The sequence below is a fragment of the Carassius auratus genome, chromosome 21 (genome assembly GCF_003368295.1).
Source record: "Carassius auratus strain Wakin chromosome 21, ASM336829v1, whole genome shotgun sequence".
Classification (NCBI taxonomy): Eukaryota; Metazoa; Chordata; class Actinopteri; order Cypriniformes; family Cyprinidae; genus Carassius; species Carassius auratus.
The window spans coordinates 14,493,602-14,781,959 of NC_039263.1; the positions used below are offsets into that span (position 1 = coordinate 14,493,602).

General features: G+C 36.7%; 13 protein-coding genes, 1 long non-coding RNA gene and 1 other non-coding gene across 36 annotated transcripts; 7 read left to right on the top strand and 8 right to left on the bottom strand.

The window, feature by feature from the left end:
* Positions 1-810: 810 nt before the first annotated feature.
* Positions 811-4,992, top strand: LOC113038619 (interleukin-7 receptor subunit alpha-like). The gene is made up of 8 exons (XM_026196193.1): positions 811-1,060; positions 1,304-1,409; positions 1,564-1,709; positions 3,118-3,260; positions 3,368-3,518; positions 3,705-3,807; positions 3,907-3,970; positions 4,060-4,992. Exons 1-8 carry the CDS (start codon positions 991-993, stop codon positions 4,396-4,398), a joined length of 1,122 nt encoding a protein of 373 aa, XP_026051978.1. The 5' UTR covers positions 811-990; the 3' UTR covers positions 4,399-4,992.
* A 53-nt stretch (positions 4,993-5,045) lies between these two features.
* capslb (calcyphosine-like b) lies at positions 5,046-9,279 on the bottom strand. Of its 4 annotated transcripts, none has more exons than XM_026196197.1 (6): positions 7,817-9,279; positions 6,945-7,106; positions 6,693-6,870; positions 6,387-6,596; positions 6,061-6,188; positions 5,304-5,421 (listed from the first exon to the last, which is right to left on the bottom strand). In XM_026196197.1, exons 1-5 carry the CDS (start codon positions 7,870-7,872, stop codon positions 6,084-6,086), a joined length of 711 nt encoding a protein of 236 aa, XP_026051982.1. In that variant the 5' UTR covers positions 7,873-9,279; the 3' UTR covers positions 5,304-5,421; positions 6,061-6,083. The 4 variants fall into 4 exon arrangements, with proteins under 4 accessions (XP_026051981.1, XP_026051982.1, XP_026051980.1 ...); XM_026196195.1 differs by having other exon boundaries at positions 7,778-9,279; XM_026196198.1 differs by having other exon boundaries at positions 7,774-7,844.
* A 153-nt stretch (positions 9,280-9,432) lies between these two features.
* Positions 9,433-24,355, bottom strand: LOC113038618 (LMBR1 domain-containing protein 2-B-like). Of its 5 annotated transcripts, XM_026196191.1 has the most exons (19): positions 24,157-24,259; positions 24,056-24,065; positions 22,841-23,053; positions 21,197-21,309; positions 20,985-21,083; positions 19,939-20,106; positions 19,650-19,860; positions 19,434-19,508; positions 19,219-19,326; positions 18,969-19,152; positions 18,699-18,880; positions 15,719-15,852; positions 15,512-15,617; positions 14,073-14,170; positions 13,868-13,971; positions 11,153-11,199; positions 10,951-11,065; positions 10,714-10,840; positions 9,433-9,923 (listed from the first exon to the last, which is right to left on the bottom strand). In XM_026196191.1, exons 3-19 carry the CDS (start codon positions 23,012-23,014, stop codon positions 9,860-9,862), a joined length of 2,109 nt encoding a protein of 702 aa, XP_026051976.1. In that variant the 5' UTR covers positions 23,015-23,053; positions 24,056-24,065; positions 24,157-24,259; the 3' UTR covers positions 9,433-9,859. The 5 variants fall into 5 exon arrangements, with proteins under 5 accessions (XP_026051976.1, XP_026051974.1, XP_026051975.1 ...); XM_026196189.1 differs by lacking the exon at positions 24,056-24,065 and having other exon boundaries at positions 24,157-24,355; XM_026196190.1 differs by having other exon boundaries at positions 22,841-23,050; positions 24,056-24,260.
* A 1,814-nt stretch (positions 24,356-26,169) lies between these two features.
* On the top strand, positions 26,170-34,837 carry LOC113038622 (uncharacterized). Of its 2 annotated transcripts, XM_026196199.1 has the most exons (11): positions 26,170-26,364; positions 28,404-28,465; positions 28,551-29,011; positions 29,082-29,397; positions 30,114-30,861; positions 30,956-31,135; positions 31,519-31,865; positions 33,325-33,575; positions 33,680-33,880; positions 33,962-34,399; positions 34,632-34,837. In XM_026196199.1, the coding sequence occupies exons 2-11, from the start codon at positions 28,421-28,423 to the stop codon at positions 34,651-34,653; spliced, it is 3,009 nt and encodes a 1,002-aa protein (XP_026051984.1). In that variant the 5' UTR covers positions 26,170-26,364; positions 28,404-28,420; the 3' UTR covers positions 34,654-34,837. The 2 variants fall into 2 exon arrangements, with proteins under 2 accessions (XP_026051984.1, XP_026051986.1); XM_026196201.1 differs by lacking the exon at positions 34,632-34,837 and having other exon boundaries at positions 33,962-34,560.
* Positions 31,685-40,865, bottom strand: LOC113038623 (uncharacterized). 3 transcript variants are annotated; one of them, XR_003274799.1, is made up of 6 exons: positions 40,817-40,865; positions 40,603-40,681; positions 39,994-40,080; positions 39,635-39,862; positions 35,532-35,632; positions 31,685-31,879 (listed from the first exon to the last, which is right to left on the bottom strand). It is a non-coding gene; the product is annotated as an uncharacterized LOC113038623 (long non-coding RNA). The 3 variants fall into 3 exon arrangements; XR_003274798.1 differs by lacking the exon at positions 31,685-31,879 and adding an exon at positions 35,328-35,405; XR_003274797.1 differs by lacking the exon at positions 31,685-31,879 and having other exon boundaries at positions 35,295-35,632.
* LOC113039244 (U6 spliceosomal RNA) lies at positions 40,057-40,163 on the top strand. The gene has a single exon (XR_003274917.1). It is a non-coding gene; the product is annotated as a U6 spliceosomal RNA (small nuclear RNA).
* A 2,193-nt stretch (positions 40,866-43,058) lies between the features above and the next one.
* On the top strand, positions 43,059-55,348 carry LOC113038625 (S-phase kinase-associated protein 2-like). 2 transcript variants are annotated; one of them, XM_026196206.1, is made up of 10 exons: positions 43,059-43,226; positions 43,983-44,218; positions 51,942-52,053; positions 52,145-52,288; positions 52,393-52,527; positions 52,925-53,023; positions 53,896-54,023; positions 54,108-54,159; positions 54,250-54,357; positions 54,449-55,348. In XM_026196206.1, the coding sequence occupies exons 1-10, from the start codon at positions 43,213-43,215 to the stop codon at positions 54,648-54,650; spliced, it is 1,230 nt and encodes a 409-aa protein (XP_026051991.1). In that variant the 5' UTR covers positions 43,059-43,212; the 3' UTR covers positions 54,651-55,348. The 2 variants fall into 2 exon arrangements, with proteins under 2 accessions (XP_026051991.1, XP_026051990.1); XM_026196205.1 differs by having other exon boundaries at positions 43,060-43,226; positions 51,939-52,053.
* A 146-nt stretch (positions 55,349-55,494) lies between these two features.
* On the bottom strand, positions 55,495-64,793 carry LOC113038624 (NAD kinase 2, mitochondrial-like). Of its 3 annotated transcripts, none has more exons than XM_026196202.1 (12): positions 63,867-64,790; positions 62,883-62,971; positions 62,698-62,786; positions 62,494-62,575; positions 62,333-62,416; positions 61,725-61,861; positions 58,503-58,590; positions 58,224-58,367; positions 58,090-58,145; positions 57,923-57,976; positions 57,568-57,691; positions 55,495-56,144 (listed from the first exon to the last, which is right to left on the bottom strand). In XM_026196202.1, the coding sequence occupies exons 1-12, from the start codon at positions 64,104-64,106 to the stop codon at positions 56,009-56,011; spliced, it is 1,323 nt and encodes a 440-aa protein (XP_026051987.1). In that variant the 5' UTR covers positions 64,107-64,790; the 3' UTR covers positions 55,495-56,008. The 3 variants fall into 3 exon arrangements, with proteins under 3 accessions (XP_026051987.1, XP_026051988.1, XP_026051989.1); XM_026196203.1 differs by having other exon boundaries at positions 58,224-58,319; positions 63,867-64,788; XM_026196204.1 differs by lacking the exons at positions 57,568-57,691; positions 57,923-57,976 and having other exon boundaries at positions 63,867-64,793.
* Positions 64,794-79,958: 15,165 nt separating this feature from the next.
* LOC113038626 (unconventional myosin-VIIa) lies at positions 79,959-116,342 on the bottom strand. The gene is made up of 48 exons (XM_026196208.1): positions 115,753-116,342; positions 108,844-108,907; positions 108,295-108,408; positions 108,021-108,173; positions 104,424-104,608; positions 104,192-104,313; positions 102,873-103,015; positions 102,665-102,778; positions 101,978-102,131; positions 101,812-101,888; positions 99,578-99,697; positions 99,336-99,478; positions 98,995-99,205; positions 98,731-98,866; positions 97,862-97,968; positions 96,586-96,723; positions 95,329-95,487; positions 95,059-95,151; positions 94,877-94,971; positions 94,716-94,800; positions 94,412-94,630; positions 93,367-93,684; positions 93,076-93,276; positions 92,772-92,948; positions 92,608-92,697; positions 92,295-92,422; positions 92,067-92,193; positions 91,786-91,905; positions 91,512-91,685; positions 90,737-90,964; positions 90,475-90,645; positions 87,493-87,610; positions 86,685-86,811; positions 86,419-86,588; positions 86,054-86,244; positions 85,309-85,433; positions 84,826-84,983; positions 84,584-84,737; positions 83,870-84,025; positions 83,686-83,791; positions 82,110-82,223; positions 81,833-81,920; positions 81,647-81,753; positions 81,369-81,554; positions 81,174-81,290; positions 80,950-81,033; positions 80,215-80,334; positions 79,959-80,060 (listed from the first exon to the last, which is right to left on the bottom strand). Exons 2-48 carry the CDS (start codon positions 108,859-108,861, stop codon positions 79,968-79,970), a joined length of 6,534 nt encoding a protein of 2,177 aa, XP_026051993.1. The 5' UTR covers positions 108,862-108,907; positions 115,753-116,342; the 3' UTR covers positions 79,959-79,967.
* A 6,115-nt stretch (positions 116,343-122,457) lies between these two features.
* Positions 122,458-152,096, bottom strand: capn5b (calpain 5b). Its single transcript, XM_026196209.1, has 13 exons — positions 151,984-152,096; positions 146,806-146,978; positions 138,998-139,129; positions 134,468-134,676; positions 134,165-134,357; positions 133,033-133,226; positions 130,418-130,495; positions 129,112-129,307; positions 128,879-129,001; positions 128,542-128,738; positions 125,051-125,172; positions 123,284-123,420; positions 122,458-123,111 (listed from the first exon to the last, which is right to left on the bottom strand). Exons 2-13 carry the CDS (start codon positions 146,968-146,970, stop codon positions 122,929-122,931), a joined length of 1,929 nt encoding a protein of 642 aa, XP_026051994.1. The 5' UTR covers positions 146,971-146,978; positions 151,984-152,096; the 3' UTR covers positions 122,458-122,928.
* On the top strand, positions 135,848-136,366 carry ompb (olfactory marker protein b). Its single transcript, XM_026196210.1, has one exon. It carries the CDS (start codon positions 135,905-135,907, stop codon positions 136,364-136,366), a length of 462 nt encoding a protein of 153 aa, XP_026051995.1. The 5' UTR covers positions 135,848-135,904.
* Positions 152,097-152,815: 719 nt separating the features above from the next.
* cul5b (cullin 5b) lies at positions 152,816-160,926 on the bottom strand. Of its 2 annotated transcripts, none has more exons than XM_026197088.1 (19): positions 160,889-160,926; positions 160,185-160,294; positions 159,888-159,987; positions 159,581-159,757; positions 159,272-159,413; positions 159,043-159,188; positions 157,797-157,877; positions 157,571-157,664; positions 157,095-157,225; positions 156,866-156,973; positions 156,156-156,220; positions 155,899-156,031; positions 155,624-155,755; positions 155,417-155,540; positions 155,155-155,330; positions 154,687-154,848; positions 154,420-154,538; positions 153,671-153,794; positions 152,816-153,216 (listed from the first exon to the last, which is right to left on the bottom strand). In XM_026197088.1, exons 1-19 carry the CDS (start codon positions 160,910-160,912, stop codon positions 153,022-153,024), a joined length of 2,343 nt encoding a protein of 780 aa, XP_026052873.1. In that variant the 5' UTR covers positions 160,913-160,926; the 3' UTR covers positions 152,816-153,021. The 2 variants fall into 2 exon arrangements, with proteins under 2 accessions (XP_026052873.1, XP_026052872.1); XM_026197087.1 differs by having other exon boundaries at positions 157,526-157,664.
* Positions 160,927-167,228: 6,302 nt separating this feature from the next.
* On the top strand, positions 167,229-171,233 carry LOC113038629 (solute carrier family 35 member F2-like). The gene is made up of 9 exons (XM_026196211.1): positions 167,229-167,399; positions 168,205-168,307; positions 168,401-168,573; positions 168,882-169,009; positions 169,102-169,261; positions 169,534-169,690; positions 170,168-170,220; positions 170,402-170,556; positions 170,843-171,233. The coding sequence occupies exons 1-9, from the start codon at positions 167,387-167,389 to the stop codon at positions 171,092-171,094; spliced, it is 1,194 nt and encodes a 397-aa protein (XP_026051996.1). The 5' UTR covers positions 167,229-167,386; the 3' UTR covers positions 171,095-171,233.
* Positions 171,234-172,019: 786 nt separating this feature from the next.
* Positions 172,020-182,089, top strand: LOC113038630 (ELMO domain-containing protein 1). Of its 2 annotated transcripts, XM_026196212.1 has the most exons (12): positions 172,020-172,165; positions 172,576-172,649; positions 174,124-174,269; positions 174,372-174,400; positions 174,885-174,982; positions 175,074-175,203; positions 175,365-175,498; positions 177,617-177,685; positions 178,050-178,073; positions 178,358-178,408; positions 178,804-178,937; positions 180,314-182,089. In XM_026196212.1, exons 2-12 carry the CDS (start codon positions 172,633-172,635, stop codon positions 180,487-180,489), a joined length of 1,008 nt encoding a protein of 335 aa, XP_026051997.1. In that variant the 5' UTR covers positions 172,020-172,165; positions 172,576-172,632; the 3' UTR covers positions 180,490-182,089. The 2 variants fall into 2 exon arrangements, with proteins under 2 accessions (XP_026051997.1, XP_026051999.1); XM_026196214.1 differs by lacking the exon at positions 178,050-178,073 and having other exon boundaries at positions 172,022-172,165.
* Positions 182,090-189,174: 7,085 nt separating this feature from the next.
* Positions 189,175-280,249, bottom strand: LOC113038631 (glutamate receptor 4-like). 7 transcript variants are annotated; one of them, XM_026196217.1, is made up of 16 exons: positions 279,933-280,247; positions 277,258-277,416; positions 229,844-230,083; positions 224,051-224,235; positions 223,211-223,264; positions 222,585-222,743; positions 217,992-218,159; positions 215,963-216,067; positions 213,656-213,766; positions 211,321-211,527; positions 209,678-210,051; positions 197,322-197,520; positions 195,250-195,497; positions 191,293-191,407; positions 190,471-190,608; positions 189,175-189,811 (listed from the first exon to the last, which is right to left on the bottom strand). In XM_026196217.1, the coding sequence occupies exons 1-16, from the start codon at positions 280,018-280,020 to the stop codon at positions 189,647-189,649; spliced, it is 2,715 nt and encodes a 904-aa protein (XP_026052002.1). In that variant the 5' UTR covers positions 280,021-280,247; the 3' UTR covers positions 189,175-189,646. The 7 variants fall into 7 exon arrangements, 6 of the variants coding, with proteins under 6 accessions (XP_026052002.1, XP_026052000.1, XP_026052003.1 ...); XM_026196215.1 differs by lacking the exon at positions 191,293-191,407 and adding an exon at positions 192,900-193,014 and having other exon boundaries at positions 279,933-280,246; XM_026196218.1 differs by having other exon boundaries at positions 189,658-189,811; positions 190,275-190,608; positions 279,933-280,249.
* Between the last annotated feature and the right edge of the window lie 8,109 nt (positions 280,250-288,358).

Sequence of the window (288,358 nt, forward strand, 5' to 3'; positions counted from 1 at the left end):
TATGTGCTGTGTGATGTGATTTAGGTGTGGTGTAGGGACCGCCTAAGCATTGATCTGGGGAAGTTGCACATTTCTCACGGTCTGAGAATTACGATTTGCAAGTGTCCTAAACAAACAAGTAGTTGTTTTATTGTGATTGTATCTTTCACTGAATATGTTGGAACTCTGTAAAAGCCTTGTTTGGCTTCGAGTGTGTTGCTCAATATTGAGTTATAACGTGTTTACAGACCGATTGTAATCCATTTGTGTGTTGCCTTGTGTTTCATGTAGAAAATGGTTTATTCTCTTTCTGAATCAGTGAAACCCTATTTACACTGACCGTCTCCATTGTGCAGAAAGCAGACCGCCCAGGCAAGACCGTCACATAGGCCTATAAGTTAAATGCAAAAAAAAGGAACAGTCCTATCTTTTTATCTCTCTGAAGAGTTATGAAGCAGCCGCCTACAGCAGATTTTCTCACTAGCATTTGTAGACAACAAGACTGACGACTCCACTCCAGTCAACAAGCTGTCAATCAAAAACTAGCCAGCCAATAAGAACACACCGCTGCCCCTACGAACCATTTATGCCAGAATAGCGAGCGAAAAAGGATCATAAAGTCCAAATTTGGCGTGCTATTTTTTTTTAGTTTCACATAAATGTTTTTTAATTTTCATTTTATATTTTCATTATTCTTGAAAAGTTACTTCCAAAATTGAAGGCACATATCTGAATCCTTTAAAGGGGTGGAACTAGGACACGTGGCAAGGAAGCACTATAAGGAAACACATTAAGAAATGATAAGCACCCTCTCTGTGTTTCTCTCTCTCTCTCGCTCGCTCGCTCTCTCTCTCTCTCTGTCTTTCTCTCTCTCTCTCTCTCTCTCGCTCGCTCGCTCTCTCTCTTCCTCTCACCTCTGAAAGTACCACTGTGATCTGTCAATCGTCAGTGAACCGTGTGTGAGTAATGAAGACTGTGTGAGTGATCTATGCCTGTACTGGTGTATCAGAGATGGCGGGTGTTTTATGGATGCTCTTTGCCGTTTCCTGTCCTTTGGTTCTCTCAGAGAGTGGGGATTTTGGTGAGTAGGCTACTCTGAGAACTGAGACTGTAAATAATAAACTGAGAATCTGTAGATTATTATTATTATTTTCACTTTTTTTAAATACGTTTTCAGTGGGAGTGGTAATTTTAGTTGTTCAGCTAGATTGTGTGCAGTACTATCTGATTATGATCATAAAGAGTTATTCAGGCGAGTTTTCATTGAAGTTCACTAACATAAGGTGAAGACTAGAGAATTTTTCCTCCTCTTTTTCCCTTTTAGACTGGTCAGATGAAGTGACCTGCTGGTCAACTATGACCCTCCGTCAGAGTAACCTCATCTGCTCGGTCAACGAACCCCTGGAGGAGGACAACCTTTTGACACTCTGGTATTTCATTACAAATATTTACTGTTAATTGATGTATGACATCTGTGCCTAACTGGATAAAAAAGGTTTCTGTCAATAGACGGTTTTAATTTGTGTATTGTGTTGAATAAAATCGAAATATTAGATGTATTAGTTTTTTTTCTTTCTTATTTAGCACAATGGAGGGTTCGTTGAAAAGTTGTTCCAATGCTACTAAAAGACTACAAGACTTTATTTTTGAGGATTTGATCCTTACAGCAAAATATGAGCTACTTATAGGAAATGATGTTATCAACAGTGACATCAACCTTTCAAAAATAGGCAAGTCTATCTATCTATCTATCTTGCCGTGAAAAGGTTTTTACCCCCTTCCTGTATTTCTTCTTGCATATTTGTCACACTTGAAAGATTCAGAGTATCAAACAAATTTTAAATTGCACAAAGATAACCTGAGTAAATACAAAATGCAGTTTTGAAATAATGATTCAATTTATTAAGGGGAAAAAAGCTGTCCAAACCTGCTTGTCCCTACATGAAAAAGTAATTGCCCCCTAAATCTAATAACTGGTTTCGCCACCCTTTGCATCAACAACTGCAATCAAGCGTTTGTGCCACGTTGAACTTGCCACGAGTCTTTCACATCACTGTGGAGGAATTTTGGCCTACTCTTCTTTGCAGAATTGTTTTAATTTAGCCACCTTGGAGGGTTTTATGAGCATGAATGGACTGTTTGAGGTCATGCCACAGAATCTCAATTGGATTTAAGTCTGGACTTTGATTTGGCCACTCCAAAACCTTAATATTGTTTTTCTTTAGCCATTAAGAGGTGAACTTGCTGGTGTGTTAGGGATCATTGTCCTGCTGCAGAACCCAAGTGCACTTGAGCTTGAGGTCACAAACTAACGACCGGACATTCTCCTTCAGGACTTACTGATTTTCTGCAGAATTCTTGGTTCCATCAATTATGGCAAGTCATCCAGTCCTGAAGCTGCAAAGCAGCCACAAAGCTCATTTGTGGATAATTGCTCTGACCACGGTTCGCTGGAGTCCCAAAGCCTTAGAAATGGCTTTATAACCCTTTTCAGACTGATACATGTCAACTGTTTTGTTTCTCATCTGTTCTTGAACTTCTTTAGATCGTGGCATGATTTGTTGCTCTTTAAGCATGCTTCTCTTTGTCAGACAGGTTCTATTGAAGTGATTTCTTGATTCAGCTGGTCTGGCAATAATCAAATCTGAATGTGGCTAGTGAAATTCAGCTTTCTAAAATAATGTGGTTAATCCACAGTTTTTCATGATTTAACAGGAGGGGGCAATTCATTTTATATAAACGTATATTCGGGCTAGGTAAGTATGCAATATATACATAATAATTATAAATGAAATTATTATTTTAAAACTGCATCTTGTATTTACTCAGGTTAACTTTGTGTAATATTAACATTAGTTTGATGATCTGAATCTTTTATGTGTGACAAATATGCAAAAAATAAAAACAGGAAGGGGGCAAAAACCCTTTCACGGCTATCTGTCTGTCTGCTGTCTGTGTGTGTGTGTGTGTGTGTGTCTGTCTGTCTATCTGTTTGTGTGTCTGTCTGTCTGTCTCTCTATCTAGTACTCTGTTTGTCTATTTCGCTGTCTGTCTGTCTGCTGTCTGTGTGTGTGGATCTGTCTGTTTGTGTGGGTGTGTTTGTGTGTCTGTCTGTCTAATCTGTTTTTGTCTTTACAGTCAAAATCCCAGCTCCTGAAATGAAACTTGCTACGTACATGGAAAGCACAGATGAAGTTTTCATATGGTTTGAACACATTCATGAATATGTTAAAAACCCCAAATTCCAATTGCAAATATGGAGGGACAAAGATACGGACAAGGTGTTTCTCACAACAGTTTGTTGATTTGACTTGACCTTCCCTAAAATAAAGTCAGTTTTGAGTTCTTTTAACAATTAAACAACACCTATGTTTTTCTTTCTCCGCAGATCATCATAAACATTACAAATAGGAACTTCAGTATGAGCAGGGAAAGCCTTGGAGATGGTGTTTACTGGACACGGGTTAGAGCAAAACCGTGGGACTATTTTGCTGGCGACTGGAGTGAGTGGAGTTCAAATGCCAATTTCACTATAAAAGGTGAGTGGATCTAACTGGAGATCAGATGTCTGTTACATGAGAAGATACTACTATGTTTAGTATGATAAACACTCCTTTTTGTACTCATTATTGGGTAGAAGATGAAACAAATATCTTTAGCATTAAGAAAATGTATTAAATTTTTTTTTTAACTGTTATTTATCATGTCTGATATGGGTTCTACAGTTCCTTCCACAGAAAATAATTTCCCAATGGTTGGTTTCATCATCACCGTCTTTGTCATTCTGGGGCTCATCATCGGTTTGGGGACCTTGCGATGGATGGCACAGTGAGTGTTTTCATAAAAATAAAAAATAAACATTTCTTTTATATTTCTGTTTTTCTATATATTCTATATTTCTAACACCTATAATGTTTTCTAATCCAGCATTAAAGAATACATTACACCAAACATCCCACACCCCAAGGCAACTCTTGCACAAATGCAAAGGGTAATTGAATTTCTCATGTGTCTGGCTGCTTCTTTGACGTTCTGCAAGATTAAACAGCGTCTTCATACAGACCGTTTTTCTGTTTTCAGGGCCTTCCTTTCACTTTCAGTCCTGAGCTATTCAGTGACGTCTTCATACACCGTGTGGATTACGTTGATGAAAAGCCATCTTCTCCTGAGCTTCAGGACGGCCTGGACGAGTGCTGCTGCAGTCAAGCCAGTTCCTCTAGAACGTCCCTGAGTGAAATGGACATGAAAGCTGATGAATGTCTTCCAAGAGAGCAGTCCCACCTTAAAATTAGACTGTTAGATGAATCCGATTCTTTGAAAGTAAGCGAACATGGCAGCTCTCAGAGCGCAACGGCAACTCAACGGGAATGTAAAGATGAAGCCTATGTCACTATGTCCAGTCTCTTCAAAATGCAGTGATGAAACTGTATCAAGTCAGTTCCAGTTCACTGGGGATTTTACAAACGCTTGGTTTGTATATGACAAAGAGTTAACTGAGATTTTATGACGCATTTAATAACCCAATAAGCCTGTGACATATATAAGAGGCGCTTTAACACATCACTAGTCATGTCCGGTTTGTTGCTCTGATGCTAACCAAGTTTGTACATATAGCAGTCATCCACAGGTTTCATTTTCAACCAAGCATCGTGCACAGCTGTGGTCTCCATTTTGGTAGCCAATTTCCTTCTGAATGTTTCAGAAACACAGGCATTAAGAGTGATAAGAAAAGTCATCACGCATATACTCAGACCTCATGTAACTGCTGCTAGCCTCAGTATCCTCTGCCAGACCTCGCGCACAACTTTCAAACCTAATACATAACAGTTCAAGTGGCACTTTTTCAATTAACTGAGGATTTATTTATAACATATATGGGAAAAAAAAAATATTTTCTGTGTATATTAAAAACATCTGCTTGTAATGCTAACTTTGTAATGCAATTCAGCTGTAGCCTATATACATGGTATTCTATGTTAAAACAGATGTGTAATAAAGGAATGTATAAAAAAACATAAGTCCATATAACTAGACTTTTATTTTTTATAACCACTATTAAACATTTCTTAAAGGAGTCGCATTTTGGAAAATAGCATCTGCCGTAACATGCATAAATAAATCTGAATTACAAGACTTTCATGTATCACATACAGTAAACCACACTGGTTTCAGCACAAATACGTTGCAGCGATTTACTCTAAAAATCAGTTACCATTGACAAAGCACACAATTTATGCTTCTACAGTACATCTATTATTTTATTTTCCAGATTCATTATTAATATCCCTAAACTTGCTTTGATTACACAAGCATTATCGATTTGCTTAAAAGCATAACCCCTCATAACTTCCATGCAGTTTTCATCATTAAAATAAAATATACATCGTTGTCAATGGAAGCGCTGACTCCACTGTAATAGTTCCAGAATTCATCTTTTGTCACCTGTAAATGGAAAAAGAGAAAATAGTGTTATAAAACGAACTGGTAGCCCTTTCAGAGACCCCGATCACCAAAACCACAAAGCCAAAGGATCATCCAAACCCAGAAAGAAACAGAAACGTTTTGGAGTGAATTAATAAGAAATCATCATTTGTATTAGAATGTTTGAGTGTTTCTCACAGAAATCTGAACAGGTGCAGAGACAGCTTTCAATAGCCAAATAAAGAGGATGCATACAATCATAAGACTCAGGCAACAATACCACACCACCTGCATTTGTTAGATTGTGTGGCTGATTCGGGAATAAAACAATAAATTCACTCGTGCAGCTGCTTGTCTTCAGTGAGAAACACTGTGTGCAATAAATAATTGGTTGATTTTTTTTTGATCATGTGTGGTAGATTCCCAAAAACCCAACGTTAAAAGTTGTTAGACACCAAAGGTAATCTTGCCACCTTGTTTTAGACTCAACCCTGTCAAACCTGTGCCAGTTGCATTTAAGCTCTCATGTGCTCAAAATGTGTGTGTACTTTAACACATTTATATTAAAGTTTACAATACAATCTATTATGAAATGTTTGACAGAGTCATGAAAGGGACAAGACATACTTTTGCTGAAGGTTGGCCGTCTTTGTTCTTTACCCAAAAATAGATGTTTTAGAAGTTTAGTCAAGCTTCCATGCATTTTTCATCATTAATATAAAGTAGATATCTGTGTCAATGGATGCGCTCACGCCGGAGTAGTAGTTCAAAAACTCCTCTTTTGTGACCTGATGTGTGAAGACATAGCATTATCAAAGAGAACACTGCAGAAAATGACTTGTAATGATGCCATCGGGGGAACACTGTGATTGCGAATGCTTTTTAAACCAACGATTTCATTCGGTCTGTCTACTATTAATACACTGTTATGCTTGATACTGCATGTTTTAGATTAAAAAAAAAACTGTTTTTCAGCATCTTCATACCTTCCCATCCTTGTCATCTGGAGAGTCGAAGCTGTCCAGGAATTTGCGGAATACTTGGTCTTCGCTCCACTCGCCGTTTCGGTATTTGGGGTGATGTTGGACATTGTATACTCCTTTCAGATCCTCGACTGTAATCACACCATCTCCGGTTTTATCCAGTTTTTTGAATGCCTGTAGCACCACCTCTTTTCTGGCATTAGACATGGGTGGCTGCAATCACAGAAATGAAAATAACAACATGAGCACTAAACTGACCTCGGCCTTTACTGGTCTAAAGGAAACACAACACCATTTAAGTGCGTTTACCCTCAGGGTGATAAGAAACTCATCAAAATCAATTAATCCACTGCCGTCTCTGTCAAACTGTTGAAAAAGGTTCATAGCCTCTTCTTTCTCAATGAGCACACCATAATCACTCAGGCCTTTCAGGAACTCTTTCATGTCCAGTGTGCGACTGTTATCATCATCCATGATCCTAAAAGTCCTAAGAACATCAGACTGTGGTCAGATATCTGCACTTCAGTCTATGTAAAGCAACACATATAATGCATCCTGTACCTGCCCAGTCCCTTGATTCCTGCAGACCCTCGTGCCAAACACTGTAGCCTCAGACGCTCAATGGGGTCTGAACTATTTGCCAGCTGCTTCTTGGCACTGATTGCCATCTCTCGGTCATGCCGCGATGTACCTGCCATCCTACTGCCAGCCAACTGATCTGATCTGAAGGTGACAAGAGGGATTTTTAGGCTTTATCAGTTTATTTGGCAACACTTAACAATAAAGGTTCTTTATTGGCATCTGTGGTTCCATTAGGAACCTTTAAAATCCATGGAACCTTTCCATTGCACAAAAAAGTTCTGTAAAGTAGAATTTAGAATTTTTTAATGTTTTCACCCTTTTAAAAACTGTTTACTAAAAGATTCTTTAGGAAAACAAAAATGGTTCTGCTGCTGTATGGAATGACTATGAAACCCTCTGTTGTGTAGTCGATGCATAATGTGCTTAAGGAAATTGTTACAATTTATATGAAAGTGTAATGAAAATCCTGTAACTGGTTGCCATGCCTCTGAATTTCTTAACCTTTTTCTTTAATTAGCTCAGTGTGACAAAATTAATTCTTAAACTAAAATTACTCCACAGTCTCTGATTATGAGCTCATAAAAACAGCATGCATTGTAATTATAATATATTATAGTTTGTTATAGTAATTCAACTTTAATACAGTTATTAGCTATGAGCTATGGCGGAGTTATTCTAATCGTGGACTATAGAGACTATGAGCAAGGAAACGATATGCTCTTAAACTGCTGTAATTCAACAAACAGCACTTGTCGCCACATTATAAAGGCTTTATTTATCCGTATTAATCTATACGCTGAATACTCACGTACAGAATTGAAACAAAACGATGATTAATGTGTTGAAACCACCTGGAGTTCCTTAGCGCTGCTTTGCCCTTTCCTGTTTTAGCGTCCAGCGTTTCCATAGTGACGAGTTCTTCTATGTGATTGGTCGTTCTCGCTTCAGGTGTTTGATGAGATCAGAACGCGATGTTGTTCAAAGTCACGGCTTGTTGTTTGACAGCCAGACTGTACAAAAACAACAGCTAAACAGAATTTTGAACATGAAACAAACACCCGCGAACATGACTACTGCTGATTTCTACATTGTTCGAGGATGTTTGTTTAAGTTCCTTTACGTTTGGAGACAAACACAATAGAACGTTCCTAAAAAAAAATGTAATAAGACCATAAATATTAACTTTAAATACACAATAGTAACGAACAGTAAAGTAAATACGATTTAATCAATCATTTATTAATAATTGCATGATTACATATGCGTATTTTTGGAATGTACCACAATTCACTAAACACCAAATATACAAATCAACAGATTCCAGCATTAGATTCCAGTTGGCCTTCATCAATACATGACTTGAGGATTGACCATATCAAAAAGATTACACCTCATTGGTAACCAAATCTTCATAAATACACAGTAAATAAGAATAATTATCAGCAAACCAAAAGGTAAGAACCCAAAAACACAAAACAAGGCCCTTCTTATTTAAACTTGAAGGGCTGAATTTGTTATGAAAATACATTAATTCACAATGAAACCATGATGCTTAGCATTTGTGTGAAGAGTAGACATACTATGTTTGTAGTGAAATACATTAATCATAGCTGCTACTGCACTTCCTGTGAAAAAACAAGACTTCTCAGCATATTCAGTAGAATATCATGCAAAGATATTCGTGATGACTCTGTTTACAAAGAGAATTTTGTGTTGTTGTTGTTGTTTTAGAAGCTTTAGAAGTTGTTTTAGAAGACATTCATAAACTGACGGTCTGTTTTCTAGAAGAAAACTGTACTTGTGATGAAGTGATGATTAGAAGCTTGGAAAACCAGCACATAAGTACTTTTTGTAATCCATTTAACCTGATACAACAGAATGTGTCCATAAAGCTATTCTGAATAAGTGATTTACATGCCAGTGCAAATCAAAAATGACATCCATCCACAAGACTAGAGCTAAAATAATGGAACTATAACGTCATTATAAATAAGTTAGTAACAGCCATCTAAAACAAGCAAAGAATGTTTCTAAAAGATATAAAACAGTTTAAGTACCAGATGTTTGTGAAAATAAATATTAGACTTAAAGTTAATATATATTTCTTCATTCATTAAAGATAAAATAATAATTTCATGGAATGTTAAGATGAATTTGACTACACACGCACACACACACACACACACACACACACATATATATATATATATATATATAAAGTGTGTGTGTGTGTGTGTGTGCGCGTGTGTGTGTGTATATGTATGTATAAATTTTTTGCCTCCCATATGAACTACTCGAAAGACAATACTCTGAATACTCTTAAATATGAGTGTTATTTTAACTTCAGATTTCTAAACCCTCAATCCTTAAAAAAAATAAAATAAACACTGCAGTATTCTGTAAGACAGCCTATATCTAGACCCATAAAATCTCTTTTCACAATAACAACTAACACAAAATGGCCACATTGAAGTCGGTTCATATTTACTTGACTGATGTAAACACTCAGGTACATTACCCGATACCTTTCAGTAGTAAATGATGAGAAACAGTGTGTTGATCTAAATCTTGCCCATCAGTTATACCTTTCATGACTCAGTGCTCGACTTTTCAGCATAAACTTTGACTCATTTCTTCAAACTGTGAGCTAAAGAGACATTTCCCATTTGTCTCAAGTAGCAGTCTGACTGCCTGGCACTTCAAAACAAGTGTGTTTTTCTATCTGTCTGTGTGTTTGTCAGGATGCATGCAGAGGACCACATTGCATTACAGGATACAGGAAGTCGAAGAGGTTTAAAATGAGAGGGACAGACCACATCTGTAGAGATGAGTGATTTAGAGGTAAAATTCTGCTTATTTTCTCATGACAGTGTTTTTGACCAAAGTGAGAAACATCAAACGTCATCAAAGATTCGGCTTCGAGAAGAAGACATTGAGAGGTACCTTCCACCGGTATGTCTGTGGGGGAAGGAAACAAAGGAGTGAGTGCATGCAGAGCAAGGAAGGAAAAAAAAAAACTCATGACAATAGAGTGAAGCGGTAAAGAGGATTTTTGTTGGCAAAAACCCAGAGCCGAGTTAGCAATTTAGCACTTCTGGTTTCATCATCCTGAAGCACTGGGTTTTTTTGTTAAATGCCTGTAATAATTCTGTGGTTGACACAAGTTCAAGAAATGTTTTAATTGTATTATATGTGACCCTGGACCACAAAACCACTTTGAAATTGAGATTCATAAATCATCTGAAATGATTTATTACAGATGAATAGATAAGATTTCCATTGATGTTTGGTTTGTTAGGACAGGACAATATTTGGCTGAGATACAACTATTTGAAAATCTGGAATCTTGAGGGTGCAACAAATCTAAATATTGAAGTTGTCCAGATGAAGTTCTTAGCAATGCATATTACTAATCGAAAAGTTAAGTTTTTATTTATTAATGGTAGGAAATAAACATCTTCATGGAACATGATCTTTACGTAATATATTAATGATTTTTGGAATAAAAGAAAAATAAATAATATTGATGGCTAATGGCTACAAATATGTCACATATGACACATATAATACAAAATTATATTATCATGATGAACAAGATCATACGAATCATAAGCTTTTCTTGGTAACGGAACTTATTTTCTGCAATAACCCAAAAGCCAATTTGTCGAGGGAACAAGGGTGAAACTAACTTTCCGGGTGGCCAACAAAAATATTGTATTACTGCAGCACTCAAAAAACTCAAACTAACCTGCCAGGTTCAGATTGCAAAGGGTCATCATTGAGTTTTTCAGCATTAAAGTCCAACGGCTCTGCGTCCTGCAAAAACTCAATGCTGTCTCGTCCTGTCTGGCTGCTGCTACGGGTGTACTTGGCCTCTGTGCATAAAAATGAAGGGATAAATATGACTGCTTCTTTGCAAAATTCACTTAACAAATACTCTAAAGGAAATCTAGAGGACACATGTCTTATTGGGCATTAAACATACGCTGGTTTGTGTTTGAATTTAGGGTTTCGCCATAGTTGGTTTCCTTCATCTCAGACATGGGCATCCGGTTTCTGGCAGCAATCTCATCACTTTGTGCATAACGCTCTCTCCATTCCTGTCATATACGAATAATCATATTACTGTAATATGTATCATTAGAGTAATTCTATGTATATATTACTCTGTACTATTTATAACTCACTCTTCGTCTGTTCTCCCCATCTTCTATTCTTTGGCGTTTTCTTCTTTCTATGCAAAAAACAAAAACAAAATAAGTCAGATACATGTCCTCATTTAATACCGGATGGGACTGTGTTAAATGTTCGTGTAAGTGTCAGCGGTAACTACCCCACTGACGCACTGAGGTTTTCACCACTGCAGAAAGTAGAGCTGTAGCAATGAGCAAAAGGGATTTCTGTCTGAATCCATATTTATTTCTAACCAAAGAAACCACAGGAGACAGGGTCACCTTATTTTTATACTACAAACAGATGAGCTTGACATGCAATTTTTTTCTTGTTCTTACAATAGTTTTTTTTTTTATTAGTCCTTTAGATAAGTATAAATTAGGCCTGTGAATAAATTTCTTTACAAAAAATAGAATATCATTTAGTTATATAATAATCTTATATTTAAGCTACCGTAATGTATTTAATGTAATAATGTATGTATATTATATATATATATATATATATATATATATATATATATATATATATAGTGTTGTCAAACGATTAATCACCTTCAAAAGTTTTTGTTTACATAATGTGTGTATACTGTGTATATTATGTATATATAAATACAAACAAATACAAATACAAACAAATACACTTATATAAGATGTAAATAAATATATAAAGTGTAAACATTTGTTTTGTATGCATTGCATGTGTTAATATTTATATATACATAATAAAAATATACAGTACACATAAATATATTATGTAAACAAAAACTTATTTTGGATGCGATATATATATATATATATATATATATGAAGAGTTCAGATGCAAAAGCTTCCATCCAAAAGTGCCATCTGAAATTTTCATCTAAAATTAGGATTTTTACTTTAATGACAATGTGCAGGTCCTTTTCCAGGCTATTAAAGTGAAATAACTGAACATAAATATAGGAGCCTGATAAAAATCCAAATTTTAAATGAAAATTTCAGATGGCACTTAGAGGCTTTTGCATCTGAACTCTTCATATATATATATACACACACACACACACACACACACACACACACACACACACACACACACACACACACACACAGTACCGTCGCAAGGGCTGTGCCAAGTGTGCGACCGCACAGGACCTCACGCCTCTAGAGGGCCTTGCTCCTGGCCTGGATTTTATTTTGTTTATGTCTAATTGTTATTACTGTTTTTCAACCCATTTTGTCCTTTGAATGACTAAAATAGTCATAGCTGATAGACAGTATAAGACTCTGTGTGTAATAATCAGTAAAGCTGTTTGTTGTTAGGATGACAGCATTTCACCCATACTTTTTTTACACCCCCATGGGCTAGGCTTCGGACCAATTTTTTCCTGTCATAATTCAGACACAGACTGGGCCTCGGGCCTGTTTTAGGCTGCTCCTTATTTTTATATTTTAGACATCCATCAAATAGTGATGAAAAAAATTGCCATGCTGGTGGAAACAACATGAGACTGTGCTGCTGCAATTGTCAAGAGCGGCTCGATGGTGATTATTGTTCCGCAGCAGCAGCGTAGCTGAACAGTTCTGCATTCAAATGCACGCAATATGCTTAAACTTACTGCAAAGCATTAGCAAAAGTAATTACCATGAATGTGTCAGGGGGAAATAGGAAGGAGATATTGGAATCATTTACTAATAAATAATGTTTTCTGAGTCTGTGTCGCAAGGATGAAGTTGCCGATCCTGAGTCGCCATCTCCTCATTAGATGTGCCTTTAGAGAGAAATGCATCTTACGTATTATGATTTTAATGAAAGAGGTTGCATTTTTAATTTTTTCCCCCTTAAATAGCAATTTAAAGCTTTCTATATTTATTTTTCATGTCTGAATGTAGGCCATTCGCTGAGTTTCGGTACATTTTTGTAAAGCGCTCCTGTTCAAGACGAGATGGCAGAAAGCACATCATGATTATCCTCTTTATTTTATAAAAGCACAACGTTTTGTTGATTTTGTGAGTGCACACAAATAAAAGTAGACCCTTTACAGTTACAAATAATGCATTGCTCTTACCTTTATGAGAAAAAACTATCGCATATCCACTGAAAAATTGCTGATCACACTGGCGTCTCCATGTCCTGCAAAGCCCGCTTTAGCTTGCACTTTCCACACAAACTACTGAATATAGTGCACATCTATCTAAGTTTAATGTTTAAACTGTTTTATATCTATGGATTTTATTTTTTAGGCAAGTTGTGATGGTTTGAGAAGGCTAAATTGATCAAACATAGGCTCACTGTTGGACACTGGCCGCTTAGTCATTACTTTAGAAAACAAAAACTTATACTTAATGAAAAAAAAAAAGGTCCGTTTTTCTAAATTAACTTATTAAAAAAAATATAAACTCGCCTAAAGGATTATTAGGAACACCCGTTCAATTTCTCATTAATGCAATTATCTAATCAACCAATCACAAGGCAGTTGCTTCAATGCATTTAGGGGTGTGGTCCTGGTCAAGACAGTCCCCTGAACTCCTAACTGAATGTCAGAATGGGAAAGAAAGGTGATTTAAGCAATTTTGAGCGTGGCATGGTTGTTGGTGCCAGACGGGCCGGTCTGAGTATTTCACAATCTGCTCAGTTACTGGGATTTTCAGTTACAACCATTTCTAAGGTTTTATATATATATATATATATATATATATTTTTTTTTTTTTTTTTTTTTTTTACTAAATCTACAAATATAAACAACTGACCTCTGTGCAGGAGTTCTCTGCCTTCATCTATGAGGTCAGAAGTCATTTCGGTGTCTCCCATGAACTGCTGGAAACCCAGAAGGTTCAGGCAACGTGTGCCCAGACTGCACAGAAATCAGTAAGAAACTACAGCGTGACATTTGACACATAATATCCATCATAAGACTCTTCTGTCTGATGATTTATAGCAAATATTAAGACTAACCTGAAGTATGTAGCAAAGCAGAATATGACGATCAGCATTGGGTAATAGATGTAGAAGCCATTGACAATGAAGGATAGGACGCGCATAGAACCCATGATCTACAACATAACGTTAATATTTATTAGTAATAAGACATTTCAAAATAATGCTCTTAACATTTGATCAGCTGTACTGTAGCTGTAGTCAAGTCCAGCTTTGTCGAGTCCAAGTCAAGACCGAGTCCAAATGAGAGAGAGAAAAAAAGATCTTCTTCAAGACCACATACTTAACTACTGATAATGTATGTGTTGCGAGAGACAGCATAGCTCCTATTCTTAGAAAATAATTTTACATTATCATTTGAAATGATCAAAAAGCATGTGCAAAGTAACAACTCTGATAGACCGGGGTCTCAAAACTAGATCCTGGAGGGACAATGCTCTGCAGAGTTTAGCTCCAACTGGCCTTAACACTATCTGGAAGTTACTAGTGTGTCTAGTAAGAGCTTGATTAGCTGGCTCAAGTGTGTATAATAAGGGTTGGAGCTAAACTCTAAAGGACACTGGCCATCTAAGACCAAGTTTGGAGCTGTAGGGTCAAATTATTTGTATGTACTTTATTTAATTAATAATGCTGCTGTTTACTGACATTATGTCTGTGGTTAAAAATTAAAATGACTGATGCCTTGGCGCAGCACACACACACGCAAAGCTCGGGATATGACGCATGCGCGCAGTTAAGGCTAGAAGGGATACGTTTGGCTCTACTGGGCACGTGCACATTAATACAGCAAAATTTTTGTCGTACTGTACTAGGGCTTTGTGCGCATTGAATGGATTCAGTCATGTTAAAATGATCACTAAACGTTTGTCTGCTTGCATGATACATATTATTTTAGAAATTATTAATTATTTTAGTTTAACACAACATACTTTTCAGTGATAACTATGAAAAAAAAGATTAAAAAAAGTCATAACGGTTTTATAAAGTAACTGTACGGCATTGTAGCCGAATGCAGGTATGAAAAATCTTGTGATTGTTACGGATACAAATACTGGCTGTCACATGAAAATTCAAATATGTAATGTCATAATTAAAAAGTTTACATTAAAATTTACATATGTAATTGTTGCATAAGGCTATAAATTAATACGCGTTTATTGATTATCATGTGTTTTCATTTACAATAGCATGAACCACAAGTAGTCGAGTAACATTTATTTAATTAAAAAAAAAACGACTAGTAGGAATCAGTAGTCTTGCAATTGTACAACATTAACATTATTTTACTTTTTTGCACAAGAGCTTTTGGCGAGTCCAATGACAAAGTCAGAGTGCAAACACCTACGAGTCCGAGACAAGTCCGAGACCATAGAAAAATGTCTCGAGTCCGGACTGTACTATTAGTGTCTCACATATTAAAATAATTCTGTACATTTCAGATAATGCTAAAAACTCACAGAGGTGTATGCCGTCTGCTCCTTTGCTTGATGGGATATGGCAGAATCCATGTGAATCAGTCCCAGGAAGTTTAGACAAAGCGGGGGTGTCAAGCGACAAAAAAGCCTAGTAAACAACAAACAGGCAGAGATGCTAAACTAAGGGTAGAGTTCACTTACAATACAGTTCAGTTTAATTCACTGAATGCTGCTATCTGTGAAACATACATGCCGCTGAACTGCAGGCTGTAAGCATCGGTTTGGTGATGTGAGGCCAGGTAGTAGTAGTTGAAGACTCGAATGCGAAACACAGTGGAGTAGACACAGGTGCAGAGGAAAAAGATGGTAATGAAGCACGCCATCTACAGGACAAAATGACAATGTTAGGTTGTTTCAGATAATGCCACTGGCAAACCTACATCCTACATCATACTGTGTCAGTAAGCTCTTAGATTTGGTGTATTGCAGGAGTCGGTAACCTTTTTGACAGAAAGTGTATAAAATAAATGAATTAATCAGAATCAGAATGCTTTCACATACAAGGAGTCTGTCTTGCTGACGAGCTTCCAGTGCACAGACAGAATAACAGCAACAAGACAAAATAAATAAATTACTAAAAATAAATACATATAAAAATACCAAATATTCAAATTAGACAACAGACAATCTATGTAATTTAACAGGCAATCTACAATTTAAAAAATAAAATTTAAATTTCAACTTAAATAGAAGTGATTTTTTTCAAACTTAATATGTTTAGAATTACTTTAGATTCATTAAACTGATCAAAATTCACATTAGAAAAAGGTCCTGTCATGTCTCAAACATAAACAAGTAGATGTTGCTTTTGTGCAAGAAAGCCATGTAACATAACACTAAAATAAAAAAAAGATTGTTTGGCACATGTATTTTATTTATCATTCATGAGAAAACAAAATGGGGTAATGATCCTAATAAATATGAGGCTTTAATTAAATTTTTTTATGTTAACAGAAGCTAAAGATGATGCTGGAAGGATTAGATGTATATAAAATGTCATTAAAGTGGAGTTAAAGTGATATGTAATGTATATGCCCCCAGTAAGCAGATCCAGGTTTTATTAATAAGATGAACAAGATTCTTGGGGACAAAGAGAGGCAAATCATTTTGGCAGGGGACTTTAATCAGGTTATGGATGGGGTTTTGGATAAGAGCAAATATCTAGGACTAGGTTTTACGAAGGAGGTGAAAAAGTGGGCAAGCTGCTTTCCAGACAATTAACACAACAAAACACTGCTAACATTATTCCGGCCATTAAGAAAGGGAATATTATGGAATCATTGACAAAGGAAATAAATGAGGTTTTTCAGAAGTTCAATAAAGAATTATATACATCTTCAGGTAGCTCGAATGAAGAAAAACTGAAGAAAAAAAAATTCTAATATCAAGTTACCTACATTATGTTTATGTCTTGCAATCAAAGTTTCAAACACTCCCATTACACAAGAAGAGGTCAAAGCTGCAATAATCTCTGAGCAGACGGGTTTCCATCAGAATACTACAAAAAACATATTGGCTCCAATCATGGAAGCATTGATAACACCGATACCTAAAAAGGATAGGGATTTAACGGATCCTGCTAATTTTAGATCAGTAAGCCTTATTAATGTGGATTGTAAGGTGCTGGAAAAAAATTTGGCTTCATGGCTGGAGAAGGTTCTGCCAGGTATAATTCATAAAGACCAAGTGGGCTTCATCAAGGGGAGGTCATCAGCCATTAACGTGAGAAAGCTAATTCATTTGATGTGGCTAAATGCTTCAGAAAACACCCCGATTGCAGCTATATCCTCAGACGCCAAAAAGGCTTTCGACAGGGTGGAGTGGGGCTTTTGACCACAGTCCTGTCGAATTTCAGGTTTGGTCATAATTTTAGACCTGGCTTAGTTAATTATATAAAAATCCTAGAGTGGCAGCCCTAGATATAAGTGCATTATCGCCACCTAAGTCTGCGATCCGGCATAATACAAGAAGAAGAAGAAGAATGCCTCACACGCTTGCTGCTGTGAAACGTATTCAGAAGAGTTCTAACAGTTCAGATATGTGTGAATCAGAGGTTAAAAAACTATATAAATACTATTCAGTATCTTACACAGACTGATCTTTTTGTGTCTTTACACATCGATGTATCGTCACGAGCTGCAGGGTTTAATATGGATTTTGTTACCATTTGCCATGCACTGTACGACTGAGAGACTGCAACATCTGAAGCTAAAAATCATAATTTGTGTTCTACTGAAGAAACAAAGTCACCTACATCTTGGAAGCCCTGAGGGTAGGCAGAAAAACAACTGATTTTCATTTTTTGGTGAATTATCCCTTTAAGATTGATCGTATCATGGGGGTCAGGAAGATCTCACACAATTGGAAATGCCCCAAAACCCCTGTTTTGAAAGATTGGATGGATGAGATGAAATTGCATTTTGGGGAGACTGCAGAATGAGGGAGAAATGAACAAAACATGGGATCATTCTTTGGCAGCATATTAAAATGGTGTGAAGGGCAGGACTGCTTAACAACGGTTTAATTTCCATGTGTTGGTTTGTTTAAATTGATGGTGACGAGTGGCTGAATTTTTTAATGAATTGAAAAGGTAAATATTGAGTACTGTGGTGATGTACGAGGTTTTGACTTGAGCAATAAATAAAAAAAATACTTAAATTATATTTAATGAGACTTAATTATTAAAAAATAAAATAATATGTATCACAGTTTCTACAAGAATTGTTTTTTTTTTTTAACATTGATAATAATCAGAGCTTTTTCTTAAGCACCAAGTCAGAATGATTTCTGAAGGATCATGTTATACTGAAGGCTGAAGTAATGGCTGCTGAAAATTCAGCTTTGCTATATAAAATTATAATAAAATGTTATAAAATGTTTTCAAATAGAAAACACTTATTTTAAATCGTTATAATATTTTACAGTAATACCGTTTTATTGTATTTATGATTAAATCCAGGCTTATTGAGCATTAGAGACTCCTTTTTAAAAAGTTATATCTTACCAACACCGAATGTTTTTACTACTACTACTGTACTGTACACACACACACACAGTAATTGAGGATCTTATTTGATTCAATAGAGACCTTGAACCAAAAAGAACATGCATGTATATATTTAATCAGAGATTTTCCTAGATTAGAGCCCTAAGCTCTAAGCAGACTCACCTCAATGTACAGGTAGTTGTAATCCCTCTCAGCAAGCTGGATAAACACAGCAAAGAGTGACAGAACAGGACGAGTGCTGAAGAAAGTGCACTCGGACCAAACCACAGCCATCGAAAAGAGTGCCAGAACCACAGACAGTACACGGTAAAACCACTGCTTCATCAAACACTCCCAGTACCACTCTGATGAAGAAAACAAAAGAATTAGAGGCAGGGTCAACACTGACATCTGGTTCAACTACATCATATCCACATCTATTAGAGCACCTACCCACTGAAGGAGTATAAATGTAGCGTCTGAACCAGCCTACAGGTTCTGGAGGTGCAAAGCTGTGAACGAACTGCCGAGAGGTGCTGGTTTCGTTCTTAGCAACGTCCTCGAGATGAAAAGCCTGTTCCAGCAATATTTGCCACTGAACGCGGGTGCGATTGTGTCGCTGCACGGCATAAATCACCTGAGAAACTTGCCGTTAGTATTATTTCAGAGCAAAAGAAAACACAGAGAAACACTTGAGCATTACCTGCTTGTGTAGTTTGGAAAGGCTTCTTTCAGTAGGATATGCGTTTTGTTTATCATCAAAATCCTCATCCACGTTCCTGCCCATTTTCTCCTGATATTCAACTGGACACTAAAAACAATTAGCAGATTTATATTAAAAAGAGTGGCATGATTACTTCAAATAACATAAATACATAAAAAATGAACCTAAAGCTTGCTATCATGTTGTCCTCTCACCTTTCGGAGAATGGTGTCCACGTTCTTCCTAAATGGATGATTATATTTGATCGATTCATTGATTTTTCTCACTTCCTATGATAAAAATACAAACATCTAAAACATTGCACTAAACAGAATCAGATCTGACATTACCTTTCAAAAACCAGCTCATCTGTGCTCATATAGCATGAACAGATGTTTTTTTTACAGTTTATAAACACACATGGCTTTCACCTCCATGACATCTTCTAGGTTCTCCTCCGAATCTGCCTTCTCTGTCATGAGCTTGGCCGCTTTGAAGTAAGTCTTGATGAGGAGGTGTCCCTGGCGCGAGGCATCCCAGTACGAACGAGGAATCTCGACCAGGCCATAGCCCAACAGCAACACTAGAAGAAACAGACCCCAAGTGTTGGCCGCAGTGATGCCGATGGTTTGCAGCTCATACCTGAAACAGAAAAGAAAAGTCAGTATGAACAGAATTTTGTGACAACAATGGGAAAATATTCTGGATTGTTTTACAGACCAGGTGATGTGCCACTGAAAATGCACAGCCACGTAAATGAGAAGAGAGCCAAAGATGAAAAGGTATGTGCCATAATAGATCGCATTCTCAATGAGAGCCGTCTTGATCTTTCCAGCAATGGAGAATCCTCCAGAACGGGCATACGACTGCATGAATGGCAGAAGGAGCCTTGAAAGATAAACACTGTTATTAACCACTATTCTTACAGCATAGTTATTTATGCATTATTTAAACCAATGGTCTACAGAAAATTTGTTTACTGTGAAAAGTGCTACTTGAAAAAATGAGAAATAAACTGAATGGCGGGAGCTGGCTGTTGAAGCCACGCCCACCTAGCACGACGGCGGTGTCAGCAGCGGTGTCACTCAAGTGGCCTCGCCCTTAATTATGCAGCCCTTTAAGGCTTAATATAAATTAAATGTATTAGTTATAATTAAAAAATTCACCCCCTCATACTAATCATGAAGGGCAAAATTAGCTTTATAAAGCAGACACATTTTTTTGATTATTATTAATATTTAACTAGCCAAGTGTGGGCTTAGTGTGCGTTAAGGGCACTGTGCTTTGGCATTTTTAAGAACTGGAACAGTCTTGCGCACTTGCTTCCTGTCACGTACACACACTCTCAAGTGGCCAAGACCACAAGTGTGGGTTTTGGACAGGGCAATTTAAATGTTTAAACACCAAGTTTTTATATTGGTGGGACTCCAGCTTTGTTTCTGTTGACAGATTGAGAAGACGATTGGTGCATGCTGTATTTCCAAATGCATGTTAAAAGTGACCCAAACTTGGAGCACAGGCCGAGATGATTTAATGTAGAACAGCATTTAATGAGAACTCAGCTGCTCATCTGATCATAAGCTGCTCATGTGTAAATTCACACTGAAAAAAGCAGCACAAACATTCATTAAATTAAATCGCAGTCTTTACAATATCTCTTTTTTATATAAACAATTCATCTTAAAGCCCTGGAACAGACTTGTGTAGTAACAGTGACAAATAATTATCAGGAATTATCAAGTTTGAAAAGGACAAAGCTTTCTCACCATGTAAGACACTGTGAGGTCCAATAAACAACCCTCCAGAACACAGGCATGATGCCATCTGGAATGTAGCTCCATGGTTTATAGCACACACTTTGGTTGCTTTGGATAAAGGGACAGAATAGAAGTTCACAAACATGCAATATAAGAGTTTTGTGCTCAATCATAACAGGCCTTACTGAATATATGGGCTGCAGGTGAACTCATAGGTCTACCTTTTACTGGGTGAGATGGAAGTATTTGGAGTAGTCTGGTTTGAAAGGACAGGGCTCACAGAGGGCAACTGGGCATGTGCTTCATGATCAATTAAACACTGCTTGTAGATCGTCTGAAATTCAATTGCACAAGTTGCTGAGTTGCATCTGGAATGAATTGCACTGAACACTTCTACAGGGCTCTCAAGTCTCAGACATTCACTGTGAGACACATGACACGCATTTCAGCCAGTTCACATGCTCTTGTTTTTCCAGCACCAAGAAGTAAGGGATAATTTGTCCTGCTATATATACAATTAATAGACGAGGCGCAGACATACGGAGGAAAGTTCTCTGCTGAGTTCATAGCCATCTCAGTTATACAGAGTGAAATGCCACCTACCAGCCAATCAGAAATTACAATGTTGTTGTTTCCATGTAAATTAGGTGATCCCACTGCAAGTGCGTTTCTTACCAAGCAACATGGATGCGTGCACACATAAAACGCAAGTTGAAAGAGCATGATCCGATTGAATGATGTAGGTAACTCCTTAATTTTTTTTTTTGCATTATGATTTTATGATTCCTGGAATAAATCACTTACCTGTGATCTAAGATAGTGAGAGCTGATGTTGCGAAGCCAAATTGGTGCTAAATGATTATTGATATCAAGTCAAAAACTCCAACTGCTTTGCAACCAGAAGCTTTAACTTAGCTTTGGCTCACAGAAACTAAGGAAAGTGCTAGAGATTTTATAACAAAAGTCAGGCAAATTAAACTAAATAAATTGATTTTTCTATATTTCTTTTTAAAGTTCCAAAAATACAAAGACATTTGGCCCCAAACATGCCAACATACAGTATTGCAGAACTTGCCCTGAGTATGTCAAGCTGTGTGAAGCCTGTGTGTGAGAAAGTGAGGGAGAGAGAGAGAGAGAGAGAGAGAGAGAGAGAGAGAGAGAGAGAGAAGGTGAGAGTACACATTTCAGCTTTTAAATGTTTTTTTTTTCTTTGTTGTGTTTGTTGGCCGTTTTCATGTCTTGGTGACAGCTGTAGGACTCTCATCTAAAGCACTGTGGCTTCCCTACTTAAATGCAGATGCAGAGATAATTTTCAGCATGGTTTATTTGAACAAAACCAAAACTAGGAAAAGTTTGACTCTGGATGGAACGCTATTATCAATCATGATGGTGCTTTATGTGGGAGCCCTCTACCCCTGTCATCAGGCATCAAAATGTGCAACAAATACTTCCAACAGAAAAAAAAACATAAACCGTAATCTACTCTCTCTCTCTCTCTCTCACACACACACACACACACACACACACAAACACACACACACACACACTGCTTGACATACATCCACAGGACAAGTTCTGCAATCCTACTGTATGTCCTGATGTTCAGTTGATTTATTATTTTTGATAGATTTGTAATACATTTTGAAATGCATAAATCTATTTATTTTATTTGGATGAATTTGTCTGTCTTTTATCAGATTGACCGTTTTTATAATTTCTATTTGTGCTGGTCAATTATGAACAACAGGTGAAATTGAACTGCCAGCCAATATTTAAGTGGCTCCTCCCCAAACGGATGTAATCTCAATCCAAACTCTTGTTATAACTTGAGAGCCCTGTTTTTATTAAATGTGAGCCACACTAACCGTGCTGACATCCAGGGGAAGAATGAAGACGATGAGAAAGCATAAATACCAAGCCAGCAGTGTGCCAAAGAGAACCATACGCTGCTGCTTCTTGAAGTCGCCATACCGATGCAGGAGGAAGAGAGCCAGGAAAAAGACAACCACAATCTCTATTCCCAGTGCTGCCCCGCTCATAGTGCACACCGCACTCACTCTTCCAGAGACTGAGAACTACTGCAAACAGAGGAAGACAAAGACCAAAAAAAAAAACAAAAAAACAAAAAAAAAACCATTAAAAACCACATTAAGTGAAAGTTGGGGAGGGGGATTAATAAAAACTTCAATTTCTGCATATTAAAGATAAAAAAAAAATCCAAAACAACATCAAAATCTACACTGAGGACAGTACAAATCTACATAATCTATAAACAATTGTATAACTTGTAATTTAGAAGATTGTTTAAGGTTATGAGTTTTTTTTTATTTTTATTATTGATTCCAATGAACTGTTTGACAGTGGAGCGTTTTATATGGTTACAAAACAAAAGTGCCCCAACAGGTAAAACTGCTCCTCATTAAAATATGTAGGCTTCTTAATGTGACTCAAACAATTCATGACAGCAGTTTCTGCATCTCATAAACTCTTGTATTTTTCCTTATTTAAAAGTAAGGCCTAATTAGGAGTCATTTCTTTATTCATTCGCGCCTGAATAACCTCATGTAACTAGACAATCAAGTTATTTTAGCAACTCGTTTTTTTCAGACAGAACAGGTTCTTCTGAGCTTCTTAATGCGTGTTGAACTCGTGAACGCATTTCTATTACTGACACTGGAATTCAACTGTTCAACGAGTCACTGACTCGAGAATCGACTCAGACTGATTCAGTTCGGTTCGTAAACAAATCGCTTAGGGCATTGTAAACTGTAGGGAGCATTTGCACCATGTTCGTTCACAATGCTTTAAGGAATCCAGCCCGACTGGTTTTGAATCGGGTTTTTAAACCAATTCATCAAAAAGATCCGACACATAAGAATTATTTATTTACGAATCAGACATCGCTAGGAAAAAGCATACATACAAGCCTAATACATTACGTGCAGGTCGTTCCTACACCACGGGTTTACAACAACGCCTGCTTTCATCGCAAACAGATCTGTCAATAAAAATCTCCAGCTGATCTTGCACGGTGTCCGTGTTTTGCTCTGAATCACGGGGATCAAATCTATTCGCCTTACCTCAGATCTGCTGCAGAGAAATATGAGACGCAGTTAAACATATATACCGATTCATTTCCAAAGTAAAGACAAATCAAGAGCATTGCTTGATGATAAACTACCTGGAGGAAATCCACATTTCACGCATCTGACGTGTTTTATGGGCGGTGGCCTATTTTCTTCTGCTGTTTACAGAAGAGACGCCATAGGAGCATGTCGCCAACTACTGCGAATGAGTACAAATAACTTCATATGCAATATTACATAGCTTCATCAACAAAAAGGACGATTTCGACAGGCTACAAAATTTCACCTATAAAAAAAAAAAAAAACACTACTTCAGATTGTCTTTCTGGGTCAGAAGCTTTGTGTGTGTGTGTGTGTGTGATTACGCCTTCAATTTCCTAGCTGTTAATTAGATCTAAAAAAATATATATATATATTGTAAAATGATTCTTTAATTTTCATTAAAATGGCTTGTAGAAATAAAACTGATTCTGCCTAGAAGAAAAATGCGATTCTGCGACAAGTACGAAGGCAAAGCCAGTCTTGTCAAGTCCCTTTCAAGGATTTCTATAATCTTTGGTCCTGTAGAGGGAGCCAAATACAAGAGTCCGTTTAGATCGAATAGAAGTGAATGGCAGAGAAACCTTAATACACTAATAAACTATATATAGCCATTCTACAGAATCGGTGAAAACCACTATCCCACAACCAAAAAAACACATTTAGAAAGCATTTAAGTATTCAAATATTAGATGTTTATTAAGATCCTTCTATTAGCTTTTGAACATCACAATAACATTTAAAATATTAGAAATTAATATTAGTAGCTTAATATATACAAAACCATCATTTATTGGTTACTCTCAGTTGGGAGGTGGCTGTCATGAACCCTGACCTCTAAATTTCAACTTATGAAAATGATTTTGAAATTATTTTTTGTATTTTTTCTTCCATTGTTGTTTTTAAAAGTATCTTTTTGATTCTTTTAAAAAGTAACATTAAAGATAAATACATAAAATTATATATATATAAAATTATATATACCATTAACTGTTGGGGAATTTACAGTTAAAAACCAAGGACCAGATATTTGGCAATGAAGACCAGGAGTCAGAGATGAGTTCAATTAATAATAATAATTTTACTTGAAGAAAATAGTTTGCAATTTCATCAGCAGAAGTCATATTATATATATATATACATAATATGAAACTTTATGTAAAAAAATGTTTTCATGTTTTTCATGTCACTACCGAAACAGTGTGTGTTTTAGTCGAGATTTTAACTAAACCCATAAATTTGATCAGGGAATATTTCAGTGTTCCCCTCTCTCAGAGTATATTTTAGTATGTTTTAGTAGTGTTTTTACATGTGAGTTAAAATCTGTAATGTGATGTGGTTGCTACCAAAGCATTACTGTCACTACCGAAAATGTGCGGTCACTACTGAAACATGGGATGTTTTGTCAAAAAATTAAGTATAGCCTACTGATGTTTTGATAGTTTTTGGTTCAATGTATATTCATACTAATGAATCCTTAACTTTGAAATCAGTATGATCAACTTTTTTCCTAAATAAAAACAAAAACAAAAAAAACAAAATTGGATGTAAAATACAGAAAATCTCATAGATTGAAATATTGTTAAAATTTCAATTGTTATCGATTCACCTCTGATTTTTTTTCTAATAGCTAAAAATACATTTACAATCTAGATGTAAGCAAATTCTTAATAGGTCAATATAACCCTTATTTTAAGTTGTTATAACTGTGTTTCAGCAGTGACAAATTTGGGGAGAGGAAAAAAATAAAAAAACTTCTGAAAAAGAATGAATTGCACAATAAATAGAAAGGTGTACCTGGGATATTATACAATTTGCATGCATACAAATTAATTGGAAAAAGACTAATTTTTTTTTTTTTTTTTTTTTTGCCTTTATGCTCATCAAATTAAACTATCAAATTTCTGCCCTTCGGTAAATCATTTATATTGTCAAGCACCCAGAAATATTAAATCTCAAGCGCATGCTCAGTAAAGAGTAAACAAACAAGCGAAAAAGGCGATTGGCTTTTTTAAGCGGAAGGCGGGACGTTTAGTTTCTATCAAAAATGCGATTGGCTCTTTTAGCTACAGGGCGGGACTACACCACGGATAGAAATTCTACACCTTTTGTAATTTCGCAGCACTTGAGATCCAAAAGCACGACTGCTCGTGTGATTTAAGAACTTGTCGGGACACACAACAACAACACAGTTGTTTGAGACAACAAATGTAACAGTATTTGGGGTGAACTGTTGGTCTCGAGTTGATTTAGGCGTCCTCAAGGTAAGATCTCTCGACCAATATAAGCCGTTTGAAACACTACTGTATGGTGGTGTGGCGATTTGACGTTTTGTTACAGTTTTGTCTTTTCACAATCATGGCTGGTGGCTCTTTTATGAATGAATGAGTTTGACGCAATTGTTTCTTGTTTCTCCAGATTAGACAATATTCTGATTTCGTTTCGTGTCTTTTGTAAACATAACTGTATTGGTATTATATTGCCGTAGTGCTAGTAGTAGCGTTACTGTTATTGGTATTGTGGAAGTCGTACGTTCTTTTAAATTATACTAACAATAAATCATTCATGTTGTAAATAGCTCTAACATATGCTAATACACAAAAGTATGTGGACACCCTCATGTCAGATAATCCAGTAAAAATAATAAAAACTTCAGTGCTAAACCACAATGACATTCCAGAGAACTCTGTGCCTCTAACTTAGTCACAGCAGGTTAGGAAGGGTCTTTTCTGTTCCTGCATGACAATGTCCTTGTGCACAAAGTGAGCCCCATATAGAAATTATTATTTACCGAGTCTGCTGTGAAAGAACTTGCCTGGCCTGCACACAACGCCAGACCTGAAGTCTGTTGAACACATTTAGAAATAACTATAACCCCACCAAACAAAACCTTAACCCGCCGACTCTCATTTTACTCTAATAAAACCTTTTTCAAAACAGAATATTTTAAAATACCTAAGTGAGTAAATTGTGAAATACATTTCATGTTTGCATGAAGTGTACCTTTAATGCTAAAAACCACAGGGTTATTATTCTGGAACAGAAAAGGTCCCTCCTCAAAATACATTTGGAAGCACACAGTTCTCTAGAATGTAATTACTTTGTGTTGCATTAACACTTGTTTTCATTGGAACTACTAGAACAGTCAAACCTGTTCATTTGAAGGGATGTCCATGTTGTGTCGAAGTCTGTTCCCCTTAGTAAAGTGTTCCCGCTACGCAAAATGCGTACAGAGCACGCGCGTGTGCTCGTGCCACTGTTTCCGCTTATCTTTTTGTCATCCAGTGGCATTATTACTCCGCTACATCATTAGCTTGCATAATTATTGTTTTTGTGGAATAACAAAAAGAACACTTAAATGATCAGAACATTGGAACGAGCACACGCGCGTGCTCTGTACGCGGTTTGCGTAGCGGGAACACTTTACTAAGCGGAACAGACTTCGACACAACAGTCCATACAATTTTGGCCATTTAGTTAGGTTTAGTTTTTCGACATTTTCGACATCTCCAACTCTGACTACTCCAGTGATTTGTCGTCATAGTTTTTTTTTTTTTTACTTCCAGTAAGTTAGAGCTTTAGGCAACACTCTATTTTACAGTACCTTTGTTAAACATACTTACTATAGTAAATTATCCATTATTACAAATGGCTTATCCTAAACCAAACCCTAATTCTAACTATAATTATATAAGTATATATTGCTAATTAATATTACTTAGTACTTAAATGAGTAATTACACTATAACAAGGCCATCTTAAAATATATAATGTAACAAGATTTTGTATTTTTTTTTCATTTTTATATATCAGTAATGTTATTTACAGTACTACCACCACATATAGAAAAGAAATGTATGATGCCTTTTCTTTGGGGATCATCTTTTTTCTAGTGATGCACTTGAACTTCAGCAACTGAAAATGTAAAAAAAAAAAAAAGGGTTTGATTGTTGACCAAACCAATGACATTTCATTAGCATTATTCCAATGGCAGCATTTATTTCATTCACCGTAACAAAAAATGATGCTAGGAGCAATATAGAAAAATTGTTTGTCTGAAATATTAAGAGGTAGCCTATTGTCGAAAAATTTTACTACAACTTTTAATTTATCATCGGAGAATACAACATCCTAAACAACATAAAGATTGCAGTTCTGTGGTTATTTTATTACAGAAACTTTAGTTTCAGGTTTTGCGCTTTGGCTAAATGGAAACATTGAGTTTGGTTTTCTATAAAAAAAAAAATTATTCTGAAACATCACTACTGTTTCTATTTATTTTTATCCTGATCCTCCTGGACAGCCCAGCCCTCATCACAAATGGAAACACAAGCAGTTGAAAAGCTTCCTGATCCTCCCGAAGAAGTAAGTCAAACCATAACTGTGGCCATTTTGCAGAATGACAAAAACAGCTGCGTGTCCACCTTCTTTTTCTGCCTTTCTCCAACAGGTTTTACTTCCAGAAGGTTGGAAGCAGATGCTGCCAAAAGAGCAGCGTCGCTGGGTCAGCAAGGCTCTCTTTAGCAGAGACACATCTGGGAAGTTAAAGATGACTGAACCTCTGCAGCTGTGGTGGTCACCTCCAGGACCCCAGTTGTTGTATTCCCGGCCTCCTCCTTTTCCTGATCCGTTCTTTCACAGCAGGCTGTTCCTATGGATGCCCTGCCGCATGTGGGCATACAGGCTGCCGTGCGTGAAGCCCAACTGCCGTCGTCTCGGCAATTATTTGAGGCCTTGCGGACTGTACGACACCGTCCGGAGGGTTTTGGACATGAGTGGGTGGTATTTCATGGTCACGGAGTACCTGGAGTGCTGTTCCTGCAGGAAAAAGGTGGCGGGCTGGTCACAAGACATTCTGGATCAATTGGATCCCATCCATCGTGAGAAATTCCCAGCAGTGTTGACTTACAGGTTGGCAGAGTTGTTTGACAGTCATGATACTGTTAATATTGGTTTGATTTTGTGTTGTCTTTTGCCAAAGGTTGTCTTGTGATAAGGAGCTTGTTAGACTGATGCGAAGCCAGACACCAGGGAAGAGTGTGATGTCGCTGTATCGACACCTCTGTGTGCGGCACAAAGAGCAGTGGCTGGCTCAGTCTGCAGAGTATCTCTCTGTCTTGGACAAGTTTCAAGATCTCAGCGCTGTTACTGCCAGGCTGCCGCAGATGATGCCACTGCCTTCTCCATCGTTGCTGTTGAGGGTACATGCAAAGGATGTACTGACACGGCTCGGAGAAATGAAGGCCAGAGTCACTTCCATCTACGGCTCCATCTTGAAAATGGTCTCCACCAAGAAGGTGAGGAGACACAACTAAATTGTATGCATTTATTTAAGTTTCTGGATTGATACATACACTAACATTCAAAGTAAAAAAGATTTGAGATTTGAAACATCTGAAAGCTGAATAAATAAGCTTTCCAGTGATGCATGGTTTGTTAGGATAAGACAATATTTGGCCAAGATACAACTATTTCAAAATCTGGAATCTGAGGGTGCAAAAAAATAAAAATACAACTAAATACTGAAAAATCACCTTTAAAACTGTCCAAATGAAGTTCTTAGCAATGAATATTATTAATCAAAAATGAAATTTTGGTATATTTAAGGTAAGCAGTTTACAAAATATCTTCACAGAACATGATCTTTACTTAATATCCTTATGATTTTTGGCATAAAAGAAAAATCTATATCACATAGAATTTCCTGTTTTCTTAGATATTGGTTTGACAACACAACTTGTTCAATAATAGAACTGTTAAAACAGCAGCTTTGTTAAAATACTGAACAAAATATTACAGTGTTTAATTATTTTTCAAGAATTTCATTCAATTTTCAAGAATTTTTGCCTCACCAAAAATACCAAGATTGATTTTATTCCATAATAAAAGAGATCTATTTTAACCATAATATTTGTTAATAGAAATTTTAATGTATTTTTAAATAAATAATTATATATAGCTTATATAAATCATCCAACTTTTTTTGCATTTACCATTTTTCATCCATCTTTAGGTCACTAAGAAACACGATTCAGCTTTGTGGTCCACAAATGTGGGGAATGAGAATGGGCAAGTCCTAATATGTGTCCTGACTCAAACAGTGGATGAGGGCCTGCTTCCCATGTGCTCCGGCTTGATGGAACGTTATCGGCGAGCCGGAAAACCTCCTCCACAAGTCCTCTATGTGGACCGGGACTGTTGTTCTACTACGGGCAAAAGCAAAGTGGAAGCCATGTACCATGAGTGGGACCAGCTGGTCATCAGACTGGACGCATGGCAGTTTATGATGCGGTTTACAGCAGGCATCACTTCAGAAAGTCACCCGCTGTACGGCCCCTTCATGGGACGGCTCTTCTCCTGTATCTTTGAGTGGGATGCTGAGGATTTAAAAAGACTACAAGAAGCCAAACAACTGGAGCTGCGACAAACCAAAGATGTTAAAGCATCCAACAAGCCCACGGCCGAAGAGTTAGTACAGCACTGTCGCCACCAGACGCGTGAGCCTCAGGTGACCAAGCAGCTCATTGAACAGCTGTTACAGGACTTCATGGGTAACAAGCTGTTGGACCAGAAGAGGATTGAGGAAATCTGGCGAGCCCAACAATGCCATCTTTTATGCATTCAGGACCCTCCAGGAGTACAGCTTTACAGAAAGATTGGAGAGGTGACCAGAGGAGGTCTCATTCTGCCCCTGTATCACTGTGCACGTGGAGTAGGATCCCTCGAATCATTCCATCAGCATCTGAACCACTTCATTCCAGGTTTGTAAGAGCCATAATAATGAGTTCTATTTGTGAAATGTCAATATAGATGGAAATGATTTTTTTTTTTACCTGCTCTTTTCTCTTCTTTTAGGTACAAGTACAAATGACTTGTACTTCCATGTTTACCTGCTAGAAGGAGTAGTGCAGTGGAACGAGGCCCGATCTGTTGCTGTTGAAGGCAGTCCACTGCAGCACTACGTAAACCGTCTAAGCCAGAAGCTTTTAGGCCATAAACTGGTTGAGGATCACAACAGCCCAGGAGAGTACACTGGTAATGCATTGCATGTCTTTCTTTTTATGTGTTTTGGTTAAATTCTTCATAATACTTTGTGTTGAAATATATATATATAATATGGAGGTCACGTTAAAACTGACTGAATATGTTATTATGATATTTTTTTAATCATTCATTATTTTACTATATATTTATGTTTTAAGAACACAAAGAAAAAATGAATTATTCAGAAAATGTGGGAATATTACTTAATGTATTTTTAGGAGACAGAAAATGCTAGCTGAAAAATGCCTTTTTATTGAAAATGTTATTCTCAAAAATTGAGGGTCAATTTGGGGTCAATACAGGTTAATTTTTTTTTTTTTTTTTTGCCTTAATACTTAACCAACAATTTTTTTTGTAACATACTGTTTGCACAGGTGAGCTCATAGGTGTGGAGTATCTTTATTCTCAAACCAATAGAGTTTTGGAGATCGACTACCTTATGGATCCCGATGCTCCTGATGGGAGTGATGAGCATCTGGAGGAAGACCTGGAATATGAGGATTTGGGCATTGATGACCTCAAATCACCACAGTTCTTGGAGCTCAGCCTCAAACCACTTCAGCCTGTTCAATATCAGGCAGCACTTCTGCAATCACCTTCCTCTGGCCTCTCAGTATCGCAACCTGATCCAATCGTGTCGTCCACATCTGGGCCCATAAAGGACGAGCCTACCACTGCAGACCAGTTCACGCCTCAGGGCATCTCACAGGAGGATGATAATGTAAGTGGTGTTCACTGAAAAAAATAAAGGTTCCAACACTTTACAGAAAGGTTCCATTTGTTATTGTTGTTAATAAAAACAAACAATACATTCACAAATAATACAATTATTAAAAAGTTGAATATTTAATATTAGTAAACTGATATGAACTAACAATGAACATTTGTATTTACTATTTTTATTAACTGACTTTATGCATTAAAGGGATAGTTCACCCAAAAATAAAAATTATGTAATTAATAACTCACCCTCATGTCGTTCCAAACCCGTGAGACAAAGTAGTCCATGTGACATCAGGGGGTCATTTAGAATTTTTTGATGCATCGAAAATACATTTTGGTACAAAAATAGCAAAAACTACGACTTTATTCATCATTGTCTTCTCTTCCGTGTTTGTTGTGAGAGAGAGTTCAAAACAAAGCAGTTTGTCATATCCGGTTTGTGAACAAATCATTCGATGTAACCTGATCTTCTTGAACCAGTTCACCAAATCGAACTGAATCGTTTTAAACGGTTCGCATCTCCAATACGCATTAATCCACAAATGACTTAAGCTGTTAACTTGTTTAATGTGTCTGACACTCCCTCTGAGTTAAAACAAACCAATATCCCGGAGTTATTAATGTACTCAAACAGTACACTGACTGAACTGCTGTGAAGAGAGAATTGAAGATGAACACAGAGCCGAGCCAGATAATGAACGAAACATTGACTTGTAACATATTGGTTTTCGGATCACCAGTAGTTCTTTCGGACAGTTCGATTCAATAAACCGGTTGAAGAAAATGGTTCACCGGTTCTTTTGCGCTCGAGGTAATGGCGTCATTGGCGATGATTGCCCTTGATTCAAGCCTTCGGTTTACCCCCGCTCATAACATTAGCACAGAATCAGTTCAGAATCAATCACCAAAAGAATCAGTTCGGTTCAGACGTTGTGTGTGTCGGTCTGCTTCACGCTGAATCACACATGCGCAGTATCATCAGCTCCTCGGTTCTCGAATCGGACGCGTCTGACAGAAACGGTTCTTGACTCGAGAACGTGGATTAATGCGTATTGGAGATGCGAACCGTTTAAAACGATTCAGTTCAATTTGGTGAAGTGGTTACAATAAGATCCGGTTACATCGAATGATTTGTTCGTGAACCGGATTCCAGAAACTGCTTTGTTTTGAACTCTCTCTCACAACAGACACGGAAGAGAAGACAATGATGAATAAAGTCGTAGTTTTTGCTATTTTTGGACCAAAATGTATTTTCGACGCTTCAAAAAATTCGAACTGACCCACTGATGTCACATGGACTACTTTGATGATGTTTTTCTTACCTTTCTGGACATGGACAGTAGACCGTACACACAGTTTCAATGGAGGGACTGAGAGCTCTCGGACTAAATCTAAAATATCTTAAACTTAATAATATCTTTACATTTTTGTAATAGGAAGTGCTCTGTTTTTCTCAGGAAAAGTGCGTTGGGCCTGATGGTGTTCTTGGGTATGACCATGTTATCAACCTTGCCAACAGTCTGGTTGAGCTTAGAAATCATGGATTTGTCACACAGCGAAAGGTGGACGAGATTGTGGCCCTGTGGGATAAGCTGTCAGAGCATGACAAAGGTGGTGTTGTCCACCCGACCCGAGCAGAAGACACATTGTGCTTAAACAACAGTCATAGTGATAACTTTGTGACTCCATGCATTGATGGTCTAAAAAGGTACTTGTGCAAGAAAATTATATAAATTTTTCTTTTTGAATCTTTATTGAAATTCCTTAAAAATAACTTGTGTTCCCTTTTCCTTGGATTTGCTACAATGTAAGCCGTCTTGTCACAGCCATTTGCCTCGCTCTCAGCCACATCCACCCTGCTGGTCAGACCATCGCTGGTTTCAGGGTCAACAGATGGGCTGCTATCCTCCACGACTACAACATGATCAGGGACATAGTCCAGGACAACGCTGCCATCTCGACCCAGACACAGATACAACTGCTTGAGATAAACCAGCGGACACTGTGCCAGTGGTAATTGGTTATTAATATGCAGCTGTATATTACTTATAACTACATAGAGATTAAATAAAGTATCATGTTTTCTGTACACAGGTACAACGCCAGGAAACAGAGGCAAGAACAGTTGGTTTTGCACCAATGCACTGACAATATGAAGCCGTCTGAGCCTCTATTTCCTGTACAACACAATGTACCAGAGACCTTTCGACGTGGACATGTAGGCGATGTAATTAAAGTAGTGATCGGGGGTCCAGAGCCCTTTCGAACAGACCCAGGGCAAAGAGCTGCTGCTGCCAGGCCTCCTAGCCCAAAGGTGCCTAGGACCACTGCTTGGCGACGGAGGAAGGCAGAGGAAGAGGCAGCCCAGCGGGGGTTACCCCTGAAGCGGCCTTGTGAACAGTATGTTTGTAAAAAGTGTGGTAAACCAAAGACAAAAGAATTTGGTCACAGCCAGTTCCGTGGCGTTCACTTTTGTGCCAAAGCCTCTGGAAAGACTGTAGAGCAGTGGATGGAGGAGATGAGGAGGGCAAAGTAAGCTAATATGGACCTTTTCTAGCAAAAACATTCTAAATTTATTTGTAGATTCCATTGTTTTTATATACTTTGTGTGTAAATACTTTGATAGTACTGATTTATAGTTTTTCACATGCTTTGTCATTTGTGAAATGGCAATAAAGGCCTTTTTATTCTCATCACAGTGGACATGTCTTTTTTTAAATAAAGTTTTAATAATAGTAATTAATAATTTGTTACATGTATATAGCGCTTTTCTGGGCTTTACATGACAGGGCAGAATGTCCTCGTCGACCACCAGTGTGCAGCCCCCACCTGGATGATGCAACGGCAGCCATATTGGGCACGAACGCCCACCAAACACCAGCTTATTGGTGGAGAGGAGACAGAGTGATGAAGCCAATCAGTGTATGAGGATGATGTGTATGAGGATGATTAGGAGGCCATGATGATCCGAGGCCAAATGTATTCAAGTATTCAAAAATTTCAATTTTTGTAAAATGTTGCTACAAGATGTAATTTGTTTGTGTGTGTGTGTGAAAAATTAAAGTTTTAGACATATAAGGTAATAAAAGATACTTGAAATATAATTTAAATGTAAATATAAATACCTTAAAGGTTCTTTCTGTTTGGTGCTATTACCATTTCCAAACTTAGCATATAATTGTATTTGGTACTGGCCATTTAAAACTCAATTTGATGGCAACCTGTTGTGTAAAAGATGAAGAACAAGAGATACTTAAGTACTGCACATACCATGTACTTATTACAGCAATTACAATAACTGAGCAATAACTAGGCACTAACCCTGAACCTACACCTAAACCTAACCTTAACCCATGTAGTTACCTTATACCACCAGTACTTTCTTAGGTAATTACATGTACTGTAAAATAAAGAGTAACCCATTTAATAATCTCTTTATACAGCCTTTAATGGTTTTTTCAGATTTCAGAATTCCCATAAAGACACCGCCACAGAGTTCTTTTCACAGGTTTTTCAAGTACCTCATATTTTGAATGAACTAAAAGATAAGAAAACAACACAAGACGAGATTGTTAGTTTCTTCAATCCAAGTGCAGTGTTAAGGCAATCAGCTCAAAATTCAAAGAAAATCCTTTAAACACTGAATATAAACCTGAGAATGTACCTGAGACAGGTGACGATGGCCTGATTCTGTGTGAATTGTGATGAGATGGACAGTAATGGGCCCGGATTTCTTCTTCGTTCTGGGTCAGCCATGGTACGTCCCTAATATAAACATAAATACATTATAATTGTATAATAATGTAGGTGTATATATAGGTGTATACCCAATGTACAGTATACCGTATGTAAAGTATAGCTTATACTATGCCACAAAACAATTTTGTGGAAAAATTAGCTCTCTAATCTTTTCACAGGAGAAGCAGGATCCATAAATTCTGAGGTTGTTTAACATCTTGCTGTTTCTTAAATACCTTTAAGACTTGTTTATTTACAGTAAGAACCCTTACACAATAAAATAACTATGTACCTCTACGTATCACGTCATCGCTTCACTACAGTCCGTTCTGAACACTTGCCCCTCCCCGTCACTCGTTTACAGTAAGAAAAAGCATTCGTATTAAACTTCTTAGTACTGTTTCAATAAGCCAAAAGCCAATTCAAATTTTGAGAAACGTGTTTAACTCTTTAACCTTTAGTTACACACGTACTAACACTCCCCTCTGGTGTACAAATGTTGTATTACACACGATGGTTTGTCCATTTTTCTGTTTCAAACAACAAAGATAGATTTTTTTAGATGTGCTGCTCACACTCGTCCATATAATGGCAGTGACAATTAAAAAGTATCATAAAAGCACAGACTATGAAAACAGATGGCTCCTATTGTAATAACATAATGTGACGAATGCTACAAGGTGAAAATGCTGTTGCAAACTGGTCGTATAATCGCGATATGACCATTCGTGAGGGGCACGGGAAATAATTCTACTTTTATCGTTAAGGGTAAACCAAGGTGATTATTTTTAAGTCGGCGAGAAAACATATTTGCGGCACTAGATGGTGACAAGTGAATGTATTTCGAGTATTATTTGCATTTTTAATACTAATACACACCAAAGCTTACACGTTATCTGACCAAGGATACAAAAAAAAATATGTTGTGAATTACTTTTGTACTTTTTGAATTGTGATTAACATTAATTGTTATTAATAACAATTGTAAATCTATTTGAATGTATTTTAAACCGTAATTTATTCATGTGATGGCAAAACTGGGGAAGCATAATACCGCCACTAGATGGCGACAGGTGACTGTCTTTTTAAGTGTCATTAAGTTGGTTTGAGAAAGCCAATTTACTGAAATCCTATTTAAACTTCTTCTTCTTCTTCTTCTTCTTATTTATCTGGCCGCAAAATTTTTGGACACTAACTCTTCCTAGACCATTCAAGCTACATACTCCAAACTCGGGTCAGACCTTCATACTGTTCTGACTTGGTGTGCTATATCTTTTGAGACTGGTTTGAGTTACGGTTTTCTTAAAAATTAATGTCAATAGACTTTAATTGACAGGATGTTCAGATGACCCAAGCTCCAAATCCCATTAGACTCAATCAAGCTTTGATGCTAATCAATTTAAACTCATTCAAACTCATCTAGTATCTATCTATCTATCTATCTATCTATCTATCTATCTATCTATCTATCTATCTATCTATCTATCTATCTATTCCTTTCTATCTATCTATCTATCTATCTATCTATCTATCTATCTATCTATCTATCTATCTATCTATCTGACTATTTCTATCTATCTATCTATCTCTCTATCCTAATATGCTAAAAACATGCTAGCAACATGCTAGTTGCATACTAATCATGCTAGAAACATGCTAACAACATGCTAGTCGCATGCTAGTCATGCAAGAAACATGCTAGCAACATGCTAGCAACAGGCTAGTCATGATAGAAACAAGCTAGCAACATGTTAATCATAGTAAAATCATGCTAGCAACATGCTAGTCGAATGCTAGTCATGCTAAAAACATGCTAGCAACATGCTAATCATGCTACCAACATGCTAGTCGCATGCTAATCATGCTATAAACATGCTAACAAAATGCTAGTCGCATGCTAGTCATGCTAGAAACATGCTAGCAACATGCTAATCATGTTAGAAACATGCTAGTCGCATGCTAATCATGCTAGAAACATGCTAGCAAACATGCTAATCATGTTAAAATCATGCTAACAACATGTTAGTTGCATGCTAATCATGCTAGAAACATGGTAGCGACATGCTAGCAACATGCTAATAATGCTAGCAACATGCTAATCATGCAAAAATAATGCTAGCAACATGCTAGTCGCATGCTAGTCATGTTAGAAACATGCTAACAACATGCTAATCATGCTAAAATCATGCTAGCAACATGCTAGTCGCATGCTAGTCATGCTAGAAACATGCTAGCGACATGCTAGCAATATGTTAATCATGCTAGAAATATGCTAGCAACATGTTAATCATGGTAAAATCATGCTAGCAACATGCTAATCATGGTAAAATCATGCTATCAACATGCTAGTCGCATGCTAGTCATGTTAGAAACATGCTAACAACATGCTAATCATGCTTAAATCATGATAGCAACATGCTAATCATGCTAACAACATGTTAGTCGCTTGCTAATAATGCTAGAAACATGCTAGCGACATGCTAGCAACATGCTAATCATGCTAGAGACATGCTAGCGACATGCTAGCAATATCCTAATCATGCTAAAATCATGCTAGCAACATGCTAGTCGCATGCTAGTCATGCTAGAAACATGCTAGCAACATGCTAATCATGCTAAAATCATACTAGCAACATGCTAGTCGCATGCTAGTCATGTTAGAAACATCATAGCAACATGCTAATCATGTTAACAACGTGCTAGTCGCATGCTAGTCATGCTAGAAACATGTTAATCATGCTAGAAACAATGCTAGCAACATGCTAGCAACATGTTAATCATGCTAGAAACATGGTAGAGACATGCTAGCAACATGCTATTCATGCTAGAAACATGCTAGCAACATGCTAATCATGATAGAAACATGCTAGTCGCATGCTAGCAGCATGTTAATCATGCTAGAAACATGCTAGCATCATGCTAGCAGCATGTTAATCATGCTAGAAACATGGTAGCGACATGCTAGTCAATGCTAACAACATGCTATTCGCATGCTAATCATGCTAGAAACATGCTAGCAACATGCTAGTCATGCTAGAAACATGGTAGCGACATGCTAGTCAATGCTAACAACATGCTATTCGCATGCTAATCATGCTAGAAACATGCTAGCAACATGCTAATCATGCTAGAAACATGTTAGTCACATGCATTTTCTGTCAAACTAATCTATCTATCATTTTTTCTTTTGAACTAATCTATATCATTCTTTCTAACTAATCTATCTGTCATTCTTTCTAACTAATATATCTTTCTTTCTTTCAACTAATCTATCAATCTAACTTTAAACTATAAACTTCTAACTTGTTTAAACTTCTTCAAACTTTCTGGTCAGGCTTTCTCAAGCCAACTTAAAGTTTGTCTCAACAAACTTTTTTTCTAGTTTAAACTGAATCTATACTAAGGCTGCAATTATTTGATCAAAAATACAGTAAAAACATACGCATAAAGACGGAATATTGTGAAATATATCACATCCGACCATTATTACGTTTTAAAATAACTGCTTTCTTTTTAAATATATATATTTTAAATGTTATTTATACCTTTGATAGCAAAGCTGAATTTTCAGCAGTCATTACTCAATTCTTTCATGGATAGAAAGTGCAGGAATAGCATTTATTTTAAACAGATTTGTTCTTTTCAGTGCCTGAAAAACATTTTTAATATTGGAGAGACTATTTCTCTTAAGTGCTTCATTTTGAGGGGATTTATTTGATCTCAGGTCACCCTAACTTTATATTGCTCTGGGCCCCTTACCTTTTCAGATAAGTTTAGATGCTCATTATTGGTCTTTTTCCACATATCCTGTACTTGATCTAACTATCACTTGCATCATGCTGATGGTTTTATTTATAAAACCCATAGGCTAAACAACTGGCTACATTCAGCTTTGCAGATAAAATGGTTCAAAATGGGTCATTCATTCATTCATTCATTCATTCAATTTATTCACATGACTTAGGACCAGAGGCAGATATTAATCTTGACCTCACACTGAATGTTTCTTGTGGGTGTTCTGAGTTAAACCTTTTGAGTTTCGGTGTTCTGTGTTTTCACGGCCTCTGCTGTTCTGAAAGGAGAGGTTTGTCTTCTCTCAGTCCGCTGTGAGGAGGGCGGACGCTCTTTGCCCAAGGGGGAGGATGTGTGCTGTCTGTGCGTGGGGGAGGGTTCGTGACGCATAACCAAGGGCTCCTCTGCGTCACGCGGAGGGGCCCAGTCACAGATAGCAGAGGAAGAGCCTCATTTGCATATGATCTACAACTCAGAAAATGTAAAAATAAACCTAGACAAATACAATGATTTTAATATTCACTAGGTTTAAAGGTATACAGTGGTAGGTCAGCATGATTTACAGTAAAGCAGGAAAAAGTGATTTATCCACTTACCAGCTATGAGAAACATATCTGGGAGTCAGCGGTATATGTAGCTCTCCTCGGGGCTCTCTATTCGTGCTTGCTTCGGCAGCACATATACTAAAATTGGAACGATACAGAGAAGATTAGCATGGCCCCTGCGCAAGGATGACACGCAAATTCGTGAAGCGTTCCTCATTTTTATTAATTATTAGTTATTATTTAATAATTTACTGTAATATTTACTGTATTTTGTACTGTATCTAATGCTAAAAAGGCTGCAGAACGCAGTCGCGCCGCTGGATGGCAGCATCGCACTAGAGCGGCGCACTCTGACTCACAGCAGAACAAACATATTCTAACGTTACTCGAATTTAAAGAAATAAAAGTACCAGAAACGTCTTTTTCTGAGCAAAAACATGTTTTAAGTATTCACAGGGATTGTATTCATCATCCTGATGGTTTTTTAGACAATTTAATTTACGATATTTAAACTGAGAGTTGTTAATGTGTTAGCATCGGTAATGATAACTCTGAATCTTCGTTCCTTTCGAGTCAAACCAGCATATATGGACAATAATTCAATCCAAAATAATTGTATAGGATAAATATTAAGGTATAAAATATTTGAAATGGACTTACCATTTATATGCGTTGTTTTCGAATAGTTTGGGTGCGAAATATGCGTCGTTTTCTTTGGCCGTTTGTAAGTTAACGTTACCTGGAAACAGAGCGAAAACAAGAATTAAAACACACATTTTAATTTACACCTAAGTTACCACAAAAATCTGGTGTTGCTAAATAAATGTTATCGTATGTTGCTTCATGATTTAGGGCATTCAGGAAATCTACTTACAGTGCACGACGTCACGAATCAGATTGAAAAACAAAGAGGCGGTTTTCAGATAAAAGTCAGTTAGTTGTCTGTTTTTTTTTCAGTCAGTTGACTGAATGCAATATTATTTTTCTAACCATTACATTAAATGTAATGACCATCAAGTCAAGTATTGTATTTGAAAGAAAGGAAATAATAGCTACATGATCTAATAAAAAGGGTAAGTTTGATATTTCTGAGACTTTATTCATTTCATTACCAGTGTTTTCACAGCTTTTGTTATTGGATCTTTTATAGTATTTGCAAACAATTATTTCTCATTTTCATCTATAATTTTGATAAAAAGTAGAATAATATCCGACATTCTCATGTTTATGTTATATTTGGCAAATTCAGAAGAATCAAAGGTATGTTTGGACCAAATATTTATACCATATATATAAATATTTAAATCATAATTTGTACAGACCCTACAAAAGGAAAATAAGAAGGACAGCAGGGAAGGAGAATGTGCTTCCATCCACATCAACCACTGAAAGACGAAAGACCAATAGAACATTCTCGACATTATCAGAATTCTAAAATCTTAAAAATAATGCAGTCAAGGTTTTCAAAGTATATCACCACCTGATACTGAGTTTAGGTTAGCAAAATCTCTGTCAAGTTATATTCATATAATAATTTGTAGTGTCTCTATGATGCATGCAAAGTTGGTTATTTATTTATTTATTTTATTTCGTTAATTGTGTCTTTTTTTCTAAATTCTTCTGTTAGGTCACATTATAGTTCTGTAGTTGGTACAGATGTGCATGGACTCCAAATATGAAAAAACAGCCTCACTTGTTCATGTACATGTGCACAGTGTTTCAGCTTTATCTGCAGGAAGGAATGGTGCAGGGGAACAGAGCCTTTACAGATGTCACACGCAAACCTGCAAAGCCACCGGTTTCTAGACCACAAACTATAAGGATTACAGTACTGCGGTAAACTGCATAATAGTTTTACACATCTATATTTCTCTGAGTTGGTAACAAGTTACTGTAAAAGGACTACTTGCATCCTTTTGGCAATTTACAAAGTATTCAAATCAGTCTTGTTTGGTTTGATTGAATAGAACTCAAGTCCGTTTGGTGCGGATCTTTTGGGCAGGTGTGAATACAGCAATCGCACTCTGGTGCAGACCAAACAATCGTATCAAGAGCCAGCTGAAGTGGTGGTCTCGGTCCATTTCCAGACTAACTCTGGTACGGCTGAATGAATGAACCAGTGAATGGATGACTTAAGCACAAATGTGGTTTCTTTTACAGTTTCTGGTTCACTTGCAAAATGGGTCGTGTGAAAGCGAACCGCACCACACACACACAAAAAAAAAAATCAACATTGTATTTGGTCCGGTGGTCTGTCGATTTGTCCCACCCTTTCAGATTTTGATACCTCCCTTTAAAACAGGAGGTAGTACAATTCCACAACGAAAAATGTTACCTGTAAAGTTATGGTTTATTAACGTCTACACCTACCACAACCCTAAACATACCTTTACAGTAATGCAAATACAGTAATCATGTGTTATATTCACAGTTGTAGCTAGAATGGATACAGCTACAGAAAACCAACAATACTTTTTTAAAGTCTACACCTACCCCAGCCCTGAATATATCCATATAGTAATGCAGCTATATTAAATATTGTTGTTCAGCATGAGAACAAGGACACAATATTGATGTGCGTATGCGGAGTAAACCCTGGTAGGAAAATCTGACGGGGAGGATAAAATGTCAGGACACCGGACCAAATCAAGTGAACTAGCTGACTTCCCTGGTGTGAATAAAAGTCTTTAGTTACCGCCTTCAAAAAAACTTTCATACAAAAGACAGCTATGAAAAATCAAGTTTGAGGCATGGTTGTATTTTATCTTTGATGTCAACCATTATATTACTCAGAAATTGCCTAAAATAAAAAACCCAAGGAAACGCATGTCTTGCGAATTATAATTATCTTCCAGATTTGGACTACAGATAGCTTTACAAAAATTTTTAAACTTGCATGTTATAAATTATTATAATCTGTTTTGCATTTTACAAAACAGTAAGTAACTTAATTTTTGCCTGTCTTGACCATAGACTGTATAAAAACACTTGACTTCATGTATGGATGTGTAAAGAGCTACAGTCTATGGTAAAGAGTCGCATGGTGGTGTTTAGTCCTCCACAGTAGAGGGCGGAAAGTCGATGATGCCCCTCCGTTACTCTCTGTCAGAAATGCACACTTCCGGCGACCCTGGAGCCAATGGCCTCGCGGCAGGACAGCGCTCCAGAGGCAGGTTTAAATACGCCGCCAGCTGCCTGCAGGACAGGGAGCCTTACTGTATCGGAAAGTTTAACAGAAGTGAATACTTCTAATAACTTTACAAATTCAGGATGCCAGAGGAAAGGTAATATGCCATTGTTATTTACCAAGCCAAGTATTATTTGCATTTTCCATTTTACTTACGTGACGTTGTTTCTGTGTAAGTTACTAACGTACCTTTGGATTCTCCCTCCACTTTGGTGTGTTTTGCAAGTTTTGTAACTTGTTGGTGTTTTATTAAAAACACTGTGCACAATAATAAAAGTAACCGTTATTTGTTAAAACAAGACTTCAGATCTGTTGCGCAAAGATCTGCTGAACGCATTTTTAAAAATGCACTTAACTTGAATGTGTGTGTGGATGGCGCGCGCCATCGTGTTGTGATGCGCGAGGACGATTTTTCTTAAAAAATGTATTTATATAAGCAAATCTAAATTGTGCAAGTTCTTTAAATCTTTTGAATGGTTGCGTTAGTCAATATACCGTTTTGACTTTCGAAAATACAAGTATTATGGAGACTTTTTTGGCATAGACATAACTCGCGACAAATGGCGGGCATCACTGATCTTGTGATGTGAGCTTGCAGTTTACAGTAACGTTATACAAGCAATAAAACATTTTGTGATTGTGTTGATGTGTTATTAGCCACTGCATATTGTGTAGTGACAAGTTGTTACTTCTTTTTAAAATTGTTGTAGGTTGAACTTGTGTAGTGAGGACTGTTTATAATTAGTTTCGAGAGATCGCGGTTATTGGTTTCTGCAGTTATTCCTTTATATATACACTTAGAACAACACGAAATGCTAAGGTTGCATAATGTGATTTCCTTGTTTTTATGTAGACCGTTTAAAGAACTGAGTGGGAATTTGGAGGGATCCCTGTGCAGGCCTCAGAGGAGTAAATGGAAAAGGCGGTCGTCCTGCAGTGGGGGTCTAGACACAGAAAACACTCCACACGAACTCATCCAGCAGTGGTCACCTCCACATAAAAAGATCCTGACTTCTGCTAAAGGGAATGAAAATGAGGAACACATATTTGTTCTTGCCAGACGTCCCAGGAAAAGAAGAGAATCATCAGGTTTGTGACTGAGAAATTGAAACCCATACATCGTACTGCATTATATTTAGGGCCCGAGCACCGATGGTGTGAGGACCCTCTTGGAATTGCTCCGTTTATTATTATTATTATTATTATTATTATTATTATTATTATTATTATTAGGGCTCAAGCCTGGAGGGCGAGAGCCCTATTGTTTTCCTTAGGATTATTTGTTATTATTATTATTATTATTATTTTTCTTCAAGGTTTCGGGGGCTTTTGGGGCCCTTAACATGCTCAAAAACTCTTGAAAATTGCCACACACCTTGGAACCTGCGGCCATTAGGGCCGGGCAGAGTCTGATACACGGGCGTGGCACAGAGGCTCTACAGCGCCCCCTGTAGTACTGAGGGCCATATATCATGCATACTTGCACGTATACATATGAAACTTGGTACATATATATAACTCATCAAACCAAACAACTTTCACACTGCATGTCATAAGCTCCGCCCAACAGGAAGTTGGCTATTTAGGGTTTTATGAAAAACACATGCTCTGGAATTTGATATACTCCTCTGAGGAACTCCACCCGTTCACCACCAAACTCGGTGAACACGATCTCAAGACATTGGGGATGCTAAATTGCGAAGAGATTTTTGATATCTCGAACGGTTTGCCCGTGGCGAGGCGTTGAAATTATGGCGAGAAATGAGAAACAGGAAATGTCTAATAACATCCACATACATTTCCTGAATTTGATCAAACTTAATTGGTTTGTTCATTGTATGATACCGATCATATATATGTGACTATTAGGAGTCAAAGTTATAGCGCCACCAACTGGCAGCAGGAAGTGAATCATTTTCAAAACGCTTTGAATTCAGCATCTTATTTTTACTTGATTTGCTTCAAACTTCATCAGAATAATGACAAAACACGGCCGAAGAAAATCTGTTGTGGGGATAATTATATCTAATATAGTGTTGCTATGGCAACGTGTCAAACTTGAATGTTCTGTTCTGGTGATTTTTAGGCAGATAACTAGCTCAGATTTACATGAAACTCAAAACACATATCAGTATTAGTGATAGCTAGACAATGGCAAAAGCTTTTAAAAGGGCGTGAAGGAGGCACTCTATAGCGCCACCTTTTGTCAAAAGTGGGGGGGTTAGTTTTAGCTACAGACACCAAACTTGGTACATAAATTGTTCTTTTCAAGACGGACAACTTTCTAATTCACAGTCATCAGCTACGACCAACAGGAAGTCGGCTATTTTGATTTGAATGTGTATTTTTGAGATTTTACAGTTGTGAATTAATGCATACTCCTCACAGGGGAAGTACACTATACACACCAAACTTTGTCAACATGAAGAAAAAACATTGAGGAACTTAAATTGCGAACGGATTTTGGTTAGCTTGAACGGTTTTGTCGTGGTGATTTTTTGAAATGACAGTAAAAAGGGAAACATTAATTGTCTTGTATGTTTAAATTGCAGCTTCCAAACACTTCAAAGCATTTTTTCATACAAAGATCAAATCATTCTGAGGAAATATGCATAGTTTCACGACCATACAAAACTGTATGGATAACAGAAAATTAAAAAACTGTCAGACTTCTCAACTGATATGATCTCACTCTGGCCACTCTGTCTGTGTGAGGAAAGGGAGGGGGAGAGGGAGGGGGAGTGTGAGGGGGTTGGTGACTGTGAATGTTTGGTGACTGACAGTGTGTGTGGATTGTAGGGAGGGGCTGTCTGGCAGAGAGAGAGAGAGAGAGAGAGAGACCTAATCATCCCTTTAATAATCAGGAAAAAAAAAATCTGTATTTTAAATTGTTATTGTTTTTGTTGTTGCTAATGGTGGTTTTTTCCTTTCATTACAGGTTAAGAAATCTCTTAGGCCTTATCCTTTTCTGACAGTTTTAGGGATTTAAAAACATCCTAAGAATCCTTATTTGTGCTGCAAATAATAATTTCAAACTCATTTGATACTGACCTATGACAACCTGTGACGTGACATGACATTTATTAATCTCATGGATGTAACAGTAAAACTCTTCAACTGACAGATAAAGCTGCAATGCAAGCAAAACTATTTCACAAATGCTTATAGGTCATTAAAATCATTACAAAACACTAATAAATTATTTAAGGATTTTTTAACACTGTAAAATAATGTCTAATTTGTTAACATTAGTAAATGCATTGGTAACACTTTATAATAACTGCACTAGTTAGCTAAGCATTAGTAAATAGTTCATGATTATAAAGCCTTTTCCCTTAATAATAGTCATTATTAAGCAGTAATACATCTATAAATAAATTGTTCTTGGTTTAAAAGCACATATATTACAAAATAGATTAAAGTCTCAGTTGTCTTATAAAATAAATGAATAAACACAACCCAGCTTGATTCAGAATTCAGAAATATTTATTTCAAGATGCAATAAAAGGAAACTGTACACTTGAATAGCTTTTGAGCGATTCTTGAAGGATTAGCATCACCTTCTCTTGTACGATGGTTTGAGGAATATATCTTCCAGATAGTACTGCCGCTCCCTATATGCAGAGTATGCAGTCTTCGTAGGGCACCAACTCCCAGAGGGGGCACCATCCCAGTTGCTCAAAAAAAACAAAAAAAACATGCGCCATTCTCCAATATGTGCTCGCGACCGCTCACACCTCATGTTTGCGGCTGAATGTTCGTAATTGATGGATAGACATCTATGCCTGGGTATAGCACATCAGCAATCCGGCACAGAGAAAAGAAAACTAAAGAAAAAAAAAACAGGCATAAAGTTGTCTTGACATTGGACATTCGAGAGTCTCAAATTTAGGGCCGGTCTCTAAAGTTACATGTGATATTGTTATACACTTTTCTAACGTCAGTAGCATTTGAAGAGAATGACTTACAGTCATAAAAACAACTGTAATTGTTCATCTAGGTGACAGCTATAATGCACAATTAATTTGAATGTTTGATATTTATTACAACAAACTGTAAGTCATATGTAAATTATGCTACTTTTTCACATGGGCTCAAATGCAAATTTGAAGCTCAATAGCATTTGAGGAAAAAGACTTGCAGTCACAAAACAATTGTAATGTGTCCATATAGGTGTCAGCTACAATGCACACCTTATAAATTTTTTATAAATATAAAAATAAAGTATTACTAAAGTTATATATATATTGTTCTGTTTATGTGATTTCAAAGTCTAGATTGGTCGGATTAACCCTTTAACTGCCGCATCCCTTAAAACTTGATTGTCAGAGGGTTACTGTAAATGCTTATGCCCGCTGGGCACAGTTTTCCCGATGCCACCGGGGTGGCGTTGCACTGATGGCTTGAGCCCGACATTGCTGCTTGCAGCTATATTTATTATTATTATTCTTCTTCTCCAAAATGAATCGCATTTTTGAGGGCCTAAACATGCTCGAAAAGTCATGAAACTTTGCACACACCTCAGAACTGGCGAAAATTTACGTCTGATATGGGTTTCAGAAGTGGGTGTGGCAAAATGGCTCAACAGCGCCACCTATACACGTTCAACGGTGTGCGCCTCGAGCTACGTTTCATGTACATGTATGAAAATCGGTATACACATGTAACTCTCCAATACCTACAAAAAAGTCTCTTGGAGCAAAATCCAAAACCCAACAGGAAGTCGGTTATTACTAATATTATGAGCAAATTTTGTGTCATTTTTGTCATTTCCATGCGTTGTATTTTAACGAACTCCTCCTAGAGATTTATTCAGATCAACACCAAATTTGGTATGCCTAATCTGAAGGCCTTTGCGATGTTAAATTGCGAAGCTTTTGAGTTTTCGTTAATGGCCGTGTCCGTGGCGGCCTGGCGAATTTCGATGATTCGCCATGAAACAGGAAATTGCTATAACTCAGACATACAATGACCAATCTGCCCCAAACTTCACATGTTTGATGAGTCTCCTAACATGAACAGATTGACATTCCCATATTCAGTTATAGTCATAGCGCCACCTATTGGCAACAGGAAGTGACATATTTTACACTGCGATGAACTACTCCTAGAAATTTTATGACATCAATTTTTTTTTGTGGTCAGTCTAATCTAAAGGCCTGTGCGATGTTAAATTGTGAAGATCTTGAGTTTTCGTTAAAAGGCGTGTCCATGGCGCCGTCACGAAGTTCGATGTCTCGCCATGGGAATAAAAGATGTTATAACTCAGGCATAAAATGTCTGATCTTCCCCAAACTTCACATGTGTGATAAGAGTCCTGGCCTGAACACATCTGCAGGCCAAAATTCCATCAGGTGTGGCAAAATGGCTCGATAGCGCCACCTATACACTTTCAACAGAGTGCGCCTCGAGCTATGTTTCACGTACATGTACAAAAATCGGTAAACACATGTAACACACCAATACCTACAAAAAAGTCTCTTGGTACGAAATCCGAATCCCAACAGGAAGTCGGTTATTTAGAATTTTCTCTGCAAAATTGGCGTTGTTTTTGCCATTTTCAGGGGTTGTACTTTAACGAACTCCTCCTAGAGATTTATTCAGATCAACACCAAACCTGGTCAGTGTAATCTTAAGCCCTTTGCGATGTTAAATTGCGAAGATCTTTAGATTTCGTTAAAGGGCGTGTCCATGGCGGCCTGACAAATTTCGATGTTTCGCCATGAAAAAGGAAGTTGCTGTAACTCAGTCATACAATGTCCAATCTGCCCCAAACTTCACATGTTAGATAAAACTTCTGCCCTTAACAGATCTACATGCCCACATTCAGTTATAGTCCTAGCGCCACCTATTGGCAACAGGAAGTGACATGTTTTATGCTGCGACAAACTACTCCTATAATTTTTTTGAGATTAACATATATTTTGTGGTCAGTCTAATCTAAAGGCCTGTGCAATGTTAACTTTTGGAGATCTTGAGTTTTTGTTAAAGGGCGTTTCCATGGCGCCATGACAAAATTTGATGTCTTGCCACAGCAAGAGAAGTTGTTGTAACTCAAGCATAAAATGTTCAATCTTCCCCAAACTTCACATGTTTGATAAGAGTCCTGGCCTGAACACATCTGAAGGCCAATATTCCATTATGATAGCGCCACCTGCTGGCAACGGTAAGATTGGCACATATATGGGATATACTTTGATATATTCCACTTATATTTAGGACATTAAATGCATATTTCTCAACGTTCACCTTTTTACTAAAGCCACACGATGGCGGTGAGCCCGGGTGCGAGGGCCCGTTCATCGCTGCTTGCAGCTTTAATTGGTACATGTATTTCTGTCATGATCACAAACATGTTCTTGAAAACCCTTTTGATTATTAAATCATACTTTTGTAGTTGTTAAAATGTGTACATTTTCTAGTCTGAAGCAACTTTGGTTTACTTATCCATACATGATACTTATTCAGAAATCTCATTTTAAAAAGACAATATAATATGCATTGCGCTTTTGGAGATTGTTTATTTCTACATCTCTCATTTATAATTACATTATTTTGCATTATATGTTTTGCCCCCACAATAAAAAACCACAGAGCTATGAAAATAAAACTAAGCCTTTAAATATCATCTTACTAGGATATAAATGTTGTCACTATATTTATGTAAATAGTTTGTTCAAAAGATCTCAATGTTATACATAACTAACTGACTGACTTTAGCACCAAATTACCTAATTTAGTTTATTTAGGGCCTCCATATATAATTCAGGTCTTGAGATGCATATTTTAATTGTATCATACTGTATGAGTCGTAAAGGCCTGATGTATCAAATACTAATACGCGTGACAAAATCCGCACAACATTTTCTTTTACTGTTTTGTCTTACGTTTCTGTGAATCTTTTCATTATTGTTTCGCATGCAGGCGTTTACAGGTTTAATGTAGTAGTGTACAGTATTGTTCAAAATAATAGCAGTACAATGTGACTAACCAGAATAATCAAGGTTTTTAGTATATTTTTTATTGCTACGTGGCAAACAAGTTACCAGTAGGTTCAGTAGATTGTCAGAAAACAAACGAGACCCAGCATTCATGATATGCACGCTCTTAAGGCTGTGCAATTGGGCAATTAGTTGAAAGGGGTGTGTTCAAAAAAATAGCAGTGTCTACCTTTGACTGTACAAACTCAAAACTATTTTGTACAAACTTTTTTTTTTCTGGGATTTAGCAATCCTGTGAATCACTAAACTAATATTTAGTTGTATGACCACAGTTTTTTAAAACTGCTTGACATCTGTGTGGCATGGAGTCAACCAACTTGTGGCACCTCTCAGCTGTTATTCCACTCCATGATTCTTTAACAACATTCCACAATTCATTCACATTTCTTGGTTTTGCTTCAGAAACAGCATTTTTGATATCACCCCACAAGTTCTCAATTGGATTAAGGTCTGGAGATTGGGCTGGCCACTCCATAACATTAATTTTGTTGGTTTGGAACCAAGACTTTGCCCGTTTACTAGTGTGTTTTGGGTCATTGTCTTGTTGAAACAACCATTTCAAGGGCATGTCCTCTTCAGCATAGGGCAACATGACCTCTTCAAGTATTTTAACATATGCAAACTGGTCCATGATCCCTGGTATGCGATAAATAGGCCCAACACCATAGTAGGAGAAACATGCCCATATCATGATGCTTGCACCTCCATGCTTCACTGTCTTCACTGTGTACTGTGGCTTGAATTCAGAGTTTGGGGGTCGTCTCACAAACTGCCTGTGGCCCTTGGACCCAAAAAGAACAATTTTACTCTCATCAGTCCACAAAATGTTCCTCCATTTCTCTTTAGGCCAGTTGATGTGTTCTTTGGCAAATTGTAACCTCTTCTGCACATGCCTTTTTTTTTAACAGAGGGACTTTGCGGGGGATTCTTGAAAATAGATTAGCTTCACACAGACATCTTCTAACTGTCACAGTACTTACAGGTAACTCCAGACTGTCTTTGATCATCCTGGAGGTGATCATTGGCTGAGCCTTTGCCATTCTGGTTATTCTTCTATCCATTTTGATGGTTGTCTTCCGTTTTCTTCCACGTCTCTCTGGTTTTGCTCTCCATTTTAAGGCATTGGAGATCATTTTAGCTGAACAGCCTATCATTTTTTGCACCTCTTTATAGGTTTTCCCCTCTCTAATCAACTTTTTAATCAAAGTACGCTGTTCTTCTGAACAATGTCTTGAACGACCCATTTTCCTCAGCTTTCAAATGCATGTTCAACAAGTGTTGGCTTCATCCTTAAATAGGGGCCACCTGATTCACACCTGTTTCTTCACAAAATTGATGACCTCAGTGATTGAATGCCACACTGCTATTTATTTGAACACACCCCTTTCAACTAATTCAACTAATTGCCCAATTGCACAGCCTTAAGAGCGTGCATATCATGAATGCTGGGTCTCATTTGTTTTCTGAGAATCTACTGAACCTACTGGTAACTTGTTTGCCACGTAGCAATAAAAAAATATACAAAAAACCTTGATTATTCTGGTTAGTCACATTGTACTGCTATTATTTTGAACAATACTGTATGTCTGATTGGAAACTCTTTTGTGTGTGTGTGTGTAAGAGCTGTAAAGGTTAATGGGACATAGTTGCATGAACAAACAACTTATCAGTACCCTGTAAACTTCCATTTTGGGGGGCCACTTACAGTTTCTCCCCCAAATTTAGTTGAATTTAAATTTGCTTATAAGATGTACATGGACTTGTATAGGCAACATAGAGCCTAATTTGTTAACTTGTTCCTCCCTCAGCAGGCATGTGTTGGGACAGTTTGCCTGATGAGCTGTTGTTGGGAATCCTGTCTCGTCTCTCACTGCAAGATCTCCTCCGGACGTCACGGGTCTGCAAGCGCTGGCATCGTTTGGCGTAAGCTCTCTTCATACACTAAAGGTAGAGTTTGGAAGACCACTGATCACCTGTGATGGAAATAATAAAAGTCAAAACTCCGCATTTGCAGGTTTGATGAGTCTCTGTGGCACAGTGTGGACCTGGTGGGAAAGGCTCAGTTAGACGCAGAGCTTGGGCAGGTTCTCTCAGCTGGTGCCTTGAGGTTGCGCTGTCCACACACATGCATCGCTCAACCCAGGTTTAAAAGTGCACAGTGAGTAATTTGTGTTTTCACAGTGCCACGGTAAAGTCCTATTGTGTAAGTGCTGCTGTTGTTGCTGTCTTATGTTTGTAAATGTAGTGCTTTTTGAATTACAGGAAACTTCGTGTCCAGCATCTGGATTTATCCAACTGCACAGTGGAGTCGTCTGTTCTCGAAGACATCCTGTCTCGCTGCAGACATCTACAGAATCTCAGTCTCGAAGGATTGGTGCTCTCTGATAGCATCATTCAGTAAGTGATAGTCAAAAATACATTTTACACACTACAACATAACTAGATTTATTTTTTGTTAGTGGCACAAATTGACCAATCAAAATGGGTTTTATTCACAACCAAACAGCATTTAGTTTTTGTGTTTGAAGACAAAGAAAAAAAACTACTCTTGCTGTTGACAGTTTTCCTTTAGATCTTACTAGATTGTCTTCCAGACTGTCATATATATTTCTATTTATGTATTTTATGTAGAAATAACACATTTTATATAGAAATAATAATTTTTTTTATATATTGTTATTAGCCACTTTGTAACATTCACATTCCTTCAGAATGTAAAATTGCAGATTTAACTATATCTTTTTTTGAAAATTTAAATATGAAGACCTTGAACCTGTATTTTCCTCTCTTGCAGTTCTCTGGTTCAAAATACTGAAATTGTCAGATTGAATTTGTGTGGCTGTTCTGACTTTTCTCCTGAATCTCTGGCTGAGATGCTAAAATCTTGTACTGGGTAAGATTAACTTTCTATATATATATATATATAAAAAAATTGTGGTCCTGAGAAAAATCTTTCACTGTTTCTAGAGAAATAATAAGCAGCATGACCGTTTCAATGTTGAAAATAAGCAATGCACCAAATCGGCAAAGAAGAATTATTTCTGAAAAATCACATGACACTGAAGGCTAGTGTAATGTCCATCATAAATTACATTAAAAAAATTTTTTAGGAAGCCAGTACTTTTTTCTTTCTTTCTCTTTTTACTGCATTTGATCAAATAAGCGCAACCTTGATAAGTATTTAAGACTTTCAAAAACACAATCTTACCAACTTTTAAATGTTGGTGTACATTCAAAAACAACAAATTTCTTAAATGTAATGCTTGATGAGCTAGTGTTCATCATCAGAAATGTCAGAACTAGTTGTTTTTAAATACTTTGTAGTCTCAATTATTTGATAGAGGGCACTTGCTGTGTACATTTTTTTTTTTAACTGTTCTATATTTTTATTTCTGCATGCAGTTACATGTTATTCATTTCTGTAAATGCATCCTACCTCTATAGTGGCAAAAGTGTTGTACAGTACAACATGTCTAATTGTATACGGTCATGTTTACTATATTTGTGTATGGTACTGTTAAAATAACTAAGTCTGTGACTTGTCACAAGCATATCAATGCTCAGTTCCTCAGTGTAACTGAACAGATGACTCTTGACAAGTACATTGTACTGAAAATTTATTTTATTTAAGGCGAGTATGTTGTAAGACACCTAATATAATTTGAGACTGTATCTTAATTGTCCATTAAGTGTTTTACCTCCATAGATCAAAGAAAATTGTTAATCATATGATGACACCCTTTAAAGTTTTATTTCTTTCCCCAGAATTGAAGAAATGAATGTGTCATGGTGTGACTTCAATAATCTGCATATTCAAGCTATTGTTAACAACATTCCCTCCAGCATCACTCAACTGAACATCAGTGGTTACAGACAAAACCTCACCATGGAAGGTAAGGAAAACAAGGAAATCAGATGCATTTGTAACCATTTCATGCACCAACAATTTATATTTTCTTTTTTTGTGCGGGTTTCAGATGTTAAAGCTATAGTAAATAGATGTCCAAACCTCACAAATCTAGATTTGAGGTAAGTTCCTAACTGAAAAGATGAATGTGGATCAGATGCCTAATAGCAACAGCAGGAAGTTCACCTTTAGTCGTGTTTTTATCATTTCAGTGATAGCGTCCTTGTGACAGTGGACAGTTTCCCAGTCCTGCAGCAACTTTCCTCTTTGAGACATCTGGCACTGAGCCGCTGTTATCAGATCCCCCCAGCTTCACTCATGTAAGAGAGCGCTGGAATTCAGAAAACACTTTTGATCTGTACACAGTGTTTTCTTACAAACCCTAAATATTCCTTCTCTTTTTCTCTACAGTGACTTTGAAAAGTTTCTAAATTTGCAGACCCTAGAGGTCTTTGGGCTTATACAGGACAGCTACCTGCCCATTCTTTGTAAAGGTCTACCGCATATACAGATCAACACACAGCCTTTCTCCACTGTGGCACGTCCCACCTCGGCATCAAGAAAGGATCGCACACTTTGGGGAATGCACTGCAGCCTTGTGTACAAACATTGATGGTTTTTAATTCAGGATGATTACAGGGTAAACCAAATTGTAAAAAAGTTTTTACATTAGTCCATATCTCTTTCTCAAGTGGACCCAATTAGTTATTTGTGATTTTAAAAACGTCTTAAACATCACTGGTAAGTCCTCGTTTTATATTGTTACAGTTTCAATTTTGTGAAGATGACAAGTGTGTTGGGAGGTCCTGACAATCTTGAATTGAGTGGCGTTCTAGTTACTTTGCAAAGATCACAAAATAAGAGATGAAGAGTGGACAGGCTGGTTAGTGGTAGATTTTAACTTTAAATGTTTACTACCAATAGCTAATAATTTTGAAAATGGTGAATTTAACTACGGTAAATGTTTGTGACTTCGGGTGCAATCTAGAATAATAATGGTGGGATCTGTTTGCCATGCAAGATGTTTTCCTGCCATGATCAAGTACATTGCCAGTTTTACTATAGGATTATCAAAGTTTAGTAATAAGACAGTGGTTTTATGGTTATTTTATACTGTTCCCAAATAATTTCACCATACAGATGCATTAAACCAGGTGCTTTTAGAGCAAAGATATTAATGTGAATCTGAGCAGTTTTAATATGGGAAAACTTGAATTTTGTACAACTTTGGTTGTTGCTAGACAGGTATTTTAATGAATTGTATACATTGTCTGAATTGTAAATAAATGTATTGCATTTTATTTAAAGCCATCCCCATGTGAGTTTTTCCATTTCCATATTATATTTTAGATACTTTACATTGTGATGTTTATGATGTCACACAAAAACATCCAAATAAATGTAAATGTAAAAAAAAAAAGACATTTTAAAGCACCAAGGGTCCTGATTTTTTTTTATAATTTCTGGTGTTTTAAACCAGTGCTTGCATAATGCTTTGACCTGACGAAGTTTGACTCCCAATTCAACATTTTGCCCTGTTGTGTATTTCAAAAATATTACGTATTTTTCAGGTTGCAATTTCAAAAATGTTTGATTTCTACATTTACAAAATACTTATGTGCACATTTGTCACAACAGTATTCCAAAAAAGTTTGATTAAATGTGTTTAACAATAAACTGCATTTCATTTCTAGAACATTATACACCAACAGATGTGACGATATTATGCTGGCGTATCTGGGTGGGAAAAGTGTTTTAATGTTATTTCTGAAGGCTGCAAATAAGAGTGTCATTTAAGTAAGTTATATTGGTATATATACTAATATAACTGACAATAAATATACATTTCATCTGCAAACCCCGTCCTCCCTTAAAACTCAGTTCCTAAAGAACCCACTGTCCCATCAAAGTCTGGCCTTAAAGATAATCATTCAGTCCTCAATAAATAAAGAGTTTGATGTATCAAAGGATTTAATCAAGAATGACTGTTCGCAACAGGTCCTCCTCATTTAAGCTGATTGTAGCAATGGCACCATCATTAAACTCAAAGGACGTCCCACCATCCACCACCATGCAGGCATCCCAACACCTTGAGCGGACACAAACCCTACCGAAAACAAGAAGAGCATGAGCACTGCAGGTTTTCACAGCATTAGCTTTCAGCCTTGTTTGGTCAAAAACATGGAGAAATAGTTAATGCATTAGACAGTAAGCAACCATGTTACAGTATTTATTATTAAAGGGGGGGTTGAAATGCTCGTTTTCACTCAATATCCTGTTAATCTTGAGTACCTATAGAGTAGTACTGCAGCCTTCATAACTCCAAAAAGTGTTTAATTTTATTATATTCATAAGAGAAAGATAGTCTGTACTGATTTTTCCCGGAAAAACACGACCGGCTGGAGGCGTGACGTGTGGGCGGAGCTAAAGAATCGCGAGCGCCAGTAGGGTTTTGCGTTGAGAGCGTTTGGAAGTTGTGACATTACCGTGAGGAAAAAACCAACCAAAACAAACCATGGCTAACAGTCAGATTCAGCTGTATATTTATGATCCAGAATCAGATCCAGAGGCTGAAATTTAACAAGAGCAGCATCAGCAACAACGTCTCTATGTGGTATGCATTTACTGAAACTGTATATATTATCTTAGCGGTTTTGGAAAATGACTAAGTTCCACTGTCGTCTTTTCTTTTTTTTTTTTTTTAAGCTGTACATGTGGAAAGTGCAGTTTGATGACAACATCGCATGTTGTTTACTTGATGTGCTTACGCGCCGATAGCTAAGTTAACAACACAGAGATATTTGAAGCAGTTTTTCTCACCGCATGCGGTTCCAACACACAATCGTGACCCTTTTCGTTGGGATTGCATTATCCTTAAGAAATAAACGATGTGCAAATCCGGCGTCAAACTGGACCTTGTTTGTAAAACAACCATCTTCGAAATGCAGGGAACAAACAAAAACACTTGCACAACTCCGTTGATGCTCTGTAAAAAATAAACTCCATCCACTGGTCCCTTACTGCCGTTTCTCTTTTGGTAATCTGTCCAGGGTTGTCTTGCCCTGGCAACCAAAAACACACTTCTTTTGTGACATTTCACGACGCTCTCGCTCTGATCAGTGAATGCCTGTTGTGCTCTCAGTGCTCTGCTATACGGGAGCGCGCGCTCTTCCGGCAGACGTGCCTGTAGGACCCATATAAGGAAATTCCGCTCCATCTAACGTCACACAGAGCTATACTCGAAAAAAACTTTCCGAAACTTGTGACAAACCGGAAGGAGTATTTTTGGAACAGAAATACTCCTTCAAACGTACAACTTAATTTTTGAAACTTTGTCCATGTTTAGCATGGGAATCCAACTCTTTAACAGTGTAAAAAACTCAGTATGCCTGTAATAGCATTTCACCCCCCCTTTAAAAATGTTCATGCTTGTTCATAGAAGACTAATATTGTATTAAATTATTATAAAATTATTTACTTAAATTTATTTATTTAATTTTACAGTTGTGAAGATGGAATTTAAAACGCACTTTTTGGCAAAACCTCTTTGTCGACTATTGGAAAATACTCTGTTGACTATCGGCTCTCTTATACTGAAGAAAAGTGTGTCCTCCTCTGGGCTGAAGATCAGGGATTCGTTGTATGTTTCAGTCACTGAACACAAAATAGGGACTAATTATTTAAAATGCAGAATATTCATTTTATGAATTACAAAAATGTCATTTTAAAATACAAATGATATATGTTTCAATCACTGAACATAAGGATAAGAAACACTTAAGAAAAAAATCCCAGAATCTTAATTTTGTAAATTTAAAGGAAACAAAAAAGCCATTTGAACACACACACACACACACACACAAAAAGATTGTATTTTGAACTCACCACTTGCAATGAACTCCCGATTTAGAGGAACATCCAAACCGGTTTTTAATTTACCTAAGATAGAGAAAAGATGAAGATTGTGCCTGTAGTAGCTGATGATTATAAACTGTTCTGTCATAGAACATAAGTAATGCAGAATGTTTACAAATTGATTTAGTGCTTCTAACCTATTCTAAGGACATCCTCCACTGCCTGCTCCACAAGCTTATTAATATTGTAGGACCTGGACAACGGAAAAAAAATGATTTGGTAATCTCTTGCCTTTTTTATGAGGTGTTGTAAGATCACTTCAGTAACTGACCAGGCTTTAGATCCAGTTCCAGTGCAAATGCTGAGGCCTGAGCTCTTCTGCTTCTCCCACGGCCCGTCGTCGATGGAGATTTCATAGTATGAAGCCCTATGAAGCGAGAGGGTAAGATGAGGTTTGAAGGATTTATACTTCAACCTGTGGCAAACAGAAATCCACAAGTAAGGGGAGATGGGGCGATGCATGGAGTGAAGGAGGACAAGTGGTTGATGAAATGTTCGAGGGGTGCGACTGGTCCCAAAATGTCACAGAATGGTGGGCAGGGGCATATACCTGGAGGACAGGGACTCCCCAATGAAGATCTCATTGAGCCCTCGGACAGGAAGCAGATGAGGCCTTTCAAGACTGTTATGCGTCATACCTGTCACAAAAATATGAGAGCGTTGTTATTTTTCTGTAGAACACAAAGAATACACAAACATGTTCAGAGCAAAACTTTCTTAGAATGTAATCAAAGCTGTGTGCAGTGTTACTGCCTTTAAAGAAAGTTCCCCTCTAAAATAAAAACGTCATCATTTCCTCACCCTCATGTCGTTTCAAACCTGTATGATTTTCTTTCTTATGGTAAACAAGAATGCTGAATGCTGGTAATTAAACAATTGATGGTCCTCATTGACTTCCATAGTATATCTTTCACTAATATCGAAGTCAATGGGGACCAACAACTGTTTGGTTTTAAAAATATCCTTTAAAATATCTCATTTTGAATAAAACACCTAACCAGGAAAATGACTACAGAATGTACTATATATATATGTGTATATATATATATATATATATGTGTATATATATATATATATATATATATATATATATATATATATATATACAGTATTGTTAAAAATAATAGCAGTACAATGTGACTAACCAGAATAATCAAGGTTTTTAGTATATTTTTTATTGCTACGTGGCAAACAAGTTACCAGTAGGTTCAGTAGATTGTCAGAAAACAAACAAGACCCAGCATTCATGATATGCACGCTCTTAAGGCTGTGCAATTGGGCAATTAGTTGAAAGGGGTGTGTTCAAAAAAATATCAGTGTCTACCTTTGACTGTACAAACTCAAAACTATTTTGTACAAACATTTTTTTTTTCTGGGATTTAGCAATCCTGTGAATCACTAAACTAATATTTAGTTGTATGACCACAGTTTTTTAAAACTGCTTGACATCTGGGTGGCATGGAGTCAACCAACTTGTGGCACCTCTCAGCTGTTATTCCACTCCATGATTCTTTAACAACATTCCACAATTCATTCACATTTCTTGGTTTTGCTTCTGAAACAGCATTTTTGATATCACCCCACAAGTTCTCAGTTGGATTAAGGTCTGGAGATTGGGCTGGCCACTCCATAACATTAATTTTGTTGGTTTGGAACCAAGACTTTGCCCGTTTACTAGTGTGTTTTGGGTCATTGTCTTGTTGAAACAACCATTTCAAGGGCATGTCCTCTTCAGCATAGGGCAACATGACCTCTTCAAGTATTTTAACATATGCAAACTGATCCATGATCCCTGGTATGCGAAAAATAGGCCCAACACCATAGTAGGAGAAACATGCCCATATCATGATGCTTGCACCTCCATGCTTCACTGTCTTCACTGTGTACTGTGGCTTGAATTCAGAGTTTGGGGGTCGTCTCACAAACTGCCTGTGGCCCTTGGACCCAAAAAGAACAATTTTACTCTCATCGGTCCACAAAATGTTCCTCCATTTCTCTTTAGGCCAGTTGATGTGTTCTTTGGCAAATTGTAACCTCTTCTGCACATGCCTTTTTTTTAACAGAGGGACTTTGCGGGGGATTCTTGAAAATAGATTAGCTTCACACAGACGTCTTCTAACTGTCACAGTACTTACAGGTAACTCCAGACTGTCTTTGATCATCCTGGAGGTGATCATTGGCTGAGCCTTTGCCATTCTGGTTATTCTTCTATCCATTTTGATGGTTGTCTTCCGTTTTCTGCTTGACATCTGGGTGGCATGGAGTCAACCAACTTGTGGCACCTCTCAGCTGTTATTCCACTCCATGATTCTTTAACAACATTCCACAATTCATTCACATTTCTTGGTTTTGCTTCTGAAACAGCATTTTTGATATCACCCCACAAGTTCTCAGTTGGATTAAGGTCTGGAGATTGGGCTGGCCACTCCATAACATTAATTTTGTTGGTTTGGAACCAAGACTTTGCCCGTTTACTAGTGTGTTTTGGGTCATTGTCTTGTTGAAACAACCATTTCAAGGGCATGTCCTCTTCAGCATAGGGCAACATGACCTCTTCAAGTATTTTAACATATGCAAACTGATCCATGATCCCTGGTATGCGAAAAATAGGCCCAACACCATAGTAGGAGAAACATGCCCATATCATGATGCTTGCACCTCCATGCTTCACTGTCTTCACTGTGTACTGTGGCTTGAATTCAGAGTTTGGGGGTCGTCTCACAAACTGCCTGTGGCCCTTGGACCCAAAAAGAACAATTTTACTCTCATCAGTCCACAAAATGTTCCTCCATTTCTCTTTAGGCCAGTTGATGTGTTCTTTGGCAAATTGTAACCTCTTCTGCACATGCCTTTTTTTTAACAGAGGGACTTTGCGGGGGATTCTTGAAAATAGATTAGCTTCACACAGACGTCTTCTAACTGTCACAGTACTTACAGGTAACTCCAGACTGTCTTTGATCATCCTGGAGGTGATCATTGGCTGAGCCTTTGCCATTCTGGTTATTCTTCTATCCATTTTGATGGTTGTCTTCCGTTTTCTTCCACGTCTCTCTGGTTTTGCTCTCCATTTTAAGGCATTGGAGATCATTTTAGCTGAACAGCCTATCATTTTTTGCACCTCTTTATAGGTTTTCCCCTCTCTAATCAACTTTTTAATCAAAGTACGCTGTTCTTCTGAACAATGTCTTGAACGACCCATTTTCCTCAGCTTTCAAATGCATGTTCAACAAGTGTTGGCTTCATCCTTAAATAGGGGCCACCTGATTCACACCTGTTTCTTCACAAAATTGATGACCTCAGTGATTGAATGCCACACTGCTATTTTTTTGAACACACCCCTTTCAACTAATTCAACTAATTGCCCAATTGCACAGCCTTAAGAGCGTGCATATCATGAATGCTGAGTCTCATTTGTTTTCTGAGAATCTACTGAACCTACTGGTAACTTGTTTGCCACGTAGCAATAAAAAAATATACAAAAAACCTTGATTATTCTGGTTAGTCACATTGTACTGCTATTATTTTGAACAATACTGTATTTACAATTTTGTAAAACTGTTGATACATGCTATTTTATAAAACTATTATGAAAAAAATGCAGGTGCATTAAACACTCTAATTCTCATGATTGAAATACAGTAATAAAATTAATCTTTTCTCCTTCTTTTGCTGTGAAATATGGCCTAGACATTTTTTTGATATTATTTGTAAGACTCTGAAGTCAGAAGAGCAGCACAGAGGAGAGATGTATTAAGACAGTAATGATGCGTACTGCTCTGAGTGTCTGTAGTGATGCGGTGCGCCTTCTTGTGCTGCTCCAGGCTCAGCTGCAGCTCATGCAGGTCCACTGGAGTCGGGTTGATCCCGGTGCCCTCCAAGTACATACGGATGCGCTGACGCCACTGCCACCTAGCAAATAGAGTAACTTTCTTTAAAAAAAAAAAAGAGAAAGGAAAGACATAGGGATACATCATAGAAGATTAACATAAACATTTAATCAGTTTATAAAGTTGGCTGAGGTGGATTATATTTGTATGTCAGGTACTAATCATCAGAATTAATGGATTTAATTCAGTTTAATTCAACTATAATTTTAGTGGACAAATTTAATTGTTAACACACATTTAATTGTTTCTGAGCAGCCAAGCACCTCCCCCAAGAAGAAAACCAATCCTTATCCCATAAGAAACAGTTATTAGCTAGTAATATTAACTTTCCAGTGGGGTACACAGTCTATATCAAACTTACTTTTAATAAGAATGGCTCACTTGAACTAAAACTTCTTTAACAAGAGGGAAAAGTACTTTTGCTGAGTATTTCTGCAAGAGAAGTGGAAGAAAACAACTGACTGCAAATTGGATAACTGCTGATCGTACCAACCTGAACTCACCCTTCCTGAGTTTCTGTAAGGCCTCTGAAAAGGCATGTGTATAGTGCACAGGTAAACACAGGTGACCCTCTGACCTATAAAAACACAGCTACAATATATATTTATAAAACAAACAGGAAATGTCAACTCATTGTAGGATAGCTTTTATTACCTTTCTGGGTCTGTATTGACCCCCAATACAGGTTTGTTCTTATCATACACTTTACTGGCAACTAGCAGCATGGTGCCATCACCTGTGAAATAAACAAGGCGGTTTGAATTGTACAAAAGAGAAAAGTAGTACATGAAATTTTTCACGTGTCAACCAGTGCACAGTTAAAATGATCAAACCTAAAAAGCAAATCCTGAGCTTTACCTCCAGCAGAGATGATGGCATCGGCCCATCGTACGGTGTCCTCATCATACTCGCCTCTTTTGACAATGCGCACCTCAATCCCTTCTTTCCTACAAAAATAAAAGAAGGGCAATTTTGAAAATTGTTTCAAAATTAATTCAAATCCTGTTTGAATTAGTTTCCATTTCTGAACATCATCATCTTACTGTAGGCTGTCCACGATCTGTCCAACATTGATGGTGTGTATATTGTGTCTCTCCAGAAGCCCACTGTAACTGGATCCTTTCAGGGCAAGCTGTGATGACAAGTAGAAGACAGGATTAAATATCATAAATGGTGTAATTCTTCTTAAAAAAAAAAAAAAAAACTGTGTATATTGGGGTGTTAGTTGGATTTGGACCCTGGACTTGGCATTGTTGGTGACCTTTTAAATATTTAAGCCTATTTTTCATGCTGCTGAATCAAACTGACAATAGTAGATAATGTAATGTGTAATATGAATGATCTGTGAGCTATGAGGTTGTTAACTGATATTTGCTTTTATTGAAGCCATCGTCCTGCCAAAATTGTGCCAAAATAACTCTTTAGTGCCTGTACACTCCCATGAAGCACAACAAATAATATATGCTGAATTTAGAAATGCATAAAAAAGTAAACTATTATTTTTTCTTCCATAAAAGAAGTTGTAAAAACAGCAAGAGTAGAGTGGCGGTTTTCATAAGCAATCAAACTACTTGACTATTTTTGTATGCATATTATGTATATTTTGCAGTAAAATCAATAGTTAAATATTTCTGCATCATTTTTAGTTTGATTGCTTTTGTAATGCTTCATAGTACTGTAGATTGTAATACTTTTTTGCTTCAAATCAGTCTGTAATATGTTTCACCTCGAAACTGGTTGCGTCATGGCATAAAACTCTTTAAAAATACCTTTATTTATTATTATTATTATTATTATTATTATTATTATTTGTAAATCCCCTTGGGAAAATGATAGGGATAAATAATTCCTAAACCAAGGCTGCTGCAAAAGTGGGAGGGGTCAACTTTTAGTATGCAAATATTACAATAACCTCACCGTCAGTGGATAGATTTTGTTTTTAGATTTAGTAACAAGACAAACCGATGTTTTTAGTCAATGCGCAGAGATTAACAGGTGTATTCACTTCTTCACAAGTGTCTGCTTACCAGCTGTTTGAAATCCTCCTCCGACAGTCCCGCATAGCGATATCTCTGCTGCTCGAATTCATATCGTGTGGTTTTAGTCACAACAGCCACCTTCGCCGGTGTGAAGCCGCTTTCAGCTCGCGAGGAAACTTTACACGCGGCGGTCTGATGAAAACACACACGACTACAACAGCTCCCAGTGAAACCCGCCACTAGTGGATTTCCATAGGAAAGAGATTTTCTTAAGGCTCGGGATAGCATATTACTCCCGCAAAATAATATTGGGAAAATAACCGGAAACCAAACAATTAATTACACCATGAAAACTGTCAGTCATTCGGTGCTTTAATCCTGCCCTGTCAAAACTACTAACTTACCGCGAGAAATCTATTAAAATGGCTTTACGGGCTTCAAAATGCTGCTGGTGTTAGGCAAAGTAAATAAAAGCAATGTAAAGTCTACTAAACACACAAGACTGGTTTAAATAAGGTGGTCGTAAAGTGTTAATGTAGTTGATGGAAGCAGAATCATTCAGTGAGTGACCAATGGCAAAGCACCTAAGGCTGTGGCTCTGACTAACGTTAGCAGGTTCTCACCCGCTGGTCTCGTAGTTTTGGAAGTGCAGGTCACATTTGCTGAAGTTTTCGTGCACGATGCCCTTAAGTGTATGTGAACAGCTAACAGTTAGCTGATTACAGCTGTCAGTTGTAGCATGCCAAACTGGCCACCAACTCTACCTCTCCAAGCGCGGTGAGCAATCACATCCCCGTCTATATTAACGACAGAGAGCGCGAGTCTGAGCGATCTACGGAAACCTGACGTTTAGCGTCTTCCTATATGCAGAACTTCAAATCACAAACTTGAGGCTAATAAAAACATCAGATCCCACACTCACACGTGCCGCCATCTTTAAAGCACGTAGCGCTGACTCGGTGGGCGTGGCTTTGTATAGAGTTTTTGTGCACTAGTGTGCCCATTCTTTACTTGCGCCCAGTGTGAAGTTTAGACATCTAGCTTTTACCCGTCTACCGTAAGGCTTCTAGAATCGTATAACCATTTTACGGTAATTCCAGTTGTTGAACCAGGGGCGTTGCTAGACCTAAAGCTCTACTGGGGCACAGGCCCCCATTACTTTTTCTATCACCTTTTTCTTGAAAGCCTGCTGTATGCAAGTGTGCAACACAATGTACTGTACAAACTTGCGTTTCTTAAACCAATATTCCTACATTGCAACAATACTGAGTAAGGTAGTTTATAAAACCAAGTCAGTGGGCATTAGTAGCATAAATAATTTTTCAAGATAAAAGATTCTTGAGCATGCGAATCAGATTAAATGTTTCAATGAATGATCCACAATACAAACTGGAAATATAGAAATATAGAAGATAAAGTTTGTTTATTTTTATTAATTTAATAAACTCAGTTATCCTTAACCTGGATGCCTTCTGTAAAATCATCAAAGATTATGTTAGGTAATCTCAAATGATTAAACATTATTATTATTATTATTATTATTATTTTCTTTTATTTCACACTGAATAGAAAGTAATCTTTTCCAATAACTTTAAACTGATATTTACATTTTATGGGCTTGTTTTTTTTTTTACCTTTATAAAACCATTTTTTTCCCCCTAAAATACTTTTTTTAATTCAAATTCTTACTTAATCAGTGAATTAGAATAATAAGAAATTTGGGGCTGTTACCAAGCAAATTAAATGAACACAGAAGCTGCATCTGAAGTGGCATTTAGATGTATACACACACCGTTTAATGCAAGACATTAATGGATTTTACCTGCAAATACAAATGCATAAAATTTATTTATTATAGTGTCCCGCAATGAATGTAGCAAAATTCAATGTGCATATTGAAAATGCATTCCGAGCTGGTCACGTGTCCACTAGGGGTGTAACGATACGCGTATTCGTATTGAACCGTTCGGTACGACGCTTTCGGTTCGGTACGCGGTACGCATTATGTATACCGAACGGTTCGTTGGAGTAATTAATTATATTTGAAAAAAAAAAAAAAAAGAGAGAGAAAGAAATATAATGATATGCGTTCAACAAGGTAGCCCAATAACCCAAACAACGTAACAGGCAACGCCCCTGACACTCCCGAAGAAGAAAAAAACACCATCTTATATGTTTATGTTAGGCTACTCAGTCAGGCGCTCGCTCACTCAGTACACGCTGAAGGCTCGTTGCAAAATAGCCAATGCGTTTAACAGACTAGAAATGAGAAGATCCTCCAATAACCAACAGGTCTGGTGTTTGGGTGCACTTTGGATTCCCTTTAAGCTATAATGGTGATGGCAAGAGAGTGGTGGATAAATAAACAACGGTATGTCGCATCTGCAACATGACAGGGTACACCAGCGGGATTACAAAAAAAAAAAAAAAAAAACAGCGGGAATATCTGGGATATATGCGTCAGTACTATCTGGGAAAAGACGAAAAAAAGGAGAAACATGCACGCAGCAAACTATCCCTGCAGCATTTAGACACTATAGCTTACAGGGAATCCAACCCAAACACCAGACCTGTTGGTTATTTTAGGATCTTATATTTCTGGTCTGTTAAATGCATTAGACATTTTGCAACGAGCCTTCAGCGCGTGCTGAGTGAGCGAGCGCCTTAGGGGCAGTTCACATATCGTGCCTAAAAACGCATGGAAAACGCTAAGCGCGTCTTTCTCCTGAGGCGTCTGTCTTTGCTAAGCAACAATGACGTGCTCTCTCCATGAGACGCGGAAATTTCAGCGAAGGATAAATGGATTTGCAGCTCTAAAAATCGCTTGCAGTAGCTCTGCTACTGAATTTATTTCAAAATTGCAATCCATATACAACTATGATCAGCTGTTCCTTCATCTTGGCTGAGCTCTCAACGTTGTTACGGGAAAGGATGAAGCTGATTGGTTGGTTCTTGTCACATGACCCGCGGTGCGCTTGCGGCATTCTGAAAAGTTGAGATGTTTTTACATTTTGCTGTATCTAAAACGTATCGAACCGAACCGAACCGAACCGTGACATCAGTGTATCGTATCGAACCGAACCGTGAATTTTGTGAACCGTTACACCCCTAGTGTCCACCCATTGCGCCATGTCAATCACTACGTGAACAAGGCGGGGCTTACAGAAGGTCAAGAGACTCAAGACTCAAGAAGAGGATTCAAGTGAGAGAACATTGACAAGACAGTTTGTCCGCGTATGTTTTGATCATTTCGGTTTATGGCTTCAATATTTCATTCGCATTTGTGGGCGGAGCTGAAACGCTGCTATCATCTGATTGGTCGAATCGCTCCACCTTCAGCTTGGTCTTTTCATTTTTTCAGGCAGAATAAGAGTCAGTGCGAGTGAAGCACTGTAATGTCTGAAACCACCGCTCACTGTTAATTAGCATAATATTTGAATCAGATGTAGCTGGGCACATAATTCGTGCTGCTGCGACTTGCAAGAGACCCTGTTAAATTATTTCTAGGTTATATATTGTATAAATATTGTCCCACTGATAAAAACAGTGCAAATAGTTATGTCTCTTTGGATAACAGTGAAGTGGAAATAAATATAGTTACATTTATGAAATAAAATTAAATAGGATTTTTTGGGAAGGTAAGTCTGGCCAGTTATACAGCAACGCGAGTCAGATGAGTCTGAAGATCTGAGCTGAATTTGGTGAAACATTAAAGTTCTAGTCTGTGTCAATTACTCTCATAATAAATAATAATAATAATGTTACCAGTATTTTTCGGACTATAAGTCGCACCTAAGTATAATTTGCATCAGTCCAAAAATACGTCATGATGAGGAAAAAAACATATATAAGTCGTACTGGACTTAGTCACGTTTATTCAGAACCAAGAGAAAACATTACCGTCTACAGCCGCGAGAGGGCGCTCTATGTTTTCAGTGTAGGCTACAGGAGCACTGAGCAGCATAGAGTGCCCTCTCGCGGCTGTAGGCTGTAGATCTTGGTTCATTTAACTTGGTTCATGTCAAATTAATTTTGATAAATAAGTCGCACCTGACTGTAAATCACAGGACCAGCCAAACTATGAAAAGAAGTGCGACTTATAGTCTGGAAAATACGATAAATATATGTTGTCTTTCTCAAGCCCAACAAAGAAGACTTAAAAGAGAAGCATCATTCAATTTAGTATGTAATAAAATGAATATTACTAATTTATTTAAGAAATGTAACTATATTAATTTTCACAATTATTTATTAATGTCACACACACATTCCTAGTGCCTTATGACTTAAAAGATGAGAGTGGTAAATGTTACAGACATGGAACTGTTAAGACCGAGCTCAAAGTGGAGCGATTCGACCAATCAGATGAAAGCAGCGTTTCAGATCCGCCCACAATTGCGAATGAAATATTGAAGCCATAAACCGAAATGATCAAAACATACATGGACCATCTGTCTTGTCCATGTTCTCTCACTTGAAGTCTTGAGCCTCTTCTTGGACCCTATTTTAACGATCTGAAACGCAAGTGTCAAAGCGCAAGTAAGTTTGTGGGCGGGTCTCGGCGCTGTTGCTATTTTCCCGGCGGGATAAATGGCTCTTGCGCCCGGCGCAAATCTAAAGTGGGTTGGTCTGAAGCAGCTTCATTATTCATAGGTGTGGTTTGGGCGTAACGTGAAATAAACCAATCAGAGCGTCATCCAACATTCCCTTTAAAAGCAGGTGCGCAAGTTCCATTATGGATTGCTATTATTATGGCGTATTTACCAGGCGCACGCCAGGAGCGGTTCACAGCCGAGGAGACTGATGTTCTTGTAAGAGCAGTGAAAGACAGAGAAGTGGTGTTGTATGGGGATGGGAGAATAATTAGCCTGAATAATTTGTAAGCTAGATTTATGCCTATTTTGTTCACATCTTCGTGGCACACCACAATGATTTCCGTCATCTCATGTGTTAATATTTTTTTAGTATAACAATTTATGATTTGCAAAAATAACTGTTGCATCTGTGTAGATTACATGAGCAAAGTGTATGCGCCTTGTGCACGCTATACATTATGGTCAAGCATGCGCCCTTAAAATAGCATAATGAACAACGCGCAACGCGCCACTGACTTTAGACTAGGTTTTTTCTGGTCAGTGGCGCAATTGTTTAATGGAACAGCAAAATAGCACCAGGGATTGTTTGCGCCGGAACACGCCTCCTTTTTTGCGCTGAACCGCCCAGGGAGCGCAAGTTCATTCACTAGTTTAGCGACGTGCTTCTGTGGAGGGAAAAGCGCGCTTTGCGCGGGTGCAAGATAGGAATGACACATGCGTTGGTGTACAAAGTCAATTGCGCTGGTTGCAAGATAGGGCCCCTTGAGTCTTGAGTCTCTTGACCTTCTGGAAGCCCCGCCTTGTTCACGCAGTGATTGACATGGCGGGAGGGGGCGAAAACGTGATCGGCTCGGAATGCATTTTCAATGTGCACATTGAATTTTGCTACATTCATTGCGGGACACTGAATGAAAATGCAATTGTAAGTGTCTTGACTGTGAGTGTTAATGCAATTAAGAAAAATAGCATTTGAATGATGATTTTGCCACAGTTTTTGCTTGAACATTTTTATACATATCTAATAATTTCTGTAATACATTTTCATTTTAATTTTGCAACTTATAAAGCGTTAAAATTAGAATTAATTTTACATATTAAAACTAGTGTGTGAAATGGCAAATGAAAATGATTTAATTTAATTTTCATTTCCATTTTGCACCAAAGGTTGCACAAATGTATTGGAAAATGTAAATGTAAATACAGAAATGCATTGCTATTTTACACATTGCACTGTCATTTTGCATATTACATTCCAAATTGAATATTGCTACCCATATGCTTCCATAGTGGCTGTGTTTGGAATATTTTTTTGTTGGTGATATAGAGACAATATGGTGTCTAAAACGTAAGTCTCAATGACGTATTGTTTATTGAGCTGTTGTAAAAAATCAACTGTAGGGGTGTTTACTCCCTAACGTCAAATCGCACATTGTTAAAACAACAATTATGATATCGCATACGATACGCGCCTGTAGTGCACAAAACTCATCAATTAATGTGTATTGGAGACGCGAATCGTTTGAAACGATTCAGTTCGATTTGGTGAACTGTTTCAAAAAGATCCGGTGTTTCGTGCATACAGAGTTGTTCACAGTGTTAAAGAGATTCTCATGCTAAACATGGGCAAAGTTTAAAAAAATAATTTAGAAGAATCACTGAGAATTTCTATGTGGAAACTCTTAAGAGTGGTACAAGTTTTTTTTTTAGATCGTGGATCTAATGACATAGATGAGAACGGAACTCCTTATATGAGCATTTCTCCCAGAAAAGCGTGCCCGCACACACATTGACCAGAGGAGAGCGAGACCGCGCACATCAAGGCGTTTCAAAATCGTCGTCAGCGCTGCATAGGATTGTTCGAGAATGCCTCCAAATAAGTGCATTTTTGGATGTGATGGAAAATTAACATGTTCAGCTTCCCCAAGAACCAGTTACATGAACAGTGGATGCCGTTTGTTTTTCTGGGGCAGCAACGGAGTGTATCAAGTGCCTTTGTGTGTTCTGGTCATTTGAGTGACGAATGTTTTATAAACAAGGTCCAGGTCAACGCTGGATTTTCACATCGTTTGCCCTTAAAAAATGGAGCTGTCCCTGTGATAACAGACCCCATTCATGTAAGTACACTGAAAAAAGCAATAAGTAAATTTAGTTAATTTTTATTTGGCAAGTTTTTGCACAAGCATTTTTCAAGTAAATTTAACACATTTGGAAATTAAGTAAATTTACTTAACTAAGTTAAGTAAAAAAAAAAAAAAAAAAAAAAAAAAGTACATTTTATTGAGTAAAATTTAATTAAATAATATTAAATTAATGCATTTAGCAGACACTTTTATCCAAAGCATCTTAAAGTGTATTCAGGCTAACAATTTTCACCTATCATGTGTTCCTGGGGAATCGAACCCCCAAACTTGCACTCGCTAATGCAATGTTCTACCACTGAGCTACAGGAACACTTCAAGATTTTGTGAAAAATAAGTGAAAATTTCACTTACTTACTTTTTTATTTTGGAAAAGTTTTTACACTAACAAAAAACCCGAAGCAGATATTCTAGAAATTTCTAAATGTAAAATATTTTTTTTTCAAAACAGTTTTATCAAATGAGGGTAAATAAGTCTCTCACTTCTGTCCCTTTAAACCAGTTTACAGCAAAGACAGCACGAAGGACTGGATGCACATGATAAATATTCTGCAATTAAGAAAACAGACAAAAGAAATAGCACTGTAAAACCTGATAAGTAAACTTTACTCAAACCGTTTGAGTAAATAGATTGCCTTGATTTAAACCACACTGTTAAATGTCGCTGTAGATTTAGCAGCACATTACTGTAAAAACCTACAGTACAATACTTCATTTTTATATTACAGTAAAATACTGTAATTTGCATTGCATTCTGAGTAATATTGTTTGAGCGGGAACATTTTACAGAATATTTTAGTGTTGCTGTAACCTAGCTGTAACTTGGCTGTAATATGCCAGGCAATAATACAGAATTGCTGTAAACAGCGCGTCACCTGACAGACGACGTCACAACACAACTGCCGCAGCTCACTTACAGATGTCTGAACGTCTCTCTCTGTGGAAATCTGGAAGTTTGGTAAGTTAATTTTAAATTTTATAATTAGGTTTAAGGAGTACATAGCTTTTAGTGTGAAATGACAGTGGAAGTTTAGCCAGCGAACGTTGCAAAAACACCGTTAGAGAGTTAACTTTAAATGTCTAACATTACTCGCTGTTTCCCTCTTGTCCCGTCATTTTCATCTAACGTTAACTCGGCGAATTATACCTGATTTATTTCGACCAAACCAGACCTAGTGATTGTTGAAGATTGTTACTGTGAGTTTTATTTTGTTTATGTCGAATTTGAATGTAGTGTGTTTTACAATGGTCTGTGAGGTAAAATTACTATATTTGCTAATGGAGTCTGGTAGGATTAATAACTAATATGTCTCTGTAGGGATCCTTTCCATAATGTTCGATCCGAGCCTGTCACCAAGAAATTATAGTATTATAATAGACACTGTGCTCCAACTGCTAAAAAGATTTGCAGTCTGTGACTGTTTCCCGGATGATGTGCTGCAGCGCGTCGCGGTCTATTTGAAGTCGTTTAGAAACAAACAAAAAAAAAATCTAAAAAAGGCTTAAAAAATATGTTATTTTCATCTGCAACGTAAATATGTGATTTGGGCTTCAGGGATTTCATTTAATTAAGGCGGGAGACCCAGTTCTGTAGCATTGCGATTGCAATGACAAATAATGATTAATTAAAAATATGAATAAAGGTATAAATTGCCTTTATCAAAGTTAATAATGATCTATTAGTCAACAAAGACCCATGCATGCCAAAAAAAAGTGTAAAAATTTAAAAAAAAATCAGAAACAGAGGCTTATAATTTTTTACTATATGTTAGATGTACTGTTGGATTGAATGAAATACAGTGATGTGTTAACTTATACATCCACGGCAAGTAACGCGTAATTGAATAAAATGTATTTTGATTTCTTACAGCTCTACAGTGTGGGCCACTTATTTTTGCAGCCTGGGAATGAGTTTTCTGTAAGTATTAGCCATTTTAATACAATGTTTTAAAGGGTTACTTCACCCAAAAATGAAAATTCCGTCATTAATTACTCATCCTCACGTCTCTCCAAACCCCTAAGACCTTGGTTCATCTTCTACACAGATTGAGACTTCTTCCAGCATCAGAAGTTGAAGTGGAGAGGGGAGATTCAGTCTCTGCTGACTGAGATGGAGAATGACTCAAGAACCCTACAAGACCAAGATCTGATGGCGACTTCAGTTGTCCTGCTTTTGATGGCCTTCTTCAGGGAGGCGATGGAATCCCTGTTCATACTGGCAGATGTAAGTATCTCAAACACATCTATTGTTTATTTTGCCTACAAGGACATGAAAAAGTTTGTACTCCCCCTGAGTCTTTGTGCAAAGACAATATTTTAAATATTTTTATTAAGATAGGAAATTTAAATAATAAATAAGCAGTGGAAAAGTATTCTAAGAAAGAAAAATATCACTGACAATATTTCACAAGTTGTACTCATTATACTCATGTTTTATGTATAGTAGCTACTTCATATTCTGCACTTTGATTCATGTTGTTTTAATATGTTTAGGTCAAGGCAACCCAGGCAGACATTGAGGCACAGCAGGTGATACCAGACACACCCAGGCTCATTATGCTTGGTAAGTATGTGGTTTTTCACTACAATTTATTATTTATGCACACACACACACACACACACACACACACACACACACATATCAAACATATCATACACACTGGAACACACTAACACACACTTTGTAAACTCACTCACACAAACTCAGACACTCTCATAGACACACACTAACACACATACTTACTCATACACACTCTCACAGACACTCACACATACATGCTCATTCACCCACACACTTACATATATGCATACTCATAAACACTCTCACTCTCATAGACACTCACACATAAGCTCATATTCACCATCATACACTCACTTACTTACACATACTCACAAACATACTCAAACAGTATTCACACTTACATATGTTTGTACACCTACACTCATATACACACATACTCATACACCCATTTACACATTCACATAAACACAAACATACTCAAATAAACACACTCTCACAGACACTCAAACATTCATGCTCATATTCACTCATACGCCCACTCACTCACACATACAAACACGTACATACTTACAGATAGTTGTACAGCTAAATACTCACATATACAAATTCATATTCACATGCATACACCCACTCACTCAAACACACACATTCACCCACTCACTCACACACACATACAAACACGTAAATATGCTGTACATACTCTCAGATGTTTGTACAGCTACACACATACTGTACATACTCATGCACAGATGTTTTACAGCTACACTCATATCCACTCACAGATAAACACTCACACCCACTCTCACACACACAGCTGTATCAACATAAGTATTTTTATTCACTTTTATTATATTCTATGAATGTGTACAAACAGTAATGTATAAATTGCAACATTTAAGAATTGAGTTAAGTCATTCATGGACTTTGTTGACAATGTTGTTTTTGGAATAAAACATTTTAGGTAATTAACATTGTGTTCTTTCATTTTCAGGACATTCAATTATGACAGCATCCAAGTGGATGCTCTCAATTGAGGGAAACATTATCTTGACACTGGAAAGCAGTGACACATTTATAACTGCCTTTGCAGTGATTTTCGCAAGCTACTACATCTTCAACATCGAGTACCAGGAGTCTGCTGCTTGTACACTAGAGCTTGTTCAGAGGCAAGTGAATTTCTTTCTGCATTACACTTTTGTATTGTATTTAAATAATGTGTGGAACAGTTGAGTAACAAAATAAAAGTTGGAGGACGGGAGGAATTTGAGAAAAAGTTTGAGTGCATTAGTCTTTTTTTTTTTTTTAAACATTTATTAACTGGTATGATATTGCTAACAGGTTCCTGGTCAGAATCAACCCTGAAGATGGAAATGCCAGACAGGTAAAGTGTACTGCCAGTCAGGGAGTTAGCAAGAGGACCAAGAGGTTGGTGCAGAGGAAGGTGACATCCATCAACCCACATGTTAATAGTTTTATTCAGTCCTTGATGGAGTTTGAATGGAAAACTTCAAACTGAAGCCTGCACTCACCACCCACTGTTAGTGGGACACTTGTTGTTGTTGTTGTTGTTTTAAGTTGTTATTGCTCATTTGTCATTCTTTTACTCAACACAATCCTCAAGTTCTCTTTTCTTGTATGTTTTTGTTTCATTTACATTTGTGCAAACTTAAAGGGATAGTTGACCCAAAAATGGAAATTCTGTCATTGTTTACACACCCTCAAGTTGTTCCAAACCTGTATGAATTGCATCCTTTTGTTGGAAACAGAAGATATTTTAAAGAATACTGGTAACCAGACAGCTGACGGCACCCACTGACTTCTATAGGTTTTTTTTTTCCTATTATAGAAATCAAAGGCTACCATCAACTGTCTGGTTACCAACATTCTTGAAAATATCATCTTTTGTGTTCAACAGAAGGAATAAATTCATACAGGTTTGGAACAACATGAGGGTGAGTAAATGATGACAGAATGTTTATTTTTGTGTCAGCTATCCCTTTAAAAGCCATTAATACCTGTGAATTGATGATGCACTGAACATTCAATGGTTTTAAATGAAATGGTTGTAATAGTTTTAATTGATTGAATAAAACATTTTTGACAAGAACATTGTTTGGGTTGTCTTTTGATTTGGACAGGTATTCTGAAGTATAATTATAATATTACTTCCTATATATTTATATACTGAAATAACTACATATTATAATCACAATATTAACGTAATTAGTAATTATTTTGAAAATTATAGTAATATTTAGCAGTAATGAATCAATATAGATATTGCAGTACAATACCGTATTAATTACAGCAGAAGCAGACTAAAATGAGAAAATGTTGTAAAAATACAGTAAAATACTGTTTTGTACAATTACAGTACTGGCCTTGTGTACTGTAAATTGAATTACAGTATAATTACTGTAAATCACAATACAGTAACTTGCTGGCAACCCTGCTGCCAGTACTGTACTGTAAAAATACAAGAAAATAGTTAACAGTGCATGTAAGTTTTAAAACTTTGCATTTAAGTAATTAAGTGATTAACTAAGTGCTGATTGACAATTAGTGATGAACAGCTGCTGTTAACAAACAGAATCACTGAAGAAAAGAGAAACAAAATAACTACTACATCTGACTTCAGACACAGCCTTAGATGAAATCAACTGAAATAAAATACAAGAAATCTCTCAAGATCTGATTAAACAACCCCACAAACAGCATCACCAGCTCCACTTATTAATAACCAGACTGACTTTATTTCTGTCAGACGTCTACAGAAGATCTTATTGAGAATGAACTAAGGTTTAGATGTTGATTTATTGTTTCATTTGAAGTAACCATGTTAGAGATCAGTGTTTGCTTTAGTTGGGCTCTTGACCCTTGACTTCTGTCTTATTCTTTCTCTGGCAGTGCGACTTGTATATGTTTTTTTCCTCATCATGACGTATTTTTGGACTAAAATGACTTATACTCAGGTGCGACTTATAGTCCCAAAAATACGGTACTTGTTTTTGCACCACCATTATGCATCTTATGTGACTGAAATGCATATTCTTACAGTGAATTCTCTGCGTGTGTCTGTGTCAGTGAGACGGATGGCCATCATGGTGCTGTATATAACTGTTCTAGTGACTCTGTACCTGGTTCCTATGGGCTTATACTCCCCTGCATTAAAGAGAGGAGCAGTCTGGGATCAGCTCCTTCTTTAATTGGACACAGGGGAGCACCAGTGGTACACTTCATTATTCTTCTTAGGCTTTTTAGGTTCAAGCACAAACCTTTGAATATTAAAAGTTTTTTTCTGTAATAATATACTCTCTTCTTTTGTAGTTTAAGCAAGATACCCCAGATGAATAGGGTAAAAAAAAACATAGATATCACTATACTTCTCTGTTTAATCGATTGCATTAAGAATTGAAAACATTTATTACAAGTTTTTGGAAAGGTTATGTTTAAAGAGGGAAATTATGAATTACCCTGTAAAATGTGCACTCAATTACATACAATTATAAAAAAATATATAGGAACAAACCCCTCTGTATACACAGAAGTAAAATTATAAAAAATCTGGTTTATGTAAAATTGCTGCTGAAGTGGGGACTTATGGCTCAATGCAAGAGAAAAACAAATTTTGAGAAATAAGCCTTTAAATGTTTGTTTTGTAAATGAACTCTACAGATGCAAGCTGGAAAAGTCACACAAAATCTCTAAATTGACCAGTTTGTGAACATTCTTGTAGTTTAATATTTCTCAAACAATTATATCAAACACTGTGGCACTAACGGATTTAGCAGACACACAATGTACCACGTGCAGACTGAAAAAAAAGCAAATCCTTGGTTCTATCTTCTCTCAGCTTGCTCCTGAAAACACCTGCATGTCTTTTGAGAATGCACGAAAATAACCTACGCAGGACAACTAATGTAAAAGACGTGTTCCCAAACTGGACACACACCTCACCTGCCATGATTACTTGGAGAGACAGTCTCAATGCTGGATCCTGGTTCTTCTCTGTAAGTCTGCATGCAGAATGCTTTGTGTACTCCTGAAAAATGTGTAATTTTATAATTAGATTTTTTTCCACTCAGCAAGACCCCTTTGGAACAGCTTCATCTCTGAGCCTAGATCAGAGGTGGGTAGTAACGAGTTACATTTACTTCGTTACATTTACTTGAGTTATTTTTCGGGGTAACGAATACTTTTCGGAGTATATTTAAAGATGGGTACTTTATACTCTTACTTGAGTAAATTTTTTGGGAAAAATCTGTACTTTTACTTCGTTACTGTGGGCGACGCCCCTCTCGTTACTTTATCTTAATGCAATAAATGCTTCAGTTTATTCCAAACGCGCCGTCTACTTTTCTCTGGACAATGAGCGATGCCCATTCGCGAATGATTCATTCTTTTGAGTCAACTCTGTTCAAAGGCTTGATCAAACCAATTGGCAAACGAGTGAATTGGTTCATGAATCAGTTTGATTGAGTCGTTCAGTTCCATGCTGCACGCGCTGAGCTCTGAAGCAGTTCACTCAGAGTTGTAACGTTTAAGAATATTAGCAGCGTTGAAAACGGGGCTATGGAACTGCTATGAATTGAAAGCTAATCTGCAAAGGCTATTCTTTGTTTACGATGGAGATCCTTATTAGATGAACGCGTGTGCTGTCTACTGTTTAACAGGTAATAACTTGGGCTACATTCGATTACAGTACACAACACCACTGTGACATTAGTTTGTTGTACGTGTGTGGCTTATAACAGGTTGAATGCAGCTTCCAAAAGACAAAGAATAGCCGATTAAGATTTTATTAATTTTAATACAATCACACCAGTGCGAGTACGTTCAGCAAGTCATATCATCAGCTGCTAAATTCAGATCTGTGATCGCTTGCTGGCGCTGAGCCAGAGACAGACGCGTTTTTACAGCGCTGCGCATTAACCAATCACACACGGTTCTGTTGAGCTTTTGAATGCAATGGCCAATCAGAGGTGTTCCGATGAGTCATCGCTGAAATGCCGGTGCTTCCTTCACTCGCTCACTTACTGAATACCTCTTTCTGCCGAATTCTCTCGTCAGAAACAACAAAGTGCAGATGTGTGTACGAATCTATAATTAAGATATTGATTTCACAGTGTTAACAGTTTCAGTGATTTTAATGGTAGTTTCTGAGAGTGAATGAAATCTAGACTGTCAGTGAAAATTATGTTTAATAATGTAAATGTTATTTGCTCTCTTTCTGAACAATGAAAGATTAGTAGCAATATTTATATCACATTAACTTTCAATGTTAAATTCACATTTAAAATAAAGTCAGTCGTATTAAAAATATGTTATGGCATGACACCTATATTTGTTACTTAAATAAACAGACAGGGTTTTATAATAAATTACATAAATTGGATTAAAGGCTGATGAAATATATACATTTATACACACACACATACATTACATAAATTTTTTGTCTATATATCTATATAAAAAAAGGCTCCGTATATATGACCCAAAGTAACTAGTAACTAACTACTTGAGTAGATTTTTTATCCGATACTCTTTTACTCTTATTCAAGTAACTATTCAAGACTAGTACTTTTACTTTTACTTGAGTAAATATTTCTAGAATTACTTTTACTTTTACTTGAGTAAAGTTTTTGGGTACTCTACCCACCTCTGGCCTAGATGAGCGTTTGCAAGCTCAGAATCAATCTGTGTGCACACCGAGGGACTTCTTTGATCTGGCTGCTCAACATGGAAAACTAGTGATCTTTGGAATCTTTGGCCACCTAAGGGTCACCCTTATGGTCACCCTTATAGAGATGCCTGGATATCCTGCACCCTGGAATGGGATAAAGTGTGTGATTTTTTTTTTTTTTGATCACAGAAAATACACTGCTGATAAAATCAGCTAACATCTGCTGCTAACATCTGCTAAATTTCTCCTAATCTGGATTTCGTATGGGCTAAGGGTGAGTAGATTTTCATTTTTGGATGAACTGTTTCTTTGATCTGAATCTTCAAGACTATTATGCTGATCCCATGAACAGAGGTGAATGATGTGTGGTCTTTAGCCAACATGAGTGACTCTGACAAGCAGGAACCATCTCTTTGAGCTACCTGATGAAGTGTGTTGGTTCATATTTAACCACTTATTTAAACAAATCTCTAACTGAAGTTCAGTTAAGCAGTATAAACCACTGTTAATGTGGTACATTGAAATAATCCTTATGTTTTATAAATTGTAACAAAACGACAAATAAGTAGCTGTCCTTATGTGATATAGGATACAAATAATTCACTATTTAAATTCTAGTCACTAATTTTGCAGCTCAAACTTTATATTGCATTTGAGTTATTGCATTTCACAAGCCCCAGGTTCTATCAATGCTACTGTAAAGGTTTCCATTTAAAGCATGAATGGAAATATCTGTCATGTCGATGTTTCCTTCATTGAAATATTAGTAGATCCATTGGTTTTATGTTTCATCTTAAGTGGTATTTAAAACCAATGTTATGGTTTTGGCTGAATCATTACTCCCAGAAAGCAGCTTAATTCTGTAAGAATCCAAGAAGTCAAATAATTTTTTTGCTAATGTTTTGTCCCTTTTCTCTCTTTGAATTTTAAATTGTGCCTTATTGATCATTGTGTCATTTTTATAGTTATTGCAGTGTCTATCTGGTTTTCAGTTTTTATACTCATGTTTGTTTGTTTTTCTTTATTATTTGCATTTTTTTACATTTACATTACATTTAATCATTTAGCAGACCCTTTAATCCAAAGCGACTTACAAATGAAAACAATAGAAGCAATCAGACCAACAAGAGCACAACAAAAGTACACAAGTGCCATGACAAGTCCCAGTTAGTCCAGTACAGAACAACACATTGCCTGTTTTTTTTTTTTTTTTTAAGACATGTTTACACGTGAACTGCGCTGCTTGGTCATGGACGTCAACATCTGACTGATGTAAGACGTGAGAAGATCATCCATCTTGTATCCCTGAGAATAATAAATAAATAAAGTCAGTTGATCAGATACCTTTTATAAAGGAATAGCTGGTGCATTTCTGTAACCAAAGCACCATGGTATTACAATCTGATAACAACACTGTATTATGGTACCTCCACAGTATTTTATGTAATGTTTGACTCACCAGTGAAGTCTCACATAGCAGTTTATTCCCTCTAACCAGGTTACCAATGGTTATGTGGAAATAGGTATGGCCACTACTCCAGTTAGAGATTTTGGTGAAGGGGTGTGTGCCCAATATGTCCTGTGGACAAACATTATTCAAAGATTTTTAAATAAGGATATAATAAAAGTTTAGGATGTAAACTGGCTACTTCGCTGTAGTCTTTATTTATGTTACTGCAATGTAAGACATCAGCATTTAAATATGAATGCTAAAACGCTAAAATAAAACACAATACTTTTTTTCTAGAAAGATATAAATGTATTCCGTAAAGACACATAAAAAAGTCATAGTAAAAATACAAAAAAATTAAATCAAATGAATACTGTACTTTGAACTTGAAAAATGTGCAGTTTCCACAAAAACATTAAGCGACATTATCATAAGAAATGTTTCTTGAGGACCAAATCAGGATATTCAAATGAATTCTTTAGATTTGAGCAAAGGCTGATGGGAATTCAGCTTTGCCATCACAGGAATAAATTACATTATAACGTGTATTGAAATAGAATTCATATTTCATGATAATACAGATTTTTATGTATTTTTGATCAAACAAATGCAAGAGACTTTTTTCCAAAAAAACAACATTTGAAAATCCTGCCAAGCACCGATTTGAACAGTAGCGCACAAAGTAAAGTTTTTAGTTTAGATATTTATAGAAATTACATTGTTCTGGCCAGTGTGTAAACCTACCTTAGTTTTTGGGTCTATGAGAGTGACACCATGCTTGTTGATCGCTATCAAGAGGACTTCTGGGAAATTTGGATCTGAGGATTGCTGTGGGAGCAATTCAAAAATCATCAAACCATGTAACTTCGATCAAATTCTTGAACCGGGGACAATGCCATTTAGTTGATTGAAAAAAATGTGGAATTTAGTAATTCAACATCACATACATCATATTTTGAACAACTTGCCTTGACTTCGAAAAAGGCAGATCCAAAAGTAGACCACTTGTAAACGATTTCCAGAAACATCAGTTTTGCTTCCTCTCGAGACTTCCCTGCGTGTTTATTGAAGTATGTGACGACAGACTGAGAAGAAAACAAAGACACATAACATGAACTTCTCATGAATGAATGGAAGAAGCAGGGCTAGTGTTGCTCACTCACCCGTTTCCAGTCGTCGGGCGACAGCTGGTGCATCACGTCCTGAGGAAGCAGCTCCTTCAGCATCTGGGTGAAGTTATGAAACTGTGATTTGTCCTCCTCAAACCTCACTCTGTAAATGAGCGCAGCCAGCTGGAACGCCTCTTCAAGAGAGCACTTGTGGTAGCCACGCAGATACTTTGGGAGCTCCTGAAGAAGGTTTAGAAAGATGGAAGTAGCCAGAGGATCACACAAAGTGTTTAAAAAAAGATCTTGAGTACAAACAAAGAGAGAGTTTCTACCTGGAAGTAATGAAAAATGGAGTCAGCCATGGGATCTTTGCCTGGAACGGTGTTGCCCCACAGTTTCTTCATGAAAAACACTTGGTAGGTCAGTAAAGGCACTGTGCCTACAGAACCAACAGAATCTGAGCCCTCATCTTTACACTCAATGTACTGATCATTTTAAGAAGCAATACACATAATCACCATCTTTCACAGCTCTGGCTTTTTTGATCCAGTCTGTCAGATGTCGAACAAAGTCAAAGAAGAAATCTCCTTCTGGCACACTGATCACCTGAAACATTTAACCCAATATGTAAAATAAGATGTCTTACATTAAAATACACACACGGACAAATAACTGACTACAGGACATGTAGTCCTTTAACGTAAAAATCACCTTTGAGATTTTTTGTGTGTCATAAACTCACACAGAACACCTTTAGCAAATCTGAACAGACATTTGACAGCTCCGTAGCCTCACCTTGTCAGATATTTTGACAAACAAGCTGAAGCCTTCAGAAGACTGGAGCATCATTCTGCCAGCGATGTTCAGACAGAAATCTTTGGCTTTTGTGCTCGATTCAACTTCAAAAGCCTATCAAAAAATAAAAAATAAATAAAATAAGATATATATATATATATATAAAAAATGTCAATCTGTTGCTAGTTATGGGGGGGGGGGGGGGAGTTATGGGGGGGGGACTTCATTTTAGCATGTATACAAATTGTAGGAGGCAAAAAACCGGAGACCTTTTTGTGGAAATCAAGTAAAACAACATTTTAATGAACCAAAAAAAAAAATTATTGAAATAAATTAGATATATAAAAAAACTTTATAAGTTTCTTTTAACTTTAAAACTTTATTAGTTTAGTTTAAGTACTAAACTAATAAAAATTACATAAAGTAAAATGAATTAATATACATTATTTACTATATAGGCATACAAATCAAAAACAAAATTACTTAAACTAACAAAATGTAAATAAAATCGAATCTAAACTATCATTGACCCCAAAATAAAACTGTTGTAAATTTATCTATTCCAAGTGTTTGCTTTACTAATTATATTGCCATAACAATTTAACAAATCTTTGTTTATATTTGATTTTTTATACCACAGACATGATCAAATACATTTCTGTAAAAAAAACAATTAATTTAATCCCATCTACAGTTCTGTCATGATTCTGCCTTCATGTCCCGACTTTTCTCTAGTCTTGAGGCAGGATCATGACAGACCCGTGTTTTGTGTACAAGCACATGGCCTTGTCTTTGGGCCATGTGCTTGTGTTGTCTCATTCCCTTGCCCCGCCCCCCTTGTTATCCTAGTCTTGTTGTGATTGCCGTATCTGTGCCACCTGTCGTGTCTTAATTGTTCCCCTATTTAGATCTCCTAGTGTGCGCTGTCTTTCGTCGGTTCATTGTTCTACTTATGTGTTCCTACCTGTCATTCTCCTGAGATACCTTGTCCTAGAAACCCCTCTAAGAAGTCTTTGTCTTGCAGTGAGTGTTTGTTAGTATTTAGTGTTCAGAGTCTTTGTTTACCTTGTTTATTGTGTTTTGTAGAGTTCTTGTAGTGTTTACCCTAGCCCTTGTTTTCCCCCTCGTGGGTTTTGTTTTTCCCCTTTTTGTATAATAAATCTTGTGTTCAGTACATCCTGTCTGCATCTGAGTTCGTCCCAAACCCATCCTCACAACAAGTTCATTGATTTATATATACATATGTATTTGGTGGTTGCTCTACTGCTATCATCTACCCCATTTGTACGTATTATTTTAAATATCCCAAAAAGGCCAGATTTTAGCTATATTTAAACCGAAAAGGACATGTTTCTCTGGAATCTCGAGTCTATTCACGCTTCACCTCTCTTCTGCTGTTTTCTCCAGAAGCGCCACATAACTTTATGTTTAACTGAGGATGTAAATGAGGTCAGAGCACAATGGGGCATTCTCTCTGCTTCCTCATGCATAAATAAACACAGCCAGGCATGAGAGAGAGAGAGAATATTACCCCCACAGGAGGCTGGATACAACATAAAATACAGGTAACACTCACCTCATCAGTGTCATCAGGGAAGTACACTTTGTGAAAGATCTGGGTAGTTTTGTGCTGAATGGCCTCCACTTCTACAAGGTGAGGAGGATACTTTCTGGATCCATTTCTGTCCGTGAGGAAAAATGTTTTAAGGGAATTCCATGCAGCATTGGAGATACATGTTAGGATGTGCTGTGAGAGTTACCGCAAGGCTTTCTGTACTCTCTGCATGCAGTCTGGGGCGACTGGATGATGTTTCTTGGATTGCAGGAATTTCTGCACATGAGGAAGCAACATGTTACTGGGAGGAAAAAGCCCAGTGCAGAGCCAGAGAAGCTCCCAGCCCTTCTCCTCGCTGTATCTGAAAACACAGAACAGATTAGCCAACAATGTGTTTAATGTTGTAAAAGTTAAAGCAGTTCTGGTCAGTTGCGAGCTGACCACTAGGGGACAGACTGATATAGATTTAAGGGTGTTTTCACAATAATAGGTTTCATTTGTTGTCTGTTTGTAGCCTGTGAGCAAACATTGTCATGCAGAATCATTATTTTTTGAAACATTTGCATCTATATTAAAGATCAAATACCCTTTTTTCTACAAAGAAACATTTTTTTTATTATATTAACATACAATTTAATAAAATTAATAGTAAGTAAATAATAATAAATAATAATGATAATAATAACAGAAATAGCTGTTGTATACATAATTTGTTTTTATACATAATTTTATAATATAAAATAATATATTCTGTATAATAAAAATATATATTTTTAATTTATATAACTTAATATTATAGTATAAGTCATATAGCAAAATTATACAAATTCTTTTTGTTACTTTTACTTAAAACAATCCTAAAATAAATAAACATAACAGAATAGAATATATACTTTATCAGTAACTGGGAAAAACCCACTTCACGTGATTCTCGGTGAGTTGCTTGATGATCTGACAGAAGATTTCATCCTTCAGAGGTTCAGCCTTTAAAGCTCCCTCAAAGATCTGATCAGTGAGCTCATTGACCGAGCGGCTTCTCTTCGAGGGGTAGTCACCCATGTACTTCATGATAGGTACAACAGAGTCAAGGGTCAAAATGAAGGGAACTGCAATTATAAAGTTAACACTATTAACTGTCAATATGTAAGCTGTAGAGGATATCAGTGAAGGCCTGGCAGGCATCCTGGGACAGCTCTTCATGAATGAGGACTTTCTTCAGCAAAGGCTGTTTGATAGGTTCTTTGGTGCAGCACCACAGTTTATCCTTCCCTCTGCCTTTACTGACGATCACAAGACTCAGTGTGCTCTTGGAAGGCGGTCTAGAAAATGTAATGAATCCAGGGAAGTGATTAAATTAATGTGTAAAGTGGTAGAATACAATCATATGTGTGGTGCCTGGCACAAAGACATTTATATATATATATATATATATATATATATATAAAAAAAAAAAAAAACTTTTGGTGCAGCTAGGGTTAGGGTTAGGTTTAATTACTCATTGAATGTTATTGGCCAGATGTTGAAGCTGATTGGTTGGTGTCTGACTAAGGCCCTCCTCCTATCTAGGAATATATATTTCTCATCTTTAAGACAGTAGTTTTCACACAACAAAGGGAGGAAAGGTCCTGAAGAGGGTTCAAACACCTGAAGTGATCGTAGGAGAACTCCTCTAGAGTGTACGGCTGATCCTTCTCCCCACTGTCCAGCTGATTCGGATTGGACAAACTGATGGAGTCCTTACACAGGTCTGAGGACATGCTAATCAATGACTGTAAGAAACACAAAGTAGAAAATTAAAGTGACTATTCGATATCTCATGTGTTCCTTGAGTGTTAGTGGCATATTTTGGTGCAAATGCTTGTGTTTTGACCATGAACAGATAATTTTTCAAGGTGAATACAATACATTGTTAGTATAAAATGTGCAAAAATTTTACCTTTGGGGGTACAACAGCTTGTAAACCTTAAAGGGACAATTTTGTGCATAACAAGCACTTTAGAGTATCAATATGTACCCTTAAGTGAAGTGAAAGTGACATACAGCCAATTATGGTGACCCATACTCAGAATTCGTGCTCTGCATTTAACCCATCCAAAGTGCACACACACACCGTGAACACACACCCGGAGCAGTGGGCAGCCATTTATGCTGCGGCACCCGGGGAGCAGTTGGGGGTTCGGTGCCTTGCTCAAGGGCACCTAAGTCGTGGTATTACCGGCCCGAGACTTGAACCCACAACCCTAGGAGTAGGAGTCAAACTTTCTAACCACTAGGCCACAACTTCCCCTTACTATGACCCATTTTGGAGGACATAAACGTTTTCCTTCTAAGCGCACTATTTTCGGAGAGTAGGCTATACAATGAATGTACTGTATGAAAACACACTCACTACAATATCGTATTGTGGCCTGGTGATGGTGGGTAGCACATAGACATTGTCTGCAGGGAAGTCTCCTCTTTTTTTGGTTCTATCATTGACCCCGTGTGCCCAGCCTGAATTCAGGACCTGCTCTCCAGTGTGCTCATCCAGAAAGATCAGATCTCCCTTTGAGTATCTCAGGAACGAAGAGGCATGTCCAGCTGCAAAAACAAAGAGAAACATAAGTGTTTCTGTTCATCTTTTAGATGTTTTATTGATTATGCTGGACCTTCTTGTCCTGACCCAAAGTCTGCTTGGGGCTGGATCAAATATAATGGTTATATCCTTTGTTTCATTTGCACTTTTAAACTGAACTGCTGTCCACATGTGCTCACCAGGGTAATGGCTGTCCACCAGGGCCACCACAAACTTTGACCTAGAACGCAGGCCCTCTAGGAAGCTGACAACTAGGTCACGGATGTCTTCAGCATTGTTGGATGTGAAGGTGTACTCATCTCCTTTAATGGTGGCCAGAGTGAAGCTCTGTCCCTGCAGCTTTCCACCTCTGGATAAATGAGTTAGATTGACCAAAACTAGTAAAATGAACATATAAAGAACACATACAGCATATAAAGTGGGTTTGGATGGATGTACACTGCACCTGCTGCTGGAGACTGCAGTGATCTCGGGGAAAGAAAGGTCTAGAAGGACCTGCTCCTGCTCATCCACAAAGTAAACTCCAGTCCAGTTCACTGCCACTATAACATCATTCTTTGGGAGACTAGGCCCTGCAAATGAACAGAAACAGCAGCCTGAAAGTTGAGCTTTATCATACCCAATCAGATCAATATGTCTTACAAATTACTTTTATGATTTACAAAATATCTTAACAGAATAGTTCACCCAGCAATAATTAGCTTGGTTTTTTGTTTTTACATTATGTAATTAATGATGAACACATTCTCAGGAAATGGTATGGATCAAAATTTAATGATTTTGACATTTTACATCAAAATAATTTTTCTGCATTTTCCGACCTCAAACCCAATGTACGACGGCTGTAATTACCAGACATCGGAACAACCATCATCTACTCAGATTACCAACCAAAAATCCCACTGGCTAATTGTTAAAATATTATTCCCAATTCAAAATAACAACCTTAAAATATTTTCAATTCAATTATTATTTCAATCTGAATAAATGCAGGTTTTAAAAAATGCTAATAAAATGTTATTTATAATATAATATAATATAATATAATATAATATAATATAATATAATATAATATAATATAATTGAGAGTTGAGAGTTTATGAGTGAAGTAGCAGCATTTATTTGCAGACGAATCAGATCTTTTCAATGAAACTCGGTTCAGAAAACTGGTCTGAATGATTGTTCAAGAATTCTGACCCATTCACTGATTTATTTTTTAATTTTTGGGGTGAACTATTCTCTGTAAGTCTTACCTGAGAATTTGAAGGCCTCATAGAAGCGAGAAAAAAGCAAAGGCCACTTAAATCGAGCGAAATCCACCACCTCCTCCTTCACTCTCTGTGAATCAAGCTTCTTCTGTGTGTAGATTCCCTGTGGAGATGCAATCGTCAATATCTTAGTCTCATAGTGACACAGTATCCCTGATTACCTCAGAGACAATTACCTTTCCTCTCATCAACTGGTTATAAGCATAAAACGTAACAAACTCATGCATTACCACAATCCATAAAATTGATCTCCAGCTTTATTAAACATTCATGTCCATCGCTTTAACCTATGAAAGGCAGAACGGTAATTAAAACAGCCTTCACCCTTGAGAGAAGGAACATGTGATTAATGTTTCCACAGGAACCGTCAATCAAATTTCAAACTGCTTAGTCCATCAACCTCTACGAGCTAGTGAAGATTGCTGATCTAAACAACAAACCCATTACATGATAGTGAGGCCAAAAGAACTGTCTCAGACATTCAGGGGCCTGTGATTACATTCTTTTACAGAAGACTGTAGGTGATGGTGGTAGACGGTGTGAAGGTCGCCCCCGGCACATACTTAGATTAGAGAGTTAATCATAGCTCTGAGATCATATTAGCACTAGGTGGAGATACAGGTACTGCTCTAAGATAATGAGACTGCCGTCCTTGAGAACATACCGCTGGGTCAGTCAGACACAGTAATGAAGACATGGCATAGATATGTCCTGCGACTGAACGTTTGGTTATAATGAAAAGGTTAATAATAGATTTTTTTCTGTTATATGTGCTGTTCTATCATGTAAATGTGAACCCATTCTCAGAAAATGGTGACATTTGTGCCTAAAATTTTTACCATTTTCAGCCATCACTGACATTGGACAATCACCTAATATTCAGATTGGTGTGTTTCTCATGGGCTAATTCTTGACATTTTATGCCTATTCTAAATATGCTATTACAAACCATACCTGTCAAGTTTTGGATTTGAAAATAAGGGAAATTTTCCAGCGCCCATTGCGAGCAGTCCCACCACCCCAACAAAGCTCCAGTATACCTTACATTTTAAGACAGGTGTTATAGCCCAAATTAAAACACAAAAGGGTATATATGAAGAGCATTTATTTAAAGGCTTATTTGCATATTTTCTGTTAATTTAACATTGCTTGTCTTTACATTTACATTTTATTTTAATTCCACACATTCTTTTCATTTCATATTGCTTTTCTTTAACAGTTTTTCTTTTCATTTCACATAACTTTTCTTTTACTCTTTTAGTGAGTTGTTGTACCAATTTGTTGCAGACTTTGCATTCTTTAAAAAAGTAAATTCGCTGTCCCATTTATCACGTTATTTACACATGGGTTTTGGTATTTTGGCAGGTGTGCCTTCACTCTCTATCGTAGCATCCATCATCCGTCTCTGTTTTTTCTTTTTTTGTTGTTGTTTTTCCCACGTTATAACTCATGTCATCTGACCTCACACACCCCTCGCGACAGGCTACTACAGGTGGGAGTTATCGCGAGACTAGTGACAGAGCTCAGATTGGGAATGTTTTTTTATTATTATTTTATTAATAACGTAGGTTAAAATAAAAAAATATAAAATTGAAATACGGGAGATTTACGGGAAAATACTAATACGGGAGGACGGCGGGAAAGAAGGGTAAAATACATGACTTTCCCGGCCAAAACGGGATACTTGACAGGTATGTTACAAACTTGAAAACGACCAAACGTTACCTGTTGTCATTAACTCTAACTTTAAAATGGCATATTATTTCAATGTCAGTATGATGGGTTATACTTATTTTGAATAATTTTAACTTGAATTAATATATTTTAGAACAACCAAAATGCACATAATATAATATAATTTAAATTTATTGCTGTCAAAATTAGCGTGTTAACGCAGGAGATACATTTTTCCAGGCAGGTGTGGAGCTAGTGTTGGCCAACCCACTCACAACTGCTGCTTCTGTCTCTTTTTTCTTGACAAAAATTTTGTTTATTAAGATGCATTAAAATCTTTACAACCACATCGAATGGTAAACTTTTTAGGCACATACTTCATTCGCCTCAGCGAAAGGCGCTACTCAAACGAGCGTGGAAATAATACGAGGTGACGAAGATCTTCAGTAGAGCAACAGTGAACTGAGGTCAGATAAGATTTTGTCAGGGCACATGTCAGTAAAAACAAATTTTCCTGTCCTGTCAGTTGTTGTACTGTACACTCTTCAACTGCATGCACAAATACGGTGGCACGTACTATAGTCTGTATTTCATATTAAAGCGCGAATTAAACTACAAGCATGCGTGACAGATTTGCATCACGTTCAGTAGCGGCAGCTCTTAAAGTAATAGCAGCCAAATAAGCTAATAACCCAGCCGCTGCCATGCCTGTAAATCAAAGAACAAAAACAAAAAAAGGAAATCAATAACTTTTGTAGATTTAAGGATCCATCTGTATTTAATTTAATATTTAGTGTTTGATAATCTTATTCAATTTCTGTATGTTGCCTACTTGCTGAAGGTCACAGGTAAATTGAATTTATTATAATGGATTTATGTGAAGATTGTTTTAAGTTCACTTCAATTAGAAGTTCTTTTTTTAAGTCTAATAAATTTTACAATTGATAGCTCTCAATTATACTGTAATGTAAGTATAGTCAACATTACATAGTCAATGGTTAAAAAAAAAAGAACAATTTCCTAGAGACATCAGTAGTATTGGTATCAGTGATACTCGCCTTCAGTCAAAGAAAAATGTGATTAATTGCAATTAATTTCAGAAAAACTTGTGCGATTAATAAGTACATTTTTTATCTTATTCATTTGTTAATTTTTAATCGATTGACAGCACTTAATATATGTTTATTAAAAATGATACAATGATACAATAATAAAATAAAAATGATAATTCATATTAAGTAAAATACTAGTAACTCAACAAAAAATGTATGTATTAAAATGACAAATGTGTACCTTTATGTGAGTTGCTATGATCATTTGTGCCCATTTTTCCACTGTCTTGGAGGGAGTCATTTCTCTGTCTGGTATGTAGGATGGAATAAGACTCAGAAGACGGTCTGGTATGACTTCTGACCCATAGTCCACATAGTACTGTTGAGAGGCCAGCTCAGCCAGGTCCTCCTCCTAAAATAATACAGCACATGCGCACACCTGGTCAATGCAAGTCAGCTATTTTTTATAAGGCAATGTGAAATATGTTCACAGCAGCTCTCACCCTATCACAACGGTACTCCCCGAATTTAACCCCACGCACAATTTGCTGGTAGATGAGGTTAGTGGCCATGCTGTCCTCAGCAGGGTTGTGCCAGGGTGTGAAGATTTCCTTCCTGAAGAACAGCCTCCAGGGGGCGTTGCGCTCCTGAGCGCCTTGCTCTTTAGCATATTGTTCACACTGCGACACAGCATCCATCACATGATCCTTCCCACTGCCCAGCGATGAAACCTGAGGAGGATGCACATGTCTTAAACTGGACTGAAAATATGAGGATACACACTGATCAAAAGTTTGGTATTGTATTTATAACAGTGAAAACTGAACTGCGGTCAGATGAGATCTTGTCAGGGCAAACTTCAGTAAAAAAACAATTCCTGTCAGTTGTTGTACTGTACACTCTTCAACTGCATGCACAAATACGGTGGCGCGTACTGTAGTCTGTATTTCATATTAAAGCGGGAATTAAACTACAAGCATGCGTGACAGATTTGCATCACGTTCAGCAGCGGCAGCTCTTAAAGTAATAGCAGCCAAATAAGCTAATTACCCAGCCGCTGTGATGCCTGTAAATCAAAGAACAAAAGAAAAAAAGAAAATATAACTTTTGTAGCTGTAAGGATTCATCTGTAATTAATTGACTATTTAGTGTCTCATAATCTTATTCAATTTCTGCATATTGACTGAAAACTTGAATAATGGCTACAATAAACTTAGCTTTGGTATCTCAGGAATAATTTACATTTTAAAATATATAAAAATATATGTATTAACATACCTTATCAAAAAGAGCAATGTATAAAGAGAAGCCAAAGCGATCCTTCAAGGCAATTTTGTCTGACAGAGCATTGCAGAGCTCTTCGGCTGTGGTGGCCGAGTCAGTGAGCAGGGTCTTTGTAGTGCCGTCCATGAAGGTCACTGGCAACATGATGGGTTTCTTAGATTTAGTGGCCTGGAGGAGGAAAGAAAAAGAGATCCAGCCAATTAATTCACATTTTCCAATGAGTTTTCCCAAAAGTGGAATCTAATGGCTTCTGTGGGTCCTAAAATACCTGCAGCTCAAGCCAAGAAGGAGGCTGGGTTCGTGTCTTGTTCGCAAATGTTCTTCTCAGTCTCTCCTCACAATAAGGCGCATAACCAGGAGGGCTGCTGTTAATGAATGTCCGCAGAAACTAGAGAAATTGTAGATAAAGAAATTAAATGATGAAAAATAGTAAGGCCAGTTTTGAATCATACATATGATTTTTTTTCTGGTTTAGGATCATTAAAAATGCACGCAATTTTATTTCCTGCTGACTAGCCCAAAAAGAAAAAATATTTAAAAAAATGTTACTTTGACAAAATTTTCGGAAGGAGCAAAGCAGCCCACACAGAGGGACAGCAGGATCCAGCCGCGGGCATGGCTGCTTTTGGATGTATTCTGGCTCAGCTGTTTACAGATTTGACAGTAGATCTCATCTCTGTCGGAGGAAACAAACCCAGATGCAATATAATTCAGATGAAATGCACATTCAACAGCTCTGGTATACCAGCAGCTATTATGCATTTGCCATGTCCTGACCTGAGAGCAGGGCGTAATATGCCATTGCCAATGATAAAGTGGAGCTTTTCTAAATTGGAGGTGGGCCGGTCCTCCAGCATGCTGTTTCCCTGCAGAGTGTAATCGCTGTCGGTCAGCCGTCTGGTCACCTAATAGAGGCAGGAATAGTTTACATTTATTCAAAAAAGATAAATTACACTGATTTATAATATTACTAAATATTTTTATTTCAAATACATATTATTATTTTACCTTTCTATTGATCAAAGGATTCTGAAAAAAGTACAGTATCATGGTTTTCACAAACATATTAAATAGCACAACTGTTACAGACCTCCTCTGTGATCTTTGATTTTTTCTTTAACGTGAGGGACACCAGCTTATGCCGTACGCTGTTCCTCTTCTGGATGTCAGTAGGGGAACTCTGGAAACAATAAAGAAACTTTCTTCTTTCTTTAATTTAACTTGAGCTTTTGCCCACCACCTCACTTGTCTCACCTCGTCATCCACCTGCAGGGCCTGCAGTTCCCTTTTGTAGGTTCTCTTCCCCAATGTCTCATAGATTTTAGTCATAACTGGAATCTTTTCACTGCCGTTATTAATGCTGATATGATATTTGGGTTCAGGAAGATCTCCCATGAACCTCAAAACAGTGATCCACACAGCCAGAGCAGCCTACGGACATAAAAAAAAACTTAATATGATATGGGCAAAGCAGCGTAAATATTAAACAGTAAACAATAACACATCTAATAATCTATATTAGTATAAATAATACTTTTAAAGAAAAAAAAAAGCATACTAGCTGATCTCCTTCATCCTCGTGAAACAGCAGAGGTTGTTTCAGTGGCCGCCGTATATACGTATGTGTGGCATTTCCCTTGAAGTATGTTGCAGCAAACTTTGCAAACTTATACTCTGATAGGTCTTCATCTTCATCATCAGGAAGTGGAAGAGGTTCATCAATGACTTCTTCAAACTGTCTTGGAACATTCTCGAGATCCTGTCACATCCAAAAAAAAAAAAAAAACTAAGATAAAGTGAAAGCAGGGCAAAGTAAATTACAGAGAATAATAGTCATAAAGTCCCATACCTTAAACCCTTCTGGTGCTTCGCCATCCAGGTTGGGAAGAGAGTTGGCGCTGCCCAGGAATCCGAACATCTGGTCAACCATGTCAGAGTCGCTGACTGGCTCCTGTTTTTCTCTCTCCATCTGCTCCAGAAGCTCCTTTTTCCTTAGTGTCTCATCCCGCTCTGCCTGCTCTCTCTCCTTCTGCTCTTGGTCGAGCTGGGCCAGACGCTCCTGGTGCTTCCTCTCTGCTTCTGCTCGAGCCCAACGTGCCGTCATCTGGTTCCTCAGATGCTCCTCTTCAGCCAGACGCTGCCGCTTTGCTTCTAATCGTCGCTCCCTCTAAACAGAGAGAGAACAAACTTCATTACAACACAGATAAGTGCCTGCTTGTCTGAAGGATGGATGGATGAATAGACGAAGGATGGATGGATGGATGGACAGATGGGTGGGTAGATGGATCAACGGATTAATGAATGGATGGATGGATGGATGGATGGTTGGATAGATGGACGGATGGACAGACTGGTGGATGGACTGACAGATGGATGGATGGGTTGGTGATCGGATGGAATGGATAGATGAACAGATGAATAGATGAACGGACGGATGGATGGGGTGGATGGATGGATGAATTAATTGATGGATGAACAGATGAACAGATGGATGGAAGACCAGACAGGTTGGTGGATGGATGGATAGATGGATGAACGGACGGATAGGTTGATGGATGGACGGATGAATTGGTGGATGGATGGAAGGATGGATGGACAGATGAATGGACAGATGGATAGATGATTGGATGGACAGATGGACTGATAGATAGATGAACAGATGGACAAACTGGTAGATAAATGGATGGATTGGTTTGATGGATGGATGGGTGCATAGATGGATGGGTACATAGATAGATAGATAGATAGACAGACAGACAGACAGACAGACAGACAGACAGACAGACAGACAGATAGATAGATAGATAGATAGATAGATAGATAGATAGATAGATAGATAGATAGATAGATAGATAGATAGATAGATAGATAGATAGATAGATAGATAGATTTACCTCCAGTCTGAAATGCTTGCATAGTCTACGTGCTATCATTCCTCGTGCATAAGCCTGGACTGTCAGGACAGCATGGAAGCGCTTTGAGAACGTCTGCCGCACCAGGAAGCCACGACACCAGGCCTGGAGCAAAGTAATGCGTGTCCTGGATGCTTGGTACGCCAGGTACAACTTCCGTGACCTGTACAAAGCCTGGAGCCTCAAAAAACCTACACACATCTGAAATGAAAGCATCATTATAATCAGACGGAGCCTCAGTGCATGTTATCTCTGCTTAAGTTTCACTGAGAGCATGCCAACTCACCACGGCGTAGTGCTTTCTAGAAATGTAGCCTCTCCATATTCGCTGGATTAATGTCGCAGCCTTTCTAACCCTTAGGAAGCTAGTTCTAGACAACAAAGATGATCAATTGAAAGGATGTTGTTGTAGAATTCTTTTTTGGTCTGCTTTTCTTTTTCTCATACCTCACTTTTTGACCTCTCACAGTCTTCTGGATGAGAATGACCTTGCCAGTGATGGCTTTATCTCTTTCAATTTCCAACTGCATGTCATGATGATCCTACAGCAAGTATAGGCCAAGTATACAATTTGTCACAAATATAAAACAAAGCCAAATCTCCTGAATTTTTTTTTATTTGTGGCAAACCTTGAGAAAGATTTTTGTCTTTCCTATCTGCCAGTCATCATTTCTCTGCAGAACTGACACAAAAATGCGCTGACAGGTCCCTCGCAGATCTTCCTGTAAGAAGACACAGATTCAGAGCTACCTCCTAGCAGCAAACTGTCAGCACTTGGCAATTCTAAGAGATTGCACGGAAAAAAAAAGCTTTAATAAGAGCTGTCAAGCAAACAACATACTTCAGACCTGCATGTCACATCTGTTGACTGCATTCACACAGTAATGCTTTAGACTCGCCTGTTTGTAGGCAGGTTTGACCCCAGGCATAAGAACCCGATAACGGTCCACAAACTCAGCGAATGTGTAGCGTATGGGATATCCAGCTCTGCGTATTCGGATAGTTTCCATCATTCCTGAGTAGCGTAACTGTCTGACACACAGTCCTCTATCAAACATCTGAAGAGAAGAGAATGAGAGCTGGTATTCAGGGCTCAGTAAAAAAAATTAGGATTATATCTCCTGTTAAGAAAATATATCCTATTATCGATTTATACAATATATATATAAATTTATCTTTTTTGTAACAATTATTTTTTTTAGCATATATATATAACAAAATGTAATTAGAAAAAACTAAGAAAAAATATTCTCTGCAAAAAACCCAAGTAAAAAACAAACAAACTATGCCATCATTTATTTAAACCATTTATTTCATACTAACTTTAAACCTTTTAACATATTCTTTGACACATCGAAACTTGCTGATATAAAACTATTATTAATCTTGGAGTATAGGCTATTTCTTTTTTGCACAATGCACATTTATTCATAGTAAACCTTTTAATATCACTATTGATTTGGATTGTATGATATTTGAATAATATGTCTTTAAATGCAAGGTATTTAAAGTGTACCGGTTGCAATAGTTTAACACAATTTAACACAAACAAATACACTCCAGTATATCTTCAGTTGGACTTTAGCACTACCTCAGCACAATTAGAGTGCAATAAGTATAAAATTTGTTGTTCCGATTTAGCAGACATTAAATATACCACTTCAGTATACCAAAAGTACAATTACAGGGTATTTTTATTAAGCACATGAACATGTAAATGTATACTTGGCACAAAATCAATGTATTTCAAATATATTTTAGTATATTTTTTTCTCTAAGGAAACCTTGATATCAAATTTACTTTTAAATGTAACTTGTTATAATAATTTCTTGATAGAAAGAAGAGTATTTGATTTTTATTCTAATCTAAATCAATCCATCCATCCATCCATCTTCAATACCACTTGTTCTCTTCAGGATGATGGTAAATAAATAAATAGATAGACAGATAAATAAATAGCCTACATCAATCAACCCATTCTCTGTACCATTTGTCCTATATAGTGCTGTGGCAAATAAGGAAAGAAAGAAACAAACAAACAACGAAAGAAAGATTGGCCGTGGGCCTTCACATTATCTTCATTGTTGAGCCCTAATTAAATGTTTAAATGATCTGCATCTAATCTTCAAACACACACAGACACTGTTTTACTCACCATGGGCTTTTTGAGCTCATTGGGTTTAATACAGCGCACAAAGAAAGGCTGACACACGCTCAGCGTCCTCATGAGCAGCTCGAGTGAGCGCTTAAACTGACTGCTCAGAGTTGGGGAACGCTTCCTTGTCTCCATTCCCTGAAAACACAGAAATACTTTCATTAACAGCACACAACAATACACACCACAAAAGCAATTAAATACCCATACTGCACACATCACAAATACGCCACTTCACCTTTCTGTGTGGCCCTTCTTTGGTCCAATCTTTTCTTCTTTCTTTCCTGCCTTTAATAAATGTCATTTTTTCAAACTCTCTCCCTCTCTCAACACAATTCTTCGGGATCTTCATTGGATGTGTGTTTCCTTCTCTGTCTACCTCTCTCTTGCTGTTATTTCATACACTTTACATGCAAAAGCTTTAAGAAGGCATTGTAAAGCAAATCTAGTAGTTTCTCCCTTCCTCGAACTTCACTCAGCGCCAGGAAAAAGAGTAAATGGAATTTCTCTCTTGTAAAAAAAAAAAAAAAAAAAACCTCAAAATAATGCTGAAAAACACCAATGAGAACAGGCCGCATCTAACTTGAAACAGAATCTGTATGTGATGACTAATGGTTTTTTCCTCAATTCATCTGGAGAATAATGCCGCTGTTAGAGCTATTAAATTATTCTGTCAGCGTGCCCTTACCGACTGCTTCAACAGAACCCATTTCCAAAGGAGAAGAAAACCACAGGAATGAGTTTTAGTAAGGGACTACTGAGAAAATGTTGTTCGATAGGAGTCTGAGAGGGACACAAACCACGCCGTTGATTACCTTTTGAAGGGATGCAGTGGGCTCCACATAGCCACAAAGAAACTGAGGCCAAAAATAAGATTGAGGGACAGAGTGAGGATAGAAGAGAGAATGAGAGAGAGAGAGAGGCAGAATTGAGCCAAGTCTGTTGAGAATCAGCCACAAAAGATCAGGACTGACATCACCACAGAGAGAGAGAGAGTTACAGCAGCAGGGTTAGTCAGACTGCGCTGACACTGTCACACAGAGTCATGTTAAAGACTCAGGCTCAAGTTCTCACATTTGTAGCTTGCACTTCTCTCGTTCACTGAGTGTTTTTCCAAGGGCAATTATACTAGCACACGGCTTTGCTTTTAATATGCAACCCTGACATAAACCTGCATGGCCAGCATTTGGCCCTCAGAGATCTGCGGCCTCACTGGTATGTCGTGAGCATATTAATGCTGAGCAAATATGGATTCGGTATTGGAAAAGGGCATCACCATAGCAACATCAGCTTGGAAGATCTGCTTGATGAACTTGTTCTTGGATGAGTGCACGAGTTGGATGATGTCACTGTGGAGGCTGTCCCGGTTTTTCTCCAGGAAACCTGAACAATGAACCAGATGGAGATTTGTTACATTTTCAATGTAGACATAAATATTGTCATTCTTATTGTATGAACATTTTTATTATGATCAATATAAGCTAAAAGTACAGCTAGATGGTTATTATTGCAAAATTGATGCCAAAAGAGCGTGTCATCCTGATAGGGCTTGATGATGCAATAATGACTGACTGATTGTATGCTATTCTTTCTTGCTTATTAAGCAGCTATTTAGTAAATTATATTGTATAATAATATTATATACATTGATTGCACTACTGTTCAGAAGTTTAGGGTCTGTAAGATAATTTAATATTTAATATTTTTCAAAGACACCTCTTATTCTTTACCATGGCGGTATTTATGTGAGCAAAAAAAAAAAAAATGTAAAAACAATAATATTGTCAAATATGATTCCAATTTAAAAAATGTATTCCTGTGATAGCTGAATTTTCAGCAGACATTACTCCATTTGTTGATTTGATGCTCAAGAAACTTATTAAAAATCAATGTTGAAAACAGTGCTGCTTAATATCATTGCTGAAACGGATCATTTTTTAGGACTCTTTGATGCACATAAAATACTGTCACTCTTGATCTATTTAATGTATCTATGCTTGTGTATATTTTAGATTAGAAACTGAAATTATACACAAAAGTGTTTTTACATTGTTGTGCCTTCTTTTGCTGTAAAGAGCTATACAAACAAACGTAGTAGTAGTATTATTACTATTATCATTAACTGTTTAATTCAGTAATGTGTACCTTTCGTTTCATAGTGCACCACTCCAGCAAAGTGCTGAATGCCAAACTGGGTCTCGTGACTGTGCTTAGGAGGGATGTAGTTGGTATTAAGTTGGTGCTGGGAGTTCAGCTTATTCAGCATGGTAGCATCTGTTCCCTACGAAACACAGCATGACCAGAAACACAGCACACAGTCATGGCTAGATATCCACTGCTCAACTGATGAAAAATGATGAACCAGCTTTTCTGTGGTGCATCAACAACATCAACAACCTCAAACTTTACCTTAGGGAACTTGCTCTCCTCATCAATAAGGGAAATGATATTCATAGGTTTGATGGCAATCATATCCAAGGCATCCTGGTTGTCAGTGAACTCGATGTGCTGCCAGTTGATATCTTCCAGGTTGTACTCCTCCTGCTCTAGCTTGAAAACGTGGCGAACAAAGAATTGCTGCAGGTTCTCGTTTGCAAAGTTGATGCACAGTTGCTCAAAACTACAGCAGGAATAAATAAGATTAGTACCAGTTTGACCAAAAAACGCCTTTTAGGTGCAAGGCCTGAGGTAGAGCAGTTCTGTCTGAAGAAATTAAAACAATCTACAATTTTCTATTTACTAGTACTCACCTGTTAATAGTGAAATTCTCAAAGCCGAAGATGTCGAGCAGGCCTATAGACCTGCGAACAGTCTTGGTTTCTGTGGAAGGAGCCCTGTAGATGGCGGCATTGATTTTATCCACTATCCACACAAATAACCTGCCATAGATTCCCTGATGGAGACAGAAATCGCCCACTTAGTGAATACTGATGACTTCTGTGACAAACTGAAAATCAAAACTGGGCCTTATATTGATTAGGAACAATCTCACCTTGACAAAGGCATCACGGACATCCAGCCCCTGCTCCACGCTGAGAGGGGTGGACACACTTTCACCCCTGGTGATCAGTGTACGTGTGGTCAGACATGTCATGACATCCCGAGGGTCTACCTGCAGAAAGAACCAGCATAGTTCATTGACACCCGATCAATTCAATAAATGGTCAAGGGTAAATATATTATGACATGAAGGCTATGTAAAAAAAATTTTGGAATGTTTATTCATATTATATTATTCATGCACCTTATAATGTACAATCTCATGAATAATTGTAACCACAGTTAATACATTATAAATTCATTGTAACACTACTATATTTTACATTTGGTTATAATTATTTGTGACAAGATATAATATATTAAAATATATTACAATGCACTTTATAAATAATTATAATGCATTATAGCCTCTAATAATCTTTTAGAATGCAATTAAGTGTTACCAAATATATATATATATATATCTTTTAAATTGAAAGTGTTTAACTAATGCATAAATTCTAACATTATTTTATGTTCTTACATCTGTCCATGCAATATTGTATTGAGCCCACAAGACTTAAATATTAATATAAATATTTAATATTTATTTTCAATTTATTCATAATAGTACTGCAAGTCAGAATTGACAATCTACAGGACTTTTAAGATAAATAGAGATTTTACAAGCAGTTTTTATTTATTTATTATTATCATAATTTTTTTTTTTACAGTGTAATTAAAATATGGTGCACTGTAAAGTGTTCTGATTCTCAATTATCCTTTCTGATTACACTTGTGATGTATTTCATCATACCACCCGGGGGCAGACGTAAGCAAAGAAAATGATTTTAAGATGGCATTGAGCCGCAGCCATTTAAATCAAACTGAAAACAGAACAAATATTGTGGACAGTGGAAATATGCAGAAAGAAGTAGAAATCATGAAGACTGACAGCAGAGTGCTGCCGGCAGGAAGTCTGAACAGACTCGTCACGCTGTACGATAATAACATTAGAATGAAAGTCTGATGCTCGCTAATGACTACATTTATCTCGAACTCCCCTCCCTCAACTACACAGATAACGCAGTACCACAGAGCTAATGAGAGAGATGAATCTGAACAAGACAGCAGAAACAAACCCCTTCAAGTAACAGCAGCTATGAGATGGCAATAGCTGGATGCAAAAATGTGATTAAACCAAAGCTAAAAGACGTGTACAGAGTTAGTGCAGAGCAATGACCTTTTACTTTATTCATATTCGTTATTCTACACAATCCTTCAGTGGAAAATATTCAGCGAACATTACTTGACCTTACCTAGGTTGTGTGGTCTACTGGTTAATGCTAACTAATGCTATTTGAGCATAATTTTGCAACATCTACTAATGAAGGCCCACTTTTCACCATTCATTTAATTTTGCAGCTTAAAATAAAGTCTTGAATATCTTGTTTCTATGGAAGCTAGATAAAGTTTATCATACGGAAGTCACATAATGAGATATAAATAGACACTGTGAGATATAAAGTCATAAATATGGGAAATAAAGTTGCAGTTATGCAATGGAAAAATACAGTTGAGTCATAATGTTATAATAATACAAAAAAGTCACATTGTGAAATTTAAAGTCACAATTAAGAGATGCAAACTCACATTGTTAAATATATTCTAATATATAATGTGCAACAGTCACATTCCTTGGAATAAAGTAACAATTACAAGGACTAAAATTGTATAGAAGACAAATTGTGAGATATAAAATAACAAATATGAGAAGTAAAGTTGCAGTTATGAGATGGAAAATATACAGCTGAGATATAAAGTCACGATAATGGAAAAAACAGTCAGATTGTGAAATAAAGTCACAATGTGCGATATAAAGTCACAATTATGATAAATAAAATATCAGTTGTGAGATAGAAAGTCAAATTGCTTAATACAGTAACAATAATTTGCAACAGTCAAATTTTGTGATATAAAATCGCTATTACAATAACTAAAATTGTATAGGAAGACAAACTGTGAGATACAAGTCACTAAATCAAGGAAGACTCACTGTGAGATATGAAGTCGCATATTACAAGGAATATAGTTGCAGTTACCTTTTTATTTATTTATTTTTTTCCAATCTGAGATGGAAATGAACATACATATGTTTAACTCAAACAAATATCACAGAATGGAATAGGTTTCAGATGGCCATTCATGCGACTTTAAAGCTCTCTGGTGCATTCACATGAACCTCACCTCCAACAGCATGGCTGCTTTGGCCAGGTCAGGTGAGTGGACCACCACACAGGTATCCAGGTTCTGCAGTGTTTCAGCTGTTGGGGCAACACAGACATGCAATTTACCTGTCTCCTCTGTGGGTGAACAATTATTACTAATAACATCTTCCATTGACACTATCCACCTTCAAAGCGCAGGTTGCCCATATGCAGGATGGCAGCCAGCAGTTTGGAGATCTCCCAGTTTTCACTGTCAGTAAACATCAGGACCTTCATGGCTGACAGAATGCTGGAGTACTCCTTCATATCACTCCTCCCCTCACACACTGTACAGTTTCCCTGGATGACGGGCCAAGACAGAAAGATAGAGCGGACATGCACACGCAAGCCTTTTACACACTCTCTTGTTTCCTCTACTGCAACTAGACAGATATCAACAAGTAAGATATGTTTTCTTGTTATATTAATGGAACAGTTCACTCAGAAATCTGCTATCATTTACTCTTTCAAACCTGTATGACCTATTCTTGTTTCAAAATGACTAAAAGCACAATAAAAGTATCATAAAGCAGTCAATATGATTTCAGAAGACCTGGAGCACAATTCATATGGGCCAACTATATACAACTTACACCATTTTAAATTTTTTTTTTTAGAATGTTTTGAGAAAGACAGACCCATTTATTAACATTTTTTATTCTTCAGTATAACTACATTTTATGTTCCACAGAAGAAAGTAAGTCATTCAGGTTTGGAACTATTCATTGTTGGGAAAACTATTCCTGTGATGGAAAGATATATTGAAATTATTTCATAAGGTAAAAGAAAATGAATAAATGTGCATTAGTGGTCTGATAAAAACAGGCCCTCACCATAGTAAGATAACTGTAGTCTGAGGCCAGGCCCAGGCCTAATTTAGTCTTCTGATCAGGGCTCATGCCTGCCAGCATACAGTAAAATACATGGTAGTTCCTCTCATCGGCTGCCTGAAAAGACATTTAAATATAAACACATCACTGACATCACCATAATCAATTGCATGATATACTGTATAGACTTGTTCTGTCGATCCTCTTTCACCTGTCTGCAAACTCTAGACTTCTCCAGCAGGTATTGCTCGATCTTTGCCCCCTCGATAGCTCCTCGTCTGTTGAAGTGAATTTCTACGTATTTTCCAAACCGACTGGAGTTGTCATTGCGTATGGTCTTGGCATTACCAAATGCTGCAGTAACACGGTAAACAAAGGAACAGATCTTCATCCCACAGTTTTAGACATTTATTGAAGACATTATGAAGACACAGAAGAACAGCAAAGTATTTGCTGCAGTTACAAAGCCCTGCTGACTTTCATACAGGGTTCAACAAATTTGTGATTTCAAATTTGGCTTTTTTTTTTTAATCATCAGTTTGAACTGAGAATACACTGCAGAAAACATTTTCTAATTTCTCTCTCTATATATGCACACTTTGAATTTACATATTAATATACCTTTCTTGCATACAGTATATTCTATATATATATATATATATATATATATATATATATATATATATATATATATATATATGACAAGACCTTTCCAACTTTGATTTTGGACCAATTTTGTAGAATGGCCCATACAGTATATGCATGTGTATATGTATGTGTATATTAATTTTACATATATTTGTTTCATTTTAAATTTCAAACATAATTTATTAATATATTGTAATGCTTTTGGACATGCTACTGTATAAATAATAACCGATGAATGACAACTAATTCAGATAAATGAAAATTAAAAATGATATATTATTAATTTTATTAATTAAGATTATTTTATTACTGTATAATAATAAAACTGTATTCAACTGTATTTTTATTCCTACTTTCTTAAAATAAAATTCAAATTACAAAAGTTTTTTTCAACTAATTTTACAGGAATATTCAATTCTCTCCTGATTGGCATTCCACCATCCTTTCAAAGTACAGTGTAATTAAAAAATGACACAAGTGTTAGTTTATCAACACATTTTGGTAAACAAACAGCCTGAGCTCTGGCTCAAAGCCTGAAGCTTGCTCATGAGGCTTATGCATGTGAGAAGCTGGGCATGAATCCATATGTTCTGATAAGGTACAGAAACAAGAAGCGTTAAGCCCCGTTCACACTGACAGTGATTAAATTGCTGGAGCTCACAAGCCACTTAAAATCATAGAAATCACCTATTCCCATTAAAAATTGATGATGTCCAGTTGCCTTGTCACTCTACATCGCATTCAGTGCGAACGCTCCTTTACTAATAGAGCAGATCACAGGGCCGTGTTGTGACTTAGCACAGAAGCTACCGCTGGGCTGGCAATCACTAGATCCGTGTCAGACAGGTAAGGTTTATGTCATTAGGTTAATGATGATCTGACCTTCTAAAATAGGGTTGGCCTCCAGAACCTGCTGCTCAATCCAGGAGTGCTGGCCGCTGATAGCTGCCAGGAACTGTAAGATGAGTTTGGTGCTCTCCGTCTTCCCAGCTCCAGACTCACCGCTGAACACGCACATAGTCAACACAGTTATAGGCACTAACCAGTGAATTACATTGTGGTAAAAATAAAGAACACTTAAACTTCTCCTAAACCTTTACAGGCTGTGATTTACCTGATGATGCAGCACTGGTCCTTGTTATTTCTGTGCATACTGAAGTAGCAGTTGTCTGCAATGCCAAAGACGTGTGGTGGCATCTCTCCTAGCTTCTTGTTTGTGTAGAGGCGGATCTGATCAGGGGTGTAGATGGGCAGGAGCTGGTACGGATTCACCGCTATCAGGATTGATCCTGTGTACGTCTGAAATACGTTATTATAAACACATAATTGAGTGGTTACAGGGCTCCAGACTGGGAAAAAACTAAACAAAGAGCATTTGCAATAATTTAAAATCCGCTGGTGACAGTCGGGGGAAATTTGCATGTGCAAACACAAGTGACCTCATCTCCTGAGGTGGTGCACGAACACACAGCTGATATCACACCCTGATATCCTGATATGAGTCCTCGTGGTACACCATTGTGTATTCGCAATTGCAATATTTGAATATTTGTCTGCGTGTGCTTTTGTTTCTATTAATAACTCTCATGTGCTCACAAAAGTTAAAAATAAGTATATATCCATGTCAGAACATGTATGCTCACATTTCTATATGTTTATAGTCAAACAACTTGTTTGGGATAAAAGGAAATCTTAAATTGTTATGGTTTCAGCCACTGATAATCAAAATGTTTGAATCAGACTCGTTCAGTCAGTGAATCATTCATTACTGTCATTACATACGAGTCATTTCTGGTTAGATATAATTACATAAAGGAAACTTTATGATCTACTTAATATAAGATTAGATTATCATTCTGAATCTGATCCAGATGTAATCTTTTACAAAAACAAGCTTTTTATTCCAAATGTTTATTTTTTCATGAAACTCGCCCACATTCATGTGTTGATTAAAAACAATGTATGAAGCTAGAATAAAACATTTAATTTTGTTTAAAAGCAGAGGCTCTCTTGCGTCTGACCCAATGCATGTTCAGTTATTCATATAATAAAAAAATATTCTCGGGACAATCATTTATTTATTTATTTTTTCTAAAAATGATCAAAAATGCTGGCAGTAGCTGACATTGGAAGGGAAGGAGTTAAAATACTTCCCTCAATATGCAGATACAAGTATTATAAGTTAGTTTAAATATTAACTGTATTGATTTTTTTTACACTGCATAAACATCTATGACATTTGCACAACATGCTGTTATCATCGTGTGACATCGTTTTTCCAGTTCCTCTTTCAAACTGATGCCATGACAGAATTTCCATGTTTCAGCTCTTTTGCTCTGCTGAATATCATCACTGAAACATACAGTACAGACCAAAAGTTTGGAAACATTACTATTTTTAATGTTTTTGAAAGAAGTTTCTTCTGCTCATCAAGCCTGCATTTATTTGATCAAAAATACAGAAAAAACATTAATACTGTGAAATATTATTACAACTTAAAATAATACTTTTCTATTAGAAATATACTTTAAAAACATTCCTGTGATGCAAAGCTGAATTTCAGCATCATTACTCCAGCCTTCAGTGTCACATGTAACATCCAGTCTATCACATGATCATTTAGAAATCAACCTAATATTCTGATTTATTATGAGTGTTGGAAACAGTTCTGCTGTCTAATATATTTGATGAATAAAAGGTTAAAAAGAACTGCATTTATTTAAAAAAAAAAAACAATAAATTATAATAATATATATTCTAATAATATATTTTCTTTACTATCACTTTTTACCAATTCAACACATCCTTGCTGAATAAAAGTATTGATTTTATTTGAAAAAAAAGAAAGAAAAAAAATACTGACCCCAAATTACTGACCAGTAGTGTATATTGTTATAAAAAAATATTTATATTTTTTAAACATGTTGTTTTACTTTTTATTCATCAAAGTATCCTAAAACAATATCACATGTTCTGAAAAAATATTAAGCAGCAGAACTGTTTCCAACTTTGATAATGAATCATCATATTAGAATGATTTCTAAAGGATCATGTGATAATGATCCTAAAAATTCAGCTTTGCATCACATAAATAAATAATAATTTAAAGTATAATAAATTTAAAAACATTTATTTTAAATTGTAATAATATATCACAATATTAATTTTTTTTCCCTGTATTTTTGATCAAATAAATGCAGGCTTGATGAGCAGAAGAAACTTCTTTCAAAAACATTAAAAATAGTAATGTTTCCAAACTTTTGGTCTGTACTGTATATATCTTTAATACAATCAAAATACAAATTTGGACAAAGCACAGTTTATGCATTGTGGGTGACAACTAGTGTTTTTTATCAGTCAATCAGACCCATCAATTTACTACAAAGACCCATCAATTTACTACAAGTGCTTCATACCACCAAAAAAGAAGGCTGAAAAAACATTCTAGTAAGATAAAAAGTAAATAAATCTGAGCAGCTTGAACACATTTTCATCCAAATGGATCCTAATAGCAGTGTACCTCATGAAAAGAGCAATGACCCTACAATAGGACATTTTGCTTATGCCAATTGACAAATACACAGCCTATGACAAAGTTACAATTGGGGATTCATTGGTGGAACAAAATAAAAGGTCACATTTCATGAAGCAAATTTTCTGCAGCCTGAAACAAAAACAATGAGCAAAGAAGCTATACCATCTAAGAGACGAAAACAAATCATTTTTTCAATCTTTTTACGGAATGAAAACACATGCCCTGATTTCATATTCAGCAAGTGCTACAACGAAGGTAAAATGTGTTGGTCTCCATACATTTTACAGTCATAAATCAATGCCAATATTCTAATAACACTCTAGATTTCTGAATGAATGAGTTTTGGAGCATAAAATCTTATAAAAAGTATTTTGGTGACTTAGAATTAATACTAAGGAGAAACAAGCCAATGCCATCTGCAATTTAAAATCAGCATTTTTACTTTAATAATCTGATGTTATTCTTCTTGAAAGAGGATATACAGTGAGAAAAACATCTCTTTAAAGTTGTCCAAATAAGCCTTAAATACAAATCTGACTATCAGCTAACATTATGGTACAGTCTTCGTGGTCTAATTTGATGCAATGTGGGATGTTAAAGGAATAGTTCACCCATAGATGAAAATTACCCCATGATTAACTCATCCTCAATACATCCTGAGTGTATATGATTTCAGACGAATACAACAGGAGTTATATGAAAAAATGTCCTTGCTCTTCCTAGCTTTATAATGGCAGTGAACAGGTGTCGAGATTTTACAGCTCAAAAAACTGCATCCATCCATCAAGAAAAAAATAAAAAATACTTCATATGGCTCTGGAGGGTTAGGTGTAACATAAACTAAAATATATTAGTTCATGAAGTTTTAATATATATATTTTTATTACCAAATCTTTATTAATCCGTTTGAAGTACTTTTTTATCATGGATGGATGCCTCTTGTTGGATTTCAAAATCTCAACAGCCATTCACCACCATAATAAATATTAAAAGAGCCAGGACATAACTCAGATTTTATTCGTCAGAAAGAACAAAGTTACATACACCTTGACGGGCTTGACGGTGAGTAAATCTGTTTTTTTTTTAACCCAATCATGAAGTTTCCCATGCTGCCTTAGATTCCACAATTATAAAATAAACATTACCAGACAGAGAAATGTTAAAGGTCCCGCTTACATATATGACCCTGTCGTTGTAACGGATCAGGAGATTTCTGAGGATACCAGCTTCATTCAAGTCCCCGAGACGGATCATGTCCTCCACCCCATGAATGGAGGTTGGGTGCATAGGTTTGATGTTTGTAGCATTCTGAAGAGATATCCGGTGCTCCTACATAAGGGGAAAACACAGACGTTTAGTAATAAGTAGATAAAGAACATTTATGGTTCACTCATTGTTTTTTTCTCACATGTTGGGCACTATTAAGAGTAGTACACACTGAAAGGCCCACCTTTCCTTCATCATCTAAGACCTGGATATGACCCGAGTCACAGAATTTGACCACGGCACCTACAGGGACGCCAAACTCACGACCTGTTCTGTGGTCCAACCAGACATAGTCCCCCTATGGAACAACCCATCAAAAACCAAATCTTTGTCATTGCAAATTGATACATTCACAAATTATTGCAAAAACAGCAATTTAAAGGGATTATTCACCCAAAAATGAAAATTCTGTCATTTAATCACCCTTCACGTGTTTCAAAGCTGTATGAGTTTCTTTTCATTTTTCTAAGAATGTTGGTATCCAAACAGCTGATGTAGCCATTGATTCCATATTATTATTTTCCATATTATGGTATTCAGTGGCTACTGTCAGCAGTTTGGTGACCAACATTCTTCAAAATATCTTCTTGTGTGCTCGACAAAAAAAAAAAAAAAAAAAAAAGAAAGAAAGAAAGGAACTCCAACAGGTTTGGAACACATAAATGATCGATTTTAAATTTTAGGGTAAAAAAGTAAAGAAGTTGAACATTGAACAAGAGCATAAGAACCTTACCTGTTGCAGAATGACCATGTTTCTGGTTTAGAGCTTTGACATTAGAAGTCACTATGTGAGGGACCTATACAGGATAAAAACAGGAGATAAAATAAATAAATAAAAGATATTAAAATTAAGTAAAATTAGATTGAGTTAAAAAGATCAAAGCAAAGTCAAAAAAACCTGCTGCGGTGTAAGAAATGAATAAATGTATCCATAGAAATGAAACAGAGTTTATGTGACAGCACGTTCCACACCCTAGGACTTTGCAATCAATTATTAAAAAAGATATTAAGATCTTTTTAATAAAAGCAAGAACCTGTGCACCTTTATCAGAATAGCAGAAGTATACTCTGAAGACACATTTTCTAGCATCTGATCAGAGATTCTCAATGCATCATAAATATTAAAACGACCCTGTTGGGGCATATTTAAAATTACATTATCACAATATAGTTTTACTAGAAAGGATCTACGGATCCCCCAAATGTTAAAGACCAAAAACATCTTTAACTTTGCAGAGCACAGAAGAGCTAATTCTATTAACAATGTGGGTCAAACTACAAGACACTGCCAGAGACAGACTAGACCAAGCAAGCATAGAGGACATAAAGGTCAGCTTTTCCATGTGCTAAGATATAGAGGAACAATTCATTAAACACCAGGAATAGGTCAGTGCAGGCATACAGTACATTCATCTGTTTCCTAAGCCCATAAAATTCATCACTACTGCTTCTGGCATGACACTTGTGTATTAGTTAACATTCAAATATTTTAAATCGATGAAGCATTGTTCATTACTATTTCCATCTGTGAAATCATGTATGATAACAACAGAGACATTAACAATAATCATAATAATAATAATAAACATTGTTAGTAATGGCAGTTCAGGTTTATATTTAGTATTTGACATTTTAAATAAGCCATAAACCTTTTTGCAAATAAAAAATAAACAAATGAACAAATGAACAAATAAATGAATAAAAGCAGTTTCATTTGATACATTTAAATAACCAACAATAGCTTATTGATATTTTGCTTATTGAGATATTGATACATATCTCTTGTAAGATTTGTTTCTTCTCTACTGTACATACACTGCCATCCAAAAGTTTGAGTTCTTTTTAAATCTATTACTGTACATGCATCCTTGCTGTATAAAAACATTAATTACTTTAAACACAAATACATAATAATAAATAATCTCATCCTCAACACTGGAACGGTAATGCACTATACATACATCCTAAAGTGCTAAATGACACCCTGATCAAATTCTGTATTATGGGAAATAATCAGTCAGGTACAGCTGAGGATGCTAGATCAGCCATTGTGGCATCCCACCCTGCAATGAACACCACAAATCAGGGTTAGTTTTAAGATAAGACCGAGACTTTCCACACCATGGTAGTTAGAAAGACATTATCCGTACTACAGGATTTAATTCAGAATGCCTTTTAAATAACATACCTCTTGTAGTTGCTTAAAGCAACTTCCTGATACCGAATATACTTGATGTATGTATTAACACCATGTGCTACTGAGGATAATTACACAGCTCTGGAAGCAGATCCAATAATAGTATTATTCAGGGGGAGCTTCCTTAAATCCTTACACACTACATGTCATTACAACCAGCATGAAGCACAGTCCATGAAACCCACAAGACAGTGAGCTTCCTTCACTGATTTAAAAGCTAATAGACTGTGGTCTGGAATTAGTCACTTACAATGCCAAGAAGAAGCTAATGGATCAAACGTTTCTACGATTGAGAGGCAATGAAATAACTGTCGCTATTATAACATCACTGAAAGAGCTGTCAGGAGTGCAGATAGACAGCTTAGATGAACCTGTGCATTCTGCTAATTGGCCTGCCGAGTAGGTCAAAGGAACAATTTGCACTGTCAACCCCACACAGTCTCGAGTCTAAGCTTTTCACCACCGTGATTAAGTGCCAATGTTCAAGAATAACTCTGTAGTCTTTCTCTGTGTTGGTAAGGTTTTGTGCACCTTTGAATGCATTTCAAATGCAGTCTAAGGTCTGATCATTAAGAATAATCAGATCTCAATCCTCAGAATCTTCAAGCCACTGCTGATCTTCAAGATCTTTTGATCAAAAAATGAAAGAACTTGCATTAAAGAAATATATTCCACATTCTGGGTTCAGTTCAAGTTAAGCTTAGTCCACAGCGCTTGTGGCATAATGCTGATTATTGTCATAAAAATAAAATACCATGTACTGTCTAAATACCTCCTTTTCTTTAATGAAGAAAAGATTTGGGTTTTACAGTAAAACACAATGGAAGTGAATACTTACTATTTCAACAGCATAACCATAAGATGTAAACAATGTGCGTTTTCATTTGAATTTTGTGTAAAAAATAAAATAAAATCACTAACTAACCCTTTGTGTAAATGTATATTATACAACCCTGTTGCCATCACAATGCAATACCATGATCCCCAAGTACTTAAAATTACTGCAAAAAATTGCTAATAAGACACATTTGAACAGAAGGCTTAATTGAAGTGCTTTAAAAAAGATAAGCTTAAATTATAGAAAAATTGGCCATATTCACTTCCATTGCAAGTTACTTGCTGTAATTATATATATATATATATATATATATATATATATATATATATATATATATATATATATATATATATATATATATATACACATACATACATACACACACACACACACGTTTCTTTTTGTGAAAAGTGGGGACATCCCATAGGTGTAATGGTTTTTATACTGTACAAACTGTATATTCTATGGCCCTACACCAACCCTACACCTAACCCTAACCCTCACAGGAAAATTTGTGCATTTTTACTTTCTCAAAAAAACTAATTCTGTATGATTTATAAGCGTTTTGAAAAATAGGGACATGGGTTATGTCCTCATAAGTCACCCTCTCCTTGTAATACCCGTGTCATACCCATGACCACCAAAACAAGAGCACATACGCACACACACACATATACTGATATTTCCTACTGACAAACTACAGCTACAAACTACTAAAAACTAAACAATTTTTAACTGGTGAAAATACTAGAGTTCTAATTTTAGCCACTACTGTATAAAAACACTTTTGTATATTGTTTATTTACAAGTTTGCTTGGTTTTGGGCATGTTTGTTAATTGTTCATGTTCATAGAACTAAGTTGGCCTGTAAAAAAAAAAAAAACTAAAAACAAATATATGTAATGTATGTTTAGCTTTGTTACTGTTACTGAGTCGACAGAACAGGAAATGTGCAAATCCAAATGCAAAGCTTTATTAGACCACATGGTAAAACAGGCTAAGATCAGACAGCAGCAAACAGGAACAGAGGAGACAAGACGAAGAGGCTTCTGCGGATGGGGTCATCCGTATCCAGGCGATGATCAAGCAAGGGGTAGACAGTGTCCAACAGGGGAAAGATAAGAGAGGTAAACTAAAGCAGGCAGAAGGCTGAGGCATGGGATGAAACTAGAATGATTGAACTAAAGCTAAGACATGAAATGACTAGGATTTGAACTAAGACTAGGAGCTAAGTTCTAAGGCAGAGAACTAGAATGGTTGAAGGAAGGCTAAGACACAGAATGAAACTCAAACAGGCAAAAGGCTCTGCAATGTAGCTAACGCTCTCGAACCCTAAATGATAACAACACTCTGCCCAGATGAGCAAGAGAGAGAGCCTTATGTAGTGTGTGATTGGACTCAGAAGTGCGTGCAATCAGTGAGATGCATTGTGGGAACTGTACTCCAGGGTGATCTGTGATGTGACAGTCTAAGTGGTGCAAGAGTCAAATGTAAAGCACAGGCAAATTCTGGTGGTGAATGGACAGAAGGCTACAAACCAGGTTCATTACAGTTACTATAAAAATTAAGTTGAAATAACTTGAAATAAGAGATTTTGTTTTCAGATTTTCAACGTGTTCTATTTGACCCCATTTTCAGCTCACATAAGAAACAATTATATTGTCCTGAGTCGACACATCAACATGGCAGATATATTACATAATAAAATAACTGATTCAATGCTCCAGACTCCACAGGGTTAAGCGGAGCAGCACCCATGTGGCCCAGAGCAGGTCAGGTGAGCAGCGGGAGCCTTTAGCTTACACAGATTCCTCTGGATAAGCTCGTCACTAAGCAAACTATAATTTGAATATTCCGGCTGAACCATTTCCTTATGCGTAGCTTTGTCTTTCAACACTGCATAACTGATTACTACAGTACTTCACCTGCGTCATGAGCAGACATCATAAACAATACCTGGCTTTGCTGCCTCACAGATCTATTTTTAGAATTTGATGTCCATGTCACTCTTATGAGGTTAGATGTGAGAATGTAGCACACTCAGTAAGATGGCACACTCAGTAAGAATATTTGTTAATGAAATACCAAAATCAGAGAAGTGGTACAATGCCTAAATTAATTAATGTTTTGGTACCGAAATGTCGGGAGTCGCACTTTTGCTCATTTGAGTTTTCAAACATTGAGGACTTACAGTATGTCGGTGTGTCACATGTTCAAACACAGATATGCTCATAGCAAGGATACTCTGAGAAATGATTTCACAAATCATGTGTCCATTCTAGCTGCTTATATACAGTTCTGCATTTTAGCACTTCTGGTTCAATCGTTCTGAAGTCAAAGATTTTTGTTTCAATGACTGACGTAATGTCTGTGGTTAAGCAGGCTCAATATATTTTTACATTTTATTCTACATAAATACATAACAAACAATACCTGCTTGTGATGTTTTTAAAGCTTTTACTTCATTTAAAAACGGGGGTTGCTAACAAGTGGCTAAATTGGATTACAGAGGTTTTGGGAAACATCATTATAAAACACCATGACTCTGAACGGATAAACTCACAAACTATTTTACCTCAAACTTTCAGGAAAAGTTTTTTAAAGTGCACTAATTATGCAAATTTCTCTTTTACTTATTGTTTAAACATCAATGTGTGTTGGCAGTGTGTGTATAGACCACCCTATAACGCAAAAAATCCACCTGCTCCTTTTTTTAATCCCCATAAATCATAAGCAGTGTCTGAGAACAAGCCGTTCTAAGAATACGTAAAATGTGATGTCATCCATAAAAGCCCCACCCACGACTGTTGATGGACACTGCAGTATTAGCAAAGATCTCGTCCTGAGTCAGCCACACACAATCCACAATGTTCATCTTCACATTTAAGCATTTCAAATCTGCATTCAAGTAAGAAATCTCTTCTTATTAAAGCTATAGATGTTATTCAGTCTACAGCAGTAATTTTCTGTTTTTATTTTATTATATTATATTAACAATAAAGACAGAATATTATGCTGCTGTCACTCAATACACAGATCTAATACGTCATGCAATTTCTTTCCCAGATGTTTACATTTACAGACATAACCCACCGTGTTTCTTTAACTTATATGTGGTTTTCATATAAATGTGTGTATTTGACTGTTTAGGCAATAAGGCATGAAAGAGAACTTACTTTAGTACTCACATGACGAGTGAGAGCCTCTTTCTGTGCATGTGCTTCAGACGTGTGCAGTCAGAAAACCCTATATCAGAAGTTTAAAATGATATGGTTTTAAAACACATGATTTTAACATGATAGGCATGATAATCAAAACCTAACAGGTTTATATATATGTTTATGTTGTGGATCATTTATATCCTACGTTTAGCTCTTGGAGACTGGACAACTGAAGAAATGTATTTGTGATGATTATCATGCCGAACAAAACGTGTGAGAATCATAAACTTTTGTTGGTAACAAAAGTGGTATGAAAAGCCAATGGAAAAACACTATTGCATTTTGGTCAAGGGATCCAGGGTATCCACACTTACAAGTAATTAAACTACAACCCCAATTCCAGAGAAGTTGGGACATTTTCTAAAATGCAGTAAAATCAAGAATCTGTGATTTGTTCATTCTCTTTATCTTTTATTTGATTGGCAAAAGAACAAAGAAAAGACTTCCAAAGCTTTCACTGACCAGCGTGAATGTATTTTGTAAATATGAACAAATTTAGATTGGGATGGATGCAACGCACCCCACAAAAGGAACAGAGGCACGTTTATAACTGTGTCACATCAACTTTCCTTTTAATTACAATGTTTTATTGTTTGGGAACCGAGGATACTAATTGTTAAAGTTTTACAAGCAAAATTTAGTTTTCGCTATATTGTTCTAGCGCATAAAAAGAGATTATAGATCTTAAACTGTCTGGCTTTTCTCGCCTAACTAAATCTAATCTCACACTTTTTGGGATCAGTTTAATGCCAGAAACACATTTTGAGGAGCACTCTGCTAATAATTACATTCCACAATGCACTTGTGACTGTTACAAAGAACATCGTGGACATAGGATGCTTAGAATTAATGCGCCTGAAATCACTGAATAACTTAACAGTGAAATGTTGAATAACCAATGAACGTGTTTCCTATTGTTCATGCTTTTCTAGACTTATAGGTCAAATGTTTATTTGGCTTGTTTCATAAGCGGTCGTTTGCCCTGGGCCAAGACTCACTAAATGTCTTAAATCTTGTGCCCCTCTAAACTCTTAACTGCTTAATCCAGCACCTCAGTGAGTGCCAGAGGCAGATTAACACAGTCACATCCTCTGTGTCTTACTCTGTCTCTCACGTCTTATAATTATTACTCAATCTCACTTCTGCGGTAAATGAGTCTCATTTGAAAGATGTTTAGATATTTTTACTGGGAAAAAAAGACAAAACACTAAGAAAAAGATGTTATATTATCATGTTATGTTACAGCAAAGTATAAATGGTTTCTCCTGAGGCCTGGTACTGAGCACGGCAGAGCAGAAAAGAGTCAGCAGTAAGTAGCTTTCTGTAAAGCTTCAAAAGAGTATGAGGTGCTGGACGGCTAAGCCCCGAGTTTGAACACTTACTCACCTCACAGTGACTCAAGTGTTTGTCTTGCACCCTGCTTTTCCTTCTTCTTTTTCTTCTTCTTCTATCTCTGCACCTCTATGTCCACAAGTCCAGGTTCAAGAGATGGTCTGCTGTCAGGTGATCGACAGGTGCAAATTATATCAGACGATAAAGTACACTCTTTCTAAGTCATTGCAGTTGTCCTCTTATGTATTTCCTACTTTGGGCTACCTATTGCTGTGGGATGCTGGGTAATGCAGCAGGAGAGCAGTGGCAGCATTCAGCGTCGCCTTCAATGGCACTCCTGACCCAGCTTAGAGGGAGGCGGGGCTAGCAGCGGGCGGTCACTGTGGGGGAGGGAAGGGCTTGACACACAGATCTGCTGGTCACTTCATCTAAAGTTTCCGCTTACTCTTTCATGCCTCAAGCTCTTCTGCAAACTGAACATGAAAAGGTCAAGCTTTTGTATCTATAAATGGATGCTGGGTGTGTCTGATTCAATGAATGTCAAATTTAAATGACTATGGCTTGAATCCAAAGTATACAACCTCCATTCAAAGTGATACAGTAAATAATGCGGTAAAATGCCTCATAGTCAAGGCTATTTCAATAGTTTGAAAAACATATATATATATATAATATTAAAGTAGTATTTCAATTCTTATATATATATATAATATTAAAGTAGTATTTCAATTCTAATTATTCTAATTAAATAGAAATAACATCAGAAACATTTTAAAAGAATCGGAAGTAAAATTAGGAGGTTCAATTTGAACTTTGAATTAAATTTGAAATAATCATATGACTTTTTTCACACGTCATTGATTTCGTGGACTGGTCTTTATGTTGCAAAGCAAAAAGCAAAGCAAAGCAAAGCAAAAAAACAAAACAAAACAAAACAAAACAAAACAAAACAAAACAAAATTAAAATAATTCATAATTAAACAGATTTATGTTTATATTAATAAAATAAAATAAAATAAAATAAAATAAAATAAAATAAAATAAAATAAAATAAAAGTGATGTGATTTGACCAAGTTAACAGGAATTGTGAAGCAATAGTGAGATGAGAAAATAAAGAAAAAGTCTTCTTCATATCCTCAAAAAAAAAAAAAAAAAAAAAAAAAAAAACACAAACACAAGCACACAAAAAAGAAATAAAACACTACATAGATTAATCAACTATTATGTAATTTGACCGAGGTACCAAGAATAGCAGAGCATTGGCGAGTTGGGGAAAAAAATAACAAAAAACAATAAAGAAAAAACTCTTTCACATAAAACATCCCGATGCGTGGAACAACAGAAATACTGCAATACAATTTTTTATCTTTTATTTCAAAGTCATGCCACAAGTTGACAAAATACAAAACGAAAAAATAAGTACTTCAATTAAGTATATCAAATAACCACAGTGTAACCCAGGAGAGACTTAAACACAAAATAAAACACATTTAAACAGAGATAAGATACAGAAAACCTACAATCAGTAAAGATATAGCATATATATGTGTGTGTCTTTCTGTCTGTTTTTTAGAACACAAGATTCAATGGCTAGATATAAAACAGTAAACAAAAAGAGTATAAAATGCTGATAAAAGATACTTGTTATAAAGATAATATCAGCTACATTTCATAGAATTATACCATGCAAGATATTTTCTATATTTCTGTTTATGTATACATACATCAGTTTCAAGTTCAACATCAGCAGAAAAAATACAAGAGTATCACAAGCTCATTCTCTGGACGTTTGACCCATGTCAAAAAATGACAAAGAGCGATAAAATCCACTCGCTCCACAAGCATTCACTGGTTATTAAGGCTGTATTCTATCAAGATGCTTAGAGAAAGTCCAACATGGCATGATAGCACTGGTGAGGACGTGTGTTGAAGAAAAGAGGTTCACTCAGCCAAAGTACATGCAGCAGTCAAGGCCAAAGAGCCAGTAACATCACAGAGAGCAAATAACGGCCAGCAGAGACACTCGGGAACGTCATTCACATGAAAAAAAAATGCCAGTGATTCAGAGGACTCGAACTTGCCTCGTGATTACAGTAGTTAAAAGTCTCTACAGACATAATACATGTTCAAATTATGAAGAAATTATGCAAGAGAGTGAAACTGGACAATCTCTGCTAATATGTTTATGTTTCCTTCATACTGTACATATTTTGCATTAGCTGCGCAAACAGTGTATGTTACCGTATAAATTCATACTGCGTATAAATCCTGTTTTTAAACAAACACAAACCCACATGCATTGTAAAATTACACTTGCACATGGAAACAGCATCAAGATCAACTTGACACGACATGGCAAAAGTTCCTCTATTTGATCTGAAGCATGCACTACAATCTGAGTGAACCAGGACCTTCTAATTTAAACTCTGTTGTTCTGTCATATGGCCAAAATTAAACTTGTGTCAATAATAATTAAAGAAAACGTTGACAATCAAATTACATTAGAAGAAGAAAAAAAAGTACACCAGAACATTTTTTACATTAAAAGGTTTTTAAACTTCAACAGTTCTTATTATATGCCATTGGCCACTAGTGTTATTTGGCAAAAAAATAAAAATTCACAGGCAATGCATATGGCTCCAACTGTACTGGCACACTGGCATCTTTCACAGCACTCTCATCCAAAAAAACCAAAAACAACATAAAAAAAATCTATAAACTGAAGCTTTGTATGAAACAAAGAGAATGAAGAATGAAAGCTTTGTTGTCTTTAACAGCTAAAGAGACATATTTTAGTTTGTTTAGTCAGATTAAAAGGTATAAGGTGTGTAATTTCTGCACACATTACTTAAAAGAATTGCACAAATCCCAGAACAAGACCCTAATCTGCTATTGGTCAGATAAACAGAGAGCCCCGCCCCCACACTCGCCCCATTGGTTAAGCCAGTGTTGCTGGTCGGATTGCTCAAACAAACAGAGCAATGTTTTGATAGAGCCACAGTGTTAGACTTCAAGGGAATAAATATATGAGAGAGAAAAAAAATACACATTTGAGCAAAATTGCTGTCTTATACTTCATTTGAATTCTCTTCTGTTTGCTTTTATACTATCAATATAACACTTCTATTCTCAGTCCAATTTACTTTATATTATCTGAATCAGTCATACATAAAGGTCAAAAGGAGAGAAGTAAAATCTATTCAAAGACAATACATTTTTCATGATAAATCCTGTTTACCCATCGTAATCTGGCCTGTGGAGGAACACATGATGTAAAACAACGACAATTGCTGTGGATTTCCAATTGAATCTGGTGTTATAAAAACTGAAATAAAATGGAGCTAAAGAAAAAGTTCATTTATCCTTGAATAAAATCAGTCTGTCTCTGATGTACCACATTTTGCCAAAGGCTAATCCATGGGGTTTGAGGGTGGTCTTTTCATCCAACATTGTTACTCTGATTGGCACACATTTGTACAAACCCGGGATATAACACTGTGTGGCCTCTTTATGATGCTCTTCTTCCTACTTCCCAATCTGTTCTTGCTCAACTAGGTTTGAGTGTCAATACTCATTTGGATCAGTGGCTCAACTTTACAAACATTACAAACTTTAGAAACATTAGTGATTATAACCTAATGTTTGAGATTCTTATGCTACATTTTTGACACAAAATGTTAAAAAGGCCTATACAATTTGGACTTCACATTTGTTTCAGACAGATTATTAAAGAAACCTTGCACAAGCTAACAAAAATAATAATTCAGAAGCACTATAAAATAAATTAATATGAACTGAAATTTGCAAATATGAGTTATGAAGGAACAAATCTTCACATTTTCAGCTCACAACAGTGCAGAAATCACAGCAGTGCAGCAGTCATTCCAGTAAAAAGACACATGAGAGGATGCTAAAACATATCCAGCCATGATAAATGATGGATGTGGACTTATTTCTGCTTTCCAAAACTCACTTACAGTATAGTGACTAAAAGCATAAACAAAGACATTGTAGTGCACAAAGTGTTCTGTAGCAGTCTCTTGTGGAACAGCACGACTAGCCATTGGAAAGGACACAGAGCTGGTGAAGATAGTCACCATGTGTCTGTAGTTAAAGTGTAGTTCTTCATCGTCAAGAGAAGTTGAGAGAAAAAAAACGAGGGATCTTCTCTTAAGTACAGAATATCTGTTGATGCAATCGTGCAGCAGTTGTTGCTTATCTCAAACAATGGCACATGCTGTTTGGCAGGAATCTGACTAGAAAGTCATTAAGACACAGACAAATCCTTGTTTCTCGCCAGTCTCGCGTTCCTCAGAGCAAGGGTGAGGTAAACCCAGAGATATTTGTGGGTCCAAAGGCCTGCTCTTCATCCGTTGAGCACCGCTAGCACTGAAAGAGTTTTCCCTTTATTTAAACATGCATAACCTTTAATGGTCCTTAGGTTACTTTGAGTGTGGATCACACACACTCATACACACTAGGGTGACCAGACAACTACAATAACAATATAGGGATACATGCTTGTTAATACAATATAAGCACAATTTGGCCTGATTTGCTACTTGTTTTGAACTCAAAGGGGTCTAAAAACAGATGTAAATTTAATAAACACTGTTATATAAAAAGGCTTGGATATATTTGACCTTTTGGTCACACTACAATGAGTCAAACTTAAACGTTAACTGTCATGTTGTAAATAAAGGGAAATATTTTTAGCTTAAGATTTCTCCATTTGATGTTTTACAATGACTTGTAAAAGTGGCAGCCAATAAAACTTCTAATTTGTCATCTTTTTTTTTTTTTTGTGCAATTATTTGCACAATACTTTTTAGTATTGTGAGGACAATGGAATAACTTCTATTACTGGGTTGAAGCAGAGTGGTAATTGTTATTGGTAAATAAAATTGGTTTGAAAGCTAAAATAAAATAAAATTAAAATGAGGCTTAATGCTACTTGAAAATATGACTAAAAACCAAAATAGTGCTGCTTGTTTCTAATAATAACAGCTTTTTAACTAGGCTAATATTAATAAAAATGTCATCTTAAATATAATTTTGTCGAGATGTAGAACTATCTGGTCACCCAAACACACACACACACACACACACACACATACACAAAGTTAAAATGCTGATCAAACTTCCAGGCATTTTTATAATGCCCATCAATGTATTCAGGCAAAGAATGGCATGGCAGATAGTCCGGGTGGGCTTTTGGTATTGTGAGTCCACTGGAGTCTTCACGCTCCAGCAGGCTCTATTCCAGACTCCTGTTGCTAAGCGACACGACCCGGAGAATCCAAAGAGGAGCCCGCTGCGGCCCACAGGTCACTGAAATCTTTCAGCTAAATGAGAGCTGATCAGGTCTTGCTAAAGTCAAGGTCTCTGTAATCAGGTGGACGTCCATGTCACTGTGAACGGACACACATGTTGACACTGACTGAGTATGTGATGACTGAATGTGTGGAGGAGAGAAGGGATAGGAAGACAGACAAGGTAAAAATCGAATTTGAATCATTTCTCAGGGTTGGGCTGCATTCAGTGTTCTGGCAGACAGGACGTGGTCGATCATGTGACTAGTACTCCTAAAGGACCTACTTCTACCTTAGACCACTTCAACTGCTCATGCAAACACAATGCATAGCCCTTTATTATTACATTATCTGATCACGACTGGGTGGAATTAAAATAATAGTTTACCCAGAAATTAAAAATGTGTCATGATTTACTCATCATCGTGTTGCAAACTTGGAACATGAAAGAATCATTTTGGAAGCTTAATGCAGCTATTTTTTCATACATCAGTCTGTCGAGCTCCAAACATCATAAAAGTGGTCCATATAACTTATCTGAAATCTTCTGAATTGAAACGATAGCCATATTGAGCGAAATTGAAATCATTTCGTTATTCACCTATAATCTTCCACTCCATTGAACCGTTAAATCGAGAACCATGGGAAGGTGAATGAATGAATCATGGATCTGAAGTCATTCAGTTAGAACTCAAGAACTGATTTGTGAATCAGATTAAACGGTTCACTAAAAAGAAAAGGTTCAAAGGATGAACGATTCGTTCATGTATTAAACTGAACAAGTTCAACTCACTGATTCAATGCAGTCACAGTAGTTCTCAAGATAAAAGCTCATTGGAGTGGAAGATTATCACTGAATAATGGCTTACATTTTAGTCTACAGACATTAGTCAGACTAGACACCATACTGAATTTAACATGGATGAAAACGAGGCTGTGAGGTATATAGTCTATACAATGGCATGTGTTCATAATCATCTTCACAACTCTAAAACAGTTTTATGGAGTTTTTGTCTACTGAAATATTTTGAGAAAGACGTTTTGTCATCGGTATGATGTTAAACAACCGTAACACACCGTACCTCTATCCCTCACAACCTTGCTTTCATTCTTTCATTCCTGTCAAAGATTTAATGTAGTGCTACTGTGACTAAGGTCTATGCCTCACATGGCTTCAAAAGATTAAAAAAATACCATATTGACTATTTTAATTATGCTTTTAAAGGGATAGTTCACCGATTACACACCCTCAAGTTTTTCCAAATCTGTACAAATTACTTTCTTCTGTTGAACACAAAAGAAGATATTTTGAAGAACCAAACAATCGACGGTAGCCACTGAGTTCCATACAATGGAAAAAAAATACTATGGAAGTCAATGGCTACCGTCAACTGTTTGGTTGTGAACATTCTTCAGAATATCTTCTTTTGTGTTTAACAGAAGAAAGGTACCTAATACGGGTTTGGAACAACTTGAGGATTAGGCTGATGATACACGGGGCAACTTTTTGAACAATGTTGCCATCAGTGGGCAACCAGGAGAGACACAGGGCCCACAACCAATCTAAGATATCCAGATAAAAATGTTAACCCATTCTCAGTGGGAAACAACAAAATTGCTCAAAAAGTAGCCCCAGGTATAATCAGCTTCAGTAAATAATGACAGAATGTTCATTTTTGGGTGAACTATAACTTTAAGGGCATTATGGATGTGATCAATAAGATTTATTAAACTTATGCCTCTTTGCTCCACTGAAAAAAGAACAGCAAAAGGTTTGAAATGACATGATCTGGTGACAGAATTACATTTTGAACTAACAGTTCATTTTTAAAAAATCTCTAGAAAATGATGTGGGCTAAAGGCATTGTGGGTGGACGAGGAACACAAGCTGAGAGAGTGAAGTGGAAGGATGCATGATCAGATGTTGTTTAAAGTGGTGCAGGTGATCAGGCGAACAGTCAGCGTTCCTGGAAGGTTGTTGTCTTGACGACTACCCTTGTCTTTAAGGTAGACCGTGTGCTGCTCTTGGCGGTCGTTAGGGTCACTAAAGAGGGTCACCTGACCCAGGAAGGTGTCAACAATCACATTCTTATTGTAGATCTGAGTTCATCATGGAGCAGTCAGGAGGGTTAAGCAGGAGAAATAGAGAAGATAAACAGAAATAAGGTGAGAGGAACAGATCAGTGTACATACCAGTACAGGGAGGAGATCTGTAGCAGTTTGTGGAAAAGACTGAAAGAGGAAGAGATGTAATTACATACTTCCAACTCACCTCGATGTGAATGCCTTCCTTTGGCTTTTTGCGGTAGAATATTCCTTTAACGTCAAAACTGGGGCAGCGTGTGTCTTTGTGCACAGGGGAGCGAACCTTCTCCCCCTCACAGGTGATGATCACATATGGGTCAGAGGCTAAAAAAAAAGACATGAGCCAGCAACACATTATATCACACTTTATATCACAGCGTTCAAAGCATGGATATGCTATCTCTTCTAATGACACACTGCAAAAATACTTCCGGAATCAGTCATTTTGTTATCTAATAAAAAAATATTTAAACAACTTTTAACCAAATATTTCTGTTTGATTTAAGTGTTATTCTTTATTCTTATGTTAACCAAGTCTGCATTTATTTGATCAAAAACCCTGTAAAACAGTAATATTGTTACAGTACATATTACTACAAATGAATTTTCAGCAGGCAGGCATTACTACAAATAAAAACAGCAGTTAAACTAAATCTTCTGTAACATTATAAATATAATTACTGCCATAATTACTTTTAATCAATAATGCAACCTTGCTGAATAAAAAAGTCTTACTGACCCCACATTTTTGAAGAGTAGTGTATATATATTTATATTTGATATATATTCACTGAAAACAAATCTAGAATAAATGTCTTGTTCTACAGATGATAAATTGCAAAAAATGCATTTTGTAGTGCACATATGGAAACAAAAACAATGCAAATGCACTAAAATAATCGGAGTTCAGTTTCCCCCAGTTCTCCCATCATTACTGTATATTTTCATCACCACTGTGAATCCCACCTGTTTACCACTGCTAAGTTACTACTCAGGTGGAGAAAACACCAGTTTTCTCTGAACAACCAAACAAACTAAACTCTAACCTTTCATCATCATCAAAAAAAAATTAACCTCCATAAAAATCCTTGCATTCATTCATTCTTTCACTTAACATGTTATAAAAGACTCACTGTCATATCTCTGGAATTGTTGTGGATTTTATCTTGGTAGACTGTCTTTGCATGTTTCGTTATTTGTGATTTGTATGCTTTATCATAAGAGAGTGTCACTAATAAACACAAATCTAAAACCAGAGTTCTGAGGTGTAACAAAGGAAACAAACTGACACTAGAGAATTAAAGACACTGGAGCATTAAGTAAAGCTAGTCACACCAAAAACATGTATTTAAAAAAATAATGCTAATGATTTCTAGACTTTTACTGTTCAGTCCTACAAATGAACAAGATAAAGTGTGACCGATTTTGAGACATTTCAGAATTCAGATTAATCTGATCACATTTCTATAAGGGGAGGGAGATACATTTAGATGCTAAGTCAGTACCTCAAGTGCAGAAGTCAGAGTGTCTTGTGGGAGATCAAGCACTGTAGCTCTGTGTGTGGCCAAAAGAGATTTCTCTATGTAAAAATTAAGCAGCATATGTGTCTGAATCTATAATGAATTAAAGGAATAATTCACCAAAAGTCATTTACTGCACTGAATGATGAAAAAAATAAAATAAAAATAAATGCATTTTTGTGTGAACTACCTTTTAAAAATGCATATGACTGCAGATTATAGAGCCCTGATTTCAGGGTCCATTAGAAGAAATCAACTGCACATTGTTATAAGTATAATCACATCCAGAAGAAAGAATATATTTTTTACAAGGATAAATTATAAACTTTATTGAGGTAAATTAAAAAGTGCTGACCTTCATATATTGGATTTTGTCCCTCTAAAAACACACTGCAATATATCTGTTATACTGTATATAGAAAAACTAGACATACCTCCATTGGCATCTTGGCCCTGCAGGCCTTCGGCACTTAACACATGCACCTGGGTGACCAGCTGAGGGTAACCGCACATCCCAGTCCAGCATGTCTGTGGAGGCTCGTCCAGAGTTAATTCTCTAAGGAAACACATGCATGAATGATATCAGCAAGGTACCAGTGTTGTTAATGTTAACAAAATTTAATCTCAAACAACTAAAAATCTATTTCGTTGATTTTAAACCAAAAATAAATCTAAAATATACAAATTTAATAGTAACATTAGATGAAAAACTTAAAAAACGTCAATTTATGTTGACTTGACGACAACTTGACGGCGATTTAAAATAACGTTTCTATTTGATTTTATTTAAAATGTTTAATTTATTCCTGTCATGGCAAATATGAATTGTCAGCCATTACATTACAGTTAAATATTAAATGGGTCGTATTATGCTTTTTCACTTTTGGAATTTTAGTAAGTGTGCAGTGTGTATTTTTGGACATAAAAAAGAGCAACAGAGTTACAAACCTCAAAGCCAAGTCTAAAGGGAGATATTTCATAAAAAAAAAAAAAAAAAAAAAAAAAAAAAAAAACAACTATTCAAAAACTACAACAAACGTCTCGTTTGGAGTTTGGAGTTTTTTTCCGGAGTTTTGTGTATATCATTGTGTAATATCATTTAAACCTAAATTTGAATGGTTTTCGGGGGTGGGGGGGTGCTTCATCAGACAAGACGATGATGAAGAATAAGTACTTCATATTTTGTAATACATACATTTATTCATAAATACCTAATAAAATTGACAGCAATGCATATTTTCAGTACCTTCTGAATTTCAGAATTTTTTTCATAGACGCAATACATATTACCATTGCAATAATCTGTAGTAAATGCAGTTATTTTTCAGGGGGTGGGGGTGTGCCCGAAGTGGGAATCCATATTCAGAAAGCCATGGATAACAAACAACAATTGCTAACAGTTCCCTATTACATTACAGTACATAAAATTTCACTTACCACATAAACAGAGTAAGTATGAGAGATGACTGAGGATGATGACAAATGGTTTGTAGATTCTGAGCACCACTGACAAATGTGTGGTGAGTACTGCTGCTTGTTCAACATCATGATGTCTATCAGCCATCGTCTATCAGTCCAACCCTAGTTACCACTTTAATATTTCTTGCAATAAACGGGCTTGCAAATGTTCTGCATGATCCTCTTGCTCATTTTCTTTGGGGTCTGAATCCATTTCAAATTGATATAGTAATATTGACACCATCCTTAACTATACTGGAGCAGCCGGAGCTTCGCAACACTGAAATACTGTCTAAGTTGTTCGCCAGTCACAACGCACTGGGACAGCTAACCAATCATGTCACATTTTTTTTTTCAGAAGGCGGGCCTTCATCAAACCCAGAACTGACCGAGCCATTTGTGCCAGGGTAGGGAGAAAGGTATTGTAACAATGTAAATTCTGTGATAAATTTTGCGTTTTTCGAACCTCCAAACATGTTCTAGTACCCCCCCCCACAAAACAACATTAAGACTTTGTAAAAGAGCATAACAGGACCCTTTTCGAAATATGTATACATTTTAAAAGAACAATGTTAAAAGCTTAAACTTAAAAAAATAAGATAAATCTTTATCTGAAAAGAATATGAAGATAATAATAAAAATAAAAATCACTGAAAACTAAAAATAGTAAAATCAAAATGAAAATTTAGCAAAAAATAAAAGCTAATTCAAATCATTAATAAATTCTATAATAGTATACAAAGTAACACTTTAGATTATATTCATTATTAACTAGGAAATTTTTCCATCAATTATTAATCCTAATTTGCTTCCTTTTTTCAATTGTATTCATTGTTTGGGTAGCACATGTGGATGGTTTGTGCCCTGCTAGCGAGGCACTTCCCATCAGCACATTCTGGACAAGCTGTGTCCGCCCTGCATGCTATGGCCATCCTGCAGGACCACCAGGCCAAAGCATTGAAAGAGCTGCATGAGGGTGGTCCCAACCCATAGGTACTGCAGGAATGCCACTTTAGTGGTCCAGGAACCACACCTATGGCTCAACCTGGCTGAGATGTGGGAAGCTGAGAAAGTATGCTCTCTTGGCTCTCCCATTTCACAGGTTGGTCTCTTTGGCGAAACCGTGGAAGAATTTGCATAGCAGTTCTCCACGGTGAAGAAGCAAATGGAGGCCATCAAATACTTCCTGTAGCGGTGTGGGCTAGGTCTGGGATCTTTGACCACCTAGTCCGATTGTGACTTTGGGTCAACTGGGAAAAGGGCAAACTCTATCCAGTGCAGAGTATTTCTTTTCTCAGTTTAGAATTGGACTCGATTACGATGACTGCAGGCCAGGATTGTGCCCAGTCGGTGCTGAAATGCTTGAGGGCACTCAAGCAGAGAACAGCATTCCTTCTCAAAAACTTTCAGAGGCTCCTGGGGCATATGGTGTCCTTAGCCGCAGTCACACCACTGGGACTGATGCATATGAGACCGCTTCAGCACGGGCTTCATACCTGAGTCCCAAGATGGGCATGTCATCACACCATTGTATCACAATACCTTCAGTTTTTGGGAGGACATCTTTTTTCTATGTGCAGGAGTGGCCTTGAGGTGGTTTTGACCCTTGATCCAAGGCAAGCACATGTTGGTCTGGATGGACAACACAGCAAGAGGTGCATAAATCAACCACCAGGGTGATGTTCGCTCCCATTGCCAGTCATCTCTTACTTTGGAGCCAGCAAAGACTCAGGTCTCTGCATGCCACTCATTTCCTGACCAACCTCAGTTGTGTAGAGGATCTCCACTTGAAGGGGGTAGTTCATCTGAGTTGGAGTCGTTTCGGCAGACCTTCTGAGATGTGGCATTAGATTTGTGCTCTCCTGCCTCCAAGAGGGTGGAGGATCTTCAAAGAGGACAGCAGAAGTGGAATGCTATCTCCAGACAAAGGATCACCTACTGGATTGTGGATGCGAACCTAACGGCCTATCAGGCCAGAGGCCTATCTAGCCCACTGGGAGTGAAGATGATGGAGGGAACGGAAATGTTGTGTCCTTCATTCCACAACTCTGAATTGCCTCTGACTGGGTTGAGACGCTTCTCGACTCCAAAGAACAGAATGAGTGAGCAGATGCCATGCTGGCATATTTATACCCAGATGTTCGGGGCATGGCCAGCTATGCAAATTCTGCACACCCAATTTTAATGGCCTTTTCTCAAAGATGTCAGAGATGTTTGGGCTCCCAAGAGTGACCCCTAGTGCCGTTCAATTGACACAAAACTTGTCTCCATTCCTTCCATCACAGTACGAGGGTTACCATACGTGACTGAGAAGTTATGTTTAGTTATAGGGTAGGGTTACAGGATCTAGAATATAGTCATGTAGAATAAAATATTAATATGTGCAAGAATAATCAGCCAATATGCTAACAATATGCATGCTAATAAGCAACAAGTGTGGTCTATACTTTTTTGGAAGCTACTTTACTTGCAGTCTGAAGGCACATCAGTGAAGACTCGGAGTAGGAACTCTCCTTTTTGTCCTGGGTCAAAGGTTGTGGGGATGATGACATAACGACCCTCCTTTAACTCTTTCCTCAGAAAGACACAGCGAGAGTTGATGTAGATTGACCCTGCGACCTTCTGCTGAGCCGAGTGCATTCTGTATTTCCTGTTCAACTCCACCTGGTGTTAGAAAAGTTGCTTGATCAAGACAGGAACATTGACTGACAGGATACCATACAGTGTTTTTTGTTCTTATAATTACTGGCTTTATCTGCAGGCAGATGTGAAAGTTTATATTGTGTTGGAATGTAATTTTGTACCCTATGGATGTCAAATCCAATGGCCAGGTTCTCGCCTTTGCCCTCCTTTGGAGTAGCTCTGCGTTCCTTTTGCTGCAGGCAGATCAGCACCTCATCTTCCACTTTTCTCACATCAAAAACATACTGCGGGCATAAACATACATTAAACTCAGTCCAATAAAGACCCAGAGCATCAAATGCCTTCAGGATAAGAACAACATTTAAAAAAGGTAGATGCGCACAGGCACGCTGACCTGTGGGTTTTGCAGAAATGTGGTTTTATGGTTAATGCAGCCTCCTGCGCGGTTGCGGAGTGGGTCATCTCTGTGGATCCAGGATCCCCTCATCACCTCCTCTTCCCAGGTCTTATGGATGCTCAAGTAAGATGTGTTTATCAGTCGACACAGGATCAGGTCAGTGAAGTAGTGACAGAAATCCTCAAAGTTCATCCTGGTGAAACAATTTACAGTCAGTTGGGCAACAGAAGTCAATGACAAATGGTGAATTAAGGTGTTTATCAGATGCATTGGGGAACAATAGTAAAAAAATAAAAATAAAAAAATAAATAAAAAATAGGATTTAAAAAAAAAAAAAAGGTTTTGAAGCAAAACAGGGTAACAACAAACACTAAGATATTCTAAATTATTTTTGTTCACTTGATCTGCTTTTTATTTGTATTTTATAACAATTTAACCCTTAAAAAGTAATACTTTACAAAACTGTTCAATTAGTTAATATCAGTAATTGCATTATATCATGAACTATCAATGAGAAGTATTCTTTACAATATTTTCTGTTTTAATATAGCTTTCTTTATATATATTTCCATATATACTAATACATTACTATCATTACAAGATATTTTAATTAACATGACTGTATCATATGTAAACCCTCATTTACAATAATATGTTTCTTAATTGACATTAACATAGATTTACAAATAAATTAACATTAATCTAGATTAATAAATGCAAGTAATTGTTCATTCTTAGTCCATCATATGGAGTAACTAACGTTAATGATTTTGGATTAATGTTTTGGATGAATGCAAATTGCAAATCAACTGTTAAGTATTTAATATATAATATAATATAATATAATATAATATAATATAATATAATATAATATAATATAATATAATATAATATAATATAATATAATATAATATAATATAATATAATATATCGATAAATTACCTAGATTAATAAATTGTATATAAATTGTTTATGCTTTAACCAGTACTCCAAGCAATTTAAAAAAAAAGTTTAGTTTATTGCATATATTAGTTATTTTCATTATAATGAAATAAACAACAACAACATCTGTGTGTGTGTGTGTGTGTGTGTGTGTGTGTGTGTGTGTGTGTATATATATATATATATATATATATATATATACACACACACACACACACACACACACACACACACACACACACATAATATACTGTATGCAAGACAGAAGCATTTTCACTATTCTTAGACTTTTGGAACCCATCTGTGATAATAACACTATGATCTAGATTGATCTAGAAGATAAGAGTACAGCGAGCCTCACCAAAATTCTCCATCATCCTGAACAGTGACGCCCAGTTTCTCTCTTTCACTCTTGCTCACTTTCTTCCACTCTTCTGAGCTACAAAACAGAGCAGTGATTACTCATCGTACACCAGACTGAGAGAAATAAACATTCACACACGACACACACGACTATACTCACTGACAACAGCCTGCGTCCATAACCATCAACTAAGATTTCCTAGAATTTTGTGAAAGAAATAGAGCACTTCACCAAGTATAATATTTCTAATCAAGCCCAGAATAAATAATTCATCAAGCAGAAATATGAAGAAAGATTGCTTTCACCTCAGTAAGAGTCTTCTGGCTAGACAGTAAATAATTCAGAGGCCAATATAACCCTGTCTTTTGCAGCACTTAAACAAAGACTGATAAGAAGGATTGTCAAGATTTTCCTCTCTGCAATTACACAGCCCCATTTTAATATTATGTTTGCTCCCTGCAGTGGTGGATATTTAGGGTAGGTGTCATCAAACAAGAGCACAGTTATTTAAATGAAAGGAGGTGGATGTCTTAACACCCCCAGACCTCTGTGTTTCAATCACAGCAGCTTCTTATTTTATACCAGCCTGTCTGGCTTGATATCTCAATTTCACACCAGTCAGCGATAAGAATAGTCACTTTGGCTATGTGTTATTTATACTGAAATCATCTCAAGAGGAAGGAGAGAAATGGTTTTCTCTAGTCTCTGAGGATGTATAGTGCTACACTGCAGGAAGCTAGAGAAGGCAAAAGGACAAATCATTTCTGTATGTGCTTTCACTCTGTTTTTGTAAAGATTATAAAGAACTGAGTGTCGCAAAAAGTTGCATTTTGGTGATCATTTGGAAATCTGGGTTTAAGTCTGGCTTGCAACCAGGGCTTACTTTCACACTGTCAGACCAAATCTGATTACTGTGTATCAGATTCTTAATGACAGGCTGTCCACACTGTGTATAGCAATGGTTCAGATCTTATTTGGTTTGTCCCTCTTTTGTTTTCTGGAATATCTGGATTTTTTTCTGTGTCAATGAAGTTGCTTTATTCCATGCTGCCATCTCCACCAGTCTCAAAATTTAAAGAGGAGTGTAAACTGTGCTGACTAGCAGTATATTGTTATTTTTAACAACTTCTGCAAACACTGATTCAAATGACATTTCTGAAAATCTGATTCAGTCTGACTGCTCTAACTTTTTTTTTGTTGCCACTTAAAATGTAAAAATGTCAGACATTGTTGTAGGAAACATGCTGGCAGTTGGTGCAGAAACAATGTGCTTTTGGTGAGTGCAGGTCGAAATTCATTTTGGGTAAACTATCCCTTTAATGAAATTGTATTTATTTTTTTGCGGTTTACACTTGCTAAATAAAATCAGATTCCAAATGGTTGTGCACAAAATCTGATTTGGACTGACAGTCTAAACAAGGCATTAGCTCCCTTATTTCCCATCATGTCCTATGATAATATTTTTTTTTTAAAGGGGGGGTACAATGGTGTTTCATGTATTCAGAGTTATTCACAGTGTTAAAGAGATGGATTCTCATGCTAAACATGGCCAAAGTTAAAAAAAATAATTTAGAAGAATTTTCTGTGCTGAAAATCTTACTTCTGGGTTGGTACAAGTTTCAGCTGGTTGTTTTCGATCATGGATCTAATGACGTAGATGATGGTGGAACTCCTTATATGAGCATTTCTCTCGGAAAAGGTGCCCGCGCACACACATTGACCAAAGGAGAATGAGACCGCGCACATCAACGCGCTTCATCAGGAAATCGTCGGCACTCGGCAGCGCTGCATAGCATTGTTCCAGAATGTCTCTAAATAAGTGTGTTTTTGGATGTGAGGGAATGTTTACCGTATTCAGCTTCCCCAGGAACCCAGCGTTACATGAACAGTAGATGCAGTTTGTTTTTCCGGGTCAGCAACGGAGTGTAGTGCCTTTGTGTGTTCTTGTTATTTCAGTGACGAATGTTTCATAAATAAGGCCCAGGTCGAAACATGGAGCGGTCCCAGTGATAAAAGACCCCATTCATGTAAGTACAATTGCATCAGATTTCTGTCTTTTGTTGGAAATCAGCACATAAGTGAATAAATGTTAATGGAAACAACGCCCACCGCACGCCTCCAGAAGAATCGGAAAGCTGTATTTTTCTTTTATAAATATGATAAAACTAAGACTTTTTGGATATATGAAGGATGCAGTACTACTCTATAGGTACTCAAGATTAACATGAGATTAGGTGAAACTGTGTATTTTATATAACCTTTAAAAATTATTCAGTTTCTTTCTAATTATTCCCAAAACTTTTGACAGGCACATTTTTTAAATTATTTAACATGTTTACCGAAATACCCCATTAAATTTTAAATTAATAATTCAATCATTTAACAACACATCTACATAATCATAGTTTTCTAATTTAGATTATTGGCTCCATGGAGTGGCCACTATCCTGCAGAGTTTAGCTCCAACCCTAATTAAACACACCTGAACCAACTAATCAAGCTCTTCAGACTCATTAGAAACTTCTAGGTGAGTGTGTTGGAACTAAAATCCACAGGATTGTATACCCCTGCTGAGTCTGTATTACCTCCAGTCCAAGAGGGGAAAGTCTCACCTATCGCTCCACGGCCCACTCCACTCCTTTTCACCCCAGGGGTTCCTCATGCGAATCATGTGTAGCTTTTCTGACTTGAAATACGCCAGGAGGCCATGTCCCAGACGGACCTTGCGGACATCGGTCACCGCATAGGCATGACCTTTCACTAACCCACAGTCCAGTCTTGCCTCCATGTCCTCTATTGTTGTTGCCTGTACACCAAAGATACATTTCAGTTAGATCAATTTCAAGTCTATCCAAAAGCATAATTATCTTTATCCCGGATTAGAATGCAAGCACATGCACTCTCTGTGAATTATCGATTATGAAAACATGGGCCGTTATTTCATGGTACAGTGAAATATGGTGATGTTAATCAGTAGGAGACAAGCCACGCCCATTTATTCACACTCCAATGAGCAGAGAGCTTGCTGTGCAAATGAAGCTGACAATATGCATAGACGTGTAGGCTCTGTGACATGAATAATTGTGTCGACATAATCAAGACTGGACAGAGAGTGACTAAACTTGGACATGAAAGGACTTTGTTAAGTATCTAACAGAACATTTATAAATCTATGCAAACAGTTTCTCCTTAACATTTGATCAAAATCCCTTAAATTGTGGTGAAACTTGATCAAATTGTTTCCGTTTTTATCCCCAGATTACCTGTTTGCTTTACAGACCTGTCTGGCACATCAGATGATGTTGTTGAAATGTATTTCTAAATATTGCTGAACACTCAATGGAGTTCTCTTAGTGGACTGAGAGGCATTTTATTTGATATTCTAGTGAAGATAAACAACTTCCAGCTATAAAGAGATTCAAAAACATCGTTTTTTTCCCCACTATGGATGAAAGGTTTCACAGACCATTGATAAGCAAGTCACACACAATCAAAGATTGCTTTGAGTCTGGCAAGGTACAGTCTTATGAAAGAAAATAAATGGAGGCAGAAAAAAATGATGGATGGCTGGATTAATAGATGGATTTGTGTCTGAATACAAATCTTGACAGACGTGAGACAAATGCTGATCAATAATATACACTATATGTGTTTACATTGTGTATAAACATATTAATAAATATAAAAATTATATTGTATACTGTAGTAAAATATACCGAAATGAAGTAAGAGTGTCCTTCTCACCCTGATAGAGCAGCTGATAAGACCATCTCGATTATGGACCTTGAGCACTCTCTCAAAGAGCTGGTTTCTGGCGACTTCATCCTGAGCAAACAGGCCCTCCAGAAGGTCCATGGGTTCTGACACACCACCAGTAAAGTCCACCAGGGCATCAGCTGTGTTTCCACCATCCAGGGCCTCATAGCAGCCATAAACTCTTGATTGGTATAGAGAAAGAACTTCTAGCATCACTATGTTATCGCACCACTTCAATGTTAATCTCTGTATAGACCTTTCGAATTCGTCTGCTTCCGCTGAACTGCTTACTTGGCATAGGCTTTTTCCACAAGGGCACTCCAGAACTCATTGCTATCATTTGAATGGCAGTACACCAGCTGGTTATCCACTGTGGGGAGACGGTCATCGATCACCACGTCCACCCAATCCCCAAACCGCCAGAAGCGGAAGTGGAATATTCCTGCATAAGAGTCTGCCTTCTCTGGATCCCATTCCTGCTCCTTCCAGTCTGGGATAACCTGAAAATAGGAAAATAAGATAAGGACTGAGGAACAAAATTGTGTGACAACTAAATATGTGACCCTGGACCACAACACCAGTCTTAAGTAGCATTGGTACATTTGTAGCAATAGTGAAAAAATATATTGTATGGGTAAAAATTATAGATTTTTTTTAATGCCAAAAATCATTAGGATATTAAGAAAAAAGAAAAATAATGTTCCATGAAGACATTTTCTAAATTTCCTATGGTAAATATATCAAAGCCCAATTTTTTATTTGTAATATACATTGCTAAGAAATTAATTTTTACCCTTTAAATTTTTTTCGCACTCTCAGAATCCAGATATTCAAATCGTTGTATCTCATCCAAATATTTTCCTATCCTAACAAACCATACATCAACGGAAAGCCTATTTATTCAGATGATTTATACATCTAAATAAAAAGAAATTAAACATTATGACTGGTTTTGTGGTCCTGGGTCACATATTAGTTTTGTTGACAAATAATATTTTATCACATAGCCCAATTTTATTTCTTGTCATTTGTCATTTTAGTCAAAGAACTCAAATTAATGACAATGCAAAATATTGTCTACATTTACAGGATATTTTCTTCAAAAGAAGAAATATAGAAACAAAAACACTAGAAAAAGAGCACTAAACTAGATGCAAAAATTTTGTGAGTCAGGTTCATGACATTGCTTATCCATTTAAAAGTTCATAAATACAGACAGACGCAGGTAAAAAAAAAAGCTGCATTTTCCTGAATATTAACACCAGGGTGATTTGGATGCTGTACAGAACAACCCTCTTTCATCCTGAGCGAGTCCTCTGGGACAGAACAGAGATTAGATTTCAAGTACACCTCTGTGGTAATTGTTCCAAGAGAAGCAGTTCCATTATCTGGACTCAGGTACACATTGTGATGCTGACTGCAGGTGAATTCTGTTCAGTTGTCGACAGTGAATGTGAAACAAACACATGTAGCAAACACAGATGTCTCAAATTCCCTCTTGGAGAGCCCAGCACTGCTGTTACCCAGAGCAACAAACAGCTAAACAGAAACCTCCACTGTGAAATAAGTTGGTTTCATAGCACAAGTCTCACTGTGGCACGCAGGCACCGCAGAAGACATCAGCCAAGCGAGGAGGAGGTCACACGGCGGATAACAAGCCTAATCCGGACAGACAAGAGAAAGAAGAAGCCCTAAGCTGTCAGGTTTCAAAACATCTTCACTGGGAACATGTCTCTTGAGCTGACGTTCAACCCAGATACACAGCTGACGGAGATGATGCGTCTGCGAGTGCAGTCTCTGCAGCAGCGAGGTCAGAGACGCCAAGACGGAGAGCGTCTACTGAAGTCCAACGAGTACGTCTACCGTCTGGACTTCTCCGAACAGAGCCTGGATTTCACCCGCTGGAACATCTGCATGTCCAGTTCCGGCCGCCTCAACATCATCGCCACCTCCCAGCTCTGGACGCCGGACCTGACCTACCTCATGACCCGTCAGCTCCTTGAACCGACCGGGCTCTTCTGGAAAAGCGCAGATGAAGATCCCATCCAATGCTACGAGGCCGACGCTCAGGAGTTCGGCGAGAGGATAGCCGAGCTGGCCAAGGTTCGCAAGGTGATGTATTTTCTGTTCGCCTTTGAAGACGGCTTGAGTCCGGAGAACATCGAGTGCTCCATTGAGTTCCAGAAGTGAGAGAACTTTAAGCGTACGGCGGCTTCCTGTTGAGTCTACTTAACCCAGACTAAGTAGTTTAAAATGAATTTCCTAAAGACCTATAAAATTTGATTTTATGACCAGATCTTAAGCTTTATCTGTCTGATTGTTCATGTTTAGCTGCGTGATGAGACTGTAACTCAAGATAAATCGCACTAATAATTCAAGAAGATCAAAATAATTCATGAATAAAACAAAACTTGTGCTTTTAGTGGTTGTAGTTCTTTAAATAATGAATGTACTGGGGTGTAATGGCAATGCCCTCGAGCAGTGGTTCTCAATCTTTTAGACCCCAAGGCTCTTCACTGTCCACGATAATATTCAAAGACTATTCCAGTTTTTTTCTGGCTTAAAAAATGAGTTTTACTCACAATTTCTACCTGATCAAATGTTTTTGAGCTTGGTATAAACACAAAAATGTATATTAATAAAATATATATATACAAATGTCTATGGGAGAGTAATAACATTTTATACATTTTCATCACTTTCCAGGTCTGGAAATCACATTTTTAAAATCAGACTACATCATATATCCATGTCCTTCTAAACTGTAGGAATCCTGCTTCTTCTAAGGGTTGTTAGCTGTTTTAGCTTATATGAATTCTTGTTAGGTCTTATTTTAAGTCATCTTGAGATAACCACTGCCCTTGAGAATGTATCCATGCCGGGTGCATGTGATTGGGTGTGATAAAAGGTTGCTGCAAAGACACGGGGCAAGGATAGCAGCACACACACCTTCATTTATCCATGCCCGACTCTGTCAGGAAAACAAATGACAGGACGAGGGAGAGGAGTCACATGGGAAAGCCCTATAAGTCAACCCCTTCATGATGATGTGTGTTTCTAGGGGAGAGGAAATCTTTCCCTAGGCAGGGGAAAACACTTCACCCACTGGGGAGGATGCGGGGGGACCGAAGCTTAACATTTAAGCTAAATAACAGCTTAGAAATCATTAACCATTAACACCCTTTACCTGTCTAACACCAATAAAGATATAAACAGAAACTGAAATATAGTTTACACCAGCTGGGACACCAGTATGTGTGTGTGTGTGTGTGTGCATTCATGAAACCACAGGTGAGTGGATCTCTCCCTGTTTAACCATCATCAGGTAATGGTTCCTAATAGAGCACACAGATCCAATGGCAGGCTGCCTCCTACAGCTGCTAATAGAGCTCAGAGAGACTGTTTTTCTCCTCCTTGCTGCTTAACACACTCTTTATATAAGGTAACAAAAAGATATTCTGACAAAAAATGCAAGAAAATGCATGTTTAAATCCCACAGCACAGGTCTTATGGGAAACCTCTGCAAGTATCTGCAAGTAAAAGTAATAAATGTAGGGAAAACTTAACTATTTTTTCTAACTCAACTATCTTTCTGAGCAAAACCAATTTTTATTGGGGAAACCATTCATATTTAATGAGCTCTGTAATTCCATACATTATTCTATAATTGTATATATTATAATCATGGTCACATTTTATTTTAAGGTCCAATTCTCACTATTAACAAACCATTAACTACAACTTTTGACTCAATAAATTTCTAATTTGCTGCTTATTAATAATTAGTAAAGTAGTTGTTAAGTTTATGTATTGGGTTGGATTAGGGATGTAGAATAAGGTCAGAATGTGCTTTGTAAGTACTAATAAACAGCCAATATGTTAATAATAGGCATGCGAATAAGCAACTGGTTAATAGTGAGAATTGGTCTCTATGTTAAAGTGTTACCAGAATGATGTAGTACTGTACATATTTATGAATTTTGAACCAATGTTAAAAAAATAAAACTAACACTGAACAATATGTACAAAATGTACATAAATTTATATGTTATAAAATACATACATCAATATTTGATAAAGTATAATTAATAATATCAAGGCACAATTAATTTTAAACCAAATCCAAATATTATTATTGTATTTGATAAAAAAAAAAATTCAAAAGTAAATTTGTTAATTAATTTAAATCATTATTAGTTTGACATGATATGAATTATGTCACATATACAGTATGAACAAATTTTAGTTCTAAATAATCTAAATAAATGATCTAAATAAAAATAAAATAAATTACATACAGATTTATTTTGTACAGTTAATCAAATATTAATTAAATGAAATATATGATACAATAATATATAGTAAAAAATAAATAATCTATCAATATAACATTATTATTTTATTATAATATCATAAATATAGTTATATTATAATACAAAAATAATATTGATATTGATATATTGATTGATGTCCCCCGCTATTTATTTTTCTTTTTTTATCAAGGTCACAAGATCATAATAATAATGGCCTCCAAATTCTGCAATGCTCTCATTATCTTGCAGATTAATCAGTTCTGGGGATTTGCGTGTAAATCTTCTCACAGCTGCACTTTTATAATGAACATCAGCGCACATTAAGATGGACTCCATTCAAAACAATTCTAAAAGCATTTGAAATTCTCATTTAAAGAAATCTCTAGATTTTTCCTGAGTACTGGTATCTGTTAGTATCTGGTATTCTAACTGAGCAGCAGCCACACTGAAGCTCAGAGGGAACATTACATGCAGCATAGACGCATGTTTACACGCTGTACTGACTTACTTTCTGCCACAGTGACTCTCGGGAAGCCAGGCTGGTGCAGGCCGCCACAAACCAGCAGTTTCCCAGCTGCCCTTGGTGCAGGTCATGGGCACTGATCCCATCCACAAACAAGTGAGGATCATCACACAGTTCCTGATGGAGAGACAGACAGAAAGGGAAAGAGAGAGGGAGAGAGAGATAGAGTGAGTAATTAGTAAGAAGTAAAACATAAATAAAAATAAAAATAAAGCATTCACAGTGTTAATAGCTAAGATGCACAAATGTATCTTTTAAGAAAGACTGCAGCAAGCATGGCCAAAAACTAAGTAGTTTGTTCTAAAACATATAGGTACATTTAGCTTTATTCTCATTAATGAAAGGACGAGTAAAACACAAAAAGTACTTGAAAAACTGTTGGAGACAGAAGCATTGCACAGGCTCTTTGATTAATTTAATAATAGTTATGAATCTAGATGAAGCAGTACAGTTCTGAAAGCGGTTATAAATCAAATGACTCTGCTTTGCTCTGACAGCATCTAGCACACCTCTACACCGACCTCATCACAACCACTGGGACACAGAGCCCAGAGATTTTGCATGACCTAAACATAAAGGTCTATTTAAACAGCTGACATACACTGGGCATAGTGACAGAAGCTGAGGGGAATGTAGCTACTCACAGTCTTTAGCTCATTTTGCCTCTGTGTTGACAATCTCTCAGAGGAGTCACCACAAATGAGCCCTGGAAAAAGACTAAATGCTTTAATAAGCACCTAACAAACCCATAATGCCTTGTAAAAGCTTAGCGGTGATTCTTACGATGACAACTCGTGGCTGGAAAAAAATAACATAACTTCTCATGCTTTACTATACTAAAATATATATCACTGGGAGTAATAATAAAGTGTATTTCTTAAGAATCATTTGTCCATGAAGCAGAATACACTAGTAGCATCTGTATGGTTTTTTGATTCACTAAAATTAATTAGTTCATAAGACTCACTGGTCACACTTTATTTTAAGGGCCAGTTCTCACTTGTTAAAAAAAAAACATTAACCATGACTTTTACCCCTATAAACGCTTAATTGGCTGCTTATTAATATTAAGGTTGTTATTAAGTTCAGGTATTCGGTAGGATTAGGGATTTAGATTATGTGCTTTATAAGTGTTAATAACAGCCAATAATGTGCTAATAATAGGTATGCTAAGAAGCAATTAGTTAAAAGTGAGAACTGGTCCCTCTACTAAAGTGTTAACGAATCATTTGTTCGTATATCACTGTATAGTACTGTATAGTTTTGATTCACCTCAATGAACAAGTTCATGAGAATCATTTGTTTGTAAATCAGTCTACACCTTTTGCACTGTATGGTTCTGATTTACTAAAAAGAACCAGTTCATAAGAATCATTTGTCCATGCTCAGGCTACACCAATTCCGCTGTATGGTTTTGATTCACTAAAATGAAAAAGTTCATAAGAATCATTTGTTTGTATATCGGTCTACACCTATTGTGCTCTATGGTTCTGATTTACTAAAAAGAACATTTGTCCATGATCAGACTAGACTGGTTGCACTGTATAGTTTTGATTCACTAAAATGAACTAGTTCATGAGAATCATTTGTTTGTAAATCAGACTACACCAATTGTGCTGTATGGATCTGATTTACAAAAAGAACCAGTTCATAAGAATCATTTGTTCATGATCAGACTACACTTGTTGCACTGTATGGTTTTGATTCACTTAAATGTTCATCAGATTCATTTGGTCATGAATCGGACTACACTGGTTCCACTGTTGATAAGATTGGTTTGACTACACAAGTAATGCTGTATGCTTAATAGAAAGACTTGTTTTCTTGTCATTATTTTGCAGTATACACTTTTTTTTCTTGCATGCAATTCAGAAACCTGAAAATTTATTTTGGTCTCAGATTTAAAGAATCAAAATTAAGAATGTACATGAAATCTACATTTTAATCCAGGCATTACTGCTAGTCTAATTTCACTTATTTTGAGAATTTGTAAGTTGTTAAAAAGTCTTTTTTTCATGGTCATGTCTTATCTCATCTAAGGTACAAATTGAGCCAGGATCCCCTCGGAAACCATAGGAGCATGACACCCCTGGGACGGCTAGTCTCTGGAGGTATACAATCCATGTTCTCACAGTCCAAATGTACTCTCTCTTACAACACTCATTTGTCTTTCACATTGTGCTCTCCGGAATCATTTCCACGGCTCAGCAGGCGAGGACTCTCCTCACTATCCGGCACACATCCAGCCCTGCACTCACATTTCATTCTTTCAGCACTGGGCTTCTCTCACCCCTTCAACAACTCACACAAACCACTAGAGATGAGATATTTCATCATGCCCCCACACGGTGTGTGAGAACAGAGTGCAATGATGTCAAATTCACGAGGTGAAACACACAGCATACGGTAAACACACTTCTCTATGCCAGAGCCATGAAACCCAGACGGAGACACTGCAACTCTGTTTTTGTTTGTGATCTGCACATAAAGCTTGATACAATCACAGTGCATGACTGATTTTCCATCAGACCCTTTGATATCACCACTCTGTGATTCATTACACAGTGTTATTCAGTCAAAGTTTGACTCAAACAGAGAGGAATACAAATGTGGTTCGGTGTGGTGAGTTGGATGAAGGCGCCGTCGTCCCTCTAAGAGCAATGCCAGGTCATTTTGGGTTTCATTGATCGGATTAAATATCAAATCCACGGTAACTTGATTCATTGCTGCCTTCTCATTTCTGACAGTTCTTTAGGATTCTGATTTCTGATTAACACGTGAGCAGCCACGAATCTAGCAAATCTATTTAAAAAGCACTTCAAAAGCGCTCTGACTTCACATTAATCATTGAAACACTTGTCTGAACAGATGTCATGTGTGTGTACAGTTGAGCGATTGAAAAATAAAAAAAGAAAGAGACATGAACAAAAAGCATGAGCACAAATATATACAGCTGCAAATGAGCGGCTTTGCTCTCTACTATTTTCTAAGGCAACAAGCAAACTAAAATAAACCTCATAAAACAAAGATATGACATATTTAGTCTATTTACATACAAATACAAAACAAACAGCTGTTCATTCTGACATTAGCATGTTGCTAAGTTAACGCCACCACAGGCTTTAAAAAAGCCATAAAAATACATGAAATAAACAAATACTGGATAAAATAAATGACACATTTAAGTTAGACTGATATATCATGCTTACCGTTTTTTTTTTTTTTAGCTAAATCCTGAATTTGTTTCCCCCAACAGTGTATGAAGCCTTTAAATTCTTCCCACATAGGCAGCTCATAGACTACTTCCAATCAGACTATACTATAAAGAACCTTAATAGGCTCCTCTTGTCTCAGGGGCTGAAAAAAACACCACCGTTTGTCTCCAGCGTGCAATACATCAACCTTTATTTGAAAAGCATTTTGTCTCTGAGGTTTTGGCGATTACTTTCACAGCTAGAAAGACTGAAAGTGGACATAATATCTTAACATCCTTCACAGGTCCATTGTCTACCCTGTTCACTCATGGAACAAAGGACGCTGAGACAAAAACGATGACAGAGAGAAAAAATATATTGTTTGTGTGTGAATGCTCTCTTCAGTGGAGAATTTTCAGTGCTATGTCTGTGGGTTGGTGGCTATTGTGTGTGTGTGTGGGTGAGTGTGTGAGTGTTAAGAGGATGGGCGAGCTGACTGATTAGAGAGCAAGGTCATTGTGTTATAGCTCACCACTCCAGCCACCTCTGCGAACACACACACACACACACACTTTTTAATCACAGCCCAAAATGGCATCCAAGGGGGCAACCCTCTCCTGGGGCTAGAAGATTTCATGTGTGTGCGTTTCTTGCACATTATCTCATGTATAGAGGGTTCACAGACTAATATGAGTCTATTTTGGCCAGCTTTGACAGATAAGACAGATCAGACCACCAGACCAATCACAGAATCATTGAACACAAACTCAGCTCAGTCCAGACACCAGTCTGGATAAATGACCGTCTATCACACATTCCACCAGCTTCGACACATAAAACACAGTTTTTCTTCTCTTTGGAGAGCAGAGGTGGCAAGAAATGGAAGGAAGTGGGTGGGAGTGAGGGATGGTAAATGGTTAAAAAGGCACGACCAAGGACCCAAGAGGGGAAAAGACAGAGAAATATGAAGCAGCTGTGGTGAACTGCATTAAAGCTCATAATGGCATTCACTCAGTCAGAGTGATTTGTGGCAATGTCTTCATTCCCGTCAAACATGGATGGAGTCAGGAGCATTTCATTTTTACAGTTCAGGGACAACAAGCAACATGTCAATGTGCCAAATCATTAGGATCCTCCTTGATATTGAAGTCAGCAATGAATCAAAATGGGCCCCATTTACTTTCTTAATACATGTTCCTGCTGATTCATCAGTGCATGTTTTTCCAAAGAAAAATAATGGAATTTTTTTGTAATCTTTTATCAAAATATAACGACCCCCGCTGTGGAACCAATTTATTACACATAGGCCATGCAGAGTATTAGTTTAGTCAAATAGCTATGAAGTGTTTTTATCGTTTAGGTCAGTATATTTTTTTAGATACTCTTATTAATCAAAAGTGATAGCAAATACATTACAGAAGATTTTTATTTAAAAAAATGCTGCTCTTTTGAACATACCTCAAAGAATCCTGAAAAAATGTATCATGGTTCCCACATTAATATCAGGCAACACAAATGTTTTGAACATTGATAATAAGAAATGTTTCTTGAACTGCAAATCAACATACTGTATTAAAACTGGAGTAATGTCTGCTGGATATTCAGCTTTGTATTAAAGGAATACATTACATTTAATTAAAATTGAAAACAGTTTTTTTTATTGCGATATTTCACAATATCACGTATTTTACTGCATGTGGTAAAATAAGTATTCTTTCAAAAATATTACACAATTTTACTGAACCCAAACTTTTGAATGGTAGTATATTGTATGCATTAATTGGTAAGACTTTGATATATTTACCAATTCTCACTATTAACTTATTGCTTATTAGCATGCCTATTATTAATATATTGGCTGTTTATTTGTACTTATAAAGCATACATTCTGCATGACTATTTTCCATGTATTTAATCATTAAATTTAATCTTTATTCATATCCAATACCTAAACTTATCAACTACCTTATTAATTATGAATACGCAGCAAATTAGGAGTTTATTGAGGCAAAAGTCATAGTTAATGGTTTGTGAATAGTGAGAATTGGACCTTAAAATAAAGTGTGACCCAGCAATTTGACGTTTGCTAACATTAATTTATTAAAGGTGACAGTATTAAATAGCATACAAACTCTGAAAAACGGTACATCACATTACACTGCAAAATTATTTTTTACTTAGTATGTTTGTCTTGTTTTGCATTACAAAATATCTCAACATTCTTAAATCAAGATACATTTTCTTTAAAAGCAAAATGTCTTAAGACATTAAGACCTGTTCACTGAAAAAAATATTATAATAATTTTGTTACTTTTTATATCAAACTAAGAAAAACATCTGCCAAAAAGGCAAAATAAATAAATAAATAAATAAATAAATCTTGTTTTCCGTTTGACTTTAAGATGATTTTTCTTACCCCACTTGCAGATATTTTTCTTGTTTTAAGCAAAAAACCTTACAAAATTTCTATGAACTTTACAGAGAACAATACTTAATATCTTAAGTCATTTTGCTTTTCAAGAAAATTTATACTGATTCAATAGTGTTTAGATATTTGTACAAGAAAATAAGTCAAGAATACTAAGGAAGAAAATCTTGTTCTGCAGTGTTTCATGTTGACGTTAAAATCCAGAGGAGAATAATGAATTAAAAAAATCATAGACAGTAAGTTCAGTTACACGTAGCTAGACAACCAGAGTTTGACTAAACTATTAATAAACTAAGCCAATCAGATAAAAACAAGCTCATACAATCTTAAAAGTCCAAAATATTCTTCACAATCCCATTAAGCAATCTAAAAAAAAGCATGAATTCAGATAGAAGAGACAGTCTGAGCATAATTATTCGGTCTCTATAGTCTTAATTATCCCTACAACACAATGAATGTGTATTAGCACTGTCTGCACTTGATCCCTATATTCCCATATTCCCCGTGCTGCTCCTGTGAGCATTAAGAAGGTGGAGATTTTAGCTTTGCAGTGTTGAACTGCAGTACAGACAGAACCAATTGTAGTGTCCGCCTCAATTATAACCTGAATTAATGACGACAGGAGCTGCTGTGGGTGCAATTCAGACGACCCGGACGGGAACACTTCACTGGGGTGTTTGAACGAGTGTGTGCGAATGAGATTCTGGGTCGGGCATCATTCCAGGAGTGAGTGACTGAGAGAAAGGCATAATTGACTTGGACAGGCTTGACACTTAATATGCCCCTGGGCGAGACGGACACAGAGGGGGGAAGTATCACACAGCATCCCTGGGATTCCAATTGTTACAGATAGATTTAAGGAAGATGCAATGTATCATTAACTCAGAAAAGAGCAATGATGCGCAGGAAACCATCATGGTGCTTCAAGAAACCTGTTGATGTCCCCTCAGCTAATGAGGTCTTACAAATCTAACATGTCCTTGTGAAATAACATTGGCATTATATGGTCAAAAAAGTATGCGGACAACCCTGTCCAATGACTTTTAGAAAAACAAAGTCAGAAACCAAACAAAAACGATAATTTGGTTTTGGAATTTCTGTGTGGTGTCATCCGGTGATGGATGACAGACCTCCGTTACGGATGAATGCTTCAGACTGACCTTTCCTTCTGCCTTGGCTTGACAGTAACAATAATCATTGATCAGACTGATGATGAATTACCAACTGTATGTTACTGATCAACATATACATATTGACTGATGATAAGCAGTATCCTATTTATAGTACATCTGTGCCATTTTAAAATTTGCTGAGCATCTAGACTATAAGACAAAGACTACGGCTTATATTTGTTTATGCATGGTCGTTTAGAAGTAATTATGGTCACACTTTATTTTAAGGTCCAATTCTCGCTATTAACAAACCATTAACTATGAAATTAACTATTAACTTTTTTTTGTCTTACATACAGTATACTACAAGTCAGCCGTTTGGGGTTGGAAGATTGTTAAATGTTTTTGAATCCAGTATTTTATGTAGACCAAGGTTGCATTTATTTGATCAAAATATAGTAAAAACAGAAATATTATAAAATATTTTAAACAGTTTTCTATTTTATAAAATGCTATTTATTCCTGTGATATCAAAGCTGAATTTTCCTCATCATCACTCCTGTCTTCAATGTCACATGATCCTTCAGAAATCATTTGGATATGCTGATTTTGCTGCTCAAAAATAATTTACTGTCATGTTAAAAACTAATATTTTTGTAAACTGTATTACACTTTTTTTTTTTGCATTTATTTGAAACCTTTTTCAGCATTATGTCTTTACTGTCACTTTTGTTCAGTTTAATGCATTCTTGATGGAGACAAAATAAAATATTCTAAACATTAACATCATGGTTTTCTGTAAAGCTGCTGTGAAACAAAATGTATTGTGAAAAGCGTTTACAAACACAACTGATTTAACTTGAAATGTAAATGGATAAACATCAAAAGAAACTGAACATATTATTTAAGGTTCTGTTTTGACAAAGGCAAAATCTTTCCAACCTGGAATCTGTTTAAGAACCTCCTGGGAACCACAAGCCATGCAGGCCACCTGCATATCCCATTCTCTATGCCATCTGCTAAATGAAGAACTGTGAGACTTTAGTTCTGAGCACTGACCCCAGGTCTTTTCCAGTGCACACGGCCGATCCTGTTACCCAGGTAGAAGAGGGAGTCATCCACGGCCGGGAACAGGGGGTCCTCGAACAGACGTCCACTCAGTAGACACTGCCTCTTGAGGGTGGAGTACTGCTGCCCCTCATAGGCCTTCACAGAGGAGAACATCTTTCAGCCTACATAGGGACAACACCAGAGAGAGAGAGAGAGAGAGAGAGAGAGAGAGAGAGAGAGAGATTTGGCAATGTGAAACAGATGCAGTGCAGACACAGTACACTGTCAGCTCAGGTAAAGATCTCATCAGCTTATTCAACAGGAATATTTGTGTGTGTGTGTGTGTGTGTGTGTTTGTGTGCATGTTTTTGTGACATATCAAGACACAAGTTTTTATAATGACATGGATATGACACAGGTATTACAAGCAGAGGGTGACTTATGAGGACATAACCCATGTCCCCGTTTTTCAAAAGGCTTATAAACCATACAGAATGAGTTTTTTTGAGAAAGTAAAAAGGTGCACACTTTCCCGTGAGGGTTAGGTAATCATGTAATCCATAAAAAGTAACTGTAATCTGCTTACGAGCATTGTAAAATGTAATGTACTCTTATCAATATTAATATTATTAATATTTTAATAATATATATAATATTTTCTCATGTTTTTGTTTGTTACGTATTATTATTCAATTTCTCACTAAATCAGTATATAAGAATGATTTCTAAAGGATCATGTGACACTGAAGACTAAAGGAATGGCTATGATTTGCCATCACAGGAAAAAAATACATTTATATTATATTAAAACAAATTATTTTCACAATATTATAGTTTTTACTGCATTTTTTTTTTTTTTTATCAAACTGCAGCTTTAGTGAATACATGATTAAAAAAACAAATATCTGGGAACTTTTTGGACATATAACCTAATGGCAAATAAAATAAATCTCTAGCTGGTCACTTTGCATATTGCTCAGATGTTGTTTTTCCTTTCTAAGTGGGCATTTCCAGGTCAGAGTAAGCTGCAAAGTGGACCAAACTAAGTCAAAAGTGTGCAGCTGGCCAGACTCCATGAGACAGAGAGTCTAAAACCGTAATTAGAATAGACAAACAAAAGATATACGATTGCAGTACAACTGCTTTCTTTTAGATATGGAAAGGAACCAGTCCGTCTAGTACTGATAATCTACAACACACATTTACTCTGCTTGGCAAGAAGTGTACCTGTAGAACAACCATGTCACTGTGGCTCGGCGCTGCAGGGGCACTTTGCTTCCAATCCAGGTTGAACCGTAATGTATCATTACAGGGTTGTATTAGAGACTGCTCAGAGTCTGCCTACTGGGATGAGTGTGTCAGTTAAGCACCCCTTTTCCATTGACTGGGGAATACCTTTTTTTTGATCGAATGAGTCTATAAGAGCTATTCAAGAGTTTGAAAGTAGTTCAGATGAGCGAAACTTGAGAACATCTTACCAAGAGACGCCACTCCCAACACGCCATATCTGCCCAGATCTACAGAAAAGGATCTTTTCTGTCCATTTCTCCGCACATTTTTCCGATGTGTTGTCTGAAATGCATGGGCAGCCTGTCAATCACAGCTCTCTCAGAGGCTAGTTTCGGGAGCTGAGCAAGCCGAGCTGCGGTGAATTATTCATCTCCACTCCCAGAGCTTCAGGAAGATTAATTATGTCTTCAGCTTTCTGTCCATTCTCTCTGCACTAATGACAGAAAACTTTAGCATATGTCATTCTACGGCCAGCTCTGCAGAGAACATGTTAAGACTGGAGTCTTACACAATAACAGCTTCATCATTATAGGATCAACCAATATCAAGTTATTAAATGTGGGATGAAGCTTCTTTCTCATCTTATTGGCGATTCTAATAACAATAATAACAATATTATGCATGCATGTTGTTAAAATATTCTGGATTGGATATAAGTAATGTAAGCTTGAAAGGTTGTAAGCTTTTACCAACAGTGTTGTTACTGTTAACCAAAACTTGCTTACTAAAAAAAGTTACATACTACAATAGTATATAAATAATAATAATAATAATTTACAAAACCTGATTACCTCAAAAAAGTATTTTTTTTAAAAAAAAATTTTTTTAAGAAAAGCTAAATTCTATGTTATTGTGAGAAACTTACATATAAATGTGAACTGGGACAAATTGTGGAGGATTTAAACGCATAAATGTGAAATGTATAATTCATTATATAACAGTATTTATATTATTTGCTGTTAAAACATTTGAGCTGTAAAGCTGTTTAAATGATCATTTTTGCAGGTGTTTTAATTACAAATCAAGACTATAGTGAGGAATTTAAAGTTCACTATTTGCCCTCATTCACTCTCATTGGAAGTATACCTCATTTTTAAACCAGGTTTTTGTTTGCTTTACCCCAAGAAAAGCAGAAATCAATTTTTGTGGTAATCAACATCGCTGCACAAATGCATTAAATTTAGCTTAACTTGTATGGAACCTGTAATTTCCCCTGCTTTATTACATCTCACTTTTTAAAACAGAGAGAATGTGTTTGTACACGACTATGGACTGGTTTGGTACTGGAAACGCGTTTAAGTTGATTGTGCAGTACACTTGATTGGAGCACCTGGGGAAATGAAAACACTGCAGATGGACAGCCAGCATGGCAGATGGTGCCTGGCCTCAACTCGTGACTGATTCGTGACATCAGTGAGACCACCGCACAGGCAAACGGTCTCTCCTCTACCTCCTGATGGGAGGAAGCAGGTAGGAAGTGCTGAGGCTTGCAAGTGGAATTCACATCTCAGGAAACCAAAGAGTAGAACAGAGGGATCGAAGCAGCAAGAATATTATTTGATTACCATATGCATCTGTTCATAAGGCTTTATGAATGTGCAATGCCTAATGACAGATGTAATGTGCAAGTTGACAGACAGATAGAGTTCTTTTGAATCTCTCTCACACCCAACTTATATACTGCTAGCTCATGAAAGTTTGACAAGCGCATTAGTGGGTTGATGTGGTTTATAGTCTCAGCACTATTAAGCATTTCGCCTAGTTCCTAAAGAAAATGCACTGTATGAATCCCACGGATTGATAAATCCCACATACATGTATAGAAACTCGTGCTGTGTTAGTAGAAGGAGTGCTAGAGAGGAAGCAGGCAGAGAGACAGTGCACCAAAGAGCTTGATGAAAACCTCCTCCCCTTTCTGACAATCACCATTTCAGGGTATCCCAGCTGCGTCACTGCAGCCACCTCATGAATACATGTAGTAAGTCATCGCAAAAACCTTACGGTATGCCTAGAATTACCAGTCACACTCTATGAATTACAACGAACACTCAAAACATCCATCACTATTTCAAAATATGCTAAATTTAAAATGTACTGCAGTCAGTTTTGGATGGGTTACTGCTGAAATTCAGTCTACAGATCGCATGACTACCGTGGTTATCAATAACATAATATTTTACATTACACTTCAGGTAATGTAATCTCAACACTTTCTTTTCTTTAGTCTTACAAAGAATAATCTTCATTGAACCATCTCATCATCAACCTATTGTTATATCACTTATTGCAAGTTTTGATAAAAAAAAATTTATTACTAATTTTGTGCTAATTAACACCCATTTCAATAAACAATTGTGGACTAGCTTGATTAGTAAACTGATAATGTTTACTGTTCGTGCTAAAAGATGGTGGCTGGATTCTAGCTAGTCTTAGATGATACCCATTCGATGGTAAACAAACTTGGACCACTAACAAATCAGCTACTAGTTAGTCATCACATTTATGGTGGTCAAGCTGGTTTATGAAACATGGTGGCTGGTCATCCAGATAATAAGCTATGAATAGAACTGGTTAGATTAGTGAAGTCCTTTAGCCCCGATGGAGAATCAAGAGACATGGTAGCTGGTTTCCATCAAGTCTAAGATTGTAATTAGCTGGTAAGCCATCTAACTAATTGAATTCAAATGTTCATTAGCTGGTAAACACACCAGCTAGCAACTGGTCACACCAATTTAAGATGGTCAAGTTGGCTTTTAGAACATGCTGACTGGTTAACAAGCTAAAGGCCGTCTTAGACAAGCTATAACAGAACTAGTGAACTAGTTAGAGTAGTAAATTAGACAAGTTGACTGGAAAATCCATCTTAAGATGATAGCTGGTTTCTAGCCAGTCAGAGTTGGTCATTAGCTGGTAAACCAACTTAGAAATAAATAAACCACCTACCAGTTGTCCATACCAGTTTAAGACACACAGTCAATGTCTAGTCAATCAGCTATTTACCAGATTGGACAAATTTAGACAATCTAGAACAGACTTAATGAACTCGACGGAGTAGTAAAATCAAGTCAACTAGCCTGTAAAATCAATCTTTAGATGGTAGCTGGTTTCCAGCCTGATTTTCATTCTGGTAAAACAACTTGGATTAGCAACAAACCAGCTACAAATTGATCAGTTTAAGGTGGTCAAGCTGTCTTTAGAATACGGTGTCTGGTCAACCATCATCTAGACTAGCTAGGCACCACAGGTAGCATGTTCTGAAACACTGGTACCGACTTGATTTTATAATGTGTTATTAACTAATGCATGCATAATTCTTGAAACGCATAAATTGCTTTACACAGCGATATACCGGGTCTCCCTTCCGATGAATTATTTAACAATTATCAAAAACATGTCATCAGATGATTGTTGCGTTCTAGGTTAACGTTAGTAAGGTTCCCGTAAAGCACCGAGGGACTGTCCACTCCTGTCAGCCTGGTGGTCAAACTTATTTTAATAAGAAACGCGAAACATGGGGACAACTAATTAGCGTCATACAACGGAAAGTGATTTCCTTTCGTGTTCAAGAACAATTGGGCTCTACTTGTACTTTGCCCAAATGCACAGCAGAGATGCAGTAGGCTTCCAGTCCCCACACTAGCTTTAAATACATGACCATTTATGCTACGAATCTACATCTAATACAATCGGAATATTATTTTATCGCCTCTGCACGAGTCCCGTCAAGTGGCAAGCTTTACCTCTCGCGCTTAAAACGCAAGGCGAGCAACATAAATCAGCGCGCTCATCTCGTTTGTTCGGATAATAACAGACTCGCATGTAAAATTCGATCAGATGACACACAGCGCTTGTTTAACAGACCCGCACGGCCTCGCTGCCTGAGAAATAATCTAATACCTGAGCACAACTCCAGTCCCACGGTAGCGTCTTTCTCTTTCCGTTCCTCCCGGGATCCAGCGACGTTCTTGCGGTCCCGTGCAACTGAGGCTCTTCTCCGAGCTCCGGATCACTCTCACGCGTGTCTGGGAGGGGCCTACGAGCGGAGGGGTTCTCCTAGTCTGAGCATGTGCGGCGGGGTAGAAACCAATGTATACCCATGCACACACGCTGACAGTAACACTGTGATTGTAACAATAAATAATGATGCATTCTGTCGTTTTTGTCAGATTGAGTGCAATATTCAAGAGCATTAGCGTGTGACCCAATATAATACTATTCTCCCAATATTAGTCAGAAGCAAGTGGGCATCGCATCAGCACCATGGACAGCGGCAGTGTGCATTGCTCACTTGCCACTAGGGAGACAAACAGGGACACGCTAAGCAGAGACTGTGAGCTGATGGGTAAAACAACTGAGGAGGAAAAACCGCCTGAGGCCTGTAGTTCTGTGCAATAACATACAATGCTGTGAATCATGAGGATAATTTGATGTTAAAAACACCACTGGCCTGAACTTTAAGTTTTCTTAAGGCAATATAAGGCATGTGTTGTTTGCATGTGTGTCATTGGATGTTTAGAGCTAGGTTAATTTGATAAGCCAGCAGTGAACTCAAAATGAACACAGCTGGGTGGCTTTTTAAGCCTTTTTTTTTTTTAGGACATAAAGCAATGTTTTCACCTGGTGCAAAGTATTAAATTGACGTTGAAGGGGGTGAAACATAATAAGAAGATTGCACAAGACACATATAAATTAGCCACACAGATTCTGCTCACTTTACTCTTCTATTTCTTCCAAAGTTTGTTTTATTAATTTCATAGATTTGTGAAGTAAGGCAGGGATTTGTCAGCAATTTCTCAACGTGATGTGCCTTGAGATAAATCTAGTCAATCACCCAGCAGACCAGGCTGGGCAATGGGCTGCAATCAGATATGGAATCCTCCAAAGGAGGACTAGTGTCTAACACAAAACGTCCCAGAGTGCACTGGGCGTGGTCGGCTACGCCATGTAGATAAATGTGTTAATGTCCGTCTCGTCCCGTTTGATGTATTTGTGTTCTATTAGCCACTCAATCTGCTCTTTGATCATCTTTTTCTGGGGCAGAAACATGTTCTTAAGGATCTCCACCAGCTCCGTCTGAAGCTGGGCGTTGCTGATCCTCTTCCTCATCTTCATGATCTGAATGATAGCTTCCTGTACAGAGTGAGGAAGAAGAGCTTGGTGACAACTGATGTTTACATCAGAGTATCAGGGAAATGTTTGGTCTGAAATGTTTCTCATAGTTTTGATATAAGGGTTTATGATTAAATGTTTGAATTTAGTTTAGTAGACAAATGTTAACTGTATTTAAAATGCCTGCATATGAATATGTTTAAAAAACTAACAATTTCACATAAAAAAATAATAATGGATAAGTTGGACCAGATGGTGAAGGAAAAGCAGCCAACAGGTGCCCATCTTACATGGGATCTCCTTCAACACTGTTTGAAACGCATCCCAGCATGCACCTCATAAAATCACTACTAATTCAAACTTTGAATTAATTTATAGTTTAATTACCTGAGCATTGATCAAAAATGGGGATATATTTTTAAATACACAAACACATATTTCAATCATTAAGACCATGTGAATGTGATTTCATTACCTGTGTGCGTAATATCCTAAGTTGCACTATGCCCTCATTTTCCTCTTCACGCATTCTCTCTGTGGTGAGTTGTAATCGACCAATCAAATTGATCTTCCCTCTTTTTTGGACCTTTGAGTTTTTTCTGTGCAGAAGAGATTTTTAACTGAACTGTGGTTAGTTGAAACATGCAATAATTCCTAATATAATCTAATAGTCCAGCAATGTATCTTCTTGGATATGTATTATGATACTTACTTATAGATAATTGTGATTACCTACTCAAATGTTTGGGTTTTAATAAGATTTTTTTTTTTTAAAGAAACTTAAAGTTATTTTAAACAAAGATGCATTCAATTGATCTAAATGACATAAATTTCCAAAAACATTAGGAATGCCATAAAAAGAAATGTTTCTTAAGCACACAATCAGCATAATGGAACGATTTCTGATCATCACGTCACACTAATGGATATAAAAAATTCAGCGTTGCCACCACATGATAATTAAATGTAATAAATTACATTTTAAAATACACTGAAGTAGAAAAAGTAATATTAAACTGTAAAAATATTTAACATTTACTATATTTTTAACAAATGTAAATATCCTTGGTGAGTAATGTAAAAATCATTCCAACCCCTAAAGATCAGTAGTGCATGGAAAGTGATGAAAATATGTGCATGACTTATGATATATGTTAACAAGTTTTCTTTAAATTCTTCATCATTCTTCATCAAATGCAGCTAGTGTTTAATGATTGTGCTTACATTAAAGAAAACTCTTGATTGATGTAAAATACAGTGCCTTCTGCAAAGCCTTTAGGAGAGCCCACCACAGGTTCATACGACAACACTTGACGCTTTAGTTTGGGGAAAGCTACAAGAGACTATACGTTTAAAACAAAAAACAAACAAAAACAAAGGATTTAGTAAAGTCGATGTCACATGAGATCCTTTCATTCGCATTCCACATGATCATGTCCTTCCTATTTAAACACAGTTGTGGAAATGTTAACAAAATAAAGACACTATTACCCAGAGAGTCCGGCGCAGCTCAGCGTCTGGAAGCTCTGTGGCCAGTTTCAGATTCTCAAAGCTGATCCTCTCTCTGGGCCTTTGGTTCCAGGCAAACAGCACAGCTAACTGGAATGTCGTGACTTCTAAATCATACTGCCCAACTTCATTCTTGAATGTGATCTAGCGACAGAAGAGATGAAACCAATCTTGATCTGTTCCCTCCCTTGACACAACAAACCCCGATAAAATGCCAAAGTCAAGGCAGAATCTCCAGTGTAGCAGAAACAATACTGACATTTAAGTTTGCATCAACACAATTCACAGTAGTAGAGCTTGCAAGCATCAAAAGTTCAGTGCTTTTTACTGGTGACAGTACAAAGCACACAAATTAGTCTCAATGGGAAGAGGCTGCTTTTGGGTGTCCCCTATTTTCCAAGGAAGTAGAGCGAGCATGCTGTTATACAAAGGACTGAAGCTGCTACTCACAATGCCATTGGACATCAAATGGTGCCAGTGTAATTTTCTGCCACTGTGATTTTTCTTGTAAAACTCCTCAACCTCAGGAATGAGATCTTCTAGTTCGGTGGGCAGGGATACAAACACTTTCTCTGAACTCCGAGACCAAGCTCCTGCATTCAAGATCTTTATATTGACTGAGTCAGCTGTAGTGTCGAGACATAAATAATAATTAGTTCAAAGTTACAATAGAATAGTTCAGAAGCATCCGTTCATAAGTGGTATATCTGACCTGGTAATGCAAGTTTGTTGTGTTTGTGCATTTCTTTAAAGGACTGATTTAAATCTTCTGATACTTTGATGTCCTGGAACATTCTGGCGAGCTTGTTCACATAATCGGCTGGCATCCCAACCTCCTGTACACAAACACAAAAGTCACTTAAAGAGATTGACTAAAAAGTCTTTCATCCATCATAAGCGTGCTTTCAAGCCCTCTTACCCTGAGCCACTCCACCATGTTCTCTTCAATCTCACTGTCTGCAGAAATGTCAAGAATTAGCCTGCGGGTCAAGTGCGCTTTGTGGTACCTCATGAAGACGTCTTTGTTCTGAACATACTTTAGAACCAAGAGCTGTAATCAGTACATAAAAAGAGACAATTAAAACACTGCATCTGATCTGACAACTGCAAACAGAGGTGTGAGAAACATTTGTGAGAACACTGCCACAATAAAAAAAAAAAACTAATTACTGGTTACTCCACCCACTCACTCACCACTTCCTTCAGCTTGGCCTCTATTTCCTCTGAGGTGAGTTTCTTGCTCAGTGGGGTCTTTCTAAGGAGCATATCGCAGTAGTTGGCCAGCAGCTCTGGACATTTTGACTCTGGTTGTGTTTTCAGACCCACACTGCAAACAAAGAAGAAATAATGCAACCCAAACCATCTGTGGCTATATTTAAAATATATTCTTAGAACAAAAAGATACAAAACTATTTTTTAGAAGATAAATATGTATATATTAAGACCCATACCCTTTCTGTTTTAGAGGGAGCTCTAGTTTAAATATTGTAGCGTCATTCACTACTGCTTTGTATGCCTGCGTAAACACAAATAAAATGAAAAAAAAATGAAATAAAAAGACTGGACAAATGGAAACCACTTTTCCACTTTAACGGTACATTATTTTTAAAAAAGTTTGGGTGCATTTACAGTATATTGCCTATACTGTAATACTATAAAATATTATTCAAATAAATAACTTATCTATTTTAACATGTTTTGAAATGTAATTGATTCCTGTGATGGTAAAGCCTAATTTTCAGCAGCCATTACTCCAGTTTCACATGATCCTTCAGAAATGATGGTGCTCAATAAACATTTGTTAACGTCAGTGTTGAAAACAGTTCATATATCTTAAGGATTTTTTAAAAGAAATTTAAAAAGAACATTATTTATTTAAAACTGAAATCTTTTGTAACATTATAACTGCACTGCAATTAAAACTGTAAGTTTTAATCAATTTAATGCATCCATTTTTAATTAAAAAACTACTTTTAAAAAATATTAAAAAAACTTACTGCCCTAACCTTTTGAACAGTAATGTACATTATATTTATATAGTTTATATGATTAGACTGCAATAATATTTTATACAATAAATATAATCAAATTTATAAATATATATATTTTTTCTTTTACAGTGAATGGTTTGGACTTAAGGATAAAATCTTTTGAGACTTACTTTATCCCTGGCTGTTAGGAAACGTGGATCATCTTGGAATGCTTCCTTGACTAATTTACTAAAGCGGTTAAACAATGTTAGGAGCTGCTCAACATATTTTTCAGAGTCCTGCGAAATTAAAACAAATGTCAGTAACATATCATATATTATCTAGATCGTTCAAAAACTGGACGCATATATCCATGATGCATCTGTCTTATAACAAAAAGCAGCTACCGTCTCAACTCACTGTGGTAATGGTTTCCGCTGAGGCCACCATATCAGCCAGACCTGCGCTCAAGATATGATCCTCCAGGTTTTTCAGCATAGGCTCAATACCACTGGGCACTTTGTCCATCAGCGAGAACATGAGGTGCAGCTCTGCAGTAACACACCAATGGCAGAACAATCACATTTAAGTAACATAAAAAATGCTGTTATCATGATCCTATATAAGAAGCTCTAAAGCAAAAAGACCAAATGAGTTAAACTACTGTAGGCATTACTGATGCAAACATTTGGCATTTCCTTCCCTTTACATACAATAGTTGTAAACTGTTGCATTTGTTTAAGCTGAAATGGGTTGGTGGACTCAGTGGTCGGCACATAAGCACACAGATGGTGGGATTGGTGGGGAGGTTTTTGGCAAGATATAGATGGGAACCGTATCCTATTGCCAACCTGAACTCGCTGAGCCTTTGGTGCCTGAGCTCCTGCCGTACTCACTCTCTGTCTCATTCCGCTTGATCATTCCCGGACACTCAGCCAGGATTGTTTCTTTAAATGACGTCACCAGCGCATTCACACAACACTCCATTAGCTTGAAGAACGCAAAAGACACAAACCGAGCACCCAATGTTATTAAGTGAGAAAGACAAATGCAAACTACACACTGAGCATTATTTAATAATGCGGCACCACAGGGTCTTGTTTCGGAGCAGGGAACACTCACTGCCTGGACGGAGTTACATTCACGTCTGGTTTCCAGATATCGAAGTGCTCGCTTCTCCTCTTCTCTTAACTTGCCATCTGCCTGTCAATCAAAAGTGCCACCTGGGATGAACAACTCTCAAATACTGTGACACTTCAAGATATGTGCTGAGATTTACCATTCATACACAAAAGCTTGTTAGAAATCTGAAGCTATTCCATACCATTTTTGATTCTACAGGAAAGAACTGTCACAAGATTATACGCAAAAAACTTATTTTCAGTGCTGTCAAACGGTTAATTGCAATTAATCGCATCCAAAATAAGCATTTTTGTTCACATAATATATGTGTGTGTGTGCTGTCACTGTATATATATATATATATATATATATATATATATAAATTCACAAACGGATACATATATTTCAGAAAAATACTGTTCAAACATTAAATATATTTATATATAAATATAAATTATATAAATATAAATATATACATGTAAATACGTGTAAATACTTTCAAAATATATACTATGTGTATTTTTACATGCATAATAAATATATTTAGTACACACACATACATTATGTAAATAAAAATGTTTATTTTGAATGCGATTAATCGTTTGACAGCACTACTAATTTTATAACTGAAAGGAATTAACTGAATGTGATTATACTAGGGATGCACGATATTGGATTTTGGCCGATATCGATATGCCGATATTTTCTAAATAATTTTGGCCGATGCCGATACCGATATCGATATATATACAAATATATACTGATATATTTAAACTTTAATTTTACTGAAGAGAAATCCATGTATGTCTTCTGTACTGATTCTACCATAAATTTATTATTTTACAAATGTAGACAGACATTCACATCTGAAAAACAGGTCAATTATTTCACTTGGAGAATATCGGTTTTGCTCATCGGCAGAAATATTCATATCGGCCGATACCGATAATGGTCATTTTAAGCTTTTATCGGCCGATACCGATGTTGTGCCGATATTATCGTGCATCCCTAGATTATACAATAATAAATTAATAACAATAATATTGTTTCTAAGACAGAATTGCACTTTCATTGTAATACAACTGCACTATTAAATAAAAAAATATATATAACAAGTTAATTCATAAATAATTATTATATTCAAATTATTACTTGACAGCTGTAACACTACAGTAGTAATGACTTGCACTAGTGTCACCAATATTTTTCTAGTTTAGGCAATACAGCAGTTTGAAAACAAACTCACATATTTCATATAATTCTGAACGCCGTTCTGTTGCAGATAGGAAGGTGCTTGTGTCTTGTAGAACCTCTCAGTGGAATCTTGATATGCCTTCTCAAAATTCTCTCTATAGATCTGGAGCTTGTCATCAGCGTTGGAACACAAGTTCACTGTAAGACAGAGGACAGGAGCGTCCATCAGGAGAGGTCCATCTGGACAGAACCCGAGTGGCTTAGTTTTATGAGAGCTTTACCATATGACTCTCGCACTCCAATGACAAGCTGCGAGTCGAACGCTTCTCCTAATCTCTCAGCATGGACCAGTTTCATGGCACTGTCCTGGAGCCGGTTCTTTATATTACAGAATATAGACTCGTTCCACGTGTCCAGCATAAGCTTAAGCAAAATAAATAAATAAAATAAAACAACAAATGATTAGGATAAATGTGTATACTGATGATGTTATGCATCAGTTGTTACAGTAATATTTGCATTTAAATGATAAGGCAGTATAATATAAATTGATGTGAAGTATACGGTCAAAATGCAGAAAGAGAATCCACCTTTCTAACAATACTGTCTTCAACATTGGACTTCTTATTGCTTCCCTGGTTGCCCAGCAGAGTGATTTCCAACTTGCAGAAGGGCTTAGGTAGAATATCACACTGTGTGAAGAACTTCCTCCACTCCACAATGTAAGCTTTAAGCAAAGCAGTGTCATCCTGATGACTGAGTACTCTCTGAAGTAGATCGGAAAGAGTAAGAATAGAAACAATATGCATTGAAAAATTTGGGATTACTGGAATAAGACAGAAAAAAATTTACTTACTTCATATTATTGTATGTGCAAAATCGGTATACAGTACGTACTGCCTGTGCTTGCTTGATGAAATCTAGGATGTCTTCTTTAAGTGCCAGGTGAATCTTTGCCGGGCCTTTGTCATCCCATAAACACACCGCATGAACGTCTCTGCAAATCAAACATACTATTAAGAGACAGTCTTAAATCTGACTGTATTCGTTGTGTAATGTTTAAGTAATCTAAACTATGGTTTAAAACTTCTTGTTAGTCATGACTGATGTTATTGACCATCAGACCCAAACAGTGCCATCCGTTTAATAAAAAAATAAAAAAATAATAACTATCTCACATCGATGACAACTTACGAGAACAAATCGAACCACTGCTGCTTAGTAACTGACTCCTGACGTAATAACTTCAAAACAATGGGCCGCATCAAATCCCATTTGTCTTCAAACTGCAGGGAACCTTTATTCTGAGAAAGGAGAACAAGAACAATAAACATTTCTTTAAAATTATTATAGGCTTTATGCATTTATAAAAAAAGAAATAAGAGAGGAGAATTTTGATTATTTCACTTCCTGTCAAGTATTCAAACAAAACAGTAACAGAAGGTTAACTTCAATTTAACACATGTAGATATAGAGTATTAAAGCTGTGTGGTCAGAAACGAGAGGCAGCAGGTGAGTTTCAGGCTTGACATAAATATACACAGGCTGAATAAATGTAGCATTTAAATAATCTGCAATGTTGCAACTTTGTTGAGGAAAACTAAATACGCATGTATTTATATTTTCTATTCATTTATATGCAGCCTTGTGATAGATAGCAGTAAGTTTTGTGAGAAAAGGCATCCTTAAATACGTTATCATCCCTAAACATTATAATAATAGTACAAAACCCCTAACGTTACATACAATCAGCAATTCAAACAATGTGGTTTTGAGTCACCATGTCATGTTTAGCGATGCAATTAATAGAGGACAGAGACAGGGTCATGGCATCGCTGTCATAACATAACGGAAGACGCAAACGATGCAAAATATTCTCACATTCAGGGACCTCCTACCTTCAATAAATTAGACGTCGCCATGTTTCTTCTGTCCCCGTGCAGTATCGCGATGTTTGAGGATGTTTGGTTGCTAGGGAATATTGAGACGGACTGCATCAGCAGCACTGGTAGTGCTGTTTATTCATACGTGTATTTATATTTTATTAAAAGAAAGATGGAATAAAAGAAAGAATGATAATACACAATTTAAATGAAAGGAACAGTCAATTAATGCATCTGCATAGATTTCTAACGTTATTCTGCGCATACTAAATTAATTTTTGATTGATGTAGGATGGCAGGTTTGCTTTTATAATCACGTTATTAGGTACTGCCAGTGTGATACATATTTAATAAATAATGCACATTCACATTTAATCTAGCAGTGGCATACGAAATGTCCTGTCGTTGAGAGTTTAGTTCTCACACAGATAGATTATATTAAGGAGTACGTTAACATGAATCATAACTACTGTGTGGATAGTGATAATCAGTTCCCTGTCCAAGGACACGACAGGATCTTTCCCAAAACAAACAATCCGAAGGCCGAGAGCAACTGAAGCTGCAGAATACTCGTCTCGATATCTCAGTTCTCATTAATCATCGCTAGAAATAAGTTTGACGGCTGTTAAATATGGGAATTTCAAAACTATTATTCTTTATAATGAATTAAATTTCGCATCGATGTAATTGTAAGTGATACTGTTCAGTGAACAAAACTTCGGTGTAGTCGTAAATAGCATGCGTCTCTGCCGTTGGTCACAATATAATAAAGAGGACGTACATTTAAGCACCCATTGGATGTTTGTGTAAATGACTGCGGCCAAGCCAGACGCGTCTTGAAGCTACACGGTCAAGCCAGAGCCACTCTTTTTTAGCTACGCGTCCAATCGCGCTTTTACGGTAAGGGTATGGAAAGCCTTTTTAACATTTAATCTATAAGCTGTACTAGTATCTTTTTTTCGTGTACTTATTTTTTAGATAATAGTATCTTTTCCATTAAGTACTACTTATTCATTAGGTACTGTTCATTAACTACTAGTGTTCATTCTTTAGGTACTAGTTTCTTTTGTAAAGTTACTAGTACTTATTCCAATAGTGACTAGTATTTAATTAAACTATTAGTGTTAACAAAAAATAGAACTAGTACTTATTTTTTAGTTACTAGTAACTTTTTAGACCAGAGATATCCTGATCTTAATAGATACTAGTACTTTTTAAATTTGCATTTCTGCCCAGTATGGTAATTGTATGTTGAATATTAATGAGCCAGCAACATATAGGAGAGAGATTCAATTCAATTCAATTCAAGTTTATTTGTATAGCGCTTTTTACAATACAAATCGTTACAAAGCAACTTTACAGAAAATTATGTTTCTACAATATTTAGTAGTAGCTAGTAGTTTGTGCACATTTGACAGGATTTGAGAAAAAATAAAAATAATAATACAAGACGTAGTCAGCTAGACGATGAACTATCAATATTATTAATTAAGTTATTATGTGATGCAGTCACACATGTAGCAATAATTGTTAGTTCTGTTTGTTGATTCAGGGTTAGCATCATCTGAGGTCCTCTGAGGGTCAGCATCATCTCTTCTCAGGTGTTCTGGATCCAGACTGGAGCTTGTGTAAATCCTAGTTATTTAGAGATTAAAAAGGAAACATAAAAAAGGAGATGGATGTACTTTTTTTAGAAAACCAAATAGAAAAGAAACACTTATTTGTACACAGGCACATAGAAACCGTATTTTTGTCAGGTTTTTAACTGTAATTTCATAACTATAGTAGTCTAATGTGTTGGTCTTTGAGTGACCTCTGCTGGCTGGATGGAGATATGACACCAATTGTATTAGCTGTTATTTTCCTATTTTTCCTCCAGTAAAAACAATAAATATCACACACGAGCTGTATGTTAACTTTATTATTATTTATTTTCATATACAGTCATGCCCAAAAATATGGACACCCTTGTTAAACATGATCAAAGAAGGCTGTGAAAATTAATCTCCATTGCTAATCCTTTTGATCCTTTATTTTAAAAATTCACAAAAATCTAACCTTTCATTGGATAATAAGACTGGAGGGAAATATTATTATGAAATAAATGTTTTTTCTCTAATACACATTGGCCACAATTAAGAACACCCCTAGAAATTCTTATGAGTAAAATAACTCTAAAGTATATTCCCAATCATGTTTACAATTTTGAGCACTCCAGCATTATTATAAACATTATCCAGCCACTGCTTCCTGTTTCACAGAAATATAAAGAGGAAAGCCCAAATGCCCTTAATCATCCATCACAATGAGAAAAACCTAAAAATATATTTCTGATGTGCAGCAAAAGATAATTGAGCTTCACAAATTAGAAAGTGACTTTAACAAATGAGCTACTAGAGCAGTGAAAATTCCCAACCAAGCTTATGCTATAGCCCTTCCAGTCCTCTGACCTGAACGCTACAGAAAATGAGAGGAGTGAACTGAAGAAGAGAAGCACCAACATGGAGCTGGGAATCTAAAGGGTCTGGAGTGCTTCTGGATGAAGGAATGGTCTCTGATCTCTTGTGAGGTGTTCTCTAACCTCAATAGACATTATAGCAGAAAAGGTAGAGCTGTTTAATGGAGGTTTAAAAAAGAATTAAATAAAAAGGTGTCATTAATTGTGGCCAATGTGTATTAGAGAAAAACATTTATTTCATAACAATATTTCCCCCATTTAAAATTCTTATTATTCATTGAAAGGTTAGAATTATTTGCATTTTTAAATAACAAAATAAGGAACATTACTTTTGTAATAACACTATTTCACTATAATATACAAAACTGAGAAATGTATATAAGAATAAATATTATAATAAATATAAATGCGAAAAAAATGCACACTTCTTTACCCCGGAGAAGAGCGTAAGGAATTGCATATTTTTACCTCAACGTTCTTAATTATTTTAGCTATTTTTACTCAAATTAGGGTTTTGCAAGCAATAATGATTACTCAATGAATTTATTTTTAATTCACACTCATTGCTGGAGGGCGCCCTTGCACAGAAACTCCACAAGTGTGACTCACTGATGAAATTCCAGGAAATTCAGCTTTCGCTGTAGATGTAGCTGAATAACATTCAGATAGACGTTTTACTGATGAAACTTGATAAAAATAAACAATGACTGTGACAATATATGCTTTTATCTCTGCTCTTCAAACCATGGGCCGTATTTTTATGAGAATAAAGTTTAAAACGCAATCCTAATGCAAATTTATACTGCGTGTTGTATTACCATGTGGACTCTGATTGGACGGTGGAGAGGCACTCATGTTTATGTAATGATGTGTTTAAATGAAGATATCTCCAAATGCATTCTTACTAGTTCTTAATGAGGTTGAAGATATCTCCAAATGAACAGGGACTCTGAGTTATTCTGTTTTTTATATCATCTTTTAATTTCTGACTAGTAATAATTGCAACAGTATCAAGTATCTATTTAAATATTACTAGTAAGTATTCATTAGATACTAGTACTTATTTTTTAGATACTGGTACTTGTTTAATAGATACTAGTAGTTATTCTTTAGGTACTAGTTCTTATTCTTTAGATACTAGTGCCTTTTTTAATCACTACTAGTAACTATTCTTATCTTACTAGTCAGATCTGTTTTTTTACTCGTCTTATGTTATGACTAGTCCAAATGGCTACAGTAGAGTTCAACCAAAAAATTACTAGTAAAATAAAAAATCATACTAGTAACATTTAGAATAAGTACTAGTATCTAATAATAAGTACTAGTATCTAATGAATAAGTACTAGTATCTAGAAAATACACACTAGTACCTAATGAATAACTACTAGTACATAAAAATTAAGTAATAGTAACTAGTGGAATACATACTAGTCCAAACTCAATAGTTGATATCTCAATGACGGATCCACATAGAAGTCAATAGCAAAAATTTTTAATTTGTTAGTAACAATATAAAAGTTACTAGTCACTATTGAATTATTGTCTAATAAATAAATACTAGTATATAATAAATAAGTACTAGTATCTAATGATTAAGTACTAGTATCTAATAAATAAGTACTAGTAACTTGAAAAAAGATACTATTGCCTAAAGAATAAACACTAGTCCCTAAAGAATAAGCACTAGTAGTTAATGAATAAGCAATAGTACCTAATGAACAAGTAGCAGAAAACTGGAAAAGATACTAGTATCTAAAAAATAAGTACTAGTAACTTGAAAAAAGATACTAGTAGAGCTTATAGATTAAATGTTAAAAAGGCTTTCCATATAAGGGTGCTGGGAGCGGTCAAAATGGATGTAAAGAAGCTGTCATAACTGCGTTTCCTTTCCTGCGTGTGTGTGTGTATACAAACCTATAAACTGATAATTGTTTATATTTGATACCTGGTGTAATCATGTGCCTCACAATTAAATACTTAAAAAGACTAACTGCAGAAGTATTGAGGCCATTGTTACCCAGCGTCAACTGCAGTGGCTTGGGCATGTAATAAAGATGCCCCCATGTCGGCTGCCCCGCAGAGTACTATATGGCCAGTTACATCATGGTCGATGCTCAGCTGGGGGTCCGAAGAAGCATTATAAAGATCAGATGAAGAACGCTATGAGAAAGTGTAAGATCAGACCTGAGGATCTGGAAGATGTTGCTGCTGACCGCACCATCTGGCGACAGCTATGTGGAGATGGGGTTCGACACTAGAGATGGAGAGGACAACTAGAAGACAGCAAAAGCGAGCCAGGAGAAATGCAGCCATAGCTGCCACTGTGACCACCACCACCATCACATACATATGTCCCACCTGCAATAGTGCTTGTGGGTCCAGGATAGGACTGTTCAGCCATCAAAGATCTCACCGTTAAAGGCGTGGACGTCATCATCAGATTTCGATGGACAAAACGAAGAAGAGTGTGTGTGTGAGTGTGTGTGTATACACACCTATAAACTGATACTTTACAGTGACCCCATTACTGTATTACTTTTCAAGTTAATCTAGTGTATAATTTCTGTAAAATTAAAGGCACATCACTCCAAAACTCAATGTGCATTCTCACACTTTGTCATAAAAAGCAAATTATTGTGCAAACATACCATTATTAACATATGAGACTGACTGTCATATTATATATATTGGACTAAATTGCTGGGAAATACTCTCCTGACGCCAAGTATAACCTCTTCTTACTGTACATTTTAATTGTTAGTGTCACATTTAATTAAGTTAAAATCTTAACCATAGGAACTGATTATGTTCATCAACCCCTTTGAGCAGTCCTTGTTTGTGTCCATGGTTACTAATTTCTAACTTTAGTTAAATGTCTTATGTCTTTGCTTTTATCGCCCCAAGCTTGTTGTATTTATGGTGATTATGCCTGCAAAGCTATTATTTGTTTTGCTGTGTTTATTTAACGTAATCATCAGTCTGTTGAATAAGTCTGCTAAGCTGCAATTTCTTGTTTCTCCTTACCTGTAACTGATCAATTACAATTGTGAGATGAATTTTACAATGATCCAGAATCCAGATAAGACACTGATAACGTTGGTAAGGTAATTTATTTACTTTTATAAATATTATACATTTTATATAAATACATGCAATATATATATATATATATATATATATATATATATATATATATATATATATATATATATATATATATATATATTATACATTTATTTATTTAGTTTATATGTATATGTTCCAAACTAGGTCATTTAATTCGATGCAAGAGTTAAATTACTTTGGCCATATAGTAATTTAGATGGCTCAAAATAGAACTTTCCAGACTTGTTTTTGTGCTCTTAATTACATATTAATTATTATTTGAAAATTACTACAGTAAAAAGTCATGGTGACTGTGAAAAGGAATCAACTGAAAATACGAGCAAACATATAAAGGAAATTTATGAGGGTTAGAAAATGGGATGCGATGTCAAGTAAAAAGATGCAAAATTTGGCTTTAATACTCTCCAAACATACCATAAAAATAGTAATAGTTAGGGTCACTATGAACAGGAATCAATTGAAAACATTGATAAAATATGCATATTAATAAGTGTACAATACAAATGTTCATGTACACTTTTTTTTATTTACAAACATTAATTCAATTCAATTAATAAAAATAAAAAAATCCTGAAATTTATAGTTTCAGAGTTAAATTATGTTATATGCAGACATATTTTGGATAACCGTGAACAGCATTCTATTGAAAATATCAGCAAAAGCATAAAGGAAACGCAGTTATGACAGCTTGACTTGACTGCTCCCAGCATCCATACCGTGAATGCGCGATTATACGCGCAGCAAAAAAGAAAGAGGAAAAAAGTGCGGGAGGCTTGCCTTGACCGTGTATTTTCCAGACGCGTCTGGCCTGACCGTAGCTGAAAACGGGCGGAGCTTTAAATTGTCCGAATGCATGTATGAATCCTTCGCTTTCATTGAAAGATGATACTCTGGTCGGATTTTAGCGGATAAATTCGTAAACTACGGACATGACGGATCAAGGTATTTAACAGACGCTTGGTTTTATTCTTTAACTTAGCACGTGGCATTGTGTTTTTTTTTTTTAGCCTTGCTAACAGCATGGCTAACTCTTAAGAATGTAATGAGGTTAGCTTTTTGCTACGAAGCTACAAGGATTTTAGCCGGAAACGCGAAATTAATTAAATTATTAAGTCTTTACTATCACTGAGTTCATCCTATTTTGATCTTTGCGAACAAGAAACTAACATCATCCAAAGTTCCTGACAGGTCGCCACGTGCTCCGAGAACTGCCGCACTACAACCAATAGATGTTCCGCATTCATTGGTCGCCGAAGCACTAGTTTAAATATGTAAACAAAACACTCATTTTACTCATACACGTACAGGTTATTCACTCAGTCTTGAACCTATTTTATTTTTTAAAGGTTTCCACAATTTATATCAGGCTCTAAAGTCTTTATTTATAGTATTTTAAGTCATGTGTGTGTGTGCACAGAGTATTTTATAGGTCTGTATCGAGTCAGTATTTGTTTTCTTTATATAATATTATACACTTTCATTGGTGATTATTAAAAAAAGTTCCTTTTGATTTTATAATCCTTTATAAGTGTCATTAAGCAAGGGCATTTGATTTATTTATTTTTTAATTAAAGAGGCCCACCTGAGGTCAGCATTATTGTGCATACATTCCTAAAAAGATTAAGATTATTTCCACCATTAATCACTAGATGTTATCCAACATCAAAGCCTGTCACTTTCACTAAAGTTCTTTTCATTTGCTCTGGATTTTCTCTGGATGTCTCTGTGTGAAATATGGATGGTGAAGTGGGAGAGAACTCTTTTGAACATGGAAGATTGGGAGCTCTCAGCCACTGGCGGAGATTTCTTTGTGGTCCGCGGAATCTCAAGTTTAAGGATGTGTTTACATGGTACTGTATGTTGTTAAAGATCTTTATGTTTGGAAATGTTTCATGTTTTGAGTTATTATCATATTGATGGTAACTTGAGAATTGTTCCTACAGGCAGCTCTGCAAAACTATTGCAATGGGTCAAGCCCTGTCTATGCTGATATGTGGGACGGCAGTTACATGTCAGTATTTGGTAGATGCCGGGGTGGAGACGCCAATGATGCAAAGCTTCCTCAATTACACCTTGCTGCTGCTCACCTATACTTTAGTCTTAGCCTTCAGGAGAGGTACTTTGCAGCACGCCTTCCCTGCATGGAATCACTCACTGCTTTTATCAGATGATTAAAAGGACAGAATATAATTTCCATGACCATGCTTATCATAACTCCTGGTTTTAAATGAACTTACTTATTTCAGGATGCCTGCATGGCTTATCTTGTGGATTAAAGTCTTTATTGATTCTCCTCAACATGCAAAATTAAAATGTATTACTCATAAAAACTCATAAAATTTCCTCCAGAAATGCAAGCTACAGTAATACAAAATATATGGCTTATATTTTTATACATTTTTATTTTTATTTGATATAATTTAGGTGAAAATAATATTGGTCAAATTCTAAAAACGAAGTGGTGGAAATATTTTCTGATGGCTCTCACGGATGTGGAAGCCAACTACACAGTTGTGAAGGCATACCAGTTCACTACCCTTACAAGTATACAGGTAAGAGTTTTTCATTGAAAAAACACACACACACACACACACACACACACATTAATAACATAATAATTAATATAATAACTTATGCGTTGTAGCTGCTGGACTGCTTTGTGATCTCGGTTCTGATGGTGCTCTCATGGATCTTCTTGAAAACTCGCTACAGACCATTGCATTTTATAGCAGTGGCTGTGTGTTTGCTTGGAGTCGGTGCGATGGTGGGAGCAGATCTGCTGGCAGGGAGAGACCAAGGCTCAAGTAAGTACTTTATAATAAGGGGCATAATCTAATTACACCTTGATTATGCTTAATAGATATTCTTTTGTTTTGCTTCTCATGAACCATTTGCCAAAACCCAAGGCTATTTTACTCCTGTTACAAAAGATACGGTTAAATAAACAGAAGACAACTAAAGAAGCTACATTAAGAATTTATCATAGACTGTGTTTTTGTTGCTTGAAACGTCATCAACTTGCACAAAAATCGTTGATCTCTGTGGTTTTGGGCTTTTTGTGGGTCTGTCACTGCAGGTAGTCATGTGTTGTTGGGGGATGGACTCGTGCTGGTCAGTGCTGCTCTGTACGCAGTGTCTAACGTCTGTCAGGAATACACAGTGAAAAACCTGAGCAGGGTGGAGTTTTTGGGCATGATGGGGCTCTTTGGGACACTCATCAGTGGTGTGCAGATGTAAGTTTTATGTCCACCATTATATTTTCTAAGTGAAAAGCCCCCACCATGAGATATAGACTCTCATTTTCAAAAGCAAGTCTTTATTTACACTACCATTCAAACATTTGTGGTGAGTAGGAGTTTCTTTTTGTATAAGAAATTAGTACTTTTATTCAGCAAGGATGCATTCAGTTGTTACACAGTGACAGTGAATACTTTTATAGTGTTGCGAAAGATTTCTATTTCAAGTAAAGTATTGTCTTATGATCTGAACTGAAAAAAAAACCATGGTATCTACAAAAATGTTTAGCAGCACTTTTTTTTTTAACACTGATAATAATAGGGAAATGTGACTTGAGCAGCAAATGGGCATATAAGAATGATTTCTGAAGGATCACGTGACACTAAGCTGGAGTAATGACTTCTGAAAATTCAACCTTATCATCATAGGAATTAATTACATCTTAAAATGTATATATGCTTTATATTTTAAAGGGCTATCCTTGAATCCAGAGCTATACCTGTCATCAGCTGGAACTGGACAATATGTGAGTAACTCTAGTTAAATGTTTCTTCGTCATTGACATTTGCTTATAATAAAATGATCTAGTCATCATTTACATGTAAATGCCAATAAATATATGTGGTAAGTTTTATGGAAATTTGAGTAACTCCAGTTCCCTTTTTTATTTGATAAATACTCTAAATACCTGTATGTTTATTCTGTAGGCCTGCTCTTTGTTGCGTATACTCTGTGCATGTATGGGCTGTACAGTTTCATGCCTGTAGTGGTAAATCTGACCAGTGCCACAGCTGTGAACCTCTCACTGCTGACTGCTGACCTCTTCAGTCTCTTCTGTGGCATGTTCCTTTTTCACTACAATGTGAGTGGAAATATTACATTTTCAGCAAATCAATAAAAATGCCAGGACAAAAGAAAAGATTAAATCATTTTCCACTGTCTTCTAAACAGTGCTCCTGCTAAATGATACATGGCCAGGGTTGTTGACATTTTGAGTGGTAGCACTGATTCTTGATATTTGGACACTTGCTTTATATGATAAATATTTTAATTAATTAATTTTACTTTGTTAATGTCTTGTTCACATTGATTTTTCAGTTTCTTAAAATTTAAGTTTATTTAAAAAAAATCTCCTTTTTTCCCCTCAGTTCTCCGCCCTGTATATTGTGTCTTTTGTGGTGATCACACTTGGTTTCATCTTGTTCAACATCGTACCGACCTACACAGCAGATCAGTCTTATTCCACTAATGACAGGGCATATCATCTGGCTTCGTCTGCGGATGTCCAGCAAGATGGAGACATTGTAGGAGACTGGCTGCAAAAGGAAGGACAAGAGAATGAGGACAGGATAGGATCCAGTCACAGAGCACACTGCAACGGATTCTGTTCTCAGATATAAAGCTCTCCAATGTAGAGCACAGTATTGAATTTTATAGATTTACTTTAGAAGGGTCGATATTTTTGCCAAAGGCAGTGTTTAATCAGTTTTTTTTAATGGAATTTAAATCCACATCAGTGTGCCTTGAGTCTATTGTTTATTTTTTATTTAAACCAATTTACATATGAATGTTATTTAAATCTGCTGAGACTGAAGTTCAGATACATAAAAAAAAATGCAGAAGGTTGTCATCATGCACTATAATGATCTGGACCATATTGCTTTAAGAGGTGCTAACATCTCAATTCCATTGAGATTCTGCGTCCATTATGATTACTTATATTAACATTCTTTACCTTTGTAACATTCTTTAACTAACACTTGTGTGTTTTTTTATATTTGAGTTTTTGAAATGACTTTAGATGAAATGACGGATGTATTCAGCTATTTATATGTTTGACTTGTTACATGTATTATTAGTATTGCAGCTGCTTTTATATATTTATTTTGTTTGTGTCCACATTTGAAAATGATTATCTGTGACAATTAAAGTGGTTTTGTTCTTCATAGTTTATCTATTGTAGTGGTGTCTGTCAAATATGCAAACCTGGTTTTACATTCTAACATTCATGGCTATAGAACAGATTTGAACAGACTCACATACGCTTCACCTAGACTCTCAGCCAGCCCAGTGACTGCCATCAGAAGACTTTTCAAAAATGATGAAGTTAGAAACTTTTGGATATGTCTAATAGTTATAAAATTCCAAGAATATAATTTATATAATTAAGTGTGTAGGTTTTATCTGTGGCCCCACTGGAGCAGTGGTTCTCATTTTTTTTTTCTAACACGTACATGTAAATTCCAAATTATGGAAAAGCAATTCTGTAGTATATCTATGAGTGTCTGTATGTAGAGGAGTGAGAGGTCTTCTGGGGGTTTATTTCTCCGCGCGGCGCAGCAGCGCTGCATTGCGATGCTCAGAAGCGACCGCCCTCCCTAATTCTCATGCTCATCATGGAGGAATAACAGGTACCTGCTTTACAGAGAGAGGAGGACAGGCTATTCCCATTCCCAGAGACATCTCGAAACGTATGTTCTTGTCATTTATTTATCTTTTATCAGGTACACTCATGTATTATTCGATAGCTGTTTTCACACGACCATGTGTGGTGCAGAATAGAGGAAGACCTATTGCAAGATGAAATAGTCTCGACGGTAAATGACTCCGATTGCCAGTATTATATAACCCATGCTATCTGAATGTATTATAAACGGCTCATTTGTCATGAAATAACGCACCATACATTATGTGAACGTGGATGTGTGGACCGTGGGTTGGTTGTTCAAGCAGTTGCCCACGGCAACGTCTTAATCCGCCTAACGCCACACTGACGACCTCGAGACATATCGTCGCTATTTGTATCCACGACGGTTCAGTGCAATACAACGATTGAATATAGATACACTATAGTTTTCATTTTGAATTCTGTTTTGTGCAGGTGGTCAGACCATTGGCGAATGTGAGTTATACTGTTGTAGCAAAGCAGACAATCGCGATGAAGCATTTTCTGAGGTAAGTACGTCCTTAGTGCTTAACGGGGACAGATCGCTTCTTATTGCTTAGATTAGAAGCTGAAATATCATCGTTGTCATTTCCCATTTTTAAAGATGGACATTAAATTTATCGTTAGGCGTTTTTTTTATCGTATGCTTTGTATTATGGTCCAATTATGTCATGGATGCTGAAACAAAAACAGAAACCAAATACATATTAACTATTCTTATCAGGTAGCCTATTATTATTAGGTATTATAATTAATATAATCGTCGTCAGAATAATAATATGAGTCTAAATTACATGCATTATTGCACAATAATAACGTTTGTGTTTATGTGTGTGTGTATATATATATATATATATATATATATATATATATATATATACACACACACACACACACACACACACACACACACAAATGTTTATTATTAATTAATTATAGTATTTTGTATTATTGTTAAAATAACCTAATTATGATATATTAATAAACAAACTTATTGGTGTTATTATCTTTAATTATTTATTTTATTATATAAAATAAATGCAAAAAATACTGATTATGAAAATGTAAAAAAAAAAACGATAAATATCTTTATTTATTCAGTTCCTTTAGGTGCTTTTCTATCATCCACTCCTCTTAATTATATTGTTTACAACAAATGATGTTGAAAGGCACTAAACTTAATAAGAGGTTGCTCCAAATGTACCCGTATAGATTTGTATTTCACCTGGACATTTAGAGGTAGAGACCCCTATAATGCAATATCAGAACTGGCTTTTATTAAAGTCCTTTAAAAGCACACATCACGTCTGTTCAACAGCTTTGATAAGCAATAACCTTTTTTTACAAAACACAGGTTTGACCGCAAATTTATTTCATGCCGATGGGGAGGCGAGTCTATCCTGTGAGCAGTAACTCTCAACGTAATCAGCAACCGGATTCAAACAGGTTTATTCCTAGTCCAGTGCGTTTTCTTTAGTGAATTAGCCTGCAATTAGATTAGTTTATAATATAGATGGATGGATTAATCCATGCATTGGTTGAAAACAGATGCATAGTAGATGTCAGCTAGTCCTTTGGTTTACAAATACTGCTTTGTACGCGCATAGAATAATACTTTCAAAATTATATTTAGCTTTCATCACGCAGATTTTTGTAGAACTGTGACCCATTTCATCCACGTGGCCCACTTACCTCCGTCTCAAATTTTTACAAAGTGGATTAGGCCTAGCTTTTGTAGACATCAGAGCATTATAGGAGAAAAATAATGTGCATTTCTCTTTGAACAGCTCGAGCAGTGTTCATGGGAAACACATCTGATGGTTATTCAGTTCAGGTTTAGAGGACTCAAATATAATGTGCTTTCAAAGTACCTCAGTGAGTAGGCTTTATTCTGGGACAGAATACACAGGTGTATTAGGCCTATCATCAGTATTGGACTTGTGTCGTTTTATTCAGGCCTCTTTATTTCTCTGAATCTTCTAGGGTACTGACCCAGTTACTGGTGTTCCTGTACTGTAAGTGTTTGTGGCGGGGCCTGAAGTTTGTCATTAGGAAGTTAACAGGACGATGTGAGCTTCAACGCATCTGTTACAATAACAAACCCGGTGCTCGAAGGACGCTCAAGATCGGTAAATACTATCAGTAGTTTTAGCATTACATACAGCAAATCTGTAACCTGTCTGTATGTGGGAAAATTATTATATTATTTTATGTTTCTTTTCATTTCACAGAATCCTCACTCAAATGCTCTAAACATGAGGTAAGTCATGAGGTTTATGAAGTAAAATTTAATTTAAATTTTTTTAAATGCATTTATTGTATCACATGTATTTATATATTTGATAATAAAATTAAATTGTATGTATTTTTTAATTTTATTTAAATTTAGTAGTATTATTTAACTACTATTATCTATTGATATTTTGCTTATAATAGTTATTATTTTATAATATATTTTCAGTTTTCATTTGATGTCATTTTTGCATATTTTACATATTTTTATTTAGCTTAGCTTTAACTTTATTTAATTTGTTTTACTCCTATGAGTCTCAATTTAGTTTTACTCATTTTAGTACTTAAGTGTATTTCAGTTGCTTGGAAAGGCAACATTTTCTATTTAAATTTTAAGCTGATTTAAGGTCCATCTCAAACTACAAGAAGGCTAAATATTTTACATACTTTATTATGCTGTTATTTTTATATGAGCTAATAATAGATTATAATTAATTACTATACGTCCATAGCTTTTGCAGTCTGCCATCAACGCTCATCCAGATTCTGTGGAGAAGACTATCGATGATATAATGTCACTGAAAAAGATCAACCTTGACACTAACCCACAGTAAGGATCCCATCATTCCCTGATACAGTATATGTATTTACAGATAACTTACTTTTTGAGCACACATGCTGTGTTTCTTTTCTTCTTCCAGGCTTGGCATCTCTCTCCAGGCTTGCCTGCTCCAGATCGTGGGTTACCGAAACCTAGTAGTGGAGGTGGAGAAGCTACGTAGAGAGCCATATGACTGTGAAAACCAAGCACATGAGGAGATGCTCATGAAGGTATTAACAGTAAATTACTATTAGTGGTTACCAGCCTTTTGATTACTGTTCCTAATAAATATATATAGGTGGCTACCATTCACAATGTAGCACAGCCTCTCGGCCATAACAGAATTGTCTCTAATAGTGCTGTCTTTCTCAAATATCTTTTCACTCACCAGCTGTGGAAGGAACTCCGTCCTGATTCTCCTCTCTCTGGACGCATCTCAAAGCAATGGTGTGAGATTGGTTTCCAAGGAAACGACCCCAAGACTGATTTCAGGGGCATGGGTCTCCTGGGATTGCACAACCTACTGTGAGTAGAGAATCTGCTGAACTGAAATCAGGACAAAAACAGTAGATCTTTATAGTCATTTAAATATATGTACTTGAGTGGAATTTTGTTATATACATCATACCAGATCTTATCTAGTTTCTACACAGGCCTTCTGGAAACATCCTAACCATCATGGAGACTCATAAAAGACCAATCTGAAATGCTCTACTACATACTGTTGGCTTGTGCTATCATAATAGCAATAGATTTTGACATTAGCAAAGCCAATGGCACAATGTCATTATTGGTTAAACATTATATAGCCTACATAGATGAATTACACTGTGTAGAATAATTCTTAAATTACACTGACTTGGTTGTTATCAGTAAGCAAAAGGTTTTGGCACTAGCTTATTGCTAAGCTATAAAAACACCGTACCAAAGACAAATACCAAAGACTATGCAATACCCAAGACGTGTCACTCATTTATTTTTGAATGGGGGAAAATGCAACGCTCAATATGGCCGCTCTCTATTGAACGAAGCCACCCTACAGAGTAATTTGTTGATCGGTTAAGTCAGCGTGTCACTGCAGCTGCCGTCAGAAGTCCCGGTTGCTATAGAGACAGTCAGCATTCTGAGAAGTGCGCTCAGGACTGTGCATGTGCACTGGCTGGTCTAGCCTGAAAAATACCTTTTTTTTTAATTTATAATTTATGAGACTGTTGTTGCCAGATTTCATTGCTGAATCCAAATATGAAATTTAATCTTAAAGGGAAACACCACCCCAATATGAAAATGTTGTCATTAATCACCTACCCCATGTCGTTCCAAACCTGTAAAAGCTCTATTCATCTTCGGAACACAATTTAAGATATTTTGGATGAAAACTGGGAGGCTTGTGACTGTCCCATAGACTCTCAAGTAAGTTACACTGTCAAAGTCCAGAAAAGTATGAAAGACATCATCAGAATAGTCCATCTGCCATCAGTGGTTAAGCGACGAAAAATAACGATGAAAATAACGAAATTATTCAAGAATTCCTTTGTCAACAGTCTCCTCTGTGTCTCTCCACATCACTCAAACAGCCTACAAGCATCCTTGTGGTGCAGCTGACACAGAAGAGCATAAGCAGCATACGGTGATATGGCGTAACACAGAGGAGACTGTTGACAGAAATTATTGAATAAAGTAATTACTTTTACATTAATGGCAGATGGACAATTCTGGCGATGCTTTTCATACTTTTTTGGACCTTGACAGTGTAACTTACATGGCAGTCAATGGGACATTCATAAACATCCAAAATATCTTAAATTGTGTTCTGAAGATGAACAACCCAACGAACCCACTTTTACGGGCTTGAAACGTCATGGGGTAAGAGATTAATGACAACATTTTTGATTTTGGGGTGGAGTATCCCTTTAAGCTTGGCGAACGGTTTTGGAGAATTTGATGTTTCCCCATTCAAAGAGATAGGAGCTGCACTTGCATGCCCAAGAGGTGTTTCAAAGATGGCCGGCGAGTGACATTTCTTGCCTTAAAAGGACTTTGACCATACCATAGACTTGACATTAGCATTTTGCTAAGCTGAAAACACCATACTCTATAAAAGCATAACATACAGTACATTGATTAAAATAAGTTTTTGAATTAATTCGCGTTTATTATTTAGCAATATACTTTACATTAGCATATTGCTAATACTCCATACTCTATTAAGCAATAAAAGCAACTTTGGGTAAGATAAGTTTTTTAATTACACTGAACTAGTTTTTGTCAGTTACCAAAGATTTTGACGTTAGTATTTTGCTAAGCTAACAACACCATATTTTATTAAACATTAAATACCTGTACATAACATGCATTTGAAAAAATACGTTTTTACATATAAATACGTTATCAGTAGATACACCATACTTAAAAAGTCTACATAACATACATAAGGTAAAATATTTTATTAATTCAAAGTATTTTTTGTCACTACTTTTTATTAATGAGTGAAATAAATGCATTTTTTTAATAATTTAGTTTGCCTTAGATTTTTCTTTAAGTTTGTTGTAGTGCCTTAGCATTTGCTCAGTTAGCAAGATGCTGTCTACATAGGCAGCTCACTAGGTTTTTGAAAATGGGTAATTTTGCCTCTTTTATTTGCAGGTATTTTGCAGAGCATGACAAAGCCACCGCTCTCCAAGTTCTTCATGACTCCCTGCAGCCCAAGCACAGGTCAGATCCTTCAGATAGTCCTCTCGAGTGGTTCCTACTGTGTATATACTCAGTTATTTATATAAAAAAATATCTGATGGGCTTTAAGGCACATTTAAGCCTTAAACCCACATTAGCAAACACACAGCACCAGGATCTTGCCACAGGATGTCAGTTAGGGTGTAGTTCCCCAGAAAGCTCTTATCAGTGCATTGCTTTATGCTGTGTGTGCATACCATGTTTATTTTAACAGGTGATTTTTTTCATGCCGTGCAGTCGATCACACCTTCAGCATGCTCTGTCACCATCATGCACATCATGCACCCACACATTCTTTTTTTTTCTGTCCCTGCTTCTTTTTTATTCCCATCACTGTCATGTCCAGGAACGTTTCCAAAGTGGAAGCCAGGTATTCAATCTTTTCTCTCTCACTAAGAAATTCATTTGATCATTTAGCTTCAGTCTAACGGCTGTATTATGTTGTTGTTGTTTAATCTCAAAATGTCCAACCTCACCTCACTCTAAACACAAGGCATTATGCTCCATTATAACGTTGGTTAGTAACCGTGAAGTCTTTCTCTTTTCTCCAGTGAATCTCACGTGTTGTCATTTTCATCGTTTATAGTTGACTGTTTAAGAACTATTAGCTCAGGACTGGGTGGATACACGCTAACATTTTGGGTTTTCACACAGCAAGATGAGCAAAGCTGAGTGGGACAAGAAGAAATTTGACAAAGCGATTGGGTGAGTCCAGAATATTGCAAGCTATTGCATAAACTCTTTTCATTTGTGTCAGTAAGCAACCAAAAAAAAAACATTTCTTAAATCTGTGAATGTTAAAAATAATTGTGCTGTGTGTGCAGTAGTTATTAGTAGTCGAGCGCCTGAACCCTGATGCTTTGTGTGAGGATTTGAATCGGGCACTTCTGCTTGTCATGAGCTTTCAGGAAGCATTAGCTCTGATGTGTAGCACGAAGCCTGTTCAATCACTGCGCTGCTGACATGTGCGCACACAGACACAGATGGAATCACATGGACAAACACTGGCGGTGTCTTAACTTTTCATAATGCTTATTTACACTAAACAAGGATTTCTTTTAAATTGTGTTTTGTGCTGACCCAAATCTTTTGTGGCGCAGATACTCCTTTGCCATAGTTGGCATAAACATCACTGACCTGGCATATTCCCTGCTGGTGAGCGGGGCTCTGAAGACTCATCTGTACAATGTGGCACCAGAGATGCCAAGTCTAGTGCACTTCCAACAGACCTTCTGTGAGTGGGAGAATGTTGCCATTGTTGTCTTTGTGAAAACAACTCTTCTAGGCAATTTATTAAATAATAGTACACATTATATAATTATATATTCATGTAAATTATGTAAGGACAATTATTAATAAAGCTACAGTAAAAGATTATAATAATAATGATAATAATGGTTATAATTATATATTTGTGGACAAATTATACAATTTATGTTATTTAAATTATTAGTTTTAGATTATACAATTGTTGTAAAAAAAACAATATAAATATTAAATATTTCTAGTTATCAGGTTATATATATACATACATAAAATATATTTTTATATATTAATATCTTTATGTAATTCACATAAAATGAATTTCTCTAAAAGGGGACAGATAACAATAATAAAAATTGTTTTTGTTATTGTCATATTTGTTTTATGAAATGTGTATTTTTTGTGAAAATTATATAGATTTAAAATTAATACATAAAAATAATATATATTTTTTTTAGATACTCCTAGTACTAATACAACTATTTCTACTACTACTACTACTACTACTACTTATTATTATTATTATTATTATTACACATTTGTGGACACATTATACAGTTTATACAAGTCAAATGATTGCTTTTAAATTAAACAATTATTGTAAAAAAATCATATTAAAAATAAATATATAAACATATTATATAGAATTTTTTCTATCTATCTGTATTTGTATGCATACATTTTGTAATTAATAACTTTATATAATTTGCATAAAATGAATTTCACTGAAAGAATATAATAATAATTATTATTATTAAATACTAATGTATATATATATATATATATATATATATATATATATATATATATATATATATATATGTATATATATGTATATATATGTATATGTATATATATGTATATATATGTATATATATATATAGATATATATCTATAGATATCTATCTATCTATCTATATATATATATATATATATAGATATATATATATATAGATATATATATAGATATAGATATATATATATATATATTATTGTTGTCAAATATAATTTTTATGTAAATTATATAACTAAAATCCTTTCAAATAAATTCATAAAAATATATTGTATCTCTCTATATATTTATTAATAATGTTATTTATGTAATTTAAATCAAATTAAATTCCATAAAAGATTATAGATACTACTACTACAAGTTATTATTATATGTATTCAAATATTGATTTTAAATTATACAAAGATTGTGAATTATATAAAATTATAAATTATTATTTACAATTAAAACATATATATATATATATATATATATATATATATATATATATATACACAGTTTATTATTGTTTATTTATTGTTTTGTATGTATTAATTATTATTTACTTTTCTTAGGTTATCTGATGCAGGAGTTCCACAGGTTCTGGATGGAGGAAGATCCATGTGACATCATGGAGTTCAATCGTGTGCGCACCAAGTTCCACAAGCACGTCCTGAAGCAGCTGAAGAACCCTGACATGGCACTGTGTCCTCACTTCACCGCCACTGACCTTCACCTGGTCAACCTGTAGCTTCTCATTCATCTCAACTCTCATGACCTTTCACCTTCTCATCCTTAAAACCCACGTCTCATTACTGCCAACTGCTAAGCCGGTCTCACTCTCACACATTCTCACACCAATGTCTCCTTCAGCCCATCCGACCAGACGTTACTGAAGATCACCAGCACTGCTGAAGACCATGTTGATTGTATGTGTGCATGGCAACAGTGCACCACTGATTGTGATATTTACAGCTATCTGAATGTGGATGGGAGAAAGATCTCTCCCGATAGGACAAAGCTCCCTATCCACCAGTAGGTCGAGCTGTTGGTGCTTATTGGGTAAAAGACACTGAGCTTCAGGCGTGCAAGAGTTTCTACCCACATCCACCACAGTTGGCTGCGCTGATACCAGGCACACTTAGAAACAGGTGGCCATTGTTTGTATACGCTATCATACACTTTCAGAGCTGCTATATTAAAGATAACCTTTGTTTAATTATTGTAAATCATTTCAAGGAATATTCAACACTCAGTACAAGTTAAGCTCAATCAACAGCACTTTTGGTATAATTTAAATTGCAACAAAAATATTCTTTAAAAAAAAAAAATCTGGCTTACAGTGACATTTACAATGGAAGTAAATGAGGCCAACTTTTAAATATTCAAATAAGTCAATACTGTAACCATACGAAGATGCACATGTATAATTGTAGTGTGTAAAAATACTAATCTCTTCTGTGTTTTTATAGCATTATTGGCCCAGAACAATCCTTAAAATGGAACTGATTTCAGCTTGCTGTAATTCCAGATGATTATTCATTCATAATTTCATAACCATTATTGTCACTCTCATATTCTGAATCTCATTCTTCTATCACATACGTACAGTGCATACTGTAGACTTCACGTTGCACAGAGGCAGAGCTTAAATCAAATATTCACTTGCCAAATCTGGTAGGATAATGTGTGTTTTGTGAATGTTACCATGCAGAGCACATGATTGTTTTACTAATGTATTAGTGTTGATGTAAACAAAACAAACAAAAAAGACGGAATGTTCCATTTTTCTGTTCTAGCACCAAAGCAATAAGTGACGTTTAGAACAGTTAGTAGAACAGTCTTGTTTTCTTTTGCACAAGTGGTGCCTCTGTTGTATTATTAAGCATAATTAATGTATAACTGAAGTTTTGCCCTCAGTGTGAGTATTTCAGGCTTTCTTTGGTCTCTTCTGCATTTTAACTTTTACAGCTGTGTCACGTCACAAATGCATGTTGCTCTTTTGTTTAAGTTTGTCCATTAACCCTTTAACATGATGGACGGTCACAGGGTTTGCATGATGATTTCGGTTTTGCCTGCAAAAGAATTGTGTTATCAGAATGTCACTTAATTTTAATGTCGTTAATCGGTGCAATGAATGTCTATGCTATTGGCAGTGTTAAGCAGCTTCTTTTTAATAGCTATTGGTTGAACTGTGTTTCCACATGATTTTTAAATGTATTAAAAGTGTCATATATTTCTCATTGCAGCACTTTTACAGATGAGACAGAAGCACTTGCTGTACATAAAGCCTTAGAGGTGGAATACATGAAAACATTATTAAAGCTCATCATTATGCATGGCTGAATGTTTATGTATTTGTAGGGGTTTTTTTGTATTCTCTTTCACATGCATAAATAATCTTTCCTACAAAAATTATATAGGATGCTTTGATTTATCAGGAAATTAAATCATTGTTCTGGGGTGCTTTATAAATCATCAAACCTCCGAGTAAAAGGCTGCATAAAATGAAAAGCATTTAGGCTTGCCATAATTTTAAAATGTATTGAATTCTTAGGATTCTAGGTAAACAGGCTTTAAACAGAAAGTTTGTACAAATGATGGAAATGTTCAGCATGTTAAATCTCCTGGTTTCATTCTAAATAACTAAAATTTATAGAAAGCCTTTTACATTTGCCAAAAGGATAATGTGGGACACTTTTTGCAATTTTGACTTGTCATTTCCAAATGGAACCAAAACAATAAACCCCCTCCCAAGATATTCCCTTATTAAATCAGAAGAAATTTATCCAAAATTTAACTTAAAGGGGAATATGGACTCATCGTGGTCCAGGAACCCATTGTCCTCTAGTCTCCAATCTGGATCTTAAAACTAACAATATTTGTGCATTATAAGCCTAAACATTTTACAAAAATACATGTATGGCATTTAACTTTCTTAATGCACATTTTATCATTTGAATAACATATAAATGACAAAACAAGCTGTCCCACTTTTGAAACATCCTTGGGAGGACACAGTTGTTTCAAATAGAAAATCTTCTTAACACGTTTCGATATTATTGCAAAATTTGATGTTCATAATTTTATTTATTGATAATAAATCTATCCTTAACCTTAGGTTTCCTTGTCACTGAACTTTGAGTGAACTTCACAACTCAAGCTACTTCCTGTTTCATTAATTTCATAGCCACATTTCTGACATAATTTCCAGAAAAAAATTGTGATTTCAACAACTTGACACCCCTTGCTTGAATTCAACGACATTCATGTTCACTTTCATGTTGTAAAAGAAGAGAAAAACGCACTGAAGCTTAGGTGTCCCACATTAGTCAATGTCCCATTTAACACCAATCCATTAATAAATAGTTAAATAAAGCAATGATAAAACATAAACTGAAATAAAAAAATAAAGTTATACAGAAATATTTATAATAATAATAATAATAATAATGACTAAATCACATCATAAAATTACTATATTGAAAACTAAAATCATAAAGTTAAATTCTAATTGTAATCCTAAATAAAACCACCACAAACAAAAATACGTGTTATTCAGCGTTTGATCGCATGGGGGCAATGACGTTCAAGCTATTGCGAGCATATTCTCTGTCAGGGTTCTCGTTCATCCTCAAATGCATTTATGCTAACGGTTATGATTTGAGAAAGCAGATGCGGGTACAGAATGAATGATGTTGTGCTTTGAAGAAGGAAATCTGAATAATAAGTACCCATATACCTAATGTGTAACATTAATTATTTATAAAATTATTATTTAACATCATAAGACATCCCCGCGAAAGTGAAACGCCATTTATAAAAGATGTCAACCCAGCTGAAAAACACCTTCAGTCAGCCTAGGCTGATCTGCTAGACCGGCCACAACTGATCTGTCGACAGTTTCAGAAGGGTTTTGTGCACTTTCAGCTGGTCAGACTGGGAGACCAGCTTAGCTTGGACCAGTTTCTAGGCCAGCATACCTGGTTTAAGATTTTTTTCACCAGAAGACACAATATTTAGTTGCACTGCCACGTGTTTATGTAAACTTACAAAGCAAAAGTACCTCATATCTGAGACTTCAATGCTTGTGTGGTGACAAAAGTGCACACAAGGTATTCAGTCTTCTCAAAAGCAGAGGTCATGGTTTAGACAGGACTGTTATCTGCCCACTCATAACAGTCAAGGCCTAACACGACATGACAGCCAATCTGACATCAGACACACTCTGTCACATGCAAGTTCCTGTTTCCCCAACACGCGCCTTATTGTGGAGCGGCCAGTGACAGCGTTTAGCATAATGTCCAAACATTTCATGACAGGGATGTCGAGAGGCATTAAGAACCCTTTTAGCATGATAACAAATAATAAGAGCTCAAAGCGAAACGGGGCATTACCAGCATCAACCAATAGCTTACATAAATCACAGAACACATCAGTTCATAGACTTATACAAGTATTTTGCATTAGTATTAGGCCTACTTTATTATGATTGTTTTAAAAAGGCTTCAAGTATACTGTTTCTTTCACCTGTGTCCTGCAATAGGGTGTCTGGAATGACGTAATAACATGCTACTTCTAGATGCATTGTACTATACACTGCAGCATATTGCCTACTTTATGTGAAGTATTCAGTAACTATGTTAGAATTTAGTTTCATACTTTCTTATCAATGACTGGTTTGGTAGAAAATTCTACTTATTGCATACAATGCAGGCTATACTGCATACTATTTGTTAAAGATAATAACTGAAGCAGTATCCCTTATATTTGACAATACTGGATTATATAAATGCAAAATAATTTCTTATTTCCGAAATGATTCTCATTTACTTAATACCTCAGAAATAATACAGTCATGTCAGTATGTCTTTTTAAACACAGCATGTGTTTGAAATTAAATAGGCTACTATTTATTTGCAGAATGCAGTTACTGCATTAGGATTACATTTTGATTCAACAATCCTCTGTTTTCATTGGCTATGTTTGTAATGCAATGCTACTTCACTGTTTAATGCATACACTATATAGGCCTACTGCATACTATACAGATGCTGGTCAGATAATTAGAATATCATCAAAAAGTTGATTTATTTCACTAATTCCATTCAAAAAGTGAAACTTGTATATTATATTCATTCATTACACACAGACTGATATATTTCAAATGTTTATTTCTTTTAATTTTGAAGATTATAACTGACAACCAAGGAAAATCCAAAATTCAGGATCAATATTGAAGACACCTGGTGCCACACTCTAATCAGCTAATTAACTCAAAACACCTGCAAAGGCCTTTAAATGGTCTCTCAGTCTAGATCTGTAGGCCACACAAATCGTGGGGAAGACTGCTGACTTGACAGTTGTCCAAAAGATGACCATTGATACCTTGCACAAAAAGGGCAGGACACAAAAGGTCATTGCTAAAGAGGCTGGCTGTTCATAGATCTCTGTGTCCAAGCAGATTAATGTTAACATTAATAAAAAAAATGTACAAGCAATAGGGATAACTGCACCCTGGAGAGAATTGTGAAACAAAACCCATTCAAAAATGTGGGGGAGATTCACAAAGAGTGGACTGCAGCTGGAGTCAGTGCTTCATGAACCTACGCACAGACGTATGCAAGACATGGGTTTCAGCGGTCACATTCCTTGTCAAGCTCTCTGGAACACAACAGACAGCATCAGAAGCATCTCGCCTGGGCTAAAGACAAAAAGGACTGGACTGCTGCTGAGTGGTCCAAAGTTACAGTATGTTCTCTGATGAAAGCAAATTTTGCATTTCCTTTGGAAATCAGGGTCCCAGAGTCTGGAGGAAGAGAGGAGAGGCACACAATCCACGTTGCTTGAGGTCCAGTGTAAAGTTTCCACAGTCTGGGAAACTTTGGTTTGGGGTGCCATGTTATCTGCTGGTGTTGGTCCACTGTGTTTTCTGAGGTCCAAGGTCAACGCAGCCATATACCAGGAAGTTTTAGAGCACTTCATGCTTCCTGCTGCTGGCCAACTTTATGGAGATGCAGATTTCATTTTCCAACCGGACTTACAGGTAGCACCTGCACACTGTGCCAAAGCTACCAGTACTTGGTTTAAGGACCATGCTATCCCTGTTCTTAATTGGCCAGCAAACTCGTCTGACCTTAACCCCATAGAAAATCTATGGGGTATTGTGAAGAGGAAGATGCCATAGGCCAGACCCAACAATGCAGAAAAGGAGATGGCCACTATCAGAGCAACCTGGTCTCTTATAACACCTGAGCAGTGCCACATACTGATCGACTCCATGCCACGCCGCATTGCTACTTTTCATGTTCATATTTTTCAGTTGGCCAAGATTTCTAAAAATCCTTTCTTTTTGTATTGGTCTAAAAAATAAGCACAATGATAAAAGTATGTCAGTTTGCTCTTCTGATCATACTAAAACCCTACTTAGTATGCACTGAAGTATACTTTATGTGTAGTATGCAGTAGACAGAGTTGGCATTCCATTTTGTTATAATGCCCGTCTGGTTTCATTGACTTTTGTAATGGATTACTTCTTCCCCATTTAATGTGTACACTGTATACTGTATACTATAAATGAAAAAAAGCTACTTTGTAAATACCACTTTAGAATACCCGGATGATAAAAAAAGACACCTACGGAAATGATTAATGTATCACTATGCTCTTCTAACCGTCTGACGTGATCGTCAGATTACTGTGCATCAAATTAACTGATTTTATTCAAGTCTAATTATTACTGAATCAACGGTTACACCATCAGAAGAAAAAGAATAGACAAGCAGAAGTAGATATTGAACGTAACAAATGCACATTCATTTTCACTGATTGCTCCTTAGTGTCCGACGCGCGCACAAACCAAGGACAGGAACGTGGACGTTTTAGGAGACGTTCCATTTTTTAGGAGACGCTCCTTACAGCTTCATCCTATTTGACCTTGAGGGTTGAAAATAGCTCCTCGTGGTTTATCCCTAGAGGTCGCTGGGAGAATTTCCAATATAAAGACCTAATAGGCTATATATATATATATATATATATATATATATATATATATATATATATATATATATATATATATATATAATAAATTAGTAAATACACTGTATAATAATAAATACACTGTCGATAGATAACGAACTGATGAGTAGGCTATCGTACAGTGGTGCACATTTTGAGATGGTCCTGGATGACATACTCCTCAAGGTCATTATTAGCGTGACTGTGTTCTAGCATATGAACTAACATCTGTTATAGGAGGGCATTTAAGTTTTCAGCACCAACCACTGTTTTCCTTCAATATTTATTTGTATTCCCATCATGCACTGATTTGCCCTTTCTGCAAGGATTCTTATAAGGTGGAAAATATATACTATTTACTGTATTGTTAGTGCTTTGTGTTCGGCATGGCCATTTTTACCATCTGCTCTTCAAAGACAAGTGCACTTGATTGCTTAAATACCATTCTCAAATTAAAACTGAAAAATAAATTATACAAATTAATCAAAAAAGAAAAAAAGAATAATAAGAAAATTGTTTGTGAATAAGCTTTCTAAGTGATGAATAAATTCTGTCCCTGAAAAATAATGATCTTTTTGGTCATACATCAGCATGACTGGATGCATTGAGTTTTTAATGAATGCATTCTGCATGGATATTGATGCAGACTGCCTATAGTGGCTTTCTGTCCTCTCCAAGGAATAATTACTGTCATTAAGTACTCTTAAAAAAAGTTGTTTTCTCTCTTTCAGAATGTGTCACTCTGTCCTAGTGTCAGTGGATCGAACTTGATCCTGTATGCATCATATACATTCAGTGCCAACAACTGTGTGCTATATTGTAGTTTATATATTATACACACACTTTCTCTATATACTGAGGAGGGTAAAATACTCATTTTTACTTGGCAGAGACAGCACAATTATATTTACACACAAAAAAAATCAATAGGTGAGAAAGTACATGAATGCAGCATGATTTTACACATTTTTGTGTGTGTTACATTATCAGCAAACAGCTAAAAGTTTTTGGATTATAACATTTACTGGCTATTTTTTTTAAACAATGGAAGCAAAGGGTTACCAACATTCTTCAAAAAATAAAAATGACACAAGGTTTTGGGTTTGAGTTCTGATTTTTGTAGTACAAATAACACTAACCAAAAAAAGACACAGAGGAGCAATTTCATATCCATTAATATTTTACTAAAAAATGATCAAAATAAATATTTACAATTTTAACATCTTAACCTAGTAAGGACACCACTTTCATCACAGCATTAGAAACCATAGGGAAAAAAACCTAATGCCACTCTCCAAACACACTGATCTGAATATGCATCGGGATCATAGTGTGCATGTGTGTGTTTTTGAGACAGAACGAGAGAAGGCATAGAGGATAGAGAGGAAACAATACAAAGAGAGACAAACATATTGTGTGCTTGAGTAAAAGTGCATGTGTATTTAACAAGACGAGGGGTCTTCGGAGTAGGAGGGACCGTAAATTGCACTTTCCGATCAAATGCAAGTTAAACAGAACTGGGCAGAGAAAGACTGATCAGTATGGTGTCCTGAAGCTTTGAAATTGTCCACGTACTGTACTTTTGTCCAGATGTCCATTGCTACAGTTTTCTGGAGAACATGCTGAAGGCCTGAATGAGGTTACACAGTGTTTTTCATAAAAAAGGCCAAAGCTGGACTCTGACCATGGCTCTCACGATACAAACAGTGTCTTCAGAGGCGGTCAGTGTTCTGCACACTTCCTATTCTATTTCTATACATGTTTGCGCAGTTAAGTTAGATTCGTTTCTCATCTGATTGGATTTCATTCGGACGTCTGCTCTAAAATGAATGGACAAACATTTAAATACTTCTCAATATTCTCACTTTTTTCAGTAGTCACATAAATCAAAAATAAAATACGCTTCTGTGGAAAAAATAAAACAGTCTAGAGGGTACCATGGTCTACGACTGCACAGTGATTATGCAGGGCATGGCTTGGGAAAGAGCAGCGGCTGAGATGCACTGAGGGTGTGTGCCACATTCCCGAGAATCATGGGCGCATACGTCCAGTGACTGATAACTGATAACATGCCCATGTAATTAAATCCATAGAAGTTCATGTACATCTACATGTATCAAATCTTTTCCATGTGTGTGTTTTTATCATTTACTAATCATTATTGCGATGAATTCTTTTTCTAAAGATGGTTTAAAAAGAGAATTACACTCTGTCCACTACAGATTCAGCTATTTACAAATTTGTTAAAAAGCAAGCGAGTTGTACAGTCTGCTATTTACAAAACAATGTAAATAATTTACTTTAGGTATGATTTTATAGAATATATATATATATGTATATATATATATATATATATATATATATATATATATATATATATATATATATATATATATATATATATATATATATATATATATATATATATGAACTCTTCTTCACAGTTTATTTAATAAGTATGCATTAATACCATATCCATGTTAACAATACCCTCTCGGGCAAACAAATGCCCATTTTTAGCTATGTTAAGATGTCGAGATGCAGCGTTTCGGTTTGGCGAGGGTTATGGCAGAGTGTTAGAATGAGCAGATCTTTTTTTTTTCGCCAAACAGCTACCAGTTGAGTTTGCTGTTCTTTCTTCCCACCTGCTTCACCCTAAAAGGCAGCACAACTTCTTTGAATGTACATGATGGAAACACAGAAGTCTGTGTGATAACCACTGCACAGAATCTTGCGGTGGCATCCTGGTGCGTAAAGCCATCGGGGTCTCGGTTCCCTTTTAAAATCTACCTTGTCGGCGCGATCGCTCAGCTTGGTGGCGTCATTGCTGTAGGGTCAGTTTTTCTAATGTCTGTTTTGCGGAGTTTAAGGCACTTGAACGTTTTTGGTTTTCATGGTAAGTCGGATGATACCAGAGCCAGTCCGGAGCTCTGCCGCAGTGAGGGGCCGGAGTGGACAGCCTTCGGGCAGTCGGGAGTCAGGACGCGCCCGTTCTCGCCCACGCTCCCTGTAATGGACAGGCGCGCCTTGTTCCGCATGGCTTCTGTGAAGGTGAGCTGCGTCCGGAGAGAAAAGAAAGATGGGAACAGGGAGAACGGGAGTCAGCTGTGCACACTTAAAAACCAGAGCATCATTATTTGAATGAATGCACATTATCAGCAAGCACATACAAAACACCAGATTATGGCACAGTTCAGCGATGAAGCGTCTTAAATGCATCTGATATAGTTCTTTGGAGCCTAAGATTACTTGAAATTCACAGCTAGGGGGGTTTAAGACTATGCCTAGGGGGAAATGACCATCTCAAGCTTGGTTTGGCTATTCCTCTTTAGGTTACTGCACTGGCATGTGATTACAAACATGTGCAGTCCAGGTACCTCGTTCTTCAACATGCGGAAATATGTGAATGCACGTCTCCGACTTGGAGTACAGGTGGAGGAGACAGAACAAGGACGTCACAAACACAAGAAGCTTTACCACGGCAAGCTACGCCAGTGAAAACAGAGGAGCTCCACTTACGACTGCCGGGCACCTACGTACATCTGACCTCCTACATCTCTACTCCTTCAGTGGCGTAGACGTTGTAACCCTCTCTATATGTGGCTAAACTCTGAGTGCTGTGGGTGGGACTGGGCCGTGGTGAGGGCTGGGGGCTGGGGAGGGGGATGGGACTGGGGAGAGGAGAGGAAGAGGGGCGACGTTCAGACTGTTCCACCTTCATTCTCTTGGCCTCATTTCGGGACTTGTAGCAGAACTCGATGAGGGCCACCAGCATGGCCAGGCCCAGGCCCCCGACCAGAATGTAGAAGACCCCAGCCACATTACTGAGGCTAAGGGCCTGTGAGCTCTTGTCCTAGATGCGAGAGGAAGGAAAGGAACAAGAAGACAGGAAGTTAACGTGGTGGGAGCGGTGCCGACGTACACTTTCACGCACACATTCAGAGAACTACTCACTACCAAAACACATTCACACACAGTTTACAGACATTTATACTGTTCCTCAAAATCAACCTTTCGCTTGCAGGCTAATCTGAAAAGCTGATGCTTTCGTGGCGACTTCTATCAGGCATCGATGCTTTGACAGCATCTTAAAGATTGACAATTAGTAAGTAATTACAGGAGATGCTTTCATTTTTCTCTCAGATGGATCGCTATAGCTCCACACTGTGACAGGGTTTTAACTTCTCACTGTGTTCTAGCTTATATATCTCCACATGTGGTGTGTTTCTCGCTCCACAAAAGTCAGGCTTGCTTGGGTTGTCATGCAAAAAGAATTCAATGGTATGCTCGGTTAAATAAATGTATGATGCCTTCAAAAGCCCAGTCACTTCCATTCCTCTCAGGTACTAGGTATGTTACTAAAAGCAGAGATGCATCTAAGAAGACATTTAGTGTGGAGAAGCAGGGCATGCTAGAAGTATCCTGCTTGGTGCATATCTAAAATCTCCCTAAAGATGAGCATGCGCTAGATACTGGCGACTTTCTGCCTCACTGAGCATTAGACAACAGTGATGGTCCCAGACTTGTGGAGACTGACCTTACTTCCCGAGTCCTTGGGTCCACACTCGCCCTTATCGTACCACCATTTGTTTTTCAGCTTGTCTAAGATGCCTGATTCACTCAGTTTCAAAACGGCAAGGTTTACGGGGGTTCTTCAACCACGCAGAGGAATGTAACACAAATAACATAAATAACATCATAGGACATGTTATTTTATGTTATTCACTCATAACAGCTGACACAGCAGTTGCACTGGCAAAGTGACCGAGCCGAGGGTCCCGTTGTGATACATGTCTCTGTGCTCTATTTAAGGGAACAATGTTTTAGGGCCTGGCACTGGAGCCACAGACATATGAACGGGACCTTGCTCCATCACTTTGGGTAACGGGCGCATACTGCCACGGCCTGCGTCTCTACCAATGCTGGAGGCAATTACTGTTAAACCACAATTATTGGCATATACAATAGGCACCAACCTTTTCATATCCCTCTTAACAAGGTCATTAGAGTTATGAATTTTTGTCTCAATTTAATTAAATTTTTATTACAACCCTAATCCAAAATAACTGTTAGCTGTTAGCTCTATGGTTTTGGCAGATGCAATTATGCAAACTGGCTTTGTGTGAAAAAAAGAAAAAAAGAAAAGAAAGAATAATATATATATATATATATATATATATATATATATATATATATATATATATATATATATATATATATATATATATATATATATATATATATATATACAGTATATTTATTTACTAGTATTTCTTAATATTAAGCCCCAAATTTGCTTACTATCTTCAAATGCAAGATGTTTAAAGTGTACCTAAAGTATACGTGCAATAGTTCCACAATCAAATATGCCTCAGCATATCTTTAGTTGGACTTCAGTACTACTTCTGCACAATTAAACTGCATTAATTACAAAATTATTTGTTCCAGTACAGCAGACTCTTTCGGTATACCAGTTTATACTAAAAGTACAATTGCAGGGTATTTTTATTAAGTACATAAATATGGAAATGTATTTGCAGCATACTTAGTATATTTATTTTTAGCTAGGTTTTATATATATATATATATATATATATATATATATATATATATATATATATATATATAATATGTATACAAATTTATGTTAAAAAAACTTTCATAGTGTTAATGTTTTAGTGTCTAGTATCTAGTGCCATTGAAATGTTTCAAATTTGTAGTCTACATTTTTGTATTTTCATTTAGTTTCAGTTTTTCTATTTTATTTTATTAAATCTACCTCTGCCTTTTGGATTTGGACTTTGGATCGTGTCTCTAATACATGATCATAATGCGACACTGCAGCACCTTTCAAAATACAATAAATGTTCTCTGCAAACCTATCAAAAATGCAGCTAATGCGCCCCTGGAGAAGAAGAACAGCAGCTAAAGGAGAAAAAGTTCCTTGATGAATGCCAGAAGACCGACGAGGGAATCTGTGCCCAGTATTCCAGGCGAATATTTGTGCTCTGACAGTAATTGCGTTCCTCTCTCTCTTCAGACTAAACAGGGTCAGGATGAAGGTCATGTATGCGCTTGCGCCCCGGCAGATGCTCCCGTTACAGAGGAAACTGTTTACCCGCGTTGGTTGACATAGTGGCTAACCTTCTCACCACCTCCTCCGCTGCCACACTCTCCTTTGTCGTACCACCACTTGTTTTTCAATTTGTCCAACAGGCCTTGTTCATTCAGTTTTAAAACTGCCAGGTTAACTGCACTTCTTGAAACGATAAAACATAGTTTGTCAGTATCAGCAGTTTGTCATAGTTGAGCAGAATCCAATCAGGTTAAATTAAGAAAAAAGGGGTGGAAAGTTCTATAGATTAGTTGCCCGTTCCCACCCAACTTCCCCTTAGAAAACATTAAAACACCGAACCACGGAGGACAAACCTCTCTTTTCCTGTTTTCATGTTAATTTACACCAGCCTTATTTGTCTACCTGTACTACACACCTCCAGAAAGGGGAATGGATAAAATCAATACGTGCTCTCTGCATCAAACCCCCTCCCCAACACAAGCTACCCTTATTTCCCATCCTCACTTGAGCGCTTTACTATGCACTCCAAATTGCTGAGATGCACAGAGGGACCTCACGATATTGAATGCCTGTTACTTTCCTATGTGCTGCTTACAGACGGTTTAAATGAGCACTGAGGGTTTAAGCCACAGAAAGTGCTGAATGAGTTTGATCCTATTCCCCAGACCCCTGCGTTCCCACCTCTGGCTTCACCACAAGAGAGCTGGCAACACAATTCTGCTTCGAAACACCAGACATTATCTTTCCCTGCAGTTCTCATCAATGCTTATCATTCTGTAGATAATGTTCTATAAATATAAGCATATCAAATGAATTACTGTTATTTTAACATACTTGCTATGACACAAACAATGGGGTCCAAAAGTCTAAAAGGCTACAGTATGAATAATGCTTCTATTTTTGAATGTTTCACTGTACATCAGCATGGTCTTGACAACATTTCAAGTCTTATGTTGTATGTTGATATTAAGACATAGTTCTTAATAATTAAACAAATAAATAGTGCAAAATATGAAATATTTTCTAAATCAAATAATTAATAAGATTAATATTAGTTTTACATTTCTAAATCCAAAAAACATAATATTCTAAATGACAATAAACAAGCAAATAAAGTGCAGAATCTTATATAAAATCATGAATTTAGTCCAATTAATTTAAATAAATTAATAAATACATGCAAATATTTGATAATACGCGTTTTGAGAATCTGAACAATTTATATTTTCAGTAATAAATAAATATAATAGTAAATAAATATAAATAAATGTGAACTAGATTTTCACATTTTTACATAATTCATAAATCAAATTAAGTTAAATTAATAAAAACATATCAATAAATATTTAATAACTATACGTTTGTTTTCAAACTCCCTATAATTTATATATTCAATAACAATCAACCAATCACTCAATGTGAACCAGAATCTAAAATATTTTTCACAAAATGTATAGATGTAGTATAATTAATTCATATGAATGAATTTATACATTACAATTTTGAAATTATAATAATAATGCATTTGTTTTTATTAGAAAACTCCTAAAACTTTATGTTTTCAAAAATATATGTTTTATACTTCAATCAATCCATCAAATAATTAATTAATCATTTACATTTATTACTTTTGGACTCCACTGTAAAAGTCTAATCTCGCAAATCTATAGTTAAGGGCCAAAATGTACATGATGGGAATGATTCAAGAGAGGTTTATCCTGAATGCAGTTTATCCTGAATGCAACATTAATTAACACACAGCCCACAGGAACAAAGAACGGGACAGGGAAAGAATGTAGTGAGACCCATCTGAGCTGAGGAGGGGAAGAGAAAGAAGAGCATTAAGGACAGTGTGCTGCAGATCTGAAGCCGAGTGAATCTCCTGCGCTGGTCTGACATCACGACAGCAGGAGAAAAGCCGTTACGCCATTGGACGCTCTTCCCCCCGGTATCATGAGAAGGGTCAGACAGACCGTGGTAACTCCGCAACAAAATGGCTGATCCCGGGGGCTACCGCCATCTGTAACTGACTCTTCTCGACCTTTCTTTACACGCTTCATGGCGTTTAAATGTGCATACCTCTCAGTATAAGTGGGAAAAACATCAGACCAGGCAGAATATTCACAGGCTTGTCCATTCGTTGAAATTCATTGTTAAACATTCAGACATTTCATCTCAAAAATTCAGTGGCATTAACATGCATGCATCAGTTTGAAATGAGCTGCTTCAGGCTACATTAAAAAACAAACAAAGAAAATGAGTGAAAGAAAACATAGCACTACATATACAAGACCTTTAACTGCCCACAAGAACACATGAGAAAAGCAAAAAGAAAGAAGAGAAAGCTAGAAATAGGCACGCCAGGGAAGGTGGAATACCATAACAACACGTGACATATTGTTATACTACTCCACCCACCTTAACTGTGAGCCCTTAGGCGTCGCCACCCCGTAGCCTTTGGAGTCCAGGTTTCCTCCCACTTTCATGGTGTCGCAGGGTTTGCGCTGCTCCGTGTACTCGTTCATTGTGGACTCCAGCAGGAAGGCGTACTTCCCTTTGGATTTTCTCACTCGTGCCACTCCCTCTCCCGTGGTCTTAGTGAACACCGTGGGCTCGGCAGACTTCATGTAGCTCCACATTTTCTCATAAACGGCGATCTTTGACCTCTGGAAGTTGGGGAAGAGGTGTAGAATGGCAGTGAAGTGTGCAGAGGAAGTGTGGAGGGTGCAGATTATTTGTTAGTCGCTGAATTATTACAGTTATTACAGCTACAGTTATTACAGAAATAACATGTTAGAGGTTCTCAGCCTTGGGGTTGAGACCACAGACTGTAAAAAGCTGGATGACGCATCTCCCCTTTCTTCCACATTAGAAAAGTGAAGTCAAAACATTCTGAGTATGGCCGCTGTCATCTTGGCAAAATTACATAATTTAGAGCCTGATTCTGTGGAGTCTTCACAGTAGTGATCGTGAGGTGGAGAAGCAGGATCAAATTTGATTTAGTTTGTCTCACATTCCATTAGATTACATGGAGAGGGCAGGGTTTATGACCTACACCCGTTCACCTTGGGGTGATCGAAACATTCTGACTTTACTTTTCAAGACTTGTGCAGCACACTTGGTTGAGACCCCTTGTGAGACTGTGGGGGATTTTTATGAATGTATTAATTATAGTAACCAATTCAAATGATAAATTATGAGATGCACTACTGTACACAAGTTTGGGGTCAATAGTTGTTCTTAATACTTTGATTCTGCAAGGACACATTAAATTGATCAAAATCAACAGTAAAGACATTTATAATGTAACAAAATATTTATATTTCAAATAATTAATTAATAATTAATAATTAATAAATTAATAATTAATAACAAATAATAATAATTTATTGATATTAATAGTTTATTGAGCACCAAATCAGTATAATAGAATGATCTCTGAAGGATCATGTGACAAGGAAGACTGGAGTAATGATGCTGAAAAATCAGCTTTGCCATCACAGAAATAGATTTCAAGTACCGTATTTTCCGGACTATAAGTCACACTTTTTTTCATAGTTTGGCTTGTCCTGCGACTTATAGTCAGGTGCGATTTATTTATCAAAATTAATTTGACATGAACCAAGAGAAATGAACTAAGAGACCTGAACCAAGAGAAAACATTACCGTCTCAAGCCGCTAGAGGGCGCTCTATACTGCTCAGTGCTCCTGTAGCCTACACTGAGCAGCATAGAGCGCCCTCTCGCGGCTGGAGACTGTAATGTTTTCTCTCGGTTCTAAATAAATTTGACTAGTCCAGTGCGACTTATATGTTTTTTTCCTCATCGTGACGTATTTTTGGACTGATGCGACTTATACTCAGGTGCGACTTATAGTCCGAAAAATATGTATTAATCAGAAAACAGTTATTTTAAATGCAATACATATTTCATAATATTGCTGTTTTTATTGTTATATATATATAGCTCACATTTCTCACTTTTTTCTCGCAATGTAAGATAACATTTCGCAATTCTGACTTTTTTTTCTCAGAATTGCAATTTTATATCTCGCAATTCTGACTTTATAACTTGTAATTCTGAGAAAAAATTCAAAATTGTGGAATGTAAACTCGCAATTGTGAGATAAAAAGTCAAAATAGTTTTTTATTTAATGGTGGAAACAGGCATATATACATAATTTGCCAGTTTTTCAATTATGTAAATGAGATCCTAAAGCATATATTGAAATTTTATTTTAGAACCTAAAAAATAATTGTGAACCAAAAAAAATAAAAATAAATAAATAAATAAATAAATAAATAGACTGAAAACTGTAATATACTTTAATTAAGAATATATGTTCTTCAGTTTGTTTATTAATCTGTGGGCTTTCACTCTTTTTTTCTAACACAGCACTAGAGATCTTCTCATTTTGGAGTCATTCCCTTTCAGCCCCCCTTAACAAAACACCATCTCCCTCCCCTCAACCCATTAGCTTTGGCCACTTACCCTGAAGAACTCTTTGGTGGAGCCTGAGTCAAGAGTACCATACGCTATGTCTGTCTGCTTGGCCAGGTCCTCAGCGCTCTCAATGGGCGACACCATCCTCTCCACAGTGAGGAAAGCAGCCAGGTTGGCTGTGTAGGAGGAGATGATGATGAGGGTGAAAAACCACCACACTCCACCCACGATGCGTCCGGATAGAGACCTACACCGCCGGAAAGGAAGAGAGTGGAGAGGAAAATGACCATGCAAGGAGGGTTTGAAGGAGTGGTGAATGACAGAGCAATGAAAGAAAGGATAACATTGATTTCAAAAAAGGAAGGAAAACATTGGGGGCAAGGGAGTGAGGAAAACAGGAGAAAAGGAGAGAAATGTTTGGTCAACTTTAAAAAGACAGAATAACTGCTTTAAAATAAGTGAAAAATGTAAAGAATTTATAAAATTTATATATATATAAATTGTGTGACACTGAAGACTTTTGAACAGTAGTATAATATAAAAGAAAACATTTCTGAAGAATCTTCACAATCTCCGTACAGTTCATAGTGACAAACTTTGCCAAAAAGAGTAACAAACATCATAAAAGTACTCCACAGTACATATGGAGTACATATAAAAAATACATATAACTATAAATATCTATAACTTTAGAAATGTACTGCCATCAAATATGGTCGGGTTTGATCTACTGTATGTCAATGACTTTTTAACCTGCACCATAGGTGACATATTAAATAACCTAAAATATGATCTATTCATCAGTGCACTCTAAAAACTGAATCATGAGTCTTGTAATTTTCATTAAAAAAATTAAGGTGATAATTAAAAATAATGTGTGGATTTCATTAAAGAAATTGTGATTCAGTGTTGTATAGAAAATAATGAGGACTATTTACTAATAAAACCAAGAGATAAGCAGTTAAGCAGTTTTGGTGCTTGAATTGGGCAACTGATTAAACTAAAATAATTAAGGAAAGAAGGCTGCCAATTTATTTTAAGAGAATTAGCTCAGTTTTGCAGTTTTATTTTAGAGGTGATTGTTAGTTCCCAGCATGCTTTGCATATGGCTGGATATGGAGAGTACATTTTGAAATGAAATGCTACTTTATATTTTTGAGTGAAAGAAAGCATCTATTAATGTTTAATGTTCAGTTACGTTTGACATTTGTAAGAGTTTCTGTAACATTGAAGCTTCCATTGCACAGTGCAATCGTTACCACTGTGCTGAAGAGTAGAGCTTGTGGGTATGGATACTACTCTTCTAAGGTATTAAACCTTGTTTAATGAGCTGTAGCTTTGCTGCTAGTGTTAGTGCAATACTTTCCAGTATTTCTCAAGTATTTTCTTACTTGAGCTGATTGGCTTTATATAAAATACAAACAGACCCCATTTAAAATCACAGACTTTGGAGAATAAACTTAAAATGAGCTGAGCACATTTCCCTAATTATATAAAAAATTTTTTGTCATAGATTAATTAATTTAGGAGATTTCACATGATTTATTCAGGTAGATTCCATAAAAAAAAATCAAGCCTGAAAAAGTACTCAAAAATATTATGTGTAATATTGTTACCTTAATTTTTTTAAGTAAATAGCTCATTAGATGTTTTACAGTGTGCATTTGTAATTCTTTTACTGTGCTTTTGTTGTTGTTTTTTCTTTTTGAAGGTCACTATAAACTTCTTGTTTGGAAAAGAGCTGCATGAAGATTTAGAACCCTCATTTTGAGTTCAACAGATAAAAACAACAACATACAGATGGTGAGTTAACAAATAAACAACAAAAAGTTGATTTCTTGCTGAACTCTCTCTTTAAATTCAGGCATCCTCTATGGTGACCTTACAGAAGCTACTGTAGATCATCAGTTGCTTACAGTATAAAACACAGCTTGTCTTTCACAGCAATGATCATTTAATTGACTCTTTGTAGGTGAGGGTTTCCTCCACCAAGAAGGAAATCGCTTTGACCGGTTGCCATGAAGACAGATTGGCTATTTAGACTGGGCGGCAGGAAAGTCAACCATGAAGGGGGTAAAGTGCTAAAACCCAGCACTGTTTAAATTCTCACCTCACCCTGATTATGCAAACCAGTTTACAGGATGGTGGTGCATAATCTATGCAGGCCTTTCCTTCTTTTTCTGCTGTCAATGAATCATTTCTGTATTAAGATGCAGTGTTTAACATAATTAGCTTTTAGGAATTAACTCAAAGCGGGCCGTCACCCACCCGAGGGTTGAAGCAGAGCACATTGTGTAACCGTTGGACGCACCGTTCAAGCCCAGTGACGTCGGAGGATCAGATGCACCGCGGCTCATTCTAACCATGGTTAATCAATTTGACTTCATGAGACAAAGCCAATTTAATAACAGCTGAAACTGAGTGGACCCGAAACCACAGAGTCACCCCTCGGGCCACTCCGCTGCCCTGCCGCTTGGCATACAGTATCATTCACAAAGACATATGATCCATGGAAAAACAGGAATTCTCTCTGGTCTTCATAATGTCATTTCTTGTAAAACAGCTCCTCTGATCACAGTGAGTGATAAGAATCACACTGTCTCTGTAGATTTCACACATACACACAAGAACAAAATAAGCAAACTATCCCTCAAAGTAGCTCATTATCAAAGCAGTGCCTTTAGAGCTGGGAGATGGGATGTGCTATGGTCAGTGAAACCCGGCGCATTACTCACTACGCCGCTTTTATGCAGATTTCCCAGCGAGGAGCACACATCAGCATGTGTGTATTTGAGCGAGAGAATGTTTGGTGAATTTCAATTACATTCTGAAATATTAGCAGAGGCAGATTTGTGGAGGGACTGTGAGAATGCAAGTGAATGCCTTCTGAGAGAGAAAGGAACGGAGAGACCTTGACATGCCGTAGATAAATGGAAAGGTCACTGCCCGCAGCCACAGTGAGCCTCCGGCATTTTATTTATTCATGGCTTCCTCTCGACTGCTCTGATTAAGATTTAATACCTGCAAATCAATTTCGCCATGCGTGAGACTAGAGTCATTCACAATCACACTCCACATTACCGATCAAATTGGAAAAATAAAAAAGCAAGCTCTTACATTAGCCCATTAAAAATACATTCATCCCTATTTGGCAGCAATTTCTATCTCTCGGTCGTTGTCAGATACAGCATGTGGTGTCTTCAAGCACCTGGATGTCTCACTGTGGCCTCAACATTAAAGAAACCTTAACGTGTTACTTATTAGATAACATAACTAATAGCATTATGCTCTAACTTTTTCTCATTCTGAATAGAAGCACATTTTTTACATTGGAAGTGATCAAGTGTTTATTTTTATTGTTTAAAATTGTATACATCATCTGAATGCTGAATAAATAAGCTTTCCATTGATGTATGGTCTGTTAGGATAGAACAATATCTGGCTGAGATACAGCTATTTTATAAAAAATGTAATAATAATAAAAATATTGAGAAAATGGCCTTTAAAGTTTGACAGATTAAGTTTTTAACAATGGATATTACTAATCGTAAATAAAGTTTTGAAATATTTAGGGCCAGTTTTACTAAACAAGGCAAATTAGCTTGAGAGCGCAATTCCAAAAACAGCGCTGATGGGTGAGGAAATTTCTGCGGGTGATTTACTAACAATGCGCTAATTAAAGGACAGACGCAACATCTCAGTGACCTATGCAATAAACCAAGAGCAGTGCAAATTAGCGTTGTCATGAATAAACAATAAATAAATAAATAAGCTACAGTACGCTGAAAAGAACAGGAAGCCAAAAAATGAAGGGTTGCGAGGTTTTGATAGAACTGCTATTGTGTGACCCTAGATGTGGGATTCAAGTTGTCTTTTATTTCCTAAAGCAAAAAAAAAAAAAAAAAAAAAAAAACATGGCTTTTGCAAACAATTTGTTCAGATAATGCATTCTTCCAACTCTAACAAAAAGGTTTAAACAGTTAAACATAAAATATAAATATGTAATAATATTTATAAATATCTATAAAATAAAATAATTAATAACTTTTTTTTCAATTGCAAACTATTTTTATTGCCATAAGCTACACTTCCATGTAAAATTTGCAGCTTTATTTGTGCTTGTATTATACATTCTTATATTGTTATGACATTTCTTCATATTATTAGTATTAAAAACTGCTTCACATTTTATGGACACCCTGATATACATATATATATATATATATATATATATATATATATATATATATATATATATTAAAGATTCTTTAATGCATAGAAAGTTCTGAACAGTATATATATATATATATATATATATATATATATATATATATATATATATATATATATATATATATATATATATATATAAATTTCATGTAAACTTTTTGACTAAAAGTATTAATTTATAAAATAATAATAATAATAAAAATCTTACTAGTAGTGGTTATATTTTAGTGAACAACAATTCATTTACAGTGCATATGAAATTGTAATCAAAATGTCATATAATATTAATAATAATGTGTTATTATCCTCAAAACACTTTTTGAAAAATCTTTTCTTTTTCCTTAATTTCCGTGAACATCCTAGCACACACCCCTGTCAGAAAGTTGTATTTCATGACTTGTAGAGTAGAAAGAGTGTATTTACACAAGTATCAAAACCACAAGAAACAATGTATCTCTCTGTACCTTTTTTGACAAAAACATCTTAACAGCTGGCCTTTTTATTTTCATGCACAACAAAACAGAAAACAAGACTCATGCTGATTGCCATGACAACAGCAAAATTTAGGACGGCTGCACCTGTGAGTTCAAGGGCAGAGAAATCCACCGCTGCTCTGAGACAACAGCCAAATTGTTATTTCCGTCCACTACAAATAACCAGCTTGACTGGATTCTACTAAAGCACCATTCGTTTTTCAAAAAATAAATCCAAACGTCACTGATAAGCATGACACACTCTCTAGTCTAGAACAATACCCATCAACTTCTACAATGCATGTCATAAGCACAATTGCTTCCAACATGGGGAAAAGAGAGGTTTTCAATTGCACTTGTCTGCAAATAAATTTCATAATACAAAAAAGTTATCTTATTTGAAAAGGTCATATATTATATGACATTATTTCAAGTCATCTAACTACATCACGTTTTACTTGTAATGCTGCACATAATGCATGCTATTTTGGGGATGTGTTTCATCTGTGTATGGTCATAAATCTAAAAAGGAAATTACAGTTCAAGGGTATCAACTTTTATCCCAGAGTGTCTTATGTAGATAAATGATTGGTGGGCTGAAATGATCATTCTGGCATGAAGAAAACCTGGGGCAAAGCTTCCTCTGCTGTAGCGTAATCTCCTTTCTCTCATTTCCGTCACTGTTACAGCGCTGGCCTGGTGAGTCAATCATATCCTTACATCACTCCCATGATCTCTCTCTCTGCCTACCCCTACAATCATTCCCAAGCCATCTGAGGAATAAAAGAAGTCAGTGAATAGAGGCAATTATTGGAGCAAGATCGACCATAAAATATAAAAGTAGGGGCAGAAGAAGAAAGCCAGAGAGAGGGGGGATCAAGAGAGACAAAGGCAGCAACAGAAAAGGAAAATTGCTCTTTGACATACCCGAAAAAAACACATTTGTGAGTCATAGGTGCAGAGAAAAATAAAATCATAGCTTTTTTTGATCAATTTTCCATACACCCCCCTCCCTTCTTTATATCCAGTTGTGCAAACACAAGAATCCTTGAAAACATTCGTCATCTTCACACAAACTCGAAGAAATATTACAGAGTCTGTGCAAGCGAAGCATTTCAAGGACTTGACACTTCAAGAAAAGGTTTTATATAAGGGCTGTGACATGTTATTTTGAGTCGCGACACAATCTTATACGTCGCATACGGAACCTGACTATCATTAGCATATCTTAATTCCCCATGATGCATGATTTTAAGAGGGTTCATTCACCGAGGCTGTGTGTGTTCGAATCTGAAAATGAGTTTTTTTTATCTTCCCATGTCTGAAAGGGTCCACTGCCCACATGCATTACAACTACAAAATCACTGCAATAGCGCACACGTCAGATGCTAGTTGTTTCCGAGGCTCAGGAAGCTGCTCTACCTGTCTGCTGATGACACCTGCCAACCCACCTGAGCCAAAAACACGACAGGGAAAACAGGCAAGAGTTATGACCCTGTCCGGCCCCATCACACAAAACGCCCTAAGCATTTTCATACCCCATCATTCCCACATCATCCTCATCAATCATCTGCTTTACAAACTGTTTTACTCGCTGTGGAAACAAGGAGGACACGTGGAAGAGAATGGTGCTGAATAAAACAGAATTAATTACATGTAGCTTGACTGTATTAAAATAAGAGGAGTCAAAATGAAAAAAATAAAAATAAAAATCCATGTCTCTGTCAGGGTTTGCAAGGGAGGAACTCAAGTGCAGACAGGATTCAACACAAAAGGGTTTATTAAATACAAAAAAGGGAAAACAAAAACCCACGAGGGGGAAAACAAGGGCTAGGGTAAGGACTAAATAACCAAACAAGACAGGGCTGACCAGATAAAGACACTAAACACTAACTATAAACAAACACTCACGGTATACAGGATACAATCACAGTCACCAGTGTGGAACACATCTGAGAAGCACATAAGTAACACAATGAACCGACGCAAGACAGAGCACACTAGGAGATCTAAATAGGGGTACTAATCAAGACACGACAGGTGTTACAGATAGGACAATCAAGACACGACTAGGTTAACAAGGGGGGCGGGGCAAGGGAACGAGACAACACAAGCACATGGCCCAAAGACAAGGCCATGCGCTTGTACACAAAACATGGGTCTGTCATGATCCTGCCTCAAGACTAGGAAAAATCAAGGACACGAGGGCAGAATCATGACAGAACCCCTCCCTTAAGGAGCGGCTTCCAGACGCTCCTCAAGGGAACATCAAACACGGGACACGACTGACATGACAGACTGGGACACAGACACAAACCAACAGGACATGACAAATAACAACAAAGGCAAACATGAGTACACAACGGCAGGGTTGGGGTGACAAATCAAAAAAAACAAACAGGGAAGGGGAGGGGGCGGGACCACAAAGTTCATGGGGGACAGACCAGGGCGGGTGGGAGGGGTAGGAATCCTAGGAGGACAGGACAAAGGCTGACGACGGGGGGTACGGGCAGGTCTGGGTGGTGAGGGACGGGGAGGGGTCTCGGGACAACTGACAGGGGACATGACAGGACCAGACAAGGGACGCGGGACAACACTTACAGGACGCGGGGAGACGACATCTACTGGACACGGGGGGACCACAGGACACGGGGCCACATCAACAGGACACGGGGAGACAACGGCTGGACACGGGGGGACCACATCTACTGGACACGGGGGGACCACATCTACTGGACACGGGGGGACATTAACGGGACACGGGGCCACATCAACAGGACACGGGGCCACATCAACAGGACACGGGGCCACATCAACAGGACACGGGGCCACATCAACAGGACACGGGGAGACAACGGCTGGACATTTGGGACTTCTGGGGACAGGGTCAGGGGACAAGACAGGACTGACGGGGATTTCTAAAATTTGGACAAGACGGGACAAATAATCAGAAAATGCTTTAGCAGCTAGGACAATTGGCATCTCCTTATGAGATGAAACCGACTGTACAAGAGTCTTTGCTGCAGAGTCAGCCGCGGCTCTCTCCTCCGCTCTCACGACTGCCGACTTGCATACAGCTTTCTTTCCCGGCTCGGGCACGCTAGCGCTCACCGCTGCTGACTCGGACACGCTCACTGCTGCTGGCTCGGGCACGCTCACTGCTGCTGGCTCGGGCACGCTCACTGCTGCTGGCTCGGGCACGCTCACTGCTGCTGGCTCGGGCACGCCAGCGCTCTCCGCTGCTGGCTCGGGCAAGCTCACCGCTGCTGGGTCGGGCACGCCAGCGCTCACCGCTGCTGGGTCGGGCACGCCAGCGCTCACCGCTGCTGGGTCGGGCACGCCAGCGCTCTCCGCTGCTGGGTCGGGCACGCCCACCGCTGCTGGTACGGGCACGCCAGTGCTCTCCGCTGCTGGCACGGGCACGCCAGCGCTCTCCGCTGCTGGCACGGGAGGAAACGGGGTCACAGGACCGGCAGGCCCCCTCTTCCTCCTCTTCCTCCTTGGGCGCGGTGCAGAGACCACAGCTGGGTCAGAGGCGGGTTGGGGGAGTTCGGTCTCTGGCAGGGCTGACTCCGACGATTCCGAGGCAGACTCCCACGATAACCGTCTCCCTCGCTTCCCGGGGAGACCGACGGGTGTGGGAGGCACCTCAGGACTCGGTGAGGGATGTGCCTGATCCCCCAGAGTGGCCACGGCCAGGATACGACCCTCTGGAACCGTTTGCAGCTGGGTAGGTGGGGACCTCTGGGGCTCCTCCTCTCGCCCGCTCGCTCCGGAACGACCTCCCCTGGTCCCCCGGAACACCACAAGGCGAGAGCCCTCAAAACAATCTCGCTTGCTGGCTGACAACATCCAGTATTGCCTCCTGTCTGCTGAGTTCCCTTTTGGTCGGTTCATTCTGTCAGGGTTTGCAAGGGAGGAACTCAAGTGCAGACAGGATTCAACACAAAAGGGTTTATTAAATACAAAAAAGGGAAAACAAAAACCCACGAGGGGGAAAACAAGGGCTAGGGTAAGGACTAAATAACCAAACAAGACAGGGCTGACCAGATAAAGACACTAAACACTAACTATAAACAAACACTCACGGTATACAGGATACAATCACAGTCACCAGTGTGGAACACATCTGAGAAGCACATAAGTAACACAATGAACCGACGCAAGACAGAGCACACTAGGAGATCTAAATAGGGGTACTAATCAAGACACGACAGGTGTTACAGATAGGACAATCAAGACACGACTAGGTTAACAAGGGGGGCGGGGCAAGGGAACGAGACAACACAAGCACATGGCCCAAAGACAAGGCCATACGCTTGTACACAAAACATGGGTCTGTCATGATCCTGCCTCAAGACTAGGAAAAATCAAGGACACGAGGGCAGAATCATGACAGTCTCACTGTGAAGTGCTGTGTTTATGAGTCAATATTTCAATGGAGATCCAAGCTCAAACTGAACACCGTGTTATTACGCAATCAAAGTTTGTAAGTGTGTAATTTCAGCACCACTTAAAATAATAAAAGATAACAGAGACCTGAAATCAAGTCTCTTAGAACAGGACTTTTCAAACCTTCAATTTTTTTTGTATGATCTCCATTCTTAAATAAAAAAAGCAGCAATATATTTTCCTGTACAAAGATCCACCAATAATGTGTTTTAAAAACAATAAGTGTGATATTAAGAAGACAACGTGATCCTCCCAAATTTGAATAACTGGTTTGAAATTCAACTAAACAGCAGCAACAATTATTATTTTGTAGTAGCAATATTCATGAATATTATTCTTATTAGAAATAAAATAAAGAAAAACAACAATGATAATAATTATTAATAATATTTCTGTATAAAGAGGTAATAGTGTGATATAAAACCCAGTACTGTGAACATGTAATAATGTACTTATTATTCAAATTCAAATAATAATAATAATTATTATCATTATAGGTGTTGTTGTTGTTAACATATATTTCCCTAATCTAATTCTGAAACAAATAATTATAATAATAACAACTTTTATTTTCCTTTACAGTGTAAAGATTTTATGATAAAAGTAATGATTGTGATATTATGAAGAAATAATGTCGATCCCAAAATTAAATCACCTACTGTAGACAACATTTACTTTGCATGTAAGTTTAATTTGTATGTGTATCTTTATTTCTATACTCAAAGGACAGTCTTAGCCTGTGATCTGTCTTGTGACAAATGGGTTTGGCTCCATTATGCTCCACGAAAATGGAATGTGAAAATTAATATGAAATCAATCAAAATAAAACTTTACTGCAGGGCAGTGTAGTCCTCTGGGAAAAGAGAAAGTATTTTAACATCGAAAAAAAATTACACACTTCAGCTGTTAAATATGCATATAACTATCAAGTGCATAAGAAAAAGACAGCAAATCTGCGCATTTGAATAACCAGTAGGCTATTAGACAGAGAAGAGGAGGAGGAAAGGACAAGTACCGACACCCGGGTAACGCTGCTGTGCAACTGCGTCATCTCGTCTAAATCAAGAACACTGAGGTAAAGTCACATTCTGACTGAAGACAATTAATGGCATGTACTAAAGAAAATGAATGGAAGTGCTTTTTCTCTCTTTTTCCGTCATTTATCATTGGCTCCTATCCAACTCATGAATCTTTATTAGTTATATGCAAAAACGATGAAAGCATGATTCCTATAAGTCCTTAATGGGTCCTCTTCAAAACCATAGGCCCTCTACAGCGCTGTGATGTTCAGGCTGTAGAGCAGAAGAGGTAGACGCTATGGTTTTGACGGCTCTCTAGGGTACCTGCTGTCTTCCGCCGTGTGCTGTGCTTTTTACTGCTCTTCTCTTCCCCTTGGCCTGTCATGAGTGATTTCTTATCTGGTGGGGGCTGAAAAATAAAGCCTGTTTTTTTTCTCTCTTCTCTTGATAACACTTCTTAAAGAGCTCTATCGTGGTCATGCAGGTGCTTATTACACAGAGAAAAGAGAGGGTGGGTGGGGGTGCGAGCGAGAGCTGGCGCTGCAGTGAGCCTGATGTTAAACCCGCAGGCGAAGGAAGGAGCAAGAGACAAATAACAAAAACAAACTGCCACACAGAGTAACGATGGATGACTAGCACATTTCCTGTGAAACTCCTGTGAGAACTAGCCGGCAGGACAGACGGGCAATGTGTGGACATCAAATGGGACAATGAGCGACTGTTCCGCTGGACCCCTGACCCACAACTTGCTTCAGTGATGGTAAAATTCACCAAGGTGCAAAGCAGAATGACACCTCAGATACTTACTGAGGAACCGGAGAGACAAGGTGTGATGTGTTTGGTAAATACAGAGTGCAACACGTTCAAGGGATAATTCACCCAAAAATGAAAATTCTGGCATCATTTATCGTTTTCAAAAACTGTTTAACTTTCTTTCTTCTGTGGAACACAAAAGAAGATGTTTTGAGGAAAGTTTCAACTGCTTTTATCCATACAATGAAAGTCAGTGGGTTCGAAATTAACACTGGTCTTCATTGACTTTATTGACAAGATTTTTCCTCAAAGTATTTCTTGTCTTTGGTAATGAATATTTTTTATTTTATTTTTTGGGGTGAACTGCTCCTTTACGACTGACATTTGCTACATACAAATGGAATATGACCATATCTATAAGTATGTTTACATGTACTCCATTCAGTTTTTTTTTTAATACTGTACACTACAGTTCAAAAGTTTAGGGGCTGCAAGATGCTTGTTTTTGAAAGAAGTCTTTTATGCCCACCATTTATTTATATGAAAATAAAGAAAAATAGCACTATTGTGAATAACATTACAATTTATAATAAGAATTTTCTATTTTAATGTATTTTCAAATGTCATTTATTCCTGCGATGACAAAGCTTAATTTTTCTGCAGCCATTACTCCATTCTTCACATGGAGTAGAGTCACATGATCCTTCAGAAAGTATTATAATATGCTGATTTGCTGCTCAGTAAATATTTCTTGTTATAATCAATGTTGAAAATAGTTGTGCAGCTTAATGATTTTGTGGAAACCAGGATACTTTGACAAATAGAAAGTTCAAAAGAACAGCATTTATTGCCTCATACTTTTTGTCACATAGACTTTACTGTAAATCTAATCTTGCTGAATAAAAGTATTTCAGTTGCACTTTATTTTACAGTATGTGTACTAACATGTACTTATAGTGTACTTACAGTGTATTTATCTAAGAAAGTTCTGGTAATACAAGGTAACTGCATGGGGTAAGGTTAGGTTTAGTGGTAGGTTCAGGGTTAGTACCTAGTTATTACATAGCTATTGTAATTACTATAATAAGTGCATAGTATGTACATGAGGAACAGGACTGTAAAATAAAGTGCTACCAGTATTTCTTTAAAAGAAACACCTGGCACCCGAAACTTTTGAATATAACTGTGCATGTAAACATTCTTAGTAATGGTTGTGACTGGTTGTTCCTCGCTCCCCAAAGATTCAAAGCAGAAACAACGAATAAACAGTGAATGTTACTGCAAATTCCCCGCTTGGCTGCTCCTCTATATTCTTTAATTCAGACTCGTCATCAAATCACTATGGAAACTACAGCAATGACTCTATTTCAGGTATCACATATGACCATATCAGAGACATTAACTGTATTAATTCCCACTGCAATATAGATCTTTTTCCTCTCAAGAAGTTTTCTAGTAGTGGAGTGAGTTTACTGACCTGGGCGAGATGTCGCAACCCTGCTGCATGAAGGCTCCGAGGGAGAACCAGAGACTGTTGAAGATCCCAAATTCATTGGGGGGCTGGTCGCTTGGCAGACCGTCAGTGCCCTCCTCGGGCTCCTCGGTGTGCCACTCGTACGGGCTGAAGCGGCTGACCAGGAAGAGCACCACGCTCACGCCGATGTAGGCGAACACAATGCACATCCAGATCTCGTAGGCCAGCGGGTCCAGGAAGGAGAAGACTCCCGGTTTGGATTTCTGGGGCTTCTTGATCATGATGGAGATGCCCAAACTCATGAAGGGTTTCGAGAAGTCAATGACCTCCTCCCGGACCAGCGTAATAGTCAATGGGGCCACAGCGATTTCCGCTTTCTAGAGCAACAGGAAAAAATTGTTATAATCTTTAATCACTTCACAATATGCTTGCTTACAACAAAATACACATAATGGCATTGCTAAGTTTATTAACTGAGCCATTTGATTGGATAAGCCAACAGTAAATAGTTGCATTCAAAGCTGAGATCTCATATTTCAACATTATACTTCAAGGAGAATAGAGTGAATAAAACGAGAAAATAATGCATTATTCCCACCTCTTCTAACATCATATTTTATAACTTCTCTAATTGAACAAGGCTTTGCATATTAATGCCAAAAAATCCAAGGAGTTAATCCAAGAGGCTTAATACTGAGGTTTGGGGGAGAAGGATAAACTAATCAATGCAGAGAGAGAGAGAGAGAGAGAAAAAAAAGATGCTTACAGCAAAAGACGGGCTACACATTTTGCTGCATGGTAAATCCAAAAACTAGATTATTGTTGGTGACTTAGTGACACTTTAGACCATGGCAGAACTGTGCAAGACTAATCCAAAAAAAGAAATTAAAGTTTCTCATAACTGTTTGACACTTTCAAGAGGAAGAAATAAAACTTTTGGGCGGTGTGTTTTCTGGTACTCAGCAAAAATCTACAAGATGACAAGCACTGGCTGTACTGTATGTAGTGCTCATTAATAAACATCAGACTCTGAAAGGTTGGTCTTTCTTTCTTTCTCGGTTCACCAGACACAGAACTAAAAGTTTACAATGAAAATTGCTTAGATTTTTAACTCAAATTCTCACAAGGCATTTCTCGAATACTCCATGTTTAAAATCCATACATTGAGTATTTCCAACTTGTTACATGTAACAGAATTACATAATTTAATTACAAAATAAATTAAACTGTAATCTTTGACAGTTACTGAGAAAAAAAGTGTAATTAAATTACTAATGAAAATGATAAAGATTGATTTCTTTCCCAAACTGCATTCCCTTAAATATTAATTTAATTATCTAAAATTTAAGACACTAATATTCAGAACTTTAGAACACAGAATAGGACATGTTTATATTTTATTTAGGTTTATGTATACGTCTATATTTTTTAAGATTATAACCATAACCATTAAAGTATATCTTATTAATCTTTTTTTTTTATTTTTTTACCTTAGAACGTTCTAAATGTAAAAAGAGGTTTAAAGTCTGATTTTGTGTGGTGGCTGTGCTTACATTGAATCTTAATTCAAGTGATGAAGGATTTTGAGAAGCATGTCATCTATAAATCTCATGCACAAGTCAGAAAGTAAGAGGAATATTATTTACCCCGTACACCAGCTCCCCAACCATCCCATTCCAGATCTTTGTCTCTGGGTCACGAGCTCCATACTTTCCATCAGGCACGATGGAGATCTTATACTTGAAACCAATGTGTTTAGCAATTTCATATGCCAGATCCACGCAGTATCCCTCATATTGCTCGTTCCCCTCGTACATCTCCCAGTTCTTCTTCAGCATTACATAAGGCCCTTCCTGAATGAACAAAACAACGAAGTACTTTCAATGGGCAACATGCCACACTTTTGTAAACAATTAAAAGTGAATAAATATCCATGTTGTTACATTTAATTGGTATTCTATATACTAAATATGATGTATTGCATAGTTATAGATGAATAAAGCTGTTGTAGAAGTGGTACTAAAAATAATTAGAGTCATTATGTGAGCCTGTGGCTAATTGATTTGCTATTCAAATGCTAGCCATAAGAACATATTGCTTTTGTTTTAAATTGACATGAGTCAAAACTCTCCCACATAAGACCATCAAAACCAAGGATTTTCAATTTCAGGGATTAATGTTTTAACATTTAAGAAAGGGTGTATGTATGAATGACACAGTGTTCATAAAAGCATTCATATATACTATAAAGCACAAAGAATGTACATTATGTGCTGTACATTATTCAAAGCAATGAAAACTGACCCATAAAAGTCACAACCACAATTTATTACAATTGCATGCCTTTATCAACATCTGAACAGCAAACTAATACTGCAAACCTGTCACACGCAACGAAACAGAACTTGCTCTTATGCTATCGCTGAAGAATATAAGGGATCACAGTTCAGAGGACAAGAAGGAACATTTGTGCAGGAAAAAGCCACACCATGAAAACAAACGGTAATTTTAAGTCATTAATCAGTATGATGTACTGTCATAACAAACCATTTATAACACAATACAGGTGCTTTACAGCAGCAAATAAAAATGTTTACTTACAAGGTGATGGCAGAACATTTACATAAAAATCCAGAAAACCTGCTTCCCTTTTACAAATATTTTCTAAGCCATATGGCTGGCCTAAAAGGATGAAAGGCAGAAAGCCCAGTAGGGAGAATTAAATACTTCACACACAGCAAATAGAGCTCTCCGCACTGAATGTCAACGCAACATTCGTTTCATCTCAAATTTGTTTGATGTATGAGAATGCAACCTTCTCCTAAAATCGTTTTTACAAGCACAGGGCAGTGTTGTTCCTGGTCAGTGTTAATAAAATAACAAAAAGGATCTAGCATTCGTAGCAGGTAATGCATACATTTTTTGAATTTATGCGCATATCTCAAAATGCGCTGAAAAATAGGTGGCTAATGATCAATTTCTTTTTTTGAGTGAACTGATGATGAATTTATATACAGTATGCTATATATATATATAAAACCTGCATGCAATGAAAACCTGGGTCTTCTGTTTGTGATAGATTGATTTGAATGCTAAAGTAAAGACTTTGTTTGGCTTCCATGTGTCAGTTTTCCAGTTCTGGCAGCTCTACAGGTATTTTCCATTCATGATTGAGTTGTTTATTAGAGCTTGTCTTTATCTTCATCCATGGCTTGATTTCTCATTGTGGCTTTATTTTGGCTCAGGTAGAATCATCCATGTTTTTGCCCTCAGTTCTGATTTGTCTCTCTGTCTCTCCGAGCTTCAGTAAGCGCTTGATTTCACCTCTGCAGAGTCCATCAGCTGTTCAGTTTCTTAATAAGGGGTTCCTCACCAGGGGCTGAAAAGAGGAGGATTTGGCTTCAGGTGCGACACTCCAAAACCTTAGCATTTAGCAAATATATGCCCATTACATCCTTGAATCTGTGCATATACATGGACGTCATTTAAGATCTCCAAAATGTAATTCACAATGGGTCCCATTCATGCAGTGTTTCAATTCACACATAAGAATACAGTTGACAAAATGAACAAAACAAAATACAGCGAGTCTAAGACACCAGTTCTGGTAACTCTGACAGTACGTGAGAAAGGCTGATGATGCACATGGCGTGTTGACGATGCCATGACAGCACTGTTGAAAGATGCTGTTCAGCACACATAAAAACATTTGGGTTATCTGAATGGACAGCAGTATGACTGACAGGTTACACAGAGAGAAAATGCACTTTGATGAACTGCAGTTTCTGCAGTGTTTGCAGATCAGAATCTTTGTGTGTGCAGGTTATGAGGAAATTCAACGCCATTGAGAAATGTTCATTTTTTTCACCATGTGTATGAGAGGGGCTCTTGGTAAATGGAAGCTTTCAGATGAAGGACAAACACCAAAAGTTATTTTATTGTAAAATGGCAAATAAAGTCCCAGAAAATGATGCTACTCACCATGATAGTCGTTACAATCACGGTTCTGTTCTCCATGCCAGACGTTTCATTGGGAAGCAAGGCTTGATCCTGGGTCAGGACCAATTTATCAGCATCATTCCAATATCCAATCTGGAGATGGGACAAAGACGAGAATGAGACTCCAGACCCAACTGAGAGCAAATGAATACATGCAAGCTTGCCCATATGGGTAAATGTGCGGAAAGTATTTCGTCTATACCGTGCTAAACAGTCACACTTTATTTTTAGGTCTAATTCTAGGTATTAACAAACCATTAACTACGACTTTTGCCTGAATAAGCTCCTAATTTGGTGCTTATTAAGAGTTAGTAAGGTAGTTGTTAAGTTTAGATATAGGGTCAGATTAAGGAAGTGTGGTCATACAGAATATGTGCTAATGTGTTAATAATATGTGTTAATAAACAGCCAATAATTTAATAATAGGCATTCTCATAATAGTGAGAATCATTCCATATACTAAAGTGTTACCTGCTTAACTATTTATTTTTCATCTTTATACTTTTCTATATTGCCATTCACATTCATTTTAAGGACAAATTTTTTTTTACAAATATATTTACAATATCTTCTTTTGGGTTTCAAAGAAGAAAGTAAGTCATATGGGATTGGACTGACAAGCGGTGAGTGATGACAATTTCATTTTTTGGCTAAACTATCCATTTAAGACTTATTTCAGAGAAAGTACTACCTTTTAATTTTTTATTTTTTTTTAAAGAAATTAATACTTACTAGTTAGAAGTGACAGTAAATATATATATAATAGGTCGAAATAGTAATATTTCTATTCCATTCATCAGAAAAATCAATTTAAAAAAAATCTGTTTTCAACATTGAAAATAATAATAACAAATGTTTATTGCTGAAAATGAAGCTTTTTCATCATATAAACTGAATTTCAAAAATATAAAAATGAGATTCCTTAATATTTCTGTTATTCAAATAAATGCACAAAAACGTTTATAAATCTTACCAACACAAACGTTTGAATGGTTGTAGTCTATCTTCAATATGAGTGTATTGTGGATTAAACTGACAGATTTACTTTGTTTTAGTTCAAACATCGCCAAATTTGTTAGTATGTAGATGATAAAGACGAATGTTGTTATTTTGTGTGGTCTAAGAGCATGGTTTCACTGTGTGTAAGATTCTGCTGTGGGCTGATAAACTGTCAGGCTGAGGAGAAGCGAGCAACGGCATGTGCCCATGTCCTTACGAGACCCAGATGAACGGGAAAAAGAAAAGCCAGGCTACAGCCTAAAGCGAGGCTCACGACCGGCTGATAAATGAGTGCCAAACCCTGGCGGCTCGTTCCTGTGCTCCCCTCCTCCTCCTTTCCCCATCACTCTTCCTCTGGTGCACTGCTCAACAGCAGCCAGGAGCCGCCACACTCCATAAAGCACGCCAGAGGCAGAGGGCTCGCCATAACTTTAGAAGAAGGTGTGTGACACGAGACTTTACGGTATGTACATAGCTCTGCTTCTAAAACCACCAGACCATTCAAGACCGAACTTTGTGCGTTATTTAAAAACTGTACATTTGGTTGTTATTAACTACAGTTTTGCAAATAGGCTGAGAACAGACTATTTGAAAATAAACCCACTCTCTCATTTTTATGCCCCTAACACTGAGACTGTTTTTTAGCTAAATATAATTTGTACAGATTTATTCATTTGATTTCCCACAGGGGCATGACGGTCAGAGCCTGCTTGTCAAATAGCCCACTCGCTCCACCAGCTAACGTGGGTAGAGAAAACACTGTCTCACAGGAAATACTGTGTGGGAGCTTTGGTAGAAATAACGACCGTTTCTGTAAAAATTATCATCCATCATTTGTGTGAGTCTTAATGACTCATGTGGGTTTATAAGGCAGATAAAATGGCTGTAAAACACGATTTTCACCATGTAAAGAGATCCATAAATGCATGAAATGGGAATGCGGTGGTGAAGTTCTGTAAGAGACTTACAAGATGTTACATTGTACAAAAGAAAAGGATGACTATAAAATAATAAAGACTCATCAGGGTCTCCTGGGATTGTTCTCGCAGAATCGGCTGCATCAAGTGAAGCACAGAGCGTTAAGCACATCAAGAAAGACAATGAATTACACCGAAACGACACTTGACAGATGTAGAGAGACAAACCGAAAGCAAAGCATGATTATGCTGTCTCAGAAGCAAAGATAAATCTACTGTAGACAGAAAACACCCAGACAAGCACTTTTTAAGACAGACAAACAATATCAAAGCGGAAGAACTACCAATGCTTGATATAAGAATGTCTTCTTACCCTTCTGGGGCCGTTACTTTTTAATTCAAAAACATCCATAGTGTAGTTGACTCTGCGCCCGTAGTGGTCGAACTGGACATTTCCTGTTAATCCTTGGAGGCGCACCTGGATTGCAGTGATAAACAATATAATTACATGTTATCCAACCACTGCAAAGCTCCCCGATACACTTTCATTTGCACATTCACTTGCTTTCTTGAACTTTAACATCTCTTTCTTCTGGAGTTATCACCCCACAACAGTGTTTCTCAAACGGGTCCATCTAAAATAGACATAAAATCCTTTTAACCATGAACAAAAATCGAAATATCTGAAAACCCATGCAATATATACAGTGTAGCCAAATCATCAAGCAACTAAACTGTTGAGTTTGCATCAGGACTAAATATAAATACACAAAAGGATCATAAATTCTGCCCGGAATCTTTCAGAGACGAGGTAGCAGAGCACTGTTAAATGTATTGTTAAATAGAGAGATAAACTCAAATTTATTTCTTATCTATCTGTGTATAATTAAAAGCATTTAAGTAATTTCCTGCTGATAAAACACTCATGATTTAGTTATTTATAATATTTGTACATGTTTGACATGCACGTCATAATCACTGATGCTTATATAAGCTTTATTTTTTAGATTACTGACAGTATTTACATATTACTGTAAATATCAAGTATTATTGAATATTAATCAATCTTTTTCATGTATTTGTTTGTGAGGTGGGTTGTTGGGGTCTGAGAACACTTTGTGCTTTATAAAAATTGACTCACATTTCAAATTTTTCTTGCTCTCACTGTTTCTCTATCCGTCTTGATTTCTGTCTCTCTCTCGTATTCTGGTTCTCGATTTCTCTATCCTTATAGTTTCCTCTATTACACCTTTCCATTTAACCTGTCATTTTCTAAATTCCATCGATTCAAATTTGGGCATTTCGCATTTTTCAGATTGTCGATTACTGTTCTGTTTAGCCCCACCCCTCTCTCAACTCACAGCCTTGTTTTTCCACATTTATTTGTCTTCCTTCTATTGAACCTGATGTGGGACAGTCACATTGACTTTACTGTGAAAAAGGCTGAGCAGAGGCTATATTTCCTTCGCCAGCTGAGGAAGATATACTTGCCACAGGAGCTGATGAAACAGGGCCATTATTTAGTCTGTGCTATGTTCATCTATAACTGTTTGGTTTGGTTCAGCAACCAAAACAGACACCAGAAGAATACAATAGACAGTCAGGACTGCTTTGAGTATTATTGGTGCCCCTCTACCCAACTACAAAGAACTTTACACCTCCAGAGGGAGGAAAAGTGCCAAGAAAATCACTCTGTCCCCTTCACACCCAGCCCACTCTCAACTGTTGCTCTCTGTCCGGCGCTACAGAGCGCTGTGCACCAAAACAGCCAGACACAAGAACAGTTTTTCCCCCCAGGCCATATCACAACACATAACACACCTCAGTACTGCACATATGTAAATAACTCATTGAATCTCATCTGTAAATAGCACAATTGCACATTCACAGTTCTGTCCATGGACATTTTTCCTTTTTCTGTATATTTTTATTACTATTGTTATTAGCTGTGCACCGATATATATCGGCCAATGATTAATGCACATCTAGTCAATAAAGTCGGTTATCTAATCAGCGGTAAATAGCTTGTCAGTAAACAATGGCATTGTGTAGTAACAGCTTCTCCATGTGAAATCACGCACCTGATGGAATTTACCACTGATTAGATAACCAGCTTTACTGACTAGATGCGCATTAATCATCGGACGATATATATTGGTGCACCCCTAATTGTTATCTATAATTTATTGTCTATTCTCTCATTTTATGTATGTCTGCATTTTTTTTTTCATATTTATATAGTTTGTATTGTACCAGAAGCTCCTAACACCAAGAAAAATGTCTTGTTTGTGTTAACACACTTGGCAATAAAGCTCTTTCTGACTCTAATTTCTGAAACACTGCACAAAGCACTTTTTCCCCATCTCATATAAAGCCTGCGTTTGCTCATCTGTGCATGTGACCTGTTTGAGTGTGCGCTCCATGTCGATGCCCTGGTTCCAGGGGGCAGCAGGGTTGGCCAGGCAGTCACCGGCGTTGCCCCTGCGGGAGATGTCCACCTTCTGTCTGCGGAGGTTCCTGAAGGCTTCTGCCATCACCATCACTCCGTCATATGTCAGAGCGGAAGTGTACTACAGAAAAAGAGGGTCATGGAAAGGTCAATATATACATGTACAGTAAAGCTTCAGTGGTGCTTTAAAGGATCATATTGTAAACATTACTTGACTAGTTAATCAGGGCCAAAGTCGGGGGATATAGGAGAAACAGTATGTGGAAAATTATGTGTTTTTTTAACCTTTAAAATGCATGAACACATTTCATTACACCAAATACACCAAATAATGTTCTTTTTTTTAGCAACATCATATGACCCCTTTTAAAATAAAGAACAAACTCTTAATTATTTTACTATTTTACAATATCAATATATTTTTGATAAAATTAATGCAGCCTTGATGAAAAGAAACTCCTTCCAAAAACATAAAAACCAACCCTATATTTTTGAATATATATATATATATATATATATATATATATATATATATATATATATATGAGATGTGAAACTAACCAGTGTCGACATATACAGAAAAGTGAATTAAACTGTTTATTAGTCACTATGCAAAAAAATGATAAAATAAAATACACTGCAGATGAATATGGAATTTGGAATTTGACCAACCAAAATCAGTTACTCCAGCATAATGTTATTCATAAGTGCTTTGCATATTCACTTCAATGTCTGAACTATACCAAAATGCTGTTTATTAAACATCAGTCAATCAAACTGACTACATTAGATTTACACTAATGAACGCCATTTGTAAGGGCTGGCGTCCTCATGAGCAGAGTACATCCAAGTGGAATCACAGGGGACAGTGGTCTGTGTTTTGCAGCTGCATCAAAAGGGGGTGGGGGGGCAAGGCAATGGACAAACCAAAAACAGCAAGAGAAAAAGAGAAGAGCACATGCTTGACATTGCACATATTAGGAGCAGACCGAGCATGTGAAATCAGTGAGCTCTGACACAGTAGCTGTGAGGCGCTTCCTGTTCAGTCTCTGGTGGGTGGGTGGAAGTGGGGGGAGGGCTGGTCAGCTGCTTTTTGAGGCTGCCCTGATTGCAACAACAAGTGGCTTGTCTCACTGAGATAAAGCGGCACGGAATGAATCACTGCAGGCAACGCACTGTATTTTTATAAAGGAAACATGCGCGTGTCCTTCAGAGGCCTGATGCTTCGTGCCCTTGTTTTTCATCTGCTTTTGTTTTTCTTATTTCTATTTTAGAGAGTCCGATGTGGTTTATTTCATCACACTGAGTCAGACGAGGTCACCTGAGCTGAACGAACATATACACTCACTGTTACAGGAAAAATACCCCTGTGTGTTCAGAATGTCCTGCTTGCTTGATGGCTGATGGGCGAAAGAAGCCACTCTGGCCGTGCTGTGAGATTGTTTTTGGTATTCCATCAGCAGATCTCTAGTGTGAGAGCTGGGACTCTTTGTACCGTTACAAACACAACACAAAACACACAGAAAGGCCCCTGGGCTACAATGGCATACAGGGAGCAAGAGATGGAACGACAGAGTGAGTTTGAAATAGAGAGAGAGAGATAACAGGAGACTGAAGAAGGTATTTAAAGGGATAGTTCATCTAAATTTATTATAATTTTTTTTTCGTTATTATATGGTTACCCTCATGTCATTTCAAACCTGGATGCTATTGTTTTTCTTCATGTATGTCCCCTACCATTAAAAAATGTGGGTAAGATTTTTTAATGTTTTTAAAACAATAAGTCTCTTATGTTCACCAAGAATGCATTTTATCAATCAAAAACACAGCAAAACAACAATATTGTGAACTATTATTGCAATTTAAATAATGGTTTTCTGTTTTCATATAGTTTAAAATCTAATTTATTGCTGAGAAGACAAAGCTGTTTTTTTTTCAGCCTGTCTTCAGTGACACATAATTCTTCAGAAATATGCTAATATGCTAATTAGGGGTCATTTCTTATTATTATCAATGCTGAAAACAACTGTGCAGCGTAATATCATGATAATGTTTTTTAAGGATTCTTTGAATAATAGAAAGTTCAAAAGAACAGCATTTACTTTGAAATATAATAGATGTCTTTATGGTCATATTTGATCAATTTAATGGGTCCTAGCTGAATAAAAGTATTAATTATTTTCAATATAAAAAAATCTTACTCACCCAAATTTTTTGAATAGTTATAAAAGCACCATAAAACATTTTAAAAGCCCTTTTGTGAAGAATGTGAAGAAATTTGGGTCACTGCTGAGTCACATCAGTATGATTCGTGAATGACTCAATATTTTCAACAGAAAAAAAAAAAAAAAATCCAGAAAAAAATCCAGAAATAGGTTTAGGTCCAGAAATATATATATATATATATATATATATTTAACAGAAATTAATGTCACAAAGTAAATCATTTCAGGATTATAATTTTTGAGTGTACTATCCCTTTAAGGCAATGTTTTTAAATTGAGTCTACCCATTGTTTCATGGCCCGACATTAATTATCAAAGATAACAGGACTATCTTTTGACTCCCGCAGGACAGAAAGGAAAGTACTGCAATGGTTGCAGTTAAATCACTCCGGCTAATGCCCTGTGCTCCCCTAAGCCCTAAAAACACACAGATTGATCCCTGGAGATGGTGTGTCCTCACTAGACAGTGCCTTCGGGACTCTTCTGATAGCCTCAGCAGGAAAAGCTAACAGCTCTGAGATTTTATGAGGTTTTGGGGTGTCAGTCGTGCTGCTGTCTGAGAAGGGCTTATGGGAGTAGCTTAAAGTTTTTGGGATGAAAGACAGAGCAGCAAAGTCGAAATACCACAGGGCGAGTGTATATGTGGACAGTGTATGTGATGACATGGTTAGACCACATCATCTCATTTACACCCGACAGTGTCCCTCCCCAGCATCCTGCTCTGGCCAGCGGTGTGCAGTGAGGAGCAGCTGCCTGGTAAAGCGATGTCCCCTCAGGGCCACGCCGAAGGGATTTCCGTTCCTGTGGTGCATCACCAGGCGGGGATCAATGCAACCTCCCTCCAAAGAATGTCATCCTCATCGGGCCCCAAGGGGAAAGTGAGTCTCAGCAAAAACGGATCAACAAAGACCTTGCTTTCACGACGCAGACACGAACAGGCATATCAAATCACGAGCAGGATTCGTCTGGTGAGACGAGGATGAATGAAGCAGCTTATGATAATGTCGGTGTATAATTCACAGTAGGGGTCGAAGTGATGCGGTTTGTTACACAGTGTTTCTAAGTTACTTCAATACATCAGCACAGCTTCTGTTCGTGATATTCCAGTTCTAGCATAAAACGTGCAGTTTGTATTTCTTGTGACTGTGCATATGTGCCATTATGTCTTTTCTTATTCTATCAACCCCTCCTTCCATCCATTCATCCATTCTTCCTTCATCTCTCCTTTCATCCATCATTTCTTTCCTTTCTTCCACAAACCCAACCTTCCATTCTCGCTTCCTTCTTTTGTTTCTATTTTTTTCTTTCTTCTATCATCATCCTTTTTCCACAATCCCAACTACTCTCATCTACTGTATCCAGCCTTCATTTTGTTTTTCATTTGACCTTATATTTATCTTCCCTTCCTCCAATAAACCCAACCACTCATCCTCCCTTCCACTGTCTCTATTGCTTTCCATCTATCCATCCATCCATCCATCCATCCATCCCTTCCTTTTTTCTTTGACTACATTTATTTCTTTCCTTCATTTCACAAACCAAACCACCCACATCCATTCATACTTCACCCTTTTCTTCTTCCTTCATCTATCCTTCCATTCATCCATTTTCTTTCATCCATCCATCTTCATTTCTTCCACCCTTCCTTTTTCAGCTGTGTGTATTTCTTTTCCCCACCTTTCATTCATATCTTTCTGCCTAACCCCCTTCAATCTATCCCTTTTCTCCACCCACCCATTCTTCTTTCTTTCAACATCCCTCACTTTTTCAATTGTCCATATTTCTTTATTTCCATAATTATTTCCTTCCTAAACCCGTCTGTCTATCCCTCCCTTTGTCTATATTTTTTTCCTTAATTCCCTCCTTCTACACATTTTTTTCATTGTTTTTTGCTTACATTATTCATCCAACTTTTCCTTTCATCCACCCACAATATTATCCATCTTTCATTTTTTCCACCCAATCATCCTTCCTTTCATCCATCATCCATCCTCCCTTTCTTTCTTCCATCCTTCCTTTCTACCTTCTACAATCCAACATTCTCCCTTCCTTGGTTACATTATCAATCTATCTTTTATCCATCCATCCTAAATTTTTTCCTTTAGCTGACCCACTCATCCAAAATGTTAGATCTTTCTGCCTTACTTAACCTTGACACACACTTATAAAACCACTGGATGTGATAATCAGACTCATTCTGGAGATTCAAGTGTTTTCTCAATGTGGCTGGCTGGAGGGACTCAAACAGGGTGTTTATGCATTTATGCTAATTTATCTGACTTCAAAGTGCTTTCACACTGGATCGGACCATGAGACGGTACCTTGGGAGGAGCGTCAGAGCCGGGATACTCGCGCTGGTCCAGCTTGTTCCATCGCTGCATGAGTTTAATAACCATGGGATTGCTGAAGTCCACCAGCTGAAAGCCTGTCACATTGGCTCCCCCATGCATGAAACGCTCCAGATTGATGTCCTTAAAACCCTGGCAGAGCAAAGAAGGGGAAAGAGTAAGAAATACAGAGCGCGAGAGAGAGAAGGGGAAAGAGAGATTATTAAAACGTAGTTGGCAATGCAGTGCTACGATAAGCGAAATTCCACAAACATAAATATCCAGCTCGCCTCTGTGAGCCAATTCCGTGCACAGCCAGAGAGCAGCGAGAGAAAGCACGCTCTGCAGCTCCCAGCATCATTAAAACACTGTCACCACCGCTCACACTGGAATACAAATTAGTCTCTCAAATTGACGCATCTTGCTTAAAGAAAAGCAAGGATTAAGAAAGAACAAGAACTAGGGAGGACAGGAGACACAAAGGCCGGGACAACTAGAGAGAGAGAGAAAGACCAGTAGAGTGGAGAGGAATATGTGGAAAGTAAGACATAAAACAGAATAAGAAAGGAAGACAAGCTGACAGGGACAATAAGGCAATAAAGGAATACAATTTAGCTCACCAAATTTGCCATGATGTAATGGTAGCCTTTGACATGCTTGCCGACACTCACAATCTGCAGAGATAAACCAGACATTGCAGTGAGAGCAAATCCTAAAAGCAAATACAGTTGTTGGCATTCACCCAACATATGAATACACAGCGGAGCTGTAAGCCGTTGGGAAAGCAGAATTCCACTGTTATTAATTATTTCTAATGAAACAAGCTGCCTTTTCCCATACCATTTTCTAATTTGAGGTATACTGAAGCAAACACCAGCAACGATATCTTAAAATGATTTTGACAGCTACAAAATGGTGCAAAAGGAAATATCAAGAGACGACTTTGCAGGGAATATATAAATATGCCATTCTAATGTGCCATTTCTGCAACTGAATTACTTGAGGAAATCTGTTCTTTGTTCCCTTAGGACCTTGTGCTTGCACATATTTAATTCTGTTTAGTTAACCCTGATGCACAGTACAGTTTATAAACATAAAAATTTTTTTTTACCATTCTGGGTGTGATGTTGCATTACCTTTGACCCTGTCCCATAATTTTCTATGACTTTGTGTTCAATATGAATTATATTTTACATAAAAAATAAATAAACAAACAAAATAGCTCCAGAATATCTACCTGTGTCTTTTATTTAAGGAAATACAGACATGTAAAATATATATACAGTACATATATACATATATATATATATATATATATATATATATATATATATATATATATATATATATATATATATATATATATATTACATGTTATATATTATACAATTACATGTTTTTATACAATAATTTATGCATTTGCCATTGCTTTTGACTTCACAACCATCCTCTTATCTCACCTGTTCCAGCATGTTGTTCAGTCTCTCTGCCTCCAGGTCTATAACAAACGTCTTTTCCTGCCTGCGGTCCAGGTCTTCCAGAAGCTGCCGGTAACTGGCATCATTAAAATTCTCGACACATATGGCACTGACCTGCCAACTGTTCTGACCCGCCTTTTCCATGATAGCCTGCAGTATTGAATACCCTATGACAAAAAAAGAGACAGCGAGGCATTTGATCAGCGTGTGCATCAAACCACCAAAGGCTTAAACCATTGAGCCATGGCTCTCATTTATTCAAAAAGAATGTGATTTGTGGCATTGTCAGTGAGTCATTCCTGCACCAGTGCGGTACTCTCTCATCTGCAATGGCAGGCCTGTGAGCGATCACATGGCGCAGATCGTAGAGCGCTGATACAAACCTCCTGTACTTCCATGCAGATTCATTTTAGGCCTCAATCCTCACAAAGCTTATAGTCCCAGAAGCCTCAACAGTACACAGAGAAATGGACAAATACATCACATCACTTTAGTTGCATGAAACGAATCTCCTGCATCCTTAAATTAGAAGCCATCATCATGCAGCAATTCACATGACGGTTAAATTTGAAGTCAGAAAGAGCTGCTTTTTGTCACCTTCTCCGAGATGTGTTTGAGGCTTCCTGAGTGCTCCATTACGGCGCTTGTGAATCTAGCTACTGGCCTCAGTGCTGCTTGTACTAATCAGACAGGGCTGGTGTTGGATATGTTAATCTAGCTGTTTGAAAAAGGCACTCGGAGCCTCTGAGGCCCACTTGACTCCAAGATGAGCAGATGTCCCTGTAAAACGGACCCTTATGGTCACAATCAGAAATTGGCAATGCAGCTCTCTCGGTTCCGATATTTAATGGATTAACCTGTGTTTGATCTGGCAACCCTTTTCTCAATCAGGTGTCTGTTCGCTACCTGCTTCTACCTTAAACTGCCAAATGGGGTGGTATTTATGCTAATATCTAAATATATGCGATCTAAACTGATGACATAGGAGATGTCCAAAATAAACAAAGAAAGAAAAAAAAAACTGAAAAATGTATTTCGTTACATTGTGTAAAAATGAATATTCTGTCATTATTTACACACCATCTTGTCATTTCACACCAGTATGTTTTACTATTTAGTGTTTTTTTTATATTTATTTTTTTTCATTCACTGAAAGATAGACAAATGAGCGAGATGTCATTGACCCACGTATTGCAAGCGCTGAGACAAGTTAAAACTGCATTAAATCCATTTGTGTAATTGGCAGTTGCTTTTATCCAGAGCGATTCAAGGTACATGTTTTATCGGCATGTGTGAAAATCAAATCCACAACCTTGATGTATCATTCTCATACCAGTTAATCTACAAGAACATTATACATTAAATGCTGGCTGAGCAACCACAGTGTTTACCAATGCCCTGATGCTCCCAGGATACGTGTAACATAAATAGCTATGAATTAACATATCAAAGCACTGTACATCATAGCTGATGTGGACATCTTAACATGCCAGCATGTTAAACAAACAGCAATCAGTCAAGTAGGCTGATTACATACACATACACATTTACAAGCAAACATGCCCAACCGCATGAACTAAACCCGCTTGGCTCTACACTCTCAATATCTGCAGACACCTGCAGTATCGACCACTTACTCTGCCATCTATTTCAGATCACAGCCTCTGCTGCTAATAATTTAAGCCCCCCAGTGGAGAATATAGCTCTGATTAAAAGCTGATAAATCAGTTGCTTGGGGTTGTCATGTGGATATGTGAATATCCATGTATGTGCAAGAACCAACCGGGACCAGAATCAGCATTAGACCTGCCAGAATCCTCCCTTCCCCCTTCATTTCCTATCCAGCCCAGCAGGGGGAAGCAACCCTGTGAGTGAGTGTGTGTGTGTGTGTGTGTGTGTGTGGTTGATCAGAGATAGAGAGAAGGGATGGAGAACAGACCATGAAAATGCAGTGGAGTGTCAACCTCTTACACTAAACCATTCATCATGTCCACATCCCGCTCAGATTGTATCTGCTCAGAAGCTCTCTCAGCACACTGGGTCTAAAGCAACTCAGCCAGTAGTCTAAACAAGGACCATCAGGACAAAATCTGTGCTTTTCAAGAGCTCCAAAGCACTAATATTGGCCAACTGGTAGTACACATAAACTATACCCTGAATGTCTTCTGACATTTGTCGCAATCATCTCAGAAGTGAGGAGGGCAGACTGTTCACCGTAGGAGTGGTTTTTCCGCCCACTGAGGTTTGTTATTTTCTGTTTTTCTTAAAGGAATAGTTCACCAAAAAAGTAACTGCATAATCCATGTTAACAATATTTATTACACGGCTCTGTGGAATACTTGATTCTGATTGGTCAGTGAAGACATTCCAAGGGATGTTATCCCTCAATAACAACTGGTAAAAGCTGATAACACAGGCTCATCCGGGTAACTGAAGTCGGCGCTGTACTCTTGCTAGGAACAGTTTTTCTTGGTGGAAGCTTTACGTTTGTTTAGCTAATAAAATATTAAAACTCAATTCAAAACGGTGTACAATTATTTAATTATGTCATTCTGGTTTCACGGACTTGCTCTCTCGTTTCATACAAAACACAGCTGCTGCTATTGTTTTGTACGCTGAAATGGATTATAAGATAACTAACAAACTGGCAAATCAATATTTTGTGTCTAACTATATACTTAAGTAGCCATGTAATAGGTGGGATAATGTATATCCAGCCGGTTGTTATCACAGAATGACTCCCTTTAGGGTGATACAAGACCCCACTGCTTCATAACAACCGGCTGGATATACATTATGCCTTACTTAATCACTCCAGTACTTTTCCAACATTTTCATCTATCAGCCTTCACTGTTTGAGATTCAATAAAATGTACTCTTTTATAAGGATAGCTCTGACTTTGGATGAGCATTTAGTTAAATGTAAATGCTCATGTAAACCTTTTTAATTAAGGGTGCAATAGGTGATTGTCTCCAGAAACATTTTTTGTTATGCTGATTGAAAGTCTCTTCACATTCCAATAGCCATCATTAAGTTAAGTGGTCTAAATGCATTTATCTGTACTGATACTGTATATTCTGTGGAAGGCGCAGGACCAAGAAATGTTTGTCCAATCAAAACAATCAGTCCGAGCATTTTAATTGGCTTTCCTGCCTGTTAACGTATTTGACTGTATTCCTCTGCGCACCTGGTTTGCAAAGACAGGATACGTCATCAGCACGTTCACGCATGCTGTACTGATGAGAATGGCATGCAAACATCAACAACCCGATCTTCCTTCCTGGTATTGTAGTACTTTTAAAGTTTTCTCATCGGTGAATGGTGCATGATGTATCCCAGCAGTTCCCAATTCCAGTCCTCGTGTATATCGCGTCATATTTCGTATGTCTCGCTTAATTAACACACCCGATTCAGATAACCAGCTCGTTAGAAGTGAGCTATGTGCATGAACTGTTTTCCAGTCTATATGATCCCTACACAGTGTTCATTGCTCCCTAATCCCTGTGAGCAGGGGAAATCCGTTGAAGTTTCCTTCATTTCAGAACATTAATTCACAAATTTGCGCTGCACAGCGTCGTTCACACACAGACACACATGCTCAGCAACAATGAATAGTTGTTTTTATCCCAATTATTATTATTATTATTAACAACAAAATAACATTTTATTAATAAAATAATAATAATAATATCCATTATATATTATAAACACACATTATTTATAATAAACATACTCTATATTAATGCATTGCTTGGAAATCATGAACAGTTTGTTGTTTTTAATCCAATAAGTATTAATTTACATATATGTTTGTATTTATTTTTTATTATTTAGTATTAAGACAAATAACAAAATAATAAACACAACAGTTTATCAATATAGTAGAAAATTCACAAAAACCTATTTTATATAAAAAAGGCTATAATCACATGATAAAGCAGATACAGGGATCTTGAATGCTCTGATTCTGCTAACATGTCAAAAATATTTGATTAAACTCACCATATGGAAACTTTGCAAATAAGTGGCCATATGGGATGTGAAGAAGAAAAAAAAAAAAAAAACACATGCCAGTGGCAGATGTGAGAAGACCAATCATAGAAACTCAAAGAAATTTGCATGTCATGAACATCCGTGAAATGACTGAGAGCAGTGCATCTTATGCACACACAAAACAACACAGACACTTGTGTTATTTATAGGATACTGTGCAATGAGCTCTTGTGATTTACAGACTCAGAAGACAGGAGGATATTGTGCTTCTTTCAAAGGAAGTCGGTGCATTTCAGAAGTGTGTCAGACCTAAAGCCACAGCTCACCTCTGGGACTCCTAGGATAGTCTCAGTCTAGCACAGCAGAGCAAGATGAGAAGTGAAAAGACATTGATGGAGAGGATAGGAGAGAGAGACAAGTAAGATAGAAACAGAGTGACTGTGTTTCTGGCCAACAAACTGCTCATTAGTGTAACAGAGAGTTTAAGACCTCCCCCTGCTCTCCAAAGAATAAGCCTCTCCTTTAATAACAGGCTCTCTGGAAATAAAATTCTGAGTGGCTTATCATTCCTACTCACCTGACTCCATGAGTCAGTCAATAAATAGAGTTTACATTGTAAACCCACCCACACATTGATCTAAACCTGTATGACTTTCTCTCTTCTGTGGAACATAAAAGGTTTTTGCTGAAAAAGTGATTCACTTGACTCTATATGACTATATTTTAAGTCTTTTTTTAAGGTTTTTGTGTGGAGCGCTATTCTCTCAAAGTCTTGACATCTGCCCTAGATCTCTTTAAAAGTTCATTCAAGAACTAACAATGACAGGTTCTTCTACTGAGTCCTATCTTTTTTAATGATTTAGTTTTTTAAGTTTTGAATCTGAACTATTCTGTTCCCAAATTTAACTTACTAAGTCTCTTGTCTGTTTGGAGAGGAAGATTATCCATGAATAAGGACTTTTGAAGCATTAAATCTCCAGTTCTCACTCATTGTAATTGGAGGAAAAAGTGACCAGCCAGACTTGTGAACCAGATCAACTGATTTTGGTTTGTTGTAAACAAATATTGTATAGCTTCAGAATTTAGGGTTATTTTTTATCCTTTTTGGAGCTTGGTCACTATAATATGCTGCTGCATATATATAAAAAAAGTAGGGATGCACGATAATATCGGCACAATATCGGTATCGGCCGATAAAAGCTTAAAATGACCATTATCGGTATCGGCCGATATGAATATTTCTGCCGATGAGCCAAACCGATATTCTCCAAGTGAAATAATTGACCTGTTTTTCAGATGTGAATGTCTGTCTACATTTGTAAAATAATAAATTTATGGTAGAATCAGTACAGAAGAGATACATGGATTTCTCTTCAGTAAAATTAAAGTTTAAATATATCAGTATATATTTGTATATATATCGATATCGGTATCGGCATCGGCCAAAATTATTTTGAAAATATCGGCATATCGAATATCGGCCAAAATCCAATATCGTGCATCCCTAAAAAAAAGATGTGTGAAGGATCTTCAAAATTATTCTGTATGTGTTTCACAGAAGATAAAAAAGTAAACAGGCTTGGAACAACATGACAGTAAATAAAACATGACAGAATTTTAGTGTTTTCATTTTTGGTGAACTGTGCCTTTAAGAAATTATGCAGTACATCATTTAGTATTTAAGATAACTATTAAACAATTTCACTGGCACTTAATTACATTTCACAAATTATCAAATGGAAACATGTATTAGTGTGACTGGGTGTGTTTTATTGTCTTACCCCTGTCCGTATCATAGAGAAAGACGAATCGATTCCAGTCGTAGTGGTCTAGCAGGCTGAGAAGGGCCCCTCGTATGGAGGGCCGCAGCTGTAAGACAAACTGACTCTCGCCCTCGGTGGGGAAACTGGGCGTGATGAGGGAGATGTGCAGTGCGCCGCAGAAGGACGTCAGCGTGTGAACCGACCTCTTGTCGTACAGGCCGAAAATGGCGAAAACGCCCCGTGAGTACTGTGAACAGACTGCAAAACACAACAACAAAGAGGAAGAGAGAGTTAGATGCTTAAAACATTAATTACATAAAACCTGAGGGAGTGCTGAACATTTTACAACAGTAACTTACGTTAGTGTTACATTCAGGCTTTTCTGTGGGTGTGAAATATTAATGAAGCCTGTGAAACTCTTCCACCGTCTGAGGAAGTATTTATTCTATACATGATTTCTATTAACAGGTCCATTTATTTTTGTAATGTAGCTTTTAATGTTACACAAGCATGGCAGATTTACTAAATACAAAAGCCATCATTTAACGCGTACATTTTTTTTTTTTTTATGTCATGTTATTAAAAATGACACACATAAAGCATTGATTATATTAATAAGTACCAACAATAAAACAATAATTTTAATATTACATATATATAAAGAAAATCACAACATTTTATAGATGACTATTCTAAAAGTGACTACAAAGTAAAATCCGACATTTTAAATGCTAGAAGTAATTTAGGCATAAAAAGCACTAATATAAGTATTTTTGAGATAACTTTTAACATTGTTATTAAATTACTTTGTTTTATTTTTATAAGAATATCTTTAAGAGAGCAGTAATGATCTCTAATATCTAAATGAAATATATAACTTATATTTAAATGTAAAAATATGGGAAAGCATTATCAACATGCAGTTCATTTAAAAATAATCTTAAACGTACTAAAAAAGAAACTTCTGTAATACAAGTTGATAACCTATGAGATATGTACACACAAACACACAATACTGTTCAGAAGATTGGGGTCAGTAAAATGTTTTATTTTATTTATTTATTTTATTAATACTGTTATTCAGAAAGTATGCAAGAAATTGGTCAAAAGTGAGAGTGAAGACTATTTTACGAAAGATTTCCTATCTCAAATAAATTATGTTCTTTTAAAGTTTCTAGTAATCAGAGAATCCTGAAAAAAAATAAAACTGGTTAATATTTATATGAATAAAAAACAACTTTCTTAGTTAAACTGTAACAATGTCACCATATTACTATTTCACTGTATGTTTGATGAAATTTAATTTTAAATCAGCGTAAGAGACATAAGCTAATTTAAGCAATCTTATATACTTTCCCCATGATTAAAACATAGGAAACAGGCTACAGGGTGCTTGCTTTCTACACGGGCTTTCCACAAAAAAACAGAAGAAAATGGAAAATTGGATCAGTTCTATGTGGACTTGCTCATTATTGAGTCAGAGCTGCATCTGTAAGTGCCAGCAGTTTCCAATATACACTTTATATGGTGTATGATAATGAGCTCCACACTGCTTCTTCCTGTGTTTTTGCAATTCTGAGAAACTTCAGTGGCTGCTGAGGCAACGTCTGATCTACTGCCTCAGTCTGAAGTGAGTAGTTAAGCAAGCCCGTCTCTGAAAATGTCTCTCATGTCTGACAGTCATGCAGTTATTGTCAGTTTTCTCCTTTTTCATATTTCTTTCTTGCAGCAAGTCCGACTTCTCTGCTTTGAAGCTTAACTGTGGTAACGCTAATGGAAAAACCACCTGGCTTTGATGATTTTGGTTTTCCCATTTCTGTTCAAACAGCCAAAAAGATAGCGGCATGTCAAAACTCACAACTCGCAATGTATGTTCACGGCAATGAGGGCATTATTGTCATCATACACAACTTGGCTCGTTTAATCGACGGTATCGTAATTAGGGGTGTGACGGTTAGTATATAACCGTGAGACCGACGGTTATAGTTGAACACCGTCATTAGAACTCTATAACCGCCAAAACCGTGTCATTAAAATATTTTTTGCAAACATTTTTTATCAAAAATTATTTTCATTTTTTAGATAGGATCATAAGATGCGCAATATATCGAGAGACATGGTTTTTTCCACTTAATGAAGTTTTGTAAATCGTCAGACATGATATTTACCACTTCATAAAATTTTGCTTTGTAGAAAACCTTTCTTAAAAACGAATTTCGTTTTGTACAAATTTTATCTTAATTTTAATAAATGTTTCATCAACCAATTGCATGTATTTTAATAAATAAAAAGCAAGTAAAGCAGACAATGATAACCGTGACATGCACTGCACTGTGACCTAGAGCGCATCTCATCGTAAATGAAACTCAGCGTAGGCCTATGCCTCATACTTTGGCATTAAATATCTTTGCTGCATCCTTTCTAGAACAGACAATGGCTTTTTTTTTTTTGCGGCTCGCATCAGCAAAGCATTGCATCGCCATAGACCGCAAAACAAGCAGCGGATGGCGGGCGGATGCGGCTTTGAAATTTGCTCTATGATTTCCATGAAGCAAAAAACAAGGACGGAATCTCGAAATCCAGTCATGAAAATGAAACTTGCATTTTAATATGGACAGTCATGGAATTTGCCAAAGTTAGCATAAAATAATCAAATCAAATATCCATATGGACAAGTATCTGTAAATATTAAGCCGCAAAAGTTGTTTAAAATATAAATCCGTGTTCTGCGCGTCTCTGTGTGAATTAATGAATGGCAGAGACTTGCAGGTTTGTTTACTACATAGACTGAAGTGCATGACGCTTGCATTAATTTCAGCATCTGAGCTTCAGAGTTCTCTCTCCTTCAAGCGATCTGAACTTTTCAGCTCATCTCAATGGACACACAGTGCACCTGTATTTGACACTCTGTAAACTCTTTGTGAAGGCACACGACTCACCGTCACTTGATAGCGCTGTTTCTCACACATGCAAAGAGAGAGAGAGCGAGAGTCTTACCACGCTTAAACAACACCTTATATGTAAACTATTCTTTGTTGTCTTCTCCTGTCAATATAATGGATTTAATTTAGAATTATTCATATTCATTTTCGAACAAGCAGAAGACATACCAGTCTCTCCGGTAGTGGGCGGAGCTAATGGGCAAATGGCAATGGCTTTTTTTTTGCGGCTTGCATCAGCAAAGCATTGCATCGCCATAGACCCCAAAACAATCAGCGGATGGCGGACGGGTGCGGCTTTGAAATTTGATCAAAAAACGTTGGCGCGGATGATGAGTTTTGTGACAGATCTCCTTAATAAATGGAGGTCTGAAATCTCTGCCCCTTTACCGATCAGAGCGCGCGCTGACACGGAGTTAACCCGCTATCTCCAAGAACAACCAATTGACTTGGACCCCCCCCCCTCCCCCCCCCCGACGGTTATGTTATGAACCGTCACATTTGACTCACGTCATAACCGTCATCACCAATTCTGAAACCGGCACACCCCTAATCGTAATTACATATCGCTGAATGCACAGCCTCTGAACTGCGTTGTCGTAGTTAGTTATTTTAATTTCTGATTGACAGTAGCATGTGTCTGAAAGTAATTGTGGATTATTAGCAGGATCTCATTGTGCCTTAAGTATAGGCTCTATGATCATGATCTCCATGACTGCACACAGACTACATCTGCCTCGGATTGGGGGAAGGGAACGGAAAGACACCTGTATCTGACAGCGGGAAGCATCATTCCCACAGAGAAGCAGAGGCTAGTCACACACACACTTTAATATACAGAGCCAAACCATGAACGTACTGTGTTTCCAAACATGTACAGCCTCATTAATAAATTTAAATTAACTTAATTGACAAAAACAGTGTTCATAGTGTTGAAATGTGTTCATACTATACATGACTTAATTTAGTATCCTCAACAATATTATTAGATAGGACTTTTTAAAGAACAAAAAAAAATTCAAATAGTAGCATCCACTACAGTTCAAAATCTGGGATATTTTTTTATATTTTTTGAAAGAAATATTTTTTGCTCACTGCAGCTGCATTTATTTGATCGAAAACAGTAAAAACACAGAATATTGTGTAATATTCTATATTATTATATTATTTCTATTTTAATATTTTTTTAAATGTTAATTATTTTTGTGACGACAAAGCTGAATAAATATAATATAATAGAAAATATAAAAGTATAAAATCTTTTTTTATCTTTACTGCCACTTTTGATCAATTGAATACATCCTTGATGAATAAAAGTATTGATTTCTTTGAAAATATATGACACATGACCATGTTCGAACAGTAGTCTATAATTTATTTTTTATCACAATATTTGTTGTTGTTGTTGTTGTTTATTGTTGTCCTATTTAATAATAATGTCGATGCCACAAGTGCCATACACACAAAATGTAAAACATTCCATACATGATACATTGATTTCTCACATCAAAAACAACAGAAACATAATTAAATTAATATTATTATTTGAATATATTATCATTTAGTTTTAAATAATAGTTAAGTATATTCTTCTTCTTATGAATTTCCCTGCAATGCACATACCTCTGGTTGGGAATCACTGCTCGTGTTTGCTCCTATTATATTTGCACACCAGCAGAAACCACACACACAGTCAGCTCACACACCGTCATGCCCTTCAACATCTGCACTCCACTTAAACAGTTTTGTCTGAGACCTGCATACCAAGTCACAACACTATAGGCTAGATGTTTATCCAATCAGGGACAGAAATAAAATTGCGGCAGATTTTTCACACTGCAGTCGCTCTGTTCCACCTGATTTGCACAGTTAACCCTCTTTTGAATGCTGCTGAGTACATTCTCTCACAGCGCATGCCATTACACATATCCCAAATGAATATCTGCCACAAAAATGAGCACAAGGAGAACAGTATTGTCTGAACTTCCCCAATTTTACTGTCAGTTTTCTGTCATCCCTATCCACACAGCTCTAGGACATGGAAAATCAGCTCCCAGCACTCACAACACTGAATATAAGTATAAAACAAGCTGATCATATTTCTGCAATTAAATGTATTCGCCTATATATAATAGAAATGTTTAGTGTTATCTTTTAAAAAGTCTTATTTTGACTATTAAAAATACTGTGATGAAGTATGGTATACTGTCAAACTACTAAAAGACAATTAGTCGATTGATCATGAAACAATGTGAAACCACTGACAGTTGCTCTACTGAATTGCTATATAAACACACATACAGAAAAAGCTGCTTATCTTTATTGGCACAATACATACATGGTCTAATTACTAATTACTCTGGGTTTGCTGGAAAATGACAATGGCAACACTGATTCTATTAATTATACTGTATATTAAAATCCTGGCCAATACAATAACCCAGGAATTATTTTCATGATCTGACTGATAACCGAAAGAAATTATATACTTTAAGAAATAAAATCACAAATGTTATTTATGAAAACAAAAAGTAACATTTTTAATGCTAAAAGGGAATTTCGACAAAAACATTAGATATAATGTATGAAAATTGGAAATTCATTTTGCTTAAGATCTCATTTAACAGTTTTTCAAAGGGATAGTTCACCCCAAAAAGAAAATTCTGTCATTAATTGCTCTCTCTCTTGTCATTTTCAACCTGTAAGACCTTTGTTCATCTTCAGAACACATATTAAGATATTTTTGATGAAATCTGAGAGCTTTCTGACCCTCCATAGACAGCAATGCAACCACCGTGTTCAAGTCACAGAAAGGTAGTAGGGATATTGTTAAAAAGTCCATGTGACATCAGTGGGTTAACTTTAAAGGGTTAGTTCACCAAAAAATGAAAATTAATGACTCACTCTCATTGGGGAAGTTGTGGCCTTAATGGTTAGAGAGTCAGACTTTTAATCCAAAAGGTTGTGAGTTTGAGTCTCAGACTGGCAGGAATGGCAGGTGGGGGGAGTGAATGTACAACGCTCTCTCCTGCCTTCAGTACCACGACTGAGGTGCCCTTGAGCAAGCCACTGAACCCCCCAACTGCTCCACGGGGACCGGAGCATAAATGGCTGCCCACAGCTCTGGGTGTGTGTTCACGGTGTGTGTGTGTTCACTGCTGTGTGTATGCACTTTGAATGGGTTAAATGCATAGCACAAATTCATCCCATACTTGGCTGTATGTCACATCAAGCAATGTCATTCCAAACCCATAAGACCTCCGTTCATCTTCAGAACACAAATGAAGATATTTTTGATGAATTCTGAGAGCTCTCTGACCCTCCCTAGACAGCAATGTAATCAACACGATCAAGCTCCAGAAACGTAGCAAGGCCTGTTCTCCTAGCTTTATAAAGTTATGTCTGTACCAATAATGTCACATGGAAAATTTTAACGATGTCCTTACTGGGCCTTGAAAATGTCAATTGTGTTGCTGTCTATGGAGGGTCAGAAAGCTCTTGGAGAAAGCTCTTAATTTGTTTTCCAAAGATGAATGAAGGTCTTACTGCTTTTTGAACGACATGAGGGTCAGTAATTAATGACAGAATGTTCATTCTTTGGGTAAATTATTCCTTTGCGAGGGCAGTAGATTATGTCTAATGTCTAAACATCTAAATACAAATATAACATATCTAAATGCAAAAATATGGGAAATGAGCATGAACATTTAAGTACTATCATCAATGTTCTTGTTTGTGTTCCTCTTAGTCCTTGATCTTGTGCAATGCTAGTCATGTGGTTGTTTTTTTGTTTGTCTTGTCACTTGTGGGGTTCGTGCTTGGTGGGGTGGGGTTGAGCATTGTGAGCTGGAATGTGTGTGTGTGTGTGTGTTGTTGTGTTATGTTGTGCTGTTTTTGACTGTGATATTTGCTCTGCTGATTTGGTTCATTTTGCTTTGATGGAATGTAGTACCCCCTCGAAAACGAGATGTTTCATCTCAAGGGGTTAATCCTCGCAATAAAGATATGTTAATAAATAAATAAATAAATAAATAAAGTACTAGAAGTTGTCTGATATTCATCCAATATTTACTTACAAAATAAAATAACAACCCTGAAATGGGAGGTGGGAAACCAATTTTATAGCAATATATGCTGTAGATTCAAAATAAATCTATATATAAAACTATTGCTCAGACAAATGCTTGTTGACTGATTGTGACATAAGCATGAATCCAAAACAAAGTGTGAGTGTTGACAGTCGCTGCACTGAATTGCTTTATAAAACCACTATAAAGCAATCAATAATGAAATAAATAAGAGAAACTGAGGCTGGTAAATAATAAATATGGGACCTTTCATAGAATTATAGGCTATAAATAGAATAGTCAAGTCTTTTCTATTTTCCTAATAGGTTTTTGGACATCCCTGTTTTTTAAACAGAGAGATTTCCAAGGACAGCTCTAGCCGAGGGAAAGGCCACCAAAAAATAGGGCCGTCTGGTCACCACAGTGTCAAATGCATCATTAATGACAACTGAAATTCAATGTTTTAATAAAGTAGAGACGACTTTCACAAGCAGACAGGGCTTTGGGGGGAACCACAGTTATATTTTTTGATCTCACCTTGGTCTTGAGACTACATAAACATGTTTCAGTCACACTTCCCCTGTCTGCAGGGCTGGATATCTACTAAAATCACAACATACATCCCCCGGGGAGAGAGAAAGTGGGGGTGGGGTGGAGGTGTATACGCTAAAGGGGACACGGAGGCTGCTTGTAGCAATCAAGACAGCAATTACGTTAGCAAGATTCGTACCAAACGCTCCTCCAGTCCAGCAACCCCACCTTTAAACACCACAGACTCCAGCTTAGTTGTTTTCTCTGTCAGGCTGACCTTTTTAAAGGGACCATGTCTGTTTAGGGAAACAACCCAAGGAAGGTTTTATTTGACATTATCAAAAAGCCACAGCTCAGATGCCCTTTGAGTGTACTCGGGATACTGTAAACACACAGTGTTTCAAGCAGAGCAGTATGTTTCCCCTTAGGAGTGAAAAGAAGTGTTTGTTTTGAATAGGCTATTTGATCAACTGTTCTATGAAAGACAGTTACGTTTGCGATGCCACCGCTCTACAATTGGCAGTTTCCTCACTGCAATGGTCCATTTGACTATGGCCCACACTCCCAATGACCCTTATAGCGCCTCTACCAACATTCCACTCAAATGAACAAACAGGTCAGTGCAGTTATCCCACACTTCTATAATCGATGGTTGGCTGTGTGTGTGGATCGCTCAAACTACATGCTGTTTTATATAACATCAAGCACATTTAAAGGAACAGTTCACCCCAAATTCTGTCATGATGTTAAAAGCCTGTATGACAGTCAGTGGATTCTGAATCACATTCTGAATTATCTTTTTTTTGTGTGTGTGTTTCACAAATGAAACAAAGTCATTAATGTTTGAAACTACAGGAATGTGATAAAATAATGACAGAATTGTAAGATTGGTTGAATTTTACAGAATGCTTTTGTTTATAGTAGGAGTGTGCAATAATGAAAAAAATAAATGATAAAAAATAAAAAAAATCTAGAATTCAGTCGATGACAACAAATAGACAATATTTTGCTGAACATGTTATTTTTCTGTTATTTTGGCAGGATTAGGACTGCTGTGGACAGATGACACTCAAACCTTTGATATTCTTCATATTTTGTCTGGTGATTAGTTTGCAGGAGTAATTAGCAGGAAAAAGTTTAAATTGATTTTCAAAATCGAGGCCAGTTTTTTGTAACCTAATTAAATGTTTCCTCATCTTTTGTGTCAAATAATAAGACAATTAGTGCTGTTACCAGTCAAATGTAAAAAAAAAAATTTGTTTGCAATGCAGCAGTGGCATTGAAGCTGGATTGAAGTTGCATTTATATGCAGTTACAAAGACTGTTTAATGCAAAACATGAATACTGTTAACCTGCAGTTACAAATGTATAAATAATGTTTTGAAAACAAAAAAAACTAAAGGTTTAATGGATTTATTTGAAATTATTTGGGGGGCAAAAATGAAGATGTACTTTAAATCTAAACCTACAATCGCCAGTAGGTGGCGGTAAATCACTGCATGAGTGAGTCTTTGAATTATTCATTCAACCGATTCATTCAAACGGCTGACTGATTCAGTAATGGAACACTGTTGCATGTTGCTCAGACATGCAAAACAGTTCTGTTGTGGAAACTAAATGTGTTTATGGTATCTAAAATGCAAGTCAGTTATTATGAACCAAAATTATTGTTTATTGGAATGTTTTATAAAATCAATATCTTTTTTGCAATCGTACTGATATTTGGAGGAAAAAAACAGTACTCTGTGTGATATTGATCAGATGATAAAAAAATAAAAAGACAAAAAAAGTAATGCGGGGGCATATTTGCCCCCCTATCTTACATTTTGGGGGAATTCTAAATATATACTGTATTTAATAGACTAGTGGAAGCGAGAACTTAAAATGCGCTCAAGCAGTAGTCTAACGTACATCTCATAGTGTACGCATACACTCTCTGGATGTGATTTCATTTTGTTTTTGCGATATACTCAATAATGTTAAATCACATATTGTTTAAACAACAATTACGATGTTATGGTAGACTATATATATTGCACACCCCTGCATTGAAAGTCTGGGGTCTAAAACAATATTGGACCCCATTGATTTTCATGGACTAAAATCACATTTTTATCACACAAAAAACACACAAATACATTTTTCAAAAGATGATCTTTTGCGTTGCACTGAAGAAAAAACATCATGTATGTTCACCGACCGTTTTCATTTTAGGGTGAACTGTCCTCTTAATCTGACATTGCAGCTGTTTCAGTGAAAGCATTTTTTTAACTGACTCTAACAGAAAGAGCATTTACAACATGCCTGATTCTGTTCGGGCTTATATACCAAAAGCTTGACATCACAAATAGCTGGTGTGGATATTAGTGCTCCAGGTTAGCATTTTCGAATTGAATGTTCCCCAAAGGTGAAATAAACATGCTTTTGGTTTAATTAATATGATCCACAGCAATCTGATTTACAATGCAATAATGCTTTGCAGGTCTTGACTTCTACCTCCTCTAGTCAGACACATAAACAGTCTAGCATACGTGAGGGGGGCGAGGAATAAGCTAAGCTCGGCTAGCTTCTGATTCTATGTAAACCATGAACTGCAGAAAAACAGATCCTGCTTTCTGCTTCACGCATCACCGCCGCTGACAGCTTCACTCATGGTGCGCTTGACTTCATCTCCCACAATGCCTCTGGGACAGAAAAGATGGATTAGGTTTCCCTGTCTGCCCAGTCCTTCTCCTTCTGACCAGAACCTTAAAGATTATGACAAAAAATGCGGAAAAATAAGACAAGCAGCCTTTCCATAATAGAGAAACTAATAGAAAGGTGAGTTAAGGTAAAGATGGATCTTGATTTCATACCATTTTAAAGGCAGTTTAGTGGGAAGTTTCGATCTGAAAGGCCTTGGCGAGCATCCTTCAGTACATGACTGCTTTTTCAGTACTGATGACCTTTCTAAGGGCTAAACAGCTACCTGTCACTATGTAAGAGATATGGATATTTTTTCCGATTTTATTGTAAAGATAACCGGGAAGTGCTGTAACATGAGATGAGCTGTAATTTAATCAGTTATCCAAATAACGTGTGGTGAAAATTCAAAGGCAAAAACAATCTAATGGGAACAACCTGAGGAAAAAATTTGCCCTCACGCAAAATTCAGTTGATTCCTATTAATATTAATTTTGCAACATCAACACTGTTATTGAACAGATTTGACCTGGACTGAATAACAACACTGTTGCCTTCTCCAGAGCTGTTTTTACATTTCATGATTAAACTTTACACAGTCATTAAAACTGTGCCAACTATATCTAGAGTATATCAAGAGTAAACAGACTTAAGCTGAAAAATTACACTGTTATCTTTTCAGAGCTGCTCTAAAGCAGAATTTAAAGTTTGCATCCCTGATTCTGTTATTTTCCTGTTTTATCATTTAAAAAGAGTTAAATGTTATTATAGAAGCTGATCTGAATTATACAAAGTGCTACTAGGTGTATTGACTTGAAATTACAGTATTTTGCCCATGAAAATTTAGAACTGAGCTTAAGGAGTCAAATCTCATGACCTTAGTAGGTTAAAGTCACTGTGTAAAAAAGAATTAAAGGACAAAAGAAAAAAATTCAATGAAAGAAAGTGTAATTTCATGCTCTTAATGGATGTTAAATGCCATCCCCACAAGCTTTCATCTGCATATTAAAAACCATGTTGAATAGAAATCTGATCTTCTGTTACCTAGTTGCAAGCACCTGATAAAACAGATTCGATTTCTCTCCTGAGACCAGGGTGTTCGATATTTATAGAAAAATCATAGAATGGCTGAAAGAGATTTTTTTTTATTTTTTATGACTTTGAAGTACAACTGTACAGATCGAGACAAGAGAGAGTGTCGGCATCATTCAAGCACCCAAACACGCACTGTGACTAATGCTGGGTGGCAAATGAATAAACTAACACTTGTTAGTGACATTTATGAAATTCGTCATCACAGGCATCAATGGTGAGAGGCAAAGACAGAGAAAACTCTTGTGCCGTCTCTTCCGGAAGCAACGGTGATCACATCAATGAAGCCTGATGTGTACACCTGTAATATTAAGCACTTACTCCGATGACCTCACATCCTGTTGATGTCATACTCACTGCTGGCATTTCTAAAAAAAAATAAAACTGAGTGAACCCTTGCTTAAGTGCGAGAAAGTTGCTACGTGGTTTCAAAAGACATTTTTACATAAATATATCTGTTACACTGAATAAGGGTTATTATTTGTTATTTGAAACATTAAAATAGACACTTAACTTGCATTTAAGTATATAAAATAACTTTTTTAAATTTAATTTGATGTTCTGTAGGCACCAAAACGGGACTCGTATTTGACCCATAGACATACATTTTATATAAAAAAAACATCATATTAACCTAAATTAATATTCACTTTTTCAGTTGTTCATCTCTACCAGCTACTATACTAGAGGAGACACTGTCTTTCCCATAATTCAGTCTGTTTTTATGATAGTAGACTCCAGTAAAACATAGCTTTGAATACTGGTGGAACAGTGTGTGCTTAAGCTGCACAATGCATCTCTTCCCCTGTTCCTCCAGATCCAGACATCAGCGAATCATAGGCACGCTGATGTTTATCTTAGCAATCAGACGATCCATATTCATATCCTTTTGCGATGATGACATAACACGAGCAAAAGGGCCAGAGATGATAGCAAAAGTTGGCATTTACGTATCACCGTTGATTCCTAAAAGTCACTTCCTGTCTCCCCGAGACGTGCCGTCTCTCTGTCTCTTTTCGTTTCCTCAGTTCTTGACAAATACTGTTCTCTCTTTTTCAACATTTCTCCTGCTCTCCTCAACGGCTGAATGCCAGGGTGTGCCTTGCAGGGAAAAGCTGGCCCATTTCTCTCTCTCACTCTTTTCCTCTTCTTCTATCCCTTGCTCTGGTCTTCACCGTAGTTGACGCCTCTCTTGTTCCTTCTGTTGCCTGTCTTGTGTCTCTATCCTTTACTCCTGTTCTTTTGTTGTAGCTCTCTGTATCCTTTGTGACTCCATTTTTCATCTATCTTTGTGTTCTTTCTGTCTCTTCTTTTGTGCCTGCTCTCGCTGAATGCTCCCCCTCTTCCTCACTCTCTCATGTTCACATTCACATCGCTTCCGCAGAGAATTTTTTCTCTTCATATATTTATTTATTTATTTACTCATTCACACAGCCTTAAACTGGGCGCTGAGCTTAAGAGAGAGATAGAAAAAAGCAGTCGACAAAAAGCTTCCACCGAGTCTGGCCTCTATTTAAACCTGAAGTCCATTTACAGACACAAAGCACAATATCAGTGAGCGGCACCTAAACCAGATGCAGGATTATCTTTCCATTGAATGAAGGAAGCGAGAGAGAAAAAGACCAGAGCAGATACTATTATAAAGAAAAAGAAAACATTTCCCCAGAAAATATTACTTTTCTAAGAACAGGTAAAAGTAGGGTATCTGATATATAAAAAAAGTCCATGGGCATGCTATGCATCAGCTGCTTATGTTTTTAAATAAACATCTGAAATGCACTAAATATTAAAATTAAAAAATTAAAACTTTAATTTTTCTTAAAAAGACACTGGGTGTCTTTTTAAGAAAAAAATTGCATAATGCGTAATAAAGTCTAAAGTGACTGCCACCTATAGACGTGGATGAAGCATCACGCAGTAACTAGTTCAGGTACTTTATAGAAATAATTGGCACAATGAATTTATTCTGCACTGAAAGTGTCCGAGTCATCCTACAATATGAAACAATATGGTACAATTATTACATGCAATACAGTTAGATATATAATCATTATAAAAATATTCATAAAATGCTGTATAAAATGGAGTAATGCAGATCATACTGCTGGACATGTCAACTATCTGCATCATTCACCAACATTTCAAAAATAGCATGGGTTTTGGTTAAATCATGAAACAAAATGCAAACACTGTCATCTACTATTGCCATTCCATGCATTCTTTTATAACAAAGTGAAGCTCACGATGACCTTAAAAAGGATCAGGTTGCAGTGTCTGGAAAGTCACAGGAGGGACATAAAAGAACTCCATACAATGCATATTGGTGAGTAAATACGAGAAATGCTCTCAGGGTGCCCTGCAAGCCTTGGGGATGTTATTAATTCAGCCCACTCTTAAATTAAGTCAGCACAAAAGAGAGGAGGAGGAGGATGTTAGTCTGCAATGCTCTGGGATTTGGGTCTAGATACACATAAACACACACACAGACTCCTCTGTCCGAAGACGATTGGTTTTTTACAACGCAAACTGTCAGACCCACTCACTCTCAGAGGTGCAACTCCTCCTCAACACTTTCTAAGAGTACTGTGGGAAAAACATCTCCAAATCCAAACTATACTTCCTATAAAGCTACTAAAACAGTCTTAAAGGGGACATGACATGAGAAATCGAATTTGACTTGATCTTTTGGCATCTAAGAGGTCTTTTCTAGGTTTCATAGCTTAAAATGTCCTCCTCATCATAAAAAAAGCATTTCTTTAACTGAGTGTCTATTTACACTAAGTGCAAATAGCCCACCTTGTTGGCAAAGTCTATTTACACTAACTCCGCTAACTTACACTAACTTTATCTGTGTCTGATTTGCAGCTTCCAGAATGCTAGAGCTAACGAGCCGTAACGTGGTGAAAATAACCGTAATTTTTACTCTTCTGGTCAAATATTACACTGCAAACATCATTAACAGCTTCAACTTGTCAATGCTGGCAAATGACCATGGTTTAAGTGGGATAATGCATTGCTAGCTGTGCATTAAACACTTTTAATGCATGCCTCTATGTCATGCATTAAAATGCATATGAATTCATGCACATTTTGTTGGTTTCTATTTTTTCAAGTTTTATTTGTGGCTTTAGACATAGATTACTTAACCCCAGAATGAAATTTTCATCATTTACTAAACTAACTTCTTTCTTCTGCTGAACATACAGTTGATGTGCCCGCATTGATGTCCACAATATGGAAAAAAAATACTATATAAGTCAAATAAGACCAGCAATTATTTGGCTCTTTTGTGTTAAGCAGAAGAAAGAAATTCCTCCAGGTTTCAAGATGAGTAAATGATGACAGACTTTTTATTTGAACTATCCCTTTAAGTAGTCAAAGTGACAATCAAAACTAATTGGTTTAAATAGAACCATTCAGTTACATAAGCTGTACTGCAGTGAGGTGCTGTTTTTCAGAAGAGACAGAGAAAGGTTATGGCTTCTTTGGCACAATTCAGATCTAGCACGATACTCTTTTAACCTCATACATGGGCAGCGTTCCATGGCAGCGATCAGAGTGAGAAGAACAAATTATACCAGCCATCCTGATTCACAGCTCTCCTCTGCCAGCCAATCACTTACCCTCATTCCCCTGAGTCACACACTGTCATTCTTTACAGCCTGTCAATCAGAAATGCAGTCTGATGTTGCATGTACAGTCAGGACCTTGTTATTTTACAGAGGAAAATATGAAATACACAGACGTGTTTATTTGCTTTCAAAGACATCAGAATCAGAATGACATGTTGAAGGAATCAAGCCTTCAAGCCTGGGCTTATAAGCTAATAAGTTATGCTAGGTTATTTAGTAAGAATCCTCCTTTCACTAATCATAAAATAATTATTAACAATAGCCTATCCAATAACCAAATACATAAGTGATGCATTTCTAATGTCAAAAAAAATTTCACTTCAAAACAAATATTTTACAAACCGTGAAGATACATTCGAAAGGTTTTGTATAAAGAATTTGATTCAATTTGGGCAAAACATTTGTGGAAAAACTGACTTTGAAATTGAAAAAATTAATATTTCAGGATCATTTCAGTCATTAGATAAAAAAAAAACAGCAGGTTCTGTCTTACTTGTGAATAGCAATGCGAGATTCATTTGCGCTTGTGTCACTAATTCAAATAAATCCATGATTTTCTATTTCAATCCTTGCTAATTGCAGTCACGGTAATTAGCTTGGAATACAAACAGCACAAATCTGGGATATTTACAAAGCTACAGAAAGGAGAACAAAGGAACGTGTGGCTTTTTTTGTGACACTGGCACATAGCCACGCTGCTTTCCTCAGCTATCAGGATGAATTTCTGCCCTATTTCTGTCCAGTCTGCTAGTCTTCTATAAAGCATTTCTGAGATGGTATACATTTCTTTCAACATCCATCTCTTGGCCTTGCCTCCCTCTATATTCTCTTTTTTCTGTCATCTTTTCTCTTTCAGCTCTCTCTTGTTTTCCATTTCCACCTCTCAAGTTTAGATAAACATGACAATCCAAGTCAGCCCTTGTCATCAACCCTCTTATAAACTTAAACCATTCAATGGTCCTCTGTTGATCTCGCTCTGAGAGAGAACTTCGTGATGGCAATGGAAAGAGAGATCCAGGCCTGTCTTGTTCAGTGCGGATCATTAAGGTCCCATTGACACACACCACCCCAACCTACTGATGTTCAGGGCCACACAGGCACTCAACGCAGTCGGTCCCACTTAGCTTGATTAGCACTGCCTGTTCTAATTAGCGCAGGAAGAGGAACTGTAAACTCTGTGATGCATCACAATCAAGTGCTAGAGATTACACGACTGATCCAGATTTGATTTCACAGGAGTTCACTGTGCCAACACTTACAGAAGTAGAAAATGGTTTGTTCAATGTTGTGACAGAGTATTTACTCTTGAAGTGTAGGCTAAGCCTTACAAACAGACTGAACAATATTATAGACTGATAATATGGATGGACAGATGGGTGGATAGATAGATAAATCCTTTGAGTCTGACATGTTACCGAGCATTGACGATAGAACAACAGAACATAAGAAAATAGAACAATAGAACGATACAACGTACTGTAAGATAGAATGGTAGATGACGCAATAAATAAAACAACAAAGTAATGGAAGAATAAACAATAAATGATGGAATGATATAATGACAGACAGAACTAAAGGACAACAGATTTAATGACAGATAAGAAGAACAGAACAGAACAAGAGATTTAATTATGGGTTGGATATTAGAACGTTCGAGTGATAGACAGAACAACAGAGACACAGACTCCTTTAAGGACTCAGCAGAGGCAGACAGAATCCTCGTTCAAGTAAGGTCATTTGTCAGACTAAAGGATGCATGATCCTGGATGACACAGCAGATGAACAGCCAAATAAAACAGCAATGAGAAACAGAGAAACTATATTAGCCTAGAAGGACAATAGAAATATAAGCTCAGGTCAGCCAACAAAAATCTAAGTTGTTTTTAACATCTTTAAGCTTCTAAAAGTCCATCTCCAATGCATTTCCTGTGGAGTTTTAACAATCAAATACAGATAATAATAATAATAATAATAATAATAATAATAATAATAATAATAATAATAAATATATATATAAAAAAATTTGATTGGGCTTCAGATTTAATTTCATGTAATGGAAAAAGCTAAATATTATGTATTTTGTTAAAAGGAGAAAAATGCTACAGTAAAAACACATTAATTGGTACATGGTACGTTCCCGTGTAATGGACATTTCATTTTATGGTAAAATACAGTTTTTGGAAGTGGAAAAAGAATGTATAATTTAAGGTGTAAAAACATAAATTGACGTACCCAGAATTCCCTTTGTTAGATTACACATTTGATGTTTTTTTTTTTTTTTAAGTAAGGGTTTCTTCTTAGTTTTATCCTACCAGTTATATTCATGAGGATTGTATGTAATGTTGTTAAATGAATGTTTATATTATTTCAGTATTTTGTGAGTTACCATGATGGTGTTGAGTATTTGTTTGAATGATATACTGGATGTAGGTAAGTATTTTCTTTCTCAGATTGTGGAGAGGCTGTTTGTAATGAGCTTTGGTTCATCGTATGACTTTCTCATCACCTACTGCTTTTGGTGGTGTGTTACACATACAGTATTGTTCAAAATAATAGCAGTACAATGTGACTAACCAGAATAATCAAGGTTTTTAGTATATTTTTTATTGCTACGTGGCAAACAAGTTACCAGTAGGTTCAGTAGATTGTCAGAAAACAAACAAGACCCAGCATTCATGATATGCACGCTCTTAAGGCTGTGCAATTGGGCAATTAGTTGAAAGGGGTGTGTTCAAAAAAATAGCAGTGTCTACCTTTGACTGTACAAACTCAAAACTATTTTGTACAAACATTTTTTTTTTCTGGGATTTAGCAATCCTGTGAATCACTAAACTAATATTTAGTTGTATGACCACAGTTTTTTAAAACTGCTTGACATCTGTGTGGCATGGAGTCAACCAACTTGTGGCACCTCTCAGCTGTTATTCCACTCCATGATTCTTTAACAACATTCCACAATTCATTCACATTTCTTGGTTTTGCTTCAGAAACAGCATTTTTGATATCACCCCACAAGTTCTCAATTGGATTAAGGTCTGGAGATTGGGCTGGCCACTCCATAACATTAATTTTGTTGGTTTGGAACCAAGACTTTGCCCGTTTACTAGTGTGTTTTGGGTCATTGTATTGTTGAAACAACCATTTCAAGGGCATGTCCTCTTCAGCATAGGGCAACATGACCTCTTCAAGTATTTTAACATATGCAAACTGATCCATGATCCCTGGTATGCGATAAGTAGGCCCAACACCATAGTAGGAGAAACATGCCCATATCATGATGCTTGCACCTCCATGCTTCACTGTCTTCACTGTGTACTGTGGCTTGAATTCAGAGTTTGGGGGTCGTCTCACAAACTGCCTGTGGCCCTTGGACCCAAAAAGAACAATTTTACTCTCATCAGTCCACAAAATGTTCCTCCATTTCTCTTTAGGCCAGTTGATGTGTTCTTTGGCAAATTGTAACCTCTTCTGCACATGCCTTTTTTTTAACAGAGGGACTTTGCGGAGGATTCTTGAAAATAGATTAGCTTCACACAGACGTCTTCTAACTGTCACAGTACTTACAGGTAACTCCAGACTGTCTTTGATCATCTTGGAGGTGATCATTGGCTGAGCCTTTGCCATTCTGGTTATTCTTCTATCCATTTTGATGGTTGTCTTCCGTTTTCTTCCACGTCTCTCTGGTTTTGCTCTCCATTTTAAGGCATTGGAGATCATTTTAGCTGAACAGCCTATCATTTTTGCACCTCTTTATAGGTTTTCCCCTCTCTAATCAACTTTTTAATCAAAGTACGCTGTTCCTCTGAACAATGTCTTGAACGACCCATTTTCCTCAGCTTTCAAATGCATGTTCAACAAGTGTTGGCTTCATCCTTAAATAGGGGCCACCTGATTCACACCTGTTTCTTCACAAAATTGATGACCTCAGTGATTGAATGCCACACTGCTATTTTTTTGAACACACCCCTTTCAACTAATTCAACTAATTGCCCAATTGCACAGCCTTAAGAGCGTGCATATCATGAATGCTGGGTCTCATTTGTTTTCTGAGAATCTACTGAACCTACTGGTAACTTGTTTGCCACGTAGCAATAAAAAAATATACGAAAAACCTTGATTATTCTGGTTAGTCACATTGTACTGCTATTATTTTGAACAATACTGTATAATAAACAGATTTCAATATTTCAATAGGTTGTCATATTAATATTATATCAGTTAATTATTTTTTTTTATTTAAAAAATTATAATAATAATAATCGTACAGTCAAATTATGTAAGGTCAAAAACAGTTTTTTTACTGCAATGTTTTTACAGTTTTTCTAATGTTGGCTGGACCAGATGGAGCTAGTCATATTGGACCGAGCCCAGTGACTAAAGAACCGTGACCATAGCCTGACACCAGCCTTCTGATACTGCAGACATTAGTGCTACTGACTGAACAGACTCCCACATCATTTGATCCCAGTCAGTGAGAGAACACTGAATGAATCCTATTGACTGAGCATAGCCAATAAAACACTGTACACAGACACAAGAGAAAGAGAGAGAGAGAGAGCGCTGCATCCCTTGACAGCTCTCTTTCTGATTCAAGGCAGCCTTTGTAGAACAATATGCACTCCTGCATTCACCAGATTACCACATTAGACAGAGGCATTGTCGAGGACGTTTTGAATATATTTAAAGCCGAAAACACCTCTGTGTTCCTATAAAGAGCCCAGCAGGCTCTAATCTCCAACGTTTCCCCTTTCTGACTCGATGCCTGTTTCAATATCACAATCCATAATGTTATGCTCTCGAAAAGTGTTGAAAGAACAACAAAATATTAAAGATAAGGCTGTATTGTATTTGTTATTACAGAAATTTTCTCAGTTGGCATCAAGATAAATAAATGTTTGAGATTCCTTTGGTTGACGAGTTTCAGTTACAAACAAAGGGCTGCAATCAAGGTTTGCAAAAAACCTTCAATTGAATATCCAGACTAGCGTATATCATTCATGAGCTGGATCTGGATTCAAAATTCAATTCAGATTTTTTTTCTGTTAACATTTTTCTAGGACCAAAAACCGTTTTTATATTTGTGTGTGTGTGTGTGTGTGTTTATATATAAATATATATATATATATATATATATATATATATATATATATATATATATATATATATATATATATGAGGTATTTGTTATATTTAGTATTGGGTCGTATATATTAGATATATGAAAAGAGAACATTAAATGAAAATTACATTAAAGGAATGAATTACATTTTAAAATATATTAAAATTTCAAATTGTTATTTGAAATTGTAATAATATTTCACAGTAATGCAGTTTTATTGTATTTTCGATCAAATAAATGTAGCCTTGGACAGCATAAGAGATTTTTGTTCAAAAACATTAAAAACTATTTTCCTTTTTTATTTCAGTTATCTTTACAAAAAAAAAAATATATATTTTAATTTGTGATCAAACTTATGCCACCATAATGTATTTCTATGACAGCTAAATTAGAATTCACAGAAACACTTTTGCTGAAAACACATATTTGCCAGCCATTTATACAGTATAATAGCAATTTAGACAAAACAAAGCCATTTATACAATTTACCTTCTTAGAAATAAGAAAAAAAAAAACTTTTCACTTCACAAAATCAACAAATATCAATTGGATCCATTACAACCACTAACCTTAAAAAAACCTGAAAATTAAATTACTTTTTTTTTCAGTGACTACTGACTATCCCTGATAAATCATTAGTGATGTTTTTTACTCATTTTGTCCATATACTGAAATGAAAACCTCTTAAACACATGGTTTTAAACTCAAATAGTCTTTGCCCTGATTGTTCCTCTCATCATTCAGTTAAACACACTGCATGTGTGTCTAATTAGCTACATGATCTCCACAGGATTTAATTATGTAGCAGCTCTGCAGGAGAAAACAGAGATATTTCGTTTATCTATGCCACCACAGCATAACTAAAGCCGATGTGTGGTTTCTAGCTACTGGCATTTTGAGCCGAGGAATGATAATAAATCAGGTGTTCCTGGAACACCAAATTAGGCCACTGCAATGACCCAATGAGGACAACCACCCCCCCCCCCCTTGTGTCTTCTGTATTTTATTATGTGTGTATATGTGTGTAAATAATACTGTGTAGTACATTTATGTGTGTGCGAGTCTGAGGATATGGCATTAATATGATTGATTCTACCACGCGCCAACAGGTTTGCCCCATGGGTGAATAACTGTGTGTGTTTCCTCCTGCTGATCTTGGTCCTGTGTGTAGTACATGTGAATGAGAAGGTGGGGAGCACAGTAACTTCTGGCAGTGTACACTGCTGATCACCTCTAAAAGCAGCGCTCAGGGCACTTCCTACATAAAACAACGCATTTGCACAAACATGAATATGGCCCAGCCGGGTGTATGCCTTTTTTTTTTTTTTTTTTGGAGATAAAAGGTGCATTTTCTGCTCTTAATGTCCTATTCACCAAAAAGAACCCCCACTCTTAAATCTATACATTTCCTTTAAATGAGTTAAAATTTGTTTATCTGAAAAACAATGTTACAGTCAGTTATTCTCCTTTGAAAATTGAGAATGGGCTGGGTGTAAAAATGCCTCTCCTATATTTTGAATTTTGGACTGAAATACCTAGTTCAGCCACTCAGTGTCAATCCTACATACAACACGTTTAACAATGAAAGTCAAGTCCCGCCCTTTAATTTTTTCACATTCTAAAACCTGTTTCACTCTGAAATATGTACACAATACATAAATCAATTCAGCCATAACTTCTGTTACATGACTTTAAGTTTGCTAAGCAAAAGCAGAACACTAATTATTAATCAAAAATCTAAATGGCAAGATGCAATAGACGTTTGCTTTTGTTACACTAAAATGGACATCGCGTATTTCTAATTGTAAAGGTTAAAACAATGTTAAGATACTAATAAATAATAGAGTTTCGTTGGCCTCGGACTTGACTCAGACTTGGCTGTTTGGGACTCGGACTTGAGTTCTAGTTAACACTAGAAGTACTAGTAAAATCTCTAATAATATTTGAATTAGATACTATATAGAGTTTACTGTGTAACTGAGGCACTGATATCACCCCAGGAAAAAAACTTTTAATTCTTAACAAGCCCAAAATACATTAGGACTTTTATTTTGATGAGAGAAAAAAAAATGCACCATTGTCTACATATTAAGAATAAAATTGATTGTGAAATGCTCTAAAATCGCCACACGATGGAATGTTATCCTATTTTGTCCATTTAAAACCTTTTATGACCTTAATTTTCATAAAATTGAGGGACTTTTTTACAGCCACACTTTATTTTATTTTTTACTTTATATTATTATTTTAAGGTCCAATTCTCACTATTAACAAACCATTAACTACAACCTTTGCTTCAATAAACTCTCAATTTGCTGGTTAATAATAAATAAGGTAGTTGTTAAGTTTAAGTATTGGATAGGATTAGTTGTAGAATATGGTCATGGGAAATATGTTCTTTAGGTCGGCTTGTACACTGAGAATCTGTTATGAAACTTACAACAGATTTCATGCAAACACATTATTCCATCACATTTGTGTGTCACGGGCTGAGGGATGCACCTTGCACAGGTTTTGTACAGAGCACTAGCTAAAAAAAAACGTGTGGTCAAGGACAGCTGTCTCAAGCAAACAGACTGCTCTTAGTCACTGATGGACCACTTACACTTCAGCTCATAGTGTGGCAGACACTTTACACGAATAGGGTACAAAATAAAGCCTCAAACTCAGTGAAAGGTCAGTGAAAGGAGGCACTTAACCTTCAAGAAAATTGTGAGCAACCACTACAAGAGGTCAAATTAAATATTACATGAGCTGCTTTCTGTTTGGTTTTATATGATGTTTTGCAGTTTCTGAAACCTTGATACTACAGATTTCAAAATTAAAGAGACAAAATGCATGTATTATATATTTATGTGTATTTATTATATTCATAATTATTTTATAAATAACATATAAATGTAATACTTTCATGAACATTTGTATACAAGGAAATTAATACTTTTATTCAGCAAGAAGGACAAACCAATCAAATGTGACAGTATGCTATTTTCTATTTCAAATAAAAAGTTTCTGCTTCAAAAGAAAACATTTATTTATTTCAAAATCTCAGCACAACTGTTTTCAGCATTATTGATAATAATACATATTTCTTGAGCACTAAATCTGAAAGGATCATGTGACATTGATGACTGGAATAATGACTGCTGAAAATTCAGCTTTGCCATCACAAATTAAATTACATTTTAAAATACATTAAAATAAAAAGTATTATTTTACACTGAACAAAATGATAAACGCAACACTTCTGTTTTTGCCTCCATTTTTCATGAGCTGAATTCAGAGATCTAAGAGTTTTTCTTTGCACACAAAAGGCCTATTTCTCTCAAATATTGTTCCCAAATCTGTCTAAATCTGTGTTAGTGTGTTCTGCGTTACCATAACATACACCTGCTCATACCATAACCCCAACTACCACCATGGGCTACTCAATCCACAACGTTGACATAAGCAAAAAGTTCACCCACACGAATTCATCCGTGAAGAGAACACTTCTCCAAAGCGCCAGACACCATCGAATGTGAGCATTTGCCCACTCAAGTCGGTTACAACAATGAACTGCAGTCAGGTCGAGACCCCGATGAGAATGACGAGCATGCAGATGAGCTTCCCTGAGATGGTTTCTGACAGTTTGTGCAGAAATTATTTGGTTATGCAAACTGATTGTTGCAGCAGCTGTCTGGGTGGCTGGTCTCAGATGATCATGGAGGTGAAGATGCTGGATGTGGAGATCCAAGGCTGGTGTGGTTACACGTGGTCTGCGGCTGTGAGGCTAGTTGGATGTACTGCCAAATTCTCTGAAACGCCTTTGGAGAAGGCTTATGACAGAGAAATTATCATTCAGTTCACTGTCAATAGCTCTGGTGGTCCTTCCTGCAGTCAACATGCAAATTGCACACACCTTCAAAACTTGTGACATCTGTGGCATTGTGCTGTATTATAAAACTGCACATTTTGGAATGGCCTTTTATTGTGGCCAGCCTAAGGATGGATTATCTCGGCGAAGGAGAAGTTCTCACTAACACAGATTTAGACAGATTTGTGAAAAATATTTGAGAGAAATAGGCCTTTTGTGTACATAGAAAAAGACTCAGATCTCTCTCAGTTCAGCTCATGAAAAATGGGGGCAAAAACAAGAGTGTTGCATTTATAATTTTGTTCAGTATATATTCTAATAATATTTAACAATATTACAGTATTTTTATTAAAATAAAAATCCTGCCAACTCTAAAATGAACAGAGCATATGTCTGTCAAACAGAGCATATGTCTGTCAAATGTCTGAAACAAAGCCATATTTACCATATTTACATATCCAAGGCTTGATGCTTAAAAAATGTAGGAAACCATTTCAAATTTCAAAATAATTTCAAATAATAATGGAACACAAAGAGACTTTTACAAGTACAATTATTAAACTTACTGCACTAGGTTATTTAAATATTTAATTATGTCATTTACAGGCATACTTTAAACTGTATAAACTAATATGTAGTATATATTGTACTGAACAGATCATTGCGCTGGTATTAGTAAAATATTGAATAAAAGCTTACCAAAGTACTATCAACAATATGTAATATTTTAAAATTCAATTTATTTTATTTTTTAAATATCTGTTCAACATGCAAAAGTTCTTACAGCCTAAAACAACAAGTTTAAGACCAGCTAAATGTAATGCAAATAAATGTTTTGTCATCTACTGTCTAACATACCCAGTTCTTGCAAATAAAAGTGTTGCGTGCCTCTAATGCTTTAGAATAAATTGACGAGACACTAATTTGTACCCTCTTCATGGAAAGCAATAGCATAGTGCCGAGGGCGTCTCAGCACGCACTTCCTGTGTCCAGCGGTTGGCTGGGCTGCGTGGCACGGCCCCGCATACAGAGGGACTCCATTGAGTCACAGCCTCTATAAATCTTTATCAGGGCTCGACAGAGCGCCTGTGACCTCATTATGGACTGTAACGAGCATTATCGACACCGTTTGGGCCCGGAATTTATCTCTCTCTGTACCGCTGGCCTAAGCTCATAAACACACACAACACCAGAGCTTTACAAAGACCGAGGAGTGTAAGTCAGCCTTTACTGGAACTCCACTGAGCCAGAAAAGCACTATGTCAACCCCTAACTGTGCAAGAGACATGCCCTGCTGTTGCCTATTCTTTTGTCTGTGACTAATGATAAAAATCCCATTTATCTGAATGGCCTTTACTCTTTCGAAAACCAAGAGCTGCGCTAAAAATAACCATTGATTACATGAAGCATGGTGAGACTCCTGCCGCTCTGAAATGGAAGAAACAGGAGGCTGCACATAGCATCTCCACTTCCTCTTAGTTTCGAGCCATGCTTTTCAACACGTAGCGTTCAGGAGTCTGTGGAATGCCTTATCATCAGAAATTAAAACACTGACAGAACTCAAAGGTTTATAATACACATTTAAAGCAATGGCTGAAACTGAAATAACTCTGTGAACATTGACTGTACAGGATACAACACAATTCATACAAACATAAAGTTGCATATGTTAGCATGCACAGACATATGCATACTTTCGTGTTTTTGTGTTGTTAAATGTGTCTAGACTCTGTTTTATAGAAATTTCTACATCTATTTAAGCCCATATCTTATTTTATGTAGGGGGTTTATTTATTGTATGTATTTTAATAGTTATAATTTTTAATTCAATACTCCGTAATTTCTGTTTTAATTTTACAAGCCTAACTAGGCGGGGTTAATTTTACAAGCCTAATTAGGCTTGTTCTTCTTTACAAGCCTAATTTGCAGGGGTTGCAAATTAGTCATGGCTATAAACCTGTATGCATGGCATCTACTTTGTATTTTTATAAAGCAATGTTCTATCCGTTTGTAGCTGTCAAATAAACATTAAATATATAAATATAAATATAAAGACAAGAAAGAGTGAAAATAGCATTCATACAGAGATGCACTACCTAAGGACACCTGCACTTCAGTCCCCCAGGCTGGCGAGAGGTGACCGATGGAATAATTAGCGTTCTCCTGCCTCTTTAGTCCTGACCTCATCACCATGGAAACACTTTTTAAGGCTCTAAAAGGAGCGCTTTTTGTACCTGTAATTTCCCCGTGTGTATGCGCCCCAAAGCACACACAAACACAGATTCACACTTGCACACTTGCATCATTATGCACGTTCAGCTGCTCTCTCTCACACATTCACATAACACGTTTTAATATAGAAAAATCACACTCCCTTGCCGTGCGTCTTCCACCGCATTTTTGCTAAATTAGCTCTTACATGCATGTCTAGCAAGACACAACATCTGTGAAGCTACGGCTGAGATAAATAATTAAGACAAGCAAGGAATGATGTTTGTAAGGAAATTACTTTTTTGTAATTTACTTTTTTTATATCATTTTTATATTTAAAAATCTGAAATAATATTTGTGTTGCTAATAAATGGAAATTTTATTGCAATTTGTCAATGCGATTTGTCATAAAATTAAGAAATGCACTCTTAAAGGCTCTTTATTGGCATCAATGGTTCTATGAAAACCTTGAATATCCATGGAACCTTCACTCTAAAAAATAAAGGTGTGTTTCAAATGCAAAAAATTTTTTTGAAGTCAAAAATAAAATTATTTAAAATGGTTCTTTTAGGAACTGTTCAGTGAAAGGTTCTTTTGGGAACCAAATTGTTCTTCTTTGGCATCTAACACCCTTTTGGAACCTTTATATTTAAGACTGCAGTTCACCCAAAAATGAAAAGTCATCATTTACTTACCCTTAAGCTGTTCCAAAGCTTTATTAATTCTTTCTTCTGCTGTACATAGTAGATATTTTGAAGAAAGTAGGTAACACTTTTTGGTATCTATTGACGTTGAGTACAATAGAAAAAATATCCTATTGAAGTCAATGGCTACTGTCAGCTGTTTCAACATAAGATGTTTGAATAACACTGGTAACCAAACATTGATTCAATTCAGTGGCTACCGTTTGATTACCAACATTCTTCAAAATATCTTCTTTTGTGCTCTACAGAAGAAAGACATTCATATAGATTTAGAACAACTTGAGGGTGAGTAAATGATGACAATTTAAATTTTAAGGTGAACTATCCCTTTAAAATGGAAGGGACTGGTCCTTGTGGTGACCCGTGGGTCAATGCTTACAAGCAGAAGAACGACTGCAAGTCATACAGCAATCTGTCAGGGTCATTTGTCCCACAGGTCAAGTCTTTTTGTACAAATGTGTTTTACAGGGAGGCCTTGTTTGACAGCTCTTTTCTAAGAGCAGAATGGAACCGCATACCTAAATAGAAAGAAGCCCCATTATGACCTCACTGTGTTCTGAGTAACCAGAAGTGTCAACTGGAGAATGTGAAACAAAAGTATTTTTAATAATACTTTTGTTTCACAAAACACAATTATAGCCATTTCCTTTTTCTTAAATTTTATGGCTGTAATCACTTTAATGTCTAAATTCAGCAATGACAATAAATTGATCAAAAGTGACAGGAAAGACATTTATAAAATTACTAAAGTTTTATATTCCAAATAAATGATTTTCTTTTGAATTTTGTATTCAACAAAGAATGTTTCCACATAAAAATTAAGCATCACAATCATTTTCAACATTTATAACCAAAACATGGTTAATGCAAAATGGTTAAATGGTTGGGCAAATAAGCATATTAGAATGATTTCTGAAGGATCGTGTGATACTGAAGACTGGAGTAATGATGCAGAAAATTCAGCTTTTCCATCCAAAAAATATATATTTTAAAATGTTTAAATAGACAATTATAATAGCATTTCATAACATTACTGTTTTTTAGCAAATAAATGCAGCCTTGTGAGCATAAGAAACTTCTTTCAAACTTCTTTCAAAGACTCCAAACTTTTGAACAGTATTGTATATATAAAATATATTTTATAAGGTCAGAAATTAAACCTGGGTCTCCCTACATGCAAACCAAAAAATATTACAGAAATGTACAGTTTTTAATAACACAAACAATTTTCACAAATAATTTATCTCGCTTAGGGAACAAAATGAGATAAAACTGACAACCCTGTAAGTAACCTTTTAATCCAGAAAAAACATATAACCAGTGCCAAGTCGACTTTTAAAATTCATTGAAAACATGGGATTAGATCTCCTGTCTTTTTCTACTTTCATTGGAAGCAGGGAGCAAGGACCTTGTGTTAAACAAATCAATAAGCACTCTATAAAGTTTCTCCCTAGACAAACCTCAGTAGAGAATCAGAAAGGCTTTAAAATTCTCAAACACAAACCTTCATTTGACACATACGCTTCATTAGCCGAGAAAGTGATTTATCATACTGAGAGTCTTACAATGCACATAGTTATTCCTGATATGAAACGTATCCCTATAAAGCCAGTTGTGCTATCGGTCACAGCACCCTCGCGTGCAAGTCTGTGTGTGGGCTAAAATGCAAGCATGTCTGTGTATTCGGCCACGGCTGATTCACTCTGCAGCCGAGCCCTGCCGTGTAATTGGAAAGCACCCATCTCTACACAGCCTGGCACCCTGCCCACGGCCCATATAATTGAAAGTGTGCTGTGCGTCGTAAGTCCAGCATGGCTGTGGAACACAGGCCTCTCACAGCAGCTGTTCGTCTGCCTGAACCGTAATGACAAAGCACTGTGGACCTGGACCGTGTGGAGGCCATCCTTCTTCCATTTGATATGTGGACTCATAAAGTCAGCAGTCTAGAGTCATATATATAGTTTGTCCATATGTACACACATTACATATTTATGTGTAAAGATAATGGCTTTTCATAACACTGTTCATTTTAAACAGATTATAGCAACAGGGCACACAAAGTGATGTAACTAATCAAAAGCCCAAACTCTTTGATTACAAACAAAGGTTAATTACATGACATGTAGATTAAGTGAATTAGCCCCTTTTAGGAATTTTTGCATAAAAAAGGAAAGGAAAGAAGGAAAAATAATTCAAAGGCATTACATGATATAAAATATACGATCTGTCTTCTAGAATTTTATTTTTTACACTTTCCGATCAAGTTTGCAATATTTTTAATTGTTATGGTGTGTGCACACCAAAAGTAAAATTACTGTAATTATTTGTGCAAGTCAATGCAAATATGAGAATAGACCCAAATTGGGCAACGCGTTTGCCGCAAACATGCGATATTTGCCTTAATCACACCTGAAAATTCGCAGAGCTTATTGACAATTTTTTTTTTTTTATTGTTTTTATGTTTTTATGCATGCATGTGATTCGAAAAGCGTTCCACGGGTAATCTAGAGCGAGTAACACAATGCATATATTCGCTGCACTTTTGGCATGAACACATCATAACATTGCATTTTTGTTTTTCAGCATTTCAGCATTTGAGGATACTATTAGATTTTATGTAGGCTATATATTTTACCACATTTTTATATTTATTGCATTAAATTACAGGAATAGTTCATCCAAAAATGAAAATTTGCTGAAAGATTACATAAAATTAGAAGTTTTTATTGAAAATAAACTCAATATAAATTATAGAATTTTTACTGGAATTTTGGTCAGAAGTGATGGTTTAAAGTTAAAAATGTCTCAAAGCCTAAATGCCTTTTCACTTCACAAAACATGAATTGATGGACAAATCTTTTCTGATAAAGAAACAAACACATCTACACATCTTAGATGGCCTGGAGTAAAAAATAAAAAAAAAATTGTTTTGGATGACTTGTAATTTTTTTATTTGACAGTCCTACAGGTAAACCAATGATTAACGACTAGTAATAAAACAACAAGGGTTGAAAGCGGTTGCACGGGGACTGAGGTCAAAGGTTAGACCCCACATTCTACATTTATTACAGTGCCTCTATTTATTGTCTGGATTTAATGACTGAAGGACACTTGGGGTTTGCGGCAGGCCTCTGAGGAAATCCCGTCAGTCATTCTGCATGTTATGAGATAAAACCATATAGTGGACAAGGCCATTTATCAATGAAGCGTGATGATTTAGGAGTACAATTTGTGGGATCTTCAAAAGAACAAATGAATTCATATCGCTCAATAAAATGACTGACGACACTGACCACAGAAAGGATTAATAAACATCTGCATTTACCACTGCAGAAAATGTAAGAGAAGTAAGTAAGCTTTATCAAACAAGAGAAGCCTTAATATGCTTATATTTAGGATTGGCTATGCTGCATTATATCAGACGTGATTACCGTGCAGAATAGACACCTGGTTGCTTTGTGTACACGATGCAGCAAATCAAGCATCTCCCCTGATAGCTTATCTAGCCAACTTTGAGCATAGGCTATAAATGTCCATTCTCCTAAGGTTTATTTAAACTAATCTAGTATATAAGTCATAATAAGCTAAGATGATAATTAGCAACTGAAGTGCTGTGAAAACTCCAGAGGAATATCCCTGCCTGGCCTTATAATATCCAGTGGGTGTGTATTTACTGTATTAATGTCTTGATCAATAAAGCCGAAGCTCAGCTAAAAGTCAACTTGGGGGATAGACTGAAATCACTATATTTTAATGTCCTTAAACCCAAATCAATCAGCCACATTTGGGAGTTAAGCTACAATTCACATTAATGCTAAATGGTATTGCTTTTCTATAACAGTTCAGTAAACACAAAGCTAACAATGAGAGAGGCCAATTACACCAATAATGATAACTATAACGTTTTTAATTATCATCCAAATTCTATGGGAATAAGGACGTTGACCGCAGCTATAACAATAATGACACAGAGGAACAATATTGTTTGAATTACTTTCAGGAAGATGTTTTTCAAGCTGTTGAATGATTTTTAAAAAATGGACAAGAAACGACTTTAAAGAGTTCATGTATTTAAAGCGGCAGTCGACAAAACTACAGGATTCGCTTATAATACACAGAACATTATTGTGTGTTTGTTATGAGCAGCACACAGTAATTGTGTTTAGATCTTGAATGAATCAATGTTTAGAATGAATTGCTTCAGCAAATGATTCAATGAATGAATACTACTATATAGAACAAATGTCAATTGCACTGCAAAACATAACACACAGATTACTTTTCATGTCATTTTTTTTGTCCCAATCATTTCTATATTAAACATCGAAATTTCATATTCAGTTCCACAATTTCATACGGCTGTCGTTCCAACTTGTCTTTGTCTTCTTAGCAGCATGAAAAATAAATATTATTCATATATACAGGAAATGAGCAAAGAGTGTTCCCTTTATAATCAATTTCAGTTCACACACAGCACAAGCTTACTGACTGAGTAAAAACTCCTGTTACAATTAGGGATGTAACGATTCACTCAACTCACGATTTGATTCACGATTTTGATTTCATGATTCATGATTCATAAATGTTTCTTTCTAACAAAATGAGATTTAAGACAAATGAAAATACAGTAAATAAATTTTGACTTTTATTATTGCTTGGAAAACATTTTGCACATTTCTTTGTGAAATTAAAATATAACAAAACTTAAATCTATTAAGTAACACACAAACAAGAAATCTCTTTGTATAAACAAACCAAGACTTTAACTGTTGTCTTGCCATTTAAAATTAGAGGTAAAAAATTAGAGGCACTTCATTTTAGTAATTATCCAAACAAAGATGCAGCATACATGCAACATGAGCAGTTTTTAATTTAATTAGATTGTATAATTTAGAAATTTGAATCAAAAACAGAATGGTCTTTAGTTTTGTGAAACTATAGGCTACATAACAAATTTACATTTAATTTTTTTTTTTTATATATATAAAATAGAAAAATATCTGCATGAAACAGAAACAGCAGATGAGCAGAGTTTTGGTTCCTTGCTGCTGTTGACTCTGGCTTGCTTAGTTGGGGACACTTCATTCCCAGCAATATCGTTGACTTATTAAACTGAACAGAGCTGGATGTTGACATCACTGAATTCAATGATGAACTGCCTTTAACTGAAAAATGTGTGTTTACTATTGTCATTTTGCATTATTGACACTATTTTCCAATTAATGCTTTACAGTTGCTTTGACACAATCTGTATTGTTGATGACTTTCATGAGACGCAAATTCACAGGCAATATAGCATTTCCTTGGTTACTTCTGTATGCACATATTTAAAAAAAAAATTTTTTAAATGTGCTTGCGGTGTATCGTTACATCCCTAACAATTTGATTACATTGCAAAATGTATATCTTATTTATTGTCTATTGTGTTCATATTTGGTTAGTTATAGCAAAAAAGAGAGCTCACGCTGATCAAACATGAGCAGATTCTGACCTAAAAGCCTCTGATTGGCCATTGCGTTCAAAAAACATGCACGTGATTGGCTACAATTATCAACCCTAAAAAAACTGAATCTTTGAAAGAGAAAAATGATGCTCTTCATGAAGCACTCACACAAATACAGGAACATTTGAAAGTATCCAACTGTAAGCGAGTACTGGATCGACCTGGTACTCCATACAAATAATAACATGGAAAGGTTGGTATTGCTATGTTTTTAAAATGTATTGACTTAGTACCAAAGTACCAGTACTTTTGAAAACACAGACAGTATGCAATTTTAGACACAGCTAGTCCTAGACGAATATGCGTTTTTGAATGATTCCCTGACTCACTCATACAGACATTCCCTAGTCACCACCTACTAACAATGGAACCGCAGAAAGAGTCACTAAAAACCCCCACCACTCATACACTGACTAGACAGTCACTCGGTAACATGCAAAAACAGATGACCTGAATGACAGTGAAAAGTCCTAGTGCTGTTGGACCACATTAGGGCTCTTGGAAAGCAGCTCAACCAATCAGATTCAAGGACAGGAACAGTTGTATAATGATTCTTTTTCAGTAGCGTTTCAGAAAGGGCCATGTTAAATGACTCATACTCAGGGAGCAGACAGGAACAGGAACTTCTGTTCAGCCTGATCTCTGAAACACGAAACTTCACTAACAGCATCGCTGATCAAATCGCAGCTTGTATCTCTTTTGCTTTGCTTCTTTCAATTAGAAGCTCTGAATTATGTGTCGACCTCTTTGTATCTCCTTTTAAATTACTGTTTCATTGCATCTTCCTGTCTGAGGAGCTGATGCTGCCAAAGAAAAGAAAAAAAGAGAAACAGCACTGAGGAAGATTTGGGATGTACACAAGAGAGGCTTCTAGTCTAACTATCTAAGTAATTAACAGTAAGCAACAGAGTTCACACAAGTCCTTTCTCCATCTACACCTCCCCTATTAGAAGTGTCAAGGGAAAGGTTAGTTGCATAACCAACTCAACAAGGTGGAATATAATACAACATAAAAATGAGTAAATTAAACATTTATTTCCCCAAAAAATAAAAGAAAACAAGAGTGGGTCTTACGCAATCTGGCTAACAATTGAACATTTGATAAGAATATCAAAAATTGCGCCAGCCATAATTAGGGGTTACAATGAATAATAGATGCAAAGAGAACTGCACAGGCAAAAGCAATTGATAATAATGTGTTATAATAATAAACTTGCAAATGTAGAAATGTCGACTTGGCAAGTAACTGAACCTGAAACTGACGTACTAAAATTAAAACCTGAAATACTAACAGTATAAAACACACACACAAAAAAAGCTAAATACAAATATAAAAAAATTATATTTGATAAAATAATACTGTATTCCTGAAACTCTCACAAGAGTGAATTGCTGTTACAATTTCTCCCATTCAGTTTTCTACATTCTCTCCCTCATAAGAAGTCAATATCACATTCTTGTTTGTTGTTGCTCTTTGTTGGTCAAGTTCTAAAGGGAAATATTATAATTCCAGTGCACATAACTGCAAAATCCAAATGATGCCTTGAATAATAAACCTGTCTGGTCCTGTACTCTGTGCCATTCCTCACCACCAGGCACTTATTCATCTTTTTTCCCGTATCAGCTCTTTGTTGCATTATCCATCCTTCCATCCATAGCTTTTCATTTCGCTGTCTACACCTCTCCATCATTCTGACTCGCTCAAACGCAGAGGTGGCTGAGTGACTCATATCAAGATGGAAGTGTGTAGTGCAGATACAGTCACTGCAGATGATGCTGGGGCTACAGGCCATGACCGATCAAACATTCTGGTCATGCCATATAGCAACTGACAGATCTAACAAACAAATAAAAGCAATCTTACTTCATAGCAAAAATTAATGCATTTGTCATGCTGTTCTCTCATTACCCAAGAAATGTGATTCAGTTATAAAAATAACCAGGAGATGATGCATATATCTTACTATCAATTGCTGCTGAAGCACGGGGCAAATTGGGACAGCTGGGGATGAGGAGATCATATTCACTTCCAAATCCTCTGAAGAATAGCGACACAAATGGAAATAAGCCAGCAGAGGCCATATTTTGTAGAAATACTTTGAGACTCCATCTTCTTTAAAGTCATAATCAGTCATGGCAAATGTATTCATAATCAGGATGATTCTTAATTGCATTGATGACAATCCAGAGACCTCATCAAACTTGATTTTACCAATCTCTTTGTACTGATTCTGCCAAGATTCCTGGTGTAACATTCAACACTATACTTAGAAACATCACTTTAGGGACTTTTGTCCTGCAAATGCATTATTTAAGATTAAATTACTTATAAAGGCCTCATTTTTGTTCTATGTCTCTGTACCACTAATATATAATATATACTAATATATATATATATATATTTTTAGAGGTCCAAACAACAATCACCTGATCTATCCTTATATAAACGGTGATTAATGTGTCTCATCTTGTGTTTAGAGGCATGGCACACTTGGTACTGCTTGAAGACATCGCGGTGCGCGCTCTAAGGAGAGACCGCGTCTTTAGAGAGCGCACAGATATGTTCGCGGAGAGTGACGAATGGCTGTTCAGTCGCTTTAGGTTGCCCAGAGAAGTCCTCATTGATTTATGCAACTCACTGGAACCACACCTAAGCCACATCACCAACCGCTCTCACCGTATACCACCTTATTTTCAAGCCTGTGTTATAACCCATGCTTCTTTTTTACCTGTGCCCGTTATGCCAGTGGATACACTTATAAATAACAAATTTTTCCTGGCTTCCACCTCCGACAGCAAAACCTCACGTTCATTATCGATAAAGTTATTTTTCTTTGTCTTTTGTTTCGGTGCCATAATTGTCTTTCTCTGTACAAGTGCCTCGTTGTGGAAAGCCCTTATATGGAGCTGGTTTGAATTATGCTAGTTACTGACCTCGTGCACGCGGGCGCTCATTTAGAAGACTCCAAATTCACCAACAGAAGAACGAGTTTAAGAACAAGCTCATGTGCGTACGCACGTGTTGTGAATTAGGCGGAAAGTTCTCGTGAGAAGTTCAAATGTGCGTATAAATAAGAAAATTGTACGCAAAAATTAGTGAATGAGACCCATTAATTTTTTCACAATTTACTTAACCACATTTTTTTTGTGGAACATAAAAGATCATTTCAGAAATTTCTCAGTGTTTTCAACCATACAATGGAAGTCAATGGTCACAAAAATTGTTACCAACCTTTCCTCAAAACAACTTTTTTTATGTTCAACAGAAGAAGAAAAAATGCAAGGTTTGAAACAACATGAGGGTGAGTAAATAATGACAGAATGTTCAGTTTTGAGTGAACTATGCCTTTAAGAAGTATTACCATTGGCCCTTGACAAAAATACCTATACTTGTTTATCAGTATCATACTAAAATAAACCGAGCAATTTCCAAGCAAATTTATACATTTAAAGAGGTGATAATATCCCAACATTTTAAATATTTCTCCTACTGACCTGGGAATGCATAAGAGTGACGTTTTGGTGGTCCAGCATGAAATATTATCTTCATGAGTCTACCCCAACCCGTCCTAATATCCACAATCACGTGCAAGGGGAGTGTGCATCTGTGTTTCCCTGTAGCGTTGGTCTGATCTGCTGGCAAAAATCATGAAAGGAGACTGACAAAGCGTTGGACCTGCCAGAGGAGAGTTGACAGACAGCCACCCCGTCCCCTGCATCAACCCATCCCTGCCTGCCTGTCGTCCTTGTGCGTGGGTCTAAGGTGATCCATCATTCCAGCCCAGCCATGTTTCCGAAGCGCAGCTTGAAGGACAGAGGAAGGTGCCATAGGTATGAATCCCATGGGGAGAGAAAGGGACTTTGAAAGAGGTTCAGAGGGTTTCCAATCTATCGGCTCTACCTGGCCTCGACGGAGACAGCTGCTCAGTGAAGCAAACACTTTGAGACGTATACAAAGGCTCTAATCTGTGGAGATATTGGCGCAGCACTAAGATAAATGCAGTAGAGCCCACTTAAAAGAATCCATAGAAAATAACTGGCCTCGGCAAACACACTTGTTAACAGATTCCTCAAGATTTTTTGTTTTTGAAAAAAGTATCTTATGCACTTATACCTGCCCTTATTTGATCAAAAACACAGTCAAATCTGTAGTATTTACTGTACAATTTTTAAATTTAATACATTTTAAAATAAAATATATTCCCGTGATGGCAAAGCTGCATTTTCAGTGTCATTACTCCAGACTTTAGTGTCATATGATCCTTCGGAAATCATTCCGTTGATTTGCTGCTCATAAAACACTTTTCATTTTCAGTATTGAAAAGAGTTGTGCTGCTTAATATCTTTGTAGAAATTGTGAATAGGTTTTCCGTGATTCTTTGATGAATAGAAACTTGAAGAAGAACAGCATTTATTTGAAATACTGTAGTTAGTAAAATTATTAATGTCTCTACTGTCCTTTTTTTTATACATTTAACGCATCCTTGCTGAAGAAAAATCTTAAAAACTTACTGACCCCAAACCTTTGAATAGTAGTGTACAGTATATACAGCTGATAAACATATTTCCCATAGTGAACAGTTTGTCTAAATAAATGAGTAATTAATCTAATAAATAATTTAATGATTGTTTTAAATAAGTCTCTGCATATTTTTGTAACAAAATGTTTTAGTTTCATTAACTGTGTTTTTCTTTCTATAAAATGTACAAAATATTAGAAATAATAAATAATATCTTTATAAATAAATGTTTTAAAATATCCCTTTCTATTAAATAGCTTCAATACAGTTTGCATTTTCGTTAGTATTTTGTAGTGTTTTGGACATCCCTGTGTTTTCTCTGCACTGTCTGGCCATATTAATGTCTTGTTCGAGGAAACCCTGTACCACTACATACCCATCCTTCCTCTCCAACATTCCCAATAGCCGAAACAGTCACCTCCATCCCTTCATTATTTACAGATCCTCACTGGAACTCATTCAGATGGACGGCGGAGCCCACTGAAGCAGGAGGAGAATCGAACCAAACCCAAAAATACTGCCCAGGATCCTCAGAGAGCCAGCCACCCGAGACTTTAAATCACGAGGTGAATCCCAACCACTTAAAGAGTGTCCAGAGCCCTGCCTCCAGGGAAGAAGAGAGGAAATGGCTCAGCAGAGTGCAAAAAGAGACTCTACCGTACATTTACTAAGACATGTCGACACATTGCAGACTTTTGATGAAGACAGACAAAGAAAATAATGAATACAAAATACAGATATTCTGTAAAAAAACAACATGGACAGGGGTTTTCAAACTGGGGTTCGGGGACCCCAAGAAGGCTGCAAAGGGTTATAGATTTGATGATGTTAATTAATTAATTAATTAATTAATTCATTCATTCATTCATTCATTTGTTTGTTTATTATGTAAATTTTTCAGTGTTAAAAAAAACCTATCAAAAAATAATCATATTTAACATCAAGTTTTCTAAAGACTGTCGTAAGTCATAAGAGTAATCATAATTACTGTATTCTACTGACAGTGATAATTTTATGTTTCATTTCAGGTTTATTTCATTTAATTTCACGTTGCCTTTGTAATTGTACGTTTCAACGTATCAAGGAGATCAACATGTCTCCCTGGCATCAAAAAGTTTAAAAACACCTAAGACAAAAGGAGAATTTCCTATTTTTTGACACAGCTTTAAATTACTGACAAATCTTTGTCAATACACATATCATTCTGTCAATAAATGGAGAATTGGAGCTGCAAGAAGGAAGCATGACTCTCCATCAAACAACTTGAGATTTTCACTGGAGATTTTCATCCCCACCCCTCGCTCTCACTGCAGATGGCTGCAGGAAACAACTATTGATTCAGGAATTACAGTGAGATTTATGCAAACATTAGACCCACGCATAAATGAGCAAGTTGGAGGAAAGACAGACAGAGAGTTACCATGTTGAGAAACTATATGCATGACATAGAAAGAGTGAGACAGAGGGAGGAACAGCGATATGGGATGGATTCTGTTCACGGAGGGATACAATCTGGAGAAACAGTCCCCACAAGCCCCTGGCTATTTTTGTCACTGTTTGGCTTGTGCGGTTTCTCTCTCTTTTTATCTATTCGGTTAGCCAAACCCCTTGGAAGAGAAAGCCTTCTGAGAGAATGATGGGGACAGAGGGACATCGTGGCATTAAACACACACATGGACACAGTCCTATCTGTTTGGCACATAATCTTCTCTGTTGACAGACCAAACAAAGCAAGAGACTCTTGCGGTGTTCATAAAGGGCCGGATTGAAAGCTTCATACATTTTAAAACCAGATGGAGCGGAACAAAGTCGCTGTTGAAGATATTATTTTGCACACTGTTTCCATAGTTTTACAGCTCCTCCCATTAATTTCTAACAATCTGTTCGGAGTGTCTCTGATCTGAATTGACAAATGAAAGAGCACAATAAATGAAAGAGCATATACTTGCACTCTAAACGTGAAGTTCTATGTCTCTGTACCACTAACGGTACCAAACAAAACTGCACATAATAAGAAAAAGGCCAACTCATGGGCACTTAGAGGCTGTCAAGAGGGTCTGAAAAATAATGTCTCATAGTTTGGCAAGTAGTCTCAACCCAAACTCTTGCCATTGTATAAGCCAGAGTCAGGCAGCTTGTAATGAAGTTCAGTGGTGCAGATATTAATATTTTAAACAACATCAAGGTCAATGAAAACAAAGCCAGAATCAGTCTACAGTGCTCCAGAAAAAGAATTACTAGGGAGCAACACGCTTGTCAAATGAAAAACTGAAAAGTCAAATGACCATGTTAGTTTCCAATAGTGAAGCCCTACCCAAAAATTACAGTTCTGTCATTGTTTACACACTATCATGTCATACCAAACAGAGCTGTCAAGTCTGTGTATTATACGCAACTTTGGGCTTCTATTTTTGTAAACCGCAGATTGCAGTTTTTGGGGCTTATTTAAAAAAATATGATTGCTCGTTAGGAAAATCTGACATGCAACTTTGTTTCTTAAATTTATGTTCACCATATTCTCCAGTGCATTGAATGGCACTCTGTCTGCTCACAGTTAATATCCAACCAGTGCAATAATATAAGTGCTGCAGCGTAATTTGCCAAATGTCCCGCCCCCTCCTTCCCCTCATCGGAGAAAATCATATTCAAAAAGAAGGCGCATGACGATGTAATCCAATGATAGTAGACTCAGAGGAGTGGGATGACATTCTTTTAGCCTAAAGTTTAATTTTTACAAAGTTTTTGTAATGTATTAATTATCACTGACTTTAATAAAAAAACAAGTAGTCCTTTAAAAATACTAAATAGTAAATATGGTTTGAATAGCCTATATTTTAGCAGGCTATAAATATATGTGGCTACGTTACAGCTCCCCTTTGAAGCTTTTGTGTTTTTCTCCTTTTCCAACTCTCCAGTCCTATTCTGCTCAGAGGTGATTGATGTGTTTTGTTCCCACCTTTGTAGCAGTTGGCTGATTTTTGTAAAATAGCTTGTTTTTGCTTTTCAGATAAAACAGTGGTTTCAGTTTAATATGTTGCAAGCTCATTTATTGTATTTTAAGTTTGCTTATTTGTCTTGCAAGTGTTTGCAACCGTGATACCAAACCCATAAAGGTGAAGTCACATTTACTGTTATTCTGTGAAATATTGTGGGCAAAATCCAGTCATTTTAATATGAATTCAGACGTTCGGGAGTTACAGTACATGCTATGTTCCCTTGTCTTCAAGTTGGTCATGCGCTGATCAGAACAGAAAAGCTGTTCGGTTTGAAAGTGACTTTTGTGTGAGCTAATTTTTATACATTTCAACTAGTGCTGTCAAATGATTAATCGCAATGAAGTTACAATAAAATGTAAGTTAAATTGTGTGTGTACTGTGTCTATATAAATACACATATACATGTGTATATTTAAGAAAAATATGTTGTTTATATATACAGTATAAATAATATAAATATATACATATAAAAACGTAAATATTTTAAATATATATACTGTATGTTGTCACGTAATGCTGACGGAAGTAACGATGGAGATTCAGAATAGCAAACACAGTCTTTTATTAAATCCAAACAAGGGTTAATCCACACCAGGAAGGAAGATGATACACATTCACAAAATATAGTTCCGACAAACACAGACTGAACAGACTGGGGCTTAATTACACAGGATAAGGAGGGAATTGGAAGGAACACAGGTGAACAGAATGACTAATTAGACAGGGGAGAAACTGGGTCATGGAGCACATGGGGAGGTAAAACACTACAAAGACAGTAACAACGTAACAACAACAGAAGGAGGGATGGGTGGGAACTTGGGAAGAGGCTCAGGAGGAGGACAGACACCTGAGAGGGGGTCGGCAGACAGAAGGCGTTTCTCAATGTCAAGGATACTTCCTTGGTAGGACTGATCCTTCGAAGTCACTTCCTTCAGAGGCTAGGTGAGACTCCTCTTTAGCATACGGAGAACACGTAAATGGAACAGGCTAGCAAGTGCACCTAATTGCGTCATTACGTCAGTGAAAAGGTCCGTTTGAATAACGCTGTGAATGGTATCATTAAAGGTGCTGTAGGGAACTTTTGTAAAAAAAAATATTTTTTACATATTTATTAAACCTGTCATTATGTCCTGACAGTAGAATATGAGACAGATAATCTGTGAAAAAAATCAAGCTCCTCTGGCTCCTCCCAGTGGTCCTATTGCCATTTGCAGAAACTCCATCGCTCCCTGTAAAAAATAACCAATCAGAGCTGCGGTCCGTAACTTTGTTTGTGTTCAAAATGTAGAAAAATGTATATAATAAGCGAGTACACCATGAATCCATTTTCCAAACCGTGTTTTTGGCTTGTCCTGAATCACTAGGGTGCACCTATAATAAGTGTTTATATTCAGACTATTTTAGATTGCTTAGGGGATACCGCGGCGGAGTAACCCAGTACCTTTGTGATTCTTCATAGACATAAACAGAGAGAAGTAGTTCCGGCTACGATGTTCTTCCACAAGACGCAAGCAGTTCTGTTTATTAACCGCTAGAGCGTCAAAAGTTCCCTACCGCAGCTTTAAATTACTTTGGACAACTTAACTAGTTATTTATAAAAGAAATGCCGTTGACGCAACCAGTTGTTAAATGACAGGTCCGGTTCAGTTTACCATTTGTATTTGTATAATTTACAATATCAATACGGTAGTAATTTGTACTGGCATTTAAACGTCAAACTTTACTTATATTTACTACAGTTATAACAAATGTTTGGTAACGTAAATAAAAACCGTTAACGCTCCGACTACGTTAACGTTCGACATTTTTGAATTTTTTAACTAACGTTAGATAGCAAAGCTGCGCGCATAGGATTGTGGGTGATTTGAGAGCGCGAAGAGCGTGAAGGATACACATGTGCATCCTTTCCTGTGTATGGGATATTCTTCGAACGAAGGACTCAGTCCTTGGTTGAAATTCCGAGGATCCTCAACATTGGAACAGTCCTTCGACGGATGTCGATGACGTAGTATCCTTGAAATACTGGCTTCCGCGGATCCTTCCTTGACATTGAGAAACACCTAGAGTCCAAGGAGGTGACTATTGAGGGAGGAGCCAAGGGGGAAATTAAAGGAGCCAGGGAGAATCAGACGGAGAGAGGAGCCAGGGTGGAAACACGAGGGACTTGGAGCATGCTGTGCCAGGTGGGACCCAGGCCACAGCCATAATGTCGACCCACAGTTGAGCCGATGGAGGGAGGAGTCATGGAAGAGGAAGGGCTGATGACTAAAGGGGGATGACTAAAGGCAGCGGAGCAGGTGGAGGAGGACCCAGAGGTCAGAGATGGAGAGCCGATGAACCAGGGTGATGGGGAGGATCTGGAGGGCAGATGGCACTGGCGACCGAGGTGGGGATCAAGAAGGCCACGGTGGAGCTGGAGCAACAGAGCCGAAGAGATAAATAAGCATGACAGAGCCAGAAGGACGAGGCTCAGCCAGAGGAGTGGAGTTTCAAGGCGGAGCCAGAGGGACGAGGCAGCCTGGTGGAGCCAGTGGACAGATGGGCCATGGTGGAGAGGAGGAGCTAGGAGTCATGGTGTAGCCACTGGGTCAACGGCTGCCACAGTGACTATGGAGGATGGATGGCAGACCCGCAGAGTTTCACCGTATTGATGGTGGGCTGAGGAAGAGCAGAGGGACTGCTAGACGACAGCGGTGGAGAAGGCAGGAGAGAGTGGGTGGGTGTTAATTTGTGAGCCTCCGGGATTAACTTGGGACCAGGAGCCCTCTCAGGGCTGGACGTGGGAACAGGAGCCCTCTCTGGGCTAGACATGGGAACCAGAATTTTTTCTGGGCTAAACTCAGGAATGGTAGGGACAGAGTTCACCAACGGAGGAGGAAGGAAAGGGCACAGGTCAGTAAACAGTCAATTAAGTTTTACTCCAAATCCCTTTTCAGCTCACCCTTAGCCACGGCGCAGGGGGTAGAGCTCCTCTCAACGCTCTGTCTGTCTATGGCTTTCTCCCTCGTGGCAAGCGTTGTAGCCAGTTCTCGCACCTGGTCTGACAATCCATGAGGCTCTGGCTCCGTGGTGATCCTCAGCTCTGTCGCACTCCTATGCGATGGCTCATCGGTCGCGACAGGCTATGGCTCTCTGTCAGCGGTGGGCTTGGGCTTGAGCTCCGGCCAGTGGGCAGATTCTGGGCTGGGCTCTGGATCTGGTCGTGTTCCGGATCGGGGGTAGACACTCTCCAGACACCTGACGATTGCTTTCCTCCAGCTCATTCCAGTGGTGTCTGGAAGGTCAATGTGGAGATTGTAATTTGCCATGATCCAGAACAGTGTGTTTCCTTTCGGGCAAGGGAGGTAAACTTCCAGGCGAGATCATTCATAGGAACACAGAAAACAAAACACTGGAAAAAATTTAGAAAAAAAAACAGAGGGAAAAATGCAAGGTTAACGGTACCTGGTCAGGTCTTCTGTCACATAACGCTGCCAGAAGGAACGATGGAGACGTAGAATAGCAAACACGGTCTTTTATTAAAACCAAACAAAGATTAAATCCACACCAGGAAGTGAAGATGACATACATTCACAACATTTATCCACAATATGTCACAACATATTAATCGCAATTAATCATTTGACACTAATTTCAACACAATTGATGAGGTGCCTGTTTGACCTTTAGACTTGGGTTAAGATATTTTTAATGAAAGATCCTATAAAGAAGTCATATAAAGAAATACGAAATATGAACACTACGGTGCATCAAAAAAATCAAATACAAGATTTTCACTTAGGCCCTTGCATAAAGTGCAAAATATATATAAAAATATTTTTTTGTTGTTGGAGTCTTGTTTTTTTTTTGTGCTCTGCATTTAACCCATCCTAGTGCACACACACAGCAGAAGTGAGTAGTGAACAAACACACACAATGAACACACAACTAGAGCAGTGGGTGGCCATTTGCTGAGGGAGCCACTTGTTCCCACACCTGGGAGCAAGAGGGGGTTTGGTGCCTTGCCCAAGGGTACCTCAGTTGTGGGTACTGAAGGTGGAAGAGAGTGCTGTTAATTCACTCCCTCCACCTACAAGTCCTGCCATTTTTCACAAAACCTTAACAACTAGGTCTAGAATTTAAATTTAATTATTTGTACTTTTTTTTTTTATGTCACAAATTTGAACATTTTACACCATGCCCTGCTCTAGTATTACAATATTTCCGATATTTGAGCGATCTAATACAGCTTAAGATGGGGCAAGAATAACTGGAAACCGCAACAAAAAAAACTTTTACTTGCTGACCTCTTTATAAAACATTTACAAGCACCAATAACACTTCATCCAGCTGCCTTGCTCATATTATAAAGCAGCATTCACTCATGTGGTGCTGCGAGTAAATAGGTTGAGCATAGATCTGTGGAGAGGGGCATATGCCCATGTGGCGAAGCTATCATGCACACTGATATGACGGCAGGAAACAAACTTGTCTCGGCTATGACTGAATTACACAAAAAGAGGCTTTCATCAGCACTATGCTGCTGAGTTGACATACCCACAGCCGAGATGCTGAAAACACACTCACTTGCACGGCTGTCCTAGAGGTCACACAAATCCCTACTATGCAAAATTGTCCCTCACCCTCCCCCGAAACACACATTTGTCATTCCCCGCTTAATTTAACAATCGACTGTGTAAAATAACACTGCAGAACTGAGAGGATGCCGGGAAAGAAACACGCGGCTGAAAGCAGAAAGATCATTGGGAGCGAATAATCTGTCCTCTACTCATCCTCCCGTGGCAGCGATGGCTCCCCAGTGAGGAATAAAAGCCATCATGTGCAACAGAGCTACAGACAGCCACAGAGGAAGGAAGGAAAGGCTGAGAGATGACAAAGATGTGGCACTACACATCAGACTGCTGGTAGTCTGATGTCTACTATACAAGCAGGGCTGCCGACTCCTATGCAGTGATTTACACTAAGCTCAAAATGGCAAGTGACGGACCGGGCGATTAATCTGTTTAACTGAAACCGATTGTTCATACACAGTAATAGGACAGGAACTTATCAGGCTGGCTCGAATTACCACGATGGCGGCGTGTGCATTTAATCTGCTGAGAAGGTTAAATGGGCTATATAAATTTCAGACAAATTCATCATTATAACTCAAGGGGCTGACTCTATCATCAGGGACGAGTCTTAGAGTGTGAAGAACACAGCATGTTATGACACCGGATGAGGAGTGTAAGAATTTGTGTAGCGGCGAGGAAGTGTTGAGGGAAAGAATAGCTCATCTGATAACCTAAATGTCAAAATAAGGAAAACGAAGATCATATGAAATCACTTAATGACAGCGGGAAAAAGAAAGTTGTGGGCAGGACATTGGAAGGATTGTCTTTTTTGTTTAAACAGCCACAATACTTTTAATCACAGCTATAAAATATGATTTACTACTAGTCGGTAGTAACAGGGCTCAACAGTAAAGACTTTTTCACAGTTGGTTCTGTAGTTCTGATTTTCACTGGCCTTAAGAATATTTACTTATTTTATGGATTTATTTTGCCACAACAACATATTAGGGCTTTAAAGTGATAACTTAATTAATTAGTTAAGAGAAAATAATGCAATAATTTTTTACACAGTTTACGCACTGGCCCCGCCCCCAAACCTGTACATAAATTTATATTTCATATAGTTGACTAATGACAAATATGTCGCAGGACAACAACTCCATAAATGCAGTTATACCTTAGATATTGGGACCAAAAAATGCCCCTGTAAGAGTTTTTGTTTCATATTTATATCATATGATAAGCAATATCACATCAGCAGTGAGAGCAATATCACACGAGTGCTGTTTTTGTCACGAACAACACGAGTGCAAATGTGATTTTATACCACAGTTCAGTAAATAAGAAGCTAATATTGTGCAAAATGTGTACACAATATTGTGCATTTTGTTACATTTTGCCAACAAAAATATTATCTATCTTCCAGCAACACAGCAGTGTTTAGTTTCTGAATGAATCCATGTTTTTTTTTAACATATCATGTAAACCAATGATTCAGTAGCCCATTTATATGGCTTTTCCAAATACCCACACTTGCGGTTTTGGCCACTTGAGAGCTCATGCGCACAACAGGAAGTAATTTATTTATTTATTTTCTAGAAAGATTGATATTTTTCATGACCTTTTCTGTTTTTTTTTGTGTGAAAAATAACATAATAATAAAGTGATAAAAAAAGGTCTAATATATTTCTATATTTTCTAGAAACATTCTAGAAATATTTTAAATTTATATATTTAAGTTTTCTTTACAAAACATTTTTGTGACAAAAAGATTTTCTAGAAAACTAACTAAAATACTTGAACAAGTATATTAAATGTAATGAAAATACAAATATATTTATTAGAAAATTTACTGAAATATTTTTTTTAATGAAAATTTCACAGCATAAACTCTACTTTAATAAATAAATTCAACTGGAAAACAATTGCACAGATTGCAAAACATCTCTCAAAGACAATCATTCTCTCTAAAGAGCATTTAATTTGACCAGAACTGTGTAGTGCAATATGAGTCATCAAAATATTCCTCCATTTTCTTGGAAGAGAGTGACTGTACATTTTAAATGTATGTATCTCCATCAGTCAGAAGTGCTGCAAAACTCCAATTTTGATTGCATGGGGTTTATGACGCTGTCTCTGCTAGAAGTTAAAGAAACACATTTCTTGTGTAGCATATTTTCTTTCCACAAAACACAATTGTCTGGGAAGCACAGGTCCTTGTATCACTTCATATCAGAGCACAATAGATAACAAGAAAATAAGGAACACTATGCTGTGGTTAGAGCTGAGCATTGAAAATAACATGAAGAAAATAGCAAGTGAACTGGACACAAGGAGGAAGAACCGTGGCTGATCTTCACTATTAACCTCTGACCCTATGCCAAAAACCACTAAGCATGATGGGAAGTGGTAAAAACACATTCTGGGAAATGTGGTCCACCTTTATGCGACATCATCATGGATCTGGCTTGATGGATAATCACCATTCTGGCCCACAGGCCTAAACATGGGACCACACAGCAGAAACACCAGAAGGGGTTTACAAACAAACTATGACAGACCTAGACTGTATTTCTGCAAAATCTGAACACAAATACAATTTATGCAATGCCAGCACATATGTCAGCAGAACACAGAACATTCACACACATGAACACACAGTGAGAACCCCCTGCACAGGGCATTGGGGGAAGGGTGCATACACTAATATATCGTACACTACATGCACTTAGCCTGTATTTGTGCCAGCTGAGAGCTGGAGGACAGATTTCACAAAGAGACACCAGTGCTGACTGGATGGGGGCCAGGCAATCCCTATCACAATGCACGGAGGCATCCTGTGCTGCTTCTGTTTAGTTCACATCGCAGGTAGGATTATTATTGGCTTAAATGGTGTGCTTTTCAAATAGGACTAATCCAAACCAACTCAAGGTCTACCAACAAAATCACCTACTGTACTTTCTCTATTTCTATGGCTAAAACAGCAAAAATGTATAAATCCAGTATGCAGATTCAGGTTGCACTCACAGGCATTGGTCACAGCAAAGCTGTTGGCAGTCTCAATGTTGTCCACGTGGGGTACCAGGTTAAAGGGGGCCTCAGATGCATTAGGGCTTGTGTTGTGTAGAAAAATGGCCAACCGAAAGGCAGTGTACTCCTGATCTGTGTTCCTGATGAACAGCCCGCCTGCAGGAGAGAGAGAGTGTGTTGCGAGAAAGAAAGAAGAGAGGTGTAAGAGAGGGAGAAATAACACATTGCAACAAAAACATCATATAGAAAACTGGTTATTTGATTAAGAAGAAAAAGAGATATGAGTTAAAAAAAAAAAAAAAAACATGGTTCAAGGATACTGAAATTGAAGTAACATGCCACATCAGATGAGTCAAGTGCACACTCCAGTGAGCTTTCACAGGCGAATAACCCCATTATTCACATATATGATTAAGATTCAAATAAAGATTGTGCATTATAAAAAGTATGTAATAAAAAATCATATTTCCATATGTCAATTTTTACTGTATAAAAGCTGCTCTATATGTGTAGCTATGTGTATGTTTTTGCTGAAAAAGCAAAGTAGAGAAAGCCTTAATTCCATAAAGCCATAATGCCATAATTTTTCACGGTAAAAATCCATACTACATTCACCAAGAAAATGCATGTAGTTCACTTAAACGTATTGCCAAAACTAGGTCTTCGACGACTAATCGATATTGAAAATACTCGTCAAATTTCATTACTGATCTGCGACTACTTGTCGTGCACGGAGAAACTCTATTAGTGCAGTCACTTTACAAAAATGCATTTTAATGGAAAAAATGTATTAAAAAATAACCAGTGATTGAAGCCACAGAGCAAGCAAACTGCTGAGGAGAAAGCAAACGGTCTATCCAAAGCTCGAAGTGCACTTTATATTAAACGATCCCAAGAGGCAAACTTAGGTTGATGTGACGGGTGTTTAGGTAGATGTGTGTTGTAACGTAAGTTGTTTTACCCAGCGACAAACGTGCCTTTTCTGGTTTTATTCTTCTCTGTAGATGTCTTTCTGAATGTATAGCGCGTATGTCTGGGTGCTGAGACCTGAGAGAAAGCGACATACATTTAAACATCTGTCTTATCTGCGTGCGCGAAAATGTGCGCATGTGCATAAACCAGATGGAAAGCAATATAAATGTAATTTAAATCCTATGTAAATCAAGCAATTAATATTATAATTATTATTTTATGAGAGTTCCTGCAGAAATGTCCTGCTTTATAATTGTGACCAGAGTTTTTATAATGTAGCCAACTATTTATATTTTAAACTGTTCTATAATGTGCTATATGAAGCATATATTGTGTAGAGGGGAACATTGGGCCGGACATCAAAAATGAAGCTACAGCTTATATTGGGTATTCTAAGATGCCTAATGTGGGAAAAGATAGTCTCTCTCTCTCTCTCTCTCTCTCTCTCTCTCTCTCTCTCTCTCTCTCTCTCTCTCTCTCTCTGTATATACACATATAGGCTAATACATTTTTTCCCACACATTCCAGAGTGGGTTTCTCTCACTATAGTGGGCGGAGACCGTGAAATGGAAAACCCGGAGTGTAGCTAGAACTGAGTGAATACAGAATGCTTAGAGCAAGGAACTATATATCGCTCCATTCCAGTTCCACTCTGGCTTTTAATCCGCACGTTGCTGGGTGACACAAAAAGCTTTACACTATGACTACTTTTGGAACTATTTTCGTTGACTAAAAATAAATACATAGCTTACTAACTATTGTTTTCTGTCAAAGTTACTAAGTATTAATCTTTATATATATATATATATATATATATATATATATATATATATATATATATATATATATATATATATGTATGTATGTATGTATGTATGTATATATATATATATATATATATATATATATATATATATATATATATATATATATATATATATATATACATACATAAAATCAGTCAAACATAATGTCTAAACATACAAAATGTATAGGGCAACAAAACACCTTCCTTAATGCCTGAAACGTCACCACATTGAATTTCACACAAGCACAGCTGACCGTTTTTTTTTTTTGTAACGCAGATTTGATATATTTTTATAGTGTGATTATGGCATTCTATTCCTCAAATAACAGTACTACATATGCTATTCTCGTTCAAACAATATGAGAGATCAAGTATCTCACAGGCACCAAGAGTCTCAGGGCTTATGACATAGGGCTTGATGCAGTATTGGAATAAATTAAACCACTTTCCATTGACGAGGTATTGAAGTGATATTTAAGTCGCTATGTAATTATATATCCAAATTATTTTCATTTTACCAAGCATTCCTTTATAAATAAATAAACTTTCACTGCGCGTATGCCCTTTTTGATGATCTACCTTCAGAACAACATCCCGTTTGTACCACGGACAGCACTGCAGTGGTGGCATAATCAAAACGAGGCAGAAGGATCAGTTTGACAGCTAAAAACAAACAAACAAACAAAAAGTATCCAAAAAGCTATTTCCTCCCAAAATTACCCTTTGCTGTCATGCAACAAAACCTACTTCCAACCGCATTATCTGCGCACTGACATTCGCAGTTGACCCCAGTGCAGACGGTCTTATTTTTGTCACTCAATTGACACAGTTTAACGCACTTAATGTGAAGCTCGTGTTTTTTTTTTTTTTTTAGATGAATGGCTGTACTTACCGATTTGAACGCTGCTCGGAAAAGCACCCATAGTAAGTCCCCAAACGCAAGAGAATAGCAGTAAAAGCTGATTACAAGAAATCCTCATTTTGTTAGTTCAAATTTGTGAGAGACATTGAGGATGACGTCAGTTGGGTAAAGGACAGAAATGAAAACGTTGTTAGAAATCCATTCTTGCCGGGATTCTTCCCCTGCAGTGGCACGAACCCTGGTGCGACTCCGTCCGGCGGTAGACATGCAAGATGGGGGGAGCGCGACAGCGGTGGGCAGTGTCTACATATACATACACACTCATCACACATGCGCCTTCTCTATTCCATCACACACACACACACACACACACGCACTCATTCTCGCAGGGGTTCGTTCGTGTGTTCATTCTCTTTCAGTGCCGTATTCTGAGACCGCATAGGCGACTCGTCCTCAGCCGTGCGAAAGCTCAGTTATAACGCGACTAACCATTTGGTTGGACTGTCCCGATGAAACAGCTAAGTTACACTAGAATACAGGATGAAACATGGAGTTTTTGCTGTTAGCTGTGCAGTCCAGACATTTCCCACTAATTCCACTAATGCGTTGTTTTGCTTTGAAATTCACAAATGAGTGACATAACAAACACTGACTAATAGTAGGCTTAGGCTATTCATAAAGGTTAAACCAATTTAAACAGTAAATTCCATCAGTTAAACCTATTGAAAATGAGCTAAATCACTATCATTGACCCTCATGAAGTGAAAGTAATTGGAAAAAGTAAATCGGATTTATGGAACAAAAAACAATATTTGGTTAAGAAAGTATAATTAAATTTTTTTTAGGCTATTTAATTTGTGATCATTTTTGATGGAGGTTAAACATCAGAACTGGTGTGATCTGAATCAGTAGGTTCTCTTGTTTGAATTTTCATTTGTGACCCTGGACCACAAAACCAGTCATAAGGGTCAGTTTGATGAAATTCTGATTTACATGCGATGAAAGCTGAATAATTAAGGTTTCCACTGATGTATGGTTTGCTAGGATAAGACCACATTTAGCTGAGATACAACTATATCTGGAATCTGAGGGTGCAAAAAAATAGTTATTGTAGGGAATTTACAAAATATCTTCATGGAACATGATCTTTACTTAATATCCTAATATTTTTTACTATAAAAGAAAAATGTATAATTTTGACCCATCCAATGTATTGTTGCCTATTGCTACAAACATTCCCGTGCTACTTAACGTATGACTGGTTTTGTGGTCCAGGGTCACATATAACATCCACAAATCATGACTGAGGGAGGGCTGTGGTACGTTCCTGTGTATTTTTATTAGACATTATATCAAAGTTTGAGACAAATGACTCAGAAATACTAAATTTAGACACTGAAACTAAATGTTACAGGACAGAAAGCAAATGGCAGACATGAGTGTTTGAAATAGATTAAAGTCATTTAACACATTTTGTTGGCATTTTATGAATTACCTCTGACTTTTCATTTTCTGGTCTTTAACTCCCTATTCTCTTTAGTCCCATAAATCATAAATCATACTGTTCATCACAATCTCCATTTCCTCATTTTCTCTATCAGTCTTACTGCTTCAGTAAAACCTCCAGTGTTTAAGGAATGCTGTCTGTGAAAAATGAGCAAAGGGTTAGAAACATTAGGTTTTGTACAAATGTATTGATCGTACTGTTGTCAACAAGCAACACTTTTAAAAATAAAGATTCCAATTAGAATGACACAACTTGTTAAGTTCCACAGTTTTTCAGAATTCACTGGTGCTTTAACGAACCTATAACAAAACTGTTTAATGTTCAAAAAAACATATAACTTTATTATAAAAGGTTTTACCGGTGAATATGGTTGTGAAGAAAGTAACCATTTTTAAGAGAGTACATGAAGTCAATTGAGACACTTTGAGGGTGTTTTCTTATATACCATCTAAGATCGCTTTAAATGAGTAAATCTTTGAAAAGTGACTTTTAAATGTCACTTGCAGCCGTTTGTTCTCCCTTACATATTTGAATGGGCAAATCAGTTAGGCAGCTTTAACCAACCATGGCATTCACTGTGCGTGAACAGACGTTCTGGAGAGTGGCGTCAGCTGCAGTGTCCCTGTCCAAGGTCCTGAATCTATGCAGCCCTATTTAAATTCAAAACAGAGTTTGCGCAATAAATATTAACTTAAACTTCTGTTATCTCCATAAAGAAGTGTCAATATTTACATTTTTGACAAGCTTTTATATTTTAAAGGAATAGCACTCTGCAACTGTTTACTCACCCTCAAGCCATCCAAGATGTAGATGAGTTTTTCTCTTCACAAGAACAGATTTGGAGAAATTGAGCATTACATCAATTGCTCACCAGTGTATCCTCTGAGGTGAATGGATGCCATCAGAATAAGCATCCAAACAGCTGCTAAAAGCATCACAATAATCCACAAACAACATGATTCCTGGCCATAAATTAGTTAAATATATGGGTTAGATATATGGGTAGATTTTGATTATTGTTGGACTATTTTACTTGAGGAAACATTATTAAGGAAAGTTAAAGATAAAATACCTTAATGATGGATTTCACTTCGCAAGATGTTGATGATTTGGAGTCGACTGATTTACTTGTAGATAATTTTTTCAGCTGCTTGAACTCTTATTTTGATGGCACCCATTCACTGCAGGGGATCCTTTGGTAAGCAAGTGATGTAATGCTAAATTTCCCCAAATCCAATGAACAAAGAAATTTATTTTTTTGGATCAACTATTCCTTTAAAATGATGCTTTAGTTTCATATTGAATATAAACGCTCCAAATGCATTTCACAACATTTAATGAGCAATTATGGAGCGACTCAAAACTGACACAGCAAAACAGACACATATTTAGTGAAGTACAGTCATAAAAACAAATCCATTGTCTAATAATACATAAACAGAAAAAAACATTGTGGTTTATGTTGTGTAATTTTGCATTATTTATTAATTGCTAGTCTGAAGTGGTTTGTGATTTTTGTACACCCTTCAATTTTTTAATTAATGAACTTTGTGTTCTCTTTGTGTTCATGTATGGTTACTGTTTAACCTGAGAAGGTTATTTAAAGCAGGATCCCATTGTGACAGCATTCTCTGCAGGTCATAATAATATTTTTGCCCATGATAGGTTGTATTATACTTGTTTGCAGCTAAAGATCATGGACACAAGAGTTCGTCTTTATCAGACTGGTGGTAAATGAGGTGTCCTAAATCATTAGTCTCTCTGCCTTTTTTTAATATATATACCCAGATGCTGGTATCTCAGCAACTCTCAAGCAGTCAATTGCATCGCCTGTTTGGCTGAACTACAAAATTAAATTGGCTCGAATGGGTCATGAGATTGGGTCAATGCAACATCACAGAGACTGCTGAAGGTTCATATTAGATTCCTCAGTTTGGTGACTAACTGGCATCACACTGGCTTCTTCGGACTAAGAGGCCTGCTTCATTTTGGAGCCATTCGTATGTACACAGTGCCTCATCTTTCTATCAATGTCTTATGGCTCGGGAATGGCATTGCATCAAAGTTCTGTTTGATCTTGAGACTGATTCTTGCACAGTGCTATGAGTCCGACACAGAAAAAAGAATCCAAACAATTGATGTATTATGAATCACTATGTTTAAGGACTTGCATCTTCGACTAAAAATCAAGGCATTCAGAGAAAGAGACAGTGAGCCCAATGAGTCTTCCTATCTTCACATCCTCATATTTATATTAATATTTAGCCTGCAGACAAACCCAGAACTGAAATGAGATCAGTCAGTTTGCACCGAGAAGGATGGATCAATGATTAATTGAATTTCCTTGCATTTTTGAGGAATGTCTTTAAAAATTCTCGGGTAAATCTATTGACAGCACCCTGTTGTGAATGCATGATGGGTTGGGAGCTTGTTAAAGGCTTATGTGCAATGTCAAGTGTGCTTTAGTCTGGTACAAGGACTTCTAGTGCTGAAGGGAGAGTGGAAAAGTCTTGTGAACACCACCCAGCCTGCTTATTCTCTTATAAATCCCTTTGAAGCAGAACATATTGATGCAGAAAAAGTTACAGCACAACAGAAGGCACAAACCTTCCAGATTCAAGGTGGGTAGAGATGGATAATACAATTGAATTTGTACAAACCAGTTGATAGGTGGAATGTTAGTGCGTTGATGTAAACTCATATCCGTGGATGGATTCATTGGAATTACAGTCACAAAAGTAGATCAATGATTGATGTGAGCCTCATGAGGTTTTTCTCAGTGCAGATGGCTTGAATGAGAAATGTTGCTGTAGGTTTATGCGGCCCCTCGAGGGCCTGTGGGGGAGCGAGGGGCTTTTGATCAGCAATTGGTGCTCAGGGGTCTTCTCTCGGACATAGGGCAGCCTAATATAGGGAAAAGGGCAAACGCTGTAATTTCACGCATTGATCCGCTGCTGCTATCTCTGTCCATATCCAACTGAAGCCTACTACTGATTTAGTAACCAAACACACTCACACACAGAGTCAAATATTTATTTTTACCACAACTGCAGATGAGAAACATTTTGCTGTTGTTAGAAACCGGTTGTGCTATGCATTTTTTTTTTCTTTTTTGCCAGTACATGTGTTCCCTAGGAATTGAACCCACAACCTTTTGTACTGCTAAGTAAATGCTCTACCACTGAGCCACAGAAACATAACACGAGGAACATAACATAACATTTTTATTTTTAATAATATAGAATATTATTATGTTTTAGTTTTTTTTATGCTGCATCAAATGCAAAATGTTTATATATATATAAAATAAAAGAACTAATTTTTTATAGGCATATAAATAATATTCATCATAAGAACATCCACAAGGGAGGCTGATATAAAAAAGTTATAATAATTGAATTTATTTTTGGCATTCAAAATACATAATATATATATTTATGTTGTGAAAACACCCACATGCATATACACACTTTTTCATAGATGGGGAAATTCTGTGCTATTTCAATGAAAAAATGCCTTGAGGCATTTATGAGGAAGCCTGTGCAAATACAAAAGCAAAATAAATAAATAAATAAATAAATATATATATATATATATATATATATATATATATATATATATATATATATATATATATATATATATATATATATATATATAATTATTTTGCTTTTGTATTTGCACAGGCTTCCTCACAGAATTTCCCCATCTATGAAAAAGTGTGTATATGCATGTGGGTGTTTTCACATCTGCCCTCTATGCAGAAGTACTTTCTTCACTTTCATAAACAATAAATTCTTGCATCCCTTGTGTTTAGAGAGCCAGGCAGGCCCAGCAGCATTTCAAACACATGACATTTTCCCTGGGAATGTGTAATTGTACCAGTATTGTCACACTTCCGTTGCCTTACTCATCTTTGCTGCAAGGGACAAGCTGAGTCAGATGAGGTAATGGGAGGGATTGGGGGGTGGGGTATTTTTAGATGGCATTTACTGTTTACCCACCACCCACCTTAGGGATCAGCACCTGCATGGGAGGAAATACTAACAGTGATGTATATGAAAGGAGGAGCAGTTATCAGTCAAATAAACAAAGAAAGGAATAATGCATAGGCACGGGTAAATAATAACAACATGAATAATAGAGTGGGATGGGAGGTGCAGAAGAAAATTAAAGGCTTGGTTGAACAGCTAGACAATTTATACACTAAGACCACTAATTTAATACATTTTCTCTGAAAACAAAGGAGGACATTGGGGCAATCTGCTTATCTTGGCAGTTAGCAAATAAACCATGCATATATTTTGGGTCTGTAGAAAATATTTTGTGACCTAAATTGTTATTATTTACAATAATCCACTAATTTAACTTTTTCCCAAACCCCTCATACGATTGGGAGGCCTGGAGGTACTGGTCTCGTTATCAACTCTTAGAGCCGATGACTTTACGATTTTCTTCACAAATAAAACTAGAACCAATAGTGACCAATTCCCCAAACCGCAAACTGATGAAAACTTCAGAACTAATACACAGTCTCTCTCCTCCTTCTCTCCACTCTTGCAGATGGACATTTCCAAACTTTTCCTTTCCAATCATACTACTAATTGTCCACATGATCCTATCCCCACTCACCTCCTTCAGGCCATTTCTTCTTAAGTCATACCTTTGCTTACTCACATTATCAACACCTCTCTTCACACTGGTACATTTCCAACAGCATTTAAAAGCAGGCTCAGGTAAGCCCACTGCTTAAGAAACTCTCTCTAAACTACAGAAAGGTATCCCTTCTTCCATTTATTGCAAAGACACTTGAGCGAGTTGTGTTCAACCATCTCTCTATGTTTCTTGCACAGAACAACTTCCTGGACAGCAACCAATCTGGCTTCAAAAGTGGCCACTCAACTGAGGCTGTAATGCTCTCAGTTACTGAAGCCCTGTGACTGGCAAGAGCAGCTTCCAAATCGTCAGTACTCATCTTGTTAGATCTGTCTGCTGCTTTTGACACAGTTAACCACCAGATTCTCTTGTCCACCCTCAGAAAGATGGGCATCTCTGGAACTGCACTCTTGTGGTTCAAGCCCTACCTCTCAGGTAGGTCTTCAGAGTGTCTTCGAGGGGTGAGGTTTCTTAGCCACAACTTCTTGCTACTGGGGTTCCTCAAGGGTCAGTGCTTGGACCACTTCTCTTCTTCATCTACATGACGTCATTAGGATCTGTCATCCAGAAGCATGACTTTTCTTATCACTGCTATGCGGATGACACTCAAATCTACTTCTCATTCCAACCAGATGATCTGATGGTAGCTGCTTGCATTCCAGCCTATCTGAGAGACATTTCTAGCTGGATGAAGGATCATCACCTTCAGCTCAACCTTACTAAGACAGAACTGTTTGTGGTTACAGCAAATCTATTGTTTCAACACAACTGCTCTATACAGCTGGGTTCGTCAACCATAACTCCTTCCAGGACAGCCAGAAATCCAGGAGTTGTGATCGATGTTCAATTAAGCTTCACAGACCATATAACTCCCAATATCAATTTGAACAGCTGAGTCTTTAGTCATAAAAAAAAAAAAAAAAAAAATACAAACACATCTTTTTCACCAGCACCTGTCCAATTAATACTAGCACTTACGTATTCTATTCTATTCTATTCTATTCTATTCTATTCTATTCTATTGTCACACTATGTGTAGCGAGGTGTGAGGAACGAGGAAACCAGGGATACATGAAACAATAATACTTTAATCCAACCTTCAAGGGAATAAACGAGGCCAACATGAGCACAGGACACATGGGTAGACATATTTTATTGGAAAAACATAAAATGAATGGACTAGGGCTTATAAACACAGGATGATTGAGAAAACACAGATACTAGGAATGACTAATTAAAAGGATACACGGCACACATGAGGTGGAAAAACACAACACAATGAGTCCAGGGGCGTGACATCTGTTCTGTTCTATTCCAAAAAATTATTATAAAAAAAGGAAAAAATAAATAAATAAATAAATAAATAAAATATGTGTACTGCACTAGACTAACTGAGACTTGTCATGGCACTTGTATACTGTTTTTGTTCTCTCATTGGTTTAATTTGCTTATATTGTTTTTATTTGTAAGTTGCTTTGGATAAAAGTGCCTGCTAAATAATTAAATGTAGATAACATTTACATTTTTTTATAATAAACAAATATATAAATAAACCATTTGAAGAATTAAATAAATATACAAATAATACTTAACAACATGAATAAATAAATACAAAATATAGATAATAGTTATTAATAAACAGTTAATATTTGTAATTTCTTTACATTATTATAACTTTAATAATAAAATTGATTGATTTTATATAATAAACAAATATATAACTACAGATTCAGATTAAAAAAAAATAATTGATTAAAAAATACATAATAATTAGTAAACTGTTAATATTTTAATTTAATTTCTTAATGTATTTCTCTAAAATAAACAAATATATAAACTATTATATAAAATATTAATTTCACATAAATATTTTAATAAATGTATACATAATTAATACAAACAGTTAGCTTTTGAATTTCTTAAAATATAATACTTGATAGATAGTACTATATAGTATAGTAGAATTTATTCTATATAACAATGACTGTATATACATCAAATTGTTCTATCACAATTATTATCAATATTACATACCTCATATTTATGCCTAAATAAATTTCTTCACAGCAAAAAAACATTCACAGAGATTAAAAATTGTTGTCAGTATGAATCGTCTCATTCATCTTCATTGTACTGATGTCTAACCCCTTCTCATCTTTGGATCTCTGAGAGAGTGTGTGAGGAGAGTTAACGTAGTACTTGCTTGGCACACTTAACGATTTATTGACTGACTGATTGATTGCTTCAGTCTCACACCCACAGGCTAACACCTGCTATACAGGCAGTGTACTTC

Coding starts and splice junctions, on each gene's coding strand:
- capslb (XM_026196195.1), bottom strand. CDS start 7,872: ATGGAAACGCTGGACGCTAAAACAGGAAAGGGCAAAGCAGCGCTAAGG. Junction 6,871..6,944: donor GGAATCAAGGGACTGGGCAG/GTACAGGATGCA, acceptor TGATGTTCTTAG/GACTTTTAGGATCATGGATG. Junction 6,597..6,692: donor AGTTTCTTATCACCCTGAGG/GTAAACGCACTT, acceptor CTGTGATTGCAG/CCACCCATGTCTAATGCCAG.
- LOC113038626 (XM_026196208.1), bottom strand. Junction 98,867..98,994: donor AGGAGAGCAAGTTCCCTAAG/GTAAAGTTTGAG, acceptor TGTGTTTCGTAG/GGAACAGATGCTACCATGCT. Junction 80,335..80,949: donor TCATAGACCCAAAAACTAAG/GTAGGTTTACAC, acceptor GTTTGTCCACAG/GACATATTGGGCACACACCC.
- LOC113038622 (XM_026196199.1), top strand. CDS start 28,421: ATGGAAACACAAGCAGTTGAAAAGCTTCCTGATCCTCCCGAAGAA. Junction 31,136..31,518: donor CAGCCCAGGAGAGTACACTG/GTAATGCATTGC, acceptor CTGTTTGCACAG/GTGAGCTCATAGGTGTGGAG. Junction 31,866..33,324: donor TCTCACAGGAGGATGATAAT/GTAAGTGGTGTT, acceptor TGTTTTTCTCAG/GAAAAGTGCGTTGGGCCTGA.
- capn5b (XM_026196209.1), bottom strand. CDS start 146,970: ATGTTCTCCTCTGTGAAGGCCTATGAGGGGCAGCAGTACTCCACCCTC. Junction 133,227..134,164: donor TTATCAGCTGCTCTATCAGG/GTGAGAAGGACA, acceptor TTTGGTGTACAG/GCAACAACAATAGAGGACAT. Junction 130,496..133,032: donor AGTGGGCCGTGGAGCGATAG/GTGAGACTTTCC, acceptor TCTGTTTTGTAG/CTCAGAAGAGTGGAAGAAAG.
- cul5b (XM_026197087.1), bottom strand. CDS start 160,912: ATGGCGACGTCTAATTTATTGAAG. Junction 156,974..157,094: donor CAGCGGAAACCATTACCACA/GTGAGTTGAGAC, acceptor TTAATTTCGCAG/GACTCTGAAAAATATGTTGA. Junction 155,331..155,416: donor CAACAAACTTGCATTACCAG/GTCAGATATACC, acceptor TCGACACTACAG/CTGACTCAGTCAATATAAAG.
- LOC113038625 (XM_026196205.1), top strand. Junction 54,160..54,249: donor CTCACAAATCTAGATTTGAG/GTAAGTTCCTAA, acceptor TTATCATTTCAG/TGATAGCGTCCTTGTGACAG. Junction 54,358..54,448: donor ATCCCCCCAGCTTCACTCAT/GTAAGAGAGCGC, acceptor TTTTCTCTACAG/TGACTTTGAAAAGTTTCTAA.
- LOC113038624 (XM_026196202.1), bottom strand. CDS start 64,106: ATGCTATCCCGAGCCTTAAGAAAATCTCTTTCCTATGGAAATCCACTA. Junction 62,787..62,882: donor CAGATCGTGGACAGCCTACA/GTAAGATGATGA, acceptor TTATTTTTGTAG/GAAAGAAGGGATTGAGGTGC. Junction 56,145..57,567: donor CAAAGAGGTTTTGCCAAAAA/GTGCGTTTTAAA, acceptor TGTTTTCGGTAG/GGTTTGTGTCCGCTCAAGGT.
- LOC113038618 (XM_026196189.1), bottom strand. CDS start 23,014: ATGAGCGGGGCAGCACTGGGAATAGAGATTGTGGTTGTCTTTTTCCTG. Junction 19,327..19,433: donor TGGACACCATTCTCCGAAAG/GTGAGAGGACAA, acceptor AATTGTTTTTAG/TGTCCAGTTGAATATCAGGA. Junction 15,618..15,718: donor AGCCTGCAGTTCAGCGGCAT/GTATGTTTCACA, acceptor GTTGTTTACTAG/GCTTTTTTGTCGCTTGACAC.
- LOC113038629 (XM_026196211.1), top strand. Junction 169,262..169,533: donor AGGGAGAGACCAAGGCTCAA/GTAAGTACTTTA, acceptor CTGTCACTGCAG/GTAGTCATGTGTTGTTGGGG. Junction 169,691..170,167: donor CTCATCAGTGGTGTGCAGAT/GTAAGTTTTATG, acceptor TATATTTTAAAG/GGCTATCCTTGAATCCAGAG.
- ompb (XM_026196210.1), top strand. CDS start 135,905: ATGTCTCTTGAGCTGACGTTCAACCCAGATACACAGCTGACGGAGATG.
- LOC113038619 (XM_026196193.1), top strand. CDS start 991: ATGGCGGGTGTTTTATGGATGCTCTTTGCCGTTTCCTGTCCTTTGGTT. Junction 1,061..1,303: donor CTCAGAGAGTGGGGATTTTG/GTGAGTAGGCTA, acceptor TTTCCCTTTTAG/ACTGGTCAGATGAAGTGACC. Junction 3,971..4,059: donor CTCTTGCACAAATGCAAAGG/GTAATTGAATTT, acceptor TTCTGTTTTCAG/GGCCTTCCTTTCACTTTCAG.
- LOC113038630 (XM_026196212.1), top strand. Junction 174,270..174,371: donor TCGAAGGACGCTCAAGATCG/GTAAATACTATC, acceptor TTCATTTCACAG/AATCCTCACTCAAATGCTCT. Junction 178,938..180,313: donor GCACTTCCAACAGACCTTCT/GTGAGTGGGAGA, acceptor TACTTTTCTTAG/GTTATCTGATGCAGGAGTTC.
- LOC113038631 (XM_026196217.1), bottom strand. CDS start 280,020: ATGAGGATTTCTTGTAATCAGCTTTTACTGCTATTCTCTTGCGTTTGG. Junction 224,236..229,843: donor TCTCTATGATACGGACAGGG/GTAAGACAATAA, acceptor TTTTTGTCATAG/GGTATTCAATACTGCAGGCT. Junction 197,521..209,677: donor GGTTGCGACATCTCGCCCAG/GTCAGTAAACTC, acceptor CCGGCGGTGTAG/GTCTCTATCCGGACGCATCG.